Source organism: Eupeodes corollae, chromosome 2 (genome assembly GCF_945859685.1).
Source record: "Eupeodes corollae chromosome 2, idEupCoro1.1, whole genome shotgun sequence".
Lineage (NCBI taxonomy): Eukaryota > Metazoa > Arthropoda > Insecta > Diptera > Syrphidae > Eupeodes > Eupeodes corollae.
In genome coordinates this window covers 4,163,640-4,451,997 of record NC_079148.1, presented here as the reverse complement: position 1 = coordinate 4,451,997, position 288,358 = coordinate 4,163,640, and the positions used below count along the sequence as shown (strand labels likewise).

The window sequence follows — 288,358 nt, the reverse complement described above, 5'->3', positions numbered from 1 at the left end:
TCGGGGTTTTAAGCCGGTTACATACTTGTTTTATAGTTTTAGGGTTTAGTTTTCAGTAGAATAGGCATGGTGGCACAAAAAAAAAAAAAAACATGGAATATAAAAAAAAAACATATACAAAAGACAATAAAATATAGAAACAAAAAACGTAAGATTTGCTGCTGTGGTTGTTCTAGTTTTATGTAGTTTATAGGTAGAATACGTAGTTTAAGTTAGATTTAAGTTTTATATTAAGGACCTTATTTAAAGTAGTTTTTAAGTAAAAATAAAAAAGGACCTTGATATTAGTTTTTTCTCATAATTTTCTTATAAATACAAAATAAATAAAATTTAAATTGAAGTAAAATAGATCTTAGGGCCGAAAGGCATTAGTAGTTAGTGTCATAGTTTAACTTAGAGTGTCCGTATGGGACCATTAAGTTAGTTGTAAGTTATGGATAATTAGGCTAGTTTTATGAATTTTTGTCTAGCTTTAAGATAGGTTTAAGAATGAACTAATAAAAATGAATTTAAAAATAAGTGCGTAGGACTGTCATGCCGGAGGTCTTGGGTTCGATCCCTGCCTGTGCCATCTAAAGTTTTTTTTCACGGGTACTGCCTCTTGCGAGGAATTGACAAATTCTCCAAAAGTAATTCTTGTCATGAAAAGTGCTTTCTCAAATAAGCCGTCCGGATTCGGCTTAAAACTGTAGGTCCCTCTATTTCTGACAAAATTAGTCCCACACAGAACTAGTCAAGAGTTGTAAGTCACTAGGCCCTAGTTTTTAACGGACTGTTGCGCCACCTAATTTATTTATTTAAAATATTCGGTCAAACAAAAAAAATAGCCAAAAAATGTATTAACAAAAAAAGAATGACGATGATAGATAACGTTTATGTTAACGTTACTTTGCGTTGTGACAATTGTTTTTGCGCCAATATTTGTGACAATTGTTTTGGAAAAATTTTGTTTGTCACACATTAAAAAAAGGACATGATTTCAAATACTGAGAATAGCAACATTTTTCGAATAACATAATATTTTTTCGGTATTCGTAAAAATTGTTTGATTATGATCTTATTCACGGGTTTCGTTATTTATAAGGTGGCACGAAATAACGCCATCGAAAAAACTTCGAATTTCAAAGCTTCTCAAAAACACAATATAACCAAATTAGTAGAAATAAGCTTTATTTGACAATTGCAATTGCGATAAAGCCAAATTTTGAAAATTAGCCTTATTTCATGGCACCTTATTCATGATAGGGCTGATTTAATTTCCAGTGATTACAAAACTTACTTTTATTTGTATGTCTACCAAGAGGTGTTTTTTTTAGAATTTTTTACGAGAGACTGAGTTGACCAATATGAACCACCTTTAAAGGAAAAGTTTGATTACCACATAGATAAACATTACGAACCCGTGATGAAGGCGCTAGTCTACAATTATTTTGAAGCAATTGACTTTGTGATTCCAACAAAATGAAGCGACTGCAAACTTGGAATTTACGAACGAATATACGGTTGATCAGTTAGAAACAAAAGCTTTTAAGTTATGACTTTATCGATACAATTTATTAAGGACTGGTGAATAATAATTTTGTAAATTTTAAACTCTTACAATTACATATAATAATAATTAACACAACATTCTAGACTCTTCATTAGCCAAGACCTTAAGAGCCCATCTATCTGTTTTGCCACAATTCGTTAAGGGCATTTCTGGAATCACTTTGAAATATTTTACAATTTGAAGCTGTTCCTTTGTGAGTTTTTCCTTGATTAACTCTCTCAGTTCCTCTTCAATGGAATTTGGAAAAAAATTCCTTTTTAATACTACAAACACAGTTCCAAGTTCTTCTTTGGAATTTTTTAAATTTGGATGTCCGACTAGGGCAGATGTCAAAACATTGGGATGACTATTTATAACATTTTCGACATCATTTGGTATGACCTTAAAGTACAATTGATAAAATTATTGATAGAAACAATTTTTGCTTCTAAACGCGTCCAAAATCGATATTCAAATTCAAAACTTACAATTATTCCAGAAGACCTCACCAAGTTTTCATAACGTGTGACAATATTCAACAAATTGCTCGAATCCATGTACGAGAAGTCTCCCGTATCGAACCATCCTCCTTTTAAAAATATCTCCTTGTTGGCTTTTTCATCTTTCAAATATCCCAAGAAAGGAAATATCGATTTCAAGCACAACCTTCCCATTTGATTCGGTCCTAAGGATTTTTCATCATCATCGACAATTTTCGCCATCAGTCCATTTTTTAGAGCTCCTCCCTGCAAGCCATCGCCATCGGGCTTTATGTTAACGAGTTCGTTTGAAACAACAACACCAGCCATTTCGGTCATTCTATAGCCATTGATGACCTTGCAGCTCGGAACAATCTTTGCCGAGTAGTCCAGCAAGGATTTCAAAACAGTTTCGCCACCTATCAACGCCGACCTCAAGGAACTCAGGCATGATGGGTCACTGGAAAACTCTGTAGCTTGCAAAACACTTAAGAAACCCTTCGGCACATCGATATAATGCGTAACTTTGTATTTAGCTATTATATCCTTCCCGTCTTTTGATCTCTGATCATAATCGGGCCTCGAGCTATATATCCATTGGGCACCAAAAAACGCCGGTTGCATCATTAACAAAACCTGGCAGATCCATCGACAATCACTGAAACAGAAGATTATGCTCTCTGAGTCGACTTGCCACGAGTTATATAAGCCCTGGATCAACATCGCATGTGAGAGCTGGATTATTCGTGGCATTCCAGTGGAACCTGCAGTAAACATATAAGCTGCTGGCACATTTTGCGGATCTCCCAAGTCAGGGGGTTGAAAACTTTTGATATTGACAGTAGAAGTTGGTTGAAAGAGCACCTCGTCAACTGATGCAGTTTCAAAGGAATCTATGCTGAGGATGTGCTTGAGATTTGCAAGCTTAAGAAACTTCAGAGCTGTAAACAGCTGTGGCATGTATTCAACTTCGTAAATAATTACCGTTGGATCAAGTATTCCCAAGTTATAAATTATGGCATCTAAAATAAGAAAGTTCATAAGACACCTGCTTTGCTTGAATTGACACTAAACGAAATGTCAAGCCTTTTCTTACCATGATCGAGGTTTGTTTCAAAAAAATTGACAGGTGCTCCGATTGTGTAACAAGCAAAAGTAATTGGTGTTATTCTTTCGTTGGATTTTGAATACAGAACAATTGTATCGCCTTTTTCTACACCCAGTCCCAATAGATTCTGGGCGACTGTTATCGTTTGATATCGAACATCCTCAACTGTCAGTCGAGTTCCGGTGTCATGATTTATTTCAAAGGTCCTTTTTGGGTCGCTTTCGCTTAGATTTTTCAAAATTGCCCTCCCGAGGCACGACACATTGACTTTGAACTCTGGTGCAAGCCATATTTTATCCGATTCAATGTATATCGTTTGCATGTGACCGATCTAAAACCTTCTTCTCACTTAACGTATGAAATTTGTATCTCTTCGATTTCAATTTCGATTATTTTGAAGAATCTTCGGCAGATCTTCAAAGTAGACTGAAGAGCAGTGTATTTTTTAAAATTGAATGAACCATCTTAAGTTGTATACGCGGCTTTGGATCTTTATTTTTGTTTTAATTGTTGTATTTTCGTACGTTCTACATACATATTAATTAAGAACAAATAAAATGTCTCCACTTTTAGGGTGATTCACATCTGTTCATTAGAGCGGTGTTTGCTTTATTCGAGATGTGATATTATGTTTCGCGTTTTGATAGATTACCTAATTTGATTTAAGATGATTGGTTTTAATTAGTGTTTGATTAATTTTTCCTCTTTTTTGGTTCTCTATTTTCCGAAGAAATATATACAAATTCAAAATTGTATGTTGATTATAGTTGCTTTTTCAAGGTATAACTAAAAATAAAAGGCTATACAAATTCATTGAAAGGTACCACGAAACTGTAGTCAACGCCGCTTTGAAATACACTTTCGTTTGACTTCACCTATATTTTTTTTATTATAATAACGGGTTATTCATTTTGCGGACTTAAAAGTGTACTGCTGAAATTCGACATCTGTCAAACTAAGTTGTTAAACCAATTTTGTTGTTCAGTTGAAAGTCTGACATTTGCGAAAATGGATCGTTTAACTATCGCACAACGCATACTAACTTTAGGACCTAAGATTCTGCCCCAGCCACGTATCGTGCTTTACTTGGGGTTTTCATTGAACGTTTCTGATGACAGGACTATCGGCCTGTCATCAGATAATCCAAACAAGACCAACAATCCAACATCCAGTCCATGATCCGGTCATCGCAGTTTGGATTTTGACGTTTGTGTTGTTTTTATTGTTGAACGTCGATTTTCCGCTGTCTTTTCGTTTAAATTGTCGTCGAGTGCAGTCATACCTTCATATTTTTTGCATTAAGTAAGTAAAATTAATTAAATAAAATGGAAATATATTAAAATTCTTATATTGTTGTTGTTCACTACTACTCAAAGGCATTTCCTTTATTTAATTTGTTTAAATATTATTTTGTAAAAAAAGGTAAATCAACAAAAAAAGTGAACAACAGATTAACCGTTATGTCAAATGTGACATTTGAGGTTACTCATGGCAAAACAAATATGCCCAGTCAAAAAAAAAACACTGCATTGAGGATGAGATTGCGGAAGAGAAGTTGGATTGGATTTTACTGTTGTGGAGCCACAAGTTTGGATTTTTCGAGCGGATCAAAATCCTGTCATCAAATTTGACGTTTGTGTTGCATGTTGTACATTCTTTTTAAAATTATAATTTCATTTGTTTAAATTGTCGTCGAGTGCCTAAATTCATTAACTCAAAGTTTCAAAACTGTCGACCGACATCCTACGAAAATGGATTGCGGAAGAGAAGCTAGATTAGATTTTACTCTTGTGGAGTCTCAGGGTTAACGGTTAAGTGGAGATATGGGGTACTACGCAAGGAAGTGTGTTATTACACTCAGCCGTTTTTAGAAAGACGCAAATAAGTGAGAAAGAGAAAGTAGGTGAAATAGAAATACTTTTAAAAGTCTCAACCCGCACACTTCTGGGTTCAGGTTTGTCTTTGATGGTTTTTGACGTTTTTCTTTCTTGCTTTTCTTTGTTTTATTATTGTTTCTAGTGTTTCCGCGTCAACGAAAAATATACCACCGGACAATTTCAAGTTGAGCAAAAATTTTATAACCGAATTAATTTAAATGAAGGAATGGTTGAGAGAGTCTAGCTTTGTTGGTTAAACTTTGAAATAAAGTGGCAGCCGTCACTAAAAATTTTATTTTTTTAATGTCGTTTTTAATTCTTCCTTATATAATTTTTTTTTCATTCATCCTTATATAATTTAAAAACGATGCTTTATCATTCGATTTTAGTTTTTTTCACCAAGAAAGTGAAGGATCCGATCTATTATCTCTCCAGATTTTAATACAATTCCCTTTTTTTCTTAAGCTTGGAAATTTTTAAAGCATCCTCACAAAGGTCTTTCACATCTAACAACATTTTTTCATCGGATGAGATGAGAACAACAAAAACCGAAAAACATCCGAGTGTAATAATGCGAGATTGACGTATAGCATACAGAAAGTCTGAGTGTAGTAACACACAATTTGGCAAATTTGAAGAGACTGGATTGGTTACAGATATGTTAAAGCTTGTGCATCATCGTTTCGCTCGTACCACTAAAAATATCGCTGCTGTGAGTGAAATTGTTGCCGAATACCCAAATGTGTCGATTCCTCGTCGTTCTCAGGAATAAGAACTGTCTTACGGCTCATTATGGCGTATTTTGCAATTTGATCTACACCTACATCCATATAAAGTCCAGCTCACACGCAACAACTTTAATCCTCAAGTAATTGAAGTGAGGCCATTATATCCACCAAAAGACACTGTTTGGTGCGCTCTTTGGTTCGTTGAAACGCGTTGGTGTGATAGGGCCTTATTTCTTCAAAAACGACAATAAAACGACTTTTACTGTCAATTCGGAGCTTTATAGTCACATGAAAACCGACTTTTTTTTGCCTGCTATTAAAGAATATGACTTGGAGAATATTTCATGACATTCGACCGAAGCTAGAGACTTAATATGTTAAATTAAATTAGTTCAAACATCTTTTCAGAACAAAATTAATTTTTCATAATTTATTTTCGATTCATTTTTCAAAAAATAAGTTGTTTGAAATGTGTCACGTGTCTTATTTGTAAATTACTCCAACTCATCCGTTGAAGAATTTTTCACCCTCTCTGATCAGGCTAGAAGCTATCATTCATCCAAAACTTAAATAAAGTGCCTCAAAAACTAGTTTATTTTTTGGACAAAATTAAAAAAAAATTGATAGATGAAACTTTTACATCACTCGAAAACAACCGTTGGAGATATCCTAAGCCAATAGCAATGTCGAATATGGGATCATTCTATAAGAGGTGATCCTTGACACTCTTACAGAGTACTGATGAAAGGTTGGGTTACAATTTTACGACAGGGGAGTTTTTAAAGCTTAAATTCCACACGGTTAATAATTCCCCAATTTACAGTGCTGTCGAGTTAGGAATTTAATGAGCTTATCATAAGGTGCCGTTGAAGTTCCACATCCGAAGGAAAAGTACGTGAATCTAGAAACAAGTATGAAAACCTGAGGGTACTGTCATCAGCGAAACAGTTCAATAGATTAGAAGTTGTAGGCAGGAGAACGTTTATGAAGATAATGAAGAGATTCGAAGAAAAAACGGAGCCCTGCGGAGCACCAGCATTTATTTTGTGAATTTAAAACTTGAAGCGATTTAAGGTAGATTCGTTTGAACCCAACATACGCATTTTCCATAAAAGAGCTTAGTGTCAAAATTTATCACATGTTTTTGAAATACCAAGTGAAATAATCTTACTTTTTCCAAAAAGATGATAAGGTTTGTTTCACTTTTCGATTGAATAAACTATCAAATCAAATCACAATCATAAGAAGCTTTCAATGTTTAAGATATTTACTAAGCTATGTGACTAACCAGAGAACTTAGAAAGAAAAGAATTAAGTGCGATCGCATTTAGAGGGGATCAAAAGTTGTTTTCCAAACACTCGGAAAGAAACCTATGGAAAAGGAAAGATGAAAGTGCTAACGCAATGGTTGTGCTAGCATCTAAAAAACCCAGTCTTCAGAGCAATACGGTGGATATTCTCTGTAAATTTTTGCAGTCAAGGTCAATTCACCATCGAAAATAGTTTAAGAACATTCAGTTTTTTAAATAAATAATATAATTATATTTCTTAAGGCATAAATTACAAGTAGTTAAGGTGCTAACGATAATTCTACAGGCTTATATAGCTTTTTGAAAATCTAGCAGCCATTTCCGACAATGCAGCTCGATTGATCTTACAATAGTTTAATAAAGGCATTTTATCGATGATTTCTAAGTATCGAATAAGGTTATCAAGTTGATTTGTAAAACGATGCTTCAATAAAGCTTTCAATTCAATTTGGATGTTATGGCGATTTGTTTTACTTCCGATTACCACAAAAATTACACCAATTTCTGACCTACTATTCAATGGATCTGGATATCCAACAAGAGCAGAAATTCGAACACTTGGATGGTCATTGATAATATTCTCAACATCAGTGGGATTAACCTTTAAAAGAAAGAAAAGATCAATAATAGTAACCGTTTTTTAGGACCTCCGCAAAAAACTTACAAATTGTCCATTAAACCGCAAAAGATATCTGAATCTCATGACAACGTTTAACAAGTGCTCAGAGTTCATATAAGAATACTCCTCAGTTCTAAACCATCCATCTTGACTAAAATGCTCTCTGTTGGCAGCGTCATTTTTGAAATAACCCAAAACGGGAACCGTGGACTTTAAGCACAGTCGACCTTTTTCATTTGGACCCAAAGAATTTCCTTGTTCGTCGATTATCTTTGCAGTGTATCCATTTGCAAGAATTCCACCATTTACCATTTTCCCACTGATTTCTTCATCGGAAGCTATTTTAACATCCAACTCTGTCATTCCATATGAAATAATGACCTTACAAGCTGGCATGATTCGTTCTATATATTTAACCAGGGAATCAGTGACAGCTTCTCCGCCAATTAGAATTGTCCTCAAATAGCTAAGTTTTGAAATGGTTTTCAGTTTGACTGCATTCCTTAGGGTGTTAAGTATCAGAATTGGAATAGTAAAGAAATGGGTAACCTGGTTTTGGTGAAGTAGTTCTAATTCATAGGCGTCATCGAAATCTTTTTCGCATTTCGATGTGTAGACACGTTTAACATTAAAAAAGACCTGTTGCAGCATCATTCCGACTTGGTCCATCCAACGGAGATCCGATAGAACACAGACTACACTATTCGAGTCCATGTGCCACCATTTGTTGTAAACTGACTGCAATATCATGGCATGTGATTGCATAACAATTTTAGGCAGTCCTGTGGAACCAGATGTAAAAGGCAAGACAGCTGGCAACTTGCAAGGATCTCCAATATTCGGTGGCTGAAAATTTTCAATATCGCCTAAGTTTTTAAATAGAACTTCATCGACTGATGATTTAGTAGATTTTGAGTCCAAACTTAAAATATGTTTAAGTTTGTGTAGTTCAAGACTCTCAATAGTTGAAAAGACCTCGTTTTTGAATTCTTCTTCGTAAAGTATTACAGTTGGATCTAATATTTCGAAGTAAAACTTTATATCATCTAAAACAAAATTTATCAAAATCTAATGATATTTTGAAACGTATTCTTCTCACCTCCTTTGAGATCCAAGTAAAAAAAATTAACAGGAGCTCCGATGGTGTACAATGCAAAAGTAATTGGTGTAATTTTAATGTTGGATTTCGAGAAAACAATTACAATATCTCCCTTTTTTACCCCAAGCCTTAATAAGTTCTGTGTAACTGTGATTGTCTGGGAGCGTATTTCGGCTGCTGTTAAAGTAGCTCTAGATTCATGTTCGATCTCCAAAATTCTATTCGGTTTTGTTTCCTTCAATTTCGCCAAAATTGCTTGCCCAAGGCTAAGATTAGGAACATCAATTTCACAGCTTTGAGAATACCACACTTTCTCATTCTCCACGAAGTGATTTCCCATGTTTCTTGTGGCTGGACAGAGTTCTAAATTTTATTTGGTTAAGCTGAAAATATACATGAAGTGGATATTTGTTTCAATAAAATAAAGACAAGAGTTGGGAGCTTGGGTCAGGACACAAGTAATAGCCACTTTCTTGAAACGTTTGGAAGATTAATCAGCGGTGGGACCTGTAGAGTGATAGCAAGTGCATAAAACTGGCATGCTAAAGATCTGGGCTCAAACCCTACATTTTTTTCAATCGTACTGCTTTTTGCGAAGAATTCACAAATCCTCCAAGAGTGATACTGGTTATAAAAAGTGATTTCTGAAATAAGCCTCTTTGATTTGGCATAAGAACTATAGGTCCCCTATATTTCTAAAATTACTAGCCTACATAAATGGTTGAGAGTTATAAGTTACTAAGTCCTGGTACTTCCCGAGCGTCACGAAATTTTATATTTATTATCACCAAAAACGTAAAATTTTATCCTTATTTTGAGTTAAAACAATCAAATATGGCAGATATTAGGGTTAGGGACAAAATCACGAAATTCCAAAATCCCAATAATACAAAATCCCGAAAACCCATAAACCCATAAACCAGAAATCCCAAAATCTAAAAATTCCAAACATTCAAAATTATATCAAATAAAGAATATCTGCAAATATTTTGACTCTAAAAAGATCATGGGTTTTGGGAAGGAGAAGAAAACACAGTAAAATTAGATCAGGACACAAGTAATAGCCTATTTCTTACAACTTTTTCAGAATCAATGAATTTTTCAACGCAACTCTCATCAGCAATTGTACCCGTGGAGTAAGAGTTGACAAATCCTTCAAAAGTAATTCTGGTTACGGAAAGTTCTTTCTTAAAAAAGTTTTTCTAATTTAAAATTACTATCGCAGTTATAAGTCCTTGTTCTCCGAAATCCCTAAAATTGAATATCCCAAAATCCATGTGTATAAAATAAAGAGTTTCTCCAAATATTTTGGCCCTAAAAGAATCTTGGGTTTTTCGGACTCTGGGTTTTCGGGACTTTAGATTTTCGGGATTTTGGGTTTAGGAGACTTTTCAGGATTCTGAATTTTCCGGATTATGAATTTTATTGATCAAGATTCTGCATTTTCCGGATTATGAATTTTATGGATCCCAAATTTTGGGCCTGTGTTCGTCTTCGCAGCTATTCTGTATAAAACGGTACAAAATTAATAAATAAAGAGTATGTCTACGCCAAAGTAAGCTATAACTAATTTTATTTAAATCCTACTTATTTTTAGTGATCTTCTTGTAACTTTAAAGGTACTTCTACTATTTATTGTTATTATGTGCACATCCGTGTAAACCGTTTCAGCCTTTATTAAAAAAAAAACATTATCACAGTTTGTTAAGACAGCTGTCGCCTAGCGGCAAGCTTTAAGCTAATATTTGTCTTGGTTCAAAGAAACACCCGCACGACGTTATATTTGATCCAGTAATGATTCAAATCATTTTCATTTACAACTTTAGACACATTGAAAAACACCCCCACCTTCACGTATAATTCTTATTTGAACTGATAATGTTTTTGAAAAATGTTTTCTAAATTTATTAAAGAAATAAATATCCGTTTTGTTGTTTTGATTTAAGACATTTAAACTACTTCGATTTCTTTAAGTGACTGAACTGAACACTTGAGAGACTTGAGAAGTTCTTTTTTAACATTAGTTAAATTGGCAGGCTTCAAGTAAGCTTTAACAATCAACCTATTCACTTGTACAAATAACTTCTTTATTGATTTACCGTATTAGAGATATTAAAACAATATATATATAATATTTATTTTTGAAAGTATACCTTGAAAGTTAAAGCTATAAATATTTGAATAAGACAAACGTCAGGGCTTATGGCAAGGCATTATGTTTAAGCTTGTTATTTTGATGTCTGATGTTTGGTCTTTAGGTTTTCCTGGCGCGTGAGGCTTAGAAGCTCAAAAAACAGCCTTGGATTATATGCAGTCCACTTAACAGAAGAACATTTAAAAACAAAAATTATATATTTGCATATAATGTATTTAGTTTAGGATCGATATCCCACTTTTTTTTCTTAAAATCCCGCTTTTTATAATCTGGTATTTTCTTAATCCCAATTTCTATTATGCCGCTTCTTAAAATGGGATAAATAAGATCAATTGATTAAAGATCAAATATATGAAGAACTTTGATTTGGTTTTAAAACATTTCTACATACATAAAAACAGTGTAGACGGTGTTTTTTTTAAACGTGTGTTTTTTTGTTAAAATGTTATAGTCAAGATTATTTAGATAAGGGTTTTCCATTAGGTTTTAAATCTGATTTGGGGTAAGTGGCTGCCGCGGATGCTGCAGACACGGATGCTGATTTCAAAGTGTCAACTGTCAATCTTACAAAAACTACCCAGTGGTTTTAGATCGTTCGATCTTGGAGGTCACAACACAAAAATTGGAAAAACGGTCCCTATTAATTCATTATTGACAACCACAAAGATATTTGTTTCTGTAAAAATCGAACACACCTTCGACAAGCAACACTCTTTCTATCGATCATTCAATTTTACAACTGTCATAAATGTATCGCTTAGTGCAATATTTTTTAGAATCTAAGGGAATGCAGTTAAAAATGTGATATCACTTTAAAGCGATGGCGGACTCTAACACTTTTAAAACATTATTTGAAAGAAATAATTAAAATATTTCACAACAAAATCCTGAATATGTCAATTTTTCGACGTTAAAAGTTGCGTCTATCATTGCGTTCAAAAAAATACACTGTGCACTCAAATATCACTTAACAAAATCAAAGTTTAGTTTGTTTGATTTTCGGATAAATTGCTTATTCAAAAAATAATCATAACCTACGATCACATTCTAAATTATCGGTTTAATATTTAAATTATTGTTTTGGAAAATATCTGGCATTTCATATAACTGCTTCAAATTATAAACAAAACTATTTGAGATATTTATTAAATACCAAATAAAAGGACTGTTTTTTAAAACTTTTTTTTTTCAAATTAATTAAGAATGTTAAACTAGCGCATCGCGTAGATGATTTTTATTCAATGGTCTTACAAATATTGAATTAAACATTTAAATCAGGTTAGAAATAGACTTACTGTTAACCAATTTCCAAAAAAGGGAAATAAAAACAACAAATTAAACTACACTCCAACTCAATGCACGCAACATCCGAAAAATATTAAACTAATAAAGCTGTGTTTGCACTATAACAATATAATATACTCCACGCCAATCACTTATGTATATGATGTATTATTTATTAATTTCATTCATTTTTGTTTTGTATTTTTTCGTAAATACAAAACACACAAATGTTTTGATGTTTTTTTTAACACAAGCCATTTTTGCACAAAATTAGATTTTAAAACATTAATAGCTGTCTTATTGTTTGTAATGGAGGAAAACGTCATTTTAAATAAAAGACGAAACAACTGCTTCATTCTCTATTTGGGAGATGGAACTCTCTGATCTTATACAACAATATTATAATCGATGATTTTTGTTTTAAGATCGACTGCGAGGAATCAATTAAAAATAAATAATGTTTGTAGACTTTTCACACCAAACACAAAACCGAAAATTTTCAAAGACCTGAAATTCGTTCATACTGACTGTTTACATGCTTGACATTTCAATTTTGCAACATTAACTGTTATCGACATGTACATAAGTAAAATTTTAGTCCTTCAGTTCTTATTTGTGAAAATAAAATGCATTCTGATCAATGGAAATTGATTGAATTGTGGAGCCACCAGAACCAAGAAATGTATCTATTGATGGTCCATTAATGTACCCGATAGTTTCTTATTAAAGCCTAGTACATACTTGTGAACCATCTCGTGAACCCATACAAATTTCAGTTTTTGGTTCACCCGTGAACTTGCTCGTGAAGCTGAGTGGAGAACAAAGTGGAGAGTTTTCGTTCACGGGCAATTCACGTGCAAAATGTACGGGAACTGTTGGTGAAGCTTTGACATTTGGTTTGTTCATGTTCACAACGTGTACTCACAAGTGTGTACCAGTGAGCAATGTCAAAAGTTCACTTTCTCCACTGGCGATCGTTCACTTCACGAGGAAGTATGTACTAGGCTTAAAGCCTAGCCTTGTGAACCATCTGGTGAACCCATACAAATTTCAGTTTTTGGTTCACCCGTGAACTTGCTCGTGAAGCTGAGTGGAGAACAAAGTGGAGAGTTTTCGTTCACGGGCAATTCACGTGCAAAATGTACTGGAACTGTTGGTGAAGTTTTGACATTTGGTTTCCGCAATGTTCACAACGTGTACTCACAAGTGTTTACCAGTGAGCAATGTCAAAAGTTCACTTTCTCCACTGGCGAACTTTCACTTCACGAGGAAGTATGTACTAGGCTTAATGTGGCAACGTAGTTCTGGTTACTTTTCGGCACAGAGTGCCAGGAGGTACGCTTCGACCTTGTAACTTCACAAAAACGATAATTTTAATTATAAGAAATCTTAATTAATAATAGGTCCGTTTGCAAATGGATAAATCAAGACAACATGAACTTCAAGCAACATCATGCTCGTCTATTGTTTTTTTATTGTACTTTCTCGTGAGCACTCTCTTCTACGAAAAACTACGAAATTTTTGAGTACGCGAACAGAATTTAGTTAAATTTTCTAATTTTTCGTAAAATTAGGAAGGTGCGCGAACGGACCTAATGTAACAGAGTAAGTTTAATTAATTGTACTATTTTATTTAAATTTATACTGCAGTTGTTTTAAACAATATTTGAAAATATCAAAGTCATAAAAAAATAATAATTGTCTTGACAGCAGCCATCAGCGGTTTTTTAACATTTAATTGAGCGTTGGATGTTTCGAAAGGTTTGTTTGTTTAGTTCATCTTTGAATTGCTACTAGTTAACGCAGCTTCTCCAAAGTTTCCTTTTTTTCTCTTCCATATTAAGTAAATAAAAAACGCAATAATTCTTATCTTGTAAGGAAATTATATAAATAATATTATTTTCCACGACCAAATTGATTTCAAAATGAAATATTTGTTTTGACAGCAGTCATCAGCTGTTTTGCTTACATTATTTTGAGCGCTGAATGTTTCAAAAGGTTTGTTTGTTTAGTTCAATTTTGAATTGCTACTAGTTTTCGAGAGGTTTTATATAAAACTTGTGGTTTACCAAAAATGTATAAGAAAACTTGAGTTTGCGATGTAGGTTTTCGGCTAAAACCTATAATTTCGCGAAAAACTTAAGTTTTAGGTGTACATAGGTGAAAAGCCTATAACTTTAAAATGAAAACAATAAAGATGACTTTTTTTTAATTATTCAAGACTTCGTAACGTAAGACTACGCCGCCCGCCCGTACAAAACGTTTCCTTTAATAAATTAAATTGGGGATAGAGCTTTGTGACTTATTGCCAAGTGCCATCTTGTTGAAACGTTAGGTACTGTACATCACGGTAGTTAAATTTATGTACACAAAAAAGGTCGGTAATCATGGCTGTGCCGCTATCACTATTGACTGTTACGTTCGGGCCGTAATTGTTTCTTTGACATGTACGAACCAAAAACCAGATCAAACAATAAATATTTGTGTATGTAATGGTGTCTTAACATACAACCTGAGATTAATCATCACTCCAAATGTCTTCATCGCTAAAAAAAATCGCTGATAACGTTTTTCGAACAGAACCATGATTTTCAAAATATGGAAGAGTTGTTGCACAATTTGGAAGAGTTGTTCAGGTGCAATCAAATGATGTTGAAATGCCAAACACAATTTAAAATAAATCACTTGACAGTTGAATATTGCCACCCTTAAAAAAAAACAAAACTTAAGCATAATAAAAAGACTAATTAAATATTCTTTTTAAGAATAAAAAAACAACATTGAAATAATGGTTTTGACATTCTTGGCAGTGGTAATAGTATTATTTTATCGCTGTCTAATTTTAATTGTTTTATTTTTCGTTTACTGCACTTTAAAGAAAATGTTGATTACATTTGATAGATAAATCATATAAAATCATTTAGAATTACTTCCTCAAATAAAGTTTATTTTTGTTTATTTTTATTCTTTTATTGTTCACTCAATTCAATTATTATTACCATTATTCAAAATTACTGATTATATTTATTATCTGCTAACTAATTAATTCTAAATTCTTGTATAATTCACCGATTCGGTGGCAGCCATTTCTTTTAGTGCTGTTCGATTTACTTTCGAATAATTGCACATGGGAACTTTATCGACAAGTTTCAAGAATCGAACAAACCTAGCTTGCTCGGTTGTGAGATTTTTTCGCAGTAAACCTAAAACTTCATCTTCAATATCATCACTTTTAGCCTCATTTCTCAAGACGAACATAGTTCCTATTTCGGAATCTTCATTCTCAGGATCTGGATATCCAACAAGGGCGGATATTAAAACATTCGGATGACTGTTAACAATATTTTCGATGTCAGTAGGAACAACCTGCAAAAACAAAATAGGAGCAAACGTTAAACGAATCAAGTGAAGATTAAGTTGTTTTTCTTTTTTTAAACTTACAAACTGACCCTTGTACCGTAAGAGATATTTATATCTTATAACAACGTTGAGTAAATTATCAGAATCCATATAACCGTATTCTTCTGTTGTAAACCATCCGTCTTCACTCAAATGCTCCTTATTTGCAGCGTCATTTTTAAAGTATCCCATAATTGGAACCTTAGACTTCAAACACAAGCGACCTTTCTCATTTGGGCCCAAATGCTTCCCATTTTCATCTATAACTTTCAAAATATATTCGTTTGCCAAAATTCCGCCATTTACGATTCTTCCAGTGACATTTAAGTCTTCATCGGACGCTATAATTCCGTGCATTTCTGTCATTCCATAACATGTGATAATTTTACATTGTGGCATAATTTGTGCAGCATATTCGATCAATGAATCTGTCACAACTTCACCGCCCAATAAAACTATTTTCAGATGACTAAGCTTCGAAGTATTATTCGATTTGTGAGCGTTTTGCAGTGTATGAAGGAGGAGTATTGAAACCGTACTAAAATGCGTAACCTTGTTTTGGAAAAGTAGCTCATATTCGTAGGTATCGTCGAAATCTTTTTCACATTTCGACGTGTAAATGCGCTTAACGTCAAAAAATACCGGCTGCATCATCATCTCAACTTGACACATCCAACGAAGATCCGAAAGCACACAAACAACACTTTGTGGATCCATATGCCACCATCTATTGTAAACACCCAACAACACCATGGAATGAGAATGCATGGCTATTTTTGGTCTTCCTGTTGAACCAGAAGTAAAAGGCAGGAGTGCAATGAGTTCATTTGGATCTCCAATGTCAGGAGGTTGAAAGTTCTCAATATCATCTAATGGCTTAAATAGAACATCTTCTACTGATTCAGTTTTCGAATCCAAACTTAGAACATGTTTTAAATTCGAAAGTTTTAAGTTTTCAAGGGCTTGGAAAACATCGTTTTTGAATTCTTCCTCATAGATTATGGCTTTTGGATTCAACTTTTCAAAGTAAAACTTGATATCGTCTAAAAGAATTAGAGTATTTTATTTCGTGAACTGTTTTTATAATTTTAGAAAATTGTATCTTACCTCCTTTCAAATCTAAGTAAAAGAAATTTATCGGTGCTCCAATAGTGTATAGGGCAAAAGTTATGGGGGTTATTTTAAGATTTGTCTTCGAAAACACAATGACAATATCGCCCTTCTTCACACCGAGTCGCATCAAATTCTGTGCAACGGCAATTGTCTGTTGGCGGACTTGTCCAGCTGTCAGCGAAGCTCCAGATTCGTGTTCAACTTCCAATACTTTTTGGGGATCGGTGTGCTTTAATTTTTCCAGAATGGCTTGTCCAATACCAATGTTGGTGCGATAGTCGAGTTTAATGGATGGACGACGCCATATTTTTTCCGACTCAATATACTCGTTTGACATTTTAATTGATTTTTAAGAAATGTGGCCTGCACTTGAGAAATTAAAATAATTGCTTTAAAATTTACAAATTATGTTTACTTAAAATATTTTAAAAGTTAGAAAACGCAGCACTTTAACAAATCAAAAGTACCTTTTCAATGGTTCGGCTCAAATGATCTATTGTGACGCTCTTTAAATACTATTGGGCTTATTTTTTTTAGTTTAATAATATCTTTGGCTTATTAATTGCTTCGAAGATAACATATTTATCAAGATTAATTATATTCAAATAATTTTTCCACAATTGTTATCATAAAACTATATTGGGTTAAAAATTTTGGAAATTGATGTTTGATACTGATTTGAAGTGGTTTCACAGCATTCTAAATTTAACTACATAATTTGAAATTTAAATAAAGTTGATAGGTAATACCTGCATATCATTTGGGCACCAATTTGGAGTGCTTAAAAGAGTTATCTTAAATTTAGTACATATCTTGACGTAGAATCTAACGTTTATCGAGAAACAGTTTATCGAATTGGGACAATTTTGGGGGTAGGTACATTTTATTCGTCATTTTATGTTGTACCCGTCATGTTGGCACGATTTGGTGGCAACATAAACTACTTTTATTAACTCTTCAATTGTCAACAATTGTTTCTTAATTTTAGGATTTTTTTTTAAATTTTATTTGGTTATCTAGGTTATACAATTATAGTTTTTAAGGGTCTGGAATGAAAATGGTACAATAAAAAAGGTTAAAATGGTGGAGACTTCCGGCATATTTGTTTATCCGAAAGCCGCTAGCCACCAGGGAGGTAAAACGTTATGACATAACAACTCGATCATACTGGGTTCCCAGCAGGGTTGTTATCACGTCATTTTCCCAAACTTTAGCCAAATTTTTGCGTCTGGCAAGCAGAAGGCTGCAGCTAAAATGTCTTGAACATACATTTTTGTAATAAGGTGAAGTTTTCTGATATTAATAAGAAAAAAGTTATCAGGTTTTTAAGTTAAAAAAATGCATTTCAAAGAGCTTAAAATGCGTCTGTCAAGCAGAAGTCTGAAGGTAAAACGTCTTGTTAACAGTAAATTGGTTATCATTTGAACCCTAAAATAGAAATAATGACCATTTCCGAACGCATACCTCCGACAAAGGCTGAAAAAAAACCTTCCCGACCCTTTTGATGGATATAATGGTTCGTACATATAGCTACACATTCACATGAAGGAATTTTACTCGTAGTTATCACTGTACTTCCTGTTGGCTCTTAAACTTTCCGTTGGCTCTTAAACTAATGAATTTCAAATTTACGAACAGTTTCAAGAACGTATTATTATGAATAGGAATTATATGTTAAAATTTCCATTCTCTATTCATTCATAAATCCAATTTAAATAAGTTAATTCAAGAACGATTTAAGTGGGGTCTCCGCTGCTGATAAAAAGATCTTCCCACGTAGTTTTAAGTTTTATTTTTTTTTATGATAAAGATATCAAATTTTTAGCTTAATTTAGGTCTTTTGATAATATTTAGTTCTGTCTTATCAATTGGATTTCAAAAATAAATGAAATACGATTTACGTCACACCATACGTTGCTATAATAACATTCTTTTTGTGTAAATGAATTGATAGATAGGGGGTTTCAAAATATTTCGGGTGTTTTTTTAAAAGCTTAAGAAATTTAAATAATAATAAAGGATTTTCCAATAGGGAAAAGTTCATTTTGACAGCTTGTGGCGGCCATATTGGTTGTTTTGCTTTCTGTCAAAACATCTTTTTTTTTAATTTGTCACTAAGCAGGACACTTCATTTGCAGTCAACTAAATTATTTGAACGTACATTTGGACGAAGCCTTTATTTTCCCTCATTCTTACCTTTAGTTAATCGTGCAAAACCTATGAAAAACATTATTGTCTACAAAACACTACTGAGGCAAGATAGAAGTCCATCGCGACTTCTATTTTGTATTTTTTATTTTTATTAGGAATCCTTTTACATAAAACATTGAATGGAATTATGAAGAAAATAAATAAATTTAAGAGTTATGAAGTTCAGCTTTCAGTTGAATGAAAAAACATGATCAGCTGTCATTTTAACATAAGTAGAAGAGATTTTTTTTTACTAATTTTCCAGTCAACTTTCCAATGAAGTTGCCATTATTGGAAAGAACTCAATTGGAGTTTTTCGACAGCTACTAGAAACTTGCCTTACTTTCAAGTACCTTATGTCGTCTAAACCTGTCGACTATAAAAGTCTAAAGACTTTATGGCAAGTTGCAGCGACGAGCAACACGTGCAAATGATAAAACTTTATTATCAAAATGGGTGTGCTCTAGTATCAAACGATTCTAGCGTTGTGCCTTTTTGTTAGGCTACAAAAATCCAAATTCGAATCACACGGTTCAGTCAACAATCAACCAACACCCGTACTTCAAGGAAACCCAAGATCAGTCGAAAGCATCGCCGCTGTTCGTAAAAGTATATAAAGCAGGGTCCCGGGCAGTCAAGTCCGCGTCACAAAAACTTGTCCGGCAGTAGAGCACAACATGAGACTAAACGCCCATACACAGCGTCGTCTTGTGGTGTGGTTAGATTAGATTTTTATTTTTCAATAATAAAGTTTACAAAATTTACAATTAAAATTTTAATAAATAAAAAGTTATGGGTGTGGCATTGCCGTCTGCCCGATTAAACATTTTGTAAGTATGTATTATAAAACAATAAATTTAAAGTAATTTAAATGAAAATTAAAACTTCTAATTCAGAATTTTGTAATTAGACAAAAAAGATAAAAAACAAGATAAATTTACATTTTGGATCTTTTACAAGAAGAAATTAAACACAAATTTAAAATCGTGATGAAAAGTACCTGTCGCAAGAACATGACGTAACTACTAAGTAAATTCAGTATTTATATAGTGTCTATATTTGAGTGCATCTTTTAGATAACTGTTTAGGGCTACCCAATTAGAACCATTCAATAGTTTAGTTTGTTCCATCGTCAAAGCCAACTCACCGAAGTAATTGCAACTTAATTCTCTGTAGATGGGGCATATTGCTAAAAGGTGAAAAGTGTCTTATTTTGCTCTCATATTGCATATTGTGCATAGATTTGTTTCTTTATTTATGTATGTTGAACCATTTAAATTAAGCATATCACACCTAGCTCTGCAAATTAAAGATATTGATTGGATGTTATTCGCATCATTAAAATAGTTGTTGCAGTTTAGGCTAAAGCTGAGCTGGGTAGATCGGTCTGTTGATAGAGTTAGTAGCTTGTTGAATGCATTCGTTGTGCTGATGAGTGTCGTGAAACTCAAGTTACTGGTAAAAGTTTTGCTTCAATTCAGCCCGGTCTTCGTATTGCAAGTTTAAGTTAAATCCACATTTATCAGACAGCGTTTTCCATTCATTTAAAAAATATCGTAGCAGTTTTTCAACTTCTTCATATGAACGGTAACCCCAAGTGTAGCAACTATAGCACATGACAGAGCGCATAATTGATTCGAAGACCTTGTATTTTGCGGAGGTCTTAATTTCATAGTTCCCGATTATATCTTTCCCGGAGGAATTTTTAAGCTTTTTACCGGAACCCAGTTTTTTCTCAAGGTGGAGAGAAAACTTCATGTTTTGATTGCAGTATAACACCAAGGTATTTGTATTGTGTGACTGTTTCAATTGATTCACCATCTAGAAACCATTTTTAGCCGTTTCCCAAGCAAGCCTCCAGGTTTTACAATAAGTATTGAGTTTAATAATCATAAGTTGAAGACTCTGCGGAGATTCAGCAAACATAACGATGTCATCAGCATAAAGATGCACCTTAAATCTTATTTCTGCTACGCATACTTCAACAGGTAGATGAGTAAAGATATCGTCAATGAACAGTGAAAACAATATTGCACTCAGAAGACAGCCTTGCTTCACTCCTGATGTTGTGTTAAACCATTCTGACATACTTTTGCCATCCCACGCCGATTGTTGAGTATTTTGGTACATATTTCGGTGACAGCTTGGAGAACAATGCATTGCGATCAATAAAGTCAAAAGCTGCTTTAAAGTCGACAAAAAACATGTACAATTTTTTATTTTGTTTCAGAAAATGTTGGGCAATGGTCGTCACAGTGAAAATGTTGTCTATCGTTGAGTACCCTTTCCGAAAACCTGCTTGATACTCACTCAATACTTCGTTTCTTTCTAACCATTCGTTTATTCGATTAAGTAGAATTGCAGAGAAAATGTTTGCTGTTGAGTTCATGAACGATATACCCCTGTAGTTAGATGCCAAATTAACATCACCTTTTTTATAGATCGGGTACACTACAGCATCTTTAAATTCGATAGGAGCATTTTTGTAAAATTCATTAGGGATTCGAACAGGACTAGGTGCTTTTCTGTTCTTAGAGCTATACAGGCTCAATTGTAGCTCATTTAGAGTTATTTCCCTATCAAGTACATCATCTTCGACCAGTGGTTCTGCGTAGTGAAAGTTGTGCTCTTCCAAGTTGCATGGATTAAGGAGTATTTTGAAGTGTTCAGCCAGTTTTCCTGCCGTTAAGTGTATCCTCTAGGCCTTTTAGTGACTTTATTTTTGTCCAAAAACCTTTGGTATCTCTTGTACAGGAGAGCTCTATAGCTAATGTATTGTAGTAATGTTTGTGTTTATAAAGGCATAATTCTTTATAATTTTTATTTGCGGTGATATATTTTCCTCTTAGGGTTTCGTTATGATCAATGGTGTTCCTTAATTTTCTTAGCAGATCAAAAGATAGCTTTCTTGCGGTGAAGCATTCTAGGTTGAACCATTTTTGACGGTAGTTATAAGATTTTGATGTGGTACGACTTCCTTTATAGATTAGTTTAAAAAGCGTATTTTTTCCTCGTTTCAAAATTCCAATGTAGTTAAAAAGGTTATGTTGATCTGGTTCAGTAACTTTGCTGCATACATTTCTTTTGAACTATCTTTCCAGACGAGTTTTGGGGGTAGCGCTATTTCGTAGCGATATGAGGGGTTGTTTAGGCTGAGTTCTACTAAAGGAGGCATATGGCCAGAGAGTGTTTTTACTCCTACTTCGAAGGACGATGTGATTTTTATCCATTCACTTGAAATTGCGCAGAAATCAACTACTGATTTTCCTGATCCTCCAATAAATGTAAATTCTCCTAGTGAATCATTTTTACTACAGCCATTAAGAATAAAAAGAATGTTTGTTTGACACATTTCCATAAAAATTCTACCATTTCTGTTGACTGTTTAGTCTTTAGAATTTCGTGTTTTTGCTATATCTATGGTTATAAAATTATTTTCGTCCGAAACTATCTGTTAATTTCCTATCAGAGGATTAACGTCACCGATCAGCATTATATTTTGAGACGGTAGTGTGTGTAGACAATCATCAAGTGCATTGAAATCATTATCCCAGAAATTGCAATTTAGATACGTGGGCACAATAAAGTACTTTTTACTCAGGATGTTGATTAAAAGACATGTTTGATCATTTTCTACGGTGAAGTTGCCATTGACGTTACTTTTAAAGCCAAACAAAGATCCACCTATCGCTCTACCAAAATTGTGCTCACGAGTGGCAGGTATCCAGTGTAGGTTATACTCGCTGAAATATTTGTTAAAATACTCTATTTGTTCACTTACTAAAAAAGTCTCCAATAGAAAGAAAACATTATGTTCTTTAACAAATTTAAAAAAATCTACAAATAATAATTTGTTACCTAAACCAGCTACATTATAAGAAACTAATTTAATTTTACTTTCTTTATATTGTTCATTTTTAAAATTCTTAAAACTACTACTTGCTTGACAGACGGCAACGCTGTTTCAGTTGTGTTTCTTCTTCTGCTGCGAGGTTGTAGATGGCGCTGGCTCGTTTGACACGATGACAGTGGATTGTTGTGACAGTTCGACGACAGGTGTTTGTTTTGATCGAGAATTGTTTACAAAATCAAGATCGCTTGGATTTATATCAACAAACATCTCGTTAATCACCTCCAAAGTCCAAACCATCGCGGCTGCCACATTAAAGATAGCCTTCCCGTGTTATGCTAAATATTATGTCGTTAACTACCAGCTTTAAGCCTCGAATTTGTGTTTTCGCTATTGGATGTTTATTCTTTATACGTCTTCTTACTTGGAGAGCTTGTTGTCGTCGTTTGAGTCCGTCACTTGTCTAATCGGGATTCACGTCGTCGTGTGTTCCCCAATTGGATTTTTGAAAAATCATCTTTATCGATGACGCCCATTTGGATGAATGGCTAAAGGATTTTTTTTCTAATATTTGTGTTCAGTTTTTTAAATAAATAAAAAAAAACGCACATGCCGACAAATCTTAAAACTTTTTATTTAGGTTCTACCTTATGGTCCATAAACCTTTGAAAAATGTCGAGAAAATTTTAATTGGATAAAATATGGACCGATTACAAGAACTTCATTTAAGAATCTGTAATAAGGACCGATGATGCCACCTACGCAGTGCTATTTAGGCTTTCAATTTTACTGAATGCAATGGTAATTTAATTATGGCTTGAGGATTACCTTTACTCTTTATGCAGCCGTTTTGCTTATTGAAGGATCCATTTAACTTGAAATGTGAATGTCACAATTTGGAAGCATTGTTTTGTTTTTAAACTATTCCCGATGAATTGCCAAACCTTACTGAACAACACAGTTTGCCTGTGTCAAGTGTCAAACCATTGAAAAAAAACTGTTTCCAACAAACTTAAAAACTTTTTTTAAAAATACATTTCAATAGTACTTTTTTTTAACTTATAACGGGTGTCTTTAAACGTGTGGTTTTCAATCTGGCAATATTTTTTTCTGCTTTGGTCTTTTTGACAGCTGTCACTTGGTTTATAGTCAGTTTGGCTTGGTATTTATTGTGTAAATTTAGTACCAAAATATGGGTTAATTTCGGTCTAATTCTATACAGTAAAATGGAACAATACATATATTGAAGGACATTTTTGGTGAGCGAATTATATAGCGTCTTGTACCTGTGGCGTGGCTTCACGTGTGATTTAACACCGCTTGACTATCTTCTATGGGGTTATGTGAAGTCGCTTGTCTACGCAGATAAACTTGAGGTAATTGAGACCTTTGAAGATAAAATTCGACACGTTATAGATGGCATACGACTTGAATTGCTGCAAAAATTGGACTTCTCTGCTGTAATTTTTTCAAACCGAAAAAATGTTAAATATAAATTAGAAAAAAAACTAACTTAAACTAATAAAATGGACAATTTTCAAGAAGAAATGGTAAGAAAACATCTGGAGAGGGGGTTTGTTCGTAGACTACTACATTAACATGTGGTGTTGAAGCGAGCTTGAAGATCGCCTTAATTCTTTATATACCTGAATCGAGTTGAAATGAGCTTGATTTGACTCGATTCCTGTAGGAGATCGGAGTCGAGTTAAAATTTGGGAAGAAAAACCTATGTGGAGGAGTTGGTTTGACAGATTATACATTATGGTCTGTTTATTTGCATGTTTGTGTACAAAAAATATAGTTTTGTTTTAATCAAATTTAAAAAAAAAATGGACATTTAGTAGGTAGCATATTCTTAAGTTTTGCTGAACAAAACAGTTCTTCATTGTTTAACTCGAGTCAAAATATCTCACTTGTACTTCACGCATCGAAAACATCGAAACACCATTTGCACTTAAGAAAGTGCTGCCAAACTTAATCATTTTTAAATCTTCTCTGTATCAACAGTAACAGATTGATTTGTTCCCCAATGGAAAACACACACATAATGCCAAATGCACCACTACTCAACGAACACAGCCATCGAGATACAAATGCAATACCAATCGTATGGATATTTTTTTGTTATTCGTGTAAAATTCTACTATACTATGGATAGATTTTCTAACAAAGCACGGGTAATAGTTTTAAAAAATTTCATTCCATATTGAAAACATGCTACTAAATTTAAAGCATCTTATCCAATTTCAACACAAAAATTTACTAATGACTCGACTTAAGTAACTAAAATTATAGAAAAAACATTTCATATTTTTGACTTCATAAAAAAAAGTCTATAAACTTTCAACTCAAAAATGTCCATTCTAAGAAAATCTATATTAGAAAACCTTATGTATACATCCATCATATGCGACATCTTTGGAGCACGGACTTTATATTTTTTGAATCAAAACTATATGTTTACTTTTATGTGTTCTAAAATCTAGTGGTTTTATATTTAGATTTTTTCGAAATACATAATGTTGCCAAAAGTGCTCAAGCTTACTTTTGAACAAAATTGACTTTTTACAACACAAAAAAGCTCCCAAAATAGTTTTTAGACTCTATTCAAGTATTTGGTTTTTTCATCAGTGCTCAGTTTGCTCAGTAAGGAAGAAACAGAACATGTGAGTCGGTAAATACGGAAAATATTAAAAGTGTTTTGAATGTGTTTTAAAAGTGCTCAAGTTTTGAATTAGTACTTCGTACAAAAAGAAAGAAATAAGTGCTCAATTACGCGTGTTTTGAAAGATGTTTTAATATTCAAATAAAAAAGTGAAGCTAAAGACCATTTAAAAAACTTTTGTTTTTAATTTAGTTTTGCTCAATAGTAAACAAACAAAGTAAAAATAGTGATTTAATATATGCATAGGGGTTTCCAATAAAAGGTTTCATTTCGATCACACACAAAATAACAAGCAAACAAAGAATCCAATGGATTTTTATTTAATTTCAAAAATAAATTAGTGTTATTAAAAATATACAAATAAAATGCAGCACCATAACCATTTTAATGAAATTTTTCATAACCAATTTCCACATTTGTGACTGTAATTTGACGAATTCCATGTTTAACCACTTAAACTGGGTGTGGTTGATATTGAAATTATCATTTACCTGAGTCCGAAGAAAAATGGTTTTAAGTCACAAGAACTCGGTTTCCATTAGTGAGCACAATTTTATTTTTGTATTAAATTATGACATTTTCAATGCATTATTGGCTGCGTTTTTATATAAAAATCACTGAATATCGAAAACAATATTTTCTGTAAAATGAAATAAGTTTGAAGCCAATATTTTTAATTTTTGAAAATCTATTTGAGTCGAAAGTAAATTTGTATCAAGTTTTGTTAAATTTTTTTTTAGGTATTTAATTTTTTGTACAAAAACAATCAATTCAATTTTTTTTCAAAATTTTACTAAATGTTAACAATAATTTTTGAAAGGTAAAAGTAGTTAAAAGCCAATATCTACAATTTTTGAAAAGATATTTGAGTCGAAAATCAATTTTTAGCAACTTTTATAAATTTTTTTTAAGGTTTTTATTTTTTGTAAAAAAAACTGTCAATTCGATTTTTCTCAACATCTTTCAGAATGCTTAAAACAATATTTTTTATAAGATAAAATAAGTTTGAAGTCTAACTTTCAAGTTTTTAAAAAGATATTTGAATCCATATTCAATTTTTACCCACTTTTGTTAATTTTTGATCGGTTTTTCAATTTTTTCTAAAAAACTGTCAATTCGATTTTGTTCAAAATTTTTCTGAATGTTGACAACAATATGTTTTGAAAGATAAAAGTAAATTAAAGCCAATATCTCAAAGTTTTTAAAAGATATTTGAGTCGAAAATCAATTTTTACCAACTTTTATTAATTTTTTTTTTAGGTTTTTATTTTTTGTAAAAAAACTTTCAATTCGATTTTTCTCAAAATTTTACTGAATGTTAGAAACAATATTTCTTATAAGATAAAATGAGATTGAAGCCTAAATTTCATGTTTTTGAAAAGATATTTGAATCGATATTTAATTTTTACGAACTTTGAGTAATGTTTTTTTTAGATTTTTATTTTTTATAAAAAAAACTGTCAATTCGATTTTTCTCAAAATTTTATCAGATTTCAAAAACATTATTCTCCGTTGCTCAAAATTGTTTCGGAGATGAAATCATATGTAAGTCGTTAAATTTAGGGGGTGACAAATTTTTTTTTTCAGTTTTTTAATTTAGAAAAAAAAACAGTTAGATAGAATTTTTTCAAAAAATATATTTCTTTGATATCACGTTACAGTTTATTATATAAAATTTAATTCAAGTCTCTAGCGTTTTTGGTTCGTAAGATATTTCGGGTTAACCAAAATATTCACCTTTTTTTTAAACTGCTATGGTAAAAAAACCACCCACGCAATTTTCTTGAGAGCTCTTTCTGCATCTTTCTGCCTTTTTATCTGTATAACAAAATTTATTTTAAGTCGATATCTCTCCTGGTTCTTGAGCTATGGACGACGAAAAAAACGTCGCGAACGTACGGACGTACGAACGTACGTACACACGCACCCACAGACATCTTTCTAAAAATCTTTTATTTCGACTCTAGGGACCTTGAAACGTCGAGAAATGTCAACATTTTCAATTTGACAAATCGGACCCATTACAATAACTTCCTATGGGAAGTTAATAATTCAACTGATTCACCGGAGGATGATGAATTGATAGGTGCGTAACAATTTAATAATAGATCTCCTCTTAGCTCAATTGCAATTCTATACGATTAATGATTTACTTGGAAAACCTTCTTACATTTGGAGGCGAATAGCTTCTTCATCCTCTATTATGTACAGAACAGCCTCAAATACAACTTAAACTAACATTTTGTATCCTTTTGTTTACCAACAAATACAAAAGGCTGAAATCAATTTTCAAGTTCCTTGAAATTCAACCATGTGTTGAATCAGCTGTTCTGTCAGGTACCTACATACCCCAGAAATTCTTAGATACCTTTGGATTCCTTTTTTGACATTCCAGCTGTTATTTAACACATAAAACACTAACAAAAAGGTATCTGGATACCCTATCTGACTGAGATTGAACGCAGCCATTGAATCATGTTGATTTCAAATGTCAAAATATGACAGCTTCAAAAGTGTCAACGGCCTATTTAAAATGAAATATTTTAGTAAAAACTCCTTACAAAGCAGGTCAAATTTATAGTTTTTATAGTAACGAAATAGTAGTACCCATGGATAGATGGTTAGTGTCAAGCCTTTGCTATAAAAAGTTTTTTTTTTCACGAGTACTACCTCTAGCGAGTAATTGAAAAATCTCTTAAGAGTCATTATTATTGTCATGAAACGTGCTTTCTCAAATTAGCCGTACGTATTCGGCATCCATCACTGACATTACTCGCACTCGGGAGTGTTTGAGAGTTGTAGGCAGGGCCAGATTTGGAGGTCCAGAGGCCTTGGTCAAGTAAAGAAGCGGAGGCTCGCTTGCCCAAAATTATTACCAAATTAAAGTAAACCATTTTTGAGTTTTTCAATAAATATTTTATTGTGAAACCAAGTACATATATTCCTTTAGTATTGAACAAGCCCATATAAATACAAACAGAAAAAGGAATTATCTAAAATTAAATTTTTGGGTTAACGAACGGAACCTTTCAAGCTTTTTTCGCCGAAAAAAATTTGAAAATGAGCGCTCTGCAGTGCAATTTGTTACCATCAAAACCAAATATATTCTCAATGCAATCTCGAGGTTTGGTAATGTAGCTCTGAAGTTAAGATTTTCGAGAATTTGGTAGTAAAATAGTTCCCGCGAATGATCTGTTCCATAGTGCTTTTCCTTTTTGTATGAGTCAATCAAAGACACAAATTGAAGCAACTCATTATTAAAACTAGGCTCTAAATCATCCGAATACACTTTCAACAATGCCTCTGCTGCAGCTTGCAAATTTGCAGCATCCATCTTCTCGATGAATCATAGGCATGCAATCTTTCAGTAAGAGAAAGGCTACGTTCAGACGGCGACTATTCGATTCGATTTTTTCACGCATGCGGTTTTATCGAATACGAGACAGCGTTTCACACGAGAAATATTCGATTCGCTTTTTTCACGTACGGGTTTTGAGGCGTGGCAGGGGACACAGCAGTGTCGACAATCAACCGACCACCGTCAAATCGAAAACACGACGTAATGAACGTTGAACGTGATGAACGAATTTGATGAAATTTTGTTCGTGTGAACGACATAATATAAAGATAAGCGCTGCTAATCATGTATACGATAAAAAAATACATTCGAGATTTATCGAATAGTAGTGACAAGTTCGTACGGTATACGGAAAAAATTATTTCATGAATATGGGATTTTCCTGCATGGGCTTCGTGTGAACGCACAAATATAACACTTGCTGCCACTACTCTATTCGTTAAATTCCGTATACGGTATTCGAGAAAAATATGGTCTTCTGAACGTATCCAAACGGATACTGGTCAATTACTGGGATGAAGGCGGATACTTTGTATTTTTCCTTGGGTGACAGATTTGCGTCTTGTGCTTTCCCTTAATAGAGTGGATTCAACCTCACATTATTCGTTATGAGATATTTTTTTGGCTGCTTCCTCGCATTTATCAAAATCATTTCGTTTGGATTCCACGAATGATTTCAATGATTCTAGTGCACGCATTGCCGGTTCAAGAATCATTTTCGGGCCTTGCAACTCAAAGATATCGTTCCAAAATGTTGCAAACAAAGCGGTTTCAAGACCACTCATCTTCTGTAGAAGGTGCGTTGACTTATTCCTCACGATGTCTTCTTGCTCTTTATTGGGAGATATCCTGTTTAAAGCTTTTTCGATTACCGGATAGCCGTTGACTTAGGCTTTTGTAGCTTCAGCACGATAGACCAACGAGTGTCGCTAAGCTTTTTCAAGACTAAAAACTGAATTCAGAATTCGATGCCGCTATATACTGGCTGTGAAAAACGTGTACAAATTCTGCACGAAATGAAAGGCTTGAACAGCCGATAAACAAATTACCAATTAGCCAATAATAATTGATTTTTCCAAGAATTGAAGAACATCGATTCGAAAATTATATAAAATGAAGAAAATGTATGCAAATATTTTGGGCTTTTTTCGTGAATTTAAATTTTCGGGATCTTGGGGTTTCGGGAATTTTGTTTTTAGGATTTTGTACCCAAATTACTTACTAACGCCATAAAAAGTAACTTTATTTGACAACGCAAAAATATTCCCGCAATCCCTTGACTAATATTGTGAACTGGTCTGAAGTCCTTTCTAAAAATTTCTCACACATCACACAGAAAATATATGTGTTCGGGTAAACATTTACGATGAAATACTTCGTCTATAGATGGTTTTAGGTAATTTTGTACAGCAAATTCAAATTTTGAAAAGGTACTTTGTAAAGTGGAGATGTCTTTGCGTAAATAATGGATTCCTCTCTTTTTTCAAAAATATATAACAATCTCAAAAAACTGTTATCGAAAGATTTGCTAACGTTTCTATTAAAATTAAATTAAAATTAAAATTCCCCGAGATGACGCTCTATTGAAAGAAAGTTCAACAAACTACAACAATAATTCATTTACACTTTTTATTAACAAACAAAAACTTAACATAATAACTTATTTATTTTACTTTTAATGACTTCCGATTCCGTTAGATTTTCGAAGTTTTTCAGCCAAGACTTTCAAAGCCTTGCGATCAGCCTTGCCACAGGATTTCAATGGAATTTCTGAAATAATCCTTATGTAACGAATAATATCAAATTGTTCATTAGTAAGTTCATCCTGCAGAAGATTTCGAAGTTCTTCTTCGATTTTGTGTGAGAAATTTTGATTTTTCAACAAAGTTCCGGTGTGATCTTTGGATTTCTCAGAATTTGAATGACCAACTAAAATAGAGGACTGGACGCATTGATGGTTATTGATGATACTTTCAACAACACTTGGAACAATCTTCGAACACAGAAAACAAGACAGTTGATATGAAGAATATTCAAAAGCAAAAAAAAAATGAACTTACAATTGTTTCGGAAGATCGCACCAAATCATGATAGCGCGTACCAATACTCAATAAATTATCCGAACCCATGCACGCACAATCTCCGGTATCGTACCATCCGTCTTCTAGAAAAGCCCTTTTGTTTGCCTTTTCGTTTTTCAAATATCCCAACAAAGGTACGGTTGACTTTAAACACAATCGACCTGCTTCGTTAGGACCCAACGAATAACCCTTGTCATCGATTATTTTCACCATGAAACCATTTTTTAGAACTCCTCCGTTCAATTCGGTCTTGCTGGAAAGTTCACTTGTACAAACTGCACCAGCGACTTCTGTCATTCCGTAGACCTTGATCACTCTGCATTTCGGTATTACTCTTTGCGAGAAGTCAACCAAGGCCTCTGTAACAACATCACCACCTACCAAAGCTATCTTCAAGGAGCTCAAACTCCGAGGGTCTTTTGATTGTTCAGCAGATGCCAGAATCTCAAGGTAGAACATGGGGACTTCGAAGAAATGTGTGATCTTGAATCTATCAATGATTGCTCTTTTCTCTTCAACTGTGATTCCTGTTTCAGCACGAGATGTGTAGACACGTTTCGCACCGAAAAAAACTGGTTGCATCATCATCTGGATTTGAACAACCCAACGAAGATCACAATATCCACAGATAATCGAATTCGAATCTAAAGGCCACCACTTATTGTACAAGTCTTGCATCATAAGGGCATGAGAAAGAATTACAATCTTTGGCATTCCCGTAGAGCCGGATGTGAAGATTAAGGTCGCTGGATGTTGACTTGGATCTTCTATGTGAATAGGTTGAAAATCTTCTTCATCAGTTTGAACTTCAAAGAGTTCATGAGAATCAACACTGAAAGACTGTTTAAGCTTGGGAAGTTGCAAGCCTTCGAGACATGTTTGAATTGTATCCCTAAATTCTTCTTCGAAAATTATCAAAGTTGGGTTTAGAAGTTCTAAATTGTGTCTAATGACATCTGAAAGCAAACACATACATATATACTTGAAGCTCAAAGGACTCCCTATCTTATTCCACTCACCATCCTGAAAGCTTGTTTCAAAAAAGTTTACCGGCGCTCCGAGAGCAAAGCAAGCAAAAGTTATCGGTGTGATTTTTGTGTTCGACCTTGAGAACACTACAACCGTATCTCCTACTTTTACACCAAATCTTTGAAAATTCCTTGCAACCGTTTTAGTTTGTTGACGTATTTCGTTCACTGTTAATTCTTTACCACTGTCACAATTAACTTCAATTACCCGGTCAGGATTACTTTCGTTAAGTTTTGAAAAAATTGCTTCACCTAGACTAGAATATTTTATTCCAAGTCCTGGCGACCGCCAAATTTTTTTCGATTTTATGTATTCTGTTTCTGTTTTCATGTCGTAACGTTGGTTTGTTAAGAAATGGTTCTCTGACAAGACAATTTTAAGAAATGACACACTCTTTAATTTGGTCGGGGCTTTATAAAACCTTTCATAGCAAAAAAAATAACAGAAAATAGGCAATTAATTAATTCACAAAAGTATGTTCCTTTAGGCCAGGTAGTAAACAAATATTTTGTTTTTCACAAATAATGTCGTCGAACGAGTTAAAATAATTGTATATTAAAATTTGACTATTTAGGGGAGACTTGGATAACAATCATCCTAAAAGCTTTGCTGTAAAAATCGAATCAAATTGGAATCGTTTTGACATCTGTCATTTTACAGAAAACTAATAACAAAATGGAGCTAAAAAAACATACATTTTGTGCCGCTCGAACTCGTGAAGAATCAGAGCCAGTGACTTACAACTCTCAAACAGTTTTAAGATCTTGTGTTTTTGTAACCTTTACATTTGTACATTTGTTACGATTTGCAACGACATGACACCATCACATCGTTCCTTAACTCATTGTTGAAGTGTCAAACAATTACGATTTGTAACAATTCGTAACTTAACTCTGAAGTTGAAAGTTTTGAACTGTCAAAGTAAATAATAAGTTTACAATCCAGATAATTTTGTAAGCTTCAAAAAAAGCAATGACCTTAAACCATGTTCGTTACATAATTAACCAATTTTCCGTCGCTAATTCCTCTATTTAGTTGAGTTTTTCAAGCAAGTTAGGAGTAGGCTTAGTTCTTTGTTCATTGTACATGTTTTGATTTAAAGTATAAAAACAAATTGTTTTTATTGTTAATATTGGTTGTTTGACAGGTCAAACAATTCTTTACAACAGTCATTCCTGCATAAGTGTAGCAAATTGCAACAATTTGTAACAATAACACTTAAACAATGTTTTTGTTTTTTTATTTGTCATTCTCTTAGTTTTATGTACTTCGTGAACGTGATAACTTCAAATGTCAAATTCCGAGCTAAACATTTTTTAAAAATTGTCTTAATATTGGTGCAAAGAAGGGTAAATCTGCCAATAACAGATTTGATCTTAAATCAAAAATAAATCAATTTATTTTGTCCCACGTGTGACAGAAAGAATAATTTGATTTACTTCACCCATGGAAAAGCCGATGAGTTAAATATAGTTTAAAAAAGATCAGACCACTCTCTGCTAGCACTGTCGGGGATGTAGGTAACCTATAGTTTTATTCCGAATCCGAATGGATAATGTTAGAAGCATGACAAGAATAGCACATTTGTCAATTCTTCGCAAATGTCAAAGCTTCTTTATTTGTTAAAAGACCTAAAACCAAACACATGAACCCTTCAAAAATCGAACTTAAACTCTAAATACAACTTTTTTATTTAAACTAATTAATAGAATAACCATGGAAGTATAAAGTTGAGTTCATCTGAACCTGAAGTCAACTTAACTGAGTTCAACTGTCTTCCAACAATAGACATAATAATTTCATGAGAATTCATCTAAACATATTCGAACTTGATCGAAGGACAAACATTATTAATAAAGTCTACCTATAATATAATCAATTAAAAATAACCAACTTACCTACTCTTAAAATGTAGATAAACCTAATTTTCTCATAAATTTGTTAATTCTTATCAGGTTTTGAAAATAATCTATTCATTTTTTAAGTCGCGTGCGTTTGTACCTAAAAACATCATATCTTAGTCCATTAAGTTTATGTGTACCTACTTTGTAAAGCCGGATCGGCTTGTCTAGCTTATAACAGGATATAATAATAAAATCACTGAATCAATCAAAAAATTCAAAATATTCCATACTTACATATGTATAATAAAAATTTTGTAGTTATAGTTAAATTTGCATACATAATTTGTTTTCGGTACATCGAACTTTTAGTTTCAATTAAATTAGTAAAAGGTGGTGCAAAAGTTGTCACCCTATCGAGGAATCAATCGCTCAACAGTGGCCAGGTTCAGACGGCATAAGGGACTTTAAAGTAAAGCAAAATTTAAGATCTAAGGTGCCAACAAATTGGACAGGTTCAGAACACATAAGGGACTTGAAAGTAAGGAAAGTTTCTATTATCGGATTGCCAAAAACTTTCCTTCCAATTAAATCAACTTTAATGGAAAGTTGACTGGAAAGTTAGTTAAGAAAAATCTCCCTAACTATAATGTCAAGTCTACTTCTGTCAGAATGACAGTTGATCATGTTTTTTTTCATTAAACTGAAAGCTGAACTTTATTACTCTGTGATTTATTTATCTTCTGCACAACTATATTTAATGTTTTCTGTAAATATGTAGTTTTCAGGGCAATTCGAAAGAAAATAAGTAAAACTTATTTCTTTAGAACACGAAATACAAATCGTGATTTACTTGTACCATGCAGTTTTTGTATTATAAATTTAAGGTATAGGTTTGTGAAGTAAAGTTCAGAACTTGAATTCAAGACACTTGAAAAACTAACTAATTGCATTTGTCAAAATATACGTTCAAAGCATAAAGTTGACTGCAAATAATGTCCCTTATGTTGCCAGAACCTGCCCATTGTCTTCCAATTAAGGCAACTTTATTGGAAAGTTTACTGGAAAGAAAAAATTATTTAACTATTAAGTTAAGTCTACTTCTGTCAAAATGGCAGTTGATCATGTTTTTTTTATTTAACTGAAAGCTGAACTTTATTGCTCTATGATTTATTTATTTTTTTCACAATTCCATTCAATGTTTTGTGTAAATTGGTTTCTTGTCAAATTGGAAACGAATGTACTTGTAGCTTTACTGGGGAGCATTTTGTAGAAAATAATGTGTTTAGTAGTTGTTTTAACGACGAACTAAAGGTAGATATTAGTGAAGTAAAGTTCTTATTTTAAAATGTTTGACACTTGAAAAGTAACTACTTTCAAAGAATGCAATTTACTGAAGTCTCTTATGTTTTTTTTACAAAAATTAGAGCCACAACTTTTTTTGACACCTTGTGCTTTTAAAATTTTTAAAAACAAATTTAAAATACAAATATATGCGAAAAAGAAACAAAAATATTTTTAATCAAAACAAATATACATAAACAAAAGAACAAGTAGCCGAAGCGTTAAATTAATCCTCCATAATTTAATATGACTTTTATTCATGATTCAATAACTATTAATAAATTCATAAACATGGACATTAACAACACTATAACAACAGCTCTCACTTTTAGTAAGAGCTAAGACCCGATTAGCTAGCATCAGGTGTGGGGCAAAATGGTTTTAAGTTTCCAAAAGCGTAGTTTCTCTTAAAGCCTAGCACGCTGCTGATGCGAAATGAAAATTCTCATAAAAAAATGACATGACGAAATCATAATCGAAACATTTCGCTGGTCTTTTCGTTTTTCTGTACGCCACTGAATGACGAAATGTGTCATTTTAATGGATAGTTGGACTAGATTTCTTAGTACAATTCTCCAATCTTTTCGTTCTCAATTTAATTTCCCGGCATATTAATTGCTTCCGAAATTTTGACGTTTAATTTTTGTATTGAAAATAAAATTGTTTACTCGTGACTTTCGGTGTTTTGACTTTGATTTATATTTGATTTAAAATTTAAAATAAAATAGATTTTTCTAATGCGTTCCAACAATACATTTCTGAATCGGAAACTCAGGATGTTGAAGATGTTATTGGTGATGTGCAAGAAGTGATGAAGACGAGCAGTCAACTTCAACTTCCAAAAAATAAATTGAGGGAAACAAATTTGATTTCTCTTCGGAGGAAAAAAAGAAACTTGCTTCGTTGGTCGAAGCCAGTGAAGCTTTTTCACAAAAATAATTCAGCCGTTGCGAGTCTCTAGAGTAATATAGCTGCAGAAATGAAAAAAACATGTACTAACTGCTCAACAAAATGTTAATAAATACTCGTAGAATTCTTTTTCACTTTTGTTTACCCGACTGTCAGAACTTGTCAATTGTTTTTGACAGCTGACAGAATCTCTCCACAAATATTTGTCCGATGTGGTTTTCGCTTTACTTTTGCTCTGCAATTAGAGACCGCTGACAAAATTCGTTTCACTTTAGCTGCGTACTAGGCTTAAGGAGCCTGATGTTTAGTAAAAATGAACGGGGGTGTAGTTGGAGAAGGGGTTTTGATTAGAAAGAAGGTGGGGCAAAATAGTATCTATATTCTAACATTATAAAAAGTCCCCGCAAAATAAGTTTATTTAAATAAAATTAAATGCCATTTAGTTTCTCAAAAAAAAACATTACTTTTACGCAATTATTTAGTGTTGGCTCGTTTCTAGGATATCAAATCAAGAAAAAAAATATTTTGACAAATAACGTTTTTGATTATTAAATATTATTTAAACAATTTAAGAGCTTGTTGAGAAAAAAAAACTATTAAAATCGGATCATGAATTCCTGAAAACTAAAAACAATTCTATTTTAGAATCTGTGCCTTTCTTTCTGTTGTTTAATAAATATAAATTATAAAATAAATTCATAAGTGAAGTGTTATTAAACACAAGTAAACTTTCTTCTCAACTCCCAAGGTTTAAAGCCATATAAACATTGCGTTTTGCAAATTCTTAAGTCGCACTTTAAGAAACATGAAATTTTAAAATATCGCAAAAGTCGCTAGGAAGCCTGGAGTGGAATCGGCTAAGGCGATTGTTGATAAATGACAATCAAAATGAACGAATTTGATCCACGTAAGGTGATAGTCAAATTGGCTGCGTTCAATCTCAGACAGATAGGCTATCCGGATACCTTTTTGTTAGTGTTTTACAAGTAAAATAACAGCTGATCAAAAACAGCTGAGATGTAAAAAAAAGGAATCCAAAGGTATCCAATAATTTCTGGGGTAACTATGTATCTGACAGAACAGCTGATTCAACACATTGTTGAATTTCAAGAAACTTGAAAATTGATTTCAACTTTTTGTGTTTGTTGGTAAACAAAAAGATACAAAATGAGATCGAAATTCTTTCCAACTATATCTATGTATTGTCACTTCTTACAAATATTTGTTTCTGTTCGAATACTTTCCTGTTAAACGTAAATCGTTTAAAACCGGAGATTTCGCAAGTAAATTATCAATCATTTAGAGTTCCGATTGAGTTAAGAGGAAGTTTAACATAGATTACATCTTAATGTTATCTCTTATTTATTAAACTGTTACGCACCTATCAATTCATCAATTGAATTATCCATTAAATGTTTTATTTTACAACAATTTTGCCTTCCAAGCTTAAATTTTTCTCTGCTTTTTGTGAACAGCTGAAAGTTGTTTTTATTTTTTGACAGCTATCTCAATACAGCTATACAACTCGTTCAATAAGGTATCTAAAAATCCACCTTTCCAAGATACCCTATCTTATTGAACGCAGCCATTGATACTTAAAAAGCTGTCACAACAAAGTGTGATAGTCGTTTACAAACAAATATGCGTTTATTCCAAATAGAGCTACCAGACGCTTAAAAAAACGACTGAAAAATTTTCTTAGTTCACTTTGCTTCGTTAAAAAAAAAAATCGACAAAACTTATAACATTCGAATAAACTAAGAGAAGTAAGAATTTTATTCAAACGAGCCAATGTCATACTTTTATTTAGATATTTTATAGGAATTAATTTTAAATTTCACCAAGGTAACAATGAATTTTGACAATTTGAATCTGAAATTGTTCGATCGAATTGAATTGAGTTCAATCATCTTACACAGGCGAAATGAAAATGATAGTCAATTTGATTATCAAAAAATGATAGTCAACTAGCACCTTAGCCGATTTGACCCCTGTCAATAGCCCGACCGATCTAACGCTTTGTTGTGCCATAAATTCCAAGTTTAAACTCAATCAACCCAATGGCGTAGACTTAAAGGGTTAGGACAGGCAGACGGACCGACATGCACCATCGTAATTCCATGATAGATTAAAATGTCAAATTTGATATTCTTACGAAGGCAATACTTACCATAAAGTTCCTATAAAAACATTGATGATATCAACGATCCTACCTTTCTACCCAAAGTTTTGGAAGAACTTCCAATATTTCAAAAGTCTTCCAATAACATCCAATCACGTGACAATTGCCAATTTTTTAAACTCATTGGAAGACAATTTAACAGACAGAATATATGAACATTTATTTTGGAAGTTACAACGGGTCGTGCAGTAACATTTAAAAAAAAATATAAATAGTGAAACATTCAATAACTGCTATCTTACAAAATTTGTGCTTACGCCCCGCCCTTGTACCTTTTGTCTAGTATTTGGTCTGATTGCACTTTAAAAAGTGATACTTTTAAGGCAAAATTAAATTGAGAAGTGAGACTACTCGCACCTAGCCGTTACGTAGCGAAAAACCCAAAGCAGGGAAGGTTAGTTCTTTCTTAAGATAACAGTTAATCTTACATACATTATTTTTATAATTTTACTTCTTAATTGGGAAGCCTTATGATTTAAATAGACTTTACTTCAATTTTAAACACAAATTTGATTTTTGAATGAATAAAATGTATAATAACATCATAATCAGAAAATTGTGAGGAGGCGTGACGTTATAAAAAACGTAATTGGAAAATATCAACCAAGTTCTCATTACAAAAGAATTTTGCGGTAGCTTTTTTTTTTGAGAATTCCGAAAATTTTGAAATTCCTAATATTTGAAATGATGTTCATTTCCAATGTTCCAGAAAAGTCAAAAAATTTGGTTCAAAAATAATTAAATCATCAAAACAAAAATATTCACAACGTAACGTAAAAAGAAATGTCATCTATCATGAAGATGGCGTCACGTCGTAAAACAGTTTTAAACAAAATGTATAGATAAATAATTTTTCTTTCTAATATTTTGTTTCGAGGATTTTTTGGGAATTTGTTTGGGACTTCTTCTTGTTAGGCCGGATAAGACTATTCTGAATCATCGAAATTGGTCTTGACATTTTGAGTTATAAGCGTAATGACGTAACTAACGTCATTTTCTTTCATATGCACATTTTTAAATATTATAAGTGCATTTTTTTGGTATTCTATAAAGAGTACAGCGAGGAATTGCCAACAAAACGATCTGCAGATTTTTGTATTTAAAAATTGGTACAACTGAAAAAAGATCTGTCAGAATAACAATAAAAAAACACTCAAATAGAAGAAAGTTTTGGGAAAATCAAATGTTAAAATTAACTTACCAAAAAAACTAACTAAAACTAATAAAATGGATAATTTTCAAGAAGAAATGGTAAGAAAACATCTGTAAATTGAGATTCTATAAAAAAAGTTCATTTACCAATTGCTTCAAGGAGAGGGTTTGTTCGTAGACTACTTCATTAACATGTGGAGTTAAAGCGAGGTTGAAGCTCTCCTCAATTCTTTATATGACCTGAATAGAGTTGAGCTTGATTGGTTTTACAGATAATGCATTATGGTCTGTTTATTTGCATGTTTGTGTACAAATAACATAGTTTTGCTTTAATCAAATTACAAAAAAAGAAGTTGGGATGCGACCCACACTGATAACTTACCATCCCGTCTGTCGATTTGTCTTGCTTAAAAGCTTGTAGGGTTGGGTTAAAAAAGATGTTACTTGAATTATTCTTCAATTTTTTTTTAAATTACCAACAAATTTAATTTTGTTAAATAGATTTTTAGTCGAAAACAAATTTTTACCAATTTTTGTAGCATTTCTTAAATTTTTACAAATTGGATGAATTAAATTAATTTGATATAATATCAAAAACCGAACATCAAATTTTACCAAATTTGCGTAATATTTTTTGAAGATTTAATTTTTTTATGAATAAACGAACTTTTGGATTTTTACAAAAAAAAAACTAGTGCATATCGAAAATTAATTTCTGTGAAATAAAAAAGTTTGAAGACAATATTTTTAATTTTTGAAAAGCTATTTGAGTCGAAAGTAAATTGTTACCAAGTTTTAGTATTGTTTTTTGTTCGGTTTCAATTTTTTTTTTAAGAAAACTGTTGGTTCAATTTTTCTCAAAATTTAACTAAATTTTGAAAACAGTAATTTTTCAAAGATACAATTAGTTTTAATCCAATATCTCAAAGTTTTGAAAAGATATTTGAGTCAAAAATCAATTTTTACCAATTTTTTTTTTTCGGTTTTTAATTTTTTGTAAAAAAACTGTGAATTCTTTTTTAATTTTACTAAATGTTAACAACAATATTTTTTGAAAGATAAAAGTAGTTTAAAGCCAATATCTCAAAGCTTTGAAAAGATATTTGAGTCGAAATTCAATTTTCACTAACTTTTTTATTTATTATAAAAATTTTCAATTAGATTTTTCTCAAAATTTTATCATATGTCAAAATCATTATTCTTTGTTGCACAAAATTGTTTTGAAGATGAAATCATGTTTTAGTCGTAAAATTTTCGAGGTGACAATTTTTTTTTCAGATTTTTTGAGTTATATAAAATAACTGTTAATTGGATTTTTTTTCCAAAAATATATTTAATTTGTATTACGTAACAATATAATATAAAACTTAATTCAAGTCTCTAGCGTCATTGGTTCATGAGATATTTAGGTTCAACCAAAATGTTCACCTTTTTCAAACTGCTATGGTAAAAAAACCGCCCACGCAATTTTTTTGATAGCCCTTTCTTCATCTTTCTGCCTTATTATCTGTATAACAAAATTTATTTGAAGTCGATATCTCTTCTGGTTCTTGAGCTATGGAAGACGAAAAAACGTCGCGAACGTATAGACGGATACGGACAGGCATCTTTCTAAAAATCTTTTATTTTGACTCTAGGAACTTTGAAACGTCGAGAAATGTCAAAATTTTCAATTTGACAAATCGAACCCATTACAATAACTTCCCATAGGAAGTTAATAAATCAACAGTAATAGATTGATTTTTTCCCCAATGGAAAACACGCATGATTCCAAATGCACAACTACTCAACGAACATAGCCATCGAGATACAAATACATTGACATACTATACATGGACTGCTAGTAGCCAACTTCACAATGGTACAACTTTTAAGGGGCAAAAACCTAGTGCAAAGAGGACTATGCGGAAAAATTGTGTAACATTTACATTTAATACTCCCAGGTCACAGCGCACTGCATGCTTCTGCTTCATTTTGCACGAACTGTCAATATTTGTCAATAACATACAAAAAAAATATGGCATCGTTTGTATTCAACAAATTATACTAGATGTCAATACTTTCTATGTCAGAAAAAGTTTATCTCAACTAAATACAAACAGATGTCGCTAAATATATCATAACTTTTTTTGCCACTGTGCCTGGAAGGGCTGGTGTAGCTAATTTAAAGTGGAACCATTTTTATTCAAATTTTGTATGAAAAATTCAGCACTTTCAAAATGCAAATGATGTTTCGATGTTTCTTTTAAAGTGCAAGTGAGATAGTTTGATTCGTGTTAAACAATGAAAAACGGAATAGTTCAGCACCATATAAGAACAAGTTTTATAATTTGATTAAAACAAAACTATTTTATTTGTACACAAGCATGCAAATAAGCAGACCATAATGCATTATCTGTTGAACCAAAACATCCACACAGGTTTTTCTTCACAGAATTTGAATGCACTCCGTTGCCCTACCGGAATTGAGGCGAATCAAGTTCATTTCAACTCCATTCAGGTCATATAAAGAATTGAGGAGAGCTTCAACCTCGCTTCAACTCCACATGTTAATGTAGTAGTCTACGAACAAACCCCCTTCTTGTAGCAATTGTTAAATGAACTTTTTTTTTACAGAATCTAAATTTCCAGATGTTTTCTTACCATTTCTTCTTGAAAATTATCCATTTTAATAGTTTTAGTTAATTTTGTTTGCTAACTTAATTTTAACATTTGATTTTCACAAAACTTTCTTCTATTTGAGTGTTTTTTTTTATTATTATTCTGACAGATTTTCTTTCAGTTGTACCAATTTTTAAATTTCAATTAAATTGCAGTTTTTCACTGTACTATTGATGGAATACCAAAAAAACGCACTTATTGAAATAGTCTTCATTTATTTATTGGAATCACAAAAACGACTATCAAAATAACACTTACAACTTTTTAAACTCAATGTTTCACTATTGTTTCGTTTATTTATATTACACTGCCATCTTACAAGAAAATGATTTTCTTTGAAACTATAGACACTGAAATCTTAATCAAGACTCCAGAACATTTGTATAACTAAAGAAATATTTCACTCGATACCTGTCCCTTGATCTCTAGTCATGCATGCTTTATGTTCCAATGCCATTTTTACATAAAGTTGTAAGACGCAATTAATAACCTTGAAATATAGATCAGTGGTAACACTGGTTTACTTTGTTATGGTTATGTTAATGTCATCAACTCTTTTCATTTCATTTAATAAATCATCTCAATAATTATGTGAATATTATAAAGTTAATCAAAATACAATTTTATAAACTGTGAGTGTTGTTTTCATTTGTAAAAGGTGCACATTTGTGTTACGTATGTGTATTTGCATAGAACACAATTTGTTTTAATTAAGAATTGAAACTTGTTCTTAGCTAGGTCTAGCTGCATAGGTAAGGTACTTCGCAGCCATATAAAAATGTCATTATAAATAAGTTTTTAATAATTTTTAATTCAGTATCCAAAATGGAATTATTACATACAATTTGTTACATTATCAGGAAGCTACTTTTAATCTTCACTTTTATCATTAAAGATCTAAAGTGGGCTATAAGATGAGTTATATAGTTGGCCTATCAGATCCTCTAAGAACTAGGCGCGGGCTTGGTCGATTTTCTGTACCTGTCCAACTACTATATGGGAGCTTCTCGATTCACTCGTGTGCATTTGGCTATGACAATTAAAAACAATTATATCTATACCTGTCGGCTATAAATGTTTCTTAAGAAGTTTATTAACTTCCCATAGGAAGTTATTTGTAAAATTGAAAATTTTGACATTTCTCGACGTTTCAAGGTCCCCAGAGTCGAAATAAAATTTTTAGAAAGATGTCTGTGCGTGCGTGTGTACGCACGTTCGCGACGTTTTTTTCGTTGTCCATAGCTCAAGAACCAGAAGAGATATCGACTTCAAATCAATTTTGTTATATAGATAAAAAGGCAGAAAGATGCAGAAAGGGCTCTCAAGAATATTGCGTGGGTGGTTTTTTTACCATAGCAGTTTGAAAAAAAGGTGAACATTTTGGTTAATCCTAAATATCTTTAGAACAAAAAACGCTAGCGACTTGAATTAAATTTTGTATAATAAACTGTAACGTGATAATAACCAAGTGTGTTTTTTGGAAAAATTCTATTTAACTTTTTTTTTATAAATCAAAAAAAAACTGAAAAAAAATTGTCACCTCCAAAATTTTACGACTAAAATATGATTTCATCTCCAAAACAATTTTGTGCGACGAAGAATAATGTTTTTGACATCTGATAAAATTTTGGAGAGTATCAAATTGACAGCTTTTCTTTATAAAAAATAAAAATCTAAAAAAACATTACTCAAAGTTGGTAAAAATTGAATAACCATTCGAATATCTTTTCAAAACCTTAAAATTATGGCTTCAAAGTTATTTTATCTTATAAGAAATACTGTTTTCAATATTCTGCAAAATTTTGAGAAAAATTAAATTGACAGTTTTTTTACAAGAAATTAAAAACCGAAAAAAAATTAACAAAAGTTGGTAAAAAATGATTTTCGACTCAAATATCTTTTCAAGAATTTGACATAGTAGCTTCAAACTAATTCTTACTTATAAGAAATATTGTTTTCAACATTAGGACATATTTTGAGAAAAATCGAATTGACAGTTTATTTACAAAAAATTAAAAACCTAATCAAATTTAACAAAAGTTGGTAAAAATTGATTTTCGACTCAAATATCTTTCCAAAACTTTGAGATTTTGGCTTAAAACTACTTTTATCTTTCAAAAAATATTGTTGTCAACATTCAGTAAAATTTTGAAAAAAATCAAATAGCTTTCAAAAATTAAAAATAGTGGCTTCAAACTTATTTTATTTTAGAGAAAATATTGTTTTCGATATTCAGTAGTTTTTGTATAAAAATCCAGCTGTCCGTTTTTTCATAAAAAATAAAGTCAAAAATAGTACGACAAATCGACAGACGGGATGGGAAGTTATCAGTGTGGGTCGCATACAAGCCTCTTTTTTGTTTACTTTTAAGTCTTGTTGACGAAATTTAAGTAAGGAAGTTTTTGCCATCTTAAACATTTATTTGGGTGATTTTACAAAAGTTAGGTTACTTTTGAGGATATTTTGTTTACGATAGTTATTAAACCAAACTTCTACAAATTCGCGTGTATATGATAGCTTATCTAATAAATATATTGTTCCAAATCAGGCCAGTCAAGTTTTTGAGTACATTGTAAGATATTTAATCATTTTAGAATTTGACTGCCAGGGGACTGATGAGTATACACAGTTTTGAAATTATTTTAATGAAACTAGCTGACCCGACACACGTTCTTTTGTCATATAAACAATTTCTAGAGAATATTTTGCTCACAAATAAATATCTTATTGTTAGTGTGTAAGGATATGGTGTATAAGTAGAAAATATATAGAGCACTTTAAACGGTGACAAAATATTAAACGAAATCACTAAACAATTTTTTTTTTAATTTATTAAAATTAATTCTTTAAAATTATAAACATATCGCTAATTATGACAAAAAAAAAAACAATATCAATCCCTTAATGCAACAGAGTGTACAATAATTTTTGTGATCCGACCTTTCCCAAATATAAACAAACTGGACAGTTTACCAACTCGAGAGCTCGTTAAGTATAGTTGCCCGTATGCAAAACATGAAGGGTTCAAATCTAAGGCGCAGGCAGACATTGTTTGGCCTTGAGACTTATGGCTAAATCACAAACACGCTTCAGCTTCGGCTTCGCCTGACGTTTACGAGTTCAGTCTTAGGAATTCAATGCATGCTATCACAATGGAGCTTTGACCTCACGTTTCGTTTGACAATCGTAAGGAAAAGAACGTAATGTAACGTAATGTGACTCCAAACGAAAGCTCTAGTTCAATTATCTGAACATTTGCTTTGTCTGACAGCTCAACTGCTGTAAAAAATGTCAACAAACAAAATATTTGCTCTTTGAGCCGAAGCTGAAGCGTGTTTGTGATTCAGCCATTATTGATAGTCATTGCAAATGCCTAATGGGAAATTGAAAGCGTTTGAATTGAATTGGCTCATCTGTGGGTATAAAAGGGATTCGCGGTAATAATATTTTTTCACCTCGGAATTTTCCATTTAGAATTATGGCTTCCAAAACATTTTTCACAAAATTTTTAATTACTAATATCGTGCCGTTGCACAGCCGTGGTGTGTTCAAATTACGAAACAAAATTACCGGAGGTATACTCTTCAGTTGTAAATTATGCGGCGGCGGAGTGCCTGGTAAATCCAATGAGCTCAAAAACTCAGTTGGATAATTTACAGCTTCGGTAGCATCACAAACTGTATCAAAAGATTTGTATGACACCAGGTCTCCTGGTAATAAATGTTGCTTCTTGAGATTTGATTCGTTGACTTACACATTTTTTGACAGTCATTTATGATTTGTACAGTGTCTGATTATATCGGGAAACATATGGTCAATGAGAGCTTCTTGTAAATCAATAATCTTGCAGAAATCGACAGGTAATTTTATGCATCCAGTTAAGTAACTTTTCCGTCGTCTATCTCTAACAGTTGCTTTGAGAATGTTTCAGCTGATGGATCTTGAACTTTTATTTGTCCTTTCTAACATTACACCACAGAGGCGATAATTTAAGTGAAGTGACGGGAATTGATTCTATTTTTGCAAGAATAAGCGAAATAAGGAATGGTTTGCCAGTTCCACCTGGTGCATCCACAAAAAAGAATCAACCTTGTCCTGCCGAAATTGCAAGCATGGTGAGATCATAAGTGGTTGTTTGTTCTTAATTCATTAGTGGGAGATCGCAACAATCGCTGCCATTTCTATAGTATTGTAGTTTATGATTCAATTCAATGTCTATTAAATCAGATGCATTTAAATTTAGTGAATCCATACCGAAATGACTGAGTGGTAAGTTGGCAATGATAATGCAAAGATCCTCAATAGCAATCAATGCTTCATTGTACATAGCGTCCACTGAATACTATCGTAAGATCGTTGCACCGTGTATGATGTTGATGCAATTAAACAATAATATTTAGGAATATAAAACAACAGATAAAAACCTATTCTCAGACCTACCGAATGTATATGCAAAATTTCATTGAAATTAGTTAAGCCGTTTCGGAGGAGTATGGCAACTAACATTGTGACAGGAGAATTTTATATATTAGAAATTTAATAAAAATTAGTAAAAATCTCGTATGTTTTAATAATGATCATAATAATGGGAGAAAATACTTTCAGTTCTTAAAACAGACTTTTGGCATTTAACGTACTGTTATTCATTTATCTTTTACTACTTTCACATTGTTTTACTAAATATTTCTAAGTAATCAACAAATAATATAAACAAAATCTAAGTACTGATGATCATCAAATGAAGAACAATAACAATATACCTGTCACAGGACTGACGCCATAGGACTGAGGAAAAAGACCAAATTTGAGACTTATATACTATATAATATCAACAAACTACATTTTAACAAATCAAAGTATAATATGAATAAATAAAAATAAACTATAGATTAACAAAAAAAAGAGGCTGGGATGCGACCCACACTGATAACTTCCCATTCCGTTGGTCGATTTGTATTGCTTAAAAGTTTGTAGGGTTGGGTTAAAAAAGATGTTATTTGAATTATTCTTCAAAATTTTTAAATTACCAACGATATTTTTCTTTAAAAAAAATAGTTTAGTTTGAAAATCTAGTTTTGTTAAATAAATTTTTAGTCGAAATCAAATGTTTACCAATTTTGGTAACATTGCTTAAATTTTCACAAGTTGGATGAATGAAATTAATTTGAGAGAAATCAAGAACCGAACATCAAATTTTACGAAATTTGCGTAATATTTTTTGAAGATTTCATTTTTTTATGAAAAAACGGACTTTTGGATTTTAATAAAAAAAAACTACTGAATATCGAAAACGAAAGCTGTTTGAGTCGTAATTAAATTTTTACCAAGTTTTAGTATTGTTATTTATTATTTTGTTTGTTTGGGTTTTTATTTTTTGTAAGAAAAACTGTCAATTCGAATTTTCTCACAATTTGGCCAAATGTTGAAAACGATATTTTATATAATTAAAATTAGCTGGAAGCCATAATCTCAAAGCATTTGAAAGATATTTGAGTCGAAAATCAATTTTTACCAACTTTTGTTAAATTTTCTTTTAAGTTTTTAATTTCTTCAAAAAAAATATCAATTCCATTTTTTTCAAAGTTATACTGAATGTTTAAAACAATATTTCTTAGAAGATAAAATTAATTCCAAGCCATAATCTCAAATTATTAAAAAGATTTTTAAGTCAAAAATCAATTTTTACCAACTTTTATTAATTTTTGTATACAAGGTTTTTATTTTTTGTAAAAAAAAACTGTCAATTCGATTTTTCTCAAAATTTCACTGAATGTTGACAATAATATTTTTTAAAAGCTAAAAGTAGTTTTAAGCCATAATCTCTAAGTTTTGAAAAGATATTTAAGTCGAAAATCAGTTTTTAACAACTTTTGTTAATTTTTTTTTCGGTTTTTAATTTTTTGTAAAAAAAACTGTCAATTCGATTTTTCTCAAAATTTCACTGAATGTTGACAATAATATTTTTTAAAAGCTAAAAGTAGTTTTAAGCCATAATCTCTAAGTTTTGAAAAGATATTTAAGTCGAAAATCAGTTTTTAACAACTTTTGTTAATTTTTTTTTCGGTTTTTAATTTTTTGTAAAAAAAACTGTCAATTCGATTTTTCTCAAAATTTTACTAAATGTTGACAACAATATTTTTTGAAAGATAAAAAAAGTTCAAATTTTTGAAAAGATATTTACATCGAAAAAGAATTTGTACTAACTTTTGTTAAATTTTGTCAAACTTATAAATAAAGTATTAAAAAAATATTATCTCAAATTTTTGAAAATATATTTTAATCGAAAATCATTTTTTACCAACTTTTGTTAATTTTTTATAAAAAAAAACTGTCAATTCGATTTTTCTCAAAATTTTACTGAATGTTGACAACAATATTTTCCGAAACATAAAAGTAGTTTCAAGCCAATATATTAAAGCTTTGAAAAGATATTTGAGTCAAAAATCAATTTTTACCAACTTTTATACATTTCTTTTTTGGGTTTTTTATTTTTTGTAAAAAAAAACTGACAATTCGATTTTTATCAACATTTTTCAGAATGTGAAAAACAATTTTCATTATAAGATAAAATAATTTTGATGCCGTAATCTCATGTTTTTGAAAAGATATTTGAGTCGAAATGCCATTTTTACCAACTTTGAGTAATGTTTTTTTTTTTAGGTTTTATTTTTTATAAAAAAAAACCATCAACTTGATTTTTCTCAAAACTTTACCAAATGTTAAAAACGTTACTCTTCGTTGCACAAAATTGTTTTGGAGATAAAATCATTTTTATTGTAAAATTTTCGGGGTGACAATCTTTTTTTTTTTTCAGTTTTATTGAGTTATAAAAAAAACATAAATTGGAATTTTTTTCTAAAAATATACTTGTTTTGTATCACGTTACAATTTATAATATAAAATTTAATTCAAATCTCTAGCGTTTTTAGGATTAACCAAAATGTTCACCTTTATTTTAAACTGCTATATGATAAGAAAACCACCCACGCAATTTTCTTAAAAGCCCTTTCTGCATCTTTCTGCCTTATTATGTGTAGAGAAAATTTATTTGAAGTCGATATCTCTTCTGGTTCTTGAGCTATGGACGACGAAAAAACGCCGCGAACGTACGGATGTACGAAAGGATGTATGTAGGTACGTACACACGCACGCACACACATACTTATAAAAATCTTCTATTTCGACTCTAGGGACCTTGAAACGTCGAAAAAATGTCAAAATTTGACAAATCGGAAGTTAATAACGACTCGCCATAGGCCTGACATGTTGACTGGCTTAACACGGGTATATGCAACAAAAATAACCCAAACTCTGGTACAGTTTTGGTGGCCGTCAAATTGTGGGACCCGAAATTAACTTTATTACCAACATTAAAATTCAAAGTGGGATTTGACGTTGAGTCGACTATATTTCGCTCGAATTTTAAATTTAAATAACACACAACGGACTGACGAATAGTGTTCCATATTTTATATTTGTATACGAATGTTTTATCATATTGAAAGCTGAATATTTGATCATGTTTTAATGTTGGCCTCATCATAATTATAACATGGATCTGCGTCATATTTGTGTTTTGTTTGTAACTTAACAGCTCACATTTGAAAAAAGGAGTTTGTTCCATGAAGTGAATAAACGCTGGACAAACATAAAAAATATTTTTAAAACATTCGAAGTAAACTACCAAAAAAAGTAGTACCCGTGGTTTGATGGTAAGAGCATGGGATTGTAGTGCTAGAGGTCTTCAGTTCCATTCCTGCTTGTGCCACCTTAAGTCTCACTGCTCCTTTCGAATAATAAACAAACTCTCCAAGAGTAATTCTTGTCATAAAAAGTTCTTTATTATTATCTTTATTATTAAATAAGCCGTTCGGATTCGGTATAAAGCTGTTAAAAAGAAGAATCTTTGTCAGCCCCATAGTTTACATTTTTACAATATTGGGCAGGTTCAGTACGTTCTTTGAACGTACATTTTTACCAAGGCAACTATAGTTAGTTTTTTGAGTATCATAAACTTCAAACTCGAAACTTTACTTCACTAATCTCTACCTTTTGTTGATAGTGCAAAAACTACCAAAAATAACATTCTCAATGTCTAGAAAAGGCTCCTCAGGCCATCTACAATTTCACGTCGACCTGTAGTTTTTATTTATATTTTCAAAAAATTACTTATTCCTTTTCCAATTTGACAAAGAACCCCTTTACACAAAACATTAAATAGAATTATGTAGAAAATAAATAAAGCACACAATAATAAAGCTCAGCCTTGAGTTAAATGAAAAAACATAAATACTCCATTTACCATTCCATTTTGTAATGGAGTATTTTTGTGAAAAAAACTTGATCAATTGTCATTGTGACATAAGTGGACTTCACTTGATAGTTGGGCAGATTTTTCTTGACCAACTTTCCAGTCAACTTTCCATTAAAGTTGCCTTAATTGGAAGGTAATTTTTTGGTAGCTGGCCTTCAGATACTAGAAACTTGCCTAACTTTCAAGTCGTCTGAACCTGCCCATTGTGTCCATAATTAAAAATGATGCACCTGAACTAAGCTTTCCAACATTGCATATCACAGTTGTGGGAACTAGGCACAGAAAATAATGCTTTTCAAAACATTTTGTTCACTAAATCGAAAGAAAGAAGAACTTTCATATCCTAAAGCGAGTTATTCACCAATTATGATGCTTTCGCTATGATTGTATAAAAGATCCCTCATTTTGTGCTCTTTTAAGTTTTTTTTTAAAGTTAGCAAAACTGTCATTTCCGTGGGATATTGTTGCAATTATTAGGCAGGTTCAGACGCCATAAGGGACTTGAAAGTAAGTCAATTTTCCAGCTTCTGATTGATCAGCTGCCAAAAAATTACATTCCAATTAAGGCAACTTTAATGGCTGCGTTCAATCTCAGACAGATAGGCTATCCGGATACCTTTTTATTGGTGTTTTACGTGTTAAATAACAGCTGATCAAAACCAGCTGAGATGTCAAAAAAGGAATCCAAAGGTATCCAATAATTTCTGGGGTTAGTTAAAGTTGTATTTGAGGATATTCTGTACATAAACAACTATATCTAGGTATTGTCACTTTATAATAGTCTTCGTTTCTGTTAGGATAGTTTTCTGTGAAACGTTAATAGTTTAAAACCGGAGATTTTGCAAGTAAATTATTAATCGTATAGAGTAGAGTTCCAATTCAGCTAAGAGAAATTTAACGTAGATTACAGATTAAGGTTATCTCTTATAAATTAAATTGTTACGCACCTACACCTATCAATTTATCATCGTCCGACTAATCAGTTGAATTACCCATTAAATGTTTTATCTTACAACAATTTTGCCTTCGAAGTTTAAATGTTTCTCTGCTTTTTGTGAGCAGCTGTAAGTTGTTTTTATTTTTTGACAGCAATCTCAATACAGCTATCCAACTCGTTCAACAAGGTATCGAAAAATCCACCTATCCAAGGAAATCTATCCAACACGAGAGTAACGCAGCCAATGAAAAGTTGACTGGAAAGTTAGACAAGGAAAATCTCCCTAACTTTACGTCAAGTCTACTTCCATCAAAATGACAGTTGATCATGCTTTTTCATTCAACTGAAAGCTGAGCTTTATTAATCTATGATTTATTTATTTTCTTTACAACTCCATTTGATGTTTTCTTTAACTGGTTGCCTTGTTAGTTCGGAAATATACAAAATACAAATCGTGATGGACTTGCCTGAGGAGTGCTTTTTAGACAATAATGTTTTGGGTGGTTTTTGTACTATCAACATAAAGTTGTCAAAGTCTAAATTTGAAATTCATGACATTTGAAAAACTAACTAGTTGCCTTCTTCAAAATTTACGTTCAAAGAATGAACTTACTTACTTACTTAAGGTGGCGCTACAGTCCTGTGTGAACTAAGGACTCACCCAACAAACTTCTCCATCTAGCCGGTGCCTAGCTAAATGTCTTCAGTTTCGCGCTCCAAGGTAGGTGAGGCAACTTTCCATGTGCGCGCCACCTGATCCGCGGTCTTCCTCTACTGTGCTCTCTAGTGGGTGTGGATTCGAAGACTTTCCTCCGGGTTCAAAGAATGAGGGTGATCTCAAATAAAGTCCCTTATGTTTTCTGAACCTGCCCAATTTTTGCTCTAATTAATTTTTTGCCTTATACTGCCTTAACCCCATGTTTAACAGCTTTGGGTACTTATAAAAAAATATGAAGTAGTGCTAAGCTTTCAAACGACATATATATCTTAATTGTGGTATATATGCAAACCAAACTGCCAATTCTTGAAGATTGAAAGCTTCTTAAAGACCGGCAATACGGTTTTCGAAGCAATAGGTCCACTGGTGATTTCATGGTTCATCTCACCGAACAGTTGAGCAAATCCTTACATTGGTTTTGAGAAAGTAAGATTATTGCACTTGATATTTCAAAAGCATTTGATAGGGCTTAGCATCAGGCTCTTTTATTGAAAATGCGTGCTTTCGGTTTTCACGAATCCCTCCTTCATTGGATTAGTAATTACCTTTCGTATCGTTCAATACAAGTTGTATTGGATGGATTCAAGTCTACAAACCACAAAATAAATGCTGGTGTGCCCCAGGGCTCTGTCCTATCTCCAACACTCTTTATCATTTTTATTAATTATCTTCCGTCAGCATATTCTAATCCAATACATTGTTTCGCTAACGATAGTACTCTTAGCTTTTCATATTCGTTTTCAGACTCACATCGCTTTTCTTCGGATGTGGAGTTGCAACGAGAAAATATAATAAGTTAGTTAAATTCCTAAAAACAGCATTCTACAATGGGGATTAAAAAACTGCGTGGAATTTTATGCTTCGAAAACACAATGCTGTCTTGTATCGTTAAAGCGAGATACACCCCCTTGCCATTATCCATGGATGGCACTTGCATCGAGGAGACTGAACATCTCGATATTCTCAGTATGTGTATCACCAACCACCTCTTGTCGATGTCGCCAAAAATGCCGCAAGGTGTTTAGGTTTCCTTAGGCTATGCAAGAAATGTTTCACACCTTCTGATCTGGCTGTTATCTTCAAGACTTACATATATACGTCCAAAGCTTGAGTATAACTCTCATCTCTGGGCTGGTGTTCCTGCAACTTAGTAAAGCCTCTTGGGTAGTATTAAATGCAGAGCATTTAAATTGATAGGTTGTAAAGTTTCCTGTCTCACCCTCTTTTACCGTTATTTTAACGGTTTATGTTCTAGTGAAATAGCCAGCTGCATTCCTCCCCTTAAACAGTTCAACCGTAATACTCGCGCTTCTAGGAATGCTCATCAGTATACCCTCGAGTCCAATTTGTACCTTTAAGGAAAGAGATTCGTTCTTTAGCCGTACTACGCGAATGTGGAATGCCTTGCCACACTATGTCTTTCCCAGCCATTGCAATATTCAGGAATTCAAAACCAATGTGCACTGACACCTCCTTTCAACCCCTCTCTCCCTTTCCTAGTGCTCACACTGTGTCTTTACATAATAAGGGTAGTAATATCTCCTTAAGTGTTTAAGTTAAGTTTTTATAAAATACATATCATCCAATTTTATTTAAAGAACGTAATCAAATGGGTTCAACTGTATTAACACCTTATCTTACACAACAAAGCACTTATTATCGTTAGTTTTAATACCTTTTCCTATACATAAATAAATATACCTATAGCAATTAATAACAGTATAAACAGATAGTCTCTCCTGATACTATAAATTCCTATATCGCAAGATAGCTTAAAACATTTCATTTAATAGCTCCAAAAGTGATACAACGGTAGTATTTTAAAATTATGTTCTCAAACAAAACCACATATGACAGCTCTACGAAAATTTGGTCTGGCCCACAAAAGAAACCAGGACCTCTTGACAAATACTCATCTTTGGGTCAGGCTATTTTTGAAAATTTAACGAATAATCCGGAAAACATTTGTCAGGTAAAAGATGAATTTAAACAAAGTAAAATAGTTTTTTTTTTTTAATTAAATTTATTTTCATACAGATATCAGATACAGATGGAATAAGCTTAAAGAATCATGAGATACTCACGTTAAGTGTTCGAATAGCACAGCGTTTGGAAATTGAAGAGGGATCGATCATAGGTATCATGGCTGCTAGTTCTACTTATCAGTCTTGTGTCTTGATAGCTGCATGGTTTAGGGGAATCGTTTTTCATCCAATTAGTAATTCATTTGATAAAAGTACGTACAATAATCTTACAGGCTTTTGTTTTTTTTGGAGAAAAACAAATAATAATAATATTTTTTTTCTTAGAGACAACTCAGCATGTTTTTGGAATAACTAGACCCAAGATTGTTTTTTGCGATGCAGATAATTATGAGACTCTTATGGCCGCTTGCAACGAAATCAATCTTCATCCAAAGGTCTATACAATAAAGGGACGAGTTGAAGGTGTTGGTTGCTTAAATGATCTCATGGAAGCTACAGGAAAAGAAGGTGACTTTCGGTAAATACATTTTAAACATAATCATACTTAAACATTAAAACTGGGATTCGTGGTACACTTTCACACTGAAAAATTAAGTTGTAACTTTTAACGTGCTCAAAAATATTCCTAGTTTCTTCTGCGATCAAATAAACGGAATCATATTTGTTACATAATTTTTTGGTTTTAACTGTGAAATTGAGTTAAGACCTCTGTTTGTGATAATATGGTTTAAACTGCTTTATAGAGCTTTAAAAAGAAGGCTAGATAAAGCAATAGCTAAAAGAACAATTATATTATATTGATTTCGAAAGAATTACCTACGTAACATTATCTACTTCTTAAGTAATTTATTTTATGCACCTACTTAATGTTTATAACCCACAATATAAAATGATCTGCCTTTTTTTAACGCATCGTTACAAAGCTACATTCAAAATGGAATCGTAGAGCGCAGTTTTGGGGGTTAAATTTTTAGTATTTTTATTTTCCAACACCGAGGTAGAAGATAAGGGGTTTCTAACTTTTTGTATGAAGCTAAGTATTATAATTAACACACAGAAGCTCTCTTTCGCCAGGGTTCTTATGGCTAAAAATGAAAAATTGAAAACAGATCGTTTTTGAAACGATCTAACGGCTACTTATGCCACATTTAAATATCAAAACACCGAACAAGTGTTCGTTTCATTTCTGTTAGGTTTAACTGTGAATTAAAAACTTTTAACTTAACTTTTTCACTTCTTGAATTGTGACACAATAGTCCGGTTAATAATGGTTTTCACCTCAAAAAAAAAAAAACCAACAGTTTTGAAACTTGATACACTTACTAAGGGATGTCTGGTGATGAACCAAAAAAAGTCTCCAAGAATCAGACGTGAGCTCTAGCGGCAGTTAAGAGAAACACGGAGTTTGTTTCAGTTTTTTACGGTTATCTCGTAAACTATTTGTCGTATCAAAAAGTTTTGTTCCAAAAAATTAAAGCTCATTAAATTTTATTAGAAAAAGCTTGCAATAATTTGTTCCTATCTCTTATAGTTAATAAAATAACTCTAGCGGCAGTAAAGAAAAACAAACGTTTTTTTTCGGTTTTTCGGGTATATCATTGAAACTATTTGTTGTATCAAAAAATAATCTTCTACAAAATTAGAGCTTATCATAAAGAAATATGATGATAATTTGTTTGTACTTATTTTAGCTTGAAACATAACTCTATCGGCATTTAAGGAAAACACACGTTTTTTCTCACGAAAAAAAGCTTATTAAATGTCCTTAAAAAATATGGTATGCATTTTATCTTGTGTGTAATTGTCCACAAAAAAAATGTAGTATTCAATTTGCATGTCCCTTCTTACTTCTGAAACTCGTTGGCCCACTATATGGCTCATTGCGTGCATGCCTAGAGAATAAGCATTATAGCAAGTTACTTTGCCACAGTCCATTTGAGAACTAGGGTCTGGTGACTGACAACTCTCAACAATTTCTGTGTGCGAGCACTGTTGTCAGGAATGGAAGGACCTACAGTTTTAAGCCGAATCCGAACGGAAAATTTGAGAAAGCACTTTTCATGACAAGAATTACTCTTGGAGAATTTGTCAATTCCTCACAAGAGGCAGTACCAGTGAAAAAAACTTTAGGTGGCATAGGCAGGGATCGAACTCAAGACCTCTCGCATGAGAGTCCATCGCACTAACCATCATGTCACCGGTAATACAATCGTCATCACCGTGTTTTCCTTACATGACTATAGAGTTATTTTACAAACTAAACACTAATAAGTTTTAATTTTTTAGAAGATTATTTTTAGATACGACAAATAGTTTTCAAAATAAACACGAAAAACCGAAACAACCGTATGTTTCTCTTCACTGCCGCCAGAGTTACTTTATAAACTATAAGAGATAGGAACAAATTATCACAAGCTTTTTTTTATAAAATTTAATGAGCTTTAATTTTGTGGAACAACATTTTTTGATCCGACAAATAGTTTACGAGATAAACGTGAAAAACTGAAACAAACTCCGTGTTTCTCTTAACTGCCGCTAGAGCTCACGTTGGATTCTTGGGGACTCTTGTTTGGTTCATCACCAGGCATCCCTTAGTAAATATGCCAAGCTTCAAAACTGTTGGATTTTTTTTGAGGTGAAGGCAATTTTGTTCGTTCATTATACAAAAACAGCAACCCTCTTTGCCTTTGTCGCGTTTTTTTCCTATTTCTCAAGAACAAGAATCAAATTAATAATGAAAGTTACGTGATGTCTCCTTACTTCAATATTTTTAAACATTTAAATGCGTTTCTGCATTTAAACAAGCCTTAATGTAAGAAACAAATCAATATAGGTCATATTCATAGTCATATTTTAAAGCCTAGTCTATTTGAACTGGAGTCTAAATTTATGTATGTAGGTTAGAAACAGCAACTATTCATAAAAAAATATTCTGTTCGGATAGAAACAGGTTTAAGGAAAATTCTACTACAATTTTGAAAAGTTTCACTTAAACCTATACAAAATAAAATAGCTTGTAGAGGGTAACAAAATAAATTGTATTAGCTGGAGAGCCAAAACCTTTGAAACCCTTTAAACTATTTTGTTTGCTGTTAGTTGAGAAATTTTATCAAGTCAGGCTGGTGGTTTTAAGACTTGGAAACACGCAGATATTAGCAAACGTTTTATTTAATTCCGATCTAAAATATTTTGAAAGTCAATCATAAACTTGACAGTTTTTAACTTCCCATAGGAAGTTATTGTAATGGGTCCGATTTGTCAAATTGAAAATTTTGACATTTCTCGATGTTTCAAGCTCCCTAGAGTAGAAATAAAAGATTTTTAGAGAGATGTCTGTTCGCGACGTTTTTTCGTTGTTCATAGCTTAAGAACCAGAAGATAAAAAGGCAAAAAGATGCAGAAAAGGCTCTCAAGAAAATTGCGTGTGTGGTTTTCTTACCATAGCAGTTTGAAAAAAAGGTGAAAATTACCGTTATTTTTTAATTATTTTTTTTTCCATTTAATGCACATATTTTTTTAAATTGCCCCTACCGCCTAAACGGGGGGAGATAGACCCCCCCCTCTATACAAATCCGTCATCAAACTTTGTCGCCAAAGTTATCGTAGAAGAAGTATATTTTTTGAAAAAAATCCATTTAACGTTTTTTTTTTATAAATCAAAAAAAACTGAAAAAAAATGTCACCTCTAAAATTTTACGACTTAAATATGATTTTAATTTTAAAACAATTTTGTGCAATGAAGAATAATGTTTTTGACATCTGATAAAATTTTGAGAAAAATCGAATTGACAGTTTTTTTTTTAAAACATTACTCAAAGTTGGTAAAAATTGAATATCGATTCAAAAATCTTTTCAAAAACTTGAAATTTTGGCTTCAAACTTATTTTATCTGATAAGAAATATTGTTTTCAACATTCTGAAAAATATTGAAAAAATCGAATTGACAGTTTTTTTAACAAAAAATAAAAACAAAAAAAATATTAATAAATGTTGGTAAAAATTGATTTTCGACTCAAATGTCTTTTCAAAACTTCAAATACTGTTGTCAACATTAAGTAAAATTTTGAAAAAAATCGAAATGACGGTTTTTTAAAAAAAAAAATTGTACAAGTATATTATATAAACAAACTTCTAAGCAAGACAAATCGACAGACGGGATGGGAAGTTATCAGTGTGGGTCGCATCCCAGCCTCTTTTTTTCTCGAATCGATACCTTTCATACAAATCGTTTTCATCTATTTCAAAGGGGTCCAATCGGGTTAAGTAGAACTTTCGTTATTTTGTTTTTTTGGTGGCATTCCAACATCCAGCAAAATATCAAATTTTTGATTTTAAATGTTCAAATAAAATGTCTCGTAACTTAATTTACTCAATGGCGCGTATTCAAAGAAACTAACTAAAGTCGTGATTTCTGGATCTATAGTTTAAGGCTTTTTGCTTAAATAAACACAGCTCTTATTGATAATCAATTTTCCCGATGTGTTTAGTAAAACTCCAGTTTAAGGTTGTATTCTACTACAATTATACTTCAAATGACAGGTCAACCAAAATAATGCTGTTATATTTTCAAACTCGTTATTTTGTGCTGTCATTCCTCAAATTGGATGTCAAAAAAGTAAGTAAAACAAAACAAATAAAATCAAAAAAACAATCTACAACGTTCTATAATATTTAAGATGAACAACTTCAATGGCGGCATCAATCCAAATTTTTCAAGTTAACATACAATTTATTCGATATGATTTACTTTTTCAGCTTTTTAATTCACAAACAAAAATCAAATATGATATTTGGCTGTGATAGTAACTACTTAAACACAGCATTTTCTATGGTTATAGTTAAACCCCAGGTTAGGCCCTAAACTAAGGTTTAAATTTATTTATAAATAGCCTAAACTCTGGATTTGCGTGACAGCAACTTAGCAAGAGTTTAGAAAACATCTATAATGTAAATGCCCAAATCAGTGTTTTATTTTTGACGTTTAAAAGATTAAGAAACAGCTTAAACATAGGTTCCGTTTTGCTTATTTTTAGACTCCAGAGTATCGTTTTAAAATCTACTTAAACTGTCTCTGAATAACATAAACTGAACTTTGATTTAGCAAAGAACTTATCAAGGAACTATGACTATGACCCTATGTCTTCGGTCTAAAGGTTCGAAACGCATTCAAAATCATTATTTCTAGTATTTTCATTCATGTGTGAGTTCAGTCTTAGAATTATGGATGGCTTTGAAGTCAAAGTCAAGTCTTAGTACCTATACAAAATAAATACAAAAAATACAATATATATTTTTGGAAACTCACCCCCCCCCCCCTTCACTCATCCGCAAGTCTTTTATAAAAATTCCCATATTTTTAACACAGATTACATTTTCATATTTTCTTTTTGTAGCCCAAAGCAATGCAATCAAGATGACATAGCTGTGATCATGGGGTCGTCAGGAACTACGGGGCTACCAAAAGGTGTCTGTATTTCAAATATTGCTCTTCTGAAAATGTTTACGTGAGTCTCGAGTCAATTTACATATGTCAAAACATCACTGAACTTAAATTATTTTTTCTTTGCTTTCAGACCCTTACCAAATGGAACAGTAATGTTTGCCTGTTGCAATGTAGACTGGATAACTGGCTTGATTTTCCTATTATTCAGTAGCTTATTTTGCGTGACAAGAATATGCACTGAGGAGCAGTTTTCCCCCGAAATGCTACGTCAACTCATCGAGAAGTATAAAATAAACGCAGTTATGATGTCGGGATCGTGCATGTCAAGATTTATAAAAAGTGGAGAAGCAGATCTCTGTGATTGTTCCAGTTTGCGTTTATTTGCTGTTGGTGGAGGAAATGTTTCGCATCCCATGTATGTTAAGATGCAGGAGTGCATCAAATCGGGTATTGTACTCAACACCTATGGGGGTACAGAGTTTGGAGGAGTCACAGTAAGTGCAAACATCGATAAACCAAAATCTGTTGGTCAACTAGGTGCCGAAGTTAAAGTAAGAATCGTCAATGACAACTCCAACAATGTGGGTATTGATGAAATTGGAGAAATTCTAGTATCGAACAATACCCATTGGAATGGATACTATGGAAACCCAAAAGAAACCACAAATATGATTGATTCCGAAGGTTGGTTCCATACTGGCGATATTGGTTATTTCGATAAGGAAGGAGATTTGTATCTTGTCGATAGAAAGAAAGAAATAATGAAGTACAGAGGATTTCATTATTCAGCACAAGAAATAGAAAATTGCATCTTAACATTGGATGGTATAGCAGAAGTTTGTGTTTTTGGAACTAGAGTTGATGAATTTGAAGATTTGGCAACGGCAGCGGTTATTAGGAGGAACGGTTGTCAAATAACTGAGAAAGATATTAGAGATCATGTGGCAAAGGAGCTGTCACAACCAATGTGGTTGCATGGAGGAGTATACTTTGTTGACAACATTCCCAAAACACCAAGTGGGAAATATCAAAGATCCAAAATCAGGGACAATTGTTTGCAAAACAAAGAAATTCAATAAAACTTAAATTTAAACAAAGCGCAGAAAAAAGAAGCTTTATTTTTATAGTGAAATATTTTGGCTTACTTTTTAACTTGAAATCTAGGTTCTTGTTCATCCTAGGCACAAATTTTTATTTCCGTTGGCGAATTGAGGACCGTTGATTCGACTTAAATGTCATACATTTTTCGAAGATTGATCTCACTCTATTGGCTGCGTTCAATCTCTTTTTGGATGGTGTATCTTGGAAAGGTGGATTTTTAGATAACCTTGTTGAACGAGTTGGATAGCTTTTTTTAGATTTTTTAGATTAAACATTATTTCTTAAAATCCAAATAATTACAATAAGAAAGAAAAGAGGCTGGGATCCGACCCACACTGATAACTTCCCACTCCGTCTGTCGATTTGTCTTGCTTAAAAGTTTGTCTATATGTACTCGTATCAATTTTTACCAAATTTGAGTACTTTTTTTTGTAGATTTTATTTTTTATGAAAAATCGGACTGTTGGATTTTTATAAACAAATTACTGAATATCGAAAACTATATTTTCTGTGAAATAAAATAAGTTTGAAGCCAATATTTTTAATTTTTGAAAAGCTATTTGAGTCGAAATCAATTTTTACCAACTTTTGTTAAATTATTTTTAGGTTTTTCATTTTTTGTACTGTCAATTCGATTTTTTCAAAATTTTACTGAATGTTAACAACAATATTTTTTGAAAGATAAAAGTAAATTAAAGCCAATATCTCAAAGTTTTGAAAAGATATTTGAGTCGAAAATCTTTACCAACTTTTATAAATTTTTTTTTAGGTTTTTATTTTTTGTAAAAAAACTGTCAATTCGATTTTCCTCAACATTTTTCAGAATGTTGAAAACAATATTTCTTTTAAGATAAAATAAGTTTGAAACCTAAATTTTAAGTTTTTGAAAAGATTTTTGAATCAATATTCAATTTTTACCAACTTTGAGTAATGTTTTTTTGAGTTTTATTTTTTATAATAAGACTATCGATTCGATTTTTCTCAACATTTTAACAGATGTCAAATACATTATTCTTCGTTGTAAAAAATTGTTTTGGAGATGAAATCGTATTGTGTTCGTAAAATTTTGGAGGTTACAATTTTTTTTTCAGTTTTTTTTATTTATAAAAAAACCGTTAGATGGATTTTTTTTCAAAATATATACTTCTTTGAAATCACATATTCTTGAATATATTTTTAAATGTAATTTAAAAAATGGGGGAGTCTATTAAATATGCGACATGAGGAAACATTATAAAAATTTTTGTGGTTGTTTGATATACCGGTATAGAAACTTGGTTTAAAAAATGTCCACGTAAAATATAGGGTAGATTTGCCTTATTCCAGCCGTCTCCAGTAGTCGGCCGCCTACCAAGAAATTTGCTGTTATTAGTGAATATTGTAGTGATACTACTCTGGTTAGAGTTTTCAAAGGCTCTGTCATCACTTTCTTACTAGTTACAACATTTTCAGATTCGTTAGGCAAGTATCCTCGGTCAGTTTTTAAGTCATTAGTTGTGCGATCTTGTCGGGACTAGGATATGCTAAGTTTTGGTTAAAAAATCGCTAGTGAGATACTCTTCCAACAGAAGTATTTGTTTTAAAAAAAATTAAGGTAAGTACAATGTATGCATTTATATTTGTTTATTATGTTATATTTTAGCCAAATTTACTTAAAAAGACAAAAAAGGCATTTTTTCCATTTTTTAAGGGGGCCGGAAATAGGACACAGAAAAAACTTCAGTTGCCTTTATTCGGCCACTACGGCCGGAGATAGGAAACTTTATTATTATAACTTTTTTCACTAAATGACAGAAAATGAATGACTGGGTTATCATAAGGCTCTCTGAGCAAATAAAATCGTATTTTGCAGTAAAGTTCCAGTACCGTTTTACAATAAAGATAATAGGTTGCCGAATACTTGAAACTTGTATCCTTATTTCGGCCCCTTTCCAAACAGAAGAAAACAGAAAGAAAAATAAAGTCAATTTTAGTATAGGTAATTATGTTTTATAAAATATTATTTTATATATATTATTGTATTAAAATATTTTAAACATATTTCGGTACTCAAGAAAGAAATAAAGAAAAATAAAATCTTCCAGAAAAGAGAATTGTACAGGCTCTTACACGGAAAAAGATTTAATTGAAGCGTTATTCGAGATTAGGGTAAATAAAATTCCCATAAGAGAAACTGTAAGTAGGTTTTCTATTACTAGAAGCACTCTTCAAGGCCGCATTCATGGCAGAGCATTAGATAAGCCCGGCAAGAAAGGTCCAACTACTGTCCTATTATTCGAAGAAGAGACCAAACTTGTTAACTTTCTTTTCACTTTGGCTAAGTGTAGTTTTCCGCAAAGATCGGAAGATCTTCTTAGCACAGTACAACAAATTTTAACCGATGATGGTAAACAAGCCAGAAAAGAAATGGTACAACACATTCTTAAACCGCCATCCTTCTTTGAGTATTCGTAGCCCTGAATCAATAACTGGAGAGAGCTTGAAGCTCTCCCTCCCAATACTACACACATACTGCAACCAGCCGATGTGGGTGCGTTTAAAAGCCTAAAATCGGATTATCGAAATGTTGTGTGCGAATTCAGCAGGAACAATTCCGGGCATTCTATTAAAAAAGACAACTTTTGTGAAGTTTTGGGCAGGGTCCTCCAGTGCAAAGACAGTACAAAACGCGTTCAAAAAATGCGGGCGCTACCCATTTAATCGTGAAGCTGTGGATTACTCCAAGTGCGTCCAAAACACTTTGGAGATGGTTGACAAGGCTGACAATGGCGCCGGTTTTTCAGGAACCATTTCCGAGAAAGTTATTTGGAAGCAATCAGAGTAGTAACCTCGGTAAACCTCGGTAAAAGATGAATTGAAAATGAACAATATTGACCACGACATTATTTTAAATATTATAAAACAAGCTCAACAAATCCAAAGGAGGGAAAATAACATGTTCTGTTCTGTAAACACGGTCAGCCTGGATAATGTTATTGATATTGAAATCACTTACGAAGTAAATGTTAGTGGCGAATTATTAAAAGTTCCTTCGGACCCAGATACGCTTGGAATTACATTACCATCTTGTGAAATTGAGCATCAGGTGTCTAGAAGTGTTGACATTACCTCGCCGCCAAGTCGGCTTAGTTTCACAGGTAGCTTATATTTTTCATTTGAATGTATCTTTGACCTTGTAACATAATAAACTACTTGTATAATTCTAGAAAGAATTTAAACCCTTTGATTGAAGAGGATAGGAATGATATTACCGATTTAAATGTTACGGACGAAATTTTATTCCAACAAATGTGTTTCGAGATTGTGGGAGAAGTTGGTAGGATTCTTAATTATTTTTAAGTTTAGATATGTGTTTTATTGTTTTTGCTTCTCAAAAGAATCAACTCCAGGTAGAAAGATCCCATTCGAAAAACACCTGGTATATCCGAAGCCTATCCCTAAAGCAAAAAGAAAGTTTCAAAACAGCGACAAACCACCGATGTCGATATCATCTGTGGCTTGGAAAATGTTCCAAAAAAATAAGGAACACTTGAAGCTGCAAAAATCCGCAGAAATTGAAAAGCGGACGCTTGATCGCCAAACGAAAAGGGCAAAAAAGAAAACAAAAAACATCCGAAAAAAGAATGTCCCAAAACGCCCAGTCTGCGATGAAGATGTCCTAACAGACGTTGAGGACGAGGGGATAAAAAAACTAGGCTGTGACACTCTCACAAAATTTCCCTCATTTGAATTCAATTAGTCTTTGGATCTCTGAAGATGAAATAGTTTGCAAAGCTTCAGAACTCGACGTTTGTTATAGAGCCCAAGTCCAGATGGTGTACCTTCTTATATATTGAAAAATGCGCATCCTATTTATCCTATCCTCTTCATATTCTTTTTAGTGAACCGCTTAAATCTTCTTTTCCTGAAATTTGGAAGAGTTCGCACATAACACCGATACATAAAAAGGGTTAGTGAAAATGAAATAAAAAATTATGGTCCCATTGCAAAACTGTCCGTCATCCCTAAGTTATTTAAGTCTATAATTTGTGACAGTTAACATGGCTTTGTTCAAAATAAATCAACAGTTACTAACCTCTTTCATTTCAGTTCTTTTTGTTTAGATTCGTTTGAAAAACGGACACAAGTTGACTGTGTCAAACTTAAATCCCAAGTCCTTAACGATAAATTTGTTTAGTTGGGTTTCGTCGTACTTATGTATATAAAAGATCATACAGCGTAGTTTTTAGGAATGAGCGGTCATCATATTTTTATACCAACTCTGGCGTACCACAAGGTAGCCACTTAGGACCTTTACTGTTTATTTTATACGTTAACAACTTATCTTCTATTATAAAACAGTCATTTTTTTAACTTACGCTGATGACATTACAATTTTCAAAAGTATTGACTCACTTGACGACTGTTTACTCCTACAAGATGATCTAAATAGTTTTCACGAATTATGTTTTATAAATAAGCTTTTACTAAACATTGACAAATGTAAATCAATGTGTTTTACACGCAAACAAAATGTTTTGACTTTCAATTATCAATAAGACTCTTCGTATTTGACTAAATTTTCTATTTTCTCTGAGTTAGGTATTATTCTTGACTCAAAATTACCTTTTACAAATCATTATGACTATATTATTATGAAAAAAAAAAAAACAAATAAGACACTCGGATTTATAAAGCGGTTTTCACATGATTTTCGCGAACCTCATATTCTTAAACTTCAATATATATCATTTGTAAGACCAAAATTGGAATAGGCTGCATAATATGGGCTTCCTTTTATTCAATCCTTATAAACAAACTAGAAGGAGTACAAAGAAGATTCTTGCGCTTCTGCCTCCGTTTTTTCCATGGTCCAATAGGCTCGAACTTCCACCGTACAATCATAGGCAAACGCTTTCTAAACACAGAGAGCAAATTCAGCTGTCCTTTACTATAAAATTGGTCAATGGGTCAGTTATATCGCCATTAATTTTGGAACAATTAAACTTTATTTATAGCTGTTTCACACAACTTAACACAATTTTGCTTTTGTGTCCTTAAAAACGACCTTCGAATTGCAATTCGTTACCTCTCTTGGTGTAGAAACAAATTTTTCGTTTTCGAACGCAAAATCATTCCGTAAGTACTAGATTTCTTATCCGCACTAGAAATAGAGAGTACAAAATATTTTTTTTCGAAAAAATTTGCTTTCGAAACGTATTACAGAGTAGGGCCCCAGTTTGGACATAATTTCTTTTATTAATACTAATTAAACTGAGGATTGCGGCAGGCCTAAGACTAAATCTTTTCCTACGCTGCTCTGAAAACTCCCACTAGCAAAAAATCTAAGGGCAGAAGCTAATTTTAGTATAGAAGGGATTAAGGAGGTGCTTTCATTTTTAAATTGGCCTTCCAACTTGTTTGATATGAATAAAAACGCTTCCTTATTCAGTCGAAAATATGATCTGAAACTTAAGGAATTAGTTAGAATTAAAAGAAATTCCAGTAGGTACAAAATATTTGTTCTACTTACAGATGATTAGGGAGTACCAAGAAATTAGAGTTGTCACGAATATTCTTGTGCAGTCGAAGCATTATTACTTTTTTCTGTAATTTTCGTTTTATCAAAAAAAAAAAAAAAAAAACAAATATATGTTGCTTTTTATTTTGGTTTATTTTGCATTTTTATTAAATATGAAAATTACCAAAAAAAATGTTGTCACCTCGAAAATTGTACGAATACAAAGTGATTTTATCTTTTAAACAATTTTGTTCAACGAAAAATAAAGTTTTTAACATCTGGTAAAATTTTGAAAAAAAATCGAATTGACAGTTTTCTTATAAAAAATAAATAAAACCTAAACAAAAAAATAACAAAAATTGGTAAAAATTGAATTTTGACTCAAATATATTTTCAAAAACTTGAGATTATGGCTTCGAACTAATTTTGACTTATTTCTTATAAGTTTTCAACATTCTGAAAAACTTTGAGAAAAATCGAACTGACATTTTTTTACAAAAAATAAAAATCTAAACAAAAAAAAAATTAATAAAAGTTGGTAAAAATATCTTTTCAGATATTGGCTTGAAATTGCTTTTATCTATTAAAAAATATTGCTGTCAACATTCATTTAAATTTTTAGAAGAATCGAATAGATAGTTTTTTTTACAAAAAATAAAAACTAGAAAAATTTAAAAAAAAGTTGGTAAATGTTGATTTTCGACGCAAATCTTTTCAAAAATTTGAGATTATGGCTTCGAACTAATTTTGACTTATTAGAAATATTGTTCTCAACTTTCTGAAAAATATGACAAAAATCGAACTAAACAAAAAAAATTTATGAAAGTTGTTAAAAATTGATTCTCCATTCAAATATCTTTTCAAAACTTTAAGATTTTTGCTTTAAACTACTTTTATCATTTAAAAAATATTGTTGTCAACACTCAGTGAAATTTTGAGGACAGTCTAATTGACAGTTTTTTGTACAAAAAATAACAATACTTAAAAAAAAAAACAATACTAAAACTAACGACTTAAAAAGCTTTTAAAAATTAAAAATATTGTCTTAAAACTCTTTTTATTTCAGAGAAAATATTGTTTTCAATATTCAGTAGTTTTTTTTTATAAAAATCCAACAGTCCGTTTTTTTATAAAAAAAATAAAATCTACAAAAAATAGGACGACAATTTGGTAAAAATTAATGTTCGGTTCTTGATGTCTCTCAAATTAATTTCATTCATTAAATTTGTAAAATTTTAAGAAAATGCTACTTAAATTGGTAAAAATTTGTTTTCGACTAAAAATCTCGTTTATTTATATGAAAAATTAAAAAATTTTAGGAATAATTCAACTAACAACTTTTTAAACCCTTTACTGCATGGTGGATCATATATGAGTCAAACCGTATTTTTGTCGATATTTTCCAGTTTTCAACTAATTCTGTTGTTTTGTACATACAGTGTGAAATTAGTAACATAAACGCTCTAAATTTTATTGATAAACGCCATCTGTGAACGAGTTTCGGCAACTCATTTTTCCGTCAAACTCGTCACAAAGGGTGCAGTAGGAGAAATGCGTGTTTGAGAAATTCAAAATTGTATAAAAAATATAAAAATAAAATGTAGTGATTGGAAAAAACGGTTTGGATCAAATATGGCACACCATGCAGAAATATACGTTCATTTGAACCAACATGCAATAAGAGCACAAAAGTTGAATACCCCTAATTACTTTTTAATTATTTTATTTTACGACTTCCTGTACGATTATATTGCCCTAGGTTATGTACAACAAGGGCATTCATATATAAGGAATTGTATTTACAATAGGAAGCAAACGATCGTGATAATTTAATTGGAATACGTTACACATAACGGATTACTATAAAAGTGTATTTTTTTATTTTTTTATAAAATTGCAGTTTTTTAAGTGGAAGTAAGGTAGAGTTAAAAAATGTTCATATTTTGTTTTCATAGTTATTTACTCCATAGATGTTCAAATGGTAGACATGTGCATTCAAGAGAACACAAGCGTCCACAGGTTTTTCTCAAAACCCACCTCTGTCTATCAACTCCTACTCTCACCTCCCCGCGGTGAACATCGGGTGCCTAGTACCTCAACTGGAGATTGGGTTCCAACCCCAGTGGAAAGTTGTTGGGGGCAGCAAACGAGAGAGGGGGGGAGAGGTGTTTCCACTAAGGCACCTCTCCTTATCCAGGCGGCAGCGGACGAATTCTCGAGATAGAATCAACGGTGGCGTCTACAGTTCCAGTAAGGTCGAACTACTTAGTGAACACCTTATAGGGCTTCTTCGACATATTCGGAGCCCAGGCCTATAAGGAGCGGTTCATCCGGCTCCCCTTCCTTGGAGTTATACTAAGGATCTGGCCCTCCAGGTTGGGGGTTGTGCCGTCGGGGTGACTTCCTGGCCACGTAAAAACATCATAGTTTCGAAGCAACAACAAGCCTCGGATACGGACGGATTCACTGTTGACAACCCACGCAAACGAAATAAGGACAACGAACTTCGGATATGTACGTGGAATGTTAGGTCCCTTAACAGACCACGTGCAGCCGAACAATTAGCGGAAGCCCTAAACTGCTGCAAGGCAGATATTACAGCCATCCAAGAAGTGCGATGGGATGGACCGGGTAAACGCAAACTAAAAGACTGCGATATCTACTACGGCGACTGCTACCGAGAACAAAGACAGCGTCTATTTGGGTGTGGATTTGTTGTTGGAACTAGGCTCAGGCAAAAAGTCTTGAGTTTCAACAGTGTGAGCAAGCGCATCACGACAATCCGCATCAAGGCTAAATTCGCCAACATAAGCCTAATATGCGCGCATGCCCCAACAGAGGAGAAAGATGAAGACACCAAAGATATGTTCTTCGAGCTCTTGGACAAGACATATGAGCAGTGCCCTGGCTATGACATTAAAATTGTCTTAGGAGATTTTAATGCCAAGCTAGGAAGAGAAGACATCTTTGGTGGCATAATCGGGAGATACAGCCTGCACGACACCACCTCCGACAACGGATTCAGGCTGGTCGATTTCGCTGCGGGGCGAGACGTTCTGGTAGCTAGTACGCAGTTCACGCATCTTAATATCCACAAGGGGACATGGAAATCTCCTGATCAATCAACCGTCAACCAGATTGACCACATTGCGATCGACGCACGACACTTCTCCAGTATCCAGGATATCCGAACATTCCGAGAGGCCAACATTGACTCGGACCACTACCTCGTTGTAGCCAAGGTACGGCTACGGATATCCCGATCCAAGCCAAAACAAGGAGGTACTGTGAGAAGATTCGACGTTAGACGGCTACAATCGCAAGAGACTGCCATGTCCTTTTCCGATCGAGTCTCTAGTAACCTCCTAAGGAGTCCTATGCTTCCTGCATTAAGCATTGAAAACCAGTGGCAACATTGCCTTGCAGCCATCAGAGATGCCGCCTCTGAAGTGCTAGGTTTCACACGGCCACCACAGCGAAACCCCTGGTTTGACGACGAATGCCGGCAAGCGCACGCAGCGAAACAAGAGGCATACAAAACGGCGCTGCACAAAAGGACTAGAGCTGCTCGCGAGCTCTACGAGCAGAAGAGGAGAGAGGAACACCGGCTTCTTAGACGGAAAAAAAGAGAGCATGAGAAGCGCGCGATCGAGGAGATAGAGGGATGTCACAACAGGAATGAGGTTCGTAAATTTTACCAAAAGGTAAAAAAAACCTCCCAAGGGTACCAGCCACGAACCGAAGCCTGTAAAGACGATCAAGGGAACATCGTAGTTGAACCACAGTCGATGCTGAGAATATGGAAAGATCACTTCTCCAAATTATATAACGGCGATGACGAACCGAACTCCGCTGTAAGGGAGATAGAACCACTCAACCTCGGCGACGCAGATCAACAATTCCGCCTACCCGACCTTGACGAAGTGAAGATAGCTATATCTAAACTTAAGTCAAACAAAGCTGCTGGAGCTGACGGCATCGCTGCCGAACTATTCAAAGCAGCAGGCGATGACTTGGTAGGGAGCATGCACCAACTCATCTGCAAAATTTGGTCGGAAGAAAGCATGCCCGATGAGTGGAATCTCAGCATAGTGTGCCCGATACATAAGAAAGGAGCCCCTCTAAACTGCGCCAACTACAGAGGCATCAGTCTCCTTAACATTGCGTATAAGATCCTCTCTGCCGTATTATGTGAACGTCTGAAGCCATTCGTCAACAACCTGATTGGTCCTTATCAGTGTGGCTTCAGACCAGGAAAGTCCACTATCGACCAAATATTCACACTTCGGCAGATCTTGAAAAAAAACCCAGGAGCTTCAAATCGATACCCACCATCTCTTTATCGATTTTAAAGCCGCGTATGACAGCATCTATAGGGAAGAGCTCTACCGAGCAATGTCTAGTTTTGGCATCCCTGTCAAACTTATCCGTTTGTGCAGAATGACGATGGAGAATGCACGCTGCTCTATCAAGGTCGGAAAAGATCTTACCTATTCATTTGATGTCAAAAAAGGTTTTAGACAAGGCGATGCACTGTCATGCGACTTCTTCAACATCGTTCTGGAAAGAATTGTGCAAAACTCAACCGTAAACACTAGAGGCACAATCTTCCAAAGATCCATCCAATTACTCGGATACGCAGATGATATTGACATAATTGGAAGATCAAAGCGTGATGTCAGTGGAGCGTTTTTGAGCATTGCGAAGGAAGCGAAGAAGATGGGTTTAGTGGTCAATGAGGGCAAGACCAAGTATATGCTGTCATCAAAAAAGGACACTGAACGACGACGTCTTGGACAAAACGTCACCATGGACAGCTATAACTTTGAGGTAGTTAAGGACTTTGTCTACCTAGGCACCGCTATTAATGCAGACAACGACACCAGCGCTGAAATCAAACGAAGAATAACTCTTGCAAATCGCTGCTTCTTTGGACTTAGAAGGCAATTGAGAAGTAAAGTCCTCTCTCGAGCATGTAAAATCACCATCTATAAGACACTCATCCCGGTTCTCATTTATGGCGCTGAGGCCTGGACCCTGTCAAAGAAAGATGAGAGCGTCTTAGGATGCTTCGAGAGAAAAATTCTTCGGGCGATTTTTGGTCCCGTACGCATAGATGGAGAATGGAGGAGAAGATATAACGACGAGCTGTACGGGCTGTACAGCGACACTGACCTAGTTAGCAGAATCAAAGTCCAACGGCTTAGATGGCTAGGTCATGTAGAGCGGATGGACATCAACGCTCCAGCCCGGAAGGTCTTCGAATCCAATCCCGAGGGACGGCGCAGTAGAGGAAGACCGCGACTCAGGTGGCGCACCCAGGTGGGAGAGGACCTCAACCAACTTGGCGTGCGAAACTGGAGACAGCTAGCTAGGGACCGAGCTGGCTGGAGACGCTTGTTGGTTGAGGCCCAGGTCCGCCCCGGACTGTAGCGCCACCTTAATGATAATGAATGAGTTATTTACTCGTATATACGAACATTACAGAATTCAGATATGGACCCACATCGGTTTTACGGAAGTATCCATACTACTATCCAAAATTTTCCCGACAACAGCAGTGACGAAGATCTATCGGATCATGAGCACGAGGTGAAAAAAAATCTTCCGCCTCTATATATTCCAGAGTCTGACGAATCCGATTGGGAATTAGAGGATAATATTCCTCTATCCCAGATGATACCTCCCTCAAGTAGAAGTGCGAGAGCTGAAAACCCCCGATGGCGGGATGGGTTTTTGGAAAAAGGTGATCATGAAACCGCATTCACAGGTGATACGACATTACCTGAGGAAATAAGGAGCTTGGCTACGCCAGTACAATTCTACAAGTACTTGTTTAAAGACGAAATGTTCAAATATATAGAGCAAGCATATATCTATCTATGTCCCGAAAAGATTGCCCATATTACAGCAATGGAACTTGAACAGTTTGTTGGGATTTGCCTGTACATGTCCATCGTACAGTTACCATCAACAAGTTTTTTTGGAATGAAAGCCTAGGTTACCCAAAAATTAACTCTGTAATGGCATGTAACCGCTTCGAAGAAATAAAAAGATTCATACATTTCAACACCAACTCGACGCAAGTACCCAAAGGACAACCAGGACATGATCCCCTTCACAAAATAAGACCATTCTTGGACCAAACAAGGCAGAGACTCCTTACTGTCCCTAGAGAAGAGTATATGGCAGTAGATGAACAAATCATACCAACCAAAAGCAGATCATCTATGCGGCAATACAACCCAAAAAAAACACACAAATGGGGATATACAAATTTTGTTTGCAGTGGTAGCTCTGGATTCAGCTACGACTTTGAACTTTATACTGGAGCCCAAGGACATGTACAGTTGGTAACCGATTTGCCAAAGATTAGTACATCCAGTGACGTTGTTGTTCGACTGGCGAGAACTATTCCCGACGGATTCAACTACAAATTATTCTTTGACAACTGGTACACGTCCTTACCGCTGTTGACTTATCTTGCAAAGAAAGCGATTTTACCGCTAGGAACAATAAAAGCCATTCGGATTCCGGGATACAAAGTTCCTACCGATAAGTAATTGAAAAAAAAGGAAGAGGTGCAACTGTGGAAAAACTGGTGACAATTGATAACCTGGATATTTCTGCTTTGACAACAGAATTGTGAACCTTGCTTCGACATATGTCGGCAGCAAACCGTCTTCTGAAGTCCAACGCTTCAACAAAAAAGAAAAGAGCTACCAAACTGTATCATGTCCAAAGGCTGTCATGGAATATAATCGGCATATGGGTGGAGTTGATCTGTTGGATGCTCTTCTTGGCTACTATAGAATACAAATTCTTCTTCCACATGATCGACATGACAGCAGTGAATGCGTGGCTATTGTACAGACAAACGCTTGATGGTTCTGAGGCGTGGCTGCCACTAGCAGATTTTAAGTGCGCGGTAGCCGAAGATTTATGCCATGCCAGCAAACCAAGTACAACAAACAAACGTGGACGACCCTCTTATGTCATGGAGAATAATCTACAATTGAAGAAATTTAAGGGACCTGTTGCCATAATGCCATCGCAGGACGTTCGATTAGATCAATTAGATAACCTTCCTGTTTGGACCACAAGACAGCGGTGTAAGGTTCCAGACTGCCCTGGAAGATCTTATGTGGAGTGCCGAAAATGCAAAGTAAATCTTTGTTTGAATGAGAAAAGAAACTGTTTCACGATATTCCATACTACATAATTTTTTGAATAAATAGTTGATTTAATTTAATGAAAAATGTTTTGTTTCATTTCTGCTCAATGTGCCATATATGATCCAAACCGGAAATCGCAAAATTCTCCACTTTTTTCTCAAAAAAATCTAAATTCCTGAAACACGTGTTTTTTTAATTATTATTAACTATCACATATATTTTTTTTCATGGAGAAAAAAAAATCATGCAGTAAGGGGTCAACCCAACACGAAAACCTACAAACTATTAAGCAAGACAAATCGACAAACGGGATGGAAAATTATCAGTGTGGGTCGCATCCCAGACTCTTTTTTTTTTGTATGTTAGCACTGAATTTCGAACTCCAATTGTAAAGTTCGCCAACCGTGGTGTGTCAAATGTGTTAGTTCGCTAATGAAAATATCTCACTTCAAACGTTCGATTCGCCAACCATAATTATTAAAGTATTAAAGTGAATTCTTCCCTCAACTACAAAACACGAATTAATTTAATTTAAAAAATGCATTATATATTTTGCTCTCCTTTCTCAACATTTACTTGCTGTATATTTTGTTGTTGCTTTGTCATATTAAACAATACAATTTATATATTATATAATATAAATTTATATAAATAAATAATAATAGTAAATATTATATAATATATTTAAAAAAAAAAACATTACATTATAATGGGCTAGTAGTAAATTATCAAAAACGCTTTTCTGTTTGTTTAATTTATTTTAATTTTTCTTTTTTCTTTTTAATTTTATAAAACTATTTAAAATTATGTCATATTTTATTTTTGTTTTTGTTATGTGTATTTTTGTATTAGTTTTGTCAGTTTGTTTGTCTTGTATCCTTTGATTAAAAATTGTTTGTGTTTTTTTTTGTTTGTTTTATAATTAATTATTTTTATTTATTTGTGTATTTTGTTTTTTCTTTGCATTTCTCTATTAAATAAAACATTTGCTTTTTTGTTTAAATTAATTTCCTTAGTTACTTGCTTTGCTAATAAAATTTGAATTTTTTCTATAATAAATTGATTAGTATAAATTATATATATTTTCTTGTAAAATTGATGTACTTTTATTTAGCATTTTTAATATTTATGTTTTTGTATTTATTTAAGTTAAATATTAAGCAGCAATATTGGTGCGACTTTTATATAAAAAATTTATAAAAAAAACAAGAGTTTTGAAATTGTAAACAAAATTGCGAGTTATTTATTTAAATTGTATTTTATTGTTTATGTTTGGCTAAATTGATGTATACTACTAATTTTTTTGTTTTTTGTTTGTTGCTCGCCTTGGGGAAGGTGAATTGGATGAATTTGAAAACTGCCACAGAGGCTACGTTAATACTCTACCAAATAGTATCTGTAGATTTTAATGAATAATTTTCTACGAACCTTCTGCAGCAATTTCTTAACTTTCTAAATTGATTTAATTATTTCTATAAGAGAACTATCTGTACAAATCATTGCAATAATAGTAATAAGTAATAATAATAAAAAAAAGAAATTGGTATAAAGAATTATTTTATTCCAGAGGAAGCAAAGAATATTTAATTAAAATTTCATGTCACGAATTCAAATAGATCGTGTATATAAATACATTTATATTAAATGTTTACCTGAGGTGTACTAAAAAATTTAGTACAACATTTTTGATTGTTTACAATATTTTTTTTTATAATCATCTTACCAAAAATAAATAATCTTAACTTAACCATGCATTAGACATTTATGCAGTAATTTTCTTAAATATATTACTAAGTTTTAGTACACATTTTAGTCTTAAGGCTAAGAGTCTATGTAGAATTTACAATTAAAAAACTGTGTTTTTTTCTCTCTAAATTTGTGTGTATAATTTTAAAAAAGCCAATAAGTGCAAATGAAAAAGAATAATTTGTTGTGTTTTAGTCTACGATAACACTTTGCTTTTGTAAAGAACTTATCTGGCAAGACTACTAGTCGAATTGACTTGACTGTACTAAACAATTTTAGTACACCTCAATGCGTTCAATCTAATTAATGCAAAGTTCTAGTTATGAGGGATATTTTGTATTATTTACATAATATTTTGTTTCGTTTTTTTCTTTTTTTTTAGAACATAAGGAGTAAGTTAGGAGTGGTGATGATGTGCAAAATAAAATAATGACACAATCATAAACAAGGAAGGATGTTTTGTTTTTTTTTTTTTATAAATAAATACATAAAATTCATTCACCATCAATAAAAATCTCATCATCACAGTCGAACACAGTGTTTTTTTGTTTTTTTTTTCTTTTGTTGAAATTTTGGATTTTCAGGGAAATTATTAATTCATATTTTAACTTATGGTTTCTTATTTAGGTTCGGCCTTTCTTGTAATGCTGTTCGCTCGGATTTGATCGGACTAAAGTGTGTGGTCGGTCAGAGTTCTTTGAGAAGAGCACTCTTGGCGTTCTTTAATTTATCCAGTCGCTTTAGAAGGTGATTATTAGATGTTTCTAGTTCTTCTAGTCGTTCCATTGCTTCGCGGTTCTAAAATTGAAACAAACAAAATTAAAATTATTAACTTTTGATGGATGATTTGAAATAAAATAAAAAATCCATGTCAAAATGCGAGAGGACCAGTTTGGATTCAGGAAACACAAACAAATTAAAGGGTGGTTTTTGGAAGAGTTAAAATATAAATGAATTATAATGAAAAAGGAATTTAAAACACAGGAAAAACTTTGTTGCTCAGGTATAAGTTAACAAGAAATTATATAATTAAAAGGGCCTTCATTGATTTGAAGTGCTTCAATCGTTTTTCAGGGCAGTAATGACGAAAAGAAAGCACAAGAAAATTATGTATATTTCCATTTAAGAGGGTGTGACCAATTTGTAAGCTGTTAATTGATTTTGTTTTAGTTTGGTTTGGCATTTCAATAAATGAAGGAACTGATTTTTTTTGGAAATATTGTGCGCACACTAAAGGGGTTATGAATACCCTTAAAATTATTAGATACAGTGCGAGAAACTAGGAAAGAAGGATAGGATTAGAAAGGAAAACCCGATGCACATTCGTTTTGAATGTCTACACATTGTAATGAGTGGGACATATTGAGTCTGGTAACGCATTCCACATTCGTGTAGTTCGGCTAAAGAAAGAATCTTTGTACTTAACAGTTCGTCCGAAATTAGACTCAAGGATAAACTGATGAGCATATCTAGAAGTACGGGTATTACGGTTGAATTGTGTGAGGGGAGTAATGAAACTGGCTATTGCACAGGAATTGAACCGAAGACCTCTAGCATTACAGTGCAACGCACTAACCATCATGCCACGGATACTACCTATTTCACTAGAGCATTGTTTATAAAAATAACGATAAAACAATGACAGGCATGAGACCTTGCAGCGGTGTTCAAAAGAAGCAAATGTCTCTGTAAGAGAACGATGACCTCTTTTCAATTCTATCCAAAAGACTCAAGTACGTTACTGGGCACCATCACAAAATGAGAATTATACTCGAGTTTTGGACAAATGAAAACTTTTTAAATTATAGCCAGATAAGAAGAGCTGCAAAACTTCGTGCATGTCGGAGAAAATCTAGACACTTAGCAGCACTTTTGGCAATCACGAATTTGTGATCACTCCAAAACAAGTGGTTTGTAATACTTAGAACTGAAAGCTTTTCAGTACACCCATGGATAGTGGCATTGGGGGAGGGTTACGCTTTTGAGATATTAGAAAGCATTGAGTTTCCGAAGCATTGAATTCTACACGATTTTCAATTCCCCATTGAACAATGCTGTCAAGATCAGATATTAATGAGTTTAGCATATACTGTCGTTGGTAGTCCACATCCAAAGAAAAAGGATGAGGATCTACAAGCGAATATGAAAAGCTGAGGTTACTGTCATCAGCGAAAAAAATGAGTGGGTTAGAAGTTTCAGACAAAAGATCATTTTTAAAAACAAGGAAAAGTGTTGGAAACAAAACGGAGTGGATATCAGATTTAAACCCGTTCAATTCTACTTGAACGGTCCAAAAGGTAATTTCTAACCCAACAAAGAAGAGATTCATCAATACCAAAAGCAAGCATTTTCGATAGAGAGCTTTATGCCAAACTCTTCAGAACAATAGCGGGGATACTTCCCATAGAAATTTGTACTACTTTTGGAACATTATAGAATTTTTTGCCGTAATTTCTGATCTTGCAAACATTTAATGCGTCAAGTATGTCCGTTACAAGTCTTTGTAGCTGGTTTAAAGTTATTCCGGTTTTTTTAGTGGAGTCGGCTTTATAATCCGGAAACTTACATATTTGATCCTATTAACCTTTTCTACAGCTCGAATGAAATCATGAATTTTCTTTGGTTTTGTTCAGGATACAATTTCTTTGTTAAGTTTGTAACCATATATGCTTATGCACTGGAATCCACGACACTATCGAAGAAGCATAGTGATCAGTTAAAGTTCCTGAAGAAGTCTTTGAGACCATCCCAGTTGGATTTCTCATATTACCATAAGGTTGATTTAGGGGTTTTCCTTTTAACTACCTAGCAAGGTGTCGATTTGACGAATGAGGCCAAAACAAAATTGTGGTTCAATTGAAAAACAATGATTTGTAAGAGCTGTGGTTTCAACCAGGCGGTTGCTTCGCACAAGATGTATTCGAACCACAATTAATTTTTTAAAGTTTGGTAATCGCATAGTTTTTCGTTACGAACCCCTGAATCGGCTCCCAGCTCCAAGATGATGCGATTGAACGATGAGTGATTATTTTCAACAACGAAGACATCAGTCTCCTTAACATTGCATATAAGATCCTTTCTGCCGTATTATGTGAACGTCTGAAGCCGTTCGTCGACAACCTGATAGGCCCTTATCAGTGTGGCTTCAGACCAGGAAAATCCACTATCAACCAAAAATTCACACTATGGCAGATCTTGGAAAAAACCCAGGAGCTTCAAATCGATACCCACCATCTCTTTATGGATTTTAAAAACGCGTACGGCAGCAACCATAGGGAAGAGCTCTACAGAGCAATGTCTAGTTTTGGCATCCCTATCAAACTTATCCGTTTGTGCAGAATGACGGTGGAGAATGCACGCTGCTCTATCAAGGTCGAAAAAGATCTCACCGATGCATTTGATGTCAAAAAAGGTTTTACACAAGGCGCTCCGACTTCTTTAATCGTTCTGGAAGGAATTGTGAAAAACTCAACCGTCAACACTAGAGGCACAATCTTCCAAAGGTCAATCCAACTACTTGGTATTGACATAATTGGAAGATCAAAGCATTGCGACGGAAGCGAAGAAGATGGGTTTCGTGGTCAATGAGGGCAAGACCAAGTATATGCTGTCATCAAAAAAGGACATTGAAAAACGACGTCTTGGACAATACGTCACCATGGACAGCTATAACTTCGAGGTAGTTAAGGACTTTGTCTACCTAGGCACCGCTATAAACTCAGACAAAGACACCAGCACTGAAATTAAACGAAGAATAACTCTTGCAAATCGCTGCTTCTTTGGACTTAGAAGGCAATTGAGAAGTAAAGACCTCTCTCGAGCATCTAAAATCACCATCTATAAGACACTCATCATCCCGGTTCTCATTTATGGCGCTGAGGCATGGACCCTGTCAAAGAAAGATGAGAGCGTCTGAGGATGCTTCGAGAGAAAAATTCTTCGGGTGATTTTTGGTCCCCCGATGGAGAATGGAGGAGAAGATATAACGACGAACTGTACGGGCTGTACAGCGACACTGACCTATTTAGCAGATTTAAAGTCCAACGCCTTAGATAGCTGGGTCATATAGAGCGAATGGACATCAACGCTCTATATGGACGGCGCAGTAGAGAAAGACCGCGACTCAGGTGGCGCACTCAGGTGGGTGAAGACTTCAACCAACTTGGCGTGCGAAACTGGAGACAGCTAGCTATAGACCGAGCTGGCTGGAGAAGCATGTTAGTTGAGGCCCAGGCCCGCCCTGACTGTAGCGCCACCTTAAGTAAGTAAGTAAGACTTTTTTTCTGTGGAAAATTGTGAAGTGGATTTATTTCATGGGGGGCATTCACCGCGTCATTGCCAACACAACACAAATGTTGGATAAAGTCATCGAAAATTAAATAAATAAAAAAGATTAGATTGGACAACATAGACAAGAATTAATATTTAAATTATTATGCCAGAAAACTATCTTCCGAATGAAGTGATTTCATGTAAATTTAAAAAATCATATTTGTTTTCTTCCTCTTCAAAATTATATACCTTCCAAAAAAAACATCTTTTACAAAAGATTTTAATCGAGGAGGTTCCAAAGCACTTAATATTTATTAATTATCATCCCACCGAATTTATTTATTGTTTCTTCAAACATAGATTGAAGGAAGTTACCTTTTTTGTAGTTTGTTTGGATTCAGAATATACATGTTAAACAAAACCGTTTTCAATCAAACAACTCAAGCTTTTAGTATTCAATTTTTTATGAAAATTGAGCCCACTTTCCAAGAAAGAATGTAAAACTATAGTTTCAACATATCTAAGACACTTTCATAAAATACTTAAAAGTCCTTACTCAATCTGTCTCATTCTTGCAGGAAAGTAAGCTTATTTTCTAGAAAAAAAGTTTCAAAATATTTCACTCTTGTTTTTTTAAAAATAAAGGGACAACCGACAAAACAAAACAAAAATAAAGTAAAAAAAAGCAAACAACTAAAGAAAAAGCATTTTTGACCAACCAACACCTGGGGGAGGCGCACTCATTGGCAATGGCACTCATCCCAGAAATGGATCACCAATTCCTGGAAATTAATTGATTAAATAAGAAAAATAAAGGCGTTTGCATTATTTTAAATAATAATATAAAAAAAAAAAACTACTTAAAGTTTAGTAAATTTTAGAATAGAAAAAGTAAAAATTAAAAAAATGTACTTAAATCTACTAAAATTAGAAAGAAAAAAAAAAAACAAAGAAAAAACAACTTACCTCTCGTTGGAGTTTTCTCCTCTCGATTTTTAATTCTGCTTCGGCTTTTTCAGCAGCTTCCGCTGTACTTTTATATCGTATAACTTGTGTTTCTGATCTAGCTAAGCTGGCTTGTAGACTAGCAATTTCTTGTTCGGCTTTTTGCAATTTATATTTGTAGTCAGAGATAATTTTATTGGCTTCTCCTATTTTTAAAGATATATAAATTATTTTATAGTAAAAAGATGGTAAATAAATCTTACTTTGAGCTTCATAATCCTCATCAGAGCCAAGGGTGCCATTCATTGAATTACCTCGACCTCGTCCCTGGGTCTTGACATTTTCTAATTGGTCCTGTAAGTTTTGCACTTCAGCCTGAAGTTGAATTTTTTCTTCGCTAAATTTTTTAAGTCGAACATCTATTTCAAAAATTATGAAGATATATCATTTATTAGTCTGGAGTTTTAAAAAAAGATCAATTTAAAAAAAAAATAACATACCAAGAGAACCTTGAACAGATCCTAATAATTGTGCATTTTCTAAAGTGACTAGAGCACGTTTGGCATCAGAGCCATCCTCATTTTCGACAGCTACAATAACCAAACCCTGCTCGGCAATTAGCGCATCCCGTTCGGTTAACTGGCCATTAACAAGTTTCAGTTCTTCTGTCAATTTGTCAAGGTTACGCTTAAAAGCGTTACATTCACGTGTTTTCTCTTTAAATTCACGCTGCAACTGGGAAAAGGATTCTTCCATTTCTTCCAGTTTATCTTTAAGCAATTGAATTTGATAAGATTGTGAGGCTCGTTCATTGTCTAGTTGTGCATTGGCTATCATTGCTTTTCGAAAACGTTCCTCGACATCCTTAATTAAAGAAAAAACAGAAAATAATAGGTCAGAGTTAAAGAGCACAATATTGTGGGTTAATGTTTAATACCTTGAGTTCATGCCTAATATCACGTAAGCTACGTCCTTCCTCTTCCAGGGAATCTTCACTACTTCTGCGGGAGGACATAGAGCTGGCACGTACCGAATTAACCACTCCGGTGACACTGGATGCGTTGAGACGCGATCTAGCCAGAGGATCAATGCCGGCTGCTGTTTGCATATCAAATACTCGATCAGCATTTTGCTCCAGTTCTTTTTGCTGGCGCTCCAATTCGCGCATGCGAATTTCTCGTGCTTCGGCACGTGCTTGCCGTCTGGCTGCCAGTCTTGCTTCAGCCTGAAACAGAAAAATTATAAATTTAGAAGAGTTTGATTTTCTTTTAAGAATGAGAATTACATAAATGAGATTTATGTAATGGAGGTTTTAAGGACAAATTGGGCACAAAAATGCTTGTTGATTCAATATCAGAATCCTCGACTTATAAGGAAAGTCATAAGCAGTTAAGTTTGATATAATGTATGTATCATTAGTTCCTGGTGAAAAATAAAATAGCTTCAATGTTGAATTTTGAAGAAAATATGCCTCATAGGTTGCAACTTGTAAGGTTTGTTTTATAAAACTCTTCAAGAATGTGACTGCATATAAAATAAGTAATTATGATTTCACTGGGCATGTTTCTAGGGAACTACTTATAATTCTTAAAATTCCTTAATCAATAGGTCTTGAAGAACTCCCATGAATAATAGACCATGGAACTATAAGACGATACAAAGTTGCAAACTTTGTTGACATTTTTGTTTTTCAGTTTTATTTTACTATGTACATATTTTCATTTCCCAGAAAGACTCCCAAGCATGCATCTTTCACTTGTTACTTGTTATACTTGATTTTTCAAACAAGTTCTGGCCAAATACGTTCGACTTTTGGATTATGGCTCGAATTGATTTATTATTCCTTGAACATTGCAATCATAGAAATGCCACAAAATGTTATATCTACATTCGTCGTTTGGATCTGTACACTAAAACCAAAATCAAGCCAATGATGACGATGATGATGATAAGATGATGATGATGGAACAATTATGGCCACATCAACATCATGTTGCATTTAATTGACAATTTTTGTTTGTAAGTTTTATTTTTTATCTGTTTTTGTTTTATGGTCGTTCTTACTTCGAAACGACCGACGAATGAACGAAAAGTTGCTCAACTTGAACTTGAATTGTCGTATGTTAATTAAAAACGACATAACCAATTACAGCGAAACAATTAAATTTTAATGGCTAAATTGTTGATAAAATAAATATAATCGCGTCAAGATACTTTCTACTTAAAACCCAAAACAAACAAATAAAATGGAAATTAATAAATAAAAAGAAAAAGATTAAAACATTTTGTGTGTGGAGCTGGTGTAGTGGAAATAGAAGTTTAACAAAGCCGAGTCATACATTTCAATTTCAAGTCAAGGCAGCGGCGGTTGATACTAAGCTAGGCTAGCTAGGTCAGAAGCAGCAGCAGCAGCTGTGCCTGTCGTGCGATATGTTCCATGTCTGTAATTCAATACGCACATTGTCTTGATGTTGGCTTTGGGTTTTTTTTTGTTGTTGGTTTTTATTATTTTTCGTTTTGTTGTCGGTAGGTTTGGACTTGTAATCTTGCATGAGACATTAAATTGATGGCGTCCGACCTTATAACCATTTTCCGGTTTGTTAAGCAGCAATTATCTAATAACCGCCTAGGTTAAGTCTTCTTAAGCCAGCAACATGTGGGTGGTTCTTCCGCATGCGGTCTGTAAACTGAGCTTGACACGATGGGAGGGAGTTTTCTTTCCACTCAGTTTGGTCAACATAAATGTTAAGTTTGTAAAAAACAAAACATTACCACGGTTTAACTTAACTTCAGCTATTTATAGTTTCTTTGCAATTCTGCAAAACCTTGATGATTCAATGATTTACAGGCATAAGACAGGTACACAACACATGTGTTAATGAAACTCTATAAAATCATGAGTCATTTTCTGGCAACTAACCATATTTGGTTTGTAAAAGATGTCTCCGGTTTTCAAAAACACGGACTATTGAAAGTTTTGGTTATTAATTGAACTGAAAATTGGCTAAGAATTTGGGAGAAATTGTTAATATTAATCACTTAAACAAGTAGTTTTATAAATCATGGAAGGAAAAGGACTGACTGGAATCCAAATACAATAAATCTTCTCAATATTAAATAAAAAAGGAACTTCATATTTCTTGTCATCAAAGGAGTCACAAATATCTTTGTACATTAGAATGATTCAAAAAAACAAAAATATTTTACTGGATGGCTAGGGTTTGTTTATTGTAATCAAATTGCACTTTTCCGATGGGTTCTGATAGATTAAATTCAAATCCGACTTCATAGTCACTCCATCACATTTAGTATTTGAGAAATTACTTTTTCAAATTCAAAAAAATTAAAAGGAAGTAGTTTTTTTTTCAATAAAATTTGTGATGGTTTTCGAATTCTACAAGCCCTATCGTCAATATTTGTTTGAAAAATGTTCATAAATTGTTGGATTTTTAAACAAATGCTGAACTGTTTATTAGAAAATTGTTAAAATGATTTGAAAGTAAGTTTTTTTTCTTGTTACGAATCCTAAACGTCTAAAAGAGGTTATCACATCAAGTTTTTTGAAAAAATATAAAAATAATGTTAAAAACTTGAGAAGGTATTTGAAACAAAATTTAGATTTAAATCAGCACTAAGGATTTGTACTTCGCCAAATCATCGTAAATTTGATTGTTAAGAACTATATTGTGTTTTTTACCTCAAAGAAACACTTCAGGAAACAAGCCATTCTAAATTATGTTCCATTTGTTTAAGAAATGTTTGAGACAATTTTCTAAAGTGTTTTTTTTTTTTAATAAGCGCACACTTAAGGGGACATTACTACCCTTATTATGTTGAGACAGGGTGAGACAGGAAACTTTACGACGATGTTCGAGCGACGTAAATGATCCTATTTTGGTATTATCACCAATCAATCTAAGTGCTCTACGTTCAGTACTGTCCAAGAGGCTTAAGTAAGTTGCAGGAGCACCAGCCGAGATATGGGAGTTATACTCAAGCTTTGGACGTATATAAGTCTTGTAAATAACAGCCAGTTTTTGAATCCCCATTGTAGAATGCTGTTTAGGTCGGAATTTAATGAACTTATCACATTGTGTCGTTGCAGTTCCACATCCGAAGTAAAGGGATGTCTAAAAACGAATATGAAAAGCTAAGAGTACTATCGTCAGCGAAACAATATATTGGATTAGAAGTTGCAGACAGGAGATCATTAATAAAAATGAGAAAGAGTGTTGGAAAAAGAACAGAGCCTGGGGCACACCGGCATTTATTATGTGGTTTTCAGACTTGAAACCCTCCAATACTACTTTTATTGAAAGATCCGAAAGGTAATTACTAATCCAATGAAGCAGGGATTCGTGAAAACCAAAAGCACGCATTTTCGATAAGAGAGCTTGATGCCAAACCCTATCAAATGCTTTTGAAATATCAAGTGCAATAATCTTACTTTCTTTAAAGCGATGTAAAGATTCGCTCCACTGTTCGGTGACATGAACCATGAGATCACCAGTGGACCTATTGCTGCGAAAGCCGTACTAACGGTCATTAAGAAGCTTTCGGTCTTCGAGATATTTCTTAAGCTGATAATTTACCAGAGTTTCCATGACCTTGGAAAAAAGGGACGTAAGTGTAAACGGTCGATAATTAGAGAGAGAGGAAGATTCGCCTTTTTTGGGAATAGGCTGGACAGATGCAGTTTTCCATCCGCTCGGAACGGGACCAGACTTCTAGGACAGATGAAAAAGCTTACGTAGTGGTTTTGCCAGCGTTGAAGAACACCTCTTCAGAACAATAGCGGGGATACTATCCGGACCAGCGGATTTATGTGTATTAAGATCTGTTAGGACTCTCACTACAGTACGAGTGGGAAAAAAGTGGCCCAAAGAATCACTTACGCGCTCGATGACAGGCGGAGTCATAACACTCACTGGCAGCGTTGAATTGGCGGCGAACTTTCTAACGAAGTGATTAGCTTTCTCTAAAGAACTTACAAATGGAGTGTGTTTTTATATTCAGTTATGTGCGTGAAAAATAAAGGCCCAACTATAATAGAATCTCAATACGAGTGAACATAATGGAGTCTATCTCCGTTTCGTTCAATTTTTCTGAGTTTCGTTAATTTAAACTTAAGCAAGAGCGATCTTAGTAATTTCACAAACTTAAGTGAATTTTCGTTGGGTTTTTGACACAAGCTTATGTTCGCTCATGCCTATTATAGTTGGGCCTTAAATGTTAAAGAATTTGACTTGATAGTATCGAGATTTATCATCATGAACTGTTTTCTTCTAACCATCGCCATTTTTATTTTATTTTATTTTAAAAATTTTCGTCAAACTGATTCTACAAAACTTTTCTTTTTTTTATCAATTGGATAACATTGCCGTTGCTCATGACATTTACTATTTACATACACATACACAAAATCAAAAACTTTTCAGAAATGTTTTTTCAAATGCATGTTTTTTTAAATGTTTCATGGTTCTGGACATACCCTTATAGCTTTCAAAACACCGTTTTTAACTGTCTTTAACATTTTTAAAGAGGCGTTTTTTAAAAACCTGATGTGATAAGAGATTCGAGTTCAGAACACCACTGAATCCTTTAAAAAAAGTATTGATTTGTTCGCGGGACAAATAAAACATAAGTTTGACAAACAGTGTTTTTAATGCAACTAGGTTTCTAAATTTAAACTTTTTAGACTGATAATTAGAGGTCGCTGATCAAGTTTGTTTTTATTTTCCATACAAATTTGAAGGGAACTTTTGGTTTGTTGCTTAATCGATTTATAATTTTAAAAAGCTGTTATATTTCAAACATGAGTGTGACTTTTTCTTGAGGCGATTTGAATGGCCTTTAAAAAAGGCCTGCAGATTTTGTTTATTATATACAACTTTAATATTTATATAGAAAATACTTGCTCATTGATCTCAAAAGCAATCAATAAAAAGCTGACATTTGTACTTTTTTAACCATAAGTTTCACACTTTTCTTTTTTTTAATCAGTCTAATGTACATGAAGACAAATTGACTTTAACATTATTTTTTAGCCTCAAGACATGCCAAAACTTTTGTGATTAATTGCGTCTAACTAGTTTAGCAAACAGAGGTGTTTTTACTTTAATGATGTAAAACTGTTTATGGTTGTATGTTTTTGGTTCTTGGACCGAAAAAAAAAAAACAAAAATTCTTTTAGCAAACGGACATCAGTGCTAATGCTAAAAGTCATTCCGAAACCAACGGAAATGCCACCATAATTAGCACTTGACTAAGAAAAATTATATAGACATTTCCAAGAACAAACTCATAGTGGGGTATTTAACCATTAAAATTATATGGATGTTTTCCATGGATAAATTCAGAACTCCTCCAAACATTGAATTTTGTTTCGTTGCGCATGAAACACGATTGGAATTGTTTTTTTTTTAGTGTATTGTATTAGTGTAACATTGTGTTTGTATTAACGAGCGTGGTAGAACTGTCAAATTTCTGACTAAACATTTTTTTGAAAATTGTGTTAATATTGGTACAAAGTGTTGTAAATCTGCCTTTAAATCCAGTTGTGCAGATTTGATCTCAAATCAAAAATAAATCAATTTATTTAGTCCCATGGAATGCAAAAACGGGGGAAAAATTGATTTTACGTATTTTACTTATGGAAAACCCCATAAATGTTTTATTGTCTTTTGCATATAAGGTAAACAGTTGGTTTGAAGCTTGTAGCCTGTCATTTAAGCTTTCACAAAAACAGTTGAACATTTGCCATAAATTTACAAAATCGCTTCACGATTCAAAAACACGTTAAAATTCACTAACATTTTCTTCCAAACTCCCGATTCAAATATCAAATATATGTAAATTTAAAGTCGGTCAAAAATCGATTTATCATTGAGTGAAGTTGCTTTTTGCATGAAAATAATTTGACTGTCAATTTTGATGGTCTTAAAAAAACGTATAGTAAAAGTGTAAACATAAACACTACATTGGAAATAATTTTGATTATCTCCGTAGTTTTTATTTATGTAAACAAAGTTTATATTATGTCAATCTTTATAAGCAAAAACCCCACTGTTAGCTGTCAAAAGAAAACAAACAAAACCGTCATTTATCGCATCGCAATGCCTTAGTTTATCCGTTTATGTTTATTTCTCAGTTTTTGTTTTGTAAAAAAAAGACGCCATATTCAATAATATAACGTGAAACCCTCATTAGGCATATTTCAAATTCAATTAGAAACTCTCGTTTCCATCAAGGTTTCAACTTGTTGATGACATAAGAAGAAAAATAGGTAAACAACAACAATTAAATAATAAAAATACAGAAAAAAAAAACATTCCCATCTCATTTGCTTACACTAAAATTTTGTATGCAAATTACGTACAATTTGATTAGCTTGTCCTAAAAATTGTACAATCAATTCGTCATCTTCTTCGCCTTCGGCTACATCATCGTCGTCGTAGTCGTCGCCGTTGACGTCTTCCGTTCTGGCACTGTTATGGCCGTTTGGAATATTCTTACCAGTGCCGGTGGTGTCGATGGAAGATTCATTACTCTCTTCACAATCGAAGATTTTACTTGGTGTCATGGGACATATCGCATCCATTTGCACTTCTTTCGATTGATCTAGATTAAGATTCGAGGGTTTTGACAGACCGATATCAACAATTGATACACCATTATTCACTGTGACGTTTAAAACGTCATTTACGTCATTTATGTTATTATTAGATTTGACAGTACTGAAGTTGTCATCAATTAATTCACTATCACTGAAATCGAATTCTTCACCAATTTCGTCATAATCTTCGGCTTTTTTTAAACTATTATTATTATTATTCTCCTCATTTGTGTTTTGATCATAGATCAAACCACCATTCGTATGTTTTATCACTTCTGACATATTGTCAGACACTGTCACTTTTTTACAATATTATATTTTAAGGTTGTCTTTATTTTCAGAAAACCCCATTCGTCCACGAGATATAAAATCGTATAGTACGTGTATCTTGAGATTAAACTGAAATTATTCCATATGATTATTATTATTGTGTACGCGAGTTTGAGTTGTTGTGTCATTCATTATTTTTGCGCGATCTCTTTCGCCGCGCGCCGTCGACAACTGACTAACGATCCAGACGTTGACAACTGGCTCAAGCTGAGACTAACGACAAAGACTCGAATGTGGTGTAGGTATGTACATAATATAAAACGAAGACAAAGTTGCGTTTGGGAGACGGTAGACCCCCTCTTTCCATAAGAAAAATAAATAAAAACAAATGGTAAACAGATATAAAAAAATTATATTTTAAGAAGTAAGAAGTGCGGGAGATGAAGGTACTAAAATTTGAGTTTTGAGTTGAGTGTAAGAAGGGTGTTTCGAAGTTAACTGGGTATTCTGTTGCTATCTTATCTTGTTTAACAAACACCTTTTAAAGATAGATTTGTATTTATGTTATTGTTTTGATAAGAAAAACCGGCTGATAGCAGTTACAGTTATTTGTGTAGCTGTCACCTTATTGCGAAATGAGAATTATTAATCGTTTTTACATTTTTTTAAACAAGGAAAATTATCGGAAAAAAGCTAAAAAAAAGTGTAATGAACTAAATTAAACTTCTTATGAGCTTTAAAAGAAGTGAAGATTTTTACAACTCAAATATAACATGCAAACATTTCTTTCAAAAAGTTTTGATAAAATATTTGACAGATGTACCCAAATTGACATAAGGAAAGGCTATATTCTTTATCTGTCAAAGAAAATTTGTATGCGTTCAGTCTCGTGAGGATAGACTATCCTAGATGGGCACATTTTTTGATGCCTTGTTGACAAACAAGTTAGATGGCTGTCAAAAAATAAAAACAGCTTTTAGTTGTTCACAAAAAAAAATATAAGAAAAACAATAAGATTTTGATTTTCAAAGTTATTCTAAGACGTTTTATTTTCAATGTATAATTTTAATAATTATAAAAATCTAAGAATATAAACGAGTTAAATCAATTTTCAGGTTCCTTCAAATTAAAGCGTTTGTTGAATCACCTGTTATGACAGATAGAAATTGTTGGAAAATTGTTCTTTTAAATGTCACTCATGACGTCTTTTATTGATGACTTTTTTAAGTTTTATATTTTACTTCATTTCACAATTTGACAATTTAACTATACTTTATAACTGACAACTGAAGGGTTGTCATTTTGTTGGATTCAGACTTAAAACGAACTAGCTGGCCATGGAATACAATTTCTGCTTACAAATGGTAGAGATAAGTAGCTATTTATAATTAAGTGCGTTTTTTTGGTATTCCATATATATTACAGTGAGAAATTGCCAACAAAACGATCCGCAGTAGCCAGATTTTAGTATTGAAAAATTGGTACTACTGAAAGAAGATCTGTCAGAATAATAATAAAAAAAAAACAACATACAAATAGAAAAAAGTTTTGTGAAAATCAAATGTTAAAATTAACTTAGCAAAAACAACTAACTAAAACTAATGGACAATTTTCAAGAAGAAATGGAAAAAGTTAATTTAACAATTGCTTCAAGGAGGGGGTTTGCTCGCAGTGGTGTTAAAGCGAGCTTTAAGATCATCTCAATAACCAAATCGAGTTGAAACGAGCTTGATTAGACTCGATTCCCGTCGGAGATAGGAGTTATTAATTTTCTTTCCAATTTTTTTTTTCTTGCAAAATAAGCCCAGTTAGTCCATTTTCATTAATAAAACTAAATAATATCAAAAGTAATAGATTGATTTTTTTTCCCCAATGGAAAACACATACATAATTCCAAATGTAAAACTACTCAACGAACATATCCATCGAGATACAAATGCAATATCAATCGAACCAACATTTGAGAACGAAATCACATAAGATCCATTCGAGACTCGTATAAATGTCAAAAATCCATCCATAGTAACATTCTTCTCGATGTTATTTATACTATGGACTTTGTTTTCGTTATTCGGGTAAAATCCTATCTATGGACCTATGGATAGATTTTCATATTTGTTTTCATCATTGTATACCTTCTTTCGAAATTAAAGAATTGGTTTTCATCATTGAAAATCTCATTTCGAAATTTCATAAGACTAAGAAACTAAAATTTTGTCATTGATTAAATCGTTTTAAATACACGTATGATTTTTAATTTTAGAATTAGTTTTTTACAATTTTGCCTTTAATGAACAACTATAATCTAAAATTTTTGATTTCAACCAGAAGTATTGTTTTCAATGATCGCTATAACTTCCTGTCAAAATATCCAATGATAAGTTTCAATGATGAAAAATAATGATAGATGCGGGTATAACCGGCCCCTTAAAAGCCTTTTTATTGAAGCCGTTCTATTTTCTTCGTATACCAAATTGTCAGTTGTGCTTTCAATGATCAACTCTTACTTAAATTCTTAGCTTAAATGATAGAAAATTATTGAATGATCGCTACATTACAATGACAAAATAAATTGACACAATAATTGGGATACAAAATAGAACGCGGTTATCTATAGACCATTTTCCATGTTATCTGACAGTTGTGTTGAAATATTTCATTCTATCCTATTATGTGTAAAAATACTAATGAAACATGACATTTCGGTGCCAATCCACAAACTTATTAACAAATTCCTTTCCTAAGAAATAAAAAAAAGTTAAGGAAAAAAAAACTATGAACTGGTTTAGTTTACTACAACGGAAATAAAGGCTATCGCCATTGTCATGTTGAACGTTGATGTTGATGATGATGATGGTGAGAAGTGATGAACACTTTAATGGACAAAGTGCAAAAAGATTTTGTTTCATGCCGCCTTGAGATGAAAAAAGAAAATACAGGTATATCTTTGACGGGATCACCAGCGGCGGCGATGTCAGATGATATGAAACCGTTCTTTTAGCATTGTTTCAACTACCTACCTACCTATGGCTTTATTTGTCTGTAATAAAAATAAAGTGTGAACAAAAACTCTACCTTATGTTTATAGTGGGAGCAAAGAAAATAAAATCAAAGGTTTCGCAAAAGATATTGTGCGGATAAGGTTGATGCACTTCTAGGGCAAACAACCAACGTCTATTAATACCCTGACATGTACATGTGGAGGTATATCCCAGTTGTCTTGATCGTCATTGGAATACTGCTTGGAAAAGATTATAGAAAAATATATAAAAGAAGACAAACAAAACAAAAGAAACTAAGTATTTGGTTTCTATTCCGCTCGATTTATTACGGTCATCATTTGGAATTGCAGAGAATGAAGGTTTTTAATAGTGATGCCATCTTGTATGAAGCTCGACATCGAGTTGATGTGAAAAATATTTATGGACGGAAAGTGATGGCTTGTCATTTGAGTAAAGTTGGAGTCTTTTTAATGAAAATGCATTTTTGTGCAAAAGTGAACTGTAATGAGCCAAAGTCGGCTTTTTCTAGTTTTCAGACAAAATTAAGGTGAATTTGTTAGATTTGTTTTCAATTAAATTAAAAAATTAATTGTTTTTAAAATTTGAACTTAATAATTTATAATTTGCGATAAGATACAGAAAACAATTATTTGACAGGTAGAACGTATACTGTGAAAGAAATTTGATAGAGAAAGAGCTAGGAAGGGAGACACAGAGCAAAAGAGAGAGATATAGAGAGCAGGGATCCCAGGTTGACGTAAAAACCAAATTTTTTGTCGATTTAAAAAAAAAGAAAAAGGATAAAAAGTCTAGAAAAAGAAAATAAAACCTTATCAAAACAATGAATACAGTAGACTCGCGAAAGCAAAAACAACGTCTTACGTGAGCACCGGATAACGTGAACACTTTTTTTTTACATTTACTACTCTGTATCGGGAACAGTTTGTGAAAACTGTAAACAACTTTTGAATGCGTTTGACATAAAAAAACATAGCTTGTTTTGATCGTTTTTCGGTTTTTCAAATCGTTTTACTAAATTGGGAGTCCCGTTAAGGATTTTCCAGGTATTATTTACTTTAGTTTGGCATTTGTCTTAGTGCGCGGTGTTTGTTTGGCGAATCAAAAAGAAAATTTTCCTGAAAAATGTAGCAGAAAGTACCAAAATTCTTGTCTTTGAAGGACAAAGCAAGTGTTTTAGAGAAATTTAAAGGAGGATTAAGCGTAACAACCAGCTCAGCAAAGCAATACAATGTTGCAAAATCAACAATTTGCGCTGTCAACAAACAATCGGAGAAAACTATAAAATGTGTTAACAATACATTTTCTGGACCTGGAATGCGAAAGACCATGAAGCGTTCTGAACTTCGAAAAATGGAAAAAGGTCTTTACCTAGCTAAAGCGAAATTTTTATATTCAAAAATTAATGAAACTCAGGGCGATTTTAATGCAAGTGAAGGATGGTTGCAAAGATTTAAGAAGCGTTATCGTGTGCGTTTTATAAAAATAAGTGGTAAAAAGTTATCTTTATGACCTGACCTTGTGGACCCTTTTAAAAACAAGCTGCAAGCCAAAATAAAAGATATACAATGCGGATGAGTTCGGATTATTTTGGAAGCTGCTTTCTGGAAAGACATACGTATCATTTCACCAACAAAAAATTCTCCTGGCAGAAAAATGAAAAACATCGCGTCACTTTTCTTGCTTGTACAACACAACAGGAGAACTTAAAGTTAACTTTAAGTGATTGGAGAAGCAAAAATCCTCATGGATGACAGCTGCTATTTTTCAAAATAGGTTTCATCATTCTTTCGTACCACAGGTAGGAAACAGATTGCAATTTTGCATTCATGTGTAGGTCAGAATATTTTGAATACACCAAGGATTGCCCACCAAAGCTTTTATTTTAATTGATAACGCTCCATCTCATCCACCCGAAAACGAATTAACATCTGAGGGCGGGTTAATAACTGCTATGTTTATGCCGCCGAATGTCAAGCCGCTCATACTTTTCTACAGAAATAGTCTTCTGGCATCAATTGTGGCCGAAAACTAATGAATTGATCAGTGACGATTGTGAAAGCGAGGCCAGTATTCTCGAAACAGGACATTCCAGAATAGAGCCTAGGGAAGCAATCGACATTTTCAATAAGGCTTTGGAATGGGCTGAATATGAAAACGTTAATACAGCAGACATCAGCGTACTTAAACGACTTAGCGAAAAGGCAGTTTTCAGCAAAATAGAAAAAAAGAAAATTCAGAAAAGGATTACGCATTTTTTTAATTAATTGCAACACAATTAGATTTTTGCATGCACATTTACATTTGAAATAAAAAAAAATATATGAATTTTAGTTGAAACAAAGGTCTAATTTATTTCGTCAACTTGAACAACTTCGCTAACGTGAACCTAAACACGCTAGGTTTTTAATAGTTCGCATTTCCGCGAGTCTACTGTACAATCTTTAAGAAGAAAACTAACAAATGGAAACAATTTAAAGAAACATGCACAAGAAAAGAGCCCATGTAACTTCTCAATTAGAGATTTTCTTTGTTTCTGAGTGAGTTGACATTTCAAAAATGGTTGATTTTGACATTTCTTCCCTGTTTTTTGTTCAGTGTTGCCATACTAATTTTTTTTTGGGGATTTTTTTACATACCTAGCTGTAAGTACGCCGCCGTACTATCAATTCAAAAAAACTTGTTTTAAACTCAAAAAAAGGAAGGTTAAGTCCGAAAAAGAAAATATTGTTTTGTAAAACTTAGAGGCGTTTCCTATATTTAAAACATGGTCGATTGAGACCCCTACCTAACTAAAAAAATCAGAAATAAAATAGTGCTGCGTTAATGGAAAGTCGTACTTAAAAGCCATATATGGAGCAAGCAAAAGACAGAAGGAGCGAGAGATAGAGAACACATCTAGCTGTAATAGCTTAAACACAAATACGCGTTGCATAGTGCCAACTTTGACATATGAAATATAAACTATGGACTCTTATGAGGCAATCTGAAATTTTAATTCAAGATTTGTGCTTGCCTAAGATCGTAAATATCGTAAACTCGAACTCAACGTCTGAATAGATCTATTTTCTAATTTGGTGAACTTTGACAGTTGACAGCTGTATCGTCATTTCAATTTGTTCGTTTTACTTCAGAATCTGTGTACGAGTATAGCATGAGTTTCTTCTCTTCGAATCGAACAAATGTAAGTAACCTTAAGTTAACTTATTTCTGTACGCCCGAGGTTTGTACACGAGTTTTGCAAATTCTTTAGTCGAGTTTTATGACATGATATCGTAAACTATCGTAAAGTCGGTAAGAAGTCTACAATAAAAATTCTACATTTGCGAACTTCTAAAAATACACCAAAAGAAACTTTCATGAAACAGTAAATATTAAGGCGTTATAAGAAACTTTGGAATCCAAGTAAATATTGGCTTTGTAAAATTTGTCCGTTTTTAGAGGAACCATAATTTGTGTCAATCTAAAAACTAAAGTTTTGCCCAACTTTGAGCAACATCTTCGTATTACTAAAATTGTTTGGACTGCAAGGCTTCTTAAGGTCTGTGATATATTTTATTTGCGTTATGTTTTAACAAAGGATAGTCTTAAGGAATTCTTTTGAATAAATGATTATCGGATGTAATAAATATTTCTATAGAAATCGTGATATTTTTCCGTTATTTAAAATAGAAGCTATATAATAATATCAATAGATATAATGTCTGAGATATAAAACGTTAGACATAAAAGCTTCTAACTGCACAAAAGCACGTATTTCAATCAATATTCTGACTCATAGAATCTGCATCTTGAATATTAAAATAAAACAAAACAGTTGTATTCACAAACTTGTACTATTATTATTTAATAACGCTCTGCTTAGATTTCCATATGTACATCTATGAACAATCTACTTTCATGAACTGTAAGCTTAAGGTCGTCTCTACACTTATGTGAAAAACGATTATTCAAAACTTTATTTGTACTTAAGTATCTATAAGCAGTAAGCACCCCACCGAACTGACGAAACGACCGGCAGAAGCACACACCTTGCTTAATAGGTTGCGTAACCCATATTTCAAATTAAGTCTGGCCTTACTTAGGTTGTGAGCATCAAGTAAGCTCACAATCGCTTATAATGCAATAATTCAAACGATCAACGCAAATTATATTAATTGAAAACACTCCTTCGTTAAAATTTAAAAAGAAAAAAAACGAACGAGTCAAATGCAATAATCTTTTATATTCAAGGCATAATAGATTAGAGAGTTACCTATATGGTGTTGATAATAAGTTAAGATCATTGTATATAAATCAACACTTCTATATTTCGAAAGCCGTATTAGTTTGTTTTGGTTCTTGTTTTTAAAGTTTCCAGTAAGCTGCTAGGTTTGGCTTCAAAATTTAAGGATAGTTACAATAAACCATTTAAAAATAATAACATATTATATTATTGCAAATAAACCAAAAACTATAAAAATGTATACTTAACCTAAAGCGAACCACGCTGCCTGCTATCCAAAATCAGAATGACGTTTCTCTCTCGTTGTCAGCCGAATTGACAAGAAGGTGATGACGAGTAGACTCTGACAAGGAGATGCTGGCGAATAGATCCGTTTGTTTGTAGTATCGCTTTTCGTCACAATATTGTACTGTGACAACTGTTTGGAAAATGTCAGCTTGTCAGACATGAAGGAAATATGACAGTGATGTCAAAAATAAAGTAGTAGAAGATATTTATGTCATGTAATGGGAATTTGTTCTTAAAAACAACTTAAGATCATTTTAGTTATTTTGCAAGCTAGGATTTTTAAGTTCAGAATTTCATCAAAATCGATGAAGCTATTTTTGAGTTAGTTCGGATAAGAAGAACTACTTTTCGTATCAAAAAGTAGTATGCACTTAGCCTTTGTAATTTTTTATACTTAAAGAAAAATTATATTACTAATAATTTATTGTTATTTTAATCAACAATTTGTTTGTTTATGAGAAAGTGTACCAAGGTAACCCCTGCTGGAAAATTAAAATTCTTTATCAATCGAAATAAAATAATCTTATCGCATTATTGATTCAATTGGACTTGTTCGTTTATAAATACTTATCCTGCAAAATGCTTACAATAAAAACAACGAAAATATTTTCTTCAAAGGGGAAAACAATAATAAAAAGTTGCACCATCATTGAAAATGTAAATATTGTGTTTATGTATAAAACAAAACCTTTTGTAATAAGCTGCATTGTTGTTCACATTCTCAGAAAATAATTTCAAGGACATAACAAAAGGGGAAATTTGGAATTTCAAAATTTTAAAAAGAACACATTAATTTATGAACTGAAGATCATCGAAGATTATTGGTCATGATTTGACAGCTGAGAATGTTAGACTGTGTTGACATTTCTGTTGAGAAAGATTTGGCAACTCATCATGAATCTTTTAACGTCAAAATAACGCTTAAAATTGTGAACATTTACCTTGGAAATATTGATTACAAAATGTGTGCTGTGCGAATGTAAATAATTTGCCCAAATGCAAGCACAACTTTAAAATACTTGAACATTAATTTATTTTTTAAATTTATTTCAAATAATAATAAATACGTTCCACAAATTGTTAAATGAGATAAAAATGTCATTTGAATGTCAAGATTATAACGAAATTAATGGGTTGTATATATTTTTGTGATTGTACACTAGGTCTATGATCAAAATAATAATAATAAAGATCATTCTAATTACAAGTTTGAACAAGACAACGTCTCTTCTTTTGGAACATTTTTTTAAACCAGCTTTTTTCTAAAACTTTTTTCTAGTCGATGACATAAGTAAACCTCCCTTTTTCTTGCGATTTAACGCCTCTTGACTACTTCTAAGGAGCCAGTTATAGCTATCATTGGTTTTCATCATTGAAAACAAACATTAGAATTTTGTTGACCTGATTGAAAGCCACCGAAAAATTTTTACTGACAGAAATCTGTCATTGGAATTGTGTGAAATTGGAACAGAAATCTGTCATTGGAATTGTGTGAAATAGGAACACAAATCATTGGAACGATTCGTTTCACTTTTGCACATAAAAGTATCAGCTGTTGAGGAAAATGAATTTTGGTCCGAAAAATAGAAAAATACATTTTTCGAGAAAAATAAATGTGCAACTTAACTTTTTTTTCTGAAAAAAAAATCTTTTGGTGATTTCCGATCGATCGGTTTATAATTTGTATTTCTAATCAAAGGGAAACACCGTCAAATATCGATTCAAAAATGTTTCCGGATCGATTTCAATGATAGCTATAATTGGCGCCTTATTCAACAATAAATTGAGAAATTTCGACTTGAACATATACGCGAGTTATATTCAAGTTTTGAACATATGAAGGCCTTGTAAATTAGAGCCAGAAGGAGTGAACAATTTCTTGCAGTTTCGGAGAAATCCTCATTTTTCATTTTCAGCAGAAATTTTGGCAATGTAGGATATGTAACCATAACATAAAAGGTTTTTATAGCTAAATCACAACCAGCTTCGGCTTCGTCTGCGTTACGCCTTGCTTCGTGGTTGCTTTGAATGACATTTCAATTGTTTCATCCCTCCAAAGAGCAAATATTTTGTTTGTTGACATTTGTTTTACAGCTGTTGAGCCGTCAGACAAAGAAAATGTTCACATAATTGAACTAGAGCTTCCGTTTGGAGTCACATTACGTTACATTACGTTCTTTTCCTTACGATTGTCAAACGGAACGTGAGGTCGAAGCTTCATTGTGATAGCATGCATTGAATTCCTATGGCTGAACTCGTAAACGTAAAAGCCGAAGGGTGTTTGTGTTTCAGCCATTAAAAAAGTCAACAACATACATTTGCTTTTGGAGGGAAAACTCATATTTTTTTTATTTCGAGAAAAAATAACAGCTGCTAGTGACAGAAGTGCCATTTTAGAAATATCATATTGGAAGTTTCATTCAAAGCAACCTCGAAGCAGGCCCAACATAACGCAAACGAAGCTAAAGTGCGTTTGTGTCTCACCCATTAGTTTCATGGATACAAGTGTCACTTATGAAAAGCGGTAGCGCTTTAAAGACATGAGAAAGAAAAGTGAAGCTAGAAACGAATATAAAAAGCTGACAGTATTGTCGTTATTGAAATAGTTTAGGTTTAATTATTTAAAGTTGTCTTGAGAAAACAACGATACATATTTTTTTATAATTTAGAAATGTTGACATTCAAGATTCTCTCTTGACTCAGACTTATTTCCGCAAAACTATTTACAAAAAGTCATAAGTTTTTATTTATAGAATTTCTAAATGTCAGCCTTATACTTCAAAAACTTCTTTTGTCAAAATTAAGTGAGCTTAAATTAGGCTCAATTTTCGATATTATGTTAAGTCTTCTAATTCCATATTCTAGTAACATTACAATTAACTAATTTAGCAAGAAGAAGGCAACTCCTATGATGTATGTCATCCAATAATACCAGCGCTCAAATCAAAAAAGGTAATTATAAATTATAAAGTAATTACCAATTTCTCTATATCTACAAAATTTTGTGTTGGATTAAAAAATAACAAAAATCAATATTTGCTATTGTCATAGGTTAAATAAATATTCCTTCTTTTCGACACGCAAGCACCAAGTAACCAATTTATCTTTTTCATCAAATTAACAATTTATTCCTCCTACACTTAGTTACTGTCGCGATAACAACCCCTTTTAATATTTTGCTAATGTATTCTTGCAATGTTAGCTGCTAACAACAATAACAAAAAATATTGCACACAATTTGTTTAGGTGGGCATATAAATGAGTCATCATGAATAACCCAAAACGTCTTATGAAACTTGCAGGAAATAAAAATAAAATGCATTGCACAAGAAGTATACAATTTCCAAAAACAAAAAAAGTTTGGATTATACTTCAACACCTCAGAAGTTTACAATGTTACGAACAATATGACTTTAGTAATTGTAAGTTCGTTAACGTGAAGTTGCACAAATCAATCTAATAATATTATACCCTTAAGCTTTTAATAAAACGCCAACCATAACTAATCAAACCTTTACACAAACCCAACAAACTTTAAAATAATTTGAAACACTAACAACTGCTTATCTGTAAAATTCAGAAATATACGTAACTAAACGTCATGTTAGTGAAAATTCTGTTACATTTATGACATTGATGCAAAACGGAATGCACTATTTATTAATGTTGTTTGTAATGTCATCCGAAATGTCAATTTAAAAGGAAACAGTCATGACTTATGAGTATGTTCTGTGTTTTTTCTGTTCAATGTGGTCCGAGCTTTAAAAATTATTATTACTTTTTCGATTCAGAGGCCGATTTTAAAGTGTTAAGAGAGGAATCAATCTCTCAAACGTCTGAGATGGTTTAAAATATAAAAATTCTCAAAACAATTGAAAAAACACGTAATTACATTTTCGAATTCTGTAAACAAACATATAATTTCTCTTAGAACAACAGTTATTTGTTATGTTCAAATAAATAATAAAGAAAAAAGCTTGAAAATTGTAATAATTTTAAAACAAGCTTAATTTTTAAAGCTTGTTTTAATATCTTGTTGTTTATCTATCAAACAGAATTAAAAATTTCCAACTTAACATTTTGGCTTTCAAAAATCACAAAATTCAAATCCTTAGGCTTGTTTCAGACTACACGGTTTTGACCGTACGGCAAAAAACCGGAGGCCATATTTTGTTACAGACGCATAGAAGAGCATATACGCTTTCATATTGCACGGTCACGGCATAATGCTGGCGCCGCCACGCCGTCCGGCTGCCGTATACTGTAGTGGCAGTAGACGGTTGCTACACGGTTAAGCGTTAAGCTTAGTAGCGTACGTGATGAAATGCATGTTTTCACATCATACGTTTTATTCGTTCAACAGAATTCGAACTTAACCTGTAAAAAAGTATACTAAGCACAGGCACCCTACATACATCGTGTTTTACCGTACAGTTAAAACCGTATAATGTTTGATAAGCCATTGATTCGGTTTATGCCGTCCGGTTTTTTGCCGTACGGGCAAAACCGTGTAGTGTGAAAGAAGCCTTAAGCTACGATTAGACGTTCAACCGTATAATGTTTCATTAGCCATTGATCCGGTTTATGCCGTCCGGTTTTTTGCCGTACGGGCAAAACCGTGTAGTGTGAAACAAGCCTTAAGCTACGATTAGACGTTCAACCGTATAATGTTTCATTAGCCATTGATCCGGTTTATGCCGTCCGGTTTTTTGCCGTACGGGCAAAACCGTGTAGTGTGAAACAAGCCTTAAGCTACGATTAGACGTTCAACCGTATAATGTTTCATTAGCCATTGATCCGGTTTATGCCGTCCGGTTTTTTGCCGTACGGGCAAAACCGTGTAATGTGAAACAAGCCTTAAGCTACTTTTACACGGTCAAAGTAAACTGTCTCTGACAAATATCAAATTTGTCCCAAGAGTGTCACGTCGTGTAATCGTCAACGAATGCACGTTGACACTCATTTTTGAGTCAACTCTTTGACAGTTTTCTGTAACCGTGTAATGTCTAAATCCTTTTTGAGACTGTCAGTCATCGCAATAAATGTGTCTCAACATTATTGATAAAACAAAATTCAATACCGATCTGCTATAATATATAATTTTATAGCAACGCACAATTGGAAATTAAGTTCAAAGATTGCTTTATAATTTATATTTAATATACGAGTAAGTTTTATTGGTTTTTGGTTTGTTTTTCCGTGTTTTAATAGCTAGAGTTTATACAAAAATTTAAACTTTTCTAAGAATTTTCCTACCGTTAAAAACTTTAATATAATTTTTAATACTCTTTCCCAAGCTAAAATTAATAATAAAAGCAACTTTAACTTGCATGAACTTTATATTATCAAATCGTGTGATCGTCTTCGTTTTGCGAGTCAAAGCGTTGACAGTGATAACTTCTTGCTCCACGAGCTAAACATATCCACGATAGGCTTTGTAAGAGAATTTGGCGATAAATTCAATTTTTTCGAAATGTCATTTTCGAAATGTCATATTAGAAATGTCATTCAAAGCAACTTCGAAGCAAGCCCATCGTAACGCAGACGAAGACGAAGCGTGTTTGTGTTTCAGCCATTATCGTCGTCACCTTGACTTACATACACGTCAACACATTTTGGGAAAGCATTTAATGCAGGGTTGCATTCGTTTATTAGTCAAAGTTATTTGCCTTTACACTATGAACTTAAACAGAGAAAATTTCCATTTTTTTTACTTTGACCGTGTTATTGTAGCTTAAAAAAGAGCAATCCATATTGCACTCAATTGAGGCATCTGATTTTGACGTCTCATCATTTCATCTCACTTACACTTGAAGGTGCAAAAGAAAGATGTAAGCAAGGCATTAATTTCTTTTGAATAAGTAAGAACGAGAAATTATGTGAAATAAAACGTTTGACAGTTTCCTTTTTCACTTAGCTTTCATTAAATTTCAAAAAATGCACATACGTCAAAATCATCTCAGAAAAAGATGGAACGTTTAGAATTTAAGTATACTGTACAATGTAAATGTGACATTTTGTCACAAATGTGGCATTGACATCAGCTGTGAATCATTGTCATAATATTAGAATCAGTTGGTTTCAAATTTGAGGTTAAATTTGAAAGACATCTTTATTTGCCGGTTTTGTGAAACGTTCCAATGTTATGGATTTAAATTTGACAGTTCGCAGAACATTATGTGGTTGGTCAGGTAGAAAATGCGTACAATACATTACTAAACATTTATTATAATTTATTCAAATGTTCAACAACAGAATTAAGGTCCTAATCAATATGCAAGTTTTATGTATGTAAATAACTAAATTCAAATTACAACAATTCTTATGTACAATTTCAATGTCAATTTGAATGACGGCCGGCCAGTTGTCCCGTCTCACTATAAAATACTTCAACAATTCACAAACAACACTTAAGCCGGTGTTTTTTTTTTGTATTATTTATTTCTTCTAAATATCACTCCACTCCGTACCGATTGCGTCATTTTGCTGAAAATAACTCTTACAAGCATAAAATACCTGCTTTAGTTATTCAATGAATGGTTTTTTATTCGCAATTTCTTAGAAACTGTTTGAAAACAAGAGAACCAGAAAAACAAACCAGAATTTAGCTTCTCAGGTTGGGTTTCTATATGTAACAGAAAACTATATGTCACTATAAAAATAATTCCTCTAAATGAACTTATTTCAAGGTGGATATACAAACTAAGGGATAAGATTTTTTTTCATTTGAGATCAATTTAGGAGTTGTCAATGGAACATAAACTACAAGATCACGCTTAAGACTTTTTAATGAATGACAATCAACTTCGATCTTATTTTATTTTCGATTTAACACACTTCCGATTGATATTCGAATCCGGCAATAAATATTTTGCTTCAATACAATGGCGTTCATTTATGATAGGTTTTGTATATTTTTTAAAGGTAGGGTTATATCAAGACACAAGAAACACCGGCTCTTTTGTCAATGAATCACAAACGGAAACTGAAATACGGTTTTCGGTTGCCAGTTGCTGCCACAATCTATTTGGTAAAACTTTGAACGCCGCGTCTACGCCACGACGGTTGATGGGTGACGGTGTTATGTGCGGTAGATAGATGCGGTTGGGTGTCAGAGTAACTATGCTAACAACAAACTTTCAAGCACCAGGTCATTGTTGTTTTTTTTTGGTTTTATAATTTATTTATTTTGACGGTTAAATTTTGGTTTCTTGAATTTGGTTATTGTGGTTTTTTATTTTTTCTTCAGTTGTGTTGAGGAAGGAACGATTAAAAAATAAACAACTTATTTCCCATGTCCGACTTGAACAAACTGAATCGAATATTAAATAGAAGGTTTTATCAGTTTCGTTGGAAGCTTATTTTTTAATTTTAGTATTGGTGACCTTGTTTTATGTTTACATAAGTGAAATTGCGATTAAATTATATTATGTATACCATATAATGAAAAATGCAGAGAATGTTAAAAAGATAACATTTTTCATCGAAACTGAGTACAGTATTTTTATGTGAGTACAAACAAAACTGTTATTTGGACTGTTGCAACCGTTTGTAAACACATGACACATAACCTTCTTTCAAACTAGAAATGTAATAGATTGTAAGTGCAAGTGACATTTACACTACCAGTCAAAAGTTTGAGACCACCTCTGAAATTTGAGAAATATCTAGTTTTAACCCCTAAACTGAAGTTTTAGGAAAAAGTTAATACGTGAAAAAAGTGAAGATTAATTCCTTAACTTTTCCCATGATGCGCAATTTGTTTACTCGAGAAGATCACAGTCTCGAATAAATTTACATTGGATCAAACCCAGCATTATATACAAAATCCTGAATATGCAGGTATTCAAATTTTACATTTTTTTACCCCAGTCATAAAAAAATTCCAAATTGAATGTAAAAAGTCATAAGAAATAAAAACATAATTTACAGAAAAGGATTAATATCAGGGGTTTTTCCTCTTGCACCTTTTATGAATGTTCTAAGTTAACAATGCAGGTAAATAATCCTATATGCATTCATGAACCCAAGCGCCAGGTACAAATAAAGCAAACCTTTGAAGGTGGTCTCAAACTTTTGACCGGTAGTGTAGACGGTACATTTAGAAGATTGATATTTGCTATTCATAGAAGGTTTTTTAAGTGTTACGAATCGATAATTTGACAGTTCATAAAGCCCTTTGGTATGTTCTTTTTCATCGTTCAAATGTCACTGTTAAGAATTGTTGAAATCAGTCAGGGTGCCGTGAAGCAAAGCCCAGGACCAACTTTCAAAAAAATGGCCTTATTGCACGTTAGAAAAGAAAAATAACGCCAATTTTCAACAATTGGTCATATTTTTCATAAAATGACCAAAAGAAAATTGAAATAAGGGAAATTGTTTAAAAAAAACAATCAGCCCTATTCTGCTATTCACATGGATCGTATATTCACCCGTAGATTTACCCATTCGATTCCCTTTCACACTGCCTATCCATCGGGAGAACTACATTATCCCAAACCAATTTGACATTCAAATAAACAGCTGTTCATGTAAAAATCTTAGGAATGTTGGATAAATTGTTTTGATTCATAAAAAAATTAAGGTTAATTAATTCACCTAAACAGAATCATTTGTGCAATTTTTAGAAATGGGCAGTATTTTTATTTCAATTGTAAGAATGGGAATAAGAGAATATACTCAAAAAGAGAGCTTCGGAGAAATGTTAAAAAGTGTCTTCTTTCCCTTAAGAATGTTAATATTCTTTTATTTATAAAACAAATATTCATTTTGCTTACAAAAATTAACAAAACAAACAATGAAAAATCCGCTGCATTTTATATGCGGATCTGAATTGTATGGAATGAATGCTTTCACGTGAATAGAAGAATACCGCGCACTATTACCGACGTTACCGACATACACAATTTCACTTCGAATGAATAGCAGAATAATGCTAAGTGAAAATTCAAGTAAAATTTCTCCCGATGAATAGCAGAATAGGCCTGAATATCTTTGTAATAGGACCAACTGCTGAAAATTCTTGAAAGTTGGCTTTATTTCGTTTGTCTTTAATTCACGGCATCTGTTATAATCATATGTCCAGCTTGTTTTTCTAAGATCTCAGATATTTTTGATTTCCGAAAATACTAACAATATTTCTCATACAAATTTTTCACTTTTTCAGTCAGAAATCTGAGATTAATGATTCGATTTCTCAAGAATTCTCTATCGCCCAATTCAAAAGGGATGAACAAATTCCAAGTTAATTTAATTGCTAGATGAGAATGAATCGTGAATTGTGTTTACATTTTATTCTCCTGTTCTGTCAATCCGTCTAAGATAGTTCTAAGAAATGTTAGAAATATACTAATATCTCCAAAAGTTGTCTAAATCTGGTCTATATACCTCAGCGATGGAGAGATGTAAAGGCAGTTTTCATTCCCAAGGCGGGCAAATGCTCGCATGTCAACCCTAAAGATCTAAGACCTATTAGCGTATTATCAATCATTCCCAAAACTATGGAAGGATTGGTTGATATCCATGTTCGTAATAGCATTGATAAGAGACTATCGATGTCTCAGCATGCTTACTGCAAAGGAAAATCGGTAGAAACAGCCTAGCACACTCTGGTAAGAACTATCGAATACTCCCTAGAGCAAAAGGAATATACTACGGTGGTCTTCCTGGATATTGAGGGCGCTTTCAACAAAGTTGACACATCCGCTATCACTTTTACTACGACGAACGTCGTATACTCACTCTGAGAGTTGATTAATCTAATGCTACAAAGCAGGATCATCAACTCTAAGATGGGGGATTTTTGTAAGAAAAGGTCTGTCGGTAGAGGCACTCCGCAAGGTGGTGTTCTGTCCCCTCTCCTGTGGAACATAAGGGTTAACAAACTGCTAATATCCATTGAGAGGGAAGGCTACAGAGTGTTTGCGTATGCCGATGATGTTGCTATCGTCGTCACAGGAGAACATCTTAATACACTGCGAGACCTCCTCAAAAAGCACTTAATATGCTAACTAGATAGGCTGATCACTGCTGACTTTTGCTAAAGGAAACAGCTTTTGCGATAACAAACTCTAGGTTGCACAATTTACCAACATGCGCAGCCACAAAACTCATATAGCCTTCACTGTTATCTCAAAGCAGACTTCATATTAGCTCCCTAATAGGTGTCCTTACGAGAAGCTGTCTTATAGGCAGAAACGCAATACGACTTGATGTAGCCTCAAATGACTTCTACAGAAGCTGTACGGAGACGAGGAAGAAGAACTTGCCCTGCTCTTTCACTAAGATGCAAACTTCATCTGGGAGACTACTCTTTTGATAATCCCAGTGAACTAGCTAAAAAGGTATCAAATATCTTCTTCGCTTTATAAAAAGCTCCAAATGGTTCGACTAGTAAAAAGTAATTCTCTAGATTCAAGTGGTATCACAATGGGTATTTTCTTTTGTCCTAAGTGCGAGGATTCTGAATTCAGACACTTTAACCTAACCTAACCTAACATAGAAATATAAGATGGCCAACTTTGAAAAGATTATTGTCAGAAATTTTTGAACTGTCAAACTTGCAAAGTTGATATATCTTTTGGTTCGATTTATTTGAAAAATTGCATTTTATTTAAATTTTTTTCTTTCACGCCAAAAAGTTGCTTGTTTGTCAACAAATAATCACTTTGAAAGGATAACGCTTTTAACTCATCTACCGAACTGAGTTGTACATTGATAATAATCCTAACTATTTGACAATTCAACAATGGTTTTATAAACGATGTGATGACGTCACATTGTTTTAAATTGTGATAATCTTGCTGGTTAGGATTTGTTTGTTAACAATACTTAGAAAAATAAAACGCATAGTATTTAGTTATATAGCCAAAATTAAACATATTGCAGACAAAATGAGTAATTTCGCAAATTGTAGACAAAAAGGTGTTTAAACAACAAATGGTCTTATTTCGTTTGACAGCTCAAAAAAATTATTAATACAAATGGCCGCTAATCGACTGTATTTACAGTCTTCTCTTTGTTTGACATTGGCCATTTTTCTTTTTTGTACCTGAGCAAAGTTTAAACTGTCAAAGTGAGGATTTTTTTTTCTGTTCAGTGTTATCAGAGCTTCAAAATTGTTTTACTTTTTTAGTTCATAGGCCGGGGCGCTTTCTCGAGTTTTCAGAAAGTTATAGACAAGCTCAACCAAAAAAAATCTATGGGCAAAATGCTGAACACAAAAAAGAAAACATAAAAAGTAGATACATTGGGTAAATTCACAAACGTCAATTTTTTTTGGTAATGATTAGGCATCACTGCTTTTTTGCTATGCTGATCGTTGCTCAGCTGATTACGATGCGATGCTGATTGACAAAAAGTTTTGCGTTTAAAAACAACTTTTGCTTTATTGATGGTTGTAATTCTAATAAAAACTCTCATTGTAATTAAAATCTGGAGCCACATTTTATCTCCTCTAAAACTTTTCTCCACAATAATGGCTTCGAATTTCTGCTGGCAATAAACTCACTTTCTTATTTTAATTTGGTTTCTATTAATAGTTAATTTTTTGTGCGCTGGTAAAATATTTCCAGAATTTCATCAAATTCAATTAATTTATAAACAATATAGAATTTGATTAAATACTTTTCATTGTCTTTTTCCGTCAATTTCGCTCCAAATCGCGCCCGCATCAGCAACTTATCAAGAAAATTCTTGATGCTTTTTTTCTTTATATTTGCGCGTCAGTTTATCGAACTTTGCAATTGACAATTGACATTTTAAGTGATGCCAAATATTTGTGTTTATGAACGTGCTAAAGGTATGATCGCAAATCATTTTTGCAGTGATGCGTTTGTAAATTTACACTATATGTTTTTTAATGGTCGCGTATACTCTTTTTATACCAATGCCAAAGACACAGTGCGAACGTTATATGAAAATTCAAATTCAAAACAATTCAGAGAAAACTTTGTTCTGAGAGTATTCACCAAACTCTGAAGGAAGAACCAGATTTCAGTTCTCTGACCTAAAAAAGAAAACACACTAATAATACGAGAGCTTTTGAAAGGGTGTATTCATAAATAAATGTTCAAGTTGTAGATGAGCAGAGTTTTGTTTGAAATCCTATAACTTCGAGATTTATCAATTAAATTTGATAATTTTTGACACATTGTTCATAAATTAATTTATTGTAGGTAATTTTTTTATAACGCGATTTTTGGTTTGAAAATTCTATTGCAATAAATATTCCTCAGTGTAATAAAACAAAAATATTGACACCTGTCATCAATGCTAGAGAAGTTTTTGGTCTATAGATGTAACTATACAAAAATATTTTGACGCAACATAATGCATAAAGCATCTTGCACATGAGCTACGAACTGCGAACTATGGATGTTCACATATTTTGACTTTTCTTTCACATGAGCTTTAAGCAGTATTCACATGAGCGCGACCAACGAACTACGAATGAATTACAAGATGTGAGTTTATATACGTTTGAAGACATATTTCCACATAAATTCTTAACAAAACGATAACAATATTGTTTCTATTTGATTTATGATGCATTCTTTTACTTTTCAATATCATATACATATTAATACATTTTTGAAAACAAATGTATTCCTCGTTATTGGGAAAAATTGTAGTTGACACGAACTGTCAAACTTTATTCGCGTTCCACATTATCCACACTCGCAACGAATAACATATGGCTGAAACACAAACACGCTTCAGCTTCGGCTTGACCTGACGTTTACGAGTTCAGCAATAGGAATTCAATGCATGCTATCACAATGGAGCTTCGACCTTACGTTTCGATTGACAATCGTAAGGAAAAAAAACGTAATGTAACGTAATGTGACTTCAAACGGAAGCTCTAGTTCAATTATCTGAACATTTGCTTTGTCTGACAGCTCAAGAGCTGTAATAAATGACAACAAACTAAATATTTGCTCTTTGGAGAGATGAAATAATAGAAATGTCATTCAAAGCAACCTCGAAGCAAGGCCACCGTAACGCAGACGAAGCCGAAGCTGAAGCGTGTTTGTGATTCAGCCAATAATTGCGTGTACTTAACCTAAACACAATTATTCTTGTTTTGGTTTCGGGGGTGAATGGTGTTTGGCTATGGCTCCTTGAAAAAACATTTGCATTAAATCGATGAACATGCATCTTTTTCTTGTTTTGTTTATTAACAAGAACACCAATAACTTTTTTTAAACAAATATAGCTTCGACCGCATTTTCTCAATCGTTTGTTTTTAAAACAAAAAACAATAATGATAAACAATAAGAAAACAATTGTCAAAGTCAAACTTCATTCGCGACGATTTAAAAACGCTCATGTGAAAGAAATGTCAAAATCGACGAATATTCGTTCATTCGTTGGTCGTGCTCATGTGAATAGTGCTCTATTTCTTTTCGCAGACAGCGACGAATTGTTAATTTATAATTTCCCTTTTCAACAAAAAAAAAACAAGAGTGGTATAATTTTTAGGTAAAGTTGAACCCGAACAATTAATTCGTTGCAGTGTGGATGGTATGTGGAACGCTAATAGAGTTTGACAGTTCGTAGCATCCACACTGCAATTCGTTACTACCAAATTGTTTTTACAAAATTGTTTTGTTTTAGAGAACAAAATGCAAATTTTTGTATCCAGACATAAATGTAAATTGGTTTGTTATAATTTAAATGTGTTTTTGTTTGAAATTGACTTTTTGAAATGTGTAAAATCACGTTTCTTCGTCCATTCGTTGTTCATTCTCATGTGCAAGGCTCTTCACATGACAGATTCAGATTGTTCAAAGAGCCACCAAAAGCTCAAGAAGAAAGTCAAAGCATTTTGAGTAAAAGGCTTAAAAACAACAAATTTCAAGCGTGTGAGAATCTTCAAACCAACCTAAAAAAGCAGATCATTTCGACAAAAAAGAAAATGTTGTCATAAAGACACAATACGAATATTTAATGAGTCTAGAATTAATATTAACTTTAAAATGAAAACATATCTGTAGTTTATCCAAAATACAGATTTATTAATTAACAACTCAAATCAATTTTTCGTGTTAAAATTTTTAGCTCTAAAAAATAACAAATGATATTTCCTGAATTTGAAATGCTCAAATGTATATTCAAAACGATATGTGATTGTTTCGAAAATATTCATAGCAGAATTTGTTTTGAGTGCGTTCAGCGGATAATACAAAACTATATCAGCACGAAAGCTTTTAAAAGGAGTGTGTTCACAAACAAGTGTTGAAGTTATAAAATAATAGACATTTGTTTGAAATGCTTTTATTTTAAAAATAAGTCTTAATGACATATGAATGGTATTTTCGCGATATAGATTAATCCGTTTAAACAATTTAAATATTGACAGCTGTCAGAATTGCTATTTATATGATTTCCACTATTGAAAACCTACCTATAGAAAAAGATTTAAACGCAACATAATGCATAACTCTTTTGGCAGTTCCAACCAGATAGATACAAAAACTATTTAAACTGGGTCAGACCAAGCCCAAAAGCTCTTGCATGACTTTTAACGGAACATCAAAATGACTTATTTCGAAAACATTATGTCGGTATACATTAATTTAAAATATTTATGTACATGTTTTTAGATTTCTCTTTTGTTAAATATGACAAAAAAAACAACCCTAATAATGACGTCATGAAAGCAGAAAATGTAGGTACTTTCAAAACATCAAATCTCAAACAAAAACGTGTTTTTCGTCTTGTTTTTCTAAATCGAGTTTGTATCCCTTTAATTCGTATCTCAAAAACAAGACAAACACACAAATATAAAGGAAACTTCTCTAATTTTCTTTTAATCCACAGATGATTTTGAAAACATTATTTATCTACCTTAATAGGAGGAGGAGTGAGTGAATATTTGGTGTATGGGGGAATTACATGCCCAATTCCCTGTAGTCATTCTTCTGCACTCCTCCCCGCTTAAAAAGATTAAATAAAAACCATCTGTCTAACCATTCATCATAGCAGCAGACGAAAGGCGCACTTAGAAAAACATCTCAGGCCATTGAACTGCTTATTAAAAGTATAAGATACTTTGTGCCTCATCATATCCGTTTATACGTCGCGGCTTCTTCGGTCGGCCAAATAGCAAAATGCAAATAAATGTAATCTAGAACTGAAGTAGGAAATAGTATGGGGGGCTTCAGCTTCTTTCTCATCCCCATAAGATTCATTGATTTTATTCTCCCCTCCGTGAGCTCGTATAAATCAACATGCGCTTTTATAACGTAACTTTATTTTGTGTTGAGGAAGAAAATGCAAGCTCCATTGCAACATTGAGAAAAATCAATATCCACCAAGAGTCACAGCCACATCGGACTTCAAAGACGACCAAGAAAGGAAAAAGGAATTGGGCTTGGGCTTGGGCTAGTACTTACGGATTTCCAGGTTCCCTTGTTGGCTACACCCGTTTTGATGGAAGCGTGTATTTCCAGACAGTCGCTCAGCGATGGACCCCATTGTTTGGCGAATTTTCCAATTAGCCGGCTATCCAGCGTTAGTTGCACCATTTTTGTTTTTACAAGTTTTCCTTAAAGGTTTTTAAAATATCACTTTGTTCAGAATCAAAGATTCCTATTCAACTGATTTGGTCTTGATTTTATTTGTAGAGGTTAGGATTCACTTTGATTTTAGTATACTGTATTTGACACTAAATAGTTCCCACTTAGGGGTTTTAATTAGCACATTTTCGTTGTTTTTAGCACATTAGTGAAATTAAATTAAATATTCATCTGAAAAGATTTGTAGGTTTGTTTTTGGATTGGAGTATTATTTGGGACACTTAAAAAATTGAAAAACAGTGAAGATTCTATTGGAAGCGAACTGCACACGTCGATGGACACTTTTCGACTGTGCATTTTCGGGGCGATGCTCCTCCTTAGATCGTATCGCATCGTCATCGTCATCATCATCATCATGCGCTCCTCCAAAAAACCATCATGGATGATAAAAATAAACAACAAAAATAAAAGTAAAAGAAAAGCAGGGTAAACGACGCACGGACGTTGCAGCACGAAGCGCGCTATTGAATCTCTATTCGTATGGCACACGCTTTTTTTTGTAAATGGGGGAGCAGCGCGGAAGATTTAGGAGATGTTGTTTTGTTGGTTAATGTTTCCCCTATTCAAATTGGTGAAACAAAATATTGTACTCCTATAATTGATTCTGCACTACTGGTACTCAGAACTCGTGCTGGCATAAACGTCACAGACAGAGGCAGAGGCTCAGAGGCAGAATCAGACGCAGAACCATCATCATCATCAGGAATAGGTAGTATATAGGATTTTTGTATGTGCAACATGTCAGACAGAAACTGCATTTGCGTGTTTAGCTACTAATCACTGCTGCAAATGCAACCCCTTTTTGGAATGGAGTTTTACGGGTTGTTTGTGTCAACATCAACATATCCACATACCCCACGCAAGGAAGGATACTGAACTCTAGACCTAGACGAAGAGATTACGTTTATACGTCTGCGTCTAATTTTGATTTTTTTTTGTTTTTCGTTCCTATGATGTGGTTAGGTGTATCCGCGATGATGTTTCTTTGTTCTAGCAACATTGTTTACAAGTTCTATTATATGATGGAAAAAGGGAATTCTTCTTTCTAAGGAGGAAACAGTGTTGATGTATTTAAGATTCCGTTACAAGGGGATATTACTTCCGTTTTGTATGCGGTGTTTTTCGTTCTCTTTTTTCTGTTTTGATGGACATTTAAATAAATAGGTTTTTTTGTTTTTATTTAACAAAAGATTTAAACTTCAATTGAAAGATTTTGTGAGTTGCATTCCAACTTTAATAATCATTAAAAATACATATGATCAATAACGAAGGCATGAACTTTACATTTCGCAACTTTTGATCTTTTACTTTTGCTTAAGGTTTGTTCCCCCAGAAAAATGCCATGTGTAGAATAGGCTAAGTTCATTAATGTAAAAATGCAGCAGTAATGCAAGATTCGAGTTCATAAATGTAAATACACTGCATTACTGCAGTCGGTAACTCTGTTCAAAAAAACAGTCTGACAGCTGAAATGTGATTGGTTTAACCTGTAGTCATTTTATTTCTGTTGCCGCTCTGCAAGAAATGTCAGAACAAGATGAGAAGGTAAAATAATTGAATATTTATAAAATTTTTGGAAAAAAATAAAATTATTTGTTGAAATATAATATTTATACTTCATATAGAAATTGATGAATGGATGAATTTTTTCCATTCAAAACATTTAAAATAAGTCCTAATTAAAAAAAACATTTTTATTGGACATTTTGAAAGAATTTTGTTAAGACACTAAAAAACCAAAACCCGCGTAACTCAAAGAGAAAACTTAATTATTTCTATCATACTTTTATATAGGCGCCTACTTCGATGACATTTATGAACTGGTTTTTTCAAATTGTATATCTGCCGCATTCTTGCAGTAGTTTTTCTGTTCATAAATGCTTTGCATGAATTTTGTCGGCATGACATGTGCAACTAGTTGCATTTTTGAACTCAGCCGTACAATGTAATGTAGTGCAGCTTGGTGAAAACTGTCAGAGCAAATTAAAGCGAAAACGTCATACGTCAAATGTTAAAATGAAAGATAAATTGAAGGAACAATTAAAATTAAATTTTTAAAGAGTATTTAGGTTTTAATTTTTTTAAATTAAAGAATTAATATTTCCTTTTTTATTTTCTACTTGCTTTCCTCCAAATAAAGTGCGTTTTTTTGGTATTCCATATATAGTACAGTAACTCAGCCAAAAAATATGGACAATTTTCAAGAAGAAATGGTAAGAAAACATCTGAAAATTGAAATTTAAAAAAAGTTTATTTAACAATTGCTTCAACGAGGGGGTTTGTTCGTAGACTACTACATTAACATGTAGTGTTGAAGCGAATTTGAAGATCACCTAATTCTTTATATACCTGAATCGAGTTGAAATGAGCTTGATTTGACTCGATTCCCGTAGGAGTTCGGAGTTGAGTCAAAATTTAAGAAGAAAAACCTGTGTGGAGGAATTGGTTTTACAGATAATGCATTAAAGTCTGTTTATGTTTGTGTATAAAAAATATAGTTTTGTTTTAATCAAATTACAAGAAAAACAATGGACATGGAGTAGGTAGCATATGGTGCTGAACAAATCAGTTCTTCATTGTTTAACAAGAATCAAACTATCTTACTTGCACTTCACACATCGAAAACATCGAACTACATTTGCATTTTAGAAAGTGCTGTCATTCTTAATCAAAAGATTTATTTAATCTAAACTGAGATAAACGTTTTGTGGAAAGATAGCAAAACTTAATTATATTTTCTATTGTTTTCTCTTGCAAAATAAGTCTAGTAAGTCCATTTTCATTTACAAAACTAAATAATATCAACAGTAATGGATTGATTTTTTCCCCAATGGAAAATACACATGATTCCAAATGCACAACTTCTCAACGAACATAGCCATCGAGATACAAATGCAATATCAATCGTACCAACACTTGAGAACGAAATCGCATAAGAACCATTCGAGACTCGTATAAATGTTAAGAACCCATCCACATAAGATTCTACTCTAACTTTTGTCGGTGTTATTCATACTATGGATATTGTTTTTGTTATTCGTGTAAAATCCTTCTATACTATGGATAGGTTTTCCAACAAAAAACGGGTATTTTCATTGAATCACCAGACATTCTATGAGGGTAGTCCCAGAAATAAACGACCTGACGTATAGATGACGGTTGTTGTTTGAAAGAATTACTATGGCATGAGAGTACCAACTTTATATCACTTAAGTTTGAAGTTTGACGATGTTACGTTGTTCAATATTTATTTGACAGCCATCAATAGTCAACGCTCTCAGTGAATTTGTCAACATGGACAAATTTGGTCATCGTTATGTGATACAATACTTTCCATTTTAAAGGCCTCAGTCCAACCAATATAAAAGCGGAGCTAGATCTAATGTGTAAAATAATAAAATATTGGGTGTCAGAGTTTGAACGAGTTCGTACAAACAGCCAAGTTCATAATCCCAGTGGTGGATCAAATAAGGTGACCGCGCCAGAAATGGTGAACAAAATCTAGAAAATGGTATAAGGTGACCTTTGACTGAAAGTGCGCTACATAGCAAACATGGTAGGCATTTCAATAAGTGGTGTACATCGCATATTGACTGAAAATTTGGATATGAAAAAAATGTGCGCAAGATGGGTGCTGCGATTGCTCAAAATAATGATGTTTCCGTGGAGTTTTTAGCAAGGTTTTACAACAATAAAGCTGAATTTTTGCTTCGATGAAACACAGATCCATAACTTCACACCTAAAAGGAAGGAACAATCAAAACAATGCAATGGACTGAAAGGAGAGAATCGGCTTCAAAGAAGGCGAAGACAGTTCCATCTGCAGACAATGACATGGCGTCAGTTTCTCGGGATGACCGTTGTATAATCGATATTGATTATCTTCAGATTTAGCCTTCTAGAATTATTTCCTGTTTCCAATCCTGAAAAAATGGCTCGATGGTAAAAGATTTGCCAAAAATGAAGAGGTGGAGTCTGTGGTTTACGGCTGTTTTGGGTAGCTTGATGGTTTTCACTATAAACAGGGTATCGAAGCTATTGAACATTGCTGGAAAAAGTGTATCGAGCTAAAAGGAGACTTTGTAGAGAAATAAAGATATGTTTCCCCAAAATAGTTTGTGATTTCCTTATTAGTTCCGACTCTTTTAGGACTACGCTCGTACTTCACTAATAGGCCCCATACACTACACATGCCTGCATGCGCAAGCACAAAAATGCGCAAACACTCTTTCCCCATACACTAAGCATGCAAACTGTACAAAATTCAGTTTTGTGTTCACCGCTGAACAGAAAACTTTAAAAAATGTCAAGCTCCGACTCCGCTGCTGCGGCAATTTTGATTGCTTTGCACTTGACTGAGCAAATGTAGCACACACACCACTCATGCTTGCGTGCACAAGCAAGAAAATATCAAAATTTTTTGATATTGCTCATGCCGCTTGCACAAACACACAGTTCACACCATACACTGGCAGTTTGCATGCGCAAGCACTGTATGCGCAGGCATGTGTAGTGTATGGGCCCTATAAAACTTCGAGCCCTTCCGCCAATTTATCGTAAGCGACAAAATAAATTTTATCGGAAAAGACAAATCAAAAGCTTACTGCTGGTCATTGTTACAACTTGTACCCATAGTCAGTATTGGAAATTAGCTAAAGTTCAGACATGACAATAGCCTTCAAGGCTCCATGTGTTACTAGCAAATTCTAATAATTAAGTTGTCTTTTTTATTGAAAATGTCGCTTACTTAAAAAGGCGGGAAGGCACGACTTAGTTCTAATCTATTTTGTATTGATAAAAAAACTTTTTTGACCAACAAAATATATTCGAATAATGACATTAACTGATTTTGACAGTTTTCAACAATATTCAATAGCTCAAAAGGAAGTACAGAATATTGGGAAACAGAGTACAGCTTAATTAACGCTAATCAATGTTAGTTCGTGTAAGAAATTTATAGCACTTAAAATGTACCCTTTTCTGCCCAGAGTAGTTACATCTTGCTGGTTCAACATAGCTTTAGACACAAGTCGAGCTCTTGGAAAGTAACATACTTTGTTGTATGTATAAGAGATATCAAAAAATAATTTCGGAATATTTCATTTATTGGGATAAATTTACTTATTTCACACATTTGCCTCTTTTTACTGGCGTCTTAATTTTGAATACAGTCCGTACGCAGCAGTTCTTTCTTTTTTCATTTTATTTTGAGTACTTCGAATGATACATACAAACAATCGACTCAGGTCGAAAGGTTTGGCGAATTTCTAATAAGGTGATATTACAAATAGCGAACTTGCCTGTGAGCCTAGACTTCTGGCATGACAGCCCTAAGCACTAACTATCTGGTTAAATTGCTTCATTTCATAAAAATGCCCTCTATAGAGCGAAAACAATTTTCAAGCCATTAATTTCTTTCGGATTGAGTATAGGAAACTGTACACAGAAAAAAAAGTTTATGCAAAACTGCTTGCAATATTCATTTTTGGAGTGGGTCTATAATGCAAAACTTTTTAGTTAAATGGATTCACAAATACTTGGACCTCGAGTAATCGAAAAATTATTCAATTTGCGTTATTGGTGTACCTTATAGAGCAGGCTTAAGTTGAAGATTTGTTTATTTTTTTTTTGTTTTCTTAACTTTAAATGTAAAAACTAGAAAAAGGGCTTCGAAACGCTTTTTGTTTTTATTTTCATAATATGCTGCACAATTATTTTGATCGATAATTTAAAAAAAAATATTTGTTTGATTGTTTAATTTAATGTTTTTGGAAACACTACTTTTTGCGCACTTTTTCGACTTCAAATTGGATAAAGGTTCAACTAGTGGTGCTAAAATCTCAACTGATTCAGAATCCTTGTATATTTCTTAACATAAATCTAAAAGATCAACTGCATCATTCTGCATCTTCTTTTTTAAGAGCCTTAGAGCTAATTATTTTAATCGTGTAATAAAATTTTAAATAATGCTTTTGTTTATTATGTTCCAACAAGTCAAAGAGACTAGTGACATCATAAATACCACAGTCAATAATATTAAAAGTCAAATAGCAGATATTCAAGCAAATTTGATGTGGATAAACCAAAGCAAGGGTTTGCAAATACTAATTACGGAAACACTGCAAGATGATTTTTTGAACAGACAGATGCAACCGGAGTTAATCGAGAAGTTAAAATGAGGCTAAAAGCAATATTGAACGTTTTGAATTGCAGAGAAGTAATGCAGTTAAATTTGGGGAGTATACTAATAAAATAGCAGAACAAAAGTATCCTGAAAAACTCCTCACACCTACTCCACACAAAATATTGGTTCATAATCAAAATGTCATTGAATATTTATCACTACCAATTGGAGAATTGTCAGAAGTCCAGGAATGTAAAAATAAAGACTTTAACAAACATCGATGTCAGAATACGTGTAAAGTTTCAAGGATTCCGCAGAATAAAGACCTATTAAACATGCTTGTAACCTCTTCGGATCCACTTATTTCATTCTAAAGGCATGTGAGAAGCCAAAAAGATCTGACAGAATGATATTCTCCAGAAATGATGAGTTTATTACACATTTCCCCGGACTTAGATTATAGTTTTCAAGAAATTTAGTGTGTATATTAAATTGTTTTGTCTTTATTTCTTTTTCCACTATTTGGCTTTTGATGTATCACCAAAATACATTATGTATTTTTGAATACTGGAAAATAAAAAAATGCTTTATAATAAAAAAAAAACTTTTTTAACAACTGTTTCATTCGAATTGGTCCTTTTTCTTTTTGCTCTACTGTTTCAATTCATTCAGCTTACTTAAAAAAATTGATTTTGACGATTGCATATTAAAATACCGCTATGTTTATGCTTTGTTAAAACTTCTTATTTTAACACAACTTTCTGAAACACCCTGTAAACAGTTTTTTTTTTTAAGTCACAATTTTTATAGACCTGGACATTTTTTTCAAGATAAAAAAAATTAAAGCAATAGCTTTATTCGTTTAGGAGATATGATTCTTGGAACCAAAAGAGTCGAAACGGGTCACTGTGCCCCGATAGTCAACTTAAAATTTTTTTTACTACCAAAATATTCCACGACCGGAATCGAGTCGAATCAAGCTCATTTCAACTCATTTCAAGTATATAAAGAATTGAGGCGAGCTTCAAGCTCGCTTCAACACCACATATTAATGTAGTAGTCTACGAACAAACCTCCTCCTTGAAGCAGTTGTTAAATGAACTTTTTTTATTCAATTTCAATTTCCAGATGTTTTCTTAACATTTCTTCATGAAAATTGTCCATTACATTAGTTTTAGTTAATTTTTTTGCAAAACAAAACTTTTTTGTACTTGTGTATTTTTTTATTATTATTCTGACAGATCTTCTTTCAGTTGTACCAATTTTTAAATACAAAAATCTGGCTACTGCGGATCGTTTTGTTGACAATTTCTCACTGAAATTAGATTTCGTTTTTCAAACAAAATTGTCATATTGTCTGCCATAGTTGTCATATTGCCTATTACATTAGTCAATATGACAACCGTAGTTTGATCTTTTTTTAACCAAAGTTTTTATATGGACGCCTACAGTTGTCGTATTGACTACCAGTTGTAAAAAAATTTCGGATCCCAAAATTGACAGCCGAAAATTTTCCTACTGACTATCGCGGTTATCGACTGAAACTTGACTAACGAAATAGTCAACTTAACTACCAAAATATTCAATAGCAATATCAATTTACTTTGAAATCAATTTGGTAATATCTTTATTTCTCGGTCCTGTTAACTGGTATCTTATTCGTGTGACTTTAACACCTTTCCATTTATTGGAAAAGTAGTGAAAACTTGGATTAACTTCAAGATTATTGGAACTGATAATGATTCATATGAGAGTTGTATGAGAATTGATATAACATATCGGATTAGATCACGCAAATGATCATCAAACAAAACGAACGTCATTAAAAAAATAGCAAACAACAGAATAAACACTTCGATTTTGAGATAACATTTAAAAACTCACGATCTTTTTAAGATCAACGACCTTAACGTCTGATTAAATCTGTTTCTACAACATTCACTTTATTGATTTTTGTTTGCTTTGATTGTAGCGATATTAATGATGGCGCTTAACTGCAACATATAAACGGTGATTTTTTAAGAGCTTGAGAACTTTTTAAAAAAAAAAAACGCATAAAATTTGCAAAATCTCATCGATTCTTTATTTGAAACGTTAGATTGGTCCATGACATTTACTTTTTGAAGATAATTTCATTTAAATGTTGACCGCGGCTGCGTCTTAGGTGGTCCATTCGGAAAGTCCAATTTTGGGTAACTTTTTCGAGCATTTCGGCCGGAATAGCCCGAATTTCTTCGGAAATGTTGTCTTCCAAAGCTGGAATAGTTGCTGGCTTATTTGTGTAGACTTTAGACTTGACGTAGCCCCACAAAAAATAGTCTAAAGGCGTCAAATCGCATGATCTTGGTGGCCAACTTACCGGTCCATTCCTTGAGATGAATTGTTCTCCGAAGTTTTCCCTCAAAATGGCCATAGAATCGCGAGCTGTGTGGCATGTAGCGCCATCTTGTTGCAACCACATGTCAACCAAGTTCAGTTCTTCCATTTTTGGCAACAAAAAGTTTGTTAGCATTGAACGATAGCGATCGCCATTCACCGTAACGTTGCGTCCAACAGCATCTTTGAAAAAATACGGTCCAATGATTCCACCAGCGTACAAACCACACCAAACAGTGCATTTTTCGGGATGCATGGGCAGTTCTTGAACGGCTTCTGGTTGCTCTTCACTCCAAATGCGGCAATTTTGCTTATTTACGTAGCCATTCAACCAGAAATGAGCCTCATCGCTGAACAAAATTTGTCGATAAAAAAGCGGATTTTCTGCCAATTTTTCTAGGGCCCATTCACTGAAAATTCGACGTTGTGGCAGATCGTTCGGCTTCAGTTCTTGCACGAGCTGTGTTTTATACGGTTTTACACCAAGATCTTTGCGTAAAATCTTCCATGTGGTCGAATAACACAAACCCAATTGCTGCGAACGTCGACGAATCAACATTTCACGGTCTTCAGCAACACTCTCAGAAACAGACGCAATATTCGCTTCTGTACGCACTGTACGCATTCGTGTGGTTGGTTTAATGTCCAATAAAGTAAACTGAGTGCGAAACTTGGTCACAATCGCATTAATTGTTTGCTCACTTGGTCGATTATGTAGACCATAAATCGGACGTAAAGCGTGAAACACATTTCGAACCGAACACTGATTTTGGTAATAAAATTCAATGATTTGCAAGCGTTGCTCGTTAGTAAGTCTATTCATGATGAAATGTCAAAGCATACTGAGCATCTTTCTCTTTGACACTATGTCTGAAATCCCGCGTGATCTGTCAAATACTAATGCATGAAAATCCTAACCTCAAAAAAATCACCCTTTACATACATACATCCATGATATATGAAACTTATCTTTGAGTATGAAAAAGCTACAAATCACCTTTATCTCATATTTAATCTAGGTATAGAACAAATCGCAATTCGATTCGTTCGATTTTTTTTTGATATACACGACGACACAAATAGCCACACGTCCAAATCAGAATTAATGAGTAGCCATGAATTTGTTTTGGATAAATAACCAAAAACGCTAATAAATCTCTTTAAATGATATATGCAATCTATTTCGAATCGATTTATCCACGCACTCAAATCACACACAGCCTCAAACTCAAGACTCAAGATCTTGCGTATAGTCTATAGTCTATAGGGTGAATAAATCTAAGAAATCTGAGAAAACTGACTAAACATCTCCCCTTGAATGATCGGAAGGGACGCACGAACCTCTATCCTCGTGTATCGTTGGGTTGCTATGTGCTCTGATGTCTCTTGTCGGAGGAAGTGGGCGCAGAAAAATTACTGCACTTAAACTTAAGGACACTTCATAGGGGCAAAAACAACCATAAAGTAAAAACAAAAAAAATACTATTTCATTTAAATTGTACTCGTTTTTTTTTTTTTGTTTCTTTTAAAAAGCTGAACCTCACGCCCTACCTTCCACGAGAGCCAAACTATCAGGGATAGGTAGGTTAGGTACCTAGTATTAGAATCTAAAAATATCCAAAGAGTCATTTAAATTAGATTTTATCCCGGCGACTCATGGCGGCGTATGATGGGGGGGGACATTCAAAACACCACTTCACAACCATAGCCATTGCCATAGCTGCGATCAGATCGGATCAGATCAGACGCCCTTCTGTCATTCGATTGAAAATATTTTCATTCTGATGGCTTCCCCCCATGGCGTATAATGTTGTATAATGTTGTAGGTGACGATGACGGTGACGCAGAACTGTCACTTCTACCGTTTTGACACAAATTTTTTGAGTTGAGAGCTTCCTTTCCTTTCCTTCCGTCAAAATCAAAATCAAAAATTAAAATTTTTTCCCATCGATATGAATGTGTGACACGTGATTTTCGTCACACGCAACTTTACCTTTTATCTCTCCTCGCACCGGTTCGATGCGTCGTGATGCCATGTGATGGAATCGGGATCGGAATCGGGATGCCGGATCTGAATCTGAACTGAATGGGGGAATATATGGGAATTTTAGGTCCCTCAAGAGAGTCTAGAGAGAGGGTGGACGACGCGACGTCTCTTTAATCCAATTCGTCCATTCACACGTTTGACTTTTATGGAGTAACTCGATGGAGAAAAAAACAAATAAATAAACGGAAAGAAACAAATAATAAAAAAAAACGAAGATAAGCGTCGCCGTCGTCGTAGCCAACGCCACCACCAACGTCACCTTCAGCATCACCATCACCATCACCATCACCATCACCGGCACCAATGCGTTGTTTTATTTTTTTTTCTATTTGTTTTTAGAACGAAAAAATGTAGTTCACGGGAAAGCTGTCACATTGCAAAGACGTTGAAAAGGAAATCTAAAATTCCATTTGTAATTGGATTCCCTAAGGCCACCACTTTCAAGACATTTGAAGCAGCATTCTTGGAAAATATTTAAAACAAAAAAAATTAGTTTTTACAGAAAAAAGAAAATTTGTTTTAAATAAAATATTGGCGTAAAGCCTATTTTTTGGCAAAACAAAAAGTTCCATAAAAACACCCTTCTTTGACAACGACAGGAAATCTAAAAAAAAAATAGAACATAAAAAACCCATCAACCATTAAGTTCAACAAAAAAGGGAACACCTTGAAAGTTTACGTATAAGTAACTAAATATTTTTAATTATATATCATTTGAAAACATAAAAACTTCAACCCGTTTCAAACAACTCGTAAAACTTAGTTTTTTTACGAGCATAAAAGCGGAAAGTGTCGTTTTAAGGATTATTTGTATAATTTTAATTACCACAGTTATGTTTCTAAATCAGTTTTCTTTTTTAATCAAACAGGTCTGAAAGAGAAAGTCTGTTGCCCCCAATAAAATATATTTTTCTTGTTATCGAGTTTGATCTTGATTGTGGTATTGGTATTGTGAAAGCAAAGTAATAGAATAAGTTGTGCACCTCAAGACTTCGGACGCCCTGGTCTCCAGAATCGTCCTTCCTCACATGCGGGGCTAACAATTATGTTTCTTTCAAACAAGCCTAAGAGGTCGGAGTGTCTTTTACTAAGCACCCATATGTGATTACTGGCAGAACCATCATCCTGTGCAAAAGAAGGTTTAGAAGAAAAGGACTATTCACATGAGAGCGACCAACAAATGAACCACTAAATGAGATTTTTTTTGAATTTATAAATAAATTGAAAACAAAGAGGTAGAAATATAACTTTAGTTAACTTCATGGTAATACAATTTTTATTGCGGAAATACGAACAATTTATGAAAACAAATTGTTCGTCGGGAATTGCAATGTGGTTATAACTAAATTTCGCGTTCCACATACGATCCGCACTTCAAGAAATAATGGCTGCAACACAAACACGCTTCAATTTCGGCTTCGCCTGACGTTTACGAGTTCAGCCATAGGAATTCAATGCATGCTATCACAATGAAGCTTCGACCTCACGTTTCATTTGACAATCATAAGGAAATAACGTAATGTTACGTATGTGACTTCAAACGAAAGCTCTTCAAATTTGCTGAACATTTGCTTTGTCTGACAACTCAACAGGTGTAAAAATGTCAAGAAACAAAATATGTTTGCTCTTGGAGGGATTCTTTAGGCTGTGTACGCTACTTTCGCTATACATTTAATTTTTTCGATTTTAAAACTCTTTTTTTTTATTTTGAGAAAAAATAACAGCTCCTAATAACAGAAGTGCCATTTTAGAAATGTCATATTGGAAGTGTCATTCAAAGCAACCTCGAAGAAGGCCTAACGTAACGCAGACGTTTTTGTGTTTCAGCCATAAAGTGTCCACGTGGTTCGTGACCTTCAACTTCTAAAATTCTTTCTAGTCTTTGTTGTGCATCTGTATTGAAGAATTAAAACAAGCCTTGTCAAAGAAATGTCATAACAGACGAATATTTGGTCATTGGTCGCTCTCATTTAAATAGTCCTTCATGGTAAATTTTCTAGATTCAAAAAGCTTTGACAGACTGAAGTTTAACAATTATCAACTGTAAATTTACGATTAAAAGAAAATTTGACAGTTAACCAAAAAATGAGTGAAAACTGTTGTTCACAATACCGACACATATTCACAATAGGTCAACAATATTGGTAATTGACAGTTATAATGCCACTCACAATCACGGTTTAATAAAATTGATTGCGAAACATCAATTAATTAATGAATTTATGTTTACGATCTTCAAAGTTTTTAAACGAAAGAGAATTTTTTTAAAATCATTTGAATTTCATTCACGAAAGTGGATATTGCGATTAAGAAAATTAAATCTTTAAATTTATAACTATAAGTTTAATTTCTATACAGTAATCCGTAGGATTTTAAGACAATCAGTGTTCGGAACACAAAATATTCGAACAAACTTCAGACAATTTAGAAGTTCATACTAAGCGATTTCTTAGAAAGTCTTAAATCACGAACAAACCAAAGCACTTTTGCACCCCTATTCCGTAGGATTTTAAGACAATAAGTTTTCGGAACACAAAATGTCAAAATATTCAAACAAACGTCAAACAATTTAGAAGTTCATTCTTAGCGATTTCTTAAAAAGTCTTATTTTACAAACAAACCAAAGCACTTTTGCACCCCTATTCTTTTGTTTATACAACTTTTTTAACATCAAATATATCTACCTTTGCTTGGAAATAAATTATGATTTTTTAATAGACATATAGTCAATGTTTTTACACAAATTCCACCCACGTCCTATTAGGATTCCTAAAAATTTTTTAATGCGCATTATATTTTAGGGAAAAATCTGGAGACAAAAACAAAAACAACTTTAATTAACCCCAAACATCTTTTCGAGAAGAAAAAAAAAACACAGTCATTAAATGAAATGAATAATTCTTCCCACTCATTTAAAAAACTAAAATAATAATAATATACAATAAGATATATCTATGTAGGCATATAGGGAGACAAACGGAGCACATTTTAAGAAAGTCATGGGTCAATTTGTGGCATAAATCGTTTTAAATTTATGTGACCCAAAATATAAACAAACCCAAGACTAAAAACAAAATTAAAATGAAAACAAAGCTTTTACGTGAGGACAAATATTTTCAGATTCAGAACCAACAAATTTACTCCAAATCGACCAAAACAAATCGTATGCGAGATGTTTAATTCTTCAGGGGCTCTATACAAATAAGTAGACAGTGTCTTTAGGGGACATTTAAAAATAGATCCTGACAATCGAGAGCAACAATCTAATCACAATTAATCAAAATAATTTAAAAAAATGATGATGTTCTCACAAATTTGAACGAATAATAGCAAGAGTGGCAAAGATGATCTTTCAAAAATGTCTGTGTTTCTAAGTACCGCTACTGTAGGTTCTGGTTTTTCACTTAGAAGCAAAAAAAAAAGAATGAAATAATCAAGTCTTGGGTTGGACTGGTTGCTGACGTTTTTTAAAACGTAGACAACATCCCAACCCTTCTATACGTTTCATACGAAAACGAGATGTTGAGTTCCCACTTACGACTTCTTCCAAGTGGTTTTACAGTACACTCCCGAAAACTTGAAGATAACATCAATTTTTAAAAAGTTCCTGAACATTTTAAGAAATGAAAGAAGTCGGTTGATGATAAGAAATTTAAACTGTTAAGAGTGAATATAAACACTTTTTAACCTTTTTGCTTTTATTTCAAATAAGTTCACAAAATTCTTTTATTTAAGTTTTTTCAACTTATCGAAAAAGTTCGTTTTGTGGAGAACAGTCACTGATCTATATGAACTATTTGAGAAAGAAAGGGGTTTAATCATCATCCTTTATGATCCCGAAAATCATTGTGGATTTAAAAATCTTTCCTGGTTATTTACTAATATGTCTTCCATTTCTTATTAAGTGTCCGAATAGATAGACCTTACTGTATAGTTTCCCCCTTTAAATATCAATAAGACACTTCTCAAAACTAGAAACTTATAAAGGTACGTACTTAACATTCCTTTTTTCTCGGTTCCCTAAAACAGATCAGAGAACAGTTGCTACATCTACAAAACCACAAAATAGGGGTTCTGTGATGTTCGACTGAATCTGACGTTTTAACGCTATGATGCTGGTGCTGATTCTGGTGCTATTGCTAGTGCTGATGCTGGTCCTGATCTCTAGACGATAAAGAAGAAGTTCACTCTAATCAAAAACGAGGAGGAAATACAGAGCAATTTATTGCAATCGTAATAATGATGTGTGGCTGTGGCTCTCAGACAAAACCTATGCCTATGTAGTACAGGAGATTAACCTTTCTAAATTTAGAAGAAAACAAAAAGTCAAGTTTTGAAGAGTAAGTGAAATCTTTCGTCGTAAACGTGAATGCACTTTAACATTAGCTATCCCTTAATCTAACATCAACCAAGGTGTCACTGATCCCCAGCAACTCATTGAAAAAGGGGAGTTTTTAAAGTATGATAAAAAAGTTGGACGAACCGAAGACGAGTACGAACATTTGGAAACTTATCTACCAATTACGTCCAAGTGGCTAAAGTCACTAATTATATATTAAAGTTCTCGATTTTTTCCAATTTTGTATATATTATTATTTCAGAAAATATGCCGAATCCCAACGTCTTATTTGAGAAAGCAACAATTCCGGGCAGGGTCCGTGAAAAAAAAAAACTTTACGCAGGAATAGAACCAAAGACCTTTAGCATTACAGTCCTGGCAAAGAGGAAAGATCAGAATGAGTGACGTTGAACATTGAAGCTTTTATTGAAACAACTTGGGACGCACTGAACTCAACTATTCAGATACATTCAACTGAATAGTAATTTTGATTTTACATCGAAAATCGGTGTCTGCTTCAGCCCACACACAGCACACACCACACAATTGTGAACACAAGTGTGGTGTCTATGGGTAGCTTTAGAAAACCTAAGTGTTGATACTAGCTGACAATTTGGGGAAGTCTTTTTTCAGCGAGAGTTTCAAAAATAATTTGTTTTTAACTTTATTAAAAAACTGTCAGCTTCCATAAGTTAGACAATCGTTTGAACTTATTTATTTGAAGATGCGGAGTTATGGGACTATCTGCTAATATGACAATATCGTCCTTACAGAGAAGCATCTTAATTAAACTCTCAACACACTTAATTCCAATCGGGAAATCTTTAAAAACATAATCAATAAACAAGACAAACATAATTGGACCTAACCCACAACCCTGGGGGACACCAACTCATTACATGATTCGGACGTTGGTATCAATCCAAATAGCAGCGGGAGTATCAATAATAAGTAGCTTATACATGTCTATATTAAGGAACTTTGGCAATGAACTTAAGGCTGAAAGCTTATAGATCAGAGAAGCTCAGTTCACGTTGTCAATAGCCGCCTTAAAATCGACAAAGAAAAAACAGGTATTTTTTTCCTGTCCAAATACATAAAGGCCAATTTCCACCACCTGACCCTTATCAGCGCGCATGCCCCGACGGAAGAGAAGGATGACAATACCAAAGAAGAATTCCACGAGCTCCTCGCCAAAAACAAAAACAAAAAAATTCTCATGGGAGATTTTAACGCCAAAATTGGTAAAGAAGGCATCTTTGGTAGGTCAATCGGAAGACATAACCTACACGACATCACATCTGGAAACGGACGCAGGCTTATCTACTTTGTAGGCGAGAAAAACATAGTGTTAAGTAGCACCAGATTATCTCGCAAAGATATCCACAAAGGTACTTGGCGGTCCCCCGATGATCGAACAGACAACCAAATCGATCATGTTGCTTTTGACGGAAGACACTCCTCAAGCATACTTGCCGTCCGTACGTACAGATCAGCCAACATAGATTCCGACCAATACCTAGTTGGTGCTAAACTGCACGTACAAATATCCATGAAAGCTCTTAGGCGAACAACAACTTCGAAGAGAAGATTCAATGTTGGAAGACTGCAGCAGGAGGATATCGCCAATGCCTTTGCCGACCGAGTACCCCTAGAGCTTGCGAGAAACCCAACAACGGACAAGGAACCAAGAAACCCCTGGTTTAACTCTGAATTTGTTCAGGCAAACAAAGCCAAAACGGAGGCATACAGATTGGTGCAGCAAAGGAGGACACGATCTTCTCGCCAGCTCTACGTCGACAAGAGAAGGGATGAGAGCCGCTTGCTCATAAGAAAGAAAAAAGCCCATGAGTAGCGTGAAGTCGAGGAGATCCAGAGATATTTTAACAGGAAACAGGTGCGGATCTTTTATAGAAGAGTCAAAAAGAAAACAACGGAATTCACTAGCCGCCCTGGAGCTTGCAAAGGTAAGGAGGGAAATACCTTAGTCGAGACGCAGTCAATGCTAAAAATCTGGAGAGATCATTACAACCAGCTGCTTAACGGTGATGAAGTCAACGTTTCCGCCAGCGAGCAGCCACATAAGATCCATTTGGTTGACGATCTAGAGTTTCACCCGCACCCGATCAGAGTGAGATCATGCTAGCCATCACCAGGCTGAAGGCGGTCAAAGTGGCTGGTTATGACGGTCTGTAGACGGAGCTTTTTCAGAACGCTGGAGCAGATCTGGTAGGAAGAAAGCATGCTCGAAGAGTATAACTTAAGCACCATCTGCCCGATCCATAAAAAAGGTGACTGCCTTCTCTGCGCCAACTACAGAGGCATTAGCCTTTTAAACATCGCATAAAAGATCTTGTCCAGCGTATTATGTGAACGCCTGAACCAGTGTGGCTTAAAGCTTGGAAAATCTACCATCGACAAAATTTGCAGTCTACGCCAAATCTCTTCATCGATTTTAAAGCAGCTTATTACAGTTTAGACAAGAACGAACTATACGTAGAATTACACTTGCTAATCGCTGTTTCTTTGGCCTAAGCAAGCAGTTGAGGAATAAGGCCCTATCGCGAAGTACCAAATATACACTGAACAAAACTTTAATCATCCCAGTCCTGCTGTATGGTGCAGAAGCATGGACCCTCTCCCAGGCGGATAAAGGATCTTTTGGTATATTCGAGAGAAAGGTTCTGCGTACGATCTATGCCCCGGTTTGTGTCAACAAGCAAAGTAACATCTGGCGGAAAAGATTTTAACAGGAGTTATACAAGCTGTACAGCGACTTGCCACTGGTCAAAAAACTGCGTGTTCAACGCTTAAGATGGCTTGGGCATGGCGAGCGAATGAACATCGAAGCTCCAGCCCGTAAGGTTAAGCCTGAGGGAACAAGAAGCAGAGGCAGGTCTCATCTCCGGTGGAGTGATCAAGTTGAGGCCGACGCACGTCAACTTGGTATTCGAAACTGGAGGTCAGTGGCGAGGCGTCATATTGTTCAAGTCGTGCATGAACGACTAGCTTACAGGCGACATTATTTTAATTTCTATCTAATTAACCCACACCTTATAATCATACTGTTCCTTCATTCCTTATAGTTATATCTAATGTATACGTACATATTTTCCATTTTCCAACTCGCGCGTTCCTTCTGTGAACTACCCAAATAAAAAAAACGAACTAGCTACCTGCTACTGTTTTGTTTTACTCAACAGATCTGTACAGTGTATCTACCCAAGTCGTTCATACGATTTGGCAACGAAATGAGCCCATAGAAAGCATAAAAGAAAAAAAAAAAACAATTCGCTCGTTGTAGGGAGCATTTCGTGCAAATCTGTTTTGAACGAGTAGAGCTTTTTTTAATATATAGAATGATGGAAATAAGGAAAACGGATAGCTAGGGCGTAGGTAACTAGTTTATTTATTTATTTGGGTACATATTCCAACATTTTATTTTTTTATTTTTTCGAATATGAGAAATGAGACGCGCGTCGTTCCTAGGGACGATTTCGTTCAGATCAGTTTTGAACGAGGAAAGCTTCTTTTTACTGTGTAATGAAGGAAATGAGGAAAACGGCTAGCTGGGGCATAGATGATCTGGTTTCAGTTTTCCCTGAGATATACAAATTATGTGAACTTGTACTTACATTCCCTTTAACAACCTCGTCTGTTGAATGGTCGTTTTCAACCCTTAAAAGAATAAAAACCTATTCTGCAACAACTATGGGCCAAAATAGGTTATCAAATCTTTCAATGCTTACAATTGAACAATAAACAGCTAAAAGTACTAACGTAAAATGTCTATTGTTATTTACCTTAAAAAAAAACTAAACTTTCAAATATATTTAATCATCACATACCTATTTATTATTAACATAAAAATTAAACCACATTATTATGTACTTTTATATAAAAAAAGACTTGTTTGACTTCTTGGCATCGCAAATAAGAATTTTGAAACTGAACGACTACATTTGTTAGGCACGCGTCGCCGCTGCTGGAGGTAGCAAGCTAGAGATCGAGTAAGCTGGCGAAAGTTACTTAAGGTGGCGCTACAGTCTTGTGTAAACTAGGGCCTCACCCAACAAACTTCTCCATCTAGCTCGGTCCCTAGCTAGATGTCTCCAGTTTCACGCTCCAAGTTGGGTGACGTCACTTTCCACTTGTTACCGCCACCTGATTTGCGGTCTTCCTCTACTGCGCTGTTCTGTGGGTGTGGATTCGAAGACTTTGCGGGCCGGACCAGCCATCTTAGTCGTTGGACTTTTACTCTTCTGGCTAAGTCTACGTCGCTGTACACCCCGTACAGCTCGTATTTCCATCTTCTCCTCCACTCCCCTTCGATGCACAAGGGACCGTAGATCAAACAAAGAACTTTTCTCTCGAACCGATCCAAGGTGCTTTCATCCGCTTTTGCCATAGTCCATGCTTCTGGGGGTGATAAGGGGCTTATATAGCGACAATTTGGTCCCTCGAGAGGGGACTTTTCCACTCAATTGCTTTCTTAGCCCAAAGAAACAGGGGTTAGCAAGAGTTATTCTGCGTTTGATCTCTGCGTTTACAGCGGAGCCTAGGTAGACGAAGTCCTTGACTACCTCAAAGCTACGTCTGTCGATGGTGAGTTTTGACCAAGACGTCGGTGTTGTAGGTCCTTCCTTGACGACAACATGAACTTTGTTTTGCCCTCATTAATCGTTAAACCCATTTTGCCGCCTCTGCTTCAATACTTACAAAAGCCCCATTAACATCACGCTGAGTTCTTCCGATTATGTCAATGTCATCAGCATATGCTAGTAATTGGACAGACTTTTTGAAAGGTAGTGCCTGTACGATGTTAAAAAATTACATGACAACGCATCACCTTGTCTAAAACTTTTTTTGACATAGAAAGGTTCTGTTAAGTTGTTTCCAACCTTTATGGAGCAGCGTGAATTCTCCATGCTACACAAACGGACGAGTTTAGCAGGGATCATCTGTCTACTAGAAACTTATATATCACATATTTTCAGGGCCTAGTCTCGTAACATAGCCAAAATTATTGTCATGGGCAAATTAGACAACTCTCAAAATAGATAACTCTTCCCTGGTGGACTTAATTTCTTTGATTAACGGAATTTTTCTTCTTCTTCGAGCTAAAAGTTTTACCCCAAAATAAAATCAAAACCAAAACTAAAAAAACTCCTGAAGCCATTTTTTCCCATCTCGTCCATCATGATTTAACGAAATGCAATGTTTGCTCTTAATTCCTTTTACCCATGGCTAAATGCTAAATTTATATGAAGTTTGCTGGTGAACACATTTGTTTTGTTGTTTTATTTTGTTGATGGGCCTTGGAGACCATCACAACATCAACACCAGCCGACACCCAATTGTACGCAATTAGCATTTATCCATTTGCCAGTTCCAAAGAGTGTATAAAAGTACGTACGACAAGCCAAAGACATTTCCCTACTTTAGCATGGCTATAATGGTTAAAATGCATTGCTTTATAGAGAAATACTCCCCTGAGAAAAAAGAGACATATGAATACTCGTATAAAGAGTTGAAGTACGATGGCAGAAAGAAAACTATCTCTAGAAATGTCTTGTATTTTTGTAACTTCCGTCTAGACATGACATGACACATCGGCCAAAAATGGAAAAACACACACACGCACGTTGTGCGGAATTCGTGGACATTTTGGACTCAAGACTAAATAAAAACAAAAACAAAAACAACCTATTCAAACTCAAACTGAAACTGAAGAATCGAAACCGACCGACCCACTCGCTTATTTGCTTCATTCTTCAAAGCACACGAAAATATAAAGAAAGATTCTTTGTTGGATGGGAATGGGAATGGGAATAAATAAATCAATCAATGGAATCGATGTAGTTGAGTGGAGAAATACTGCTACAGTAGTACCCGCTTAAATTCTTGGTGAGTTTTAATCGTGAGGAAAGTTAAGTACAAAAAGTTCTTTTTCAAAACAATTTTTGAAAATGACAATCGACTTAAGTTTCATAAATCCAGCAAATGGAATAGAGTCTGAAGAGCTTACAAGTTGGAGTCTAACTCAAACACCAACTTAATTAAACCCAAGTCGGTAAATATAGAGCTGATGGTTTAAGGCAATTTTTTTCTTTAGGAATCATATACCAGTTGAAAGCGCACTTAACTCGCAGCTACTGTGATTATTTTTATAAACTATTTGATGAACACTTTTCTATTTGATTTTTATTTTATTAAAGTGATATAATGAGTTTTTTTCTTGTTGTTGTAGTTGATTGATGAACGAACAGACCCTAATTTACACCGGACGGATGTAGCACATTTATTTGGCATCGTTATAAAAATAGAACACTGAAATTAGATTTTGACAGATTAAGAATCGGGCACCTGGTCAAATAAGTACATAGGCTTGGTCTTATTATACAAAGTCGTGCCATAAGTTCTGTTGCAAGCACAACATTTAACACAAAACGAATGCGCCATGTGGGAACGATTGAGAGTTGAGAAAGATGTCAGCAGTTTTACTACCAAGTCCTTTAAAGTTTTTTACGGTAGACGTGGTAGCCCTTCACAGTCGACTCTTTAAAGTTTGGTGGCAACATTTGAGATGACCGATTCAGTAATCGCAAGATCGACTGAGAACATCGCCGCGGTCTATAAAAGTGTAAAGCAGAATTTGGTCTTTTGCAGACTTCAACTTGGTCGGTAATTTGGAGATGGGATGAACAAATGCTGTTTTCCATCCGCTCGGAACGAGACCTGAGGAGTAGAACAGATGAAAAAGCTTACACAGTGGTTTTGCCAGCGTTGAAGAAAATCCCTTTAGAACAATAGCAGCGATACCATCCGGACGAATTTATGTATGTTAAGATCTTTTAGGACTCTCGCCACAGTAAATGACAAGCGAAGTCATAACACTCACTGGCAGCGTTGAATTGGTCCGTTCTTTTTTAAGAACGACGTTAGTGAGGCGGTCACCATCAACAGCAAGCGCTACATAACGATGATAACTAATTTCTTTTGACCCAAATTAAACCATATGGACATATGACGATGCAAATAAACCACAATGACTTAAAGGTGAATATAACACAATCCATCGCTCAAATTCAGCCGGATCTAGAATTTTAAGCCAGCTCAGCTTCTTTTCTTAGACTATTTTTCCTGTCGAGCCAGCAACGATTGATGAACTTCGTCCGAACCTAAAATTGCAGCAGTTTTCAAGCAGTTTGACTTTTCGAAATTATCGGAAAACTGACCTGGATTCATACAGGCACTCATTACAGAGTTCACTAGAACCTGAACTATCTAGTCCTTCCTCTAACGCTAATGAACTTGACAACAAAGTCAATAACCTTACATCATGAAAAGATCGCTAGAAATTGCTTGTCCACTTATACACATAAGAGGAAAGAGGAAACCACAATGGTGGGCCTCAGAGCTTGACTCAGGAAAGAATGCAGGAAACTTTTCAACAGGGCCAGAGCCGCAATACTAGCCCCTCAATGGGACTCTTACAAAGAATCCCTCAGAATCTACAAGAAGGCACTAAGGAAATCTAAGCGATCTTCTTGGCGATCCTTCTGTGGCACGATAAAAGAAACTTCTGAAGCCTCTAGGTTACGGAAAATTCTTTCAACTAATCCAGCGATGCCAAGCTGCTTGAAAAATGCAGACGGCTCGTGGACAAATTCAAGTAATGAATCGCTGAACTTACTATTGGACACTCACTTTCCGAAACTTGCAACAATTATATATGTTCAAGATCCAATACAACATATCCACAAGGTCTGATCACAAGGGAGAAGCTACAATGGGCTCTCAACAGCTTCAAACCATTTAAATCTGCAGGACCAGATGGAATAATACCAGCCGAGTTACAAAAGACTTCTGACATAATTTCACCAATCCTTGAGGCAATTTTTACCAGCTGTCTTTACCTGGTCCATGTTCCCTCGGCATGGAGAGAAGTCAAAGTTGTTTTTATACCCACAGTAGGTAAATGCTCGCAAGTCAATCCTTAAGATCTACGACCTATAAGTCTATCATCATTCCTTGTTAAGACCTTGGAAAGATTGATTAATATCCATTTAAGGGCCAGTATCGATACAAGACTTCTGTCTTCGTCTCAACATGCCTACTGTTAAGGTAAATCGGTGGAAAGAGCGTTACACACTTTAGAACGCATCGTCGAATATTCCCTCCATCATAAAAAAATTCACTATGGTTGCTTTCCTTGACATCGATGGTGCCTTTAACAACGTGGACACATCTGCAATCGGGAGTTAATTAATTAAATGCTGACTAGCAGAATAATCAACCTAAAACTGGGAAACTTTTCTGACAGACGATTCAGTAGTAGAGGGACACCGCAAGATGGTGTTCTATCCCCTCTCCTCTGGAACCTAGTGGTGAATTAAATCCTAACTAGTCTGGAGGCGGAGGGCTTCAGAGTGATAGCCTATACGGACGATGTTGCTATAGCAGTGTCAGGAAAGCATCTTAACACCTTAAAAGAACTCTTCCAAAATGCCTTCGACAGACTAATACTTTGGGCTCATCTGACTGGGTATTAACCCACACAAAACCGATTTGGCCTTATTTTCGAGGAGATACAAAATTCCATTTGTCAACCCTCCCTATATTAAAGGAATCCAATTAAAATTATCAAACGAGGCTCTAAATACCTGGGTCTTGTCTTAGATAAAAAACTAAATTGGAAACGCAACGTGCAGGAAAGAGTCAAAAAAGCTACTGTAGCTCTCTTTTCTTTCAAAAAAGCTATCGGTAATAAATGGGGTTTTCAACCCAGAATCACGCATTGACTATACACATCGGTAATCAGACCGATTTTAATGCACGGTGTGGCAGTATGGTGGCTTGTTTTAGAGCAAGCTATAAACCGAGATAACTTAAATAAAGTCCAACGTTCAGCTTGCCTATGTATAAGCGGATCGCTTCGACCGACCCCATCTGCGGCACTGGACACTCTACCTAACACTTCTTGACATATTTAGCAAACAAATAACTGCAAGCTCTGCTATTCGCCTCAAAGCTTCGTCGCAGTGGACTAACAACAACATTGGCCACTCCTTGATTTTTAAGTATTTAAAATCAATTCCAAAACACACAGACTACACCATCCCCAACTGCAATTCGACAGAAATTTCCAGATTTCTATAACTCCCAGATCTTTTTGGGAGGGTAGGACATTCTTGGAAGATGACTAAATCCATTTTTACACAGATGGGTCCAAACCAAAAGAACGGGTTGGTGAAGGTGTATACTCTGAACTACTAAAATTAAGTCTCTCATTCTGCCTTTTCCAATCATTGTAGCGTGTTCCAGACGGAACTTTGGCGATAAAGGAAGTCTTGTCTTGGTTTAAAGAAAACGTGATATCAACATCTGATATCCGTATTTTCTCAGACCTCCAATCTCTGGACTCTGTCTCTACAAACTCTATAACAGTCCATAACTGTCGATCATCTCTAATGGAGATGGCACAACAGTTTAATATTCACCTTTGCTGAATTCCGGGCCATAGAAACATCTGACCAACACTGGATTTAAAACGTTTGAAGTTCTTGCTCTTTCTAAGCAGATCGCATATAAGCTCGATAATCGGTTTCATACCCGGGCACTGTCTAATAGGAAAGCACGCCACGAAACTAGACGAAGAAACAGTTCTTCATCTTCTCTGCACATGCCCTGCTCTGGCTCGAAAACTCAAGAATTACCTAGGAGAATTCTTTTTTAAAGAACTAAACGATCTAAATCATATCAGAATAATCAGCCTCTCACGTTTCGTAAGGGACTCAAACTGTTTCCATTGAGCCTAGGAGGAAGCCTCAAGATTCATGTGGTATCACAATGGGCCATTAAACTGGCCTAAGAGTGTTCGTTTTCATCTTGGACAACCACTATACCCTTACCTAACCTAAAATTGCAGCAGCATTGGCCAATTTATGATTGAAAACCGGCGAAAATTGTGTTCAGCGTCTGGACTTCCGCAAGCTTTCCCGTGGTGGCCATACAAAAGAAATCGAGTTCCATACATAATGGATTCAAACGTACTTTCATAGGAATACAAATACATTCCATTGATATCCAAAATCGTTTTTGTTTTATTTAAAAACAAAAAAAGAAATAGCGCTCTTATTGAAAAACCCGATTCATGTGTACATACAGTGGGTCACAGCTTATTTGACCCACACCTCATATATACTTTTAATCGAGTATGGCTCCTTAACAATAAAAGTTATTTGGAAAGTACAAACACAGATTGGTTCATTAGTTTTTAATTTGAATACGATATTTGAATAAATTAAATTTATTTTAAAATGTTTAACTTAAAAAAAAAAAGAAATGAGTAATTTTGTTTAGTACTACAGCTTATTCCACCAACAGTGTTTAAAGATCACCTGCATTAGTAAAAACATCGAGATAACGGTATGAGGAGGACTTTAATGGTATGGGTCTGCATGTGTACAGCTGGATAAATTAGTGTACCTCAATATTCTCAAAAATAATTTGCTCCAAAACGCAGAAAAATTAGGCATAAAGGATACATTTCGATTTTATCAAGACAATAATCCGAAACATACATCCGGCATTGTTCAAACGTGGCTAATTTACAACTGCGCTCACGTCATGAAACCGCCGCCGACACAGAGTCCAGATTTGAATGTCATCGAAAACCTTCGGTCAATTTTGGACAAAAAAATACGCGAGCGCCATATTTCTAACAAAAATGACTTAAAGATGACTTCAGTTGAAGAATGGGTAAGAATACCTGGGCAACAAAACTGGTGGATTCTTATCGAAATCGGCTTGAGGCAGTCATAAATCAAAAGGGAGGACAAACCAAATACTAAAGTTATGCAAACGTGTCTTTTTGTTAATAAATAGTAATAATTTTACTCGATTTTTAAAATGGGTCAAATAAGCTGTTACCCTGAAATATTGATTTTTTTGTCTAGTTTTAATTAAAAATAAATAAAACAAAGTTGTAATGTTTTAGTTAAAAACTTAATTATTTTGTTGATTACTTGCTTCGTTAAAGAGATAATTGTCTTTTAAAGTTGTGAATAATGGGTGGGTCAAATAAGCTGTGATCCACCGTATATGAACATTTATACATTTATTAAAAAAGAATCCTTTTAAATAACACAAATCTTAAACGGAATTCCATAAAACACGAAAACACACATTTTATTTTGAAAAACGTAAAAATTTAATAATCCTAAATCAACGAAAACCGACAGATTTTTTAAAATGCCGTAAAAATTTAATAATCCTAAATCAACGAAAACCGACAGATTTTCTAAAATGTCAAAATTTTCAATCAGAGATCGAAAATGTCTAGAACTTAAAATAATTTTAAACCGAGTTCTACAGATATGATGATAAATGTGAATAAATGCTCGAGTTTTAAATGTTTTTAAAATTAAGTTTCATAGATAAACCGAGAATTACTAGATCGAGTTTTCATTTTATTTTAGAACTTAGAAATCGTCTGTTGATATAACAAGATTCATCAGCAACCTTGTATTTTACTTTAAAAAAAAGACTAAATAGGCTCTTCCTGAATACCTTATCGACAATATGACAGCATCTCTCAAAATTTTCAATCAGAGATCGAAAATGTCTAGAACTTAAAATAATTTTAAACCGAGTTCTACAGATATGATGATAAATGTGAATAAATGCTCGAGTTTTAAATGTTTTTAAAATTAAGTTTCATAGATAAACCGAGAATTACTAGATCGAGTTTTCATTTTATTTTAGAACTTAGAAATCGTCTGTTGATATAACAAGATTCATCAGCAACCTTGTATTTTACTTTAAAAAAAAGACTAAATAGGCTCTTCCTGAATACCTTATCGACAATATGACAGCATCTCTCAAAATTTTCAATCAGAGATCGAAAATGTCTAGAACTTAAAATAATTTTAAACCGAGTTCTACAGATATGATGATAAATGTGAATAAATGCTCGAGTTTTAAATGTTTTTAAAATTAAGTTTCATAGATAAACCGAGAATTACTAGATCGAGTTTTCATTTTATTTTAGAACTTAGAAATCGTCTGTTGATATAACAAGATTCATCAGCAACCTTGTATTTTACTTTAAAAAAAAGACTAAATAGGCTCTTCCTGAATACCTTATCGACAATATGACAGCATCTCTCAACAATGCATACCTATACTAAATTCAATAAAGGCGACAGAAACACTTAGCGCTCATCTTTCAACACAAATTTCAAGGAAAAAACTTTAGTCCCTTCAAAAAAATGCTTTATTGGCGTCAACAATCTCATCATCATCATCACTCTTAAGTGCATTTATTCGAAAATGTCATTCATCAAGAAGCTAATCGAAACTTTCAGCATACTGCCACGCAGAATGTGATCCAAAAATATAAACTATCAATAGCTGATCTGTATACTCGTAGGTACGTAAAGATCTTCATACACAATGGAAATTGAAAGTTCTATTTTTATTTAATAGTTCCTGTCCAACTATCATGGATATATGCTTATTGAAACATTTAGGAAAAAGAAATGAGAACGAAATTACTCCCCTATTTTCTTTTTTATTGTAAAGTACACAACCTGTATAGGTCTTTTTGATTGATTCTTCTTCGCTACTTCAGTTGTTTAAAGCATTCAATTGCCTTCAACCAGAAGCAAGCCATGAAACGCCTTAACAAAAAAAAGAAAAACTCCCCCACAATTAAGAAAGAAAAAAGCCTATAATACTTCAATGTCTTTGGGAAGTTCTAAATTATTTAGAAGAACAAATAAAAGATAAAATAAACCACTAACGTCAAATTGATTTCTAGTACTTAATTATCTTGATTGTCTTTGGGGGACTTTTCTCTCTCGAGATCGTCATATGAACTTTGACACAATTTAGGAAATTTTAAGTTTTCGACTTCTTTAAAAAAAATATCTCCGATTTTTAAACAAAAAGTGATGCCAATGACAGTCTTACAACAAGAAGTTTAATGCTATCTATCGGAGATAAGATAGATCCCTCTATTTGAAAATGTATCCTGATAATACCGACATCATTAACTAATCCCAACCCAATGCACTCTCATAGGGGTCGTCATGGTGGTAGGACAATAAGCTAAATTCATTGGCAATAGCAGATTTCCGAATTTTACTTGTTCATCTCCTTCTGAAAACATTAACTTTTCGAATATGATCGAGGAAAAAGACAATGGTTAACAAGGTCCTCTAAATGGCAGTAAAATTATAAATTTCCTAAAATGTTTGATTACCTTAGTTCTAATCCATCTCTGGACTGTGTCTCTGCCAAGTCTTTAACAGTCTATAACTGTCGATCATCTTTAATGGAGAAGGCACAACAGTTTAAATTTCGCCTTTGCTGGGTGTCGGGCCAAAGAGATATTCCAGGAAATTGTAAGGCAGATAAAATCGCCAGTATTGGTACAGTACGACCCATTTTACCACGTTCGGCTAATGCTGGCATACCAATCGCTATTTGTAATTTATAAACTGTTGCTTATGCAAGACGCTATGAAGAAGGCAAACATTAGGTGGAATAACATCACCACGACGTGTCAAGTCACAAAAAACATTTGGCACTAGATTTAAAGCGATCAAGGTGCTTGCTGTCTCTAAGCAGATCATATATAAGCTCGATAATCGTCGTCATAACCGGGCACTGTTTGATAGGAAAGTGTGTTATTACACTCAGAAGTTTTAAGAAAGACGCAAACAAGTGCGAAAGAGAAAGTAGGTGAAATAGAAATACTTAAAAAGTCTCAACCCGCAGAATTCTGAGCCCTCACAATAGAGACTTTGGATAATTTTTGTTTCAAATTGCAACTTGTAAACACTAGTAAACATCTTTTCCTTTGATTTGTATTTTTTTTGCTCTTTTACCTTAACCTACAGCACTCCAATAAGGCTATCAGTGAAATGGCAATATCTTAAATAGCCTTGATAAGACACATTTCCAATTCACTTCCCATCTCGAGGGAGTACCCCATCACGGTACTTGCCCGCAACCTCGGAGGTTGGGTATTCGATTCCGTGTCTAGACAATCATAATTTATCGGCGTTCGTATCTTGTTGTGGTCATTCTCTGAATTTAGTGGGAAAGGCAGCTGATAACTCTGTTCAATTTTTTGATTTAGTGCATAATTTGTACACTTTTTTCACAGCCAGTACTGAGCGGCCAGGAATTCTGATTGAGAAATTATATTAGAAGAAAAGCGGCCAATTTTTAGTCTTGAAAAAGCTCGGCGCCACTCTTTGGTCTTGTCGAGCTGAAGCTACGGAAGCCTTTGTCAACGGCTTTTCTGAAATCGAAGAAGCTTTAACCAGACATCGTAAGGAATAAAGCATTGCACCTTCTAAAGAAGATGATTGATCTTGGAACCGCTTTGTTTGCAACATTTTGGAACTATATCTTGAAGCGATTCAACGCTATAAAAAAGATGTTGCAAGACCTGAAAATGGTTCTTGAATCATGAAGCTGTACGTTCGAGATTTGGATTACTGAATCACATCGAGGAGATGGATGCTGAAAATTTTAACGCTGCAGCAGAGGCATTGGTGAAAGTGTATCTGGATCATCTAGGAAAAGATCAAGAACAGATCAATCGCCGGAACTATTTTACTATCAAATTCTCGAAAATCAAAATTTCAGAGCTACATTCCCATACCTCGAAATTGCATTGAGAATGTATTTGGTGTTGATGGTAACAAATTGAAAGCAAACGCTCATTTTCAAAAATGAAAATTATAAAAAATAGGCTTTGAACCACGATGGGACAAAACTGTCTATCGAAGCTTTCTCTCCTGAGCATTGAAAGCGATTTACTGCGAGGACTGGATTTTAACGATATCATCAGAGATTTTTCGGCGAAAAAAACTGAAAGGTTCCGTTTGTTAACCCCAAAATTTAATTTCAGATAATTCTTTTTTCCGTTTATATTTATAGTGTTCCACAAAATTCATGGTACAGTAAACATTTTAAGTACAAAGCTTGAAATATTTAACAGTAACCCAAAATTTCACAAATTTTCAACTTAATTTTAGCAGATTAACATTTGTTCATAATTTCAATAACAAGAAAGGAAACATTTTGCCATAAATAAATACTAAATAAAAAATAATTACGTTAAGCTCTTGAATTCTCTTCCATAAAAGTCGTGATACACTTGGCAACTCTTTTATTTTTTTAAGCAACCGTGCAACGGTAAATTCTTTTTATGACAGTTAGCCATGCAGTTTACGTGAAGCAATTGTTTGAGCTAGATCTTTTTAATTTTCTGTGTAATTTCTGCTGAAAAAGAGTCAAGAAATTGGGAGGAAAGGAGCTTACACTAGAAGAAAGGCGCTTGGTTATTGGTCTTCATCAAAATCAAAACAAATCGTACTCCGAAATTTCAAAAATTATTTCTAGAAGCCCTTCTACTGTTCAAAACGTTATTAAGCGCTTTAAAAACGAACACCGCGTGAAAAATAAGCCGCGTAGTGGACGGCCATCCCGGGATAAGACAAAAATCAAGCACTTGGTAGCCCAAGGTCCATTTATAAGTGCGCGTAAGATAAGTGGAGAGCTTGAAAAGTATAATAATAAAAAAGTTCATCCTGAAACTATGCGACGCACCATCGTTGAAGCCGGATTTAACTCTCGTGTACCTTGAAGGAAACCGTTAATCAGTGAAGTTAATAGAAAAAAGAGGCTTGCGTTTGCAAAACAGTACGTAAAAGAGACTCACGACTTTTGGCGCAAGGTAATTTTTACAGACGAATCCAAGTACAACGTATTTGGCCTGGATGATCGAGTTAAAGTATGGCGAAAGCAAGGGGAAGCCTTAAATCCGAAAAATGCGATTAAGACAGTAAAACACGGTGCTGGAGGAGTAATGGTATGGGGCTGTATGGCTGCATCTGGGGTCGGAAATCTTGTCTTAATAGAAAATACCATGGACCAACATGTTTACCTTAAAAAAAAAATACGAGCCAATGTCATTCATAACAAGACCCAGTTAAAAGAAGTTTAATTCAAAGAATGGCAGAATATTGGACAAACTTGCACTCAAAATTTAGTTTATTCAAGGCAAACCAGACTGAAAGCCGTTATAAAACTGAAAGGCTATCCAACTAAATACTAAAATGATAACTTTTAATCACAAAAACAATGTTCTGAGATGTTTTTTTCACTTTTTTATTATAGGTGTAAGATGACTTCTGTGGAAGAAAATTCATTTTTTGACCTATTTTTTTTTTTAATTTTTTGTTCCAATCCTTTTCTTGTTGTTAAATTAACATGCGAATCAAAATGAGTTGTTATAAAATAAGAAATTTTGAAATTTTACTTTGTTGTGGAATATTTTAAGCATTATGACTAAAAATGTATGCTGTACTATGACTTTTCTGGAACACGTACATATGTTGTTTGTTCAATACAAAAGGAATTTACTTAAAACTGGAGTCAAAAAAAATTGATTACTTTATTTTGAAAATAATTTGAGGCGAGGGGGCCTCCGCTCCTTTATCGCCCGAGGCCTCTGGACCTCTAAATCTGACCAGTTAATAAGAAGCGTCAAAGAAAACCACAGCAGTGTCAACACTGGACAGGAGCACATAACAGCGTTAAAAGCGTTTTGGGAGGAAGGCGTACCAGATGGACTTATACAAAGCACACGGAGTAGAGGAGGCCCTACTTGCTACTAAGCAAAAGAAAATAACAAGAAATCATAAAAACAAATAATGATATGTAAAGTTTTTTTTTAATTGTTCTACAAAATGTTTTTCTTTGTCAGTGTAACTTGTATAAATAGTTTGTTTCCGCGTTAAAAGTGTGTTCATTATTACTTAATACTTAGCCGAAACATAATAATCAAAAAAACGACACATGAACCCCAATTTTTTTCAAACGAAAGCGAAAAAACTATGCGGGTCCTATTTTGTTTTGAGTAGTTTAATTTCCCTGGACTATAAGAAATCCGTCGTTTAAAAACATCCAAGCCTTTTGTAAGTTATATTTCACTTTCTATCTACTCTAGAAACCACCCTTGTGCTATGTGTGTTTTCACTTCCGCCTACACATGGAACCACCCCTCCTAACAAGATGGCAATTTTAATTAAACAATTTTACGAGTTTACAAATGTTAATTGATTTCGGATACTTAAAATCGATGGAATTTAAATTTAAACTATTCGAAGCAAAAGAAAACACCTTCACATACTTTTCCACATTGAATGTTTTAAAAGATCAATGTGCCACCATCAAAAAAAAAAAGTTACACTACAACATTTTATAGGCACATAAAAATAGAGAATTGAATTACCTTTGTCGTTTAATTTTGTGGATTAATTTAAGTGGCACTTTTATTTTTATATGATTTTAATGGTTTTTGGGGGGAGAAAACAGATATTTTACAAAATGAATTATAAGATGAAAACAGAAAAAACACTTACCTCTTTTGCAATTTGATCAAGAGCTTGATCTTCTGCATTGACTCGAGAATTGCCTCGACGCCTTCCAACAGCGCCGGGGCTATCCATTTTGGAAGACGTTTGAAAATTTTGAACTAGACACACACAAAAGTGATGAGATTTTTGGACACACTCTTTTTTTTTTTTTGGTTTTTTAATACACTGCTTTGCGATACACTAAATGAAAAAGAGAGAAGAGAACACATGATGTAGCGTAAAATACGATAAAATTGATGTTTTACAAAAAATAATGAGGAATTTTGAAACAAGAAATGATAGATAATGAGGAACATGATTAAAACATTTATTTAGGTACACTTAAAAGGACACAAACAAATAGAATTACGTATTCTGGAAAAGGTATTTCCTTAAAATAAGGACTGATCTGTAAATACCAACAACTCTTAAATAATTTTTGTTTGGAAAGCTAAGATATTGGGCGTTGTGAATAAAAAAAAAGCTGAAGTTATTTTTGAACCAAGATAAAATCGAACTATTAAAAGCTATTTCTAGTAGCTAAAGCTAGATATTTGTTTATTCACGCAAGTCTTGGCTTAGAAGCCTTAAGATAACACTGTCAAATTCGTTACCAAAAAGCAAAAGCAGTCGAATTTTGGTTTATCAAAATTGTTTACTTACAGTATTGCTTTCGTATAAAAAGAACTTTTTTAATCTAGCTTAACCGATAACTGATGGGTAAGTTCAAGACAAATCTTGTTTAATCAGCTATGTACATAATATGTCCACTGTACATCGTACTAACTAGAGCCTATCGAATGGACCGTTTAGCTTCAAATTTGGTATAAAGAGCATTTTAATGTCATTCCCTTGAGCTTGCACTGTTGTGCTAGTTTTTCTAGGACAGGTAGCTCCAATGCAAAGGGTTTTCAATATTGGTGGTGGTGCAGCTGCCCTAACAACCTTTACAGGTTTGACAGATTTCTTTTGGCTTTTGAGGGCCTTAACAATCTTTTGTTCCTCAATAAGAAAGGCACGGATGATACGCTCGCGTAAGCAACCATGGCAAAGGACACCACCGTATGTACGACGGGCGGTCTTTTGGCGTTTTGACAAGCGGGAACGCTCACATGGGCGGGTTGGTCGGATACCCTTTAGTCTTTCCTTTCACTGACCGCACTTTGGGACAGTCTTGTTTTTCTTAACATATTGGTAAACCAAACGACCGCCTGGAGTACGAACAATTCGCCTCCTGTTGGATTTTGTGTTGCAAGACAAACGTCTCCTCAAGTCAAATTAAATGAAAAAAGTTTTTATCAAATACATTCCAAAATGGAAATAGTTCTTTAAAGCTCTATTGAAAAAAAATTGCTTTAATTTTGGATTATTTATTTCTGTGTATTAAATTTGTCCGCTGTTGCTCTCGTCTACAAAGGTTGATTTAACTTGAGTTGTTAACATACGTTTCCACATAGTTGTTGTTCTTGTTAACTTCCCATAGGAAGTTATTTTAATGGGTCCGATTTGTCAAATTAAAAATTTTGACATTTCTCGACGTTTCAAGGTCCCTACAGCCGAAATAAAAGATTTTTAGAGAGATCTCTGTGCGTGCGTGTGTATGTACGTTCGTACGTCCGTACGTTCGCAACGTTTTTTTCGTCCTCAAGAACCAGAAGAGATATCAACATCAAATAAATTTTGTTATACAGATAATAAGGCAGAAAGATGCAGAAAGGGCTCTCAAGAAAATTGCGTGGGTGGTTTTTTTACCATAGCAGTTTGACAAAAAGGTGAAAATTTTGGCTAACCCTAAATATCTTACGAACCAAAAACCCTAGAGACTTGAATTAAATTTTATATAATATATTGTAACGTGATACCAAACAGGTATATTTTTTGAAAAAAAAAATCAATATAACGGTTCTTTTTATAAATCAATACAACTGAAAAAAAAATTTGTCACCTCCAAAATTTTACGACTGAAATAATGTTTTTGATATCTGATAAAATTTTGAGAAAAATCTAATCGACAGTTTTTTTTTATAAAAAATAAAAATAAAAAAAAACCATTACTCAAAGTTCGTAAAAATTGAATATCTTTTCAAAAACTTGAAATTTAGGCTTCAAGCTTATTTTATCTTATAAGAAATATTGTTTTCAACATTTTGAAAAATGTTGAGAAAAATCGAATTGACAGTTGTTTTACAAAAAATAAAAACCTAAAAAAAAATGTATAAAAGTTGGAAAAAATTGATTTTCGACTCAAATATTTTTTCAAAACTTTGAGATATTGGCTTTAATTTACTTTTATCTTTCAAAAAATCAGTTAAAGTGTGAAAAAATTCGAAAAACCGAAAAAAAATTGACAAAAGTTGGTAAAAAATGATTTTCGACTCAAATATCTTTTTAAAACTTTGAGATAATAGGTTCTAACTAATTTTTTCTTACAAGAAATATTGTTTTCAACATTTGGTAAAATTTTTTAAAAATTCGAATTGACAGTTTTTTTACAAAAAATAAAACTCTAAAAAAAACAATACTAAAACTTGGTAAAAATTTACTTTCGGCTCAAATAGCTTTTTTTTTCAAAAATTAAACATATTGGCTTCAAACTTATTTTATTTCACAGAAAATATTGTTTTCAATATTCGATAATTTTTATATAAAAATCCAACAGTCCGTTTTTTCATAAAAAATAAAATCTACAAAAAATAGTGCTCATATTTGGTAAAAATTGATACGAGTACATATAGACAAACCTTTAAGCAAGACAAATCGACAGACGGGATGGGAAGTTATCAGTGTGGGTCGCATCCCAGCCTCTTTTTTCATTTAGTTTGAGTCAGAGTAGTCTTTAAGTTCTATTGGCTTCATAACAAACTAAATATGCTTTAAAATTTAAAATTTTATAAATAAAATGCCGAAAATAAAGGATTTTTCCACTGAAACTCGATCGGGATTTCGGCTTTGGAGTTAGTAAAAATTTATAAAATTTCAAGGAAAACTGGTTATAATTTAGTTAAACCGGTGATGACTCAAAGAGAATGCAGAAAAGTGATAGGCACAATCATACAAAATCCCACAATAAGTCGCGTTAAGGTTGCAGCAGCATCGAATCAGCTTATTGAAAAAAGCCTCTCAATTGCCTTGGAGTACATCCAAAAGCCACCACAGTTTTGGTATAAAGTTTTGTGGACAGATGAGGCTGCATTTCAATTCCAGGGCTCGTTAAGTATACACTTTATTAATTTACAACGTGAAAAGAAGAAAGATCCAGTTCAGCCGCTAAACATATTCGGAGGTGGCACGGTAATGTTTTGGGGATATTGATCTTACTACGGTACCAATAGATTAGATCTTAGATTTGGTACCAATTGAGGGCACTCTTAAGCAGTCTAGGTATACAACAATCTTAAATGACCATGCCTTTGTATCCGGCAATAGGCTTTTTCTAACTATCGACTGTATTTTACAACACGACAATGCTCCATGTCATAAAGGATGGTTGCCTACAAGACTTTTAAGTGCAGTAATTCAAGTTGTTCTTCCCTGACCTGCGCAGAGCCCCAACCTAAACATCATAGAAAATGTTTGGGCTTTCGTCAAAAGTCAGAATACAATTGATGAGGACCGAAAACGCAATGACACAATTGCTGAAATATCCCAAAATTGTTCCAAATTAACAGTTGAATTTGCGGGCAATTTGGTTGGATCAATTCCAGCCAGATTGCAGGCATTTATTGATGCCAAAGGAAATGTAACCAGTTAATAATTTCATATGTAAAAATAATAAGTTAAGCTAAACTTCAAAATTTAAGAATTATCATTAGTCTGGAGCAAAATAATTATTTTAAAGTTTTGTGTAAATACTTTTGATGCCATAAAAATGTGTGTAAATACTTTTGACTACCGCTAATCACAGTTCATTTGCTTTGCTTTTTGTCCAATGTACCGTTATCCTTACCAAATAGACTTCGGTCTTTAAGGCATGCACAATGCTTTAAAGAACATAGCATTTTGTTGGACTGCAACAGCAACAACAACAACAAGAAAAAGCTTTTTCAATTGAATGTGCACAAAAAAGCTTGTTGTGTAAATACTTTTGACTACCTCTGTATATGTATACAATATATATATATTTTTGAGTGGGGAAATGAGCCTGGCTACTGGCGGCCACACTTGTGAATTCTTGAGCAATATTGCCTATCTTAGACATTAAGGTTGAAGAACCCCTTCCAGTTGATGTGTTCATCAGGAGATCTTAGGTGGTTTGGATATAGAAATATGGAAACAATCGATAGCTCCGGAAACTCCGGGAAGCTTTTATCTTTTTTTTCTGCATCTATTTTCTGTATGAAAATCGTGCCTTTTTAAAAAATATTAATTAATTTCACCGTCATTCTTTGAAGGCTAACCGAATTTTACAAAATTATAAATTTTATGTAAGACAGTACAAAATTTTTGCGATTTACAAATCTCTTCGAAGTCTAACGGAATTTCATTCGCCTCATTGGGAAAATGTATACAATCCATTCCGTCTTCTAGGATACCACTCATCCAAGGGTATATGTGAGAGGGCATCAACGTGATCCATAAGTCTACCTGGTCTTAATTTAATCTCATAGTCGTACATTGATAAAATAACCGACCATCTTTTTAGTCTACCAATTGCTACTGAAGAATTTGACTTTTTTGGGTTGAAAATTTCTTTTAAAGGTTCATAATCGCTGAATAACTGAAACTGATACCGGATTCCAAAAATTATAGCTAATGCCTCGCGGTGTAACTGCGAATAATTCCAGTCACTGTCACTTAATGTGCAGCTTGCAAAAAAGTCGCGTTTTCGATTCCATCTACAAAATGAACAAGAATTGCTGAGCAACCGTATGGACTTGCGTCCGCATACATTCCCAAAGGTTTTTTATGGATCGTAGAGAGCAAGAACTTTATTTTTTAACAAATATATTTTAGACTCATCAACAACTTTTTGGCAATCTTTCGACCATTTAAATTCAACGCCTTTTTTTAAAAGTCTGTAAAGCACGGATAACTTTCGATAATCTCGGTATGAAATGAGAATAATAATTCCAAAGACCGAGGTAAGCTTGTAGCTGTTGAAGATTTTTTGAAGCTAGAGCACCTTTCTTGGATTGGGTTTCATTTCGTTAAATGATAAAACATGACCTAAGTATTAAACTTCGGTTACTAGAAATTTGCATTTTTGGATGTTAATCTTAACTTGATGTTTACTTAATCTTCTAAAAATAGAAATGCACAAACTAATGCATTTGGAAGCCGACTCAACACCAATTATCAAATCATCCCAAAAAACAAACAACATTTTGCATTCCAAATAAAATCATTCCCACGGTTGATTGGAAAATTGCATTAGCACAACTAACTCCAAAAGGTAAGCGAGTATATCTAAACATTCCTAAGTGTGTATTAATTGTCAGAAGCTCACAAGATTTAAGCATAACTAACAATTGGTGATACGCTCCTGAAAAATCGATTTTTATGAAATATTTACAATTTGACAGACTTAAGAATATGTCATCAAAACGAGGAAGTGGATGATATTGCAATGAGATGAATTTATTTATCGTTATTTTGCAATCTACTACAACTATTGGATTTGCCCATGAACTATGTTCAACTTGCTCCAATATACCATCGGCCATACATTTTCGGAGTTCTATTTCTACCGGCTCGCGCAAGGCATAAGGAAGACTACATATATGGTTTACAAAAAATTGCCATCGCCCCGTCTTTTAAAACTATTTGGGCTACGTGCCCTTTGATCAATTTTTTTCGTTAAAATCCTAAAACCTTTTATACATTAAACTAAAATCCAGGTTCGCTAAAGTATCTCAAAAAAAGAAGTTAGTGAACCTCCTCTACTCTCTATTGATTCCCCTTAAAAGTAATCAGCAATCCAATTATGACAGTTTTCTATAAAACTGTAGACTGTTGCGTATGAACTCGTCATATTCGCATTTCAACTGAAGAGACATCTTAAAACAAGAACTAGTAAAAGCTTTTTAGTCAAGTTCAAGCTTTAGTTTTTTTATTTAGAATGTCCATTTTAACAAAATATTGAATTTTAGGAAATCTTAACCACAGAATACAAAGTGACATGAACCATAAACCCGAAGGTTTCTTACCCTTTGCAGAGAATTTATTGAGTTTTAAGACTGATTTAGTATCCCCATGAGAATCCAACGAGCCTACTCTAATGTAAAATTAATTTTTAAGGAAAAACGTTAAGGGATAGGATATAACCTAAATTACAACAATTTATAAAAATAGCAAAGTTTGGGCGCACGTAAAGTATTCTCTCTTTGGTCAATACACACTTTCTTTTAATTGAAACAGGTTGTTAATACCTAAAACAAATTTGCATCTGCATTCATTTTTTCAATTTAAATTCCTGACCTGATAACAAAAGATGAAAAAAAAAATACTAAGCACCTCTTATTTATCTTCAAAGACTAAAAGAAGCCATTAGAAATCTTCTTCCTTACAAATACAATCACTTACGACTCAGACTCATGAATTAAGTTTTCATTTCTTATACAAAAATTAAGTTACTTAAGTTTGTCGCCAGTCACCTTGTTATGGGTTTCCTGGCCGTCATCGAGTCGCTTAAATCTTCAGACATCAATCAATAATTTTTACCCACAAACGGGAAAAAAATAGGTACACTCGTACGCTGCTGCCAAGAAGACGAATTACTTGTCGTTTAATCAAATACATGCTCGTCGCTCAATAAAAGAAAACAAATTTTCCGTCAATGATGAGAAGTAGTGCATCATTGACATTGCAAATAATTGCAACTCTCAACGTTTAGAAGATTTTTCGAATTGCATTGAATTTAGTGTGTTTTGTTTTGTTGGTTGTACATACTTCCTTCCCATTATCGTGCTGCCTTTCCAATGTCATTTGATAGTCAAGGAATAGCGCAAAAACACGACTCTGTCAACCATAGAGACTTATTTTTTCTCTTTGGGACCAAAGATTATTTTGCAATAAAGTATTTATAGATTCTCCTCCGAGTTGTACGTACACTCGTGTTTCTCTGTTAAATCAAAAAGTAAAGAAAACACTGACGATGATAATGATGCGTTCGCCTTGCCTTGCGAATGAAGACATTATTCCATTATGCCCTGATGGTGATTTTATAGACAAACAAGACAACGATTTCTCCGGCAGCGGCGACGGCCGGTGGTGCGGCGGGGCATAGACATAAGAAATAAGGCCAACGAATGTGCGCAATTTAAAAATAAATATAATTAAATATCAACACAAAATTAATAAAATCTCGAAATAAAAAATTAAAAAACGATCATTAGCTGACCACAAAACACTATAAAAATGACACGAATCCAAATGAAATCCTTTATATACACTGCCTGGCCATATTATTAGACGCACTGCAGAATTTTTATAACTATTAGGATATACGCAATATTTTTAAATATTATAGAAAACAAAATTCTATAAAACTGTTGTTTTATTTTTATAAAAAGTAGGAAATAGTTTATATTCTACATACACAATAATTTAAATGCATTACAATATTCGAAAACCTCATTAAAATAGCTGAAAATTGAGATTTTGCATAAAATCTTAAATGCGTTTAACAATATGGCCAGCGACTGTATGTGAAAAACACGTCCAGGATTTAAAGAATATTTTTGTAATAATAAAATATAGTATAAGTATCTTTTAGCTAAAAAAAAAGTTAGTCAGTGGACATAACAACATACAAAAATAACATATAAAGCATGAAATAACAAATGAATACATATTTATTTAATTAAAGATTTAAATAAGAGTGCGAAGGATAAAAGATTATTTTTTTTTTAATTTTCGAAAAGGTAGACTACAAATCTGTTCCAAAATCGTTTTTTTTTAGTTTTGTAATCTTCTACGCACTAACCATCTCCAGAAGATCTGCTTAGCTTAAAACAGGATAAGTCATATTCTGCATGAACTGTATTGCAGTTCGTAAACAAATTTGTTCAGATTTCAAAAAACTCCGTAGACATATATTTAAACTATCTACAATACCAAACTTTGAGATAGTACTTCTATGGAAATAATTTTTTGCCGTATAACTTTTCACATCTTGAGATTGTGACGAACAGCTCTACGAATCTAGAAGTAATTTTAATATACTCCTGTTGGATTAGTCCCCAGAGTAAGGCCTTATTTATCAGTCGGGCCTTTTTATAATATCCCACAAATGTCTATTTACATGAGAACTTTTAGCTGACCGCTCCATAATTTAAACAAAATTTGATTCCAACCAGGATTTGATGAATCAAAAACAAAAATTCTTTAGATTAATGAAATATTTTAAATTGATGTTCAAAGAATTTTTTTTTGTAGTTTTCAGTTATTTTTTGTATTGATCTATAAAATATGAAACCAAAAGATCTACCATCACCGAACATACTTAACTGCGTAATTGATACATTTAGTATATAATTATTTTAGTTAAGGGCATCTGGCGTATGCTCCTGGATCAAATTTAAAATACACGGGCTGTTTTTTGTCACTTTCTTATGGTTTGCTTCTACATGGAATTCAATTTGGTTTGGGTTCTTATTGATTTATTTGTTTTCAACACCAATTAGAGATTATAGTAACTCTTACAGACTAGCGAAATACAAAATGTGTCTTAACATACATTTTAATTAATTAACCAGAAAGAACAAGCTGAGCATATTTTTAAATGTATCCCTACTCAAATGAAAATTAAAATTAATATAATCAGATATTTGGTTAATTTCTCTGACACAGCGAAATATTGGCTCGTTAACACTATGAAGTGCCTCATGGAATAAATAACGATTTCTAAGCACTCGAGTTGGAACATGCAAATTTATAAGAGACAATAAAAACGGACAGTCAATATAATAGTATAAAATATCTTTAATAAACATTATGGAAAATATTTTGCGGCGGTTTTCTAAGGTATTCAGACCTGGCAAGAAGTTGACAAAAAAATCAAATGGGGTGGCGGAACAGTCCGTTGTGAACCAGGGCCTAGTGACTTACAACTTTCAACCATTCCTGTGTGCGAGTACTGTTGTCAGGAATGGAAGGGACCTACAATTTAAGGCCGAATCTTAACGGCTAGTTTGAGAAAGCACTTTTTCATGACAAGAATTACTCTTGAAGGATTTGTCAATTCCTCGCAAGAGGCAGTACCCGCGAAAATTATTATTTTTTTTTTTTAAATTAAGGTGGCACAGGCAGGGATTGAACCCTAGACCTTGCATGACAGTCCAACGCACTAACCATCATGCCACGGGTACTACAAGAAGTTGACGTCGAGTATTATAAGGTGGCATAGCATTTGCTTTGATTTTTTTCAATTCTAACAGAATGAGTTTTGTAAAACGGATTCCATACCACACAGCAGTACTCTAGAACTGATCTAACATAAGCAAAGTAAAGCGTTTTTAAAGTATGGCGATCACTTAGACCTTTACGAGTTGCGGAAAAAAAATCCAGGCATAGATTTGGCCTTATTAACTATGAATTCTAAATGATTAGCGAAGTGGAGACTCTATTTAAAAGAAAATCAAGTAAATCATTTATGAATATAAGAAACAAAAGCGGTTTAAGATGGCTACCTTGAGGAGCACCCGAGGATACATCTATTGGACTTGAGACGATCGGATCAATACGGACATATTGAACGCAACCAATCTAGCAAGTAAGAATGTACACCTAGTTTTTCCAGTTTATGAATTAATTAATAATTTTATGGTGAACTCTATCAAATGCTTTGGCAAAATCCGTGTATATGACATCGACTTGATATCCTTTTTTAGATTATTTAGAACAAAGTTAGAGAAAATTGTAAATTTTATAGAAGTTGATCTCCCGGAAACAAATCCATATTGAAATGGTGATATAGTCTCTTTTAATAAAACCGAAAGCTCATCCCAAACAATTTTTTTTAAAAATTTTGGTATTACGGATAACTTGCAAATCGGGCGATAGTTGGATATGTCATGTTTTGGAGCACTTTTATGAATAGGAGTTATAAAAGATGTTTTTCATTCGGAAAGAATATTATCGAACAAGCATTATCTTTGTTTAAGTTCTGTTCAGTTAGTCACAAAGTTACGTGAAGCAAATTATTGACTAATAGTTAATGATAATTGTTTTGCCGATTATCGTTTCGAAAATTACGGAATGACTCTGCTGTATATTTCATATACACTCCTATACCATAACTTAAATGTCAAAATTAACTCAAAGACAAATAATGCTTGTTCGATAACTTAAAAATGTTATAAAACTTGGTTTTTGTCTATGGGAAGTTCTGAAAATTTGCAACAAAATCATTGTTACCAAACATATCAACATTGTTATTGTTTTCATTTGTTGTCGCCGACAATAAAACTATAATTGAAAAATATAAGCTACTTATGTCTGATACTATTGTAAATTAATAAATCTAATTAGGTATAATTTTATAAATACTTTGTCCACAAGGAACGTAAATTGGCTTCATTTTTTTATTCCGTTTCAAATGCAATGTTCAAGAGCAAGTCTAAAATCTTTGCCTGTCAAACAATGGTATCCTCTGCCAATGGGAAATTTGTATTGTGACAGATATAGATCAAGAAAAAATTGATTTATTTTACCTATAAAAACCTCATTAATATTGAAGGTATATTATAATAAGTGCGTTTTTTCGGTATTCCATATATAGTACAGTGAGAAATCGCCAACTCTGCCAGTGAGTGTTATGACTCCGCCTGTACTTGAGCGAGTTAATGATTCTATGGGGCAAATCTTTTTTCGCACTCGCACTGTAGCGAGAGTCCTAAAAGATCTTAACATACACAAATCTGCTGGTCCGGATGGTATCCTCGCTATTTTTCTGAAGAGGTGTTCTTCATCGCTGGCAAAACCACTGCGTAAGCTTTTTCATCTGTCCTACTCCTCAGGTCTCGTTCTGAGCGGATGGAAAACCGCATTTGTCCAGCCTATTCCCAAAAAAGGCGAATCTTTCTCACCGTCTAATTATCTACCGATTGCACTTACGTCCCTTCTTTCCAAGGTCATGGAAACGCTGATTAATTATCAGCTTAAGAAATATCTTGAGGAACAGAAGCTTCTTAATGACCGGCAATACGGCTTTCGTAGCAATAGGTCCACTGGTGATCTCATGGTTCATCTCACCAAACAGTGGAACAAATCTTTACATAGTTTTGGAGAAAGTAAGATTATTGCACTAGATATTTCAAAAGCATTTGATAGGGTTTGGCATCAGGCTCTCTTATCGAAAATGCGTGCTTTCGGTTTGCATGAATCCCTCCTTCATTGGATTAGTAATTACCTTTCGAATCGTTCAATACAAGTTGTATTGGATGGATTCAAGTCTGAAAACCACAAAATAAATGCTGATGTGCCCCAGGGCTCTGTTCTATCTCCAACAATCTTTCTCATTTTTATTAATGATCTCCTGTCTGCAACATCTAATCCAATACATTGTTTTGCTGAAGATAGTACTCTTAGCTTTTCATATTCGTTTTCAGATTCACACCCCTCTTCTTCGGATGTGGAACTGCAACGACAAAATATGATAAGCTCATTAAATTCCGACCTAAACAGCATTGTACAATGAGGAATAAGAAACCGCGTGGAATTTAATGCTTCGAAAACGCAATGCTGTCTTGAATCGTTAAAGCGAAATATACCCCCACTGCCATTATCCATAAATGGCACTTGCATCGAGGAAACTGAACATCTCGATATTCTTGGTATTTGTATCACCAACCACCTTTTGTGGACCGATCACATACGCGATGTCGCCAAAAATGCCGCAAGATGTTTGGGTTTTCTAAGGTGATGCAAGAAGTTTTTCTCCCCCTCTAATCTGGCTGTTATTTACAAGACTTATATACGTCCAAAGCTTGAGTATAACTCCCATTTTTGGGCTGGTGCTCCTGCAACTTACTTAAGCCTCTTGGATAGTATTGAACGTAGAGCATTTAGATTGATAGGTGATATTACCATCATAAGATCATTTACGTCACTTGAACATCGTCGAAATGTTTCTTGTCTCACGCTTTTTTACCGTTATTTTAATGGTTTATGCTCTAGAGAAATAGCCAGCTGCATTCCTCCCCTTAAACAGTTCAACCGTAATACTCGCGCTTCTAGGAATGCTCATCAATATACCCTCGAGCCCATCTTCGGTCGTACTGTCAAGTACAGAGATTCGTTCTTTAGCCGTACTATGCGAATGTGGAATGCCTTGCCACACTCTGTCTTTCCCAGCTATTGCAATATTCAGGAATTCAAAACCAATGTGCACCGACATCTCCTTTCAACCCCTCTCTCCCTTTCCTAGTGCTCACACTGTGTCTACATAATAAGGGTAATATATCCCCTTGAGTGTGCGCTTATTATAAAAAAAAAAAAAACAACTGAAAGAAGATCTGTCAGAATAATAATTTAAAAAAAAAACACCCAAATATAAGAAAGTTTTGTAAAAATCAAAAGTTAAAATTAACTAAGCAAAAAAACTAACTAAAACTAATAAAATGAACAATATTCAAGAAAAGGAGAAATGGTAAGAAAACATGAGATTCTATTAAAAAAGTTAATTTAATAATTGCTTCAAGGACGGGGTTTGTTCGTAGACTACTACATTAGCATGCGGTGTTGAAGCGAGCTTGAAGATCGCCTCAATTCTTTATATACCTGAATAGAGTTCAAATGAGCTTGATTCCACTCGAATTCCGTCGGGGATCGGCGTCGAGTGAAAATTTGTGAAGAAAACCTTGTATGGAGGAGTTGGTTTACAGATAATGCATTATGGTCTGTTTATTTGCATGTTTGTGAACAAAATATATAGTTTTATTTTAATCAAATTACAAAATACAAAATGCACATGGAGTAGGTATTCTTACATATATGGTGCTGATCTAATCAGTTCTTCATTCTTTAAAACGAATCAAACTATCTTACTTGCACTTCACACATCGAAACACTATTTGCATTTTAGAAAGGCTGTCAAACTTAATCATTTTCAAATCTTCTTGTACGGTGGAAAAAGATAGCAAAACTTAATTAGCTTTGCTATTGTTTTCTCTTGCAAAATAAGCCCAGTTAGTCCATTTTCACTAATAAAACTAAAAAATAACAACAGTTATACCCAATGGAAAACACACATGATTCCAAATGCACAACTACTCAACGAACACAGCCATCAAGATACAAATGCAATATCAATGGCATCAACATTTCAGAACGAAATCTCGTATAAATGTCAAAAACCCATGCATAGTAAGATTCTACTCGAAGTTTTTGTCGAATTTTTTCATTCTATGGATTTTATTTTTGGTATTCGTCTAAAATCCTACTATACTTTGGATAGATTTTCCAACAAAACACTGGTAATAATTGTTCAAATTATTTTACAACAAGAAAGAAAGATTACTTTAGGTACTTTAGGTAGGTCTTCTATTTTTTTTCTTATTTTCTTCGTAACTGTATAAATTCTGTTCTTTTTACAGGTTTTCATTTTCACTTTGTATCAATAATAAATTACGCTGAAGTTTAACACAAGCGATACCATTTTAGCTATCGTGAAAAAGGTATCGTTTTGACGATATTACTTTGATGATTATTGTCTTATGTGGAGTGAGACTATCGTCGAAACGTTATCGTTTGACGATAATCGTTTTACGGAATGAACCCCGGTTAATCCTTGAGCTCAATTTTGGACGTACTGTCAAGAACAGAGATCCTTTTTTAAACCGCACATCAAGAATGTGTACTGCTTTACACAATTCTGTTTTTTCCTTTCATTTTGATATTCGAAACTTTAAGTCCAATATGCACCGATATCTCCTCTTTAACCATTGCCTATTTTCCTAAAGCTCGCACTTAACATTTTTAAACTTTAAACATGTTAAGGGTATTAATATCACATTAAGTGTCTGTTAATTAGAAAAACAAACAAGAATGGACTTAGGGAATTTTAATAGAAGGGCGACGTTATGCTCACGTGGAACTTTTGGGGATTTTTTGTTTCTTTTGGTATAAAGATGTCCTCCGTATTATTTATTAATTTTCGTGATTATGCGAATTATTCCGAAAGTATAAAAAATTGAAAGTTTACTTTCTCATATCTGGAACGAATTTATCTCAAAATAGAATTCGTGTTTCCTTGTGTTTAAATTTAACCACCAACCACCGAGCATTTCCGAGAAGATTTTTGTTCAAAAACCTATTAAAACGATTTTTTTTTAAGTAGCTGCCACTTTTTGACGACACTGAATTTCCAGAGAAAGAAAACAATGAGGTGGATGGAATGAATCGAATATGTTATTCAATGCAAAGAGAAGAAAAAAAAAAAACAGGTATTCTCCGCAGAGTTTTTTAATAGAAAGTTGTAGGCGGAAGGAAGAAAAGGTGGTGGATTCAATTGGATTCTCACAGAAGAAGAGAAGATGCATCATTAAACTTAAATAAAGCAATTTTTTAGTTTGTCAAGGCACATTTCTAGAATAACTTACCGATTTTGCAAAATGTGGAAACCAACAATTGGATGGCCTTATGAGGAGTGCGACAATGACAACGACGTTCGAGTACGAATACGGCTACTACGAGTAAAACAACGTCGTCGTTGACTACAAACGTAGATGATGATGATTATGATGACTTTGATGTTGAATGTTGAATGTTTTTTTCTCAAAAAAGGAGATCCCAGATCTACAGCTGTTGGATTGCTGGTTGGCCTAGATGGTTGCAATTGGAGACAGCAGGGCCAAGGGGGTTCGATTCAATAGTGAAGTGACACACGAACGAACCGACAACGATAGCGACAAATAGAGCAAGGCAAACCGAAACTTAAGCGCATAGGTGTGACCAGATCCAGAGCCCCTAGCCCGACAATGCACGGCACGGTACGTCAGAAAGAAGTGAAAAGAAAAAAACTGCAAAGGCGGCACCTTTTTCTTTCTGTTCCCCAAAAAAATGGGCACAAATTCACTTTTTTATATAACTAACTGCCGACACGAAAAGATGAAAATACCATTTATCCTGGAGGCCAGTCAATAACCCCCTTCAATGTCCCCACATTTGTTGACCTGCACTTCCAATCACAATCACAATTTAGCCCCGACGAGTATAATCTCTTGATCAATTGATTTCTATACGGGGTTGATTCATCAAAGAAATGTTAAAAAAAAAAACGAATCCTTTTATGAACAAAAATCCAAAAAGAAAAATCCAATGAGACGGAAAATGAAAACTTTTTTTTTGACACCCCAGCCTTTGCGGAGGAAGATGTTCGACCGAACCGAAGATAGATTTTTGGTGAATTGAGACGTAAATTAGGCGATTTTAGAGATTTAAATTGTTCAAATTGAAAGCTTAGATGTTTGAGTTGGCATTTCGAAGTTAATTGGATATTTTCACATTTAATAATATGAAAGAATTTTATGTTTTTCTGCGGTTTTTAAAACTGTCACGAATATTTTTATGGCAGAAAACAGTCGCCATCATGAATTTCTGCGAAGTCTGTGGGCGATGCCAACCTTAGGATATTAAAATCCAATTTGATGGGCTTACACAAAAGAGTTTCAATTGGAATTTGTTTCTTTTTTTAACTGACAAATATTATACCCGTTAAAGATTGAAATTTAGATATATGAATCTTTTTTCAATTTAAAGTTCGGGCTACACAAATGTACCAACTAGTTTTTTAACATTTTGAACTATGGTAATGGTTACACGGTTTGATGGGGATTCTAGTAATCTGAATCAATTATATTTCCAATAACTGAAAACAAATGAATCCAATTATTTTAAAACAAATTTTGCGTCTGTAAAATTCACAAACACACAATTTAGCTACACGCTATTTACAATACAGCTGGTTCAAGTGATTTACAATGAGTTTCGAATAATGTTTAATTATTTAAATTGACTTTTATCTGACAATCGAATGTTGAACTATTGTTACCTGATTAAACTTAAATATAATATTTAAACCACATTATTTGGATAGCAATAGAAGAGATAAAAATTAGTAGATCTTAAAAAATGTATATAATAGGAAGCGTCATAATGCAGGTATGAAATGAATATGTTTGTTTTCGTGGTATTAATCTTTTACATCACATAATTACATTAATGCAGATTCAAAATAATGTCAAACTGATAAAAAAAGTTAGCTCAGATCTTATTAAATATGTTCTTGGTAGGAAAAGACCAATTAAACTGAGTTAATCGCTAATCAAAATGACAGCACAGTGCTTAAATGTGTTTTTCATAATTATATCAGGGCACTCCAAACACAATATTCTCAAAGCTTTGCTCTGATCGCTCAGAGATTACCTCAGACCCAACAATAAAAAAAAAAAACAGAAATACTCAAATAAACTAACCACATCTCAAAATAAATTTCCCTTTTACTAAAAAAAAGAAAGTGGAATCGTGGTGCTAAGTAGTCAGTTGTATATTTTTGTTATTTTCAGTTGGCTCCACTGCATGTCAACCACCCATTCTTTTCGTTTATCGCATTTTTTCGCTGTCGCTCCACCCGAACAAAATCACAAAATTTAGTTGGGAAAATGTTTAAAAAACTCACGATATTCCTCATCTTGCTAACAACTGGAGCATTTGCTGTACTCGAAAATGAAGCAGAAACCCTTGTGCTCTTAGATAACCTCGCCATTCGAGAAACCCACTCGATTTTCTTTAAAACTTTGCAGGGTAAGTTAAAGACTCGCGGTGTCTGGCTCTGGCCAACATACCGGCAAAAGAGACACGTCACTTTAGGTTGATTATATTGATTATTAATTTTGATTTTATTTTTCTACTTTAAAGAACGTGGTTTTAAGCTGACTTTCAAGTTAGCCGATGATGCAGGTCTGGTTGTTTCCAAATATGGTGAATATCTTTACAAGAATTTGATAATCTTTGCGCCATCTGTGGAAGAGTTCGGTGGAGATCTGAGCGTTGAGAAACTAACTCAGTTCGTCGACGATGGAGGTAACGTTTTGGTTGCAGGCTCTGACAGCTCTGGTGATGCTTTGAGAGAGTTCGCTTCCGAGTGCGGATTTGAAGTTGACGAGGAAGGCGCTTCGGTGATCGATCATCTGAACTACGATATCTCGGACTCTGGAGATCACACAACTATCCTTGCCGACAGCAAGAACTTGATCAACTCGCCAGTGATTGTGGGCAGCAAGGATGTCAATCCTCTGCTCTATAAGGGTACTGGTCTTTTGGCCGATAAAGAGAATCCTCTGGTGCTGCAGCTCCTGACTGCCGAGAGCTCGGCTTACAGCTATGTTCCCGAGAACCCAATCAAAGAGTATCCCCATGCCGTTGGCAAAGGAACTCTCCTCATCGCCGCTCTACAAGCTCGAAACAACGCCCGTGTCGTCTTTTCTGGATCTCTGTTCTTCTTCTCCGATGAAGCCTTCACTTCAGGTGTCCAAAATGCCCAATCAACTAAGATGTTCAAGAATTCTGGAAACCAGCAAGTAGCCACAGCCATAAGCAAGTGGGTGTTCGGGGAAACTGGTCGTCTGCGCGTTGCCTCCGTCTCTCATCACAAGGAAGGTGAAACAAAGCCACCACATGCATACACCATCACCGATCCCGTCGTCTACACTATCGCCATTGAGCAGTTGGCCGAAGGCTCCTGGAAACCGTTCCCAGCCAACGACGTTCAATTGGAATTCGTGCGCATCGATCCGTTTGTCCGCACCACTCTGAAAGTCAAAAAGAGCGGAGTCTATGAGGCTAAATTCAAGATTCCCGATGTCTATGGTGTCTATCAATTTAAGGTTGACTATGATCGTGTCGGCTACACTCATTTGTACAGTACAACTCAAGTAAGAACTTATTTAAGGTCCCTTTAGTTTATGAAATTCTAACTCCGTCTATTTTTCTGCTTTAGGTGTCAGTGAGACCTCTCGAACACACTCAGTATGAACGATTCATTCCCAGTGCGTTCCCATACTATACTGGAGCCTTCTCCATGATGTTGGGAGTGTTTATCTTTTCATTTGTTTTCCTTCACTTTAAGGAAGATACTGTAGTAACTAAGGGCAAAGGAGACGATAAGAAGAGTCAATAGATTCAACTACAACAAAAAATATTGTTTGTATTAATTTAGAATTTTTTGATAAAAGTAAATTCAATAAAAGATAATTTTGTGAATTATTAAATAAAAAAAATTAAAACAAATCATTTTAATTTTTAAATAAGAGCAGTTTAGCTCAAGGAAGAGTCATGCGCAATCAAAGGTTTATGAATTTCTTTACAATGATTAAACACAGTGCGGACAGTTAGGTAAGGAATAGGATTAGAGAGAAGATTGATTTGGAATGTCTGCAAAATGCAATGAGTATGAAATATTGAACCTGGTAAAGCATTCCAGAAAGAATCTCTACACTTAACTACAAGTTCAAAAATTAAAACGAGTGTAAACTGGTGTGTATTCATAGAAGTAAGAGTATTACGGTTTAATTGTTTGAAGATCAGAACGCATCTGGTTATTTGGATACAGCACTATTGATGGTACCCGTGGCATGATGGTTAGTGCGTTGGACTCAGTCGTTCTTTGACTTTCAAAGAGAAAACAAGTTATAAGTGGATAGTAGAAAATTTTTAAATAAAAGTGCATTTGTAAGGTTTTCGATTTAAGAAGGCAGTAAGCCACAATTTGAAATAACTAATCGGTAGTCTAGTGGAGCTGGCGTCCGAACACAACGCCAAGGGTCGTGGGTTCGAATCCCGTGCGGAGCGCACCAAAAATATAGAAGCTTTTTTTCACAATCGTGAAATCGTCGATTTTATAGATTGGGAAAAAAAGCAAATGGAGAAGGAGAGGAAAGCAGGGGTATCGAAAGATACCTCTGCCAATACATCAGGTGATGTAAGTGTTGTGCAAGCAGCGGTACAAAACATCACCGAAACACAATCAGACCATACATCGGACCACTGGGCAATAGTGAAGAGAAAGAGGCAATCTCCCAATTTGGTGAAGCGGACCAATCCTGCTAAGCGGAACGCCAATAAAATAAAAATGCAGGCAAAAACGAAAGGTGTGACGTCAGATCACGAAACCTCAGAAAGTGACGACGCTGGGAGCGTAGACTACATCTCAGAGGGTGGAGAAGGGCAGTATAGGTCTCCGAAATATAGGAACAAGATCCTATCGGAGCCAGAACCGCCAACAAATAAATCGTTGGAGGGGGAGGTGGACCAAATCCTCCAAGAAGAAAATTCACTGATGGCGGCCCTGCAAACTAAACAGGCAGCCATCAGTAAGTTCGAAGACAGCTTGAGGAAACTAAAGGAGGAAATGGAGCCACTCCTCAGCCAACTTAAGCTGAAGCAGGAAGCGCGCCGACAACAAGAGGCAGCGCAACGGCAACTGCAACAAAAACAACAGCAGCAAAAACAAAAGCAGCAAAAACAACCACAGCAGCAAAAACAATCACAACCCAAGCCCGCTAATAAAAACACAGGAGCGGAGCAAAAGAAAAAACCGCCATCAGCAGTGACAGGCCCGGATGTTGAGGGCCCATCGACATCGAGCAAAGCAATGCAGCAGCAACAACAGCAGCAGCAACAACAGCAGCAGCAACAACAGCAGCAGAAACAGCAGCAGCAACAACAGCAGCAGCAGAAACAGCAGCAGCAGAAACAGCAGCAGCAACAACAGAAACAGCAGCAACACCAGAAACAACCACAGCCCAAGAAGGAGAAGGTGCCACCTATTAGGACCTACCGGGTTGACATACAGGACATAAAACAGGTATGTAAGTCGGCCACTAAGGGCAAATTTCTTATAAAAATTTTGAATGAAAAAGAAAAGAGCTATTCGGTCCAGTGCTTCTCACTGGCCGAATACAAGCTAGTAAAAGAGTTGCTTAAAGAGGCCACAGCTGAGTTTTTCAGCTACACACCCAAAAGTGAAAAGTTTAAGACGGTCCTTCTGAAGGGCATAAGTTCCTGCACGGAACCGGAGGAGCTCTTAGCTGAGCTCCGCCAAAAAGCCAGTGACGATCTCGATTTTATCGGGGTCAAGCCTTTCACTACGGTGAAGTCCAGGCGAGGGGGTTATAGGCTTCCAATGTTCCTCGTAACATTATCGCCCCAAAGCAGTTTTAGTAGTGTCGAGAGAATCGAATCTCTCGACAATCAAGCTGTACGCTGGGAGACATTAAAAAGGCACGACGACATTCTACAATGTACGAAGTGCCAGAGGTTTGGCCATGCCAATGCTAACTGCAATATGCAGTTGCGTTGTGTGAGGTGCGGAGAAACCCACAAAGAAGGAGAGTGCAAGCTGGGGAATGAGCGGGTTGAGGATTTGACCCTGCTCAAGTGTGTCCTTTGCGGAAACCAAGGGCACCCGGCTAGTTATAGGGGTTGCCCTAAGGTCCAAGAAATTAAACAAAAACAGGCCAGTCAAAAAGCCGAAAGAAGTCGAACAGTTCGACAGGCTCCAACACAAAAATTCGTGAATCCCAAATTCTCTTACGCCCAAATGGTGTCAGGGAGTGGAAACACGAGACAGGCTCCACCAACGGTTGCCCCAAAGGCCCCTGTGCCTAAGGCACCAGAGGTGCAGCCTGACATTGTAGCCTTGTTGTTGAGCATTCAAGGTCAACTAACAGGACTGCAAAGTCAGATAAAGGAGCAAGGCAAAAGGGTAGATCATCTCTACTCTTTGTTGCCTGGCCTGGCGCAATTTAGACCATAATGGGCGCGCTGCCGGAGACGCGCCTAAAAGTCCTAGCTGTGAATGTAAATTCACTGATTAGGATTGAACGAAGAGCCAATATGTTCCAATTGTTGAAAGACTACAGTCCCGATGTGTTTATGGCTAGCGAAACTAAGCTAAACCACAAACACAAATTGACTCATAAAAATTACAATATCGTAAGAAGAGACCGGCCCGACTCCACTCAAGGGGGCGGTGTCGCTCTCTTTATACGAAAAGGCATTAATTATAAAGTCATATACAACAATGAATTGCGAAAGCTCAAGACGCTAGAAGTTTGCGTTGTATGCATCTCTCTCTCTCAAGGAAAGCGGATGTATATGATTGCGGCTTATGCGGCTGGAGCTCCGCAGGTCACTTACTTTGCATCAGAACTTGAGATTGTTTTTAGGGAACTTAAACTGAGCTTGGAAGAAAACTATTTCATCTTGGCCGGTGATTTGAACGCAAAACATGAAGATTGGGGAAATCAACATAGTAATCCCAGAGGTAATCATCTTTTTAATTTGATGAATCTTTACAGCGTTGAATATGGCGTCGACCTGCTGGCTACTGAAAGGCCATCGTATCCAAGAAGCGGCTCCTTTCTGGACCTTTTGCTGTACGACACCAGACTGACAGTTACAGACAAAGTGGGTAATCACCCGCGAAACTGCTTACAGACAGTCGAGTACGACAGTGATCACTGCGGACTGGCTGCTGTAATGCAGATTCCGAACGAACGCGTGGAGTTGGAGGAATACGTTGCAACGCACTCTTACAATTACAGTAAGATGCGTTGGCTTCGTTTCACCAACGCCTTAGCGAGAGAACTTCGTTCGAGTGACATAGCCCCACCAAACAACAGAAACCTGACAAATACAGAAATTGACCAACATTTACAACAGATGGACGAAACAATAAAACGAACAATGGAAAGGACAATTCCAAAGTACAAAGAACGGGACCAAATGGACGCTTACAGAAACGCGACAATTGACGCACTACGTAGGCACAAGAGTGGGTTACTGACAAGACTCAAAAACTTGTACAGACGACTTACAGACCCACGCGACTTGGAGGTTAGGACACTGAAATCGTCAATAAAAAATGTCAATCTGTTGATTAAGGAGAACTACAGGTTATCAATTAACAAGTACTGGGACCGCAAGATCCGGTCAGTTAATTCGAGTGACCCTGGTATGTTCCCCAAAATCAATAAGATATTCAGAAAAAAAAACGACAATGACCTTCCGTGTCTTAAACTCCAAAGAACCGAAGAGAACAGAGACGTACTCAGGACAGCGCAAATAGATCCAGAGGAAGCCATCTTTGACGATGACTTTTACATAATTGAAGATCCGAAGGAAAAAGTGGAGGCGGTGGGAGCTGCTTTCCAGCAAGTGTACAAGGTGAATGTTAGCATTCGCCCCAACCACGACCTGGAAAACAGAGCCCTACTTAATCACTTTTACCTCCGTAATGATATCACACATTGGCGATCTGAGAACCGCGGTTTCATGCGGTTCAATGACGATTCCTTGGCAAATGCCATAATCGCCGAGCAAACGGGACCAAGTCCCTTGTTAGTGACGAAGGTTGAGCTTCAGCTCATCTTTAATTCAATAAAAAACAAAAAGTCAGCAGGTGTCGATGGTATATCCAACGTTGTACTTAGACATTTACCGATGGAAGCAATTGACATTTACACCACGCTCTTCAATAATGCACTGAATAATGCATATTATCCAGTGCATTGGAAGACCGCTGTGGTTCATCCTCTCCCGAAAAAAGGAAAGGACAACTCCAACCCGTCAAATCTTCGGTCGATAAGTCTTCTTCCGAGTATCAGCAAAGTTTTCGAAAAGATCATTAATAGGGCTCTGACTAAGTGGGCTGCGGACAACAAAATAATTCCGGATAAACAGTTCGGGTTCAAGGCGGGTCATGACACAATTCATGCTGCGTCTAAACTCGTTTCTGATATCCAATGGAATAAATCAAAACAACAATGCACAGGTGCTGTTCTTGTTGATTTGGAAAAGGCCTTTGACACCGTATGGTTAGAGGGCCTTTACCTAAAACTGAGCAGGCTTGGCATAAGCAAGCCATTGTTGTATATACTTTATGATATGCTTAACGGTAGAAAGTTTGTTGTCAAAAGTGGCAATGTAACTTCTACCACAACATTCTCAATTAAAAATGGTCTTCAACAGGGAGCGGTGAATTCGCCGATTCTCTTCAGCATTTACACCAGCGATCTGATAGGTAGTCTTACAAAGGCAATTGCGTACGCCGACGATCTAATTGCGTACAGAACGGCCCAAAAGGTTGAGGTTATTAGAATTCTCTTGCAGCGTGATTTCGACAAGATTCAGCGATATTGCGACGACTGGAAACTGAAAATAAATGTCCAGAAGTCAGAGACAATTCTGTTCCGGACTCCGTTGGCTAGGGCCACGAGGGATACGTGTAAGAATTGGCGCAAGATGGTCATCGTTGATCTTCACGGGCAGCCATTGGCGAGCAAAAGTGTAGTGAAGTACCTTGGTATCTGGTTAGATCAGTATTTATATTTCGACAGACATATAAATGCTGCTCTGACCAGGGCCAGAGGAGCCTTCGCTCTGACGAAACGACTGTTTTTTAGCAGTCGGCTTGACCCCAGAGTGAAGGTAATTTGCTACATGGCCCTCATACGGCCAATGATCGTTTATGGTTGTCCTGTGTGGTTCAACGTTGCCCCTTCTCAGATGGAGAAGTTTCGGGTGTTCGAGCGGCAGTGTTTACGACGCTGTACAGGCTTATATCGAACAGCCGAATCTTCTTATGTGCATTACTATTCCAACGAGGTCCTATACAACGGGGCTCGAATCAACAGAATTGACAATTTCGTGATAAAACTCGTTCGAGGTCACATTGCAAGAGCTATGTCTTCGACCAACAATTTAATTTTCGGGGCGTTCTATCCGAACGACGAGTATTTTGAGAGTGCACGCTTGAGCGGCTTCATTCCACCAGAGGCATTCCTCTTTTTAGACAAATGCGGTCTGATACAGGATAGATTGGCAGTTCCGTTAATCTACCACGTCAGACGAAGAACCGTGGACAGGCGACTCCTGTACAATCGGGACGTCATGGCACAAGGCGGAGCAGAGCTCCTTCGGTTCAGTAGGGCTGTGTCCGAACGGGACCGAACTGATAGGGTGAAGCAGGAGAACCAGTTTTGGTGGCTTCAATCGGCACTTGATATTGGGTAGTCGGGATGGGGTTTTAAGCCTTGGCCGGCGTACATACTTGTTTTATAGTTTTAGGGCTTAGTTTTAAGTAGAATAGGCATGGTGGCACAAAAAGAAATAGAAAAAAAAAAAAAAAAAAAAAAAAAACAATAAAAAAAAATACAAAAAATACAAAAAAAAAAAAACAAAAAAAAAAAAAAAACATTAAAATAAAAAAAAGAAAACATGGAATAAAAAAAAAAAAAATAAAAATAAAAAAAGACAACAAAATATGAAAAAAAAATGTTTGATAGTTAGATTTGCTGCTGTGGTTGTTCTAGTTTTAAGTAGTTTATAGGTAGAATAGGTAGTTTTAGTTAGTTTTAAGTTTTATTTAAGGACCTAACGTTAAGTAGTTTGTAAGTAAAAATAAATAAAAAAAAAGGATATTGATATTAGTTTTTTGTTCAAATTTTCTAATAAATACAAAAATAAATGAAATAAAATTTAAATGAAGTAAAATAGATCTTAAGGCCGAAAGGCATTAGTAATTAGTGTTATAGTTTAGCTTAGAGTGTCCGTATGGGACCATTAAGTTAGTTGTAAGTTATGGATAATTAGGCTAGTTTTATGAATTTTTGTCTAGCTTTAAGATAGGTTTAAGAATGAATTAATAAAAATGAATTTAAAAAAAAAAAAAAAGTGCGTTGGACTGTCATGCAAGGGGCTTGGGTTCAATCCCTGCCTGTGCCACCTTAATTTAAAAAAATTAATTTTCGCGGGTACTGCCTCTTGCGAGGAATTGACAATTTCTTCAAGAGTAATTCTTGTCATGAAAAAGTGCTTTCTCAAATTAGCCGTTCGGATTCGGCCTTAAATTGTAGGTCCCTTCCATTCCTGACAACAGTACACGCACACAGGAATGGTTGAGAGTTGTAAGTCACTAGGCCCTGGTTCACAACGGACTGTTGCGCCACCCCATTTGATTTTTTTGATTTTTTTGACTATTGATGAAAACAAAGACATGAACATGAACAAAGGACAACAGTCAGCTCTCTTTTAATTTCTAACCAAGAGACGCAAGTTGGTTATTGGTGGTTTAAATATAAGAGCTGTTGTCTGGTTTCGACGAATACAGGCTGTTAAGAAACTTCTTGTATGGGCGAAGAAAACCTATACAATTTGCAGCGTTGATTTGTGAAGCACTACCTAGAACTGAAAACTGTTAAGTCTCCTCGATGGAAGTACCATCCACGGATAGTGGCTGCGCTTATGCAACATAACAGCTTAATAGTGTTTTTGAAGCATTAAATTGTAAACGGTCTGTGATTCCCAATTAGACAATGCTGTCAAAGTTCACAGCGGCGGTTGGTAGTCCATATCCGAAGGACAAAGATGTGAATATTAAAACGAATCAAATCAATTAGTAAATTTTAAGTCACAGCATCTTTAAATTGCATTTTTTGTTCTAAAATATTTCGCATCACGAAAGGCCACATTGTTGATGCCATAGCCTTCATTGAAACAAACAAAATCTGGAGTTCATCAAAAGTTAAGTCTCTAGATTCGTACTCGGTGTCAATATTATATTTAAGACTAAAGTTGTAATAGTTGTTTGCCATAGTTAATCAAAAGGGAATTACCCATAATCATAAATAATGAAGTGTTTGTAGGGTTTACCCAAAAATAAAATCTTAAAACAAGAGGCTTTAATAATTTGTTTGTCTTTTTGAAATTTGGATTCCAGACAAATTTTAACTACTCCTGGATATCCGGGGTGTAATAAATTCTTTTCACCTATTCAATTTTCAGTTCGAAGCATAGTGCTTTAGCTGTGCCCATGTGTAAAAGCTTCATTTTTAAACTTTACCTCAATGTTCTTCATTTTCTTCCAACTCTTCCATCACCCTGTGGAATCCATGAAGAACTGCCTTACAAAATGTTCAATGCCTAATAGCAAGATTTACTCTTTTTCTAACGAATCCAATCCTCCAGCTCAAAACTTTTAACGATCTGTGATCATAAGAAACTTGTTATCTGCTCGAGATATCAGCAAAGCGTTTCCAGGTTTCAAAGACGTACAGGATGGAATTTTTTTGGACTAGAAATGCGTAGCAATATTATGCTGAAGTTCAGTTCCACACAATAGAAGTCAAAGTCAAGTTCCACCATCAGTTGATACAGTACTGTCTATAGTCTGTCCGATAAAAATTGGCAGTACAGGGAAGATAGGGATATCTGCATCTCGTTCGCACTCTTTTCCTACGCATAAGTACCTTTCTCAAAAAAGCTCTAACAGGGTTGCCGTAATGCGCATTTTGAATTTGAAAAAGCTAAAAAAATAACTGCAGGGTTACCATTCTTCTTTTTTACATTGAAATTTCATTTTGTTCATAATTATATATGAAAATGAAATAAAAATAAAAAATAAAGTTTTACCTCATTCAGGATTTTGTCAAGCGTCGGTAATTCATTATTTGAAAAAAATTGGTGAACTATTTGTCTAATTGCACATTTATCAAAATCATCAATTTTAATTTTGCGACCAGATTGGTTTTTCTTTTTTGATGGTGAGTTGTGGCCTTTGGTGCTGTTTTCCTTCAGAAGTCTGTATACTGTTCGTTCAGATACAGAAAAAATATCAACAACCTGCTTTACAGCCTCGGTTTTGCTTTGCAGGTTCTTACAAATAGCTTTTGTCGCCTCAACTATTTCTTTTTTTTGTCGGCAATCAAGTCCTTTGAGCCTGTTGATGTTGAAGCCATTTTTAATTTGCACAACACAACAAAAACACAACAATAAAATACAAACAACACCACAAAATCATAAAGATAATATACAAACAAAACAACAAAGGCACAACACTAAAAAACAAACCACACAACAATATAACAACAACAGCACAACAAAATTATTACAATAATGCACAAAAATAACTCGCAAAATGAACAAACCTACCGCCCGGCACAAGAATCTACGCAAATAATATACCTACTTCCTCAAATAAAATGGCTTTGATTTTTATAACTGCATTTTAACTGATTTCCAGAACTTTAAAAGAAATGCAAAAGTCAAAACACAACACGATAACACTCATCGTTAAGAACTTTTAAAAAAGCTCTCAAAGCAAAAGCTCCTCAACAGAAACCCATTGAAAAAGTAAGAAAAAAATACGAAGTGAGTTAAGAAATTGAAAAAGGCAACTCTGAATGTGTGTGATTTAATGAGGGTTGAAAAGCAGCAGAGAACGATCAGTGCATGCTCAAGTGCATAGAGGAAATATATTATCTAGAGTCCCGACCGGTACCCGTCCTACCTGAAACACCCTCAAATTTTATTCGAGGTGAACTCTCTCAAATTCCCTATCGGTGAATACATGTGAGTGGTGAAAAAAAGCAAAATGGGGGATTTCCCTTATAAAGAAATGTATGGAAATTTTGTGACCTGTCAAAAATTATAATCAATTTTGCAAAACAAAACAATGGGTTTCGGATTTTAAGAGTAAGTATTTGTTAATTGTTCTGATTTTTAATATAATTTGATATTTTTCAGACCAAAAATCTTTATATGAAGAGAGGATATACAAGTTCACTTAATTAAATAAAAAGTAAGTCAAATTGAAGTGAAGGAGGTACAACAATAATCGATTTATTTTATGGTCTGTCTTTTCATTTTAGATGCTGCCAATAACATACTATAATGCAGGAAGCATTTTCCTTGAAGAAATCTGGGAGACAAAGCAACAAGGTGCTGATTTGCAGGCAAGTTTTGTGTATATTATATTTCTCTTAAAAAATAATATTAATGTTTTTAACGACAGATACAGATTGTGTTCTCAATGTCCATAGCTGCCGCAGGTGTTTACGGTGGAGGTGTCGCCATCAAAAACCATCAGCAAAAACACCACCAAGTCAATGATACAAGTACAAGAGGAAGTTTTGCCATGCAATAGTCGACCGCTAACGCCCTTTTCGATCAATTTCGTAAGTACGTATCGAAACAGTCATATCGTTGCCAACTAGCTTAATCCTCATCTTCTAGGTGTAAAGAGTACTACCAGTGACGCAAGAAAAGCAAGAATACAATCCAAAAAGTTTCAGCCTTGGCTGTAAATTAAGTGAATTCAATTCAAACACTAAGGATTGCACTGGCTTAACGGTGGCAATCATTCGGAGGCAAATGGGCTGGCCTGACAAGAATCCCCTTTAAGTTAAACAAATTCAGATCAGTCTCTCGGCGACCACTGACGATGTCGGCGAGTTGAATTCATCGATTTTCACACAGAAAATCAACATCAAAAACAGTAAGTCAACTGAGATTTCCTTATATAATGAAAATTAATTTGTTTATAGTCAAGAAAATTCAGCAGCGTCATGGCCAACGTGCCTATTAACCAAACCATCTCTATTCGCAGTGGAAGTGTTTGTGGATCAAGCGATCTCTGCGTGTCAACAATGCGAACACAATGTCATTAGGCTGGAGTACCAACCTGGACCCTTGTATTGCAAAACCGCGCGAAGATCAGTGTAACTGCGATGCAGCGGCTACTGCAGCCGCTGAGGCTGACACCGCCTGGAAGAGGTAGGTGATACGAATGCCGGTTGAGAAGGAAATTGTTGGGACAGTATAGTACCTCCTTAATGACGGGAGTCGCAAGTCATTGGTAAGCCATAAAAAATAAATTATAAATAAATTAAATACAAAACAATCTCAGCAGTTTTGTATTTACTACTTTAGAAATCCCTGCAATTTTAAGAAACTTGAAGACTAACGAAATGAAGCTGAATTCCATGTTTAGAATTAACTGGAAACGACACAAGAATGCCCCTACAAACTGCCCTTATGATGTTCCAAGAGTTGCTGCGCAAATGGTCGCGAGCCGGCAACCTTCATATAGTGAAAATATCGGATTGGAATTTGTCAACCCAAACGACTACTTCACAGTAAGTTTCTTATTAACAACAAAACAAAAGCACTAATTGATGTTTTTTTTCAGCTACAAATCAAAGCGAAGCTAAGAAGTCGATATGCCGTTCAGTTGGTTCGACGATATCTTCGAATCTCATCCATGATACGTCGTTGCGTATCTAGTTTTTAAATTAAGTTATATTTTTTTCAAAATTGTTTGTAATTGAGTATATTTTTTGTTTTTAAAATTCAATTCCATTATAGATTATAGGTTTTATTTAAAATGTATATTACAGCTAGGTTCCTAAATTTATTTCTATGTATATCTAGAAAATAATCTTTTTTTGCAAACAACTTGTTTATTTATTTTGAGCTATAGTGTAATTTTGTATATATTGTATATTCTACTGTTTCTTTGCTGACTAGGATTATTTTTATTCAAAATTATTTATGATTTGCTTTACTTTAATAATAAAGGAATTTGTTTTGAATTCAAAGATGTTGGTGCTTTTTTCTTCAGGGGTTGAATTCGGTTGAATCAAGTGAATTTTGAAGAATATATAAATGGTAATGTACAAATTTTAAATAGTTCGTTTGAGATAATTTTTGATGCTGATTACGAATCTAAACTTCGATTTTAGCTACATGTGCTCAAACTGAAGAACACCATTTCTCAACATTATTTTTTTATTTATTCAATGTACTACAAGATGAAAAGTACGAAACAAATTTAAGCGAAATATTAAAAAAATATTGTAGATTTGGAAATCATCACATTTTTTTTAAAAAAAAACTACTTCATGAATTTAGTAAGCCTAAAAAAGCCTTAAATGTATGTATGTATATTATGTCACTAATTATAAATTTGAGTACCGAATGGAATTTAAAAACATATTTGAATTAATTTCATTGTATTTAAAAAAATATATAAACATGATTAACAAACCAGGAAGTCTACATGTTTAATGATTCAAATTATTTTTTTTTTTAATAAAAAAAGAATACAATATTATTATTAATGATTTTCAATTAATGTAAAATTGAATATGGATATAAGCTAAACAAATTGTTTTTATCCATATGCTCATCATTGCCAACAAAAAGGAGACATTTAACATTTTGAACTAATAGATAGAAATGGTATGTGATGTTAGTGCTGATGAGTTAGTGTGATGTTAGTGCGAAGTTTTAAGTTCGCTATTGCTTGATATAGAACCCTCCAGCTGTGATGATTCTCATCGTATCAGCTGAAAGAAGATTTTTAATTATAAAATAAATTACCTCAAGCAAAAACATAACACTTTTCACTTACTCTCTGTTGTAAATCATTAAGCTTTTAGTGCCAGATCAAGATTGGATAGTCCAGGCTCTGGAAAAATCTTAACGACTTCAGAATCTGGCATTTTCAAAAAGAACTGATAAATAGAAAAAGGCGACTTTTTTTCTTCGTCCAGCCAAATACCATCGCCAGCAGATTTTCCGAACTTGTCTCCTTCTTCGTTGGTAACAAGAGGCAGAATTGAAATAAAGATATTGACACATTGAAAGCAATAAATCATGAATGAAGGAAGGTATTTCAATTGAATTCCAGAGACCTACAATTTAAATTAGAAAAAGCGAAAATTAAGATAGTTCTTATTTTATTATTTATAAACACATCCTCACCAACTACATCACAGAGTTCGCCAAAAAATGTAAAAGGAAGATATTCAAATGTGCATTTCTGCAAAAAAGAACATAGTGAATCAGATCAATCGTCCAATCCTCGGTGGTAGGTACTGTCTTGAAAAACTGACTGTAGATTAAATTAACTATTGTTCACATGATCAGGAAGGACTTGCATACATTGCGATCTTTCGCCTATCCGTAGCTGGCTGAAAGAAGTGCTTTGCATTGCAAAGATGGTGGCACATTACGTGAATGTGCTACTGCTTTCACACGCTGCAATTAATTCAACTTGTATTTGTATTTGGCTTGGCTATAAATGACCACCAAGTAAAGAGATTCCTCAACTTTATAACAACTCTCGAATTGTATATCCATCTCGTCAAGTGAAGCATGTCGGATAGGTTGCAAAGCAAAGTTTTTCAGACTTCTGCGACATCGCTGGAGCCGCCCCTTCTTATTCCTACAAGGTTTAAAATGAGGATATAAGCCATCAGAATAGAGCGATTTGATTGCCAGGAACAAAGTCTTGTGGAGGAGTGTAATTTTTTACTAAAAAACAAAACAAAACAATATTCATATAATTTGAGTTAAATATTAATATGAACACATTTACCTTCAATTTGTACCTATTCACTCCACAATAAATATGTCGGCGTTGCTGGCTTCCTACTCGGGGCTTTCACTTCCACTTTTATTGTTGCAACGTAATCCTTGGTTTCTTCTTTATCTGAGGATCAAATTAAATTCATTAAATTCATTATATATTTTTATTTCAATAAATTAATATTTTGTTTTACCTTCATTTGCATTATTGATACTGAATTTTCTTTTGTTTACATTTTCGTAGAATTGTCAAAATACTCACCTCGCTGTTGATTTGTCAAAACTTGACACTACTCAAATTGGACCACGTTCGCATTGCAGTTCTAGGGTGCGCTTATACTTTCAGCACGATTTTTTCTGTTTTTAGTGAAATTTTCCATAAAATACATGGAATTTGTGTGCCAAAAGCATTCAAATATTATTTTTAGCACAGTTTTCACTAAAAAGAATGTGTAAAATTCATTTTTCTAAAAATATTGCATTCATTTTTCAATTTTTGAATTCAACGGATTTCTTTTTTGAACGTCTGAGTTCACCTCATATTGTTTTCCCCCGTAATTGTGCAAACTTCACCAAAAGCCCATAACTACTACATAGAATCTGGATTTTCCCATAGTCTGCTATTACACGATGAATCTAGATGCATGCGACATCTTCGAATTCTTCTTTGTGATCCTTTCCTGTTTCTCAAGTGCTATTACACGTTGAAACTAGATTCATGAATCTATTATGACAGTTCTCTTTCATTTTTATTTCGTCATCGACTTGTTTGTTTGTCTGTTTACTTTTATTAATCGAGAAAATTTTGTTATTCTTTAAAATCAATAAAAAACATTTTGTTTTGTAAAATTTATGGGTTTTATTATATATAGAAAGGATTTATATGGACAACAATTGTAAAATGTAAACAAAATGAACTGTCCGTCGAAGTTTGCTTCTCGAACAACGAAACCATATGTAAGAGAATGGCAAAAATACGAATAAGAGAACAGAGAAACGTCAAATTGTCGCAAGGAAAATTTTACCCGTGCGACACAGGTCGATTTTCTTGCGTCTCATGTTTTCGAATTTTTTTTCTCTTTTGCACTTATGTTGTTCGAAGTGTCGCATGCATCTAGATTCATCGTGTAATAGCAGACATAAGAAATGCACGGGAGAACTAACACATGCTTATGCTAACGGGCAAAATTCTCTAAATTTAGTTTGTAGGCCGAAAGAGAGCAAACCCATTAAGTCGGGACTCTAGATAATATATTTCCTCTATGCTCAAGTGTGTGCCAGGTAGGTCGTTGTGGGATCTACGTTGGATGCCATCGAAAATTCATGGGTGTTTTATTAAACTTTTTAAAGGAGTTTCCTTCAATTGGGTATGGTGTAGAAAATAGCACGCCACTGATTTTTAAAAAGCTCTCCCATAAGGCCTGTACTGCCAATTTTTATCGGACAGATTATAGGAAGTGCAACTTTTTGGATAGCTTTCTACGTCAGAGTAATTTGGTTTTGTGTGTTTATGGACAAGGCAATATCAATGTAGAATTTGGCACATTTGGTCAAAGCTACATTGTTTGCCATGAAACATATTATCGGCGATATGTCTGAATGACAAAGCTTTTCAAATGGAATCCATAAGATGCCATTTCGATTGTTAATTGCTTTTCAAATGGACCCCATGGGATGCCATTTCGATTGCTTATAAGAACACCCTTGGTTACACCTTGACGGACTTCGAATAAATCGGAAAGCTAGCATTATTTAAAAGTCAACATGGAATTATTATAAGGTATATTTTATGACAAATGATCGAGTAAGGCATTCACGATTAGCCTTATCGAATGCCCTAGAAGTAAAGTTGGATATGGTGCAATTAGAACCATATCCAATGTTTGCCAAAAAAATTGTAGGTTTCTGAAAAAGTGTAGAACCTTTAATTGGTAACAATCAATTGATATACATTTTTATTTTAAGAGAATTCTTTAAGTGAAATCCATTAAAAATAGAGTTTAAAATCTTCTTAAAATGCAGATGTTCTATGGATATTGTTTTCAGTTAAATTTGTATAATTATGTTCTTGGTTTATTTTACACTTTTTTCTTCTAGATACAATTTAAATAATTTTGTATCTCACTTAGTTTTTGAAAATTCCTATTAGTTTTGAGTCATTTTGTGTGTTCTATAGATTTTTTATAGAGTTTTGAGAAACCTTGAATTTATGTCTCAAAATCTTGAGGTTATAGCCTTGCTTAGAAGACGGATTTGTTACAAAAACAAAAATAAATTTAAAACCGTTTTTGTTATTTTATGTTAAAAACCGTTTTAGCATAAATGACTTAATATTTCTTTAAGATTTATGTATGACATATATGTACAGTGCTATACAAAACATTCGCAACTTAAAGTTGCAGATCTTTCCATCTCATAAAAAGTATCTAAGAAAACAAACAGCACACTTCTTTGCACAAATTTAAAAACTTTACAGTATATGACGAAACAAAAAAAACAATAGTATTCAATTAAATAAAAAAAAATCGAACAACAACTTGAAAAGACGGGTTTATTGCTGTTCAAAACATTTACAACTTTGAACCATACCCTGCATTTTCTTACTTTTATGCAAGAAAATGCTAATAATTGATTGCATACCCTTTATTTTTGATAACCGCATAGAAGCAATGAAGTTATTTATACTAGTTACCGGAATATCATTCCACTGCCTTTCAGCATAAAGATCGCTCTTCCGCTTAAAAATTCGGCATCCGATTCTTCTTTTTACTATCTTCCACAAATTCTCAATGGCATTTAGGTCTGGGGACTGCGCTGGCCATTGCAAAACCCTTATCTTTTTCTCAGAAAGCCAGTTTGTGGCGAACTTTGACTTGTGTTTTGGGTCGTTGTCGTGTTGGAATGTCCAGGCAATTGGTATTTCCCAATCTGCATATGGAAGCATGGTGTTTCTAAGAATTTCAACGTAGTCTGTTGACTTCATTTTGCCCTCAACTTGTCGGATAGGTCCAATTCATTGGCCAGAGTAGCAGCCCAGACCATTACAGAGTCACCCCCGTGTTTAACTTTTCCTTTTGTATAGCTTGGTTTTAGTCTCTCACCTCCTGACATGTTGCCTTCCATCGGACCCGTGCGAGTGCATGTTGAATTTTGATTCATCAGAAAATAAGACTGTTTGCCATTTTTGCAAACCCAATTAGGATGAGTTTGTGCAAATTCTAAAGGGTTTTTCAGGATTTGGAAACCATGCAATCCGGCCTGGAGTGCGCGGCGTCTTATTGTAGATGAGTCAATTTATAACTTTAATTCAAGCTTAGCTTCTTTAGAAGATGCTGTTGGTGTTTTCCAGAAGAAATTAATAATTTGACTGACTTCTTTTGTTGTGGTACTGCGTGGTCTGCCTCCTCTATGATGAGTTATTAACTTTCCAGACTTTATTAACTGACAAATAGTACTTTTATGTATATCGTATATTTGATTTAAATATCCGTTTTTGGAATCACTCAAAATTCTTGATTTCATTTCTGAATTATACTTGTTTCCGGCCATTATAATTAAAATTTCTTTTTTTTCCTTTTTTTATTTTTAAAAACTTCTGTCTCTATCAAACACGTGGTTTATACTTGCTCAACGAACTAAGCTACAGAAACAAATTAACCAATTTCAAAATAAATCATGGCCGTCAGTTGCAAATGTTTTGCACAGCAAAATACAGTACTTTTTTTGTTAAGCTGTTGCATTTGTTATACTTATCTGTAGATTAGTGGTTTCAATTTTTTTACAGTAAGGTTGATTCGTATAAAGTCTAAAGCAATAGAAATAATTTCGTTATAACAACTTATGTTTCGAATATGTTGTATTTTTGGTTGGTGATTAAAGTTGTACATGTTTTGCACAGCACTGTATGTACATGCATTTAAAAGACCACCACAAATTGTATTTTTTAAAAAATACTCCATGAATTGAGATAGCCTCAATAGCCTTGGTATGATAATAATGTATTACAATTCAAACATTAGTTGGTCATAATATTAGTTTGATTGCAAAATGTAGTTTCACTCGAAATGATCGATATAAGCTTTGATACGTTGTGGCCATCGACCGGAATTTAAACATTTTTGTGAAAAGGGTTTTTGTAGGCACGCTCTCCAATTTCAACTACACAAATTAATCTTAAGTATTAAATTATGGACTTCCCGAGATCAAATCTAAAGCTTCCTAATGCACCTTTCTATTGTCTTTACTTTGTTCGCCTCACCAGAATTCTATAGAAGAACTGAAAAAGTATTTGTTAAACCCTTTACTAAGCCACATGCATTGCATACCACATAGTACAACTTGTTAACACTGTTTTCACATTTCGTGCTCATTTCTAGAGTTCCACAGTAAAAGACCTTTGCGTCTGTACACACAACTTTGTAGAGTGCATGAGTTAAAAAATGATCTATAGAGTGTCGACAGCCCATAATGTGTAGATGCTCCCTAATTATCATAATCATCATCATATTTCCTTCCTTACTTTTTTTAACAACATTTAAATATAAACCTTATTAGGCTACTAATATCATCGTTTGATAGGAACTATCCTTATAAAATACTCTTTTAAAATTTCAATCACCAATTAAAACATACCATTCATGCATACATACATTTTTCCATATGAAATTAAACTTTATTTATATTCTTTCCTCTGTTTTTGTTTTGTTTTTAATTTAAAAAATTCTAATAATTATTACAAAGTATATTATCATAAGTATTAGTTTCTAAACTAAATAAATGAAAAATAATGATACAAAAAAAATAATTATATATTTTTTCTCAAGTCATTTATGTTTTTGTTTTTTTATTTCTATAATTTAATTTATAATATGTATTTTTTTTTAGATTAGATCACGTTTAGAAAATGAAGCAATTAAAATAAAACAAGGAACGCTTTACAAAATAATAAAATACTATTAATTTGTTACGAAAGTGATGCATGTAAGAAGAATTATATATTTTTGAGAAAATAAAACTAAAAAACTGAAAGTTTGAAAAAAATGCTTGCCTTGGGTTGCGTTGAAAAGCGTGCACTTTAGATGAATTAATTTATGAAAACAAAAATTTTAATTTAGTAAAAAAAGAATGATTTAGAAAATTCGACTAGTTCTCGATGGCTACAACATTTTCAAATTGAATTTGGTCCTTAAAATAATACAAACGCCACTATAACAAAGTATTTAAATCAAGACTTTTGAGTCTTTTAAAATATACTCAAAGATTAAAAGTTGGATTTGATTTTTTACCTACAGGTACTTAAATTAGTTCAGCTGCAACAGCAACAGGTGTATTTTAGTTATAAAAAGCTAAGTTAAGTTGAACTAATTATTTATTTCATTCAGAAAATACTTCTTATCCGAATTGAATACTCCTTATCGGTGAAAAGTATTTCAGCATAAAAAACAGAAGGAAAAACAAGTTCCAGACAAAGATTATGGAAATTAAAAATGATATATAAAAGTACATATATCTAGCAGTCCTTTAAACAAAATGGATGGATTTTTATTTGAACAGGAAGACAGAGTAGGCTTAAATACATACAATTCAATTCATTCGATTCGCAAAAACATTCATGTCTTTGAGTTAGGTGTTACAGCAGGAATGGAAGCCAGATCTCAAAGGCAAAGATTCACTATTCGAAGATTTGTCAAAAGTGAATGGGTGAAAAATGTACCACTTTTAAAAATAATTCAATTGAAAGGCAATCAATGGAGAATTTGAAGTGATTTGTTCATCTTTTTAGTTTTCCAAAACAGCGGTAGCAATTTAAGACCTTGAAAACCAATGGATACAGAGTTCAAATGTCGTTCTGGACCGGAATGTATTATTACTTTATATAAAATCCTCAAAACAACCCAAAAACTCTGTTTTTGTCTAACATTTTTCAGATTATATTCATATTCATATTCATGTTCATATTCATGTTTATATTCATATTCATATTCATATTCATATTCATATTCATATTCATATTCATATTCATGTTCATATTCATGTTTATATTCATATTTATATTCATATTCATATCCATATTCATATCCATATTTATATTCATATTCATATTCATATTCATATTCATATTCATAATCATATTCATATTCATATTCATATTCATATTCATATTCGTATTCATATTCATATTCATATTCATATTTATATTCATATTCATATTCATATTCATATTCATATTCATATTCATATTCATATTCATATTCATATTCATATTCATATTCATATTCATATTCATATTCATATTCATAATTATTCATATTCATATTCATTAGAAAACAATAGCCTAAAGCCATAAAACCCCCTTTTCTGGTAAAACTAATATCAAAAATAAGGTTTTTACTAACCACTCAATTCTCATGTGTACAATAGCCTAAAGCCAGGAAAGAACTAGGTCCGTTAAAGGGTTCCAACACAACTAATTCACACCCCGAAGTCAGTACTTAAGCATTACATTTACCAATACTATTTTTGGACCAATCCATCGCCTATAAGGTTTCATCACATTTTTAAGTTGACGCTTCCAATAAAAGTCCATTTTATTAGGATTGTTTAGGGGCCGTTATTTGAATCCTCCAACTAACGACACATAACAAACAAAAATGGAAAGAACATATTTTTGCAACGACATTTCATATTCAGATATTTAATTTTTTGAACATGCAATGTCTAAAATGCAAGAAAGTCACATGCGAATTAAGGAACTAGCTCTAAGGCCCTGAAATAAGTTAATAACTTTATCATTCATTGTCTTGGAAAAAAAATATATTGAATATATCGTAAAGAAACAGTCTTTTTTTGAAAATAATCTGGAGTTCGAAACTTATTGCCATTGACGAACTTAAAGCTTTAAGATGGACGTTAATTGCTTAAGAAATAAATGCTCAACTGTGTTTTTAGGACAAGTGACTTTTTTATGTGAACTTCATTAAGACACTCTCTCTTTCTTTTCGGTGATATGTTTTCCTGGATATCATTTACTTCCTCTGTGGCATTGTCTTTAGTTGCGCTACAGCTTTTTAAGAACTTGAGCCATTTTTGTGTGCGATTAACGTCACGGATGGAGGTGACTTAAAGTTTGTATGCTGAATCCAAATGACTAATATGAGAAAGCACTTTCCATGACAAAAATTCTTTGACGTTATGAAAAAAGGACGTAATATGTCAGAAACTGGTTACACAGGTTCTATAAACAAGACATTAATATAAAAAAACTAAATTAGTACGATATTTAGCAGTTCTTCTAGTCTCGAATTTTTAGTGTTTTACGTGAACTTTAAGACCTTTTTACCTAACACTAAAGAATTACTCTTTATAAATTTTGTCAATTCCTCACAAGAAGCAGTAAACGTTTAAAAAAATGTAAGAGGGCACAGGCTTGAATCCAAATCTCTGGCATATATTTTCTTTTTGAACAAGCATGAATTGCATTTAAATTAAAAAAAATTAGTAGAAAAACCGGTATTTTATATTCAGATAGGAATTTATCAAACAATTCAAATATAAACAAAGTCAGGTGACACAAATTAAAAATAAAAAGATCAAGAACAGACTTCCACACCACTTCACGATTTAAATTAAAAATACTTCCCACCAAAAAAGGACTAAGTAATTTAAATATTTCTCATTACCTTAATTAGTGTCCTTGAATTTTAAGGATTGGTAGTTGTCTATGCTTGACCATGAAAACCAACCACTCGAAAGACCTTGACTTTAAAGGAGGGTTAAACAAAATATTCTCTATTTTTTGCCACCTACCTGCCGCCTTACAATTCAAATTTCACACCTAATCTGAGTTTGGTCGTTACTTTTATATGTACATAAAATGCTACTTTGTCATGATAATTATTTCCCTAGCTATGCATATTTAGAATATGAAACATATGTGCATATTTTTGTTTTTGCGTTTTTGCGTGCGAGAAGACGACATTAAAAAATTAAAAAAATAAAATAATAGTAATAAATTGAAGATGAGGAACAATTTTCTTCGTTTTGTTTTTAGGCTTTTTCCTTGTTTCATATTTTTAAAATTCTTTTTTGTTTAGATATTTTTTTTTTCATTTTTTTTGTTGCTTTTTTTGGTGTAAAGTACATATGTATTACAAATTTATATAATTTCTCTTAAATTACCGTTGTTGGTTGGTTGTTCTTTTTTTTGTTTTGTTTATTATAATTATAATTAAAGAGGATGAGAGTTAGAAAGGGGTTTTGAGTTTTTTCTGATGGATGAATGACACAAAAAATAGAATAAAATGATTTTTTGAAGTTTTGTTTTATGTTTTTGTTCAATTTTTGATGTTTTTTTTAACGATTTAACGAACGAAAACCCCGTAAACACCCATCCGCATTTAGATGGACAGGATATTTTTGTTTGTATTGTATTATGTTTAAGAACAACAACCTTTGTAGGATGGCTGACTGGTTTGTCGACGATCGACAACAACACGTTCGGGATTTTCTGCAGCTTCGCGTCCAGCAGTTTTGTCGAGAATGGCTTCGGCCAGCTCACAGAAAGCCCTTTCAATATTGATGTTTGATTTAGCGGAGGTTTCCATAAAACGAATGCCATGCTCGCGAGCGATCTGAAAGTTATTTTTTTGTTTTATTCATTTTTTCTATTTTGTGGAATATAAAAGCCATTTGCCATTGGTAATTTAATTGTATACAATTTACTTAAATGTTAATTTAAATATTACTTACCGCTTCACCGCGATCTTTACCGACTACTCGCTTTTCTGTCATATCACACTTATTGCCCAAAATCATTTTCTCAACATCTTCATTCGCATGCTAAAAAAAAAGTAAAGTAATATTTAGTTTTCAATTCTAAACATTGGAACTTATGTTGTTTTAATAATTGGTTTTCTTCCATTTTTTATTTGTACATACCTCGTCTATATTCCGAAGCCATTTAACTATATTTTCAAAACTCTTTTCGTTTGCTATATCATATACAAGCATTATTCCCATCGCACCACGGTAATATGAGGTGGTAATTGTGTGGAAACGTTCTTGACCGGCAGTGTCCCAGATTTGTAGTTTGATTTTTTTACCCCTGAGTTCGACTGTTTTTATTTTGAAGTCAATTCCTGTAGGAAGAATAAAAAAAGTGTTAATTATTAAATGTGTAAAATTATTTTACAAGTTAGTCAAATTATGTTTTCACAGATGGGATCTTAAGGAAGGGTATGAACAAGTTTAAGAAAAAAGAAACAAAAGCACTGATGGCAGTTTTTTCTTTGGATAGAATTAGTAAATGCTTTCAATTTTATTCCATTTGTTTTGGGAAGTTAAAATGTGATTCGGTTAACTAATGATCTCAGAACTACTTAAAATGTTTGAAGTAAAACTCGTTTTATGAGTTGAAGATACGATTTTCTATTCTGTTCATGTATTCCCTACAAAAATCATTAAAACAAAAAAAGAGGCTGGAATGCGACCTACACACTACATATTTTACGATGAACTTCATTTTAGTGTTGCACTTTTTCAGTTTGTCAATGGTTTCGTCAAGAAGATGGTCCAATACTATGTCTGCGATGGTGGGTGATAGTGGATTTCCCATTGGCATACCTAAAGTTTGGCTGTAAAATTTGTTGTTATATTTGAAGTAAAACACTGGACAATACATTTCCAATTGACAAAGAAAAAACAATATTCGCTCATAGACCAAACTCAACCATAAGTGCAATATTCACAAACACCAAAAAGAAATAGAATAAACAGACCAACACAATGTAGTTTACCAAATACCATGTAAAGGGAAAAATGACGAACAATGCCAAATGATATACATTGGAACAACGAAGAGAAAACTTGGAGTGAGAATGTCAGAACATGAAGCTGATATCAGAAAAAAGAGAACAGCTACAGCACTCTCACAACACATGAATGATAAAGATCATATGGCTGATTTTGATAATGCTATCATACTAGACAAGAAGAACCGCACTACCACCCGCTACAATCTAGAAAGCTTGAGAATACAACAAAAAATGAATATGACGATGAACCATAAAGAAGACATCGACAACATAAGCTCGCTGTATAGTGTTGCCATAAGAAGTGATAAATTGTGATATTAGTTTTAACTTTGTTGTGTTTTTGTTCCATTATTTAAAATTATTCGTTTATTTTTCTTTTTATTTGTGTTATTTATTTATTTATTAAACTTTTCAACAGATAACTCAAAAGTAAGAAAATAACAATAGAAATAGTTAAACACATTGTAACATATATTTTAAATCTTCAGCTAATAAATTTGAAAATCCCTTGCTGAAAAATAGCCATCGAAACGTCGGGTAACAGAAGATGAATTAGTTTTTTATTAATTGCATCAAGAATATTGATCATTAAAGCCCAATCAAAGAAACATTATATATTAAATCAAGAACTTATGATCCAACTCCCAAACACATAAAAAGAAATAGTTTAGTTTGAAAATCTAGTTTTGTTAAATAGATTTTTAGACGAAAACAAATTTTTACCAATTTAACATTTCTTAAATTTTTAAATGAATATCAAGAACCAAACATCAAATTTTACCAAATTTGCGTAAAATTTGAAAAAAAAAACGGACTATTCGATTTTTATAACAAAATTATTGAATATCGAAAACAATATTTTCTGTGAAATAAAAAAAGTTTGAAGACAATATTTTTAATTTTTGAAATGCTACATATTTGAGTCGAAATTCATTTTTTACCAACTTTGAGTAATGTTTGTTTAGGTTTTTATTTTTTATAAAAAAAACTGTCAATTAAATTTTCCTCAAAATCTTAACAGATGTAAAAAACGTTATTTTTCTATGCACAAAATTGTTTTGGAAATAAAATCATTTTGTATTTCTAAAATTTTCGAGGTGGAACATTTTTTTTTCAGATTTTTCATTTATAAAAAAACCGTTTATTGCATTTTTTTTTTCAAAAAATATACTTGTTTGGTACCACGTTACAATAATATATTGTGTACAATTTAACCCAAGTCTCTTGCGTTTTTGGTTCTCCTTTTTTAACTGCTATGGTAAAAAAATACCCACGCAATTTTCTAGAGAGCCCTTTCTGCATCTTTCTGCCTTATTATCTGTATAACAAAATTTATTTGAAGTCGATATCTCTTCTGGTTCTTGAGCTATGGACGACGAAAAAACGTAAGTACACACGCACGCACAGACATCTTTCTAAAAATCTTTTATTTCGACTCTAAGGACCTTGAAACGTCGAGAAATGTCAAAATTTTCAATTTGACAAAACGGACCCATTACAATAACTTCCTATGGGAAGTTAATTATATATATGATACACGAAATGTGAAGGTTTTTTTTTTCAACTGGTGGTAATTCAAGAGAATTGTAACTTTTAAAGCTTGTTTTTTTAAATTTTATGGTTCAGAAGCACAATCATATATGGTTTCGGAAAGTTCGAAAATACAATTGGGAAAAAAGAATTATTTCATTTGCTGTGCAACCAATATTTCTGAAATTATTGATTTATCATTATTTGATCAATGCATATCTTTGACAAATAATCGTAAAGGCAAACGGAAAATTAAGGAAAAACAATTTTCTAGAGGAAGTACCCGTGGCGTGATAGTTAGTGCGTAAGACTGTCATGTCAGAGTATTTCTTGTCATAAAAAGTGCTTTCTCAAATTAGCCGTTCGCATTCGGCTTAAAACTCTAGGACCACTCCATTCATGGCAACATTACTCGTACACAGGAAAGGTTAAGAGTTTTAAGTCACTAAACCCAATTCTCAAGAGAAAGTTGTGCCACTAAATTTTTTTCTTGTTAAATTTTAACTAAAAAATGAAAAAAAACAATCAACACAAACTTTTTTAAAAGTAGAAGACGAAAAATTAATTTACAGTGAAATATAAAAAAGAGAAATTCATAAGTTAGTTGCTCTAATCAGATAAGAAATTATAAATACTTTTTTTGAAATTGGTGCACATGTTATTAATCACTCGCATGTTAGAAGAAAAAGTAAATTCCATAGGCTACAAGCAGCTATACAAAATTGTATTTCAGACGTAAAACAATTCAAGCTAAGTATAATGATAAATGCAGATATCTCAAATCGGAGCTTTTCATAGAAAATAAGTTAGTTATCGAGTTCTTTAGTTTGCTAAAAATAGCAAAGTAAGAAATGAGATTATCAAAACGCAAATGCGAGACATGATCACATCTTATTAAACCAAAAACATACCAAATAACACTATTAAAAGCAATGTTAAACTTGTTTTTTACTTGTTTAGTCACAGTTAAAATAGATTTCAAAGCCATGTATTAGGAATAATAGTACTAACTTCTGTGGAAGTCAGAAACAGGGTGAATTCATAAGCAGTCTAGTGTTTTAATAGCGCCATAAGCTTTTCCAACTATTGAATTTTTATAGTCATTCCAGGTTAAAGTTCTGTTTAATATTACGCAAAGATTTAAAGAGGTATTAATATTCAAATGTGCGGTGAAGTAACTGTGTTAGGGCAGAAACCGGATTAAATTTGAACTAAGAAGTTTAACCTTTTCTAATTGCAATCAGTTTTGTTGAGGTTGAAAATAGCCTGATTTCGAGAAAAAGTGCATCAAAAGTTCAACTTTTCCGAAGGTTTAAATAAGGAGGGAAACCACTTTTAATGCATTTTATCTTGACGCCTACGACTCGCTAATTTCAAATATTGTTTCGATAGACGTGTACAGTAGGGTGGGCCACGCTTGTATGGAGGAAAACAAAAATTTGATTTCTCTACGGACACAGTGATGAAATGGTGCCCATCAATAGTATTAAGTTTGGCTGTCATCAGACTTTATCTTCTGCTCCGGTTTAATATTAAAGTTTACTTGAATCAATTAAAAACGACCTTTTATTCTATAAAAAATTCAAAACGTAGCACCTCTTTAATTAGGGGCAAAATCGTTTTTGCTTTCGAATTTTGGCAAAGATTTTCTGCTTTCCATCTGGTTTGATAAATCCTTGTCTGCTTAAGCTATCACACAAAGTAACTGAAGCTTCAGTCACAGCTTTTACGCATCCAATCTAAATTTCCATCTCCTTTTTGTTCAACAAACATTCTGAGATTTTCTTCAGTTATAGTTTTTAATATCGTTGGCTCAGTAATTTTGTCTTGCCAACTCAAAAGATCGTAATATGTTGAAACACTGAAATTTACCTTCGGGAGATAGAATAAACCCAATTTTTTAGCTTTAATATTAGACGAACAGCTAATTTACGAATATGGGGTTGGGGATCTTTGTTCATTGCAAGCAATAAGTTTTCCGGATGTGGAAAAAGCTGTTCCTTTGAATAACTGGATCGATAACAGCTTTTAAATTTGTTGACAGATAGCTGATTTGCTCGATGAGTTTGAACAACTGGGATGAATTTTAATAGAAAACCATACTGAAACGTAAATCATGACGATGTACGTTGCAAGGGTGATAAGATTTCCAGAAGCAGACTCTGTTGAAGCATTAAGCCGAAGAATTCTGTTGGAACGAGTTAGCCATCGTGCATGGGACATTTTGCCTGGTCATTTGTTTGTTAAATCACTAGGAATTATGCCGCGTCAATGAATGAAACTGCTTCAACTATTCTGTATAAGTATTGTTGGTCCGTGCTAATATCATCAGCGGAAAGTGCAGGTAAGTTTGTCGAAAAAGGTTGGAACTAAGTTAATGGTAGTTTTTAACTGAGTTCTTTGCCAATAACGCCTAAAAAGGTCTGTGGCCCAGAAGTACTGCCATCAATATGTTGAAAGAGATGCCTAAATGGTAGCTCATTCAAACGCAATAAACAAATGATCCACTGCAATTTCCTATTTAATCTGTTTTCCAGCATCTGTATGATTCCGCCGTTATTACCAACATTTACATTTGTGCAATCACATCGAATTGCAATTAAATTATCCATAAATATATCTACATTCATACAAAAATTGAATATTTCTTGTTCTATACACTTTGCAGTGCCTGAAGCTGTTGCAATGTAGCCTAAAAACTTCGCGTCAGGACCTTTTATCAATGAAATGTGTTCCTCAAGTATGCGTTGTCTGTATTTTATCTTTTTCAGATAAAGTTAAAGTCTGCTCTTCTTCCATCGAAGTACAATGCGGTAATCAGTGAAACAGATTGTTGTGAAATCACATTTTGCCTGGTTTTTAGTCTTTCTCGACGCAGCCTATTTTTGTCTATTATTTTGTCGGTCGAACTTCTGAGGCAATGGCCGCTCCCTCCCTGTCTGACACTCCAAATCTATCGTTTTTTTAAAGTAAAGCGAAATCAACTGACATTTTAGAAGTGCTCGCTGATTCAGTCACTAGAGCCGCCAATCCAATTCGAAAAGTTGGTCCCTCGCAATCAATGTGGACACACCCGGATTCAAATGTACTACTTAACCTTTCCGTACATGGTTTAGCTACTTTTTGTGTTTTTTCTCTTCTCGTGACGATTTTCTTTTCAGCGCTTTTGTCATCTCTTTTGTTCTGTCAACGTCAATACCTCCTATCAACATTTGCCTAGCTGTTCGCTGATCTATTATGCATTTGCGTTCCCTAACAGGTACTTTTTGGTTTTAAGTAAGTTTTGGCATTTGCAGGCCTAAATATCAAATAAGAAATTGCTTCTTACACGAAACTCTTCCAACTTTTTTTTCGGTATTTTTAGGTGAGACTTAAAAAGGTTCTTGCACTTTGAATGATATGTTTGTAGCAACACCTTGATTCGTTTCGATTCTACTGTATGAATAGAAGATTTCGGCCATATGTCTGCCAATTTTGCAACTACCAAAGCGTCTATTTCTTTATTATGTTGGTTCTTTTTTTAATTTCCCTTTCATATTTAATTTAATTTGGGTCCACTCATAAAACTGCATCACCTCTTCGTAGGTTGGCAATATGTTGTCTTTTAATTCGTCAGTATTGATGACACAAAACAAATAAACTTTTTCTATAACTTAACACAGAATGAAATCAATAATAATCAGATGTATTGAGAGCTCAAAATTACCTTTTTTCTTAAATTCAAAAGCGAACAAATGGACTAACTAAAAGAAGTGATGAATGGTGCTTTTAGTTGTTACTCGAAAAGAATGAAAATTTATTTAATATTACAATAGTAATATTATTTAGTTTTCGAAAGATTTTACCAAAAAATCAGACTTTACTTTTAGTGAAATCTGATAAAAATAAGTGAAGCAAAGGATGTGAGATTTTAAGGCAAAATTCAGCTTTTCTTCAAAACTTAAATCTACCGTGACCATTAAGCAGTTTTTAATCGCTGTTAAAAATCCAAAAAATTGAAATTCGGTCCACCCTAGTGCACAGACGCATTTGTCCTGAAGAGGTCGCTGAAAATGATTTTAGGCTTTTTGGAAACTACTTGAAAGTGTCCGCATTTTACCGGCAGACGTCGCCCAAAATGGATTTTTGGAAGTTTGGGAAACCACTTAAGATTGGTCACATTTGAAAACCCTCGACTTTGTGAGTTCGAATATGAATGTGACAGACATGCAGATGGCAGCGTTCTCTAGACACATGCGAATAAAATTGCAGATGTATTAAACAAATCTTTGGATAACAGATGTAGCCTGATAAAATATATCACAATCGAAAGCTCTTAGATAAATAAATTAGGTGGCGCATTTCTCCGTAGAGAACAAGGGCCTAGGGACTTACAACTCTTAACCATTCCTATGTGCGAGTAATTGCAGGGATGCAGTTTGTATGCCGAATCCTAACCGCTAATTTGAGAAAGCACTTTTTTATGACAAGAATTATTCTTGGGGAATTTGTCAATTTCTTGCAAGAGACAATACCCGTGAATAAAACTTTTTTAGATGGCAGAAGCAGGGATCGAACCAAAGACCTCTCGCATGACAGTCCAACGACCTAACCATCATGCCACGGGAATGCTCTTAGATACCGGAGTATAAAAGTATTGAACATTAAGTTTTGTAACCCACTGAAAAGCTGGGGATAAAAAAAAGGTGCGATAAAAAAGCGATTTTTATCAATTTAATTTTTAGTAATGGGATTTTTGGGGAAGTCACTTCTGTTATATGATAAGAGATAGAGAGAAAAAATAAGCAGTGGAAACTATGTCTTTTGTTCATATAAATTTGATTTGATAATACATTTTTGTTTTCGTTTTAATCTTCAAAAACATGTCTTTTAAACTGTTGAAAATTTCTGGAGAGACGTCTCTCACAATTCTTTCTATTGTACATACTGGAATCCGAAAAAGGTACTGAAGGCTGCCGTATCAATAACCTGTACAGATCATACAATTACCTTTTAGTTTCTCCTCCGAAAATGATTAGCGATTCATACCTTACCGGATGCTAAAACTCTTATTCTGTTACCAGTATATACGCTCGCGTACTGGTATTGCTTCACTTAATTGGGTATTTTTTTTTGAATTATGGGTTAAACGTTTTGTATCTAAAATTCAATTTCACAAACGACTGTTGAGGATCTTCAATTTGAAGCTTTCTTGAAAGAGCAGACCCCGCACCGAATTGGTTACGACGATCTACCCACGGTTTGACCGACCATTTTTTTGTAATTCTTTTTTCTTTTTTAAGAACAGTCCCGATAATTAAAGCAGCTGCAACCCTTGGCTTGTAATACATGGCCAACTGATAATATGCTAGCAGAAGAAATCTATTATATTATGTGCGTACCCTCGGCAAGAAAACTTTCAATATTCTAGCAGAGCGCTCCCGATAGCAAAATTTATAAAGTTTGGATCTCAAATGGACAGTCTCCCGCGAGTTACTCTTGGGGTTTAACTAGGAGAAGTACTCTCAAATGGACAAGCACCTTTAGACTATCATATTTAATATGACATTTAAGTAAGCAAAACAAATGGAACTTTTTATCTAAACAATAGGAACTTTTGTGAAATTCTATATTTTATCAATTTGCTGACAGTAACAGCTTTTGAAATCTTAAATCGGTGGGAAGTACAATTTTTCCAAGTCCTTAACAAATCCAATTTAGACGATGGATGTGTTGATACATAAATAAACATAGATTGAATAAACATTTGATTGCAAATATTAAAATACATTAAATGTTTTAAGTGCCAAGAAACAAAAGCTAATAAAAAAGCACAAACAATAGCAAGAAAAAAAACTATAATTATGTTTCTGTTAACTTAACATACTTATGTATGTCTCAATTAGTTTCCTATTGTTTGACTTAAAAAAAAAAAGACTTTAACTAAAACAAGCCAATTTTTTTCTAGAAACAAAAACAAAAAAATCTGTACCAAAGTCTATTTATGAGTTTTTTTTTTTAAGTCTAGACCCCCACCTTGCCAGTTGTTTGTGATATTGTGATTGTATTTAAGTATAAGCAATTTAAAAAGAAAGATGCACCACCAGAACAATTATAATAGGTCAAATATGCTATCAACGTTTTTAGCAAAATAACTTACTATGATATCTCCCCAAGATCTTAATGAATTCAAAGGCATTTCAAGAATAGCAATTCATAGAGAGGCGACTCTCATTATTATCATTACGCGTGTTCAATACAAAAACATTCATTTGAATGCAATGCTTCTCCATTTCGTGCCTCTGATGGATTTTGTTATAATTTTGCATTTTTACAAAAATTACAAGTGTTTGTTTGAATATAAGGAAAAAAGCAGGGGAGTGGCTCAGTTTGAAGAAAAACAAAATAACTGATAAAAAAATTAAAAAAAACATATCATATCATTTCCCCAAATGAGCTAATTATTTACTTTTAGAACAAACAAACCATCACAAGCGTGTAGCTGGTAGCGTATAGCGTGAGCTTAGGAATTCATTCACTCGCACTATCACGATGGCGGCGGCGATGATGGTTTTGGAGCTTACCCCTTTCGTCTCTCTAAGTCTAAACCCATTGAAAAGTCGAAGATAAAGAATTCATGTTCAAAGTAAATGATATCACCACCGTCTGTGGCCGTTTGCGTCTCTGGCCTGCTCACCAACAAGAAGCTCTATTTCTTATTATTAATTGATTATTATTATTATACTATAGAATGTTTATTTTTGTAATTCCGCCGTAAAGAAAAGGCCGATTAGGCTATAAATGCGATCGAAAAACGAGAGTTTTGTAAGGAAAAAATTGTCATAACTGGTTTGAGTTCGTTTTCATAGTAAAAACTTAAAATGTAGGTAGCGACAGTCGACAGACAGAAGAGACGGGAAGGGACAGGAAGAGAAGGCAACAACGTCGATGAAAACGTAAACGACGACAATACGTACGGAGTACGTACATTCAACAGTTCACCCCAGCATGGCGATGTTATGATGTTGACCTCTGTGACATCAATCAAAGTAGTCGCTCCTCTCACCTCCTTTCCACCCTCTCAACACAACAAACTGCACTTCAATGATCTATCAGCGACGACAACGGCTGGGAGACTGTTGTCAATTAATTAAGATCGAGAAGTCAGGGAAGGAAGGAAGGAGCAATACAAAATACAAACTACAAATTAATGTGGAGCTCTCTTCCACTTAAAGATGAATGATACACGAGATGCTATAGACTTGGAAGTGGAATTGGAATTGATCTGCAATGCCAATTGAGTTTTTTTTACAGTTTTTTACAGCAAAAAGTAACAATGAATAAAATAAAAGCCCAGAAAATTAGGAACCAGTTTGATCGTTCATACAAAGGGTAACAGCCCTTCTTCTGTTTTCTGTCGAAGGTTTTTCCTCGATACATAATATTTGTTTCTTTTCTTGTATTTTTGGAAAAACATGTCAAAAAACAACAGCAGTCATGACATTCGATAAAAACCACTTATAATTGGATATCCCGATGGTTATGATGGGCGTTGGGTGGACGGAAGACACGATACACACCGTCTTGCAACTTCCAGCTCCACCCTTTGTCCTTTTATTTAATTTGATTGAAGGAAAACATAAAACCTTCTTCCTGCTTAGGTTTAGTGCTTATTGCTTACCTATTGTTGAGATGAATGTCGATGTAAATGCATCGTCAGAGAAACGAAACAAAATGCAAGTTTTCCCGACACCAGAGTCACCGATTAGCAATAATTTGAAGAGTAAATCGTAGGTTTTCTTTGCCATTTCGAAGACGGGAGTGTTTAAAACTTTAGTTTTTGTTTCTTTTAGAATTTATTACAAAAAAATATTGGTTTGGTTTTCTCAAGAGCGAAAGAAGAAAAAAGTCTCTGTGAGTGATACGAATACGACGACGGTACGAACAACGAAATTTTTCTTGTCTTGTAAATTTTTGTAACAATGACTCAAATGTCAGTTTAAGTACGAGTATTTAATGGGTGAGGGCGCTTTTGTGAGTTGAAATTTTTTGTTTGGTAGAAGTTGGTGTGACTGATATCAGCTAATTTCTGAACCGCAGCATATGGAATTTCCTTGCACCCACAACATATGTGGTTTTTTAAACAAGAAATTTAAAAATAAAATTGCAGGCACTTTAAACTTAATTTTGACAGATGTGTATAAACCTTAAGTTAAAGTACAATAATAAGAATAAAAATAAGGTTGCAGTTTAATGGTAGGTTCACATGTATGATCTATAAATTTCAGAAAATTCGCGAGAGGTGGATATATATCGAAACCCTAAGCAGGATTGCGTACACAAGTGGTAACCCTTTTTTACTTCCTATAAACCGGTTTCTGATAGCTAGTTGACAGCTGTCACAAACATGTGTTTTGTTGTCAACATAAAATTATTATATTTCTGACTTTACAACCTCAATTAGTTTTCTAAATGAAAACAATTTAATGATTCTTCATTTATTTTTTATAAAATCAATCAATCAATTTCATAAATTTTTTTACATAATGTTATATATTCGTGCCATAGACATAATAAAGGTAGTATCCGTAGTGTGGTGGTTGGTTTTGTAGAGCTGTCACGCTAGAGGTCTTTGATTCAGTCTCTGACTATAACACATTCATTTAAAGAAAAAACAGTTTTCACGGGAACTGCCACTTGCGTGGAATTGACAAATCCTTCAAGAGTAATTCTTGTCATGAAAAGTGCTTTCTCTTATTAGCCGTTCGAATTCGGCTTAAAACTGTAGGTCCCCTCCATCCCTAACAACTTTAATCTCACACATAAATGGTTAAGAGTTGTAATTCACTAGGCCCTAGGTCCCAATGGACTGCTGCGCCACCTAATTCATTTTAATTTTTGGATATAATAAAGATTCTTCACTTTGATGTCATCTATTCCTGCTATATCCAGTCCATGTTCCCATACAAAAATCCCCCTTAAAAGTGGTTCCACCTATACTTTCCCGCTTGTAAGTTTAGTGTCCAAAATAAGAATACATTTTAAAACACCATGACTTTTTTCTAGGCACCATCAAGATTTTTTCAAAGAAACTAAGGGCATCTATTATTATTATTAAAATATAAAAATCGAGTTCAAAAGATTCTTCATATTTCCGCTGAAACTTCAAAAGGGCTGGTAGCGTTAAGCTTCTGATATTTCATGCTTATTTTTCAAGCTCTAAAAACTGGTAAAACTCATATTTTAGACAAACCGCTGCATAGAAGCACTTCAAAGCATCATCAGCGTTGACATTTTAGATGTTTAAAAATGTGGAAATAAGTTTTTAGCTCTTGAAAAAATGAACACACAAATCTTTTTAACATAAATAATGTTTAAACAAAATCACTCCTAGGCTGGGTTAGATTCAATTGACGAATATTGTAGAAATCTAACAGTCTGCATACATTTTAAAAAATATGGTATGGTATAGGAAGGTAAGCGGGTGAAGTATTGTTCAATTAATCTTCCTGAAGGTTTTTTACACTAGAGACTAGACGTATACAAAATAAATTGTTTCGAATAAAGAATCCAATAAATGATTGATCTTACTTCAGTTGTCTTCCTTTTTGGTATATTTTTCATTTGATGCGCCCGCCAAAAATATTTTAGAAAAATGTTACAAAATAAAAAAAAAAATAATTGAAGAAGTTGCTATAATAAAAATCAGCATATTGGACTTTAGTTTAATCTTGAATTTACATTTCCGTATGTAGATATTGAGAATGTTTGTTTTAAACGAAGAGGGAGGCAGATACATAATGTCAAAACCTGAATGTGCAAGAGAATTCATCAGTTGTAACTCTCTTTACTTCCTATAAAATACTTTAACTTTTTGACATATATATGTTGGTTTCCAAACTCAAGAAAGGACTTAATTTCTGAAATTAATGTTTCACTGTAAATACGAATAACGTTTGAAAAAAATTTCGATACAAAAAGGTATTCTTTCAGAAAAGGGAAATTAATGAAAATGTTTTCTACCTTACCTGCCCATGCAAAGGCTCAGTCACCTTTTTTTAAATTTTTACTCTGGCAATGCTCACTTATTTCACATAAAAAAAACCAAAACCATGAAATGTCACAAAAATCTTTAATGCGGTTGAAAATTGTAGGGAAAATTTACTAAGGAAACAACAATGGATAATATTCCTCGAACACACGAAGGTATTTAATAAAATATATTCACAAATTAAACTTGCACTTTTGTTCTTCACTTTTCTGTATAATTTACAATGTTTCCAATGAAATAAAACCTTAAAAAAGGCCAAACAAATTCGAGTTTTTCTAAGTCTTCAGCGGCCATATTGAAATTATGAAATCTGTTTCTGCTTCAAGAGCGAAAACGTTTTTGTTGTCCAAGAATTTTTGAACATTTTCTTGCTTATCAATGAGCTCGATTTAACTTTTGTATGAATTTTTATCGATTTAGATATCGAAGCCCAGATCAAAGATTTGCAAACCAAAAAGAAAGACATCCAATTGACAAATGCCGAAGGAGTAGCATTGCTAGACAGCGGTGGGTTCTTCGACACCGAGCTGTACGATGATACGCAGAAGGCTGGGAAGGGGCGTTATGAGGGCTATAATACATCGATCGCTGCCAATGATGAAGCCGACGAGGATGAGGACGATGGATTCCCTGTTCCGCAAAAGCGAACCACCTACACAGCGCCAAAGTCTGTCATCAAGGAAGTTACACAGGTTTGTTGAAAGATTTTTGTGCAAATTTGTTTATGGAAGAATTCTTATTGATTTTTGTTTGTGTTTTTCCAAATAGGGCAAAGAAGATTTCGACCCAATGGCTGATCGTCGTCGGCCAACCATCGCCGACCGGGAAGACGAATATAGACAAAAGAGACGTCGCATATTGATTTCTCCGGAGCGAGCAGATCCCTTTGCTGATGGTGTGTATTTTAAAATATTTGTCCACTTAATTTATTGCATTTCTAGACTTTTAAGGTTCTGTTAAGTGTTTTCAAATTTTATTTGTGTACATATGTATTTCTATTTTGAAAAACGACTCAAATGATAATTGGAATTGATTGCATAGATATTTGAAAATATTTTAGAAAAATCGTTTTTTTTTCGTATAAAACAAATAGACAAAAAGAACATAACTGCTAACTGAGGAAAGTGTAAGGAGTTTTTTTTATTAAAAAGATGAATTTTTTGAAGTTTGAACAACCTATTAATATCCGATTTCCTCCTGCCAATTGCTTTTTGATTAGGGCTATCTTGGACTAGAGGTCTAGGTTCCATTGCTGCATATCCCATCTTAAAAGAACTAGCTTCGAATCGGCTCTAAAATCAAACTATTACGTTAAAACTTCCGATCAAAATGAAATCAAATCATAATAGTGAAAACTAAAGCTCCTATCGATTTGGCTTGACTGATTTGGAGAATTTTTTGATATCAATAGAAATGTGGAACACTGAAAAAAATGTACTTGGCTTAAAATTCGATTTGATTCAATTTCACTAACTTAGCTATTTTGGCTTGGAAAATTCACGTCCTAAAAGTTTTTTATTTTTAATTTGGTGGATTGGCCTTTCTTTTTTATTACGGCTTGAATCCACCAAAGTATTTATTTTAAGGTCCCAAGTATCGCAATATTGTTTTAATTTGTTTTCATTTGTCATCTGCATATAAAAGCACCTTGATAAGTACATCTCCAAAAATAACATCACCTGGAATTTGATCTTCAATGTCATTAATGAAGAGGGAAAAAATCAAGGGACTCAAAATGCAACCCTGTTGTACTCCCATTTCACATTTAAATTGATTTGACAATCTCATACCAATTTTTACTACTGAACTTGTATTTGATATTAGTTGTATTCCATGTATATATTCCACGTTTTTAAAACCCCGTACTCTACATCGTTTCTCTTACAACTTACTTACAAAAATGTTCTTAATCTTCGATCTCAACTGAAAAAAAAATCAAGCCACAACTGGTAAAACAATCATGAGCTTATGACCTGCAAAATTTTAATGTAAATTAGTTGGAAAAGGGCATCTTTTAGTCATGGAAACTTTAATATTGAAAACAGGACCTTTATGGATGGCTTCAGAATGAGGGAGAGAATGGGTCTAGTTGTAGCTAGCTTCTAGTCTATTGCAGTGTCTTTCAAGGAGAGTTACTTCTGGTTTCTAAAACCTGTACCGACTTTTCTTCCCAACTTTTTGTTAAACAAAAACAGACATACGTATCGATAGCCAAGCGTAAATGAAGGACATCTGTGCCATTATCAAAAAATCAATACTGGAAAGGCATTGCAATAGGAAACCAAGTTTTAGCAGTGAAGCCAACTCGGCTACCTTTCTTTTGGGTCCCAAGACAAGAAAGTGACATTATTGGGAAAGAAAAAGCATATAAATTGACCAAACCCGGATAACAACTTCATCCTAATAAAACCATATCAATGATTTCTACAGCAAACATCTAAATAGCAAGTAGCAGCCTTTTCGGAGTAAGGGTGATTCTATGCCCAAATATTTTCCTAAAGAAAAAGCTAAATATCTTTTACAACTTCTGCATTGAATGGTATGCAAACAGGTTTCACAGTGAAATCTAAACTTCAGTTCATTTGAAATTCGTTCAATTAGATTTTATGATAAGTAGCTGGCAGCAAAGTTCGTTGTTGTTGCGTAATGTGTTTTTGTTTCGAAATATTTCACCATTAGATCCTACTTATTTATCCTTATTATTCATATTACCTGGGGACTGAATCCGTACATGGGTACAATCTAAAGCTGCAATAACTCGAGGAAACTTTGCAAATTGATAAAATCCGTTTACAATTTCCAACTTTTCCTCATCTGTCTCCGGGAACTTTATGTACTTATCCCGAAGCAGGGGAATTTGATGAGAGACTTTTTACAAATTCTACTAGCGGACGATATCGATACACCACAAAAGTGTCCCGTAGTTATGAGCAAAGATCCACATGCATAGAAGCGCAAGGTTAACAAAAGTTTGGTTTTTACAGATATTGAATGGTTCCTGAAAATGTTTTTTTTCATCATTAGATGGAGATTATGTACATACCTACGATTACTTTTACCAATTAGTTGCATTTTCAATATGGGATCGAACTTGCTTCAAATAATGTAGGCCGAAATCTTCGACATTCGAAATCATTCAAAGAATTCGAGATCCAATAATTGAAGTGATCTCTTCTCCAATAAATGCATCTTTCTATTCGTATATTGGCAATTAATATAAAGTTCTCCTTGTCTCTGATATCATCAAAATCACTTTCACAACTCGATAAAATTTTTAAAGCACAATTAATATTTAAAAAATAGTATTTTCTAAAAAAAAAACTAATATTTCGCGGCGTTGTAAAACAGTTTCTTGACAAACGCAATTTATCAAATGGCAGCTGTTAAATTGAAATGTCACCGTTGGAAGTGGTTCCGAACGCTGAACTGAAGTTTAAACGGCAGAATACTTTTAGTTAACTTGAACTGCAAATTAAACTGACTTAAAGGGTTAAACGAAACTGTAAAACCTAATAAGTTCTTGAACTGAAGTTTAAACCGAAAGTGTAGTTTAAACTTCCGCTGTGAAACTGCGGGTATCTACCTTACCATTTCTGAACTATCGCCTATCGACACCGCTGTCAGTTTCTAAAAGACACAAAGCTTCTGCGAAATCTCAGTTGCTATTTAAGGGGTTCATACCATGTGACGGCCTGTATTTGAAGGAATTTTTATTATTTATTAACATAGTTCGACAGTATAAATATAAAATTAGAATTAAAAATATTGTTAAGAATACGAGTTACACTGGTGTGAACAACTCCACCTCGAAAAATGGGCTCGCACTTTCTCCAAGATTCCGGCTGATTGGCGTTTTAATTTGTGAGCCTTCCTCTTCTTCTTGAAACTCTTTCAAAGCAGTTTGTTCAGCTCTTGAATTAATTCTGGCTTGTTTAACTGCATCAGAACGTGAGATTCGCTTTTCATCAAGTTTCTCAACATAAGTATGGGCTTCGCGGCCTATAGGGTATCTCAGAACCGACATTACTTTCAAATTACCTTCAAAACCTTCATTAAAGATGATAACTAGGATCCATTTGTAAGTTTTACTATAACCATCGCCGATGTATGTAAGATACTTTACCCCATATTTTTCCATGGACCTTCGAATTTTAAAAAATCTTTTAAACCTTTACTACCGTATTCTTGACATATTAAACTATCAATTTATAAAAAAAAAACCCATCACATGGGATAACCCTCTTAAGTACATGTTTCTGTTTTAATTAGAAGGAATAAAAAGTAGAGAATCCAAATAAAATGCATTTACTTTACAATGAAAACAACAAACATTTGTTCTTATTTTCTTTAAGTTTGAATTAAGACCTTTTTGAGTTTTCATCAGTGTTACCTTCATGATGAAGTACCAATGGTAAATCGTATTGATATTTTTTGTACCCTTTTAAAATCAGTCAATGAGGATCATAAAAAAGGAGTTAAAGCCCTTGAATCACTAATTTAAAAAAAAACTTTTCTATTAGTAAATCGTTTCCTTTTTAAAATTATAACAATTTCGAAAATCAAATCATAAAATTTCTAACACTTTTCTTCCCAGCCCAAGCCAGTTAGTTCTTTTTGATCTAAAACAAAATTCCAAATATCAAACCCAAAAAAATACTGTGTGATAGATGATGAAGAGAGTGAATGAGAAAAGTATGAATGATTCCGAAGCAAAAGACGAAGTTTATTAATATTCAAAAACGTTTTGCAACAGGTCAACGTTTAAATTACAATTATCAAGGATGCCCATCCACGACCACTCTGTGTGGATGAAAAATATATACAAAAGAAAAATAAATATACAAAATAAAATAAAAGGAAATGAAATGAAAGTTTCAAAAAAACAGAAAGATAGAAACAACTTTCAAAAGCGCTACGGAAACCCGCGCTCTAACTCTCTTCTCTGGGCAAAAGAGCACCACTAAAATCAACAAAAAGAAAAGGGGGAAAATGCTTTTACTCATATTTTTTGAAAAAAACCTTTTAAGATATTTTAATTAAACAAATATGCTGCACATTTATTTAAGCCAAAAACAAAATGTTGAATACAAAATTTGCGTTTCCCCCCTTTTTAGAGTATGAATGTTAAGAGAATGATTGATAATGTTGAATAAAATATTAATCGCAAAAGCATTATTTCAGGATTTGTTAACGAAGTTAAATGAAATGTTAAACTCTAAAAGTATTGGGAGTCTCATCTGAACACGTACGTATAAAACAGTAAAAATATGAAATTTACCTTCTAAGACTTTTTAAATATACAATATTTTTTAACTCAAAAAAATTTTCAAAAAAATCAAAAAACAAAACTTCGAAAAAGATGATCTTGCAGGCAGTCGCATCAAAAAATTTCATATTTTTATTAAAATATTATTTTTGTGTATAAATAAGAGCGATAGAGGAGAACTTTCCAATATTTCCAAAACAAAACAAAATTATGCAAACAAAACTCTTTTTATACCAAAAATAATATAATATTTTTATTGATTCGATTTTGAGTAATTATTACTCTCTAGATTCTTTTTGAAATGTTGCCTTGTTATTTTGAATAAACGCAGCAATGCCCTATGTTCGGGTTTTCTTGTGTTTCAGGTGGCAAAACTCCAGATGTCGGCTCCAGAACTTACACGGATATTATGCGAGAGCAGTTGTTGAAAGGCGAGGAAAATGAAGTAAGTTTCAGTTATAACTTTTGTGTCATATGAAAAGTCTTTAATATTTGTTTTTGTTTGATTTTTAGCTTCGTAAGAAAATAATTGAAAAATCCAAAGATGGCTCATTGAAGGCAGTGAACGGCGATGGAACCAAACAGCCAGAGCAAAGAAAACGTGGTCGTTGGGATCAGACAGTGAGCGAGAGTTTTGTGCCAGCTAAAGTTGCAGCAACCTCTGCCGCCACAACTCCGAGCAGCGCTGCTACACCCAATTGGGAAGACGTGAGTATGATTTTTTATAAAAATATTTCACTTTCATTGACAATTTTCGTTTTCGTTTTAACAACCAACAATAGAAAACCCCTGCAGATCACCGATGGGATGAAACTCCTGGTCATAAGGGTATTTATCAATTTTGTGTTCCATCTGTTTTCCTTATTTATCGGTGTTATTTTTGTTATAATTCCTTTTAGGTAGTGAAACACCAGGAGCAACTCCAGGATTGAGTACTCGAATGTGGGAAGCTACACCTGCGCATCCAATGACCCCAGGTCACGAGACACCAGGCAATGAGAAATCGGCTAGACGTAATCGTTGGGATGAAACTCCAAAGACCGAACGTGAAACCCCCGGCCATAGTGGGTGGGCAGAAACCCCTAAGCCCGACCGTGGGCCAAGTGACAATGTTGTGATCGAATCAACCCCAGGAGCATCGAAGCGTCGCAGTCGTTGGGATGAGACCCCCTCGAACGCTACTCCCTCAATGACACCATCCGCAATGACCCCCAACATGACGCCCACAATGACTCCGCATGCAACTCCTGGTCATGCTACGCCCATGCTCACACCAGGAGGATCGACTCCCATTGGAGTGAAAGCCATGGCGATGGCGACTCCTACACCGGGTGCTCTTGCCGCAATGACGCCCGAACAACTCCAAGCCTATCGCTGGGAGAAGGAAATCGACGAGAGGAATCGACCATTCACAGACGAAGAACTGGACTCTATGTTCCCTCCGGGTTACAAAATTCTACCCCCTCCAGCGGGATACATTCCACTTCGGACCCCCGGACGCAAGTTAATGGCAACCCCAACACCCATTGCCGGAACACCAGCTGGTTTCTTTATTCAAGTTGAGGATAAAAACGCCAAGTTTATGGACAACCAACCGAAGGGACAGAATTTGCCATTCATGAAACCCGAAGACGCACAGTATTTCGACAAACTGCTAGTTGATGTTGACGAAGATGCCCTCAGTCCCGAGGAACTGAAGGAAAGAAAAATCATGAAACTTCTCTTGACCATCAAAAATGGAACACCTCCGATGCGTAAATCCGCCCTACGTCAAATCACAGACAAAGCTAGGGAATTCGGAGCAGGGCCGCTTTTCAATCAAATCCTCCCGCTGCTTATGAGTCCCACATTGGAAGATCAGGAGCGTCATCTTCTGGTGAAAGTCATCGACAGAGTTCTCTATAAATTGGACGATTTGGTACGTCCCTATGTGCATAAGATTCTCGTAGTCATTGAACCTCTGCTTATCGACGAAGATTACTACGCTCGTGTGGAAGGTCGTGAGATCATTTCCAATTTGGCTAAGGCCGCCGGTTTGGCGACTATGATCTCTACAATGAGACCTGACATTGACAACATCGACGAATATGTGCGTAATACAACGGCTCGTGCTTTTGCAGTCGTTGCATCAGCTTTGGGTATTCCCTCGCTGTTGCCGTTCTTGAAAGCTGTCTGCAAGAGTAAAAAATCCTGGCAGGCCCGGCACACAGGTATTAAGATCGTGCAGCAAATTGCCATTCTCATGGGTTGCGCCATCCTTCCCCATCTCAAGGCATTGGTGGAGATTATCGAACACGGTTTGGTGGACGAGCAGCAGAAGGTACGAACTATTACTGCCTTGGCTATCGCTGCTCTGGCTGAGGCCGCAACTCCTTACGGTATCGAGTCCTTCGATTCGGTGCTGAAGCCCTTGTGGAAGGGTATCCGTACACACAGAGGAAAGGGTTTGGCTGCGTTCCTCAAGGCCATTGGTTATCTGATTCCGTTGATGGACGCCGAATACGCCAATTACTATACCCGAGAAGTGATGTTGATCCTGATTCGTGAGTTCCAGTCGCCCGATGAGGAGATGAAGAAAATCGTGTTGAAAGTCGTGAAGCAGTGTTGCGCCACCGATGGTGTGGAGGCGCAGTACATCAAGGAGGAAATTCTGCCGCACTTTTTCAAGTTCTTCTGGAACCATCGTATGGCTTTGGATCGTCGCAACTATCGCCAATTGGTGGATACCACCGTTGAGATCGCCAACAAAGTGGGAGCCTCGGAGATTATCAATCGCGTGGTTGATGATTTGAAGGACGAGAACGAACAGTACCGAAAGATGGTCATGGAGACTATCGAGAAGATTATGGGCAACCTGGGAGCTGCTGATATTGATTCGCGCCTGGAGGAACAGCTTATTGATGGTATTTTGTATGCGTTCCAGGAACAAACAACGGAGGATGTGGTTATGCTGAACGGTTTCGGAACAATAGTCAATCAGCTGGGAAAGAGGGTGAAGCCGTATTTGCCTCAGATTTGCGGTACAATTCTTTGGCGTTTGAACAACAAGTCGGCGAAAGTTCGTCAACAGGCTGCTGATTTGATTTCGAGGATAGCCGTAGTGATGAAGACTTGTCAAGAGGAAAAGCTTATGGGTCATTTGGGAGTGGTGCTGTACGAGTATCTGGGTGAGGAATATCCAGAGGTGTTGGGTTCGATTCTGGGAGCTCTGAAAGCCATCGTCAACGTAATTGGAATGACCAAAATGACACCACCCATCAAAGACTTGCTGCCTCGCCTGACGCCCATTCTGAAGAATCGACACGAAAAGGTCCAGGAGAATTGTATAGACCTTGTGGGTCGTATTGCCGATCGTGGTCCGGAGTACGTTTCGGCCAGAGAATGGATGCGTATTTGTTTCGAGTTACTGGAATTGCTGAAGGCTCACAAAAAGGCCATTCGACGAGCTACGGTCAACACATTTGGTTACATTGCCAAGGCCATCGGTCCACACGATGTGCTGGCGACGTTGCTAAACAATTTGAAAGTACAAGAACGTCAAAATCGTGTTTGTACAACTGTGGCCATTGCAATTGTGGCTGAGACTTGTCGGCCATTTACAGTTCTGCCCGCCTTGATGAACGAATACCGTGTTCCCGAGTTGAATGTGCAGAATGGTGTCCTCAAGTCGCTCTCCTTCCTGTTTGAATACATCGGAGAGATGGGTAAGGATTACATCTACGCCGTTTGCCCGCTCCTCGAAGATGCCCTTATGGACAGAGATTTGGTTCACAGACAGACGGCATGCGCCGCAATCAAACACATGGCTCTCGGTGTGTATGGGTTTGGGTGTGAAGACGCGTTGATTCATCTGCTAAACTACGTATGGCCGAATATCTTTGAAACTTCCCCGCATTTAGTTCAAGCCTTTATGGATGCTGTAGAAGGTCTTAGAGTGTCGTTGGGGCCCATAAAGATTCTGCAATACACTCTACAGGGACTTTTCCATCCTGCACGGAAAGTTCGTGATGTCTATTGGAAAATTTACAACTCACTTTACATTGGCGGACAAGATGCGCTGATTGCCGGCTATCCCAGAATATCGAATGATCCAAAGAATCAGTATGAGCGTTATGAACTAGATTATAAGCTGTAAGAAAGATGCTTAGTATTTGTCAGTAGAAATAATTCAGTTTGCGAGCGATTTCAATAAAGGAAATAATAATTTAGATGAGAATGAAAGTGATGCTTTTTTTTGCTTGATTTATGTTCGCAATTTATCAGTTATGTTCTGCAGTTAGATTTTATTTTGAAATTAAATTGAATTATGATCTTATAAGACCGGCAGCTCCTATTGAATTAAATGATTTGGGAGAGCTTTTTAAATACTGAACACTGGAAACAAATTGAGTCGTTTTTCATATTTAATTTCACTCCATTTATAGTCTAGTTTTTTTTAATAATTTTTAAAGATAAGTGATCAAAAAGACAACACATTTCAATATACTTGAAAATAGTAAAACTAAAAATCCAATTTCAAAAAGTTCAAAAGTAAAAATACTATTATTTTTTTAATAAGCATTTTACTCAGTTTTTTGTTAGTAGTGGAAGTTCGAGAAATGAATGAAAAATTGGAATTTTTCAGAAACTGATAAAAATACAAATTTTGAAACTTTATGAATTGTTGCTCAAAATTTTAATGCTTTACCGGTAAATGGTAGAAATAACAAGTGAACAATAGATTCTACGAAAATAGACTCAAGTCAGGTGTACCTTTATTAGTTGTTATCAACGTTTGCTTTTCGGAACTTTTAACAAATTGCACAATGGTGAACAAAATTTAAGTTTTTATTTCTGCCACACAAACCAGACGAAACTTATCAAAAGGAAACTTATTTTTGGAATATACCTCTATAAAAATGCAAAAATAACATAAACTGGTGTTTTTAAGGCCGTGCTGGATTCAAATCCTAATCGTCTAGATAAAGTCTTAACCAGTGGACTAAAGTCTTAATTAAACTTTGAAAATTATCATTAGTTATGAGATGACGAATAAGTCTTTCTTTAACTGTACATAAAGTCTTGAAAAAACGTCCATAAATTTCCATGTAACAATGAATTCAAAGGTTCCTGTTTCACCTGCAGCCATAGACCCCAATAATATGACATTACGTCCTCCATGTTTACCAGGGACAGGTACGAATTTGGTATTGGGATTTTTTTAAACAATTTGCTTCCGTCAGACAGAAATAAGTTAATTTGAATTTAATAAAAAAGAATTTGCCAAAAACTTCGCATTTTAAATATTGAAAGTAACGAATTAAGATGTACATATGTATTCTCGAATTTAAAAATAACCGTTTTCAACATTATCTTATTTGCAACATTATCTTATTTGCTCGATATATTTTAAACACTCGAATTAGTAACGTTGTTTCATTGACGAATTTTACGGTTTTTGTGTTCTTCCGTTATAGCACAAATGCATCAGGGTTCGTTTAAGGTTTATGTAAAACAGGTGACGAAGAATATGTAATGAGGATTTTGTTTTTGAATTTAAAAACGTTTTATCACAAAAACCTGACGTGAATGATTTTAGTGTTCGAAAATCCAAGCTAGATAATAGATCAAAGATAATAATACAGTGAATAGAAAGGTAATATGCATTGAACAGGGCAAGACGATTTGACACCGTCTTCTAGTTGCCTATAGTATTGTTGGTCGGTTGGTAACCACAAGCAATTTAAACTTGATTCATGGTTCAACAAAAATTATGGCAAACGAAAATCATTGTATCATAGTTTCTGAATCACGAGTCAAATTTTAAACGAGTATTATAAATAATATAGATTTTAAGCTGATGAACTGATTGACCAAGAGGGCCCATAATATTCTTGTATTTTTTTTCTTGTTATCATTGCGGCTATCGATAACAATTTCTCATAGAATTTCGTCATATCATAGAAAATACGGAACGTTAATAATGGCAAAACTACTCCCCTACATCAATGATTTCGTTATTTGGGAACCTGATATATTTCTTAAGCCAATAGATTTGAGCTAACAAAGAAAAGTGGGGTCAAATATCGATGGGAAAAGTTCCGAGAAAAATTTTAATCCATATAACTGCCATTGTGGAATTTCAATTTTTGTTTCTTTTTTTCAAATAATGCATCCCTCATGTTTGAATTTTTCATACAATCTCTATACTATATGATTTATGATGATAAATATCTGTTTAGCTTGTAAGGAGTTTTTCAATAAGAAATGTTATTTTAAATATCCCACTATTTAAGAGTTGCTATCTGTTGACATTTGGCAAGCAAAATATACGCCATTACTACCTTGCCTTTGTGTGAGGTTATACTTCAAAGGAAAAATCTCCTGAAAGTCAACTTCTTCCAAAGATGTCTTTAAGCTTGTTCTCTTTCGAAATAAGGCAGTTCTTAATTGCTCCATAACGGAGTAATGAACTTATCTAATTCATTCTCAAAATAATGTTTTTATTAATAATAAAAATCCGACATCGTTATTCTTTACAATGGCAGCTGCTTTTAATACTGTTAACTGCCAGTTAGCAATGCTATTGTGTATTCACGCAATAAGTAACTTGACTCATAAACTTATAGGTAGGCCTACCCATATCTTGTATACCTATCTAATCGTTGATGAAATTCGTCTCTAAATTGAAGTAAACAACTATTGTTTCTTTCAGGTAACATGTTTTGGGGCGACTTTCCTTTACCACAGCACGAATTCGATAGATATGTGCAAATAAATAATAACTATAGCAATTTTAGAGCGAGGAAACATTTATATCTATTTTTAATTAATTTTTAAAGTTCATTCTTTTACATACAAAACACACAAAAATGGTTGATTTTGACATTTCTTCCCTGTTTTTTTTTCTTGGTAATTTCTTTTATTTTAGTGCTCAAATGAAAAAGTACTTTGCATATACCCAAACTCGCACCCACCCCAAATCCTATAGTGACCCCAATTACATACCTAGCTGTTAGTACGCCGTGCTATCAATTAAAAAAAAACTTGTTTTAGGCTCAAAAAATGCAATACAAAAAAAGTAGGGTTAAGTCCGAAAAGGAAATATTTTTTTTATGACTTAAAGTTGTTTTCTCGCCCTAATATTTAAAACATGTTCTATTGCTACCCCTACCTAACTGTAAAAAAAATCAGAAGGAAATTCGTTCTGCGGTAATGGAAAGTCACCCCAATTTTAATTAATCACTTTTCTACATTTTTTGTTTTATGTTTTGCAAAAAGATAAGTCAAGCCTTAAAGATATCTTTAATTGCTGAACTCACTCTTTTACCCCATTCAACGAACACAACCTCTACCTCGCTGCCAACATTGACAATTCAAAAATTCCAACTGACGTTCAAAAAAAGAAAAAAAAAGCGAAAGCGAAAGAAATGTGATTCAGCATCGGAAATTCGGAAACTGTCGTCTGTTCTAAGTTCTTGTTCAAAAGAAAATCGCGACTTTTTTTGTACATTTTTTTTCCAACATCGACAAGAAGAATCTTTTTGCAGAACAGTTTCACATTCAAATCAACGCAACATTTCATTGTTCTCAATTATAATTTTGATATTTTAATTTTACCATATTTTGTTAAAGTATAAATTTATAAGAAAAAAAAACAGCAATGGCCCTGAATCCACAATACGAGGACATTGGAAAAGGATTTGTTCAGCAATACTACGCACTGTTCGATGATCCATTGCAAAGGGCAAATGTTGTCAACTTTTACAGTGTAAGTTTGAATATTGTTTGAAAATTATGTTTTAAGAAATTAGTATGAATTTCATAAGTATTTTTATTGCAAGTGTTGAATACGCCGGCACTCTGGGTTCTGGGTGGAAACACACCCAGCTATTTGTGGAGATTTTTTTTTTGCGTATATGTACTCTAACCTCAAATCAAGAGACCAAAAAAGCAACGATATCTAGAAGAAAAAAACAATAATTGCGTTCATTCATTTTTGTAATTTTAAATCGAAACAAAAACCCACTAGAATCCTTTTAAAATAGCAAATTATATCAGTATTTGTAATCTTTTATTTGTTACCATTAATTAAAGCTCGATAATGGCGAAATTGCCTTCTAGAATATACTCTAATCATGTTGACTCTTGATTCATTCAAAATCAGTATTAAATCAAATCGTCAGGCATTCATATTCAAATTATAAGATTAATGATCAGGCAAACATCTTGAACGCTTTATATTGCAAACATTGAATTCAAAATCCATCACAAAAAGCCTCACAAACTTCGAATCAGAAGAAAATTACGCTGTTAAAAACCTGCAGTAGACTAGACTTTCGACCAACTTGCATCATACTCTAAAAATGGAAAATAATAATTCGAAAAATAAATAGTTCCCGATTTCTTATACGAATTTTATGCCCGTCGATTTATCGGATATTGGGTTTATTAAAAGCTTGAGAATAATAATACAATACATATTTGAATATTTTTTTTTGTATCATTACATTCGGGTAGATGGCACTTTTTTTAAAAATATGATTAAATAAATAAATAATGCCATTTAGATCTCAGAATCAAATTAAGAGCACTTTTATAACTGGAATTTCAATGGATCTAATATAAAATTAGTTTAAGAGTTCAAATACCTTAATCTTACAGTAATACATAACTTAAATTTTTGTCTCATTGGAAAAATAAAACAATGAACGCAAAAACGGCTATATATTTTCTATGGTTGATTTTTTTTTTCGAAAATTAACCTATAGATCTGTTGAATAAATTCAAGGTGTTCAAGGCAACTATAAAAAACTATCTGCGTTCTGTCGCTAAAGAATTTGTTGAAATATAATCCAAACAAATGTATTTCTTTGAGCGTATTTTCAGATTTTCCCGCCAACACTCCGAATTATGTTATTAGGGGGGTTTACATGGACGAGCATGCTCGACAACATGGCTCGATGATAAAAATAACTACGCACAACTTTACGCTTCAATTGATATTGATGCTGTCGGGACTCAATATTTTAAAATTTTTTGATTCAAACAGATGCAGGACGACGAAAAGGATTTGAAAGCATTAATTATGAATATAGGGTCTTATATGGCTCAATAACCATGTAAAAAAAAATCTAAATCTAAAAAAACTGCTTGACCAACATGCTGGTTGGATCTTAAAAAAATTTTTAAACCTGAAGGCTCGTCCAACCAGCCAACTCGTGTGAACAGATGCTCGACAACTCCGTTTTTTTTATTCGGTTAATTATTACCGGTAGATAAAACGGTCAAGGTGAATGAAAATAATGGCAACAATACCCAATAATAGCGAGTTTTGGAAAGAGTTTTTAGTGCTATAAAAAAGCTTACCTGAGGTGTGGAAAATAAAAAGTGAAATCTATAAAAACAAAAATTTAAAGCTGAAAGGATACGAAGCGTTGCTGGAAAAATATAAGGAATAATACCTTAATGCCAGTTTAGAGACTGTTCACACAAGTTGGCTGGTTGGACGAGCCTTAAGGTTTTCAAAATTTGTTTAAATCCATCCAGCATGTTCAGCAAGCACATATACAGACTAGGGATGTTGCGAATATTCGCATCCGCAATTGCGGATTATTTGCAATAATTCCATCATCAGCATCCGCATAAACTGATGCGGATTTAGTTGCAGATGCGGATGTTTTTTAACGCTTTCTTATCAAATTCGCAAAATAGCAACACCACGGCATACTATACCATGATCAATACAAACGACCCTTTCACCCTTAGTAAAAATTTTAAATTAAAAAATTTCGGTCCTAAGTAGGCGACGACAAAAGCAACAACAAGTGATATGCAATGGTCACAGATTTGAGGATATAAAAGCTCTTGCTAAGTGACCAGAGGATACAGTTTATTTGTATATATTAAGTGAAAAATTAATACACATACAGAACATAAAGCAGCATCTGGATCTATTTTATTTAAATAAAAATTATCCTGACAAGTCCGAATCCAAAATATGTCGTAAAAAATACTCACGAAAAAGACGCACGACTTCTTCTTTGAAAAACCACTTGAAGTTTAAGCACCCAGAAGAGTTCGTTTTATTTGACAGCGCCAACAATGAAAATCTTTAAAAAAAAAAGAAAGAAGAAGCAAGTATAATATTTTTTATAAACATAAAACAAAGGCTTGCTTCAGAAGCGATATGGAAATGATGCTAGATTCATCAACTGAAGACGAAGGAGAATCTGATAACGCTAGTCAATAGGCACTTCTCCGAAGGGAGTTAGCATGTTACCGAAATAAAAAAGACTAGAATTGGATAATAATCCACTTGATTGGTGAAAAGTAAATCAAACAGACTTTAAAAGGATCTCCAAAGTTGCACTAAGGTGTTTATCACTTCCAAAAGCCAGGTTTCCCAGCGAACAACTATTTAGCGGAGCTGGATTAATATACGATCCACTAAGAAACAGATAACAGTCTGAGAAGGCTGTAATCTTGCTTTTTATTAAATATAACTCAACCATTTTTAAATTTAATTATTAAACGCAAAGATAATCAATACAATTTTCCTTTATTTACGGACTTAAAATTGTTTTTATGTAATAAATTCTCAAATCCGCATCCGCATACGCATCCGCGGAAGTGAGTCTCAAAAAATCCGCATCCGCTTCCGCGGATTTGTACATCCGCAACAACCCTGATACAGACAGACATTAAAATAGACACAGAGACAGTTGCTGAGAGTAAAACCAAATTAAAACAACAACATGCATTAGAAGTAGTTTTGACCATTATCAAACAAAAATTTAAAATTTCTTATTCAAAATAACATGGGCTTTATTTTTTGTGTTTGGTGATTGTTTGGAGATGAACCGTTCCTTAAGTAAGACTGTATTTTTGGTGGACATTACAATAGAAACACATTGCAAGACAGATCTTAATATTTAACTAGTATCAAAAATATTAGTTTTTATTTTTATAAAATAATAAGTTCACTTTAGGAAGTAAATTCAAATTATTTTAATAATATTACAATTAATTCTAACGAAAATATGGGTCGCGGTTAGCACTGTTCCCTAGAAGAGAAAGCTATCATTTTACTTCTACGAAGTAAGGGAAATAGCCAAAATATTCAGCGAATCTCTCAAATTGATTTGCAAAAGCTATTTGATCGCTAAAAGCTAAAAAACAGAGGGTAAAACCAAGCAAAACAACTCAAAGAGAAGACTTCTTCAAGGGAAATAAAAAACAAACTACAGCTTCCAATAACTTCCAGAACTGATCGTAAAACACTTGTTGAAGCTAACCTGTTCAGAAGGATTGCAAGAATGGTGTCCTTTCTAAGGAAAACAAAATTTAACAACGCGGTTTAAATTCGCCCACGATAATTTTGATTGGAGTGGTGCAGAAGGAGGCAAAAAGTAAAGGAATCTTTTGTGGATGGACGAAACAAAGTAAATTTATTCGGTAGTGATGGCAGAAAAACCGTTAGAAGGCTTAATTTGAAAGAACTGAATCCAAAGTACATCCAGAAAACGCTCAAGAATGGTGGCGGCAGTATCAAGCTTTGAGGTTTAATTTTCTTGGTGTTGCGTTGGACCAATAAATTGAGGGCAAAATGGATAAAAATATAAAATATGAATATGAAAATCTCAAATGTGATATACAGCAGGACAACGACTTTTAGCACACATTCAAATCTGCTTAAAAGTATTTTAAGCACCAAAAAATCAGCGTATTGGAGTAGCCATCCTAATTGCCTGACTAAATCTCATAGAACATTTTGGGAAAATATATAAAATGTGAGGTTGGGAAACATTTAACAAAAAACTAAACCGCACTGTGGAGGATGGTCCAACAGGAGTGGTACAATATTTGAATTGACCGATGCCGCCGATGTCGAATGTCCAATAGAGATCACACTGTAATTAAAGCTAAGGGCCAGGGTACCAGATTTTAAAATAATTTTTAAACTCAGAATAGCTTTGCTGTTAATTTATTTATTTTTTTTTTAAATCCTTGTATCTTTTTTTATGTCAATATCTGTATGTTTGATCTTAATTCAAATTGTTCTATGTGCTATCTTAATCAACCTGAAAATGTATAGCACTTTATAGGTTTGCGTTCACTCATTCAGGATATACGTAAAATACACTTCAATAAAACCTTTCTCTCCAATAACGACTGTTAAGCATTATTAAATGAGGACACTGGTTGGAAAGTTCTTGTTCGCTTTATTTCTGATGCTTTAAAAGTTGTTATAATTTTTTAAAATGTTAAATGCTTTTATTCTTGCAAGCTTGCAAATCATTTAAAATTTTCCCTGGACAAAAATATTTATGACAAATTTATTTATAAATTCATAGAGTAGTCGTGTTTGTTTTTTTTTAAACAATTAATACCTAGCTTCAATATTCAATTTGAATATTATTTATAATGCTACCCATTGCATGACGTTAGTGCGTTGGACTGTCAACCAGAGGACTTGTGTTTAATCACTGTAAGAGTAATTCTTGTTATGGAAAGTGCTTTCTCCTTCCCTGATAACAGAACTCGCACACAGGAATGGTTGAGAGTTGTCAAAAGGCCCTACTTCTCTAATTTATTTGTATTCATAGTATTTTATACAATTTTTAAAAAGTCTTTATAAGTTCTTAAATATCACCTTGTCTTACAGAAAAGCTCAAAGAAACGCTGATCCATTTATGCTAAAACTGTTTTTAACAGAAAAAGGCTTAAAGGAAAATCATTAAAACCCTTTTAATTAATGAAGTATATGTGTATAAAATGTTTCATTTTTGTTTTAGAAATATTTTTGTTAAGCAGTTATTTAGTCCTTAAAACAATACGTTTTAAATTACAATTTTGTTAAAAAAATGTTGAGGTATTGAATTAAAAAAATCGTTTTTAAAAATAAAAATAAGGCACCTTGGTTGGTGCGTACAAAAATGTTCATTTACATGGCAGAATACACAAAACACGACACATCCAGTTGCATGTACCGGGCACTTTTTCAAGACACTACTACTGGCTGCAGGTCCAAGAATTGGGTATTCGTATATACACTACCTGTCAAAAGTTTGAGACCACCTCTGAAATTTGAGAAATATCGAGTTTTAACCCCTAAACTGAAGTTTTAGAAAAAAAGTTATTACGTGAAAAAAGTGAAGAGCATGTCTAGTTGTAAATGATAGAAAAATATAAACTAGTTTTGTACTAAACATAAATTATTTATTTAAAAAAACAGTAAAAGCTCTAAATTGAGTTTTCATCAAAAAACCCTCCTTTAAATTCAATATTTTTTTTTACAATTGTGGGCAATCTTCTTACAAGATTTTGTATTTTATCTTTTGGAATATTATTCCAGCATTTTTTTGAGTTTCCCAAAGAGCAGATTCCGATGGTATGTGGTGATTCCGGACATTTCTGTCAAGCTCTTTCCATAAGAGCTCAATGGGGTTAATATCTGGAGACTGCGGTGGCCATACCATTACTTTTAGAATTTCCTCATCTTCTTTTTGTTTCAGGTATCCCCGGCAAAGTTTTGAAGTGTGTTTCGGGTCATTGTCTTGCTGGAATACAAAACCTTCACCGATTAATCGGAGTCAAGATACCAAAACGTGGTCTTCCAATATCGTTTTATAGACTTCTTTATCCATTCTTCCGATCACTCGTGTGATCTCCTACTCCATCGAAGGAAAAACATTCCCACACCATTACTGAACCGCCTCCATGCTTTACAGTTGGGACCAAACAGTCTGGTAGCATCTTCTGTTCAGCACTGCGCCTGACGTACACTGCGATTTAAGCCAAATATCTCAAACTTGGACTCATCGCTCCATAAGACTCTGTAAGTCTTCATCTGTCCAATCCTTATGGGTCTTGGCCCATTTCAACCGTTTGATCTTGATTTGGGGTCGTAGAAGCATGCCTTAGCCTTTGTTGTATCGTTGATACAGATAATGGTTCTTCCTGCATTTCATTGATCTCGGCGCGTATTTCTGGTGCTGTTTTCTTCCTAGAACGCTTGCTTATTGTGATGATATGCAGATTTTCGGTTTTCGTCGTAACTCTATGTCGTCCTGACCTCGGCTTATCCTTAAAACCGCCGGTACTAGAGTAACGCTGTATGGTCCTGTGAACTGCTCCTTTGGATATCTTCAGTTTTGTGGCGATTTCTCTTTGCGAATAGCCTTCTTCAATAAGGGTCATAATCGCAGATCGAGTTTCAATAGTTAATTCCTTAACTTTTCCCATAATGCGCACTTTGTTTACTGGAGAAGATCACAGTCTCAAATAAATTTAAATAGGATCAAACCGAGCATACTAAATCCTGAATATGTAGGTATTCAAATTTTACATTTTTTTACCCTTTAATATTCAAATGGGGTGGCGCAACAGTCCGTTGTGAACCAGGGCCTAGTGACTTACAACTCTCAACCATTCCTGTGTGCGAGTACTGTTGTCAGGAATGGAAGGGACCTACAATTTAAGGCCGAATCCGAACGGCTAGTTTGAGAAAGCACTTTTTTCATGACAAGAATTACTCTTGAAGGAATTGTCAATTCCTCGCAAGAGGCAGTACCCGCGAAAATTATTTTTTTAAATTATGGTGGCACAGGCAGGGATTGAACCCAAGACCTCTTGCATGACAGTCCAACGCACTAACCATCATGCTACGGGTACTACACCCTTTAATATTACCGCAGTCATAAAAAAATTCCAAATTGAATGTAAAAAGTAATACAAAATAAAAACTATGGGACATCCAAATAGATGCCAAAAACCCAATACTGTTTTTTTTTTACCTTTTTTCACAAAATTCCTCAAAATTTACAGAAAAGGATTAATATCTGGGGTTTTTTCACTTGCACCTTTTATGAATGATCTAAGTTCACAATTCAGGTAAAAAATCCTATATTCATTCATACACCCAAGCGCGAGGTACAAATAAAGCAACCCTTTGAAGGTGGTCTCAAAATTTTGACCGGTAGTGTACTAACGCCTCTTAAACGCAAAATAGGTCTTCATTTGTATCATCGGAACAAAAATGGATAAATTAGATCCATCACCAGCGCAGCGTTTACAACTCTCCCATATAAGCAGAAGATATTAAAAAAGTATTCAATTTAATAAAATTCCAAATCTAAACATTTATCGCAAAATGTCTGACTTCTTATATAATTACAGTTTACATTCAGTCTTTTTTTTACCTTAAGAGTATTTACATGCAAATTATAATTTAATGTTAAATTATAACAATTAAAATATTTTCAGGCTACAGACTCATTCATGACCTTTGAAGGCCTTCAAATTCAAGGAGCACCCAAAATTATGGAAAAATTATCTGTAAGTATTTTCTTTAACAAAAAAATCACCTTGAAAATCATTTTTCTAAAACAATTTATTTTTTTTCTTGAATTTTTCAGAGTTTAACATTTCAAAAGATAAAAAGAGTGATAACCGCAGTAGATTCACAGCCCATGTTCGATGGTGGTGTTCTAATTAACGTTCTAGGACGATTGCAAGTAAGTTATAGAAATTTGAATTTTGGTTTTGTAATTGCTTCTAGCTTCAATTGAAAACAATTCTAAATAATTTTCTTTTTTTTTCAAAGCATTGCTGTAGTTAATTTGTAAATTTATATAAATTTTATGAGAGTATTTAAAACAAAAAATGTTTCTGTTTTTCTTTGTTTATTAATTTTTTTTTGTAACCTTTTATTGCTGCGGTGCGGCTGTCGCTGTATAATAATGATAAATGGTAATCTACATATGTCTTTCGCATGGCAACAGACAGATGATGATCAACCACATGCTTACATACAGACGTTTGTGCTGAAGCCGATTGCAAACAGTTTCTTCGTTCAACACGATGTCTTCCGGTTGGCTCTGCACGATCTGTAGCCTGATCAAAGCAGTCGCTCAATAAGACTTAGTTAAAACGAGACCTATTTATAAAAAAAATGTGCAATTTTTGTCATAAATTTCAAATAATTTTAATGATGACACAAGACAGAGAGAGATAGAGAAAGAAAGAGCTATTGTTATTCGTACGTAAATAGGTTTTTACTTGAATTTATGTGATCCTCTTATATTTTACATTAATTTTTTTGGTGTGTCTTTTTTTTAACTTTTTGTCGTAAAATACTAATTTTATATGAATATGTTGAAAAAAATATTTTTCCTTCTAACTCTCATCTAAAATTTATTCCAACATGACACGAAATTTAAAAATAAGACGCTAGTTAAAAGTTAAAAACTTATTTGCACCTAATTTTTTCCTTTTTTTATTGGCTTTCAGAGCACTGTAAATAGTTTCATGTATAAACAAATTAAAATAGTTCCATTTCATATCAAAAAATTATACAAAACTTTTCCGAAACTCGGCTTTATCAATTGAATTTAGTCAGCTTTTCATTTCATTCATAATTAAGAAATTCATTAAAAGAAAACTGAATTTTAAATCAATAAAAGTTTATTTAGTGACTTTGATTTGGGAATATAATCCTTTTTACTGAATTCTCAAACAATTTAATTGAAAATTAACGATTGTTCATTTGAAAAAATCAAGTTTTGTCAATGTTTTATAAACCTTCAAGTTCATAGCCATTCTTTGATAGACTTTCACTGTTTATGCTTTGACAGATGTACAAAAAACCTTTTTTTTAACATATAATTGGCAGATTCAGACAACATAGGGACTTCATTGACAGTCAGCAGTTAGTTTTTCAAATGCTATTCATTTAAAACTTGGTAATAAACTTCACTAATCTTTTTCTGAAGTTGTTCGTTTGCAGTCTAATTTTATACCTTCAATTAGATCCTCCTTACTTCTGTCCTGCTTTCCACGTTCTTAAAACTTGCGTGTGCACCAACCCCTTACATTTTTGATTAAACTCAAATCTTGCAACAGCTAAGTGATATAACTCGTTTCATTGTCTTGCTAAATAATAACCGGGTGCGGTCCAAAACATCCTGAAACTGAGTTAAGGCTGTCTCCAAAATAGTTCTGTAGTAGACTGCTGTCATTTTACTGTTTACATAAACTAAATCGATTGTGCAAAAAAAGTATTTGGCACCTTTTACCATAACTCGCTTCCTCTCGGTCATATGGTGATCTAAAAACAACTCTTTTGTTCTTAAAGATTATATCCGTCTGGTCCATCCTCGTGAAATTCTTTTCATCCAAAAAGATCACTTTTCTCCAATCGTTTGATAAGACGCTACCATCATTTTTCCACGCCATTTCGTTTAAACTTATGCTCATTTTTTAATGGAGCTTTTGTTTTGCAGCTCATGCGCTGCAGGTATCTGGCATTTTGGATGAAACGACTAATAGTCATTCGGCTCAATCCTTATCAAGTTTCATTTCTTATTCAAATTGTTTTATCTTTACTTGAAAGAATAGTATAAGTACGCCCTTTGTCTCTATAAATAGTTTTTTTTTTTATAAATAGTTCTTAACTATCTTCGGGCTTCCCTTAATCTCCCGAGCTACAATTTTATTTTATTTTGGACCAATTAAAACGATAAAAAAGTACAAGTAAACTTACAGGTGTATGTCCCATTTTTGTAGGGCCTAAACTACTTACTGGGTTGAAATATTTCCCAGTTATTAGTCTAACTTTTTTTATGGTCTTTCCAAAAGGTTGAGATGACCACTTTTTGACAGCAGGCTAATTAGATTTTAGAAACTTGAAGTCAAATATTCGTCTGGACCTGCCAAATATTTAGGACCTAATGCCAACCAAAATGGCTAAAATTACAGTATTCTGAAACAATTAATTAATAAAGACAAATTTACAATTGTCTTTTTTGTTTGTTCTGATCCCGAAAATGTTAACAAAGTCGTATCGAACAAAACACTTGAAGGGTTTTGTAGACCTTCAATATCCTAGTGATTCAGTATAGAAAAAAAAAGGGATGAGTTAGGCGGCAGGTGACGCTGTACGTTGGTTTGGAATTCTTAAACATACATTACTTTACTTTAGTTGGCGCTACAGCGCATTGTGCTCCTGGGCCTCAAGTAATAACTTTCGCCAGCTTACTCGATCTCTAGCTTGCTGCCTCCAGTTTCAAATACCAAGTTGACGTTCGTCGGCCTCAACTTGATCACTCCACCGAAGATAAGGCCTGCCTCTGATTCTTGTTCCCACAGGCTTGGCGTTGAATACCTTACGGGCTTGACATGCCCTAGCTATCTTAAGCGTTGTACACGCAGTTTTTTGACCAGTGGCAAATCGCTGTACAGCTCTTATAACTCCTGATTAAATCTTCTCTGCCAGATGTTACTTTACCTGTCGACACAAACCGGACCATAGGTCGTAAGCAGAACCTTTATCTCGAAGATACCAAGCGATCCTTCATCCGCCTGTTAGAGGGTCCTTTGAGAGGGTCCATACATACAGCAAGACTTGGATGATTAAAGTTTTGTTCAGTGTTATAATTAACAGCAGTGCCCAGATAAACAAATTCGTTTACCACCTCGAAGTTGTACCTGTCAATTGTCACATTTAGTCTACGGTGTGAATCGACTCTATTTGATGACAGTAAATACTTCCTTTTGTCCTCGTTAATGTCAAGACCTATTTTCTTCGCCACAGACTCGACATTAGAGAAAGCACCCGTCACCGCTCGTTTGATTCTTATCATAATGTCGATGTCATCTGCATATCCAAGATATTGTGTGGATTTTTGAAAGATTGGCGTTGGTGTTGCGCACCACTCTTTCAAGAAAAATATTGAAGCAGCTTTATGACAGCGCATCGCATTGCCGAAGTCCTCTGGTGGTTTCGAAAGTTTAGGTCTAGTCTCTTCCAATTTTGACGCAGCAACGAGCATTTTTCAGCGTTATCCTGATAAGTATCAGTATCAGTATCGTATCAGTTTGGTAGATTACCAAAACTCAACATGGCACGGTTTAGTTCCTGTTTACACTATCATAAGCTGCTTTAAAATGTTTCGCATTCGCATGCGTCATAGCACAGTACGGCTAAAGAACTGAAAAGAATAGTAAATAGAAACTAACACGAATTTGTTATTACTTTTTTCAAAGTTTGAAATTTTTGATATGGTTTGCGGTCGATGTTTCGATTGTTGAAATAAATATCTCTTGGTTTGTCAACGTATACTTTCATTTTAAGATAGTGATTAACCTCCCTGAAAAGTTCTGCAGCACTTTTACCAACACATCCATCGACACAAATATACGTAGTTGAGCTGTATTGTTCAAACCAAGTATGTACAAAGCTCAGTTTTTAATTTTAATATGTATTTCAGAGGTTATATTGATTTCAATTTTAAACAATATTAAAGATTTTAAAATTTCAAACTTAAGAACTAAATTGTTTAACCTTTTAAATATGAAATATTTAAAATAAAGATAAATGAAACCTAAGCAATACTTATTTAAATTAAAAACTGAGCTGAGGGTCAATTTGAAAAAGTAAACATTTTAAGAATCAACAATTTTTGTACGGCAAATTAAATCTTTTTATTTTTCTTATGTTGTATACATCCTAACTTCCACAATATTCTGCATTTTCAATATTTTCCTTCTGAGTATTTTCAAGAAAGAATATACACCCAATATAAGCTTCTTTCAAAGATTCATTATAAAATCAGTAAACCAAATATTTTGTTGCTGAAAATGGTCCACAAAATTAGCTCACCTCTCTTTTTTTGTTCCAAAGTCATTCAATGGTAATCCTTAAAAATAAATAAAACCGCTAGTTCATTGTATTTGCTGTAAGAATCCAGGGGTGGAATCGTGTAAGGTGATTTGTGATAGGTGACAGTCACAATCAACAAATTCGGTCTGTGTAAGGTGATAGTCACCGGTGACAATCACGATTTGATGACTTTTCCTGGTGACAGCTCTTTAGTTGCCACTTTCATTCGAAATTGATTTTTATTTTTAGTTGCTGAAATTTCAAGACAATATGAATGTGTTTGTGCCTCTGATTGTACATTCTGAAAATGCTGAAAATGAAAATATTATTCATAATAGAAATGTCCGGCTCTTGAGGATTAACCTCAGCAATAATAATAAAAAACATTCTTGATCTTCCAAGTCCAAAGTAAGTACGCATATGTGCTATATATGCGGTCAACACACATTCCCCCTATTCTTCGATTAGCCGTGACTTTAAATTTTCTTGGAGGTGGTGGCTACCAAAGTCAAGTTGGCGCTGACTGGTCAGCTCCAATGGGCCAAAGTACTGTTTGTGAGGTTATTTCTTTGACCTTAAAACAAATAGAGAGGAAATTGTGCCCACTTACAATCAAATTTAATCAATGGGCTTCAGAAGCAACAAAAATGTTCTTCTACGAAAAATATTAAAATTCCTGGAGTCGGGATTTTGTTTCTTAGTAAAAATAAACTAATTTTATTACTTGTTTATTTTATTATTTGTTTCCTAGTAATCGGCTGCATTGATGGGAGTCATATTATGATTCTCCGCCCTTCGGAAAATGAGCATATGTATTTCAATAGAAAAGGAAGACATAGTGTAAACGCTATGATCGTAAGTCAATTTTTTTATTCATTAATTTGTATTGCCTAGATCAGACAAATTCTGGCAATAAATGCAAAATATGGCGGGAGTGCTCACGACAGCTTTGTATGGAGACAGAGTGCTCAACAAGAAAAGTTAGATGCTGACTATTATGCAGGCAGAACATCATCGTGGCTACTTGGTACATCAAAACTTATAATTACATAATAATCCGGATAGCTTCAGATCGGTTTTTGAATACAACCACTGAAATTGTAACAAACGTCAGTGAATTTCTTTGAAAGTGATACCAAATTCTAAACAATATTTGGTGATCACCCTACACAGACGCAAAAATTAGTTTGATCACTTTTTATGATCACAAAGGTGACAATCAAAAATCACCTAAGTCGATTCCAACCCAGGTTTAGAACCAAAATATAATATTTCTATTTGTATTTTTACTAAAAATTGTTAATTTTACTATCTACGCTCTTAATCTCAGCTTTAAAAAAAAAACTATCAAAAAACTATAACAATTCGCTTCCTCCGAATGAAAATCAACAACAAATAATTGGGAAACATTTTCATGATTAAAATTTTTATTTTGTTTTACCCTTTTTTTAATCTCCTAGGGATGAATAATATTGTAGCATGAATATTAATATAAAAGTTGTTTTTTTTTATAAACATTTCATTCAACAAAATACAAACAATAATCTAATTTTTTTAATAAATTTAATTTTTTTCAGTGTGATGACGATCCACCACATGCGTTTTCACAAGTGTTTGTCCTTAAACCACTCGCTGGAACATTTTTCTGTGCGCACGATATCTTCCGTTTGAATATTCATGACTCGGCTTAAATTTTAAATTAGAGCTTATGTGGCCCCCAAAATGAACCGAACTACACTAACAACCAACTACACAACAACATTATAAAGAAAACACTCACACATAATACACAACTCATAACGTGTTCTCAAAACTTTATATATGTAAACAAAAACAACTCACTTTTGCCTTTTATTTCTCAACTTAAGTGTTAAATGACAAGAATTTATTAATTAATAAACAATAAAAATAAATAAAGAAAACAAAAAACAAGCAGCTTCTTTATTTAAATTTCTTAAATCAAATCATGCAAAAATAAAACACAACACTTTTTCTATCATTTTTTTTGTCAAGTCCTTTATAATTATTATAAGCTCGCCAAGCGCTAAGCTAAGTTTCCATTGAATAAAATAAAATGTTACTATTTTATAAGAAAAATATTAATAAATAATAAATACGATTTTCGGAGATAATATTCTTTTCATTTAACTAATTAAACAAAAAAAAAGAAAATAATTTATTAATTTTTTTTATGTAAAAGCTGCTCAATTTCAATGTGAAATGCTTGATTAATTTATATTTAAACAATAATAAAAAAAAAACATAAAAAGAAAGAAAAGCACTAATACTAATATGTAATTTAGAGAAGTAAAAGAAAAAATAAATAAAGTTATAATATTTTTTAGAGAAAGTATAATATTACAATTGATGTTTATTTTTTTGTTTGATCTGATTGGTTGGGGTTTTGTTACTTTTAGCAAGACATTTGATTGCTAAAAGCGTCCTAACCTCCACAAACCGCAATTTCACTACTTTGACCTTTTGCAAATTGAGGCCTTAACAAATTTATTTTTTAATTTAATATTGAAGCTTTTTCGGGTGGTGCTTGGTTGACTAAAGAACTGTTTTATTTGGTTGGTTCTTCTACGTTTTGTTGGCGATCCTGGTTTTCAAAGCGGATTTGTTGAATGTTTCGGAATTAATCAAAGATCGTTTTTTTTAGGATTATCATCAAAGTAGCTGAAAAAATTGTTAGTAAAAAAGAGGAATGGATAAGAAATGTATCATTACGGAAAAAGAATTCGGTTATAGTATACCCTTCCTATATAATTTTTATTAAATTGACTTCACGGCTATCGCAAAAAGTTTGTCGTACTAACATACTTTTTTTTTAAATATTGTTTTATTTTGGTCAAAAATTGCATTAGATTTTTGATTTCCTTGAGCTCAGGGACTTCTACGTTTGGAAAATTAACAATTTTTTGAGACTGACGTCGGTGGATGAGACGAAACTCTTCCAGATTGATACTTGTTTCATTGCAAGTACTCAATCTCTATCTGGTTTAATAGGACTTCCATTGAGAGATTACTGACGAATTCAAAACCGATTTGTTAGCCTCTGCAGAGAAGACGAAGACTAGTCTTTATTTTTGTTGTAAAAACCATAGTGTACTGATCTAAAGGAATTGGTGTCTTTTGGGTGCCTTATTTTCCTTCCACAAAAAGTTACGGAGTTCATGTAACACCATAAAAGAGCCTTTTTATGTACACTGTTGCTCCTGTAGTGTTCTGATGTTTTCATTGCATTTTTCCACTTTCTAAAAGCCCCCCTATTTCTACTTCTATGTATATTCAATTAAGTTTTTAAGTATACCCTTAAGGTATGGACAAAATTTGTATGGCTGGGAAAAGCGGTTAAGTCTTCTGTTATACAATTTTTTTAGTATGAGAGTACCTATTGCAAAAATATTCATGATTTTGTAGTTCTTTAAACGTATATATCTTATTTTTTTAGTTTAGGACATATAGGAACTATGTATGCGGCAAGTATTATATTCGTACAAAAATATTGAAACTCGAGATTGTGATTGATTCAAAATAATTAAGTGCGAGCAATTAGGAATTAGTCGTTTTCAACTTTTGCCACTCGTTTTGCTGTCGAGTGTGAACTTCAAGTGTGTTGAACGCTTTCATTCAGCATTCTGTAAGACAAATGGAAACGACGACAATGAAAAAAAAAACGATGATATCTCTCGTTTGAAAATTTGCTCACGACGAAGAAATGGAAGTTCGCAAAACTTTAAGTTTCCTTGTTAAATAATTTATTTTATAAAATTTATTAGTACTTTATTTGTGATAAGTGACAACAAAATATTTGTTCACATTTTCAGTTGAAATTAACAAATTAGAATCAATTCCAGGACCTCGTCGATGGAGAGCAACGAGCAGTTGGCTAGGGGATTTTTGAATAGAATCAACAAAACTGACATAAATAGGGAATGGAATTCCATAGCTGAGCAACTGAACAGCAAGGGTCCTTCAGTAAGAAATAGAGATGGTTGGCAAAAGGTTTAAATCGCTTATTTCATTGATGTCTGTTTTAATCAGGTCTGGACCGACTTTAAGTTCAAAGAGAAGAAAAAAATAATAAACAATTCAAAAGAAATAAAAATAACCTGAGGAGGTCCAAACCAATTGCAAATTTTATCTTCACTGGAAGATGCTGTAGCAAATTTGCTTAAATACAAACGGAAATCCAATTGGTGTATCCCAGCCCCATTTACATCCAAATACTTTTACGACTACATCCGAACATGCATCAACACGAACTCAGGCTACAGATGCAGATGCAGCGCAGACGCCTCCCTTTCCTATTTAGAAGCAGAAGTTTTAAATATGGAAGATTTTCCAGTTTAAAAAAACCCAGTTTATGTAACTTTTCCAAATTTTAAATTTTAAGTCTCCTTGGGCTAAGGTCTTAAACCTCAAAATTCTGTAACATATTTCTTAAGTAAAGTAACCATTTGGATCTATAACAATTCTAGATGTGTAGGGTTTTATACAGCCCAATTCTAAATATTCCCCGGGTGATGTGTTCTCCCGGGAACAGAATTCTCTTATTCTGAAGTCCCCGGGAGATTATTTTTTCCCTTCGAAAACGGGAATTCAGCATTGCATGCAGAATTTTACATGGCGAGGAGGTTGAAGAAAGCCGATATCGACAGCCAAGAGCTATCAGAAGATCTTTAAGGGATGCATTCAATCCTTTGGAGTTGCCACAATGGCTGTGTGTATATTTGCTCTTTTTTTGGTTTTGGACGACATGTTAAAAAACCTTTTGGATTTAGGTTTCAAAAATATTAAAGAGTCAACAAAATTGCTTTTAAGTACTTGTTGGATGTCTTCATTAGATCCTGTGAAACAGGTTAAAAGGTAAAAAGTGTTTTTCAGTTCCTCCAATTATAAAATTGAGCGCTTGCTTGCGTTTCTTCGCTGAGGGATCATACCAAACGGGGGTTATAAAAGACTTTAATGTTGGTTTATCCCAGCCTTGCTTCAGTAAAGTGCTTAGAGAAGTCCTGTAAATCCGACGATTGTACTCAATTTTGTCTTCGAGCTCCCGCTTTTGTAACTCCTCCAAAATCAAGTTGTGTCGTTTAGTTTCTTTTAATTTGTCCTTTTTAAGTTAAGAAGTTCTTGGCTGCTTTTATTTCCCGATGGATTTCTTTTGCTTCTTCTGATACAGCTTTGAGATCTTCACAAAGGTCCTTTTGTACTGTAAAGTTCTCTTTAACTCCTTTAGCCAAATTCTTCATTGTGTGGCATAAATGTTTTTGAAGTTGCAATTCCTTTTGGAAAGCTGCGGAAGCAGAACTTTTGTGAGAACTTCCTTGCGGGCGAGAACACGGTTTTTTTTTAGGAATATTCTTTGGGGATGGCGAGGCTTCTTGACAAAAAGATTTTGATTTCTGTATCGGTGAGCACTCCTTCAAGAAACTCAACTGGTGATGAAATCGAAACTTTTTCGGGTGGCCCTATATTTTCTTTATTTCCTTTCCTCTTTGGAACGGCGCCCAAACCAAACATTGCTGCACCGACACCTTCCATAGACTCTTTCATGCCAACTAAATCATATATGGCCTGTTCAAAATCGGAAAATTTGTATTCCTTGTTAGGCTCACCACCAGAGGCATTTTTCGATTTTAAATTTTCAGCCGCCAAACAAGTGTACACAAATTATTGTTAATGCTTACTTTTTTCCATTCTGGAATTGTTTTTATCGGCGGCCCACAGGAATTTAATTCCCTCTCTGTCTTCTCCCGAAACTGTAACACTTCTTCCTTTGGCCTGCTCTGGAATCCACAGGCGATATCCCGACATTCCTCCATAAAATTCAGCAACATTTGCAGCTGCGACTTATTAGTTGTTTTGAACCTAATAATTTAATTTTATTTAAACTTTAATTTATTTCCGATACAATAAAAAAAACTTACATTTTTTGTTTCTATTTCTCCAACAAATTTTTGGGGAACAATTCGGCGGGAGACGAGTAAAAACTTTCACTTTTTTTGACATTTAGAATGCCTACTTTTTGCCCGAGAATTGTTTCCCTTTTTCGAAGATTGTTTGTAATAAGGGAAATGGAAAGAGGAACAAAATTCCCGGGGATTTTTAATTTGTAATAAGAGAATGGGAAAAGGAGAACAAATTCCCGCGGAATAGTTATTTTCAATCAGCCTGATAGTAATTGCTTATGCGGATGAAGTTCCCATACCAGTTTAAAATGCTCTTAATAAGCCCATACAATGGCCAGATCGGCGTGGATTAGGTATTAACTCACACAAAAGCGATTTAGTTCTATTCTCTAGGAAATATAAAATCCCCATTATTTCCCCTCCTTTTTGAAAAGGTATCTGGTTTTCAAATAAAACTAAGCATCTGGATCTTATTTTAAAAAAATCATGGGAAACATACAAACCAGAAAGAGTAAAAAAAAGAATTGTAGCTATCTTCTCTTGCAAGAAAAGCCATTGGTAATAAAAGGCGTACCACTCCGAATTATTCATTAGCTATACACATCGGTAAGCAGACCGATTCTACAATATGGTGTGGCAGTATGGTCATTGTATATATATTTTCTATAGTACTCTCATGAAGAGGAACGATCGAAACGACATCTGAGAGGCGTGGAGATGATTGAATTTGATCCCTTTTTTTATACCCCTCAATAGTTGAGAATGAGGGAAAATTCAACAATAATTAAAGAATAGTAAATAGAGAAGAACATAGCAAATGTAGTAGGAGATCGAGGGAGACAATAACAACAACGTTTTGACATTATATGTGTGTATGCATATTATACTTAAAGAGGAAAGTTTTTACGGTTATGCTTTGGCAAGAAATAGAAAAAGTATTTATAAGAGAAACAATAACAACGCAAAAAAGTACTGCAAGAGTATTTTTTGCGGTAGGTAGTGAATATAATATATTTTGTAATATATTTGTTTTTCAAATCAATAGGGTGTTCCTGAAAATTGTCTTTATTTTTGATATGACTCTTAAATCAAAAAATATTATATTTTATCTTTTTTATACCAAAAATGTAGTTTCATGTAATTCCTTTAGTTTGTCATTTTATTTGTGTATGTATATATTTATAAAGAGTGAATTACAATCACATACAATTCGAAAAAATGCATGAAATCTTTATTTGAATGGATAGTACGGTTCATATAATTTAATTTTTGAAGATTATTTCATGCAGATGTTGAACTTGACCGCGCCTTAAGGGGTCCATTCGCTTGTTGTTTTTGTAAGACGATTCATGGTGCAATTATAGACCAAACTGAAGATGTTTGACAGTGAAACAAAGCACGAAACGTGCGTCAGCTGTTTAAACCAGTGTTCCCAAAAAGATAACAGGTACAAAGTCTCCCTTCACTTTAAAAGGGATTTTTTTGTTTTTAAAAGGATTTTTTTTCTTGATTAGCTTTTCGGTAATAATTTTGATTTCGTCAGTACTTGCAACCTCAAACTATCTACGAATTCTTTAGTATAATCTCATATACTAGAGTCAGATGGGCTATTTGTTCTGATAAGATATCAATTTTTGAGAAGTTTTTATTGCTAAATTCCTAGACATGCTAATTAAAATGCCCGCCGAAAAAAAACTCTTGAAACAAGGTGCAATCTCGGCATACAATGCACTTACAAGTATGTTTGTATCTTTTACAAGAAAAGACCTTAAAAGATTAAATCCGAAAAAAAGTAAAATGTTCTGGACTATATGAATCGAAGAGTTCCATAGAAGCAATTAATGTTATCATAATGATATCTCCATACAAGAAACACTTCCATTCTGTCAAAATCACGATACCTTATATATTAGGCTTATATCTTTCCAATTAAGGCATTGATACCTGTAAGGTTAATTTTTCAACCTAGTTTTATATTATATTGTATTTATTTATTTGTATGTTTTTATATGAAAATTTAAAATTCCATTCAGTACACCCTATTTAGCCGTTAAAAAACAAAAATCGACCCAGTTTTGAATAAATTTTAATTTTTGATTGTGTTTATACTTGATGCGTACAAATAACAAATAATACGCAAGAATAACAACAACAAAATAACTGAATATATTTAAAATCTTCAATGCATCATATGCCAAATATGGCAACATTTCATTTTTCAAAAAAATTGAAAATTTAAAATGAAATGAGAATTATTAATTTCAAAATACCTACAACGTTATTGTATACATAGCTACAAACATATGTATTTGTATATGCAAAATATGGCAACATTTCATTTTTAACAAAAATTGAAAATCGAAAATTTAAAATCTAACGACAATTTTTAAATGCAAAATACATACAACGTTAAAGTATACATAGCTACAAGCATATGAATACATATGCCCATCTCCTCTACATTCACACGTGAAAGCAAAAAAAATGTAAACAAATATTATTCCTTTTTGGTATGAAATTTGTATTTTGGCTATCTCCCTCGAACATATTAATGCTTATGGAACCTAAACAAATTTACTTTTCTCATTCTTTCTTTAGTAGATGAAATAAAAATTTTCGTTCTATAGGAGTACTATAGAAAATATATATACAATGGTATGGTGGTATAAACTTCGACAAACAAAGTAAAGTTCTACGTTCGCAGTCTGCTAATGTATAAAAGGATCGCTTCGTACAACCCCATCTGCGGAGCTGCCTCTCTATTCTTCTAAATCTAGCTGCCAGATCTCTATATGCCTCAAGGTTTTATCACAGTAATTTCCAGTCTTTTTTTTTTGCAGAAGCTGTATGGACGAGAAAGAGGAGGAAAACATTCTTCACCTCCTCTGTATATTCCCTGCTTTAGCTCAAAAACGTAGAATGCATTTAAAAGAGTTCTTCCATAATGATCTCAAACACTCTTACTTATATCCTCAGTCTCTTACGTTTCATAGGGAACTTCAATTGTTTACTTTTCAGCTTTAGGGGAAAGCTTCAAAATTCATGCACTTTGCCTTTTTTTTTTTTTTTTTATCCGATGGAAATCTTCAAAAGACACTCGGTAAGAATCGGTACCGAGTAGTGTGGGACTCTTACCGCACTAAAACCACCGGTGAATCAGGACCAATCTATGAAAGATCGCCAAATGATTTTTATTTCTTAATTTTTAAATCGCATTGGGGGAAGTTTAAGGTTATAACACTTTCCCGTAGCTTTTAGCCCATCAGCTCATGAGGCTTGGTTCTTCTTAATCTCCGAACATTGTCTCGTACATTTAATACGGTCTCCATTTCAGAGTTAGTATGACTTTGCAGTCGCTGATTGTGTGATACAGAGTGTTTCTTAACCACTTCTGTAACCATTTCAATTTGAAGGTCACGATGTAGATTGCTATTTCTTATATACCAAGAGGCATTTATTATTCCACGAAGGACCTTGCTTTGGAATTTTTGGATGGGTTCAGCATTTGTTTTCTTTGTACAGCCCCATAGTTGGATGCCATATGTCCAAACCGGTTTCAATACTTGCTTATATAACATTAGTTTGTTCTGGATAGATAGGTCAGAGTTCTTTCCTATTAACCAGTACATTTTTCTGTACTTCAAGTTTAGTTCTTCTCTTTTCTTTTTGATGTGTTCTTTCCATTTAAGCTTTGCATCCAAATTCATTCCAAGGTATTTGGCGGTATTGGAGTAAGGTACTTCTGTACTGTTTATAAAAATTGGAACATTGTTTATGTTTTTGTTTGTAAAGTTTATATGCGTCGATTTTGTTTTGTTTAATTTGATACGCCATTTGTGCATCCAATCACTAACTTTATCGACTGCATTTTGCAATTTTTGTGTAGCCTTCGTAACGGATTTATCTGGCACCAATATTGCAGTATCATCAGCAAAGGTGGCCATGATAGCGTTGATGTCCACTGGAATATCCCTTGTATATAACAGATACAGGGTTGGTCCTAGGACACTTCCTTGTGGTACACCGAGTAATTTTGGTCGTACCGTACTCTAAAGAGTCGGTTCGTAACGTAGGATTTCAGTATTTCGTAGTACTGCCTGGGGAAGTCCCTATGCAGTTTGTAGTCAAGTCCCAAGTGCCAAACCTTGTCAAAAGCTTGAGCAACATCTAAGAATACAGACGAGCATACTTGTTTTTCTTCAAGTGCCTTTTCCACAACATCCGTAATTCGATGCACTTGGTCTATCGTGGAATGTTTATTTCTAAATCCAAACTGATGGCTCGGAATTAGTCTTCTTTCTTCAATTATTTTGCTAAGCCTTTTCAGTAGCAGTTTTTCAAAAACTTTTGCCATGATTGGTATAAGCGATATTGGTCTGTGAGATGTAACTTCTGTTGGTGGCTTACCTTGTTTAGGTATAACAATGACTTCCGCAATTTTCCAATGATGTGGCACATATCTTAGTTTAAGGCATGCGTTTATTATAAATTGGAGTTTCTTGAAGGCTATAAGAGACATTTCTTTCAGAACCTGAGCAGTTATAAGATCGTACCCTGGTGATTTTTTGTTTGACAACTTATGTTGACACATGCTTCTTACTTCTTTGAGCGTGACAAAAGGTATTTCACATTCGTCGTTATTGTCAACAAACTGTAAGGGATCTGTAGCTGTGCTTGCTGGGAATGGCTTGAAAACATTCGCGAGATGTTCAGAAAAGAGATCAGCCTTTTGTTTCGGGTTTCCGATCCATTTACCATCTTGAGATTTTATCGGCGGGTTTTGTGTCTGAGGTCTTTTTAGGCGCTTAGTTGCTTTCCATAAGGAGTATTCTGTAGAAGCATCCGTCGTCAGACTTTTCAGGAATCTACGTAGTGAATCATTTTTAAACTCACGGATTCTTTTTTTTAATTCGTTGTTAAGACGGTTAAAAACTACCTTATCATCTGGGAATCTCGTGGATTGCCATTTTCTTCTAGCTCTTCTTTTTTCCAATATCAACTCCTTTATTTCGATAGGATATTTTATTTCTTTTTCTCTCGCATTCGAAATAGTTGGAGTACTTTCTTCTGCAATGCACTTTGCCTTGACTGTATTAAAATAACGAACCTAGAAATGGTTTAAGACTGTAAGTCCAAAGGCACCAGTTTTTCTACACTGAAAAAAAGTAGGATGCTATATTTCAATTCAACAAAAAAATACTAAACACAAATTTTCAATGCTCATTTCATTTTGTTTTATTTTGTTTTGCTTCATTTTTAAAGATTTTCTTCAATAAGTTACATAAAGTACTATAATTACGAATTATAAAGAATTAATAATATAATAATTGTTAATATATTTCTTTTCTTTTTTTGTTTACTTTTATTTTTACTTCAAAACATTATTATGGCTTCCACAAGAGAATTATTAAGAAAAATTAAAAATAAAATCAAATCAAACGCAATATTAAAATTTAAAAAAAAAAAAACAAACCAAATTCAAAGAAAATAAATTATACTTCTTTTTTTCAAAATAACACTTCTTCTGTTAGGCTCGTGATCAAGACAAGAAAAAATAAGATATAGTCAAAAATGTTGTGTATTTTTTAGTAAAAAAAAAAAAACAAATTAAAAATAAACATAACTAAAATATTATATTTCCCAAGTTTTTAAGAACTAAGGCGAGGTTTTTAATTCTTCTTCTTTTTTTGTTTTGTTAGCATAGCATAAGAAACTAATTCTTAAGGTACATGTTTTTCTTTTTTCTTCCTTATTTTTGTTTTTGTTCAACCTAAAAATAATTTAACAACTAAATCAAAACAAAAATTATACAATTCTTTGGTTTTTCTATTTCAAACGCATCATTTTCAGTGAGAGAGGAAAGTAAAAAAAGAAAACAAAAGAAACTTAAAATATTAGTTAAATAATTATGGCGAGTTTGTTCTTATTCAGCATTTAAATTCTAAATTTGTTCAAAAGTATAATCAAAAATTAAATTAAAAAAAAAAAAACAAACAAACTTAAGTACAATTCGATATAATTTAAAATAATGCAACTCCTACGACGAATACATTTTGCGAGACTTCCTTTTATTTTTATTTTGTTTGTATGTTTATCAAAGAAAATGATATAAATCTTGGGAAACAAAAAGTCAAAAAAAAGGAAAAACTATTCCGTTTTTATCACAAATACTTTTGGACTTCAGAATCAATAAATCATTAAATCAATAACTTGTTTAAATTAAGACTAGTTTTTCAACGAAAAAAATAAAATGTATATATTGTATGGTGTATATCTAAAGAGATCTCGGTTAGATACTCATCCAGACGGCAACTTACAATACAATTTTTTTTTTTAATTTCTTTGGTTGCCATCTGGTGGTTAAGAAAAGAAGCTCGAAAATAAGTAAGCATACTAATTAAATACAACTTCCGCCTGTGTATTTTGTTTTGTTTTGTGTAAAGAGTGCTCTTTTTTTTGTTAAATGTATATTTTTTGTTTAGTATTTTCTGTGCTTAAAATTTCGCGAAGAGAATCCTTTGAGGGAGCGCATTGCCATGGCGCGGTTAAAATGACGCTGAATTTTTGGTTCAAATTCTGATTGCTGGCCACATGCGTCTGAATTATCTGACGATGTTATGATGACAATAAAAACCGCAATAACCTATGAAGAATTAGAATTGAGATCATTTTCAATTTTAAGGAACAATAAATAAACAACTTACCAAAGCAGCAATAATTAAAATTGTATAAACGTGCAGTGGAGACGTTGGATTGTTTTCAACGTCACGCAATGCCTTGAGTATTGGCTCATGCTGCGGATAGAGTTCGAGGGCATGGCGTAAGTGTAGCACAGATTCTTGAAAATGTCCGTATGCCTTGAATATCTCCCCAAGAGTGAAATATTGGCGCCAAGCCGAACGATCTGGTGGTTGAACTTCTAGGGATCTAAATGAAAGTAAAAAAAATATATTTGTCCTATAAAAAGTCTCCTACAAAAGAAAAGAAAGAACAAATATTTACCGTCTTGTTAAATGTATAGCATCATCAAGATACTGCAAATTATAAAGAACTCTCGCCAAATTGAGTAAGACTTCGGCATTTGTGGGTGAAATTGCCAGGGCACGTCGGAAACATTCTATTGATTGTCGCGCATCACCACGAATACGCCAATAGTTGCCAATTTGATTGTACAAATGCACCGAGCGTGGTTTATCTTTTCTGGCACGTTTTAAACGTTTTTCCAGTAAACTTATATCGAAGCTTTTGAGGGATTTTTCGTCTTTGTTTTTGAGAAACAAATAGGCAACCTATTTGAAATGAAAATTTTTAAATTTAAAAATTGTATTCATAATAGTAATCTTTTAAATTAATAAATATTAAACATAGCCCAGAAACATTTTATACAAAAATGGCCTTAATTTGAAAATATTCTGATAAAGCTGGATTTGGGGTGGAGAGCGAGAGAAAAAAAAGTGATAAATGGGGGAGGTGGAAGGAGATCAAACACATTTTTTTTTCAAATTACTCGAAAACGAGAGGTTAAACGAATTTTTGAGATACACAGGTTAATCTACACAAAAAGTTAATACACATCTTTTTGAACAGTTGATGATGATGATTTTAATATCACAAATTTCGGACAGTGTAAGTGATCCTCGTTCACCCCCTCGATAGTATTTTTCTCTGGTCCTATATAAGATACTTTTTTGGGGAGTGTTAGTTAAGGACGTATAAATGAAGCTCTCCACAAAAATTCAGATTTGATAGAACTTTTTTTTTGAAGTAAACATATAATTTTTAATGTTATAATTTTTTTAAATGCTTAGGCTATCATCGGGACAATACAACCAGACTTAATTGTCAAAACAAAGCTTGATAAGTATCACTTAATGTAAGCTAAATTGAGTGCGCGTTAATAGAAGGCCACAACAACTAGTGCCTGCTCAAAAAATCAGGTTTGAAGCAATGTGGTTAACCTGCACATTGAAAATACTACTACAAGAGCCGACAGAAAATTTTATATTTATAGAACTTAAATTAATGGAGTTTGTATTTATAGAACTTAAATTAATGGAGTTAGGGTTGTAGAGGATAAGTGCTTTGATGAGTATGGAAGAGATTGATATTGAAAATAAACATCTTTTAAATTTTGGAGGATACTAAAAACCAAAAGTACGGAATGCCAAAAGATAAGAAAAAAATGTCCAAATTACAAAAAAAAAATGCCAGAAGTCTTATTTTCAGCTTTTCCTAGCCATTGGATTGAATCTTAGCTTTTAATACTTTGAAATCCCAATATTTTTCCTACTGTTGGCCCGGTAAGTGAAGAAGGATAACGCAGGTCAACATTGAATTTGTGTGTGAGACGTGACTATGCAATTTTAATAGGTTTATCAATACTCATTTGAGGAAAAATATTTGTTAGAAAAAATAATTTTTTTCAATATACATACTTCCGCTGAAGGATAACAACAACAACCACGGATTAAACTCATATATCATTTGAAACTCCTAGTGTGGCAAATTAAATTCTCTACAAAATACTAACTCTTATAGTTTCCAATCATTGCTATCGTTTAAGAAGATTAGAGTAGTAGTAGTAGTAGATTAGATTTTTATTGGTTCATATTTTTTTCTTTTTAGAGATTGAATACAATATTTAGGATACATAAAATCGTTTGAGCATGGCATTTCTGCCAGATTGACAATACAATATAAACTCTATATATGTGTTTGATAAAATTACATTTTTAATTTAATAGTTCAGTCTTTATTTTAATTAAGGATTAAGATTCCGTTTGCATATTTTTTTTTTTTAACTGTAGGTAAGTTCTAATTTCAAAAATCACCGTTTTTAATTCTGTTCCTATATCTAAGAGCAGTTTTTAGGAAATCATACAATAAATCAACATTCATTTGATTTAATAAGAAAATACAATGTTCTTCGGTTAAGGTATCATTTCCAAATAAGTTTCTTCTTATTTCACGCAAAACTGGACACCTTCCGAAGAAATGAATGAAGTCTTCACGTTCTCGCCGGTTGCATAAATCGCATAAAATCGGTAATTCACTTCTATGTGGTATGTAATTGAGTTGCAGCAATTCGCCTCGTAATCGGAACATCATTGAAATTGTGCTTGTATTATTTTCATCTTTGAAGTAGTTGTTTTCGTTGAAAGTGTAATTCAGGCGATTATATATAGTTCGGTGAAGAGATCCTGCTGCTTCTTCCTCTTGTTTTTCCCTATATCTAAGGTCTACTTTTTTTATAAGGTCGTACAATAAGGGTTTAGCAGTACTTGGATCATCTATATTTATATCAAGTACAAATCCACACTCTTCAGCTAAACATTCCCATTCTTTAAAAAATCCTCTTTTGCTTTGCACCACTTGAATGGCGACCATCTTAGGGAGCCGGTGATCAGGCAATTGCATGACACGGAGAACATAGTCAAGATTAGAGTACATTAAGGTTAAAAAGGGATGTTTGACTTTTATGCACTTACATATGTACTGTACATACAGTGTTGGAAAAATAATAGAAACAAGTGTCTTCATCATTTTCGATATACAATGTTTTGTTAGCAATAAGTATTTTGTCGTTCGAAAATGAAAACAACTTTTTGTTTTCACTTAACTGTAAAAAGTTCGAGGCCAATGATGATTTCTTATGGAAAAAATAATTTAAAAAAACCTACTTTAGCTGTTATTCTAACGCAATGATCGATTGTTTTGTAAGCAAATAGGCGTTTTGAGTTAGTTTTTAAGTTTGTCAGATGTTTTATAGGTAGTCGATACTATTTGGCAGCTAGAACAATAAGAAGCAAGTCTTTCTAGTAGAAGGCCACGTAAAGTGGCATTTTTCAAAAAAAAAAATACCATTATATAAAGACTTCCCTTTGCAAGCAAACACTTACACCGGGCTTATTGGAATAACGTTTTTTGGTCGGATAAAACGAAGATCAATTTGTTTACTTCCTTATTGAAAAATGTATGTGAAAAGGCCAAGACAAGAAGTTTAACTGAAAATACAAAAAAAAAAAACAGTAAACTACGGTGGTGGGAATATAAGATTTGAGGGTACTTTTCAGCATTCGGTGTATTTCCAATATTTTGCATCAAAGATAAGATGTGCGATGTGGATTATGTTCGCATCTTAAGTTCTGTTATGGTACCATTAACTGAAAAGGAGGTGCCAATCAAATGGGAGTTCTTGTGGGATAATGAGCATAACAAATACTTAAAACAAAACAAAATCAATGTTATGGAGCATTTTAAAGCGAAGGATCGGAGATTGTAAAATCAAAAACAAAGACGAGTTGTTTTCGAAAATACAAAGGGAATTGTACCCGTAGAGACATTTGCCAATTTGGTCAATTCGATGGGGCGTGCAAGTTAGAAATAATTAAAAAAAATTGGGGAATACCGTACTCGCTCAACAAAGCCTTTTCTACAAAAATATCAATTTTTTTTCAGTGTAAGCTCCGAAAACGGCATTACTGTTATCAATACAATATTATTTTATCATTTTTGATATAAAAATCGTAAAATAAAGCCACAGCAGATATTCAGACTAATTATGAGTTTCACTAGAAATATTTTCTTTTGCTTGATATTTTCAAAGCTATTATTAGTTTCCCATGAAAGAAATTTCACTTTGAATTAGACATATGATATTGAATAGCCTCCAAACACCTCAGAAAACATTGAAGTCTTGTATAGAGTTAAATTTCGAACGAAAGAAAATTGTAGGCTCTTTTTGAGCTCCTAAGTTAGTGAAACCCAATTTGGTATCTAAAGCCCTTACCCTCTTAATCATGTCGCAAAGTTGAAATCTTTGGAGACTTTCTAAACCGAACAAAATTTTAAAAATCTAACGATGGGGTGCTCCGGTGCTCCTATCCCGGTTTGGTTCAAAAAATTCGAGATTACAGCACTAAATTAGCGCAAAAAGATCCCTAAATCAACCCATCATTAGAATTTCGAAATTCGATTGTGGTTTTTCCAACTTTTTTTGAGTGAAATATTTTCTTGTGAAACTTATAATAGGCATTATTGTATTTGTATTTGTATTTATTTATTATCATTAAGCATTTTAAAACATAGAGTCTTATTTTTAATACTTATTATGTTCAGATTGTAAGCTCGATAGGGGCTAGTTTTTTCACAGTGGATTCGATTTTAACAAACATTTTATGAGTTTTGGTTCAATGGCTCGAATACGAATAAAACGAAATCGGCTTCTTTGCTTAATCCATGAATGCATTCCCTTGTAAACGTTTTGATTCACAAGTCCATTTAAGAATACACGAGCTAGAATAATCAGGGATTTACGATGAAAGACTATGAATAAACTAGACCTAAGTATTTTTTCAAATTGGTTTCAATTGATTATGAAGTAGAAGAATTTATTACTAATGTGCAGAAGACTGCAGAAGAAAGAAGTAATGTACTTAGTTCAAAGATTTCTGAAAAGTTTGGTAACAAGTTCTAAAATAAGTTAATATGTGTCGTGTAAAGTAACATTAAAACACCCAACCACATATTATCACACATACATTTTTAAAAAAATGCTAAAACGGTTGGAAATGATACCTTTATTATTTCCTATACACTATTTTTGTATTCTATTTTTGTCATCCAAATTAGTACCTTTCCCACAACTCATATTCCACCCAACTCCCTCAGCAGCGTGAGACCAGACGAAATATGATCGTTAATAAAAGGTCAATGTTGTGCCTCACGCGCTGATATTTAATATTTATGTGGACTGACCACTTTTAGTTTGCCTTTTGCAAACCTTTGGTCAGCCGACTCACTCATAATTGTTATTCACAAAAGAACACTTCTCTCTTTCATTTATTTAATACAAATTATTATTTGTTACTATAATTATTTCTTGTTTTGAAAAACTTTATTTGTGTAAACATGCTTTGTAATAAAATAAGTCCTATTGATAAGCAAGGTCTTTTTTTAATTTAAGATTTTTACTTTTTAAACAGGATCGCAATCAAGTTTAATTTTCATTTAAAAAGTCATTTACATCATATATGTAAGTAACAGAAAAACTATTTTGTTTGGAAAAAAGGTGACAAATTAAGCCAATATTGAGATTCGATAGCAAAGAAGTAAAATGTTCAGTGTTTATGCTCATGAACACAGCAGTTATGGTCTAGGGCTTCCATAAATTCCCAAAATTGTTTAAGTCAAAATGCAAACTGGTAACAAAGTGAAATTCTGTTAGTATGTCGAGCTCATGGAATTGTTGGGCGGCCTTATATTGATTTAAGGACAACGGCAGGTTCGTGTTCAAGAAGAAAGAGAACATTTTAAGAAAACAAGAAGCTTTCAGAAACCGAATGAACACATAAAAATGGAATTACAAAGAATGGGGCCGTTGCGCTATGATTTTTCTAAGACTCTGGTCCTTGGTGGTAAGTAACAAATATAAATTAACACGTTTGTTGAACTGTAATGTAGTATGGTATGCTTACAGCCGTTAATACAATTTTAATTCAGAGTCCAGACGTTATATTAGAGCCCATTTTTCTGCCGTTATATGTGAAAGTCTAAAGCCCATTTTTAACAACCTAATGGTTCCTTATCAGTGTGGCTTAAGACCAGGAAATTCCATAGTCAAACAAATAATAATATTACGACATATCCTGAAAAAAACACAAGAACATCAAATCGACACCCACCATCTTTCGATCGATTTCAAAGCCGCATATGACAGCATCTGCAGGGACGAATTGTATGGAGCCATACCTTGTTCTGCATCTCTGACAAACTCGTCCGTTTGTGCAGGATGACATTGGAGAATTGAAGCTGCTCTATAAAGGTTGGAAATAACTTAACCGAATCTTTTGATGTCAAAAAAGGCTTCAGACAAGGTGATTTTCTTGAAGAATACAGCAGAGGGACAAAACAAAGTACATGCTGTCATTAAAAAAGGACTTCTCCATTGACAGACGTAAATTTGAGGTAGACATGGACTTCGTCTACCTGGACTCAAATGAATGCACCCAAACAACACCAGCGCTGAGATCAAACGAAGAATTACTCTTGCTAAAAGCTGTTTCTTTGAGTACATGTTTGAAGTATGTGCATAGATTTGTTCTTTAGCTGAACTATACGCATATGAAATGCTTTACTATTCTCAGTCTTCCCCAGTTATTGATTCGGAAATTCAAAAAAAATATGTGCACTGACATCTCATTTAAATCCCTTTTCCCTGTCTTAAAATATTATCTCTAAAATCATATTGAATGCGCGCTCAATATACAAAAATCTAAGAACTGCAATAATTATGAATTTAAGATGAGTCGCTATGAACAAAAACTAGCCCTAAGGAAACTACATTTTATCAGTTAAAATTGTTATTGAGTGATTTAATATTACTTTAGTATAATAACTCCATAATTACTGAGGTTCAAATATTTTGACTGACCAAAAATTGATTTCAATGGAAATATATTTGATTGCGTTCATGATAAAATCTTAAAAGGCTACATTTACACGACTCTCAGAATACTATCAATTTTCGAAATCGTGTCAATTCACCATTTATGAACTTAAAAGTTAAAAATATTATTCAAATATTTATTGAATTTGAATCAACTTAAAACTCCTCAGGGACACATAATTAAAAAATAATGTTTGTTTTAAAATAGAAGCAAAATTAAATTTAATTAAAATCAAGCACGCAAAATGCTTTTAAAAAAAAAAGTGTATATCAACTCACATCAGGCTCCGGTATAAGCGGATGATTAAATCTCTGCGCGACTCCAATCAAATAATCGTAATAAGTAAAATTAACAGGCTTGCCACAATCAAGCACCTCGTCCAGTTCGCTGTTGGTCTTTTTCAATGCCGTCTTAGTATTGACGACTGTCACAACAGACGCTGTAGGGGGTATTCCTTTCAGACTCACTCCTCCACTGTCATTATCGCCGCTTCTAAAACATTACAAATAATACGGATGGATGCACTCAATGAAGTTAATATGGAACACTAGAAAGTTTCTTAACTCACCCATCACAAGGAATGTCACACGAACGCTCGACAGATTGTTTGCTCCAAGTTGAGCCATACGCAATTGTTGATGTGATGATATTGAACACATCGTCGTTCTTGTACTTTTCATTCACAGCCGAATTAAGAAGGACAATGTCCTGCCGAGGCAAAAAGAAAAAACAAACATTTATCAAAATGATGGTCCTAAAATAGGGACAGTCACCATTTACCTTATCTTCTTCAATGCGGCCTGTGATTTTTCTATCATCAGTATTTAGTTTCCAAAGAGTGGATGTCTTGGAATTGGTTATGGGTATTTGAAGGCATAGAGCGCACACGGCCAGATAGGCCATAAAAACGTTCAGATTCATGGTTGTCCGAGTCCGTCCAGTTTCGCTATGTCCACTGTCCTACCACTGACCACTGACCACCACCGCCACCGCTTCTAGTCTAATAATATAATTATTGTATTGCTTATTGCTTGGAGGATTGATTTTAGGCAGTAATAAGGCCTGCGCCTGCAGCCGACATTGCTTCGAAAGTTATCACTGGTAATGGTCTTCTAATTGGCGATTAGTTTTTGAAGTTATTTTTTGATAAATTTGTTTATCAAGTTCGTTTGGTTTTTCTTGCACAAATAGAATTTTTCTTCTTCTCTCTTAAACTCTTTTAACTGCACTCAAGGTTTTCTTTTCTATTTTCTGGTTCTTGCTTTTGTCAAATTTCACGAAATCAAATTTTTTGGCATACACAAATATTTTGATTTTGACAGTAATTATTTTTGTATGGAAACTGTTCGAATGTGAGTTAAGTGTTATACGGATGAGCGTTGCTTTAGTTCACAATTGATATTTACATCAATTCACAATGGAAATTGCGCAATAAAAGAAATTTTACAAAATGCATTTTATATGAAATTCGGAGTAGAGCATATTTAGTTTGTAGCGTATGCTGATTGTTTGCCTCATCAAAAATTGGAAACGTCCTAAAGTGATATTGTTAATTCTGATCTTGAAATTGGGCAGGTTCAGGCAACAAGAGGGACTTCGTTTGCAGCCAACGTAAACTTTTAACAAGGAAACTAGTTAGTTTTTCAAGTGTCATGAATTTCAAATTCAGAGCTTTACTTCGCAAACTTTTACTTCAAGTTCAATGTACAAAAAATGACAACAAAATTATTGTCTACAAAACACACCTCAGGAAAGCTACAAGTCCATCACGAATTGTATTTTTTATTGTAGAGAAATATTACTTATTTCTTTTCCAAATTTACAATAAACCTTTTTACAGAGAGCAATATATATGTAGTTTGAACCTGCCCATTATTGTGGGAGTTCAGGGAAGGTTGGAATGTGTTAAACTAAAAAAAAAACACTTTAAGGCTAGGCGCGCACATGCAACTTTTAGTTTCGAAACTGTTTGGTTTGTAATCTGAGCACTATAGACTTATACGAGAGCTCGCGCACATGCAGAAACCATACGGTCGCCCATTCGAGCAACTTTTTAGTTTGTGTTTTGACATAAACTAAACGATCACAACAAACCAATTCCTTAGTTTGTGTCTCAAGGAATTTTAGGTAACTGCGCGCACTTTCAACTAAATCGTTGAACAATTTTCTTTAAGTGGAAGAGAGAAAAAATATCAGGCAATGTTTTCCTTTCACAAAAAATTCTGAGGGAAGAGTACCACCTTACATCTCAATTTCACTAGTTTTCTCTTTCATACATTGATTGCGAAAATTTATTAGTTGCTTAAACCCATAAAAAATGTCTGTATCCTACTATCATACACGTAACTGCGCGCACATGCAACTAAATAGTTTCTTTCGTATGTTTGTATTAGTGCATTTCAGTCTAATGATTCTTTAAAGTGTGACGAGTTTAGTAGGATACTTCCAGAAGCGCAGAATAATATATCCTTCTCGTAAGTTTGTTTTCATAATTCAATTTGCTACTTTTTAAACGTCAAATGTATTTATGCACTGAAAGGCGGTGGTTATTATTATTTGTATTTCAAAACAAAACATATTTTAATTTTTTTTTTTATTTTCAGATTATTATGTACTTTAATCGTATCGAAGTGCGTCATTGTTTAAAAAATGGAGGTATTCTTAACAGAAGAACAGAATACACCAGAAATTACCACACAGATCCAAGCGACTGGATCCAAAAAAAAGAAAACGACATATGAGCAGGATTTGTTGGAGATTTTAAGGGAGAAAAAAGATGAAAATTTAGATGAAGACAAAACATTTTTACTCTCCTTGTTGCCATCATTTAAAAAACTCAACGACAGCGAAAAATTTGATGTCAAAATTGAATTTTTGCGCGTTTTAAAACGAAAGGGCCAAAACAAATAGAGCTTCAAAAAGAAAGAAACACACAAACGATATCATTCGTATTCAAAGAACGATTCGGACTCCGAATCAAATTAGTTACTTTGCACTTGTAACCGTACATTTTATTTTCTAAACTATGAACTACATTTTATTTTAATTTAATGAAATAATAAATTATTATTTTTAATTAAAACATAATCTTTATTTGTTTACCTCAGTGTAACCGTCAGTCTTTCTTCTGGAGATATTGCTTTCCTCCACCTGGTATTTTCGAAAGTTATTAAAGGCCTTATCAAAAACAGAAGTTCATCAAAACTTCTGTTGCTCATTCGGTAGTAATTGAAGAACTTGCTTGGGTGGGATCGGAGGTCTAGATAAATTTTTTGGAATTGCCCTTTTACAAGGCGTTGTGAGTTCAACGGGTGAACCCAATATTGCCTTTTGATTGCAGGTTTATTCCTTCTTTTTAATTCAAACGCAGATATCAGTGCCATTTCATAAAAATCCATGCCTAGAAAATTTGATTGACTTTCAAAAAACAAAAAATATATTTTATATAATTTTGTATTCCAACAATATATCTACTCTTTTCTTTCAAAGCAAAAGAGTAGGACAAATTTGAAACTGTTTTGTTTCGTGTATATGATTTCTGTGTATTGGTTTATTTCGTTGGATTACTTTTGGAGTTGCTTATGTGCGCGATGTTTGGGCAACTGACGATCGAACTATTTGGTTTCTAAAAAGTTGCATGTGCGCGCCTAGCCTAAAAGACACTGTAACCGAGTCAAAGCACTCCGTTTTAAAGCAATTTCAAAGAGTTTATTATTTTCAAAACAGTTTCCTAGCGTTTTAGTTACGTCCTGCTTATGTCAAATATTTTATCAATATAATGACTTTTCCAAAACTGTAGACATTTGAATGAATTTAATGGGTTCATTTTTGCTAAAGCTACAACTTTAAGAATGTTAACTACAATTTTGTTCCAGAATAACTTTGAATTATAACATAAAAGTTAATTCATTTTTGAAAGTCATGACTTGTAGTTAGACTGCAATTTCTTTGACTTTATAAAGTCTCAGTTAAGAGGCAATTGTTAATACAAATGAAATTTGAATGCAGTCTTTTTAATACAGGGTTTTCAATAGGGACGGTTTGATTTTGACAGCTCGTGGCAGCCATGTTGTTTCTTTTACTTTGTGTCAAAATATCTTCTAAAGACAGTTACAGCGTCAATCAACTCATGCAAATGATAAAACTTTATTATCAAAATGGATGTTCTCAAGTATAAACGATGCGCACATTCGTCTTTTTTATGGGGTACGTAGTTGTCTTTCCAAATTGACTTGGGCTTTAAAATTTGAATTACGAATTGGCCATCTCAGTAAATAGTGAACCAACACCCGTACGTAAAAAAACATAAGATCTGTCGAAAACATCACCGCTGTTGGTGAAAGTGCGCAGCGGGACAGGAGCAGTCAATTCCCTGTAGCTCACAAGACCTTGGCCTCCTGTAGGCCACAAAATGGCGATCGTGACTTGAGTTTGCGCCCATACAAATTGACCCAGGAGCAGAAACCAAATGATCAGTTTGAAGTTGATCCCAATTTTAGTCGACAAGTTGGAGGCGACGTGAATTGTCCACCAAGATTGTGTGATTTGACCCCTTTAGACTTTTGCTTGTGAGGCTTTCTTAAGTTGCAGATCTATGCAAGATGCAAACCACCACGACCCTCAAAGACAACATAATCAGTCAAACTCAGCCTGATTTACGGGCAAGTAATTAAATGGAAACATTGGGTAAAATTCATTTCCAGTTTTCAAACGCTAAGAATGCCACATTGCCACCTGCGATATTTTACTAACTATGACGGCATTGAGACGCAACTACACACGTTTATTGACGCAAGTAAAAATGTTTACGCTGCAGTGTCCTATATTCGAATCTCAGACGGTCAGAGAACTTAATGCTCTCTAATCGGATCAAAAACAATGGTAGCACCACTCAAAATTGTGTCAATTCCACAACTAGAACTTATGGCAGCCGTCATAGGTTCAAGATTCGCAAAATATATTGTGGACAGTTATTCTTTCGCATGGTCAAACATTTCTACTGGTCGACTTGCCTCCTTTACTGCACCATTTAAATTTACTGGCCTGGACTTTTTGGCCCCTTGACTGTTTCAGTTGACCAACACGCGGAAAAAGGTATGGAACATTATATACTTGCTTAACTATAAGGGCAGTCCATATCGAGATGGTGTACACTCTTAATACTAGCTCTTGTATTCTAGCTATTAGGAATTTTATGGCAAGGCGAGGCATCCCAAGAGAATTTTATAGTGACAACGGCACTAATTTTGTCGGTGCAGAGAGGGAGCTACGGGAAGCAATCAAAGAAGTCGATGGAAATGCTCTTATACGAAATTTTACAACAACTACTACGAAATGGAACTTTAAAACGCCCGCCGCACCTCACATGGGTGGTGTGTTGAAGCGTCTAGAACGCTCCATTGAGACTGTGCTATATAAGACTGCTCCGAACCCAGCGTTGAATTTCTCCGTAGCATGTTGATCGATGTTGAAAACATCGTCAACACTAAGCCTCTAGCCTATGTACGAAGCTCTGACAGCAAATCATTTCCTGCTGGGAAGTTCAAACGACATTAAACCAATCGCAACATACAACGACGATCCAGTCGTACTTAAAAGTAGCTGGCTCATGTATGTCTCAACAATTCGCTGAAAACTCTTGGCGAAAATGCCTTTCGGAGTATTAACCATCTCTAGCCCTTCGAAAAAAAAACAAATAAAACCTCTGTGCGTTGATGATTTGGTCGTGGTGGTTGACCCTATGTGCCCATACGGAACGTATGGCCACGAAGAAAAATCGTAGAGGTGCGAATCGCAAGAGACGGACAAGTTTGTAGTGCTAAGGTCCTAACAATTCTCGGCATTCTGGAAAGACCATCAACGAAAATCGCAATATTAAATGTGGCAGCCAGAAAGGACTAAGGCAGCGATAATGTATCTCGCCATACTGGGGGTGGTGTTACCGCCACTATCGACACCCTGTAACTTATTCTACTACATTTTGTTTCAAACTTTCTTGTACCCTTTTTTCTAAATGTGCTAAATTACTTATAACTTAATCTCACATACATAATTGTCATTTTCATCTTACTTCCGATTTCTTGAATTACTGCTTCAATCCAAACTGATTATAATTTGTCTCATTAATAATCTTAAATTTGTGCTTTAATCCTTTGGTTTCTAAACCATAAAGTAGGTTTATTATTAGATCATATTCTAATTAATTTAAAAGCATAACAATTTTAAACGTGCACTTTACTTCTATGCACCGATCTTAGCTTAATCCAATTCAAAAACTTGTATTTTTGTTTTTTAAATAAGATTTCTATTTTCATGTTGAATCGTAATAAAAAGGAACCGGATAACCCTGTTTGATGTTCGTCCTTTCGGTTAAATTTATTATTATAAATTTTGAAACTTGAAAGCAAGACAAGTTTCTAGTATCTGATTGACAAGCTGCCAAATAATTGCATTCCAATTAAGGCAACTTTATTGGAAAGTTGACTGGAACGTTAATTAAGAAAAATCTCCTTTATTATCAAGTCGACATTTTTGTACGTCAAAATGTTTGCTGATCCTGTTTTTTTATAACTCATCTAAATTAATTATTTGCTGCACAATTTTGTTCAAACTTTAAGGCAAAAGTTTTCCCTGTCTTATTGGAAATCGAATAAGGACTTTACAATGAATTACAATGAAAAACACCCTTTATTAGGGACTTAACATATGGTTGTGAAATATGTACATAGTTGCGTTCAGAAAATTTGATGTTTCTGACCTTTCTAGTCTGTTTTATTTCTTATTTAGAAATATAAACAGTCCTGACGTAAACACATATATGCTTGTGATATTTGAGCTACTTTTTGGGCTACGATTTTTTTTGGCTACAATGTGCTTTCAAATCTGTTTAATACATGGCAATTTACGGATCTTAAAGCTAAATCAGCTGTCTAAATATTTCCCATTGCTGTTATTAGAGTTATACAGAAATTCTTATCCGGAGTTTTCAAAACATTTAAAACTGGTAAAATTTTCACATTGAAACAAGTTATTAACATTTTTCAGTATTTACATTTATTGTGTTTTTCTTTTTTATATTAATTATTATCCCTTTCTTTGGTTATATAACAATTCTACAATTTTAGTGACCTTAGCTCGAATATTTTTTCCAGAGGCGGTTTTTGGCAACGAATCCACGAAATAAACTCCACCATGTAAATGTTTGAAATGAGCCATTTTTTCAGCTGCATACTTCAAAATATCATCCTCAGTTAATTTGCTATTAGGAACTTTGATGACAGCTGCAGCTGGCAAGAAACTCGAAATAATATCAGGAATTCCACAGACACAAACCTCAACCACATCTGGAATTTGTATAATAACCTGTTCGATTTCAGTAGGGAAGAAGTGAAAATTGTTATATTTCAAAATATCCTTTTTTCGGTCAACTATCAACAGTAATCCGTTCTCATCGAAATATCCAAGATCACCCGAATGGATGTAGCCATCTTGATCGTATATTTCATTTGTGGAAGTAGGGTTGCCATAGTAACCGGCCCATTTGAAGGGACACTTGATGCAAATTTCTCCCATTTCACCGATTCCAAGTTTGTTTCCATCATCGTCAATAATTTTAACTTTTACATTAGACATCAATTGTCCGTTTCCTCCAGGTTTTACAGGAACACCAAAACTACATGCACCAGCAAGTTCGGTCATACCATATCCAACCATAATCTGGCAGTTCTTTACTTGCTCTGCAAATTCTTGAACAACTGCAAAAGGCACAGCACTTCCACCACAGAAGTACGTTTCTAGACATCTTAGATCTGTCCTCGTAAAGTCGGGACATCGTATGACAGTTGCCATTTGTGAAGGCGGAGTAAAGACTACATTAACTCTGTACTGCTCAATTATTCTCAAAAATAGTTCTGGTGCGTACTTCTGGTCAGTTATAACCCTCGTACAACCAATCATAGTTCCATGCAGGAGACTTATAATACCAGATAGCCAATAAATCGAACTGAAGCAGAGTAGTTTGTCATCTTCTGTAAATGAGCTAAGAATCGAGGTTAAATAAAATGGTTTCTGGAATATATTTGATTGACTACTCACAATATTACTGCATTGACTATGCTCTCGTGAGACATGCTAACTCCTTTGGGAAGCCCAGTAGTTCCAGACGAGCACAGAATTGCAGCTGTTTGACTGCTCCCCCGTTTCAATTGTTTCACAACAAAAGAAGCTTCCTTTCCGGTCGAAACAATTAAATCCTCAATTCTTCTTACCCCTTCTAAATGATTTTTCATCGTATAGATTTTAATAGAAGGATTAATTTCGGCTAAGGACTCTTTTACAAGTTGGTATATTTCGCCATCGCAAAATGTGATTTTAGGTTTGCTAATATTGAAGGTATGTCGAATGCCATCTATTGGGAAATAATTGTATTGAAAAATGACAGATAGAAAATATTATGTTTAACCTTTGTCAAATGAAGGATCTAGGGAACTGATTATTGCTCCACAGAGAAGAGATCCAAATACCAAAGGAGCTAAGTAGTCGGTGTTAGAAGCACAAATCCCAATAACATCTTCTTGTTGAATTCCAAGTTCTTCAAGATGTTGAGCTATCCGAATGCTCATTGTAAGGATTTGCTTGTTGGTATATTGTTTTCCATTATTGTGACAGATCTGAAATCACAAAAAATATGGCTCTATGTTAAGAAAAAATGATGTTATGCTGACAAAAGAGAAACTTTTGACGTATTGGAAGCCGACATTCGACCCACCATTGACGACACATGACCAACTTAATTGGAAAAAGTGTTGACAACACTTGATTCTATTCTTGTTGTAATTTTTATACCAGATTATAATTATAAAAAATTAATTCATTGATTTATTTTCTTTTATTATTATTTTAAATGGGTGGATACTACACCCCCTTAATTTAAAATTAAAAGAAAAAACAGAATTAGAAAAAAGCATCAGCAAAATTAAGGGTGGTTACATTTTAAGGGTTGATATTGATTTTGAATATAACATTTTTTTTTGAAAATATTTGTCATTTCTTTTTATTATGATGATATTAAAATGGTTCAATTATATATGTTACAAAATATCGGATAGCCTCCGCGACCTTCATCCGATAATCCAAATTTTTTGATAATGCTAAGGCATAATTGAGGTTCTATGCCGTTATTGTTTCGAAGTATATCATCCTTTAGCTCTTGGATTCGGCCTTTGAATTCGTCGCGCAAAAGAGCAATTGTTATGATATTTTCTGCAGTAGGGGCTTTACGAGCATGCACTGGTGTTTTGACATCTTCTACAGACCCGGTTAGCTCAAATTTGTGCACGATTTCTACGGACATTTGGGCGATTAAATTTGCCTACAAAATCACGATGTGCACGATATGCATTTCTATTTGAACACCAATTTTCTTATAACTTTATTATGAATACAGATTGAATTTGTTTGAAATTGAGAAATGTCAAATAAAATGCTGAAAAATACTTGACGTTTAGGTGTGGTTCACATTTAACATCAGCCCTTAAAATTTAACCACTCTATGTTAAAATGAAATTTTTCTGTTTTAAGAGTTGTGAATTAGATTCATTTGAATATGTATATTTGTAGGTAAAGAATGAGTAGAAGAAAATAATGGATGTTTTTAGAATATAAACATTGAAGTATTGATAAAAGAGCACAAGACGTAATAAAAAGAAGTTTGTTGAGAAAATACTTGTTTTTCGTTTCAAAAGTGCACAGTAATCAAAACATTATCGATATACAATATCCAGGGTACATTACATTGGGCAGGTTCAGGCGACATTAGGGACTTGAAAGTAAGGTAAGTTTATAGTATCTGATTGGCCAGTTGTCCAAAATTTGCCTTCCAATTAAGGTCAGTCAACGTATGTCAAAATGACAATTGATCATGTTTTTTCATTCAACTGAAAGCTGAGGATCCTTGTCAAATTGAAAAACAAATAAGTAATATTTCAATAGAAAATATCAATCATGATGGACTTGTAGCTTGCCTGTGGAGTGTTTTGTCAACATATATAATTTTTTACAAAATTATTCCACCCATAACATACATTAGACACACTTTAAGTACTGGGTAATTATAATTAACAAATATTTTTTAATCCATTTCAAATAAATTAATTTTAGTTTTAACACTTTAAAGCGCCTTTCGTCCCTCTTTAAACTTTTTTACCTGGCGGCCGTTTTGTCAGCTATTACGTTATTAACTTCCCATAGGAAGTTATTGTAATGGGTCCGATTTGTCAAATTGAAAATTTTGACATTTCTCGACGTTTCAAGGTCCTTAGAGTCGAAATTAAAGATTTTTAGAAAGATGTTTGTGCTTGCGTGTGTACTGTATACGTACATAGCTCAGGAACCAGAAGATATATCGACTTCAAATAAATTTTGTTATACAGATAATAAGAAAGAAAGATGCAGAAAGGTCTTTTAAGAAAATTGCGTGGGTGGTTTTTTTTACCGTAGCAGTTTGAAAAAAAGGTGAAAATTTTGGTTAACGTGATACCAAACAGGTATATTTTTTGAAAAATATCAATAAAACTGAAAAAAAAAAATTGTCCCCTCAAAAATTTTACGACTGAAATATGATTTCATCTCTAAAACAATTTTGTGCAACGAAGAATAATGTTTCTGAAATCTGATGAAATTTTGAGAAAAATCTAATTGACAGTTTTTTTTTATAAAAAATAAAATGTAAAAAAAACATTACTCAAAGTTCGTAAAAAATTAATATCGGTTCAAATATCTTTTCAAAAACTTGAAATTTAGGCTTCAAGCTTATAAAAAATAATGTTTTTAACATTGGCCAAAAATTTTGAGAAACATCAAATTGACAGTTTTCTTACAAAAAATTAAAATCTAAACAAAAAAATTAATAAAAGTTGGTAAAAATTGATTTTTGATTTAAATTTTTTTTCAAAACTTTGAGATATTGGGTTTAAACCACTTTTATCTATTAAAAAATATTGTTGTCAACATTCAGTTAAAGTTTGAAAAACATCGAATTGACAGTTTTTGTACAAAAAATCAAAAACCGAAAAAAAATTAACAAAAGTTGGTAAAAAATGATTTTCGACTCAAATATCTTTTAAAAACTTTGAGATAATAGGTTCTTACTAATTTTTTGTTATAAAAAATATTGTTTTCAACATTAGGACACATTTTGAGAAAAATCAAATTGACAGTTTTTTTACGAAAAATAAAAACCTAAAAAAAATGTATAAAAGTTGGTAAAAATTGATTTTCGACTCATATATCTCTTCAAATTTTGGCTTCAAAGTAATTTTATCTTATAAGAAATATTGTTTTCAACATTTGGTAAAATTTTTAAAAAAATCGAATTGACTGTTTTTTTACAAAAAATAAAACTCTAAGAAAAACAATACTAAAACTTGGTAAAAATTTACTTTCGGCTCAAATAGCATTTCAAAAATTACAAATATTGGCTTCAAACTTATTTATTTCACAAAAAATATTGTTTTCAATAATTAGTAATTTTATATAAAAATCCAACAGTCCGTTTTTTCATAAAAAATAAAATCTACAAAAAATATTACGCAAATTTGGTAAAAATTGATACGAGTGCATATAGACAAACTTTTAAGCAAAACAAATCGACAGACGGGATGGGAAGTTATCAGTGTGGGTCGCACCCCAGCCTCTTTTTTATTTTTAGTTTGGTATAACAACAAGAACAGAATCAAACCTGAAGAACGTTCTTAAATCGTGCAAATATCTTTTGGAAATCATGACTATGCTCAAAATACGTATCGCGTTAATTTTGTTTAGAGATCAAACGTACTTTTGGTTTAATGAATACTTCGACAACTAAGACCTCCGTATTTGGAAAAGTGACACTCTTTAAGTGTATGTATGATGATGGTGAGACACTATTTCATCCACAAAAACTGACTGGTGTGCTTTATAGGTTGGTGGAATAATTAATCCGTACTTCTTTAAAAATGATGCTGGCCAAAACGTAGAACAGTTAATATTGACCGCTTTATACAAATTATTATTGACATTTTTGTTTATCAATTAAACAACTCTGATGCGCAGGAGCTGTGCTTTCAATATGAAGGTGCGACGCGACGCAATATGTCTAGCTAGTGACACAATTTGGAAACCACATAGTTTTATGCTACGGATCCGTAAATTGGCATCCGAGATCATGCAATTTTACGCCACTTTATTATTTTCTGTATAGATATGTGGAGTCGCTAGGCTATGCCAATAAACCAGAGACGATTGACCACTAAAAGGTCACAAATTGTATTTATTAAGTTTAATACAAGCTATAACTTAACTTAATTTACCTTAACATTTTTTTAACTGAGTCTGATTTGTCAAATTGAAAATTTTGACAGTTCTCGATGTTTCAAGGTCCCTAGAGTCGAAATAAAAGATTTTTAGAAAGATGTCTGTGCGTTCGTAGTCCTAAATATCTCATGAACCAAAAACACTAGAGACTTGAATTAAAATTTATATAATATATTTTAACGTGATACAAAACAATTATATTTTTTGAAAAAAATCCAATTAACGTTTTTTTAATTAAAAATTTTACGAATACAAAATGATTTTATCTATAAAACAATTTTGTGCAACTAAAAATGACGTTTTTAACACCTCGTAAGATTTTGAGAAAAATCGAAGTGACAGTTTTTTTATAAACAAATTAAAACCTAAAAAAAACATTACTCAAAGTTGGTAAAAATTGATTTTCGACTCAAATATCTTTTCAAAACTTTTAGATATTGGTTTTAAACTAGTTTTATCTTTTAAAAAATATTTTTGTCAATATTCAGTAAAATTTTGAGAAAAATCGAATTGACAGCTTTTTTTACAAAAAATAAAAACTTAAAAGAAAATTTAACAAAAGTTGGTAAAAATTGATTTTTGACTCAAATATCTTTTCAAAACTTTGAGATCATGACTTCCAGCTAATTTTAACTTAAAAATTTGGTAAAAATTGATGTTCGGTTCTTGATATCTCTTAAATTAATTTCATTCATCCAATTCGTAAAAATTTAAGAAATGCTACTAAAATTGATAAAAAATTGTTTTCGACTGAAAATCTATTTAACAAAACTAGATTTTCAAACTAAACTATTTCTTTATATGAAAAATAATGTTGGTGATTTTAAAATTTGAAAGAATAATTCAAGTGACAAATTTTTTAACCCAACACGAAAACCTTCAAACTTTTAAGCAAGACAAATCGAAAGACGGGATGGGAAGTTATCAGTGCGGGTCGCATCCTAGCCCCTTTTTTTTTAGTTCTTGTTATCAGTTTTGAACATTAATTCATGTGGGCCCTAAGCTCTTTAATGTACAATTACTAAATTTTTTAATTATAATAGACTTTAAATTAAAGGAGGGTGGAGGGCGAGTAATGCGGACTAAAAAAGAGAAAAAGTAAAGGGTATCTTTCAGATAGGATTTGAAAATGTTGATGTCGAAAACTAGGATAGCAGCGTTGCATCGACGTAGAATTCTGGACATTGGTTCAAAGTGAACGTAATTAGTGCGGTGATGAGGGACATAGAAAAGGGAGACAGATCATAGATTTCGAGGGTTGGTGTTAAGATGAATATCACTTAGGAGTGACGGGGAATCAATATTGCCCATTAACAATTGGTGAGCAAATAATATATGTATCAGCGTTTTTGCGTGTAATTTTATAAGGGTTGCAAACCAATGAGTTTTAATCGATCGGCATAAGTAGGCAGAGAAGGCCACGGAAGGCAAATCGAACGAAACGTCTTTGAACATTTTTAATTCTGAGTTAATGGTTTGCATAAAAGGGAGACCATACTTGGCATGCATATTCAAGATGAGGACGGACTAGGCAAATGTAAAGCGCCTTAGTTGGAAAATTCTTTTGACCATCTCTTAATAAAACCCAGAGATCTATTAGCTTTATTAATAATTTGGTCAAAATGGAAATGGAAATGCAAGTGTTTGTCACACATAATACCAAGATTTCTAATAGAATCGACTACGTTGACGGTGACATTAAGGAAGTAGTATACTCTATGAGATGGGATTTGTTTGCGCGAAACTCTAGGAAATTTTGCATGCACAAAACAAAAATTTTGGAAAAAGATATCGAAAATTGGACCTCCAGATTAATATTTAATATATTTCCAGAAATAATATTTAAATTTGAATGTGAGAAGATTATCTTTCCAAATTAAAAAAAAAGTCTTTGTTTTACTCCATTTCAAAGTTCTATACTTAAAAAAACACCCTTTACATCTTTTTTAGAAAAAAAAGATTTATAAAGGTTAAATTGTACGAATAATTTGCAACATTAAAATTTCATGCTGAATTTTCGTTTGAATTTACCCAATTAAATTTCACTTCCATCAAAAGTTATTTTAATGATTTAAATTATTTTCTTTTTTCATCAGGAAGTAAATTATCATATTGTATTGTTCGAGTAATTTACCTCAATTATAACTTCACTTAAATTATAATCAACATCGTTAACATATCACATTAATAATGCACTGATTGAAAAGCACTTAAGTCATAAATTATGTCCCTAATGATGATGATGATGATGCTTACCTGTGTTATGTGTTCAGGTGATTTGAGTAATCCTTCAACTATACAACGTCCCACAGAAACATCAGGTCCTGATTTTAAATTATTCACTTTTGGACCACTCCATGTCCTTGTTTCAGGATCAAAATGAGTCCGTGTTTCAGTTGATTTTGCGGACATTGAATTTATTGTATTTTTGTTTAAACTTCACGATAGCAAACCGCGAACAATTTAACTTAAAATAGAATCACCAATCGTATCAAGAGTTTAAATGATTATAAAACTCTTTCTTATAGCGACACCGACTTTTATTATAAAATCCTATATATATAGTTTTTAGGTGTAGTCGTATCTGTGCTATTGTTGCAATTGCACTTATTTTTCAAGCACGCTAAAGAAAATGATTGCTATTAATTTGTTTGAGTTATATTGATATAGTAACAAGTGCATCGCAATCATATAATTCATAATGATTTCGTTTACATGTCCACATGCTCTTTTTTGTTGTTGTTGTTATAGAGTTATTTGCAGTTTATAGTATCTTGTTATAAAGTAAAGAATTTAAATATTATTGTTTGATACCTGTCAAGGAGTTGCAGGCAAAAGATGCATACTCACTGTGCAATGATAACGATATCTTTGAATGGAAAATAAAAGACTTTTGTTGTTTTGATCTTAAAAGACCCTAATTTGAATGTTTTAATTTTAACTAAAATATGTACTTAAAAATACGTCAGTGAGAGGTAATTGCACGTGCATATGTAAATCACTTACATACCTAAGAATGCTATTTTTATGATCACACAAGTTTAACCAAATTAGAAGCATTGTTCTGTTCCTTCCGTCATGTACATGAAACTATTGATTTTTAAATAAAGTAACAAAGATCATAGTTTTTTTTTTAAAAAAATGCGTATACGCCCCAGTTCACTTCTTTGTAATAACATCGTTTTAAAATATATATAAAATATAATATAATAGAATTAAAATATTATGGACCGCAACAGTCCGTTGAGAACTATGAGCTAGTGTCTTATAACTCTCAACTATTTCTGTGTGTGAGTCATGTCAGGGATGGAGGGGACCTACAGTTTTGTTCCAAATCCGAACGGCTAATTTAAGAAATCACTGATTTTTTTTAGACTGAAAGTCTTAATCATTTTTAGTCCGAAGTTGTTCCGCACTTTAAAAGTTGTGCTCATTCTTACAAAAGATTGCGCGCGAGAGAATAAAACAGTTCCCTTATTTGCCAGATTTAGTCCGAAGAATTTCTTCTGGCGATTACTGGGCTAGCTGTCAAATTCGATTTGACATTCACGTAGTGAATGTTCACGTAGTGAATGAACAAGTAATGACAGAAGAAAAGAAAACGTGTGCGGCCTATTGACTAAGGGTTGCCCAAGTAATTATTTTATTAACTTCCCATAGGAAGTCATTGTAATGGGTCCAATTTATCAATTTCACCCTAGAGGCGAAATAAAAGATTTTTAGAAAGATGTCTGTGCGTGCGTGTGTACTTACCTTCGTACGCCCGTACGTTCGCGACGTTTTTTTGTCGTCCATAGCTCAAGAACTAGAAGAGATATTGACTTCAAATACATTTTATTTTACAGATAATAATGCAGAAAGATGCAGAAATGGCTCTCAAGAAAATTGCGTGGGCGGAAAAAAAATTTGTCACATCAAAAATTTTACCATTACAAAATGATTCTATCTCCAACGCAATTTTTGACTACGAAAAAACGTTTTTAACATCTTAACAGTGTTTTTTTTTTAAATAAAAACCTAAAAAAAACATAGCTCGAAATTGTTAAAAATTATTATTTTATCTCCTTAGAAATATGGTTTTCATCATTCGGTAAAATTTTGGTCAAAATTGAATTGACTGTTTTTTTACAAAAAATAAAAAGAGGCTGGGATGCGACCCACACTGATAACTTCCCATCCCGTCTGTAGATTTGTCTTGCTTCAAAGTTTGTTTATATGTACTCGTATCAATTTTACCAAATTTGCGTAGGTACTTTTTTTGTAGATTTTGGTTTTTATGAAATAACGGACTGTTGGATTTTTATATAAAAATCACTGAATATCGAAAACAAAATTTTCTGTAAAATAAAATAATTTTTTAGTCAGTATTTTTATTTTTTTTTTACAAAAACTATCAATTCGAATTTTTTCAAAATTTTACTAAATGTTAACAACATTATTTTTTGAAAGATAAAAGTAGTTAAAAGCCAATATCTACAATTTTTGAAAAGATATTTAAGTCGAAAATCAATTTTTACCAACTTTTGTTAATTTTTTTCGGTTTTTAATTTTTTGTGAAAAAAACTGTCAATTCGATTTTGTTCAAAATTTTACTGAATGTTGACAACAAAGTGTTTTGAAAGATGAAAGTAAAGTAAAGCCAATATCTCAAAGTTTTGAAAAGTTATTTGAGTCGAAAATTAATTTTTACCAACTTTTATAAATTTTTTTTTAAGGTTTTTATTTTTTGTAAAAACACTGTCAATTCGATTTTTCTCAAAATTTTATCGAATGTTGAAAACAATATTTCTTATAAGATAAAATAAGTTTGAAGTCTAACTTTCAAGATTTTGAAAAGATATTTGAATCGATATTCAATTTTTACCAATTTTTGTTAATTTCTTTTCGGTTTTTAATTTTTTGTAAAAAAAACTGTCAATTCGATTTTTTCCAAAATTTTACTGAATATTGACAACAAGATTTTTGGAAAGATAAAAGTAAATTAAAGCCAATATCTCAAAGTTTTGAAAAGATATTTGAGTCGAAAATCAATTTATACCAACTTTTATAATTTTTTTTTTAGGTTTTTATTTTTTGTAAAAAAACTGTCAATTCGATTTTTTTCAAACTTTAACTGCATGTTGACAATAAGATTTTTTGAAAGATAAAAGTAAATTAAAGCCAATATCTCAAAGTTTTGAAAAGATATTCGAGTCGAAAATCAATTTTTACCAACTTTTATAATTTTTTTTTTAGGTTTTTATTTTTTGTAAAAAAACTGTCAATTCGATTTTTTAAAAACTTTATCAGATGTCGAAAACATTATTTTTCGTTGCACAAAATTGTTTTAGAGATGAAATCATATTTCAGTCGTAAAATTTTGGAGGTGACAAATTTTTTTTTTCAGTTTTATTGATTTAAAAAAAAACTGTTATATTGATTTTTTTCAAAAAATATATTTGTTTGGTATCACGTTACAATATATTATATAAAATTTAATTCAAGTCTTTAGCGTTTTGGTTCGTAAGATATTTAGGGTTAACCAAAATTTTCACCTTTTTTTCAAATTGCTATGGTAAAAAAACCACCCACGCAATTTTCTTGAGAGCCCTTTCTGCATCATTCTGACTTATTATCTGTATAACAAAATTTATTTGAAGTCGATATCTCTTCTGGTTCTTGAGCTATGGACGACGAAAAAAACGTCGCGAACGTACGGACGTATGGACGTACAAACGTACGTACACACGCACGCACAGACATCTTTCTAAAAATCTTTCATTTCGACTCTAGGGACCTTGAAACGTCGAGAAATGTCAAAATTTTCAATTTGACAAATCGGACCCATTACAATAACTTCCTATGGGAAGTTAATAACAAAAGTTTGTGAAAATTGATTTTCGGCTCAAATATCTTTTCAAAAATTTAAGATAATGGCTTCCAAATTATTTTAACTTATAAAAATTTTTGTTTTCAACATTCGGAAAAGTTTTAAGAAAAATCGAATTGACAGTTTTTTTACCAAAAATAAAAACCTAACAAAAAAACAATACTAAAACTTGGTAAAAATTTACTTTACGACTCAAATAGCTTTTCAAAAATTCAAAATATTGTCTTGAAACTTTTCTTTTTTCACAAAAAATATTCTTTTCGATATTCAGTCTTTAGTATTTAGTATTTTAGTATTTATTTATTTTCTGGATTAGCTTACACTTTAAGATACAATATCTTATTTATAGTGTAGCTTGTAAAATGTACAAGTTTTACATATTTTTACAAATTTGAGAATTTAACTTAATCTATGCATTATTAAAGTAAAGTTTAAGTTCCTTTCCCATTTGTTTCGTGTTATTAATACTTTTTATTTCTCGCGGCAATGAATTCCAAATTCTTACTGAGTTGACAAAGAACTGACGTTCAGATGTTAGACAATGAAAACGCGGAATTACTAGATCACGACATCTGTTAGAGTTGAAAAAGTTTAATTCATTGTAAAGATCCTCAGGTTGGCGGGTTAGAAGTATGTCAGAGAACAAGGTTATTGTGCGGAATTTTATAAAATTCTCAAACGACATCCCAAGAAGTTGGGATGTATACTGCGAAACCCTATCGTAACGTCGCACCCCGTGAATATATCTTATTGCGCTATTAAATGCAACCGTTAATTTTCTTTTACTCTCGAAGTCTAACTTACAAAATATTTCACAGCCGTAAGTAAGCAGAGGTAAAATCAGCGTTTTTACTAGCATAATTCTAATTGTTAAAGGAATAAAGTTGACCATAGGATGCGTAGGACACCATACGATTTCCCAATTGTGTTGTTTATGTGATGTGTCCAGGTAAGACTGCGGTTAAAAACTACACCTAAATTTTTAGCTGAGTCGACATAAGCAATAGGGCAGTTATTCAAAAGGATTGCTGGAAAGTAAGACAGATCAATACGTCCCAATGAGCAGCTCAAATACAGTTGGGTGTCATCAGCATACAGGCGTATTGAACATTGTGTTACAATTGAAGGAAGTTCGTTAACATAGATTGAAAACAACAACGGGCCAAGAATCGAACCTTGCGGAACACCCCTAACGACAGGTAAGAAGTTGGAAAGAGTTCTGTTAAACTCTACTGCTTGCACTTGATCAGTAAGGTATGAAAATAAGAGCCTGACTGCTCGAATAGTCCGTTTTTTCATACAAAAATAAAATTTACAAGAAATAGTACGCAAATTTGGTAAAAATTGATGTTTTTAACCCAACACGATAACCTACAAACTTTTAAGCAAGACAAATCGACAGACGGGATGGGAAGTTATCAGTGTGGAGCGCATCCCAGCGTCTTTTTTTTAATTTAAAATAAATATAAGTTTACTTTTGTTCATAATTATTTTATTGCATTCTTGTTCATGCATAACTTGATTAAAATTTATTAATGATCGTCGGTAACTCTGCTCGAGTATATTTTTTGATGTTAAAAAAGTAGTCCAAACTCGTTCGAAAATCGTTCCCGACATTTTGGCAGTTTGAGAGTTTTTGATCCCGTCTCCTCAAATTTGATATTTGACCAGCTTTTAAGTAGTATTCACATGAGCACGACCAACGAACGACGAATGAATTACAAAATGTGAGTTTATATACGTTTGAAGACATATTTCCACACAAATTCTTAACAAAACGATAGCAATATAGTTTCTATTTGATTTATGATACATACTTTTACTTTTCAATATAATATATTAATAAATTTAAGAAAACAAAATTATTCGTCGCAAAAAAAATTATAGTTGCTACGAACTGTCTAACTTTATTCGCGTTCCACAAAATCCACACTCGCAACGAATAAAATAATCGCGCGTACTTAACCTTAAAAATCATTCTTATATTGGTTTCGGTGGTAAATGGTGTTCGGCTGTGGCTTCATTCGCGACGAATAAAAAACTCTCATGTGAAAGAAACGTCAAAATCGACGAATATTCGTTCATTCGTTGGTCGTTGGTCGTGCTCATGTGAATAGTACTTTAGTGCGAGAAATGTTTGGAACACTGTTGGAGGATTTTTCGAATTCTTGCAAGAGGGAGCATCCGTGAAAAAAAATGTAGGTGGCACGGCTGAGGATTGAATCCAAGATAATAGAAAAACCAAGCTCATATTTATGACATAGGCTAGTTCACAGTTTTGGAATTATATGCATTTCTACTTATTGTGTTTAACTTCCAATCTCTTTTCGACATTGATTAAAATCATACCGAATATCTTGTCATACTGAATATCTTATCTACCACATTTAAATTATTTCCAAAGTTTAAGATTCACATAACGTTGTAAGTTTACAAAAATTATGTACAATGTTTGGTTTACACAAAAGTTTGCGTGAACGCCCTTTTAATTAATTTCATCAAAAACTGTGTAATTTAATCAGCTGTTCATTAAACGTCAAATATGGAACGTCAAAAATTGTTTTTTTTGAGTTCACAAAAGCTATTTTGTTTTTTATAAACTTGTAAAAAAGGTAATATTCAGTCGTTTTAAAACTATGTATCCGTATAAACAGTATGGTTTCTGTATTTTAAAAATCAAAATGACGTTTGCTTGAAAAAATTGGATAATTTTACTTACCACAATCCTTGGATAATTTTAACAAAATTGTGTAAATGATTTATCATACAAAATTTGACAGTTCATTTACCAAATTATAAACTGAATTAAATGGTAAATTTATCCAGTGCTGTTCATAATTGTGTGAATACCCTCTATGATTCTTACCCCACTTTACCCTATTTAGTTAGGCGTCATTATGAAGATAAGATTGATGTTTCCTATGGTATTTGTTGAATTGCTAAACTCCAACCCAGTGTGTACAATATGCGTTTGCCTAGGTTGGCAATAGTGAGTGCATCTTCATACATATTCTGCATTCATTTGATAAGGAACAAAAATAATTTATTTCTGTCGCTGAATATCAGTGAATTAATAAAATGCACGCGTAATGCATACAATTTACTTTTTAATCTATATAGGGTGCGTCCATTATTTTTAATGGATATATATATTTTTTTTAATAAAACAGAAAGGTTGATTTAGTATTTTGAATAGGGTGAGCTATTCCTTAGCTTGATGCCCTGATTAATTTCAGTTGAAGGAAAAAACATAATCAACTGTCATTTTATCATAAATAGATTTGACTTGATAGTTAGTGAGATTTTTCTTGGCTAACTTTCCAGTCCACAACTAATAAAGTTGCCTTAATTGAAAGACAATGGGCAGGTTCAGTCGACATAAGGGACTTAAAAGTTAGAAAAGTTTCTATTAAGGCTACTTTAATGGAAAGTTGACTTGAAAGTTAGTCAAGAAAAATCTCCCTAACTATCAAGTCAAGTCTACTCCTATCAAAATGACATTTGATAATGTTTTTTCATTCAACTGAAAGCTAAACTTTATTACTCTTTGATTTATTTATTTTCTGCAAAACTTCATTTAATGCTTTTTTAATATTTCTTTGCAATACAAGATAGAAGTGTTTTGTAGACAATAATGTTTTTGGTAGTTTTTGTGCTAAGAACTTAAAGTAGAGATTTTTGAGGTAAAGTTCTAAATTTAAAATTCATGACATTTAACAAACTACTTGTTGCCTTGATCAAATTTTACGTTCAAAGAATGAAGTTGACTGCAAATGAAGTCCGTTATGTTGTCTGAACCTGCCCAATTTGTTGGCAGCTGGCCAATCAGATACTAGGAACTTAACCTCAATTCTTTAATGTTTTCTAAACATGCAAAATGTCAAACCATTTCGACATTCTCAACTGCCAAACCATAGACAACGACCATTGGAACTAAGCAAACATCTTACATATGCGTTTTTGCGCCTCTATAAGTTGACAATTTACTATTTTGTAACTCTTAAGATTATTTTTTGACCAATCAATGCGAAATCAATTTAATATTTTTTTACGAAATGAACTATAGAAAAAAAGATATTCTAAACAAGTAATGAGTCATTACATTTCAGAACCAATCGTTCTACTGAAAGTGTTCCATTCTATTCGTTTTCTCACTTGTCAGTTGAACTTTCAATTACTGACTCATTGGATTTTATCATTGAAATTTTTTTGACAGGCCGTTTCTAGCGATCATTAAAAATATCTGTTATTGAAAACAATTTCCTGACTGAAATCCATCGAACAATTTTTATTGACAGAAATCTGTCATTGGAATTTTTTTTAAATTGGAACACAAATCGTTTCACTTTTGAACATAAAAGTATGAGCTATTCAGGAAAACGAAATTCCTTTCGGAAAATAGAAAAGTAAAGGCGCTAAAAATGATGTGTGATTTCCGATCGATCAGTCAGTCAGATCATCCATCCAAACATTTTTCCGGATTGATTTCAATAACTGTCCAGTTACCTCAAATGCTTCATTCTAATCAAGAAGTGCTTCATTCCAATCGGGACATTTGTAATAATTGACAGAAAATTTCAATGACCAACTATAACAATTAACTTGCCAAAAAAAATTCCAATGATTGGTTTCAATTGTGAACATTAAGCATTTCCGGTAAAAGTTTATCATTGAAAGTAAAACTGACAGTGGGAATACGAAAAAAATAGAACGCTTTTAGTGGAACGATTTTGTTTTGAAATGCGAAAACAACAATCAGCTGAAATTCAATACCAAAAAGCACAAATTTAACTTTCCTAACCACTTTTGAATCTCGAATCAAAATGTTCAACGATGGAAACCAAGGATAGTTTTAAGCGGTAATTAATTTAATGATTCCAATCAGGAAGTTTTGTTTCAATGACAAACAACTGTAACCAATCATTCAAACCAAAATTTCAATGTTGAAAATCAATAATAGCTAAAACTGGACCCTTAGGTTATCGAAATGCAGTCGATTATTTAAAAAAATACAACCAAAATCAGTAAAAAATATCTCTATAAGTATTTTCAACTTCCTTATTGTCGCATGGCGATGCCACTCTTTCATTCAAAACATAAGAGCTATTGAATAAATAAGTTGTAAAATGATACATTAAAAGATAAAGTTTATTTTTAATATATTTGTTCAAAATTAAACCAAGATAATAACATTTTTAAACTCATGAAACGTGGCGTATACGTAATATTTCGTTATACTAATTGTTATAAATTTAGTAAATAATTCCAATGACTCACTTGACATATAATCAAACCATTAGCAATAATTACTTTTAACTAACCCAAAGAAATATAAACATTTTTAAAGCTATTGTTTAATTCAAAAATTTGATATTCATTATTAAACCTTTATAATTATTTGAATTATTTTCTAGGTCCACCGTTCATACAAATTCCCTAGAAATGTATTTCGACTTGAACTCTCATACTAAAAATTCAAGCTTGAACCAGTCGTGGATCCAACGGAGGGGTAATTTAACGATATTAACCAAAAAGCGATTTGCTGCCAAAACGACTGAAAAATTTGTTTCCACACAAATTAGAAATTGGAAAAAATGTAAGTAATGCTTTCGATCTTTTCTGCGAGATAAAGCAAATATTCAGGTTCTTAGAAAGAAACCTTGAATAAGGGATCGCTTTAGGTGTTTTTCCATTTTTGTTTAAGACTAAAAAAAACAGTATCACACAAATTTTTCGTAAAAAAATCGAAAATTCGTATTTTCTCAAAAACAAGCCAATAGATTTTGTTTCAAATTTCGCTGCATTTTTTCCTTCATTTGGTTGCTTTCAATATAAACAAATATTTTTGTATTGCTCCACCAGGGTGCCAATGAATAGAACCGCTATTTTGTTTTAAGTTTTCTCAAGAACTATACAACTGATTTCAATATTTTGTCTGCACAAGCAGAATCTCAATAATATTTGATGATTAAAATGCCAATGTTTTAATTTTTAAAAACTATTAAATTTTGTTTTTGAAATTCAATATCTTGAATATGGGTCATCATTTTTCAAAGAAATTGAAATGTAAAAGTGCATTAATAAGCTCCAAATAACTCCATAACTAAAATTGAAAAACCTTTGTATATACAAAATTTATTTACAGAAACCGATCTAACGATTTTCAAATACAAATTTTGAAAAATTTAAGTTTTTTTGAAAAATCAAATGGCGTTTAAATTTTTGAAACATAGTTTTTTTGCAGGCACATAATTAAATCTTAAAATACAGATTCTTTGGATACAATGAGCAAGTTCGCACGAATTAGTCGTGGATGTTTTTTTTTGACGCACATAAATAATGTAATTTTCTATCAAATACAACATCTTCCAAGATATTACAAAATTAATGAAGGCAACTTTTTGAAGTGAATTTGCTTTGATTTAAACACTCTCATTTAAGAATATAAAATGTCCCAAAAACAGCTAAAATGATACTTTCCTTCAACTGAAAAACATATTGAACGTTTTATATAAATTAATTTAATGTGAAAACTTTGAATCTCTCGAAAACTGAAGTGAAAAAAGATTCTGCAACGTGAAATTTGGAAGTGCCACACTTCTTCTTAACTTATTTAATTACCTTAATTTGTTTTTATTTAATTTTTAAACAAATTATGACTTATGCACCTATTTCCCTTAATTCAAGAACCAAACATTTGTTTATACGATTTTTAAGTTTTGTTGACTCCTTAAAGCCAAAATATTTTCAAAACGTTGACGCAAAACAGTAGTTTTTTATTAATTTGTTTTTTAGCATCTGCTCCGATTTACGAATAAGCAGACTAATAACGATAGTTATACGTAAAAAGGCCAAACATTTCTCCATATTAGATTCTGTTTTATTTCCCACGAAAAAAGATCATATTTTTCTGGCAAACTTTCTCATTTTCTCGGTTTTTGCATCTATAGTTTTAAAGACCGAAATATATTATTTTTGGATAAAAGCTACGTTCCAAACCAATTTCTAACTTTTTTTCTTGAAATGCATCAAAAATACTCTTTACTATTTTAGTTTTCCTAACACTGGTATCACTGTTATGAATTCCCCCCACTTAAATTCTATCAATTTCGTTATAAGTGAAGATACTGTCCTTAAAAGTATCCTTCAACTTGACGAATGTTTCAGTTCTGGTCCCGACGGTGTACCATCATCCATTTTAAAGAAATGTGCTGCGTATTTAGCACACCTGTTACGAGTTCTTTTTAACACGTCTTTAGGTAAATTTCTTTTATGTGGAAGAGCTCGTTCATAATACCAGTATACAAAAAAGGCCTTTAGTAGATTGTATCTTTACCGATTTCGGCAAGGCCTTTGATAAATTGTGTCATAAAACATTACTTTTAAAACTAGCACAGCAAGGTTTTAACGACGGTTTCATAAATTGGATCTTCTATATTTGCAAGATTGACGTTATAGTGTGAAATTTCGTGTTTAAGTTAATTAGTTGTGAATTCTCGTGTCCCTCAAGGTAGTCACCTTGGTCCTATTCTATTTGTTTTATTTATAAATGACTTGGTTTCGATCATACAAAATTCGTCTGTACTAATATATGGTGATGACATAGAATTTAAAGAAAAAATCCCTTCCATGGTTTCATGATATTCATACATTTCCGCCCTATTTACAGAGACTTTCTCTTATAAATCTTCTTTTTTGACAAATCATAGGATTTCTTGCAGTTTTGTTTTATTGTTGGAATAATAAACGGAAAAATTTCATCATAGTTTTAACTTTAATTTTAGTCGTTCAAAACTCCAGAGGCCATTGAATACTAATTTTAGCAGAACAAACTATGGTGTACATAGACCCTTAAATTAATACATTTTACTGTTGCATTAATTCGGCAAATGATAACATAAGAAGTATAAATTGCAAATTACAATTTTTCAACAGTCTAGTTTAAGTTTTTAGATTTTAAGTATATATTAAGAATTGTTAACGTTATTTTTAACGAATTATAAATAAATAAATGTTAAGTGTTTCACCCCCTTCCCCCTCCTGAATAAAAGTCTGGATCCGCCCTTGCCTTGAGCAGAAAAATTGATCTGAAACCACTTAACAAAATTCTTCGAGTAATTTTCACGAAACAAGATGCTTCTAAATAAATAAAATCCATGTTGTTTTTTATATTTTCCTTAATTTTAAAACTTATTATTTATTTTAATAAAGAAGCCAAAATTATTATAGCAAATTACACAGTAAATAAATACATTTTGAATTGAAATGCAAAAACGTTTTGTTCTGTGTTCATCTTTTTGTTGATGTTATTATTGTTTGATTTTTGTTTTGTTTATAAATATAAATTCTACTTATATTCATTATAATGTAAATAAAGTTTAAATGCTATGTATATTATTTGAAGAGATTTCAATTTGTTTTGAAAAAAAAATAATGTTTCTACCAGCTGAGTTCCTCTGGAATTCCACCAGGATATTCACCTGTTAGACAAGCTGTACAATAACCAGCTTTTTTAGTATTCGAGCTTGTTTTGTTCATTTGAACGGCCTTCTTTAAGCCTTCCACACTCAAATAGGCTAAACTGTCAGCACCTTTAAGAAAGAAAATAAATTGTTTAAATATATGTTGTCTTGAGAAAAATTATTGATTTATATTTTTACTTACCAACATGTCTAGCTAATTGTTCTGCGTCAAGTTTGTTTGCTATAAGTTCCTCTCTGGTTGGAATATTTATACCCATATAACAAGGATATTGAAGGGGAGGACTGGCAATTCTTATGTGAACCTCAGCTGCACCAGCATCTCGAAGAAGTTTAATTATGGGTCCAATTGTATTACCTCGAACGATAGAATCATCAATAAGTACTAATCGTTTGCCTTCAACATTTTCTGAGAGCGCACCGAATTTCTTTGCCACACCCAATTGACGTAGTCGTGTCGATGGTTGAATGAATGTCCTACCGACATATCTGTTTTTGCACAAGACTTCAGCAAAATGAAGTCCAGACTAAAAGTGTAAAAATATAGGTTTTAAGGAATTGCCCGTTTTTGTTGGGAAAGCTTTTAATACAAACCTCTCTGGCATAACCGTGAGCTGCTGCTGTTCCAGATTCTGGTACAGAACTAACAATATCGGCTTTAATTGGAGCTTCTCTGGCTAATTGACGACCGCACTGCAGTCGTACCGAATAGACCATCTGTCCCTCGAAAATCGAATCACTTCGTGCAAAGTAAACATATTCAAAAATGCAGAATGCATTTATCTGGGAATCGGGGCGTCCTACGATATCGATGGTACGAATACCATTCCTTGTCATTTCAACAATTTCTCCAGCTTCAACTTCTCGAACATATCGCGCTCCAATTGATAAAAAGCCACAACTCTCACTTGATACTACCCAACCTTCAGCTGGTGCATCTTCTATTGTTACTATAGGATTGAAAAAGGGAATCATTATAGAATCAACTTCAAATATATTTATTTTTTGAAATATTACATCCTCCAAGGTTGATTGGGACAATTTTTCCTATACAAAGGGGGCGATTTCCATAAGAATCGCGAACAGCATATATCTTATCCTTAAGCATTACAACTAGGGAATATGAAAGAGGAGCAAGAGTCATAAAATGACGAATACGTGCTGGCCAGTCAGGACCGTCTCTCTAAAAAATATTTCAAAAAACATCGAATTTTAATTATTTCCAAACGAATGTCATATAAAATTAACTTCATACTTCTGAGACATCTGGACTGCAGCATAATGATTGAGCAATAAGTTCACTGTCACTGTGAGTTGATAATCCCACTCCTCTTCCAAGAACCTAAATATCAAATCCAAAAATGAGTAAGAAGTCATATTAAGACGAAATCAAGTTTACCTCACGCCTCAATTGCTCGCAATTAACTAGCTCTCCATTGTGGGCAATGGCTATGGCACCATGTGCTGTGTGAACCACAAAAGGTTGACAATTTACTACCTCAGATGCAGCTGAGGTAGAATATCTTGTGTGTCCAATTCCAAGGTTTCCCTTGAGCTTTTTTATGTTGTCATCATTGAATAAATTATTAATCATACCCATTCCTTTGTGAACATTGAAATTTTTCGAACATTTTCCCATGCTCGTTACAATACCGGCTGATTCCTGACCACGGTGCTGAAGAGCTACCAAGCCCAGGCAAATGAGTTGAGCGACATCGATCTGAAGAATGAAGAATGAAAAATATTATATTAAATAAATTTTAAATTCATCTATGAATGTATTAAAATTAAACAACAAATGATATAACTTGTCAAAAACTCCAAATAGAAAGTCGGTAAAGGGAGTTATTTGGACTTTTCACATACAATTTTACTTTGGCTGTATTATAAATATTGAATTGATATTTTTATGCCTGTTTTCGCATAAAATTTAAAAAGATAAGAATTTAAACTAAAATAAACTGTGTTTTTGTGTTCTAAAATATAATGGGAAAAATATTGTATTCATAAATATTTTTTTTTCTGAATTTTGAATGTTTATGTGAACTTATAAGGATCGATCTTAAGATCCTGTGGAGATATCGACTTGAAATAAATTAAGTGATGCAGATAATAATGCAGAAAAACCAAAGTATTGTTATGAATATTTTGTAAAAGTTTTAAGCAAGACAAATCGAGAGACGAAATGGGAAGTTATCAGTGTGGGTTGCACCCCACCTCTTTTTTCATAGAGAAAATTTAAAATAAAATCTATTGGTTGGTTTTTGAGAAAATTGGAGTTTTTGCTTTTTAACAAAAAAAATTTGTGTGGAACCTACTCTTATTTTTATATTCTTAAAAAAATGAAAAAACGCCTAACGCGTTTAACGTCTTATAATCTTTATTTTCAAATTTGAAGTCAATCTAGTTAATGGTCCGGGCTGTAGGGCAAAAAACAGACAGACATACAGTCGGACGGATTTGAGGGACCCACTTTTTAACTTCCCATAGGAAGTTATTTTAATAGGTCCGATTTGTAAAATTGAAAAATTTTACATTTCTGGACGTTTCAAGGTCCCTAGAGTCGAATTATAAGATTTTTAGAAAAATGTCTGTGCGTGGGTGTGCACGTACGTTCGTACGTTCTCTACGATTTTTCGTCTTCCATAGCTCAAGAACCAAAAGAGATATCGACTTCAAATCCATTTTGTTATACAGATAATAAGCAGAAAGATGATTTTTGAAAAAAATCCAATCAACTGTTTTTTTTTTTTATAAATAAAAAAATCCGAAAAAAATTATAACCGCGAATATTTTACTAATACAAAATGAATTTATCACCAATACAATTTTGTGCAAGGAAAAATAACGTTTTTAACATCTGGTAAGACTTTGAGAACACTCGAATTGACAGTTTTTTTTATAAAAAATAAAAACATACAAAATAAACATTACTCAAAATTGGTAAAGATTGAATTTCGACTCAAATATCTTTTCATATATTTGAGATTATGGCTTCCAACTAATTTTAACTTATGAGAAATATTGTTTTCAACATTCTGAAAAATTTAGAGAAAAATCTAATTGACAGCTTTTTACTAAAAATAAAAAATTTAAAAGAAAATTTAACAAAAGTTGGTAAAAATTGATTTTCAATTCAAATATCTCATACTCAAAAAATTTGAGATTATGGCTACCAACTAATTTTAACTTATAAGAAATATTGTTTTGAACATTCTGAAAAATATTGAGAAAAATCGAATCGACAGTTTAAAAAAAAAAAATAAAACCTAAACAGAAAAATGTATAAAAGTTGGTAAAAATTGATTTTCAGCTCAAATATCTCTTCCAAACTTTGAGATATTGGCTTGAAACTACTTTAATTTTTTAACAAATATTGTTGTTAATATTCAGTAAAGTTTTGAGAAAAATCTAATCGACACTTTTTTTACAAAAAATAAAAACCTAACAAAAAACAGTACTAAAATTTGGTAAAAAACATTTTCAAAAATTAAAAATATTGTTTTCAAGCTCTTTTTATTTCACAGAAAATATTGTTTTTGATATTCAGTAGTTTTTTTATAACAATCTTACAGTACGTTTTTTCATAAAAAAGTAAATTTTACAAAAAATAGTAAGCAAATTTGGTAAAAATTATTGTTCAGCTCTTGATATCTCTCAAATTAATTGCGTTCATTCAATTTGTAAAAATTTAAGAAATGCTACTAAAATTGATAAAAATTGGTTTTAGACTAAAAATCTATTTAACAAAAATAGATTTTCAAACTAAACTATTTTTATATGAAAAATATTGTTGGTAATTTTAAAATTTTGAAGAATAATTCAACTAAAAACTTTTTTAGCTCAACCCGAAAACCTACGAACTTTCAAGCAAGACAAATCGACAGACAGAGCTTCTTTTTTGATTTAATTTTTGACTAAAATTTCGCATTCAAAATTGTTAACAAATGCAAAACTTCAGAAGTAAAAAACCGAAAGTTAAGGGAGTGCCCACATCAAAGAAACATTTTTGAAATATTTCAAAAACATTCAAGCAACATAGAAACATTTCTGGCAAGTTTCTGAAATTTTTTGTAACTGGTCCAACACAAAAACTTTACAAAAAAATGTATAATAGTCCATGATGTGCATTACTTCACCGTGACACCGACTAGTACTAGGATTTAGTTCGTTTCAAACTGGTCTAATTTTGATTTTGACAGTGGATACGAATGGGGCAGTCAACAGTTGGGAATTCCAAATAATAGGCCTTTTAAGCGTATTTACTTTGTTTATTTTCACGAACTGTGACCTTTTAGAAATGTTTGGATACTCATTTTTAAAAAGGCAATTAGCAATGTACTAGTTAGCTGAACGAAAAGAGGGGTTTAAAATTGTTGTATTTAGCAAATCGCTAACTAGTAAATTGTCAAGCCCTTGACAGAAGGTTATTTAAACAAAGCCAATACTCTATTAATATGTTAAAATCGTTTAACATTAGCTAAATTACATCAGGTTTTTAAAAATATCCCCTTTTTAAAAATGCTTAAGGAAACCAAAAACGGTTTAAGTTAAAACTTAGCATATCCCTTAACAAAAAATGGCATCATGGTGTAATGTTGCAAAGAACAAAACTACATTTTAAATCAATTTAGTGTCTTACTCAGTTTCTCTAAAATCTCATCAGTTATAAGTCTTTATTTAATTTTTCATAAAGTTTTGAGAAAAAACTTCAATTTAAGGCACCAGTTAAAGCTATCATTGGTTTTCATCATTGAAAACAAAAATTGGAATTTTTTTGACAGGTCGTTTATAGCAATCAATAAAAATGTCTGTCATTATAAATAATTTCCTGATTGAAATCCACCGAAAAATTTGTAATGACATTAATCTGTCATTGGAATTGTGTGAAATTAGAACACAAATCAGTGGAACGATTGTTTTCATTTTTAAACATAAAAGTACCAGCTGTTCAGGAAAATGAATTTCCTTCCCGAAAATAGAAAAATAGAGTTTTGAGAAAAATAAATGTGCAATTGCACTTTATTTCTCAAAAAAATTCTTTGTGTGATTTCCGATCGATCAGACATCAGTACATAATTTTCATGTTTGCGGATCGATTTCAATGAAAGCTATAACCGGCCCCTAATACTTCAAAGGTCAATTTCTTGACGAAGTTATAAAAGAAAAAAAAATCGATGAAATTCTCTATTTATCTATGAACTTCATTTCATAAATATTTAGTATTCCAACATTCTTCACATCTTATCGTATCTGCAGAACTCGGTTTTAAATAATTTTTGAGTACTAGCAATTTTTGATCTCGGTTGAATAGAACTGAGTTCTAACGTGTTTTTTGCTAATTTTGTAACAGCCCGTAAATAGTTCTGACTCAAAATTCAAACATTTTACGAACAAAATTGAAAACATCCGTTTAAAAAAAACACGTTTTGGAGTTAATTTCTAATGCTAATTTTGAACCTGAACTTTGATTTTAACAACGTCAAAGAACAAAACTTTTTTATCGTTTTGGCTTTTTCTATTAAAAACCGTTGTAGCACAAATGGTTTAGAGTTTCATATTTTTATTAGACTGGTAAAATCTAACAACTTATGAATAGTTTTCGAACATTTTATGAAGGAAAGGGAAAACCATGACGAGTGTTAAAAATCTTTACTAAGTGAGTGTCATTAATATTCGGTTTTTATTCTTAAACATACTTTTGGTGTTTTCTCATAGTAAAAGTTTAATTTAGGTTTATTATTTGGTTATTTTATAAATTAGTACATTATTCTCTGCATACTTCATTAAAAAATGTTGCAATCACTTAACTGCATTAAGATATACGATAAACAACGCAAAAAGAACACATGTAAACGCTTCATTAATATTCGGTTTTCTTTGGTGAGTTTGACATTTGCCGGGATTAACAGTTTGTCCATTCATGAGTGCCGTTAAAATAAAGTGTTCACTAGACGTTTGCATACATTTTTAAAAGAATTTAGTTTAAGATCGTTTGGTGTCATTTAAAAAGTTAATCTTGGGGCGCAAAGGAAAAAATGTGAGCCTTGAAAAATGAAACCTTTTTTCACCATAATAGAGATGAAACATACCAAACAAATTCCTGATATTTAGGACATAAAGCCAAAAATTTCAGTGATATTGTTCGGAAGTATAAAAGAGATGGAAGGATCGAACCAAAGAAGCAGACGGGGCAACCAAAAAAGTTAACAATGAAAGAAGAACGGCTTAAGTAAGAAAAATTAAAGCAAATCTTCGTTAAAGTGCACAAAAAATTGTGCAAGAAGTGTTAATGGAATGCAAAAAGAAAATATATGCATCAACGGTACGCCGAACCATAAAGACAATAGTCGTGTTGCCCGAAAAAAAGCCATTCACAATATGCGCAACAGGCAAATTCGGATCAAATTTGCGAGGTAACAAAAAAATAAGGATGCAACTTGGTAGGATGATGTAATATTTGCTGACGAAAGTAAGTAAAACTTCAACCTCTTTGGATCAGATGGAAGAGTTATGATGTGGCGCAAGCCAACTGAAGAGCTTAAAAGCAGGAACACAAAGCAAACAGTGAAGCATGGAGACGGCCACAGCATGGTTTGGGGGTGCATTTCGGCAAGAGGCATGGGAAATTTAGTATTCATCGACGATATATTGAAAAAGGAATACTATCTGAGGATCCTAAAAGAAAATTTAACGCAAAGTGCTGAGAAAATGGGCATTGGGAATTTCAAATTTTACCAGGACAACGACCCGAACAACAAGGCGTATGTTGTAAGGGAATGGCTTCTGTATAACTCTCCAAAAGTTATCCAAACACTTTCACAATTTCCAGACCTTAACCCAATCGAGAATTTGTGGGATTAATTGGACCGTCGAGTTCGCGAAAACACTGTCTCTTCAATAAGTGCACTAAAACAACGGCTTCAAGAAGAATGAAGCAAAATAGACATTGCACACTTTCATACAATTATAAAAAAATATGTCCAAGCGATTGGACGGAGTTTTATCCAATCAAGGGTATCCAAAAAAATATTAAAATCAATGGTAAGAAAGATTAAATAAAAAGTTAATATAAATATGTAAAAAACCGAATATTAATGAAGTGTTATTTTTTGTTTTTTAATTGGCCACAACACACATTGAAAAAATAAGATTTGATTGCCACTTACAGAACCTTTTTTACAAGTTTCTAAGGACATTGTAATATTGGTCCAAATGTTGGAATTCTGTTAAAAGATTGGATGTAACAAACTTAAAATTCTCTATCCTAAAATTTAAAAGCCACTCTTATATCTCCCGATATCTTTAAAACAGTGGGAGCGCTACTGTTATTTTTTTTCTCGAAAACTGGATTCGACAACCGAAAGCAAATTTCAATAATAATAATTTGTTAAAAGTTAATTATTTTTTATAATTTAAGCATCAAGTTTTGTAATCCATGGGATTAATAAAATCCTATTTGGTCTAGAATTCTTTTGCTTTGATTCATAACCTTTTTTACTTAATATGAACTTCAACCTTTCAAAAAAATTGGAGCAGATGTAAGGCAAAATTACTAGGAGGCAAATAAATTTAGGAAATAATTTATCAAGAGTCAAAACTATGAGATTTAATAGAGTCAAATCTGATAAGAAAACAGATTTTCTAAGCTTCTTTAATTTAAAACTTCGACTATAAATGATCATAGATCAGAACAAAAATCTCAATTCGTCTACATTTACGTCAGAAAATGATAAGGAAATGTTAATAACCTAATATTCCAAAAAAATAAAAACACATAACACATTAAGCAATAAAAATAGCTTTAACATTGTTTTTCACATTTTGAATCTTGTTCTAATTTTGTTTTTGGCCAACAAGTAATGCTATTGAGGTATTGATAACCGCACAACTTGAAACATCACTTTAAGCTATAACATGGGCGGTTCATGTTGCAAAAGATTGTATTCGACTTGTTTCTGAAAACAAACCTTAAACTAAATTCATTGATTCTAATCTTAGTGCGTAGGTATTAATCCGTTGCGCTGTACCTAATGATTTCCTCAACTTTATCACTAGACTGAAATTTCAAACCAGTCTCACGGCGATCAGCTTTTCCAATGGGAACTTCTACTCCACTTATCCAATGTTAAGAGATACAAAAATAAAAAGAAACTTACCTGCGTTGGCCAATCTCCGCAAGCTATCGCTCCAAATACTCCACATTCGTGTGTCAAGCCAGTCACATCTTTAGGGTGTCCGGCTGGATTGTTCTTTCTTAATACTCTAAGGCTTGTTGGCTGTTGTGGTTCTTCAGTAACTACAAAATTTTAAATTTCAATTAAAAGACGTCCTTATAGAGATAATTTCTATTTTTAATATAAGAACATACCTCTTCCAAGGCAATTACTACTGCGATTCGCTCCAGATGAGCCACAATCTACACATCTTAAATTGTCAGATGTGTTGTCCATGTCCATGTTTTTCGTCAATAATGCTGAGTGAAGTGAAAAGAAAAATTTTATAACGTCTTGTATGTTTGTTGTCGACCAAATTCAACTGATGATTGATCTGAAAGTTGAAATTGAAATCAATTTTAGTTCCGCTGATGTCCAAGTGCTAAATAATAAATAATATTGTAAGATTTGAGATTTCTAATCTAGAACTTGGGCTGCTTCATATAGGGAGAGATAATTTCAGAATTCTATCTCATTCTATCACAGGTCCCAGAACAGATGAAACAATATGAAATAACAACACCATAGGGGGTACCTATAGTATACCGGGTATATACTTTCTACTACTGGGAGTTCTCCTTTAGAGTGTTTTCAGTGATTTTGTTGTTGTTTTTATTGGCAAAGTTGATAGGATTAGGGAGTTTTAGTGGAATTGTAAAAATATTTATACATTTGATGGGATAATTTTTAACTTCCTTTAGTTAGATATTTTAATCGGTGCGATTTTCGAATTGAAAATTTTTACATTTCTCGACGTTTCAAGGTCCCTAGAATCTAAATAAAATATTTTTAGAGAGATGTCTGCTGTACGTTCGTACGTCCGTACGTTCAGGAAGCTTTTTTCGTCCCTTATATCTCAAGAATAAGTGGAGATATTGACTTCAAATAAGTTTTGTTTTGCAGAAAGATGTAGAAAGGACTCTCAACAAATTTGAGTGGGTGGTCAAAGTGAAAATGTTAGTTAACCAGAAATATCTCACCAACATGTAACGCTAGCGACTTAATTTAAATTTTAAATTATTAACTGTGAAAATTAAACTAACGCCTTTTTTTATAAATAAAAAAAATGAAAATAAAATAATTTTCACTTCGAATATTGCAGGAACTAAGTTTGTCAAAATTGCTTTACGACTAAAGATCTTTTTAAAAATTAGGAATATTGACTTCAAACTAGTTTCGCTTTAAAAAACATAGTTTTTATCATTCAGTAATATTTCAAAAAAGATCGAATTTAAAATTTTATTAAATAAAATAATATTTTAATAATTTTCGACTTAAATATCTTTTTAAAAATTAGAGATATTGACTTTAAACTAATTTCGTCTTAAAAAATATAACTTTTAACATTCAATTATTTCAAAAAAGATCAATTTTAGAGTTCTATGACGAAAAATAAAACCATACATAAAACATTATTAAAAGCTGGTAAAAAATGATTTTCGACTCAATTATCTCTTTAAAAATTACAGATATTGGCTTCAAACTAATTTTATCTTATAAAATTTATTGTTTTCAACATTCAGTAAAATTTTGAGAAAAATCGAACTGACAGTTTTTTTTACAAAAAATAAAAACCTAGGAAAATATTACTAAAACTTGGTAAAAACTGATTTTCGACGCAAATATCATTTCAAAAATTTAGAATATTGGCTTCAAACTAATTTCATCTTATAGAAAACTTCAGTAAATTTTTTATACAAATATTATTCGATTCTCAATATCTTGTGAATGAAATAAAGGTATTGACTTCAAAATCATTTTATTTTGCGATAAATTTTGTTGATAACTTAAGATTTTGTTCTAAGAATTTGTATTTGTTTATACAAGAAATAGAACTTTACAAGAAATTCTACTAAATTTAGTAAAAAATTGTTTTTGCCTAAAAATCTCGTTAACAAAACTTGATTTTGAAATCAAACTATTTCATCATGTGCAAAATATTGTTAGTAATTTTTAGTTAACTTTTTAGAAAAATTACAAGTCACAACTTTTTAAGAAAAACAAGAACACCTACAAAAAAAACTGATAAGAAATAATTTTCAACTCATATATTATGAGAACAAAGAAAGATATTGACTTCAAATTATTTATCTCAAATAAAATATTGTTTTAAATATTTTTTAAAAGTTCTAAGCAAGACAAACCGACAGACGGGATTGGAAGTTATCAATGTGGGTGGCATCGTAGCCTTTTTTTTAATTTAGTTTTAAAATCTTTGAAACTTGGTCAAGTCTTTAACTTACATTGAAGGTCCTTAAAAAATAATACTTAAAAGTGAATTGAGCAAGTGAATGCAACCACCAAGTCATGTAATGATTTTTTTTTTTTCAATTTGTTGCCAATGAAAATTAATAATAATACAAATAAAAATCTTATCACAATCAAAAAAAAAAGGAACATGAGATGATCGACACGCTTTGCCACTGAATCCACGATCGAAGAGGATGAATTTACGTCAGCATTTTCAAGATTTGTTTTTGTTTTGTCTTGATTCAGGTTCAATTTAAAACAAAAGCCGATGACGACCAAAAGACTCGAAACCGGGATTCGATTTGTTATCGGTTGTTGTTGTTTATAGTTTACAATTTTTTCTACTTTTCAACATATCAAAACAAAATTATTATAGATGATGGAAATTTTACAAAAATACATAATAAATTCAATGCGATAGGTCATCAAACAGGAAAGCAACATAATAACAATAACAACAACAACAATACAAAAGTGTTTATTGTTGGTTTTTGAATCACATTCCAAGTGAAATGATTGTTTTTTGAAAAATATGATGCAATTTTTGAAGATGTTTTGTCAGAGATATTTTTTTGGTTATTGTTTTTTTTTAATCGAGTTTGTTGTAGAAATACAGAGGCATCATTTTAAAAAACGGTATATTTGTCTAGGTTTAGGTTTATTTTTACCTTTTATTTTTCAAGACTGTTTTTTTTTCAAATAAAATAGGTAGAAATTTGTAACCACTGCTATTATCACTTTAATTATTTTAACAAAAAACTTCCGCATTTGTTGTAACGATTTATTAAAATTTTTAAATCACTTTTTATGTTATAACTTGACAGCAGTTACAGGTCAACTGATTTGAGGGGTTAAAGTGATAATTCGTTTGGTTATGAACGTGAAGGTGAATCGAATTGCTTCTCGGCTGAATTGGGTCTTCATATCTCTTTTTTTTTAAAGCAGGTAAGAAATTATGTCTTGGAAATTGGTATCCTTTAAAAAATTTCCACGGTTTCGTAGATTTTATTTTTTTACACTTAATTTTTGTACCTAAGTTGCATCATCCAATTCTTGGTTGCTAAGTTGAACGGTGAAGTGATATTTATAGATCCCAATGTCTGTGTGTTTTTTTTTAAGAAATAGGTACATGATTCTAGTAAAGTGATTTAAGACTGCGTTTTTAAATGTTTGCACTCAAATCGCTTGAACCCTATGCAAGGAAATACATTCTAATGGCTATGTTACGCCTTACGCCTAGAGCATTGATAGGATGCTTGAGTGTTGTAGTTGTAAATAAGTGTACATTTCAGGTGCAATGTCATATTATTAACAATGGCTGCGTTAATTCTCGTGTTGGATAGGGTATCTTGGGTAAGTGGATTTTTAGATACATTGTTGAACGAGTTGGATAGCTGTCACAAAATAAAAACAACATTCAGCTGTTCACGAAATGCAGAGAAACATTTAAGCTTCGAATTCGAAATTGTTGTAAGATAAAACATTTAAAACAGAACATTCTCAAATACAACTTCAACTAACATTTTGTATCTTTTTGTTTACCAACAAATACAAAAAGTTGAAATCAATTTTCAAGTTTCTTGAAATTCAACCAGGTGTTGAATCAGCTGTTCTGTCAGATACTTACATGCACCACAAATTCTTGGATGCCTTTGGATTCCTTTTTTGACATCTCAGCTGTTTTTGGCCAGCTTTTATTTTACACGTATAACACTAACAAAAAGGTATCCGGATACCCTATCTGTCTGAGATTCAACGCAGCCAATGATGTTATTGTTTCGATGTTTGCTGTCAATGGTTTGACAGATGAAAATGTCAAAGTGTTTTGACATTTCTGTTCTTTCAAGTTTATGCAATTCATCACGAATCGTCTTAAGCTCCATAGTTAACCATTTTTCCGTGTTGAGAAGATTTAGTTTACGCGAAGTTCATAAAAGACTTTGTCCATTTTACGGTATTGATGGATGAAGTTAATTCTTGTTAAGGGTTTAATTCACCAATAAATTTATTAAAAGCTACTATTTGTATGATATGCACGACAAAAAGGCGAAACTACTACTTTTGTTCAGTTTTTGACCCCTGTCAGGGTTTCTAGCAGCGGTTCTTAAATTTGTACATATTGGATGATTGAAATTAATTTGAGAGATATCAAGAATCGAACACCATTTTTTACCAAATTCGCGTACAATTTCTTGTAGAAATTTTACTGAATGTTGACAACAATATTTTTTAAAAGATTAAAGTAGCTTAAAGGCAATATCTCAAAGTTTTGAAAAGAAATCAATTTTATCAACTTTTATACATTTTTTTAGGGTTTTATTTTTTCTAAAAAAACTGTCAATTCGATTTTTCTCAAAATTTTACTAGGTATCAAAAACGTTATTTTTCGTTGCACAAAATTGTTTTGGAAATGAAATCATTTTGTATTCGTAAAGTTTTCGAGGTGACATATTTCTTTTTTCAGTTTTTTTGATTTATAAAAAAAAACATTAGTTGGATTTTGTTTCCAAAAATATATTTATTTGGTATCACGTCATTGGATTATCTGTATAACAAAACGTAATTGAAGTCGATATCTCTTCTGGTTCTTCAGCTATGGACGACGAAAAAACGTCTGGAACGTACGAGCGTACGAAGGTACGTAAACACGCACGCACACATATATTTCTAAAAATCTTTTATTTCGACTCTAGGTACCATGAAATGTCGAGAAATGTCAAAATTTTCAATTTGACAAATCGGACCAATTACAATAACTTCCTATGGGAAGTTAATAATATTTATTTTTTTTATTAGAGTATTTTTGAAACTCAACATCAGGTATAGGGTATTTTTTCAGCTTCTTGAGAAGTTTAGATGGTTGTTGTCAATGGTCCGACAGTTGAAAATGTCAAAGTGTGTTGACATATCTGTTCTGTAACGATTGGCAATTCATGGTAAATCGTCTAAAGCTTCATCGTTAACAATTCTTTCAAATTGTGGAAATTTACATTGGAAAAAGTATGTCTCTTCACGAAGTTCACACAACACTTTGTGTATCTAACGGTGTTAATTGATGAAGTTGATTTGTGGTTAATGGATTAATTCACCATTAAATTTTTAAAAAAATACTATTTGGTGTGATTCACATAACAAGACCACGAAACTTTTCATACGACGCGTTTAACCATCAATCTAATGTAATATCAATTTGTTGACAACTTTTTTTGACATTTTGAGATTTACTTCTCCAACTGCGATTTCGTTCGCTCAACGTCCAACTTGATTGACTCAACAAAAATATGTTGTTTTTCGTAAAGTCTTGATCTCTTATAACACGCTTCATACAGTTTTTGAGACTTGTCAGAGTTGTTAAACGCTACAATAATTAAAAGTTTCATCACGTTATGAACAAATTTCATTATTGTTTAAATTAATTCAATGAAAACTCCTCGTAAAATGATAACTTTTGTGTATTAAATTGAAAATATGTATTTCTATTATTCAAAGATATTTCAGTATATTGTTCACATATTTGACAGATTTATAAAAATCTTGAACAAACATTTTGAAATATTTCATCACTCGAAGAATCGAAATATTTCTGCAAAATGTCTTCTGACATTGAATAAAAATTCATTGTTTTGTTGGAAACCTTAATTTAAGTATGAGAATAATTAAAAAATTAACCACAAAATTAACAACAATATTTTAAATATGATTAAATAGTTTTTAGTTTGATTTTAGAATATAGTTTTGTTGACGGGATTCTTAGTCGAAGACGAATTATTACCAAATTTGGTATACAAATTTTACTGAATGTCGAAACCAATATTTTCTATAAAATAAAATTAGTTTGAAGCCAATATCCTAAATTTTTGAAAAGATATTTTGGGTCCAAAAACCAATTTTTACCAAATTTTACTCATTTTTCTTCGATATTTATTTTTGTATGCAAACTGTCAATTGGATTTTTCTCAAAATTAGGCTTAATGTTTAAAACAATATTTTTTTCATAAGGTGAAATTAGTTTGAAGCCAATGTCCTTATTTTTAAAAGAGGTATTTGAGTCGAAAATTAATTTTTACCAAATCTTTGTAATTTTTATTAGGTTTTTGTTTTTTTTTGTAAAAAAAAACTGTCAATTCGTTTTTTGTCAAAATTTTAACAAATATTTCAACGTTTATAGATCTCTCTAAAAATCTTTCGTGTAGATTCTAATTTTTAAAAGAGGTATTTGAGTCGAAAATTTATTTTTACCAATTCTTAGTATTTTTTTTTAGGTTTTTATTTTTGTTTGTAAAAAAAAATTATCAATTCGTTTTTTCTCAAAATTTTACCAAACGTCAAAAACGTTAAAATAAAAAAATCTAAAAATCTTTTATTTAGATTCAAGGGATCTTAAAACGTCGAGAAATATTAAAATTTTCAACTCGACAAATCGGACCGAAAAACAAACAAAATTGTTTTTTTGACTGAAGTTAAAAAAATCTTTGTTTACTTAATTCTTTACGTTTATTATGGAAGGAATTTCATTTGTCCAAATTTATATTTTTAAGATCTGGGAGATTTCCGTATAAATATGAACAAGATTTCGTATACAAATTTGTCACTTTTGATGTCAAAAATTAGAGTACAGAATTTTGATGATTCTCAAGAATTCTCTATCATATTAGGTCGTTTGCGTTCCTTCATGAAACAGTCCAAGTTTACGAAAAAATACGAAGTTCAACCAAATCCTGTTATACTCAAAAATTTTGTAGTTTTTCATAAAAGAGAGCGCTCACGAGAGAGTCAAATATTTCCCCAACCTACGAAATTTAGACCAAGAAATTTCTTTGGGCTGATTTGTGAAAAGTGTCAAATTTGATAGAAATTCAAAAGAACAGCAAGAAGACAGTTATTTCAAAAAGAATGTATACTTTAAATGCAAAGCTAAATTAATTGCTAGGTGAAATAAATAGTAAATTGTGTTTATATGTCATTTTCCTAATCTTTAAAACAGCAAGAAATTTTAGATATTTAGAAACAGAAAATTAAATGATGCAGAAAATTGAAAACCGTTGAAAATTAAATTAACGGTGGAAAAAACATAAACTTAATTGTTTGGTGAAGCACTCAACTTTATAACATGTGAAAGCAATTTCGTTAAACCAATTGAATTTTCACTGGCTAAAAACTAATTAAATATTAATTAGGTCAACGAAGTTTTTCGTTATTGGTATGTATTTACGTACAAAAATCGTGGAGTAAAGAAATGGCTTCCCGGTTCTTGCGACTTTAAACTTCTCCTGCTTAAAAGACCAAGTGCCATGAAACTATCATCCACATTATAGTAATAAATAAGTTGTTCCAATATTTCAGTTTTGTATCAATACTTAAAGTTCTCAAAATTTTGAAAACACCGCATTATTCGTATTTTTTAGAATTACAAATATAGGGAATATTAAACAACTTCTTTGAATTTTCAGTTAATATCATGACCAAATTATACTTGTGAACTTTCTTGGGGCAAAAAAGGCCAATGCAACTTCTGTCATAATTTATTTGTAAACCATATGTTAAGCAGTTTTCTGAATGACAATTACCAAATATTAATTCTCAATGAATTTTCTCAAAACGCAAATTATTCTTTTTCAAATGGCTAAAACAGTCATAGTTGCAAAAATTATTAAACACACGACACAAAAAGCTGATTCAAACGAGGAGAAACTGGTTTAAAATTGCAAACGAATTCCCATCACCAGAGATGTCAAAATGTCTTCTTTTTTGGTTCTAATTAAAATGTAATTATGCCAACATTTTGATATCAAAGAAAACATTTTTCAGGTAGGCAGCAGGTACACAAGAAAACACACTAACAAATCTAATCAAAAGGTAACATATTCCACAATTACTTTATTATTGAACTCAATTTTTTCCAAAAATAGACCGAACACCTCGAACTGGTAAAGAATAAATTTATTTTATAATAATTTTTGTAGTATATCTAAAATTATTATTCATTGTCAATTCCCGAATCGAATGATAAACCACGTGCGTATTTTTATCTTATGTAAACTATGATTTCATAATTTATGTCTTATGCGTGGAAAATTGAGTTCTTATGAATGAATATTTTGAAAACAGGTTGCAGTAAAAATGCTCGGTTTTTGAATTTTCTTAAAATTGAAATACATTTTAACTTACAACAAAATTCACACCTTTTTTCAATACGGCCAGAACAAGTTCGGATCCGGAATTTATTAAAGGAAAAACAATTAAATGAGAGTGTAATTTTAATTTTCCACTGAAATTGCTTAGCGCCAAAATCAAAAATGAATTGACGATGTCTGCTGATGGTAAAGTCAAACTTATTTCGAGGAGCACCCTAACAGATGCTATAATATTATTTTTGTTATCACGAATTTGTTAGGAAAGAGTTTAGCTTTTATTTTTGTTTTTATTAAACAAAATAAGAGGAAAAAGAGAACAACTTCTTCACTAGTAGTAGCGCCGCGCCGTGTAGAAGAAGTCTCTACGATACCAAATTGACTGATTTCTGTTACGTCTAAAGTTAACGAGAAGTTTGAAAGACTTTACGAGACAACAAAACTTAAACTTGAGTCAATTTCTTGCTGCGCTGTGCCGTGCCCTCCGCAGCAAACAAATCGAAATCGAGCAGAAGAAGAAATTAAAAAACAACTTAATAATTTGTTGTCCCACACGAGTAACAATTTATTTATGGGGGAATCTAACTCACATTTACGACTTATCCGGTATGTTTTTTTACGCAAAAATAGCCAACTCAATTGTGTGGTTACTTAAAGTCTTGGCTCAGCTTAACAAAAATTGTGTATTGTTTTAGTTTTTAGAACGAAATATTAAATATTTTGTTTGTCATTGGTAAAATAAGAAAAGGAGGCTGGGACGAGACCAATCCCATCTGTCGATTTGTCTTGCTTAGGAGTTTTTATGTTTTCGTGTTGGGTTAAAAAAGTTGTTAGTTGAATTATTCTTACAAATTTTAAAATTACCAACAATATTTTTCATATAAAGAAATAGTTTAGTTTAAAAATATAGTTTTGTTAAATAGATTTTTAGTCGAAAACAAACTTTACCAATTTTAGTAGCATTTTTTAAATCTTTACAAATTAGATGAATGAAATGAAATTAAGAGATATCAAGAACCGAACACCATTTTTTACCAAATTTGCGTACAATTTTTTTTAGATTTTATTTATTATAAAAAACGTACTGTTGGATTTTTATAAAAACAAAACTACTAATTTTTCTGAATGTTTAAAACAATATTTCTTATAATTTAAAATTAGTTGAAAGGCATAATCTCAAATTTTTAAAAGATATTTGGGTCGAAATTCAATTTTTACCCACTTTGAGTAATGAGTTTCTTAGGTTTTTATTTTTTATAAAAAAAAAACTGTTAATTTGATTTTTATCAAAATTTTACCAGATGTTAAAAATTTTGTTTTTTGTTGCACAAAATTGATTTGGAGATAAAATTATTTTGTATTCCTAAAATGTTCGAGGTGACAATTTTTTTTCAGTTTTCTTGATTTATAAAAAAAACGTTACTTGTTTAGTATCGCGTTACAATATATTATATAAAATTTAATTCAAGTCTCTAGCGTTTTTTCAAATTTTTTTAAACTGCTATGGTAGAAAACCGCCCACGCAATTTTCTTAAAAGCTCTTTCTGCATCTTTTTGCCTTTTTATCTGTATAAAAAAAATAATTTAAAGTCGATAGCTCTTCTAGTTCTTGAGCTATGGACGACGAAAAAACGTCGCAAACGTACGTACACACGCACGCACAGACATCTTTCTAAAAAATTTTTATTTCGACTCTAGGAACCTTGAAACGTCGAGAAATGTCAAAATATACAATTTGACAAATCAGACCCATTACAATAACTTCCTATTCGAAGTTAGTAAACCGGAAACTCTTGAAACTTTGGAAGCCAACATTCAAGCCACTATTGGCATAGTTAGCAAATACTGAATATTTTTAAGCTCTTATTTCTATTACTATTATTAGTCATTGAACATTTTCCCATTACATTTTGATGTATTACTTTTTAGAATTTGAAAAACACAAATACGTTTTTGAGGATAATTAAATTTACTAAGAAGTTTTTTTTTGCAATAACTTCATGATGGTTTTCCAAATCTATCAGCATAATCCCTATCTTCCATATTCAATTGAAATATTTGAGTCATTTCAGGAAATTTTAGAATAATCTTTAAAAGTTGTTAGATCTCACCTGTCTCGGATTAATATCAAAGAAACGCAGAACTATGTGTGCCAAAACGGGTTTCAACTGTAAAATGCAGTATTGGAAGTAATTTTTGTTTTTGTAACGAATATATCGTCTAAATTCTAAACAATTCTAGTATATCAAGTTTTTGGAATATATTAAAAAAAAATATAAAATAAATGTTGAAAAGGGGTATTTTACAAACTTGATCAGATATTTTAAATTAGTATTAAAAATGAACTCTGAAACGTATTTTTCAAACTATGAAGGTGTTTATTTATAGGTTTACTCAAAACTTCATATCTAAAGAAAAAATGTACAGTTTTAAATGTAATTGAACATTTTGATAGGTTTGTTAAAGTTCTGGAGCTAAAGAACTTTAAAGTTACAATTAAGTTCATTTTATGTTTTTCTTAATGAATTTAAAACAAAATTATTTACTAATAAAAGTAAACAATATTTATTATGCGTTGGTTCGAAATAAAGATTGTGGTTGACTTAAGAACAAATCCAAGAACTTGTAAGATATGGGTGTGTCTAAAGTTTGTAAGATTTCCTACACAATAAAAACTGGTTTATGTATCCGATAGTTTTTTTGAGCTTAATTCTAACCAGAAATGCCTTTTTTAACTAAATGCACTGTTTAAAAAATTCCTTTTTAACTCTTAATCAAATTATACTTTTCCTAAAGTTTTTGAGTCATTCAAGTCAGGTTTTTGAGATATAACCTTTTGAAATAAAAAAAAACGTATGTAATGGTTTTTGGGGGCTGTGAAATTCGAGAAGCAGTTTTTTTTTAACATACAATTCGTGATGATTTTTGAAGTCTATGGTCCCTAACTTCGAATATTAAAAACATTAAAACATTTTTAGTATATTATATTTTTTTCAAAAAATCCTTCGTAAACTTTTATGCTAAAAAGATTGTTATTAAACATATAACGTTAATTTGTTGTGTAATCAAAATTATCGCATACAGTTTTTGAAATAAATTGAATAATGTTGAAAGCGGGTATTTTTAATTTTTAATTTGATCTAGTATCTAAATGGGAGTTCGAAATGAGCACCAAAAATTAACTATTGAATTTATTTTTCAAAACCTTGAAATCATAACATTGTTTATATTTTTAATTCAATGGAAGAACATCGTCCTTAAAGTTATTTTTGAGTGTTCTTTTTTTAAATGTATAATTCAACTGTTTTTAGTTCCTTAGTTTCGAAGTTAAAAATGCTTAAGAAATACAAAAAAATAGGAAGAATATAGGTGGTATCTTAAGGTATGTTCTATGCAGTACAAAAACCCATAAGTTTTTTCTATCTGCATACCCAAGAAAAAATAAAATTTCAAAAATATACACGATGTAAAAATTTAGTAAATTTTTGTCCGAAGTGAAATACGACCAACTTTCAAAAATTACATGTATTGCTCCTTATAAAAGTGAAACAAGGATAATTTTGGGCAGTCGGTCGGGTGAAAAAAGGCCGAATTTTGTTTACGAAATAAGACCGAATTGTTTTTACACTAAAATATCTAAGAGGGACACGCTGCCCACCTGCAACTCTCCTGCATACTAGTTTCGTAGTAAACCTATTTGCATACAATTGTGAATATTAAATATCAAATGTTTACAATTGCATTACTCCATTTAAAATAAATGGAGTAAACATTTATTTTGTTCAATGGAATGTAAAACAATAAACGTAATAGCACAGATTTTAATACAAAACAGTTTTATTTATTTTAATTTTTCAAAAACACATAAGTTATTTAAAATTCATTTTGATCTACATACATAAATATTAATATTAAATGATTTTTCAATATAAAACGGACCAAAATAATTTCTTCTACCATACAAATAACGAATTTGTTCCAACAAAAATTGAGAAGTCAAAATCTGTTGTCACTTTATTGCTTTCCATCCACCCATTGCCGCCGTAGTTTTAAAGAAAACCCTAGCAAACACGTGCTTTTTTATTAAACAACAATGAGACGAAGTGAAACAGAAGTCTATTCTTATTTTCTCATATAATTCAAAAAACCAAAGTTAGACTAAGACAGAAAGTACATCACTTATTGTGCGTTAGAAATACTTGTTCTTGAAACGTATTGTGTTGTGGGCATGAGCATGTATGCCAACGCCAGTGCCAGTGTCAGATCACACTACGACACGAGACGCGACGCTATCATTTGACTTGACAAGGGTGGAAATGGAAATGGAAATTATTTATTTTGTAATTTTCCACAAGCTACGATCGGGTTTATGTTTATTTGTTTTTCTAGTTTTCCAATAAAATTCCACTCTGACAAAAGCAGTACAACAATAATAATGGCAAAGCAATGCAACTGTTGATTAGGCCTGGGTGTGTTATCATTAACAGAATCGACGACAATGTCACTATACAGAGAGGAAATTGACCTTGCACCTTATACACTCCATGTCACTAGATTGATTTCAGGTTTTCAAAACAAATAACAAGTAACCAAATGAAGTAAAATTGATCTGAGATGAAAATAGCAGATACAAATAATTAAGTGGCGCCCTTCTGAGGATCAAGTGTTGACTGGAGCTTAAGTCAAAGGATATTTTTATCAATTCATGATAAATTGGGGAGATGGTTAAAATATTAAGGGAATTAAATGTCAAAATCTCCAATTTTGGTCAAATTTTCACCAAAAAAATGTGTTGAAAACTGTTCTGTTCAACAAAAATAGCCAGTGCAAGGAAGAT

General features: G+C 33.2%; 12 protein-coding genes and 3 long non-coding RNA genes across 29 annotated transcripts; 6 read left to right on the top strand and 9 right to left on the bottom strand.

Annotated features, from left to right (window-relative positions):
- Positions 1–1,531: 1,531 nt before the first annotated feature.
- Positions 1,532–3,539, bottom strand: LOC129944738 (uncharacterized). The gene is made up of 3 exons (XM_056054399.1): positions 3,107–3,539; positions 2,020–3,032; positions 1,532–1,933 (listed from the first exon to the last, which is right to left on the bottom strand). Exons 1-3 carry the CDS (start codon positions 3,438–3,440, stop codon positions 1,619–1,621), a joined length of 1,662 nt encoding a protein of 553 aa, XP_055910374.1. The 5' UTR covers positions 3,441–3,539; the 3' UTR covers positions 1,532–1,618.
- Positions 3,540–7,284: 3,745 nt separating this feature from the next.
- LOC129948542 (uncharacterized) lies at positions 7,285–42,442 on the bottom strand. Its single transcript, XM_056059586.1, has 7 exons — positions 42,223–42,442; positions 16,697–17,070; positions 15,632–16,632; positions 15,244–15,556; positions 8,752–9,114; positions 7,698–8,698; positions 7,285–7,634 (listed from the first exon to the last, which is right to left on the bottom strand). Exons 2-7 carry the CDS (start codon positions 17,037–17,039, stop codon positions 7,314–7,316), a joined length of 3,342 nt encoding a protein of 1,113 aa, XP_055915561.1. The 5' UTR covers positions 17,040–17,070; positions 42,223–42,442; the 3' UTR covers positions 7,285–7,313.
- On the top strand, positions 25,414–60,491 carry LOC129944739 (luciferin 4-monooxygenase-like). Of its 5 annotated transcripts, none has more exons than XM_056054404.1 (6): positions 25,414–25,556; positions 53,727–53,905; positions 53,971–54,169; positions 54,243–54,435; positions 59,312–59,422; positions 59,492–60,491. In XM_056054404.1, the coding sequence occupies exons 2-6, from the start codon at positions 53,762–53,764 to the stop codon at positions 60,438–60,440; spliced, it is 1,596 nt and encodes a 531-aa protein (XP_055910379.1). In that variant the 5' UTR covers positions 25,414–25,556; positions 53,727–53,761; the 3' UTR covers positions 60,441–60,491. The 5 variants fall into 5 exon arrangements, with proteins under 5 accessions (XP_055910379.1, XP_055910376.1, XP_055910375.1 ...); XM_056054401.1 differs by having other exon boundaries at positions 25,415–25,624; XM_056054400.1 differs by having other exon boundaries at positions 25,415–25,669.
- Positions 30,441–32,251, bottom strand: LOC129948538 (uncharacterized). Its single transcript, XM_056059579.1, has 3 exons — positions 31,866–32,251; positions 30,826–31,802; positions 30,441–30,758 (listed from the first exon to the last, which is right to left on the bottom strand). The coding sequence occupies exons 1-3, from the start codon at positions 32,203–32,205 to the stop codon at positions 30,441–30,443; spliced, it is 1,635 nt and encodes a 544-aa protein (XP_055915554.1). The 5' UTR covers positions 32,206–32,251.
- Positions 60,492–75,340: 14,849 nt separating the features above from the next.
- LOC129944165 (leucine-rich repeat flightless-interacting protein 2) lies at positions 75,341–158,969 on the bottom strand. 5 transcript variants are annotated; one of them, XM_056053395.1, is made up of 7 exons: positions 157,970–158,969; positions 143,436–143,630; positions 81,038–81,325; positions 80,601–80,964; positions 80,364–80,519; positions 80,122–80,306; positions 75,341–75,681 (listed from the first exon to the last, which is right to left on the bottom strand). In XM_056053395.1, the coding sequence occupies exons 2-7, from the start codon at positions 143,520–143,522 to the stop codon at positions 75,571–75,573; spliced, it is 1,191 nt and encodes a 396-aa protein (XP_055909370.1). In that variant the 5' UTR covers positions 143,523–143,630; positions 157,970–158,969; the 3' UTR covers positions 75,341–75,570. The 5 variants fall into 5 exon arrangements, with proteins under 5 accessions (XP_055909370.1, XP_055909368.1, XP_055909371.1 ...); XM_056053393.1 differs by lacking the exons at positions 143,436–143,630; positions 157,970–158,969 and adding exons at positions 79,875–79,937; positions 87,479–88,233; XM_056053396.1 differs by lacking the exon at positions 143,436–143,630 and having other exon boundaries at positions 157,970–158,968.
- A 979-nt stretch (positions 158,970–159,948) lies between these two features.
- LOC129947357 (dolichyl-diphosphooligosaccharide--protein glycosyltransferase 48 kDa subunit) lies at positions 159,949–161,679 on the top strand. Its single transcript, XM_056057882.1, has 3 exons — positions 159,949–160,172; positions 160,287–161,302; positions 161,368–161,679. Exons 1-3 carry the CDS (start codon positions 160,031–160,033, stop codon positions 161,545–161,547), a joined length of 1,338 nt encoding a protein of 445 aa, XP_055913857.1. The 5' UTR covers positions 159,949–160,030; the 3' UTR covers positions 161,548–161,679.
- A 9,194-nt stretch (positions 161,680–170,873) lies between these two features.
- Positions 170,874–171,167, top strand: LOC129947962 (uncharacterized). The gene is made up of 3 exons (XR_008781796.1): positions 170,874–170,903; positions 170,955–171,009; positions 171,080–171,167. It is a non-coding gene; the product is annotated as an uncharacterized LOC129947962 (long non-coding RNA).
- A 55-nt stretch (positions 171,168–171,222) lies between these two features.
- Positions 171,223–172,809, top strand: LOC129947959 (uncharacterized). Of its 5 annotated transcripts, none has more exons than XR_008781793.1 (5): positions 171,223–171,385; positions 171,444–171,705; positions 171,755–172,065; positions 172,140–172,345; positions 172,399–172,809. It is a non-coding gene; the product is annotated as an uncharacterized LOC129947959 (long non-coding RNA). The 5 variants fall into 5 exon arrangements; XR_008781792.1 differs by having other exon boundaries at positions 171,223–171,389; XR_008781794.1 differs by having other exon boundaries at positions 171,223–171,705; positions 171,817–172,065.
- On the bottom strand, positions 172,569–174,822 carry LOC129947960 (uncharacterized). The gene is made up of 5 exons (XR_008781795.1): positions 174,776–174,822; positions 174,592–174,705; positions 173,976–174,527; positions 173,623–173,905; positions 172,569–173,557 (listed from the first exon to the last, which is right to left on the bottom strand). It is a non-coding gene; the product is annotated as an uncharacterized LOC129947960 (long non-coding RNA).
- A 6,141-nt stretch (positions 174,823–180,963) lies between these two features.
- Positions 180,964–193,875, bottom strand: LOC129945340 (ras-related protein Rab-10). The gene is made up of 4 exons (XM_056055017.1): positions 193,584–193,875; positions 183,519–183,718; positions 183,330–183,419; positions 180,964–183,211 (listed from the first exon to the last, which is right to left on the bottom strand). Exons 1-4 carry the CDS (start codon positions 193,708–193,710, stop codon positions 183,017–183,019), a joined length of 612 nt encoding a protein of 203 aa, XP_055910992.1. The 5' UTR covers positions 193,711–193,875; the 3' UTR covers positions 180,964–183,016.
- A 2,100-nt stretch (positions 193,876–195,975) lies between these two features.
- Positions 195,976–205,440, top strand: LOC129944199 (splicing factor 3B subunit 1). Of its 2 annotated transcripts, XM_056053460.1 has the most exons (7): positions 195,976–196,108; positions 196,374–196,645; positions 196,722–196,848; positions 201,585–201,664; positions 201,733–201,927; positions 202,002–202,047; positions 202,119–205,440. In XM_056053460.1, the coding sequence occupies exons 1-7, from the start codon at positions 196,081–196,083 to the stop codon at positions 205,352–205,354; spliced, it is 3,984 nt and encodes a 1,327-aa protein (XP_055909435.1). In that variant the 5' UTR covers positions 195,976–196,080; the 3' UTR covers positions 205,355–205,440. The 2 variants fall into 2 exon arrangements, with proteins under 2 accessions (XP_055909435.1, XP_055909436.1); XM_056053461.1 differs by lacking the exons at positions 195,976–196,108; positions 196,374–196,645; positions 196,722–196,848 and adding an exon at positions 200,785–201,198.
- Positions 205,441–208,616: 3,176 nt separating this feature from the next.
- Positions 208,617–222,993, top strand: LOC129946650 (probable nuclear transport factor 2). 2 transcript variants are annotated; one of them, XM_056056904.1, is made up of 4 exons: positions 208,617–208,969; positions 216,466–216,537; positions 216,618–216,716; positions 216,984–217,228. In XM_056056904.1, exons 1-4 carry the CDS (start codon positions 208,862–208,864, stop codon positions 217,092–217,094), a joined length of 390 nt encoding a protein of 129 aa, XP_055912879.1. In that variant the 5' UTR covers positions 208,617–208,861; the 3' UTR covers positions 217,095–217,228. The 2 variants fall into 2 exon arrangements, with proteins under 2 accessions (XP_055912879.1, XP_055912878.1); XM_056056903.1 differs by lacking the exon at positions 216,984–217,228 and adding an exon at positions 222,439–222,993 and having other exon boundaries at positions 208,619–208,969.
- An 8,993-nt stretch (positions 222,994–231,986) lies between these two features.
- LOC129947133 (tetratricopeptide repeat protein 17-like) lies at positions 231,987–241,587 on the bottom strand. The gene is made up of 6 exons (XM_056057575.1): positions 241,005–241,587; positions 240,793–240,932; positions 240,503–240,716; positions 233,779–234,065; positions 233,481–233,703; positions 231,987–233,419 (listed from the first exon to the last, which is right to left on the bottom strand). Exons 1-6 carry the CDS (start codon positions 241,143–241,145, stop codon positions 233,255–233,257), a joined length of 1,170 nt encoding a protein of 389 aa, XP_055913550.1. The 5' UTR covers positions 241,146–241,587; the 3' UTR covers positions 231,987–233,254.
- A 5,664-nt stretch (positions 241,588–247,251) lies between these two features.
- LOC129947058 (probable 4-coumarate--CoA ligase 1) lies at positions 247,252–255,093 on the bottom strand. The gene is made up of 4 exons (XM_056057494.1): positions 254,832–255,093; positions 248,686–248,893; positions 248,319–248,631; positions 247,252–248,262 (listed from the first exon to the last, which is right to left on the bottom strand). The coding sequence occupies exons 1-4, from the start codon at positions 254,985–254,987 to the stop codon at positions 247,308–247,310; spliced, it is 1,632 nt and encodes a 543-aa protein (XP_055913469.1). The 5' UTR covers positions 254,988–255,093; the 3' UTR covers positions 247,252–247,307.
- Positions 255,094–266,603: 11,510 nt separating this feature from the next.
- LOC129944479 (amidophosphoribosyltransferase-like) lies at positions 266,604–283,971 on the bottom strand. The gene is made up of 9 exons (XM_056053932.1): positions 283,559–283,971; positions 275,296–275,474; positions 275,084–275,223; positions 268,324–268,644; positions 268,180–268,266; positions 267,942–268,107; positions 267,519–267,874; positions 267,109–267,451; positions 266,604–267,035 (listed from the first exon to the last, which is right to left on the bottom strand). The coding sequence occupies exons 2-9, from the start codon at positions 275,381–275,383 to the stop codon at positions 266,884–266,886; spliced, it is 1,653 nt and encodes a 550-aa protein (XP_055909907.1). The 5' UTR covers positions 275,384–275,474; positions 283,559–283,971; the 3' UTR covers positions 266,604–266,883.
- Positions 283,972–288,358: the final 4,387 nt, after the last annotated feature.

What these genes read in the sequence shown, in the direction of transcription:
- LOC129944738 (XM_056054399.1), bottom strand. Translation starts at nt 3,440, where the DNA reads ATGCAAACGATATACATTGAATCGGATAAAATATGGCTTGCACCAGAG. An exon ending in TGAAACAAACCTCGATCATG is followed by an intron (nt 3,033 to 3,106) that starts GTAAGAAAAGGC and finishes TTCTTATTTTAG; the next exon opens with ATGCCATAATTTATAACTTG. An exon ending in TGAGGTCTTCTGGAATAATT is followed by an intron (nt 1,934 to 2,019) that starts GTAAGTTTTGAA and finishes TTGTACTTTAAG; the next exon opens with GTCATACCAAATGATGTCGA.
- LOC129944479 (XM_056053932.1), bottom strand. Translation starts at nt 275,383, where the DNA reads ATGGACATGGACAACACATCTGACAATTTAAGATGTGTAGATTGTGGC. An exon ending in GCGAGCAATTGAGGCGTGAG is followed by an intron (nt 268,267 to 268,323) that starts GTAAACTTGATT and finishes TTTGATATTTAG; the next exon opens with GTTCTTGGAAGAGGAGTGGG. An exon ending in CCCAATCAACCTTGGAGGAT is followed by an intron (nt 267,875 to 267,941) that starts GTAATATTTCAA and finishes TCAATCCTATAG; the next exon opens with TAACAATAGAAGATGCACCA.
- LOC129948538 (XM_056059579.1), bottom strand. Translation starts at nt 32,205, where the DNA reads ATGAAAACAGAAACAGAATACATAAAATCGAAAAAAATTTGGCGGTCG. An exon ending in TGAAACAAGCTTTCAGGATG is followed by an intron (nt 31,803 to 31,865) that starts GTGAGTGGAATA and finishes GTTTGCTTTCAG; the next exon opens with ATGTCATTAGACACAATTTA. An exon ending in TGCGATCTTCCGAAACAATT is followed by an intron (nt 30,759 to 30,825) that starts GTAAGTTCATTT and finishes CTGTGTTCGAAG; the next exon opens with ATTGTTCCAAGTGTTGTTGA.
- LOC129944739 (XM_056054404.1), top strand. Translation starts at nt 53,762, where the DNA reads ATGTTCTCAAACAAAACCACATATGACAGCTCTACGAAAATTTGGTCT. An exon ending in ATCCGGAAAACATTTGTCAG is followed by an intron (nt 53,906 to 53,970) that starts GTAAAAGATGAA and finishes ATTTTCATACAG; the next exon opens with ATATCAGATACAGATGGAAT. An exon ending in TAGTAATTCATTTGATAAAA is followed by an intron (nt 54,170 to 54,242) that starts GTACGTACAATA and finishes TTTTTTTCTTAG; the next exon opens with AGACAACTCAGCATGTTTTT.
- LOC129947357 (XM_056057882.1), top strand. Translation starts at nt 160,031, where the DNA reads ATGTTTAAAAAACTCACGATATTCCTCATCTTGCTAACAACTGGAGCA. An exon ending in TTTCTTTAAAACTTTGCAGG is followed by an intron (nt 160,173 to 160,286) that starts GTAAGTTAAAGA and finishes TCTACTTTAAAG; the next exon opens with AACGTGGTTTTAAGCTGACT. An exon ending in ATTTGTACAGTACAACTCAA is followed by an intron (nt 161,303 to 161,367) that starts GTAAGAACTTAT and finishes TTTCTGCTTTAG; the next exon opens with GTGTCAGTGAGACCTCTCGA.
- LOC129948542 (XM_056059586.1), bottom strand. Translation starts at nt 17,039, where the DNA reads ATGTCAAACGAGTATATTGAGTCGGAAAAAATATGGCGTCGTCCATCC. An exon ending in TACGGTACAAGGGTCAGTTT is followed by an intron (nt 15,557 to 15,631) that starts GTAAGTTTAAAA and finishes TTGTTTTTGCAG; the next exon opens with GTTGTTCCTACTGACATCGA. An exon ending in TTACTTGGATCTCAAAGGAG is followed by an intron (nt 8,699 to 8,751) that starts GTGAGAAGAATA and finishes ATTTTGTTTTAG; the next exon opens with ATGATATAAAGTTTTACTTC.
- LOC129946650 (XM_056056903.1), top strand. Translation starts at nt 208,862, where the DNA reads ATGGCCCTGAATCCACAATACGAGGACATTGGAAAAGGATTTGTTCAG. An exon ending in ATGTTGTCAACTTTTACAGT is followed by an intron (nt 208,970 to 216,465) that starts GTAAGTTTGAAT and finishes AAATATTTTCAG; the next exon opens with GCTACAGACTCATTCATGAC. An exon ending in AAATTATGGAAAAATTATCT is followed by an intron (nt 216,538 to 216,617) that starts GTAAGTATTTTC and finishes TGAATTTTTCAG; the next exon opens with AGTTTAACATTTCAAAAGAT.
- LOC129944199 (XM_056053460.1), top strand. Translation starts at nt 196,081, where the DNA reads ATGGATAATATTCCTCGAACACACGAAG. An exon ending in AGCAGATCCCTTTGCTGATG is followed by an intron (nt 196,849 to 201,584) that starts GTGTGTATTTTA and finishes CTTGTGTTTCAG; the next exon opens with GTGGCAAAACTCCAGATGTC. An exon ending in TGAAACTCCTGGTCATAAGG is followed by an intron (nt 202,048 to 202,118) that starts GTATTTATCAAT and finishes AATTCCTTTTAG; the next exon opens with GTAGTGAAACACCAGGAGCA.
- LOC129947133 (XM_056057575.1), bottom strand. Translation starts at nt 241,145, where the DNA reads ATGAATCTGAACGTTTTTATGGCCTATCTGGCCGTGTGCGCTCTATGC. An exon ending in GCCGCATTGAAGAAGATAAG is followed by an intron (nt 240,933 to 241,004) that starts GTAAATGGTGAC and finishes TTGCCTCGGCAG; the next exon opens with GACATTGTCCTTCTTAATTC. An exon ending in TTTTAATTATTGCTGCTTTG is followed by an intron (nt 233,420 to 233,480) that starts GTAAGTTGTTTA and finishes AATTCTTCATAG; the next exon opens with GTTATTGCGGTTTTTATTGT.
- LOC129945340 (XM_056055017.1), bottom strand. Translation starts at nt 193,710, where the DNA reads ATGGCAAAGAAAACCTACGATTTACTCTTCAAATTATTGCTAATCGGT. An exon ending in GACATTCATCTCAACAATAG is followed by an intron (nt 183,719 to 193,583) that starts GTAAGCAATAAG and finishes TTCTTCCTACAG; the next exon opens with GAATTGACTTCAAAATAAAA. An exon ending in GTAAAGATCGCGGTGAAGCG is followed by an intron (nt 183,212 to 183,329) that starts GTAAGTAATATT and finishes AATAACTTTCAG; the next exon opens with ATCGCTCGCGAGCATGGCAT.
- LOC129947058 (XM_056057494.1), bottom strand. Translation starts at nt 254,987, where the DNA reads ATGTCCGCAAAATCAACTGAAACACGGACTCATTTTGATCCTGAAACA. An exon ending in AGATCCTTCATTTGACAAAG is followed by an intron (nt 248,632 to 248,685) that starts GTTAAACATAAT and finishes ATTTCCCAATAG; the next exon opens with ATGGCATTCGACATACCTTC. An exon ending in ATAGTCAATGCAGTAATATT is followed by an intron (nt 248,263 to 248,318) that starts GTGAGTAGTCAA and finishes CTCGATTCTTAG; the next exon opens with CTCATTTACAGAAGATGACA.
- LOC129944165 (XM_056053392.1), bottom strand. Translation starts at nt 87,997, where the DNA reads ATGTCAGAAGTGATAAAACATACGAATGGTGGTTTGATCTATGATCAA. An exon ending in ATATTAGGCATGAACTCAAG is followed by an intron (nt 80,965 to 81,037) that starts GTATTAAACATT and finishes TCTTTAATTAAG; the next exon opens with GATGTCGAGGAACGTTTTCG. An exon ending in GGAGAAAACTCCAACGAGAG is followed by an intron (nt 75,682 to 80,121) that starts GTAAGTTGTTTT and finishes TTTCAATTTTAG; the next exon opens with AACCGCGAAGCAATGGAACG.